General features: G+C 44.9%; 1 protein-coding gene and 2 long non-coding RNA genes across 6 annotated transcripts; all 3 read left to right on the top strand.

The window, feature by feature from the left end:
• Nucleotides 1-32,162: 32,162 nt before the first annotated feature.
• LOC118251107 (uncharacterized) lies at nt 32,163-119,686 on the top strand. The gene is made up of 3 exons (XR_004779661.2): nt 32,163-32,236; nt 104,352-104,455; nt 119,419-119,686. It is a non-coding gene; the product is annotated as an uncharacterized LOC118251107 (long non-coding RNA).
• A 9,813-nt stretch (nt 119,687-129,499) lies between these two features.
• On the top strand, nt 129,500-134,944 carry BMP2 (bone morphogenetic protein 2). 4 transcript variants are annotated; one of them, XM_050709738.1, is made up of 4 exons: nt 129,501-130,104; nt 130,802-130,854; nt 130,922-131,160; nt 133,261-134,944. In XM_050709738.1, the coding sequence occupies exons 1-4, from the start codon at nt 130,039-130,041 to the stop codon at nt 134,103-134,105; spliced, it is 1,203 nt and encodes a 400-aa protein (XP_050565695.1). In that variant the 5' UTR covers nt 129,501-130,038; the 3' UTR covers nt 134,106-134,944. The 4 variants fall into 4 exon arrangements, with proteins under 4 accessions (XP_035408789.1, XP_050565695.1, XP_035408788.1 ...); XM_050709739.1 differs by having other exon boundaries at nt 129,502-130,304; nt 130,802-130,852; XM_035552896.2 differs by having other exon boundaries at nt 129,500-130,304; nt 130,802-131,160.
• A 543-nt stretch (nt 134,945-135,487) lies between these two features.
• On the top strand, nt 135,488-186,179 carry LOC118251108 (uncharacterized). The gene is made up of 3 exons (XR_004779662.2): nt 135,488-137,834; nt 183,311-183,383; nt 183,488-186,179. It is a non-coding gene; the product is annotated as an uncharacterized LOC118251108 (long non-coding RNA).
• The last annotated feature ends 49,841 nt before the right edge of the window (nt 186,180-236,020 follow it).

Genomic DNA, 236,020 nt, shown 5'->3' with positions numbered 1-236,020 from the left:
ATAACATCACAGTATTATTTGCCTCCCTGCCACTAAAATACGACTGGAATGCACTGCCATGGCCACAGTGGCTGCCAAATCAAACGTTACGGTTAGATTTGTCCTGCTCCCTCCCAGCCATGGGGGACTTGCAGCTGTTTGTCATTTAACTGCAGTTTATCTCGTCCCAATTTCATTGGATAGTTGCAGCAATAAGGCTCAACCATTTGTGTTCAGGGCCTGTGTTTCTGTACAGTAAATAGCTCTGAAGTGCTCTGCGGTGTTTCTGTAGTGTGCGTTGTTATTGCAGCACCCTCCTCTGGCTTTTTTACCTACTTTGCCTGTCAGAAATATTAAACATTAGGTATGTTATGTGAAAAGCATCGATTTATTCCCACTTAGAGTGAAGGGAAAACTGATATCTCAGGCACTGTGCAAATGTTGGCTTTATATTGAAGTTCAGCAAACTGTAATTGAACAGCTTGTTAGCAATAATAATGATTCATGGGGAATCATTCATGACTTCTGATCAGTCTGTCAAATTCATCAGCAAGGATGATAAAAAGGATGGTGCTGCAGCTGGAGGTTGGAGAATTTGACTCATCACCTTACGATAACTCTGTGGTCAGTGCTGCTCTTGCATCTTGATGCTGGTGTAGGGCATGGTGCCACCTCGGCCGAAGAGCAGCATATTATTTTCATGCCTTTGCAGACCAACTTTGCAGGGAGAGTGGGGTGACATTCCCTAAAAGTCACCTGCTTTGGCTCAACACTTCTGCCAGTCCAGAGCGAGGTGGGCAGGTGCTGTCTGTGCGTGGTCGTCACCCTTTCCTGTCATGCCAACCCGAATTATCTGTCCCTACAAAATCTGTCTCAAGAGGAGCTGCCAAGGAAGATTGAGGTCGCTTGCTAGGCACGGGTCTCTCCTCCTCTTGGGGAGCTTGATGTGGCAGCATGAGGCTTGCTATGGGAAGGCAAGGTCAAAGTTAGTGAAACAGCGGCCAGTCAGCGTGCCCATCGGGGTGGGCGTGGGGTGCAGTGACCTCTCCGGTCTGACCACAGCCCGGGCTGAAGGTCAGCTCTGCTGATACCATCTCGGGCGTGTTTACGTGATTGGCTATAAAAACAGTGTTGCTCCAGCAAATTTTCACAGTTCCATTTGTTTTAAGAGCTAGAAGAAAAAAAAATCAACATTTCAGGAATTCTTTTCCTCAACGACAGATCAGCTTGAATGAAGCAAGCAGTCCCACAACCTCATTTCAAGCTTTTCGGCTGCCTTTCCTGTTTCCCACACACTGCAGGCAGCAACCTTTGCCCAGGGCAAGGTGACCGTTGATTAACGGGGAAGACCTGAGCCCTGCCTGGAGTGGGAAGGATGCTGCAGCAAATAGGATGTTTGTTCCACTTGCAGCCCAAGGAAAAGGAATTTCTGGAATGATCTGGGTAAAAAAAAAAGTAATGTTTCTTTTGGCAGCCTCGCTTGGATAGTCCTTGATCTGTTGTTTGGTAGTTTTATTTACACCAAGGAAATTCAAGCAAATAAGGCTGCCCTGGTCTATCAGGATGGCTTAAGTTTCTGACATTTTTCCTGCAAAGCAAAACTTTGGATATTTGCCACTCGGTCATTTCATAGCACCACGAGTGGAAAGCGTTTAGTTTTGCTCTCCAGTTGCGGTCGGTTTGTTTCCTCAGGTCTCCAGTTACCACTTTTCCAGGAAGGGTCAGTGCAGTCCCCGGTCGGAGCAAGCAGGTCCTGGGCTGGCAGGGAGAGGCCAGCAGACGGGGGGACGAAAAAGCAGGAGCTGGCTCGGCATCTCCTCCTGGCTGGCATCAGCAGGCTGGGACCTTCCTGCCCCGATGCCAGTCCAGTGAGATGAAATTTCTGCGATGGTTTGGCACTTCTCACTCTGGTGGATTCCACTGATTTTCTGAGCATTGTTTTTAGAGCAGTAGCCCTTTTCTAAAGCAGTAACTCTTTGGTTGTAATGGGGTAGATAATAAAGTTTTGCACCTTATCTGTGTCTGCGTACGTGAGATTACTGGACATTTTTGGCCTGTGCCAGCCAGCACTCTTGAATGAATCCTGGGCATGGTTTGGGACTTTAAAGCCTCGTGCCACTACTGACATGGACGTGCTGCTTGGCCTCGATGCCCTGCAGTGCTTCTAGCCTTGCTGTATCTACTAATATACCTGTAGCCTTTGAGAACTGCTGATGACAAATGTTATACAATAGCAAAATATATCTATATTTTTTGTTTGTTAATAATTAGTATTTCAGTGGCAATTGGTGCTTTTCTTTTTTGAAATAGTTTTCTCGACCTCACAACAGGTTTGAGTTTCTCTAAATATGAAGGGGAATGATGTGAAATATCTAGTAGATAGATATTTGAACCAAGGGTAAGAAGTAAGAAGAAGAAAGCCACAAATCCTAAATATAGTCGTGCCTGTGATTGGATTTATCTCATTTTTTCCCCAAGATTTTGTAAAGTTAACCAAGGTCACCTGCCAGTTGCTGGTAGATTTTAGCAGGCAGACAGTTCAGAGTCATGGATCTTGTAGCAGCAGTGTTCTGCAAGATGCTGTTAGCAATTATCCCTGGTTCCATTCTAATTTATATATGTGACCTGAAACACACCCAGCTGTATTTACGCTTGAAAAAAAACTTGCCCATTAAATGAAATGCCTCTGTTTGCACTTTCTTGATCTAATTTTTACAAATAACTGACCCTTCCAAACTGCTTCTAGTGCTTACGGTGCTGCTATATTCATTTAATCCTTGCCACCTTTCATTTGTATGATTATATAGCAATGACAAGGGCACATACTACGTGGTACTAGCGGTTGGGATCACCGTCTGTTGTTCAGCTGAGATGCACAAGTCCTGTCATGTCATTCCTCCAGTATCTCAGTATCATCATCCACCCATCCAGTTAATGCCTAGTGGTTTGCTGACTCGTTCCCAATTTATGGATCCTGGAGCACATTTCTTGGAGAATAATATTGCCAGGGTTGTGAATGGTCATCAAGAATACCGCAGGGTTTTCTTCTCTGTAAAACACATTGCATCCAGGAGGACGATGTGGACTGTGGAAGAATTAGCTTCGGCTGACTCGGATGAAGCTGGAATAAGTGTGGGAAGAGCAGAGCGCTTTGCAGAGATCTTCCTTCCACTGTGACCCAGAGGATGGCAGCTGAAATCTGCAGCTTGTTTTCTCTCCTACCATTAGACACAAAGACTGGTGAAAAGAAGAAGATTTCTATCAGTATTATAGGAGCATGTAGTAATTTATAGGCAAAAATGTGTTCTCTGTCTGTGTATCTTTCTCACCCTATCCTCATTCCTGCCATGACTTCAGTGCCAGTATCTGAAGGACATAATGGCAAAAAGTCTTCTGTTTGACTTTGTGTTTTGCCTGGGCTTGGAGTATTTTCACAACTTTTTAGCTTTTCAAGCTTTCTTTTTGTTTTTGCTACTGTTTAAAAATTAAATATCCGAGCTTGTTTGGGCTATGGCAGGTTAAGCAGGTCACCCCAAGCAAGTCCTCCCAATCTGCCCTTCCCTGTCCAGCCCTGTGCACTGACTGTGCTCTTCTTTCCTGGCTCCTGGGGCAGCTCAAGATTTTTGTTTTAATTTCTTGAACACAGCTAATCAAAATTGCTGTCTGTAGCCCTTTGCATGTTCAAGATGGGATGTTACCATGGGCTGACGAGGGAAAGCGCAATCGGAAAATAAAACAACCTAGTAGCTAGCTTCCACGGAAGGAGAAAATGTAACTTTTATCTTGTTTTATTTTGCAATCTGTTGACATTCATTGGTAGCATATATGGAGAGATTGTAATTCCAGGAATGGTCTTCCAACTTTATTTAGAAGGGAAATAGCAACAGAGTTGCTCATATTGCCCATAAACAGGCTTCCAGGGCTTTGGACTGATGACTGTTTGTTCCATGGACACCACAGCTAAAACAAAAATGAAAGTCTCAACTGTCAGCCAGCTGACGACTTAGTCTCACTGTGTTGGGACCTGGGCAGCAAGAGGGCACAGGGCAGTGCTTTGGGCCTGTGCCTGCTATTCATTCCCTGTGTGATCATCCCAAAAGGATGACCCTACCCGAGCTGTGCTTCTCTGTGCCTCAATTTCCCGGTGTGTAAAAAGTTTGCCATGATCCTGACTCTATTTTTTAGCTTTTTTTTTTTTTTGGAAAGCATTTTGACCCCTGCTGCTGAAAAGAGCCAGACGCTCCTTCGTGATTGACCCAGGTGCATGGGATGAAAGCAGGCTGCCTCCGAGGACCAGGCTGCCTTCTTCAGGGCACGGAGAGCTGGTGTTGCTGGAGGTGCGTGACTGTCTGATGTGTTTACATCCTGGACTTCTGAAGTAATATCTGTAGGCCATCACTTTGGCTTGAAAATTGATTTTATTAGGTGAAAATGAACTGAAGAAATGAACTGCAAGCCACATTGCTGCGCTTACAAAGTGCGTTATTCAGCCTTACGTGCCCGGATGTAATGAATACACAGAGACCACCTACTTTGAACACTCCTCTGATTTTTCCAGTTTCTTTAAAGTCTAATAATATTGGCAATGCAGGATGAAAGCAATTGTGAAAAGTGAAAAAGTCCTTGTTTGCCTATCCTGTCATCTGGGGTCTGTTTCACTGAAGCTGAAAATGAAGGTAACTTGCCTTAATGCAGCAGGACAGCTTTTAGTCTAATTGAACCATGCATCGGCAAGAACCCAGTATTGAGCCTTCAGTCTCGGGTTAATCCCTTTTATTGGCTTGGGTGCAGGTTATCATCCCTTCTTATCAAACAAGGACCCCTTTCTTCTCACTCAGGATCAGAACTAAAAGCCAGTTGAGAAAGAACTGACAAATTCAAAGCGGTAAGCCTCCCCCCACTCTGAAACCACCCCGCGCACCCACGAGGCGCTCTGCAACACACACATGCTTCAGCTGCAAGGCTCGGGTGCGTTTTTGTTGCTGGGAAGCTCCCTCCCTCTCTTCCTCCCCTTTCAGCTGTGATTTTTGTAGCAGCAGCTTCAAAGTGCATGGACTTGGTTCAATTGTTTTGCCCAGCATTCGCCGATCAGCATGTCAGATTAAATTTATGGGCAGTTGACCAGTGCTTAATATTTGAACACCTGCTCCAACCTCCTCGTCTGGCACAGCTCTGTGAGCAGAGGTATGTTAAAGTCACCGATAGCGAGTGCATGTTGCAACTTGGTAATGCTTTTTGAGGAAAATAAAGGTGGCTTTTAGGGGAAAACCAATAAGCAGTCCTTTTGTGCAAGGCAGCTGGTCAGGCTCCAGGATTGCAATTGTCCTTTCTGACCTTAAACCAGAAATCTATTTAGATCACCCTGCCCAAAAATCCCCTGTGTTTGTTAGGGAACAGTTTTACCATGATTATAGGTCACATCACAGAGAAGTAAATAAAAGGATATACTGTGCATGTTTTGAACGCAGGCAAAGATTTTTAAATGAATTAACATGAAATCTTCCACAAAGGCTATTCTATACATACCTCTAATTTATTCTGTGCTACTTTTTGAGAGTCACTTATTCCAATAGTGTATTCTTTAAATACAGTACAACTACCGAAAAATCCCACTTTTTCCTTCATACTCAGTGCCTGCCTTGACCTTTTGAAACAACTTCTACAATGAGAGCAATATTTTAACAGGTTTTATGACAAGAAAAATCAGCCTTATTAAAGGTCAGAGCAGCCTAATAGGAGATACAATAAACTAAGAGCTTTACAAAGGCCTGAGACTGTCATGCTTCTGCAGTAGGGTTCGTCTCCGTTTCCTCTGGAACATCTGGTCTGTGACTTCCCGAAACAGGATACCGAGCGAGGTGAACCCTGGGTCTGATCTGGTTCGGCGCTTCAGTTCCCCCTTGCACCCTCCAAGCTCCAGCAGTCAGCAGCAATTTGAGGTGTGTAAGAAGTGTGTGACCCAGCAAAATTTTGATGCCTCTGAAAGAATCCGCTCCTTTGTCTGCGTCTGGGATGTTCGGCCAAATTCTTCCCCTTGTCGCTTGCATCACCTTCACCATGCTTTCCCTGCAGGCGGTCTGAAAGAAAAGCTTGCAATATCTTTAAAAACTTTCTTTCCCTCCATATTATTCTTTGGTAAAAGCATAGCGTAGCTGGGATTGTTTTATTTTTTTTTTCTTCATACAAAACAGCACAATGCCTGCTGGCCTGGGTATCCGAAATATGGTTTTATTGTTGTGGAAAGGCCTTAATGAGGACGAAAAAAACCCTATTTAATAAAGTGCATCAAGTGCCCTTGGGAAAAATTAGCACACAATGACTTCTTGTGCCGCCAATTGAAACAACAGATTAGTGTAGTGATAGGCTTTACAGGAAATATTAAAAAAGCACAGATGGCTCAAGTTTACATGTTTACAGTGGAGTTGGAACAGCAGCTAAAACCTTCCAGTGTAGTATAATTTACTAGAAGGTCGTAGACCTAGCGGTTAAGAATGAACCTGAAGACTATTGTAAACACACTATTAGGGTTTGTAGAGGTCTAATCCCAGCATTTTTCATTCTTTTCTGCAATATTAGAAGCAACTGGCTGCAGCGTTAGTGAAAAGAGATACTTCAAGCATGGAAAAATGTGACGTTCCACTGGCACTTCAGGGGCTGAGCTGTTGCAGGAGCTGGAAGAGGGTTATGCAATTGCTACTGTTACTATGTAATTAGAAGCTCCTTGGCACTAATCGGTGATTCAGCTCACAATGTGATTTAAAAAAAACGTACTGAAAATGTAGCTAGAAACAAGCTGCTTCAGCAGTTACGGGTGGATGGGCTGTGCCCTTAGGAGCAGTGGTTTGCAGCTCTCGAGGACAGCTGGCCAGAGGAGGAGAGACCCCTGGGCTCCGGGGCAAGTCCTCGCTCTGCCAGAGCTTCCTATAAGGCCCAGGTCAAGCTGGCTGGGATCTTACCCTAGTTAGGTGCCTAGATGAAATGCTAGAGCCATTTCTTTATTTATTTTAAAGTTTGTTGCATCTGCAGCGGGAGCTAGTAGAAATGTGGCCACATCAGGTAGCAGGGCTCTCAGCAGGGATACCTCGACCTTCCCAGGCATATTTTTCATCATCTGTTGCCTCTTCTACTCTTTCTCTTTGTTCAGACTGTCAGCAATTCAGGACAGGGATTGTAACACCCACAGTCCAGACAGGAAATGGGTTTTAGGAAGGCCTGTTCCAGGTTGTAGTGTAATAGGTAAAACAAATAGTAAAATAAACAGCAAAAAGGTAATAACATAGGGTCACCAGATGGATGGGGGAGCCCTTGTTAGAGGTGGACCAACTGCCTGTGGTGACAGGTGTCCTTCAAGCATTTCATTTACATGGTTTGTTCCCTACAGAAATTAGCAACCTGGGTTAATCAAGCATCTGCTTACCATGATGACAGTTTAACATGGAACCACGTTCTGCCTCCCCTGCTGTTTGAGCTATTTTGTTTACTTAAAACAATACCTAGCCTGTGGAAATACGACAAGCAGCTAGTCTGGCCCAGACACCGAATGTAAATCTGAATTGTAGAAAGCCCTAAACAAACACACAACAAAATCTAGCTCATGTATTTTCCTTCTCAACCAGTTTTCAAAGCCCTATGCAAAGCAGTTCTGTATTGTTATTGCCTTCCAACAGATGGACAGACTGAGATACAAAGAGATGAAGTGATTTGCCAGAAGAGTGAGAAAGTTTGGACTCAAAAACAGGTTTCTTGATTTCCCAGTCAAATGCTCTGTCCTTTGGACCACAACCACTGGGTTGCAATCAGTGGAGTGCTTATCTGGCATATTTAAATGTCACCGTTTTGAAAAAAGACATCATTCCATTTGCTGTCAGCCCAGGAGCATCTTTTTTTTTTTTTTTTCCTTGCACATGTACATGCAAATTTGAACAGGGTTATTTTCATTTAACAAGCTCCTGTAATATCATTGCAATCACTTGATAGTTAAGTCATGTTAAATTAAAACTGGCTGCTGCTGCCGTGTCATCAAGTCAACAATACAATAGGTACATTATTAACTGAATATTTACTTTGCAGGCAATTATCTTCCTCATCATAAAGTTGACTTCACCTGGGAATGTTAAAACAGGTGAGTTGAAGCTGGAGTTCTCAGCTAATCTGGTGCTGATCTAGATGGCAATATCTCCATGTGAATTTTACCAAATGAAACCTGCATGACTCACCGTACAAAAATCCCAACCAATAACATGAGCTCATTTAACACAAATCAATCACCATAGCGACTGAAACCACAACATGTCAAGGAGTACTTCAAAACCCAGGAAATATGGGTGAAAGTGCCCACTGTGTGCAGCTTTTCAGGCAGAGCTCTTTGCTGGAGGTGTTAAGGGGCTAGAGCAGATGGTGAGGGTTGTTCCAGTACAGGTGAGTGTGGTGAGTCTCTGACAAACCAACATTTTATTTACTAGGCAATCTCTTCCCTCACCTTGTAGCAGAAATCCTTTCAGGAGCCAGAAGCCTGGTTGTGAGTCTTGCAATTGAACATCTGGTGGCATTTTAAGTCTTTCTACTTCTCCACTGGAGATTGTGCATACCTGGTATATACCACATCCCGGTCTGAAAACACTTGTGTCTGTATGCAAGAGAGAGAAGCGGAGTATAACACGTGGTTGCCCTTTCCTGGGTCAGAAGGAGAAAGGAGTCCAGCTGCCTCAAGCTAAGGTCAAGAACCAAGCACTGATCATTAGTTCTCTTCATTCAGCAAGGGCAGGAACTCGTGCTGATGCTGAGCACAAAAGTGAGACCGAGGACAAGCACAGCACTACTTTGGCCTCGTGCAGCCTTTCTTTGCCTGCTCTCAGCTTGTTCTGGGAATTCTGCCAACTGAAATTCCCCGCTCACTGTATGAGTAGCTTTTTAAACATCTCAGCCTAATCTGGGGGTGTACTATGCCACCATTTCAATTAACAATCTTCTATGAATCCGAAGTTCAGGAGACATTTCAAGTTGAGTATCTCGCAGTTGAACAGGTTTTCTCTGTGGTTGCTCATTGTCCTAGCTGTGAGAATTGCAGGGTGTGCACTGGAGAATGTCCCAAACTGGAGCTCTGAACATCTTCTGGGTCCTAGGGTCAGTGTCGTCACCCTGACAAATTTGGTGACTTTGCTTTGCACATCAATTCAGTGCTACAGAGCATCAGGAGCTTCAGCTAATCTGCATGGGATTTATTTGGTTTATAGTTGTCGGTGTATGCAAGAGGAGAAACAGGCTGAAGATCTGCTGTGATTCTTTTACTCATTTCTGACCTGGGAAGAGAAAGGTTTAATACCAAATTCACCTTGTGGTGTCCCACGAGAGGCAGCATGCCTCACCAAGGTCTTGTTATGTCTCAGGGACCTGCTTTCCAAGTAGTTCGAGTTCAGTTAACAATGATTAATGTTCACAACACGTTGGAGGGCTGAGAACTTCCCCACTGGTGAAAGCAATTCTAATGACCCCGAGAGAAGGAATAGAGAGAGAAGATTTCTGTTCTCCGCTGCAGCGAATGACATTTTCTACTAATTGCAGTGGGATCCAGACTGGTTCATGCTGTGGCCACTATTACAGTTATGAAATTATGAATCAGTCTACTGCTCCATCCGCTTAAGTTACATGTGCAGTGCACACGTGCATATATATTTATACACACACAGTTATGCAAGTTCATAACCCTCTTTTGCCAGTTAGCAGTAGCTTTGGTTTCTAGCAAGAAATGCACTGTATGGGACCCCAACAGTCTCTAGGTACGTATGCTTGTATGGGCTGGGGTTCCACGCGATGCCAATCAGTGACAGCTGTTAGATTCAGTGATGAATGTTAGCTGAGGGGGGACTGTTGCTATTTATAGCACAAGCCCTTCTGTGTTTTATGTTTTGATGAGAACCTAAAATAAATTACAGGGAAAAAAAAAAAAAGTTAAAGCTGTTCAGCTTAGGGACTTCTTAGGCAGCAAATACCAGTGTTAAAAGTGCTTTAATTTCTGAGAAGAAAGTGTAACAGGAATCACTGATCTAGAACTGAGCTTGACAAATTCAAATGAGAAGTAGTATGTTGTTAAATTATAATGTTAGCTGGAGGCAGGTGTAGCAAACCACCAAAGAAAGCAGTGGATTTGCTGTGTGAAATGGTCCCTTCTTCAAGAATGAATGATTTTGGGGGGCAGGGGGGGATATTCTCAAACCAGACATAAGTTAGTGGAATTTGTGTAGAAAAACTGGCCTGCGTTAAACAAAAGCTCAGGACCAAATGATCTAAACCATCTCTTCTGGCTCTTCAGCGTGTGGACCTTCCTATATTTACATAAATCCTGGCACAGTGAGTTCTTGAACTCAGCTGTGTCTTTGTGGTGCAATAATTATTAAGTGAAAGTTTCCTCCATGCATAAGAATGCAGAAAATTTCTTTGTATTAGCTGTAGGTATGAATTCAAAATGAGGCTGATAACCTGCTTTAAACTACTGGTGAACAATCTATTTCAGGAATAAAACTTACCTTAATTCAACCTAGCTTAATTTTCAAAGTGAAAGAATTAAAATCTGTTCGAGGTCACAAGCTCAGAAAGTGTCTGTTCTCACAAGGTTTTAGCACAGCTGAACAAACCCTTCCTGTGTTAATTCAAATTAATCCCTCAAGTGTCCCTGTGTAGACAAGCCTGTGGTTCTGATGTTCCTGCCTGTGCATTTCAGAGTCTCCACACTGAAGCTAATGTTTTCCTCATCTCTTTTTGGTGATGCTAAAAACTCTGTCCTTTATCTCCCAGATGACTGTTATGTTAAATGCAGAATACATTAAATTGGATGCCTCACAGTTTGGATGAAATTTGTTACTTCAGGGCTTAACATTTCATCTTGGCTTATGATTATGAGGATGAACGCTGATAGGATGTTGTCTTCATTCTCCAGGAATGCCAAAGAGGTAAAAACGGTGTCTTAGTGAACATAGTTTAGACCACACACAAGTTGTTGGTCTTGCTGTATATATTTTATATATCTGTATATATTTAGAGAAATGAAATTGCAGGAAGAGTACTTACCAAGTAAGTAAGGCTTTTCTACTGGGGCTTAAAGATCAGATTCTCTTTCTGTCATATAATTCATGTGTGAAGTGAAAGATGATAATCTTGCCCAAAACCTGTTAAAAGTAAGGAGAACACCGTTTGACACCGTTTCCCACAACATTCTCCTCAAGAAACTGGCTGCTCGGGGCTTGGACTGGCGTACGCTTTGTTGGGTTAAAAACTGGCTGGATGGCCGGGCCCAAAGAGTTGTGGTGAATGGAGCCAAATCCAGTTGGAGGCCGGTTACTAGTGGAGTCCCCCAGGGCTCAGTGCTGGGGCCGGTCCTCTTTAATATCTTTATCGATGACCTGGATGAGGGGATCGAGTGCACCCTCAGTAAGTTTGCAGATGACACCAAGTTAGGTGCGTGTGTCGATCTGCTCGAGGGAAAGAAGGCTCTGCAGGAAGATCTGGATAGGCTGGAGCAATGGGCTGAGGTCAACTGCATGAAGTTCAACAAGGCCAAGTGCCGGGTCCTGCACCTGGGGCGCAACAACCCCAAGCAGAGCTACAGGCTGGGAGATGAGTGGCTGGAAAGCTGCCTGGCGGAGAAGGACCTGGGAGTACTGGTTGATAGTCGGCTGAATATGAGCCAGCAGTGTGCTCAGGTGGCTAAGAAGGCCAACAGCATCCTGGCTCGTATCAGAAACAGTGTGGCCAGCAGGTCTAGGGAGGTGATTGTCCCCCTGTACTCGGCTCTGGTGAGGCCGCACCTTGAGTACTGTGTTCAGTTTTGGGCCCCTCGGTACAAGAAGGACATGGAGGTGCTCGAGCGAGTCCAGAGAAGGGCAACGAAGCTGGTGAGGGGTCTGGAGAACAAGTCTTACGAGGAGCGGCTGAGGGAGCTGGGGTTGTTTAGCCTGGAGAAGAGGAGGCTCAGGGGAGACCTCATCGCTCTCTACAGTTACCTTAAAGGAGGCTGTAGAGAGGTGGGGGTAGGTCTGTTCTCCCATGTGCCTGGTGACAGGACGAGGGGGAATGGGCTAAAGTTGCGCCAGGGGAGGTTTAGGTTGGATATTAGGAAGAACTTCTTTACCGAAAGGGTTGTTAGGCATTGGAATGGGCTGCCCAGGGAGGTGGTTGAGTCGCCATCCCTGGAGGTCTTTAAAAGACGTTTAGATGTAGCCCTTAGTGATATGGTTTAGTGGAGGACTTGTTAGTGTTAGGGCAGAGGTTGGACTAGATGATCTTGGAGGTCTCTTCCAACCTAGACGATTCTGTGATTCTGTGATTCTGTGAGAATTTGTTGGCCACATCTACGAATATCGTTAGTTGTTTTGGACAGAGATAATCTCTCACAGTGTGCCTGCACAATACATACAAAAATGAGAGTATATAAAGAGAGGCTCACACCTTTTGTGGCTCTTAGTACTTGAGACTTCTGAGTATCTGTCTAAAAATCTGGAAGAATAATTGCATTGTGTCAGGAAGGGAGAGGACTTTTGTTTTCCCTTCTATTCAGCTGAGCCAAAGTCCTCATGTGGGGGACAGAATTGTCCCCGTGGCCATCAGTGGCTGCCACTGGTGGGCTCGGACACCTCCAACTTCCGCGTGCTTTCTCAAGGAGTTACGTGCCTTCAGCTTTCAGGTGCTGTTCTTACACTCACATTTCATGGGAAGATGTTGAAACATCACCTTGAATGCTAGATCATCAGAAAATGTCAGCTGTTTTTCTGCCCCTGGCTTGGACTGCGATATATTACCTCACTAGATTAAATTTCAGTGCTTTCTTTAGAAGAAATCATGTTAACTTGCCTCAAGAGACTGGAAAATTCAAGAATAAAAATCTGCCAAGACTGTTTAATGCAAAGACACCATCTGCGGCTCAGGAAATTCACAAATCACAAATCCGCAGATGCTGGGAGAGTATTCTGGCTAGATATCACTGCATGTGTGCCCTGACTATTTTACTCTTCTCTAGGTGCCTGTTAGTGGCTGGGGGCAGAGTCAGGGGTTAGATGGACTTCTGCTTGGACTTGCTACACTATTCTTATGCTGAAATCAGCTGCAGTAGACTTGAATTTGAGTGGACATTCCTGGTACCCTGTTTGCCCATAAGTGCTTGTATATAGATGGTGGTTATGGTGTTACAGTCATCATTTTTACTTTTATGATCTCCCCCTACAGTCCCCGCCAAGGTCTGTACCAGGTGCTGTACAAGTCTCTGCAACAACGGGCTTTTAGCCAAAGGGTGGTGTTTTCAACCTCATTTGAAGATTTGAGAGAAGTGCTTGTGCCACTAAATCCCTGAGACTTTCATAAATCTCTATCCCAAGACTCAAGGCAGATGTTCAGCAGGTAAAACAAATGGGAACCGAAGTGAAAGGATCTGTCCACTGTCACAGAGCAGTTCTTGGCACAGCTAGGTATGGAATTCAAGTTCCTTTAGCCTTAACGTGCTGTCTTGTGCACTGTGCAGTTAGTTCCGCCCCTCACATCTACCTCTTCACAAAAACATTACTGTAAAACAAAAACATTTTAAAGCTTTGATTCAAATATTTCCCCTCTGCGGGCACCAGTTGATGAATCAGAATAGTAAGCTGTCATTTCCAGCCCTAAATCCTACATGTTCTGGCAGTTCCACTATGAAAGACAATAGCTTAGGACATGTAGTTGCAGTGATTTCCATTCTTGACCACTTTTCATCTCTTTGGTGATCAGAGCTGTTCTCTTTAACCCTAGCTGAGCCTCTGAATATTCCCTCTTCTTTATAGCAGCATTCACTGCTTTCTGATGCTTCTTTGAAGGCATGATTGAGTTAAATCACCTATAAATCCTACTCAACACGCTATCTGTTTCAAGGTAGTGAAATATACACTTCACAAAATCATTCTGAATCATTAGCTGGTGCTGGGAGAGAGGAAGTATTTCAATCAAAGTTTACAAGCATTTTGTCTTACATTAGCTTTTTGACAAGACCCCAAGGGGCTGACTTTTGTCTTGCTAGTGTCAGATGCATCACACGGTACTCAGAAGTTAGGATGAAAAATTCTCTCCTAAAAATGATTAGAAGTCATAGATGCAATGGGATATCTGGAATTGGAGACGCTGAGCACAGGTAAGTAGTGGCCAGCTGTGTAGCTCTAGGGAAGATGATCCTAGTCCAAGTACATTGATCATATATAGTAGAAATAGACTGGACTTTTATCAATAATTTGCAAGAGTGACTGGCTCTGAGTTGTGTTGTTATGGAAGGTGTATTTCGTAAGAGCATGTTACCTGTATTTCTACTGTTACTTTACAAATAGTTTAAAGCTATTTAATAGTCTGCTTTGAACATCTAAATAACAATAGGGAATATGTTTTCCTAGGTGATTCTGCTACTGAGGCAGTAACTCCTCTTTGAAATCAAGCATATTTAAAAAAGAATGATAATTTGTAAAGATACAATCAGAGGCTATGCCAGCAAATCATTTGTTCCTAGGTGTAGGGTTTTTCAGGTCAAGACCTTTATGCCTGTACAGTGCTGAGCCCTCTGGTGGTGTTTAGCAAACAACAAATACAGTGTGGACTCTAAGAGTCAGCCACATTCATCTCTGGTGTAATGGCCTTGAGGTTATTCAGGATGCATCAGGGATGAACTGACCCCCTAATAGAGAAGTGAAGAACTAGCCGTCTCCTGTACCTGACAGCACCTGCCTGTGCTATTGCTGTGTAACTCAGACAGTAGCTCGGGCATAGGAGAGCGTGGTGAGGGACAGAAGACAGACCCGTTGTTCCCCTTCTCCTAATAATGTTCCTTGCTTGTTTTTTTTTTTTTTTAATATATCTTTGGAAAGCTTCACAGTTGTCACACAGCTGTCATGTAGTTGGTCCAGACTCGCTTCTTAACCCTGAGAATTAGATCTGCTGTCATTGCTTCACTCCGTCTTAGTGTGAGCAAAGCCACCCTTCTTTCTGTCATGTACAGCAAAACAGTCCTTACCTGGTCCTAGCTGGGGACACTTTCCTGCCTCTCTTTCTTTCTTACGGTGCACAGCCGACTTCAGATGACTGCAGTGGATCAGTACATACAAGTACTGATATGTCAGCGTACAATGGAGTCTCTGCATGCTACTGCTCATAGCCTTGTTTGTTTGTGATGGAGATAAGTGAAGGCTGAAAATGGGGAAACAGTAGGCAGGGGAATGCTGATGAGAGATAATAAAGAGTTACATTAACATTTCTTGCACACAGCTTTATGTTGAGTTTGCAGATTTGGAAGCTTGACTGCTCGTAATATTGGATACTTCTGTCAAACGAGGGCAGGGCGATTTATCTTAACAGGCCTGCCTTGTGTAATTGCCTCCAGGAAAGGAAAGGCGGTAATCTGTGCTACCTACAGTAGTGCAGTGCAACAGCCAGCGCAGTGGGATCTGGGCCCTGAATGGGTTTTCTGTGGTGCCTAGAGCTTCCCCATTTATTTATTAGCAACTGTCAGTAAAATCTCTGACTTCTCCATGCCATGTTTGAATGTAGTTATTAAGAACTTGGATTATGTGCCAGGCAAGCTGTTGATGTAAGACGCCTTTGTGCACCTGTCCACTTAGGAGGCTGATCTTATATCTGTCTTAACTTCAGGAAGTGGCTGTTCCTAATAATTTATGGAGTGCTGACAGCCTGTTCTTTTCTGTCCAGAATACCTCCTCCCTATGAAGACTGTGTACTGAGTAAGGCAGACAGTGCCCTATAAATCACGATCAAATGCAGCCATGCTGCAGTGATTCAATATGTGATTCATTTAAGATTGGAGTGGAGGAGGAGAGATGGGAAAAGATGGGATAAAAGCACTTTCCTGAAGAATGCTAAGTGGAGATCACAGATTATTTTCAATTAGATTTGCTGGCATGCAGCTTTTACAAACAGGCAGGAACTGGTAGTCATGTGAACCGTCTGCTTTATTCACGGGAGCAGTGCTTAGATGTCCTTCTCAAGAGCTACTTAAAAAGCAGTTCTGTTTATCTGCAAAGGAAAAAAAATATAATGTTGCTCCGCTTTTCAGCCCTTAGGTTATGTCTATTTTCACCAAGGTCTTGCTAAGCATTTGTTCTTGAATCAAAAGGTACTTTCGATTGATGAGAGCAATTAAACAATTTGGAGGTGGCTGTCTGTGTTAGGTCTGGCTTGAAGGATTTTGGTGTCTCTCAGAAATTCTATACTGAGAGGTTTCTGATGTGTGTCAAAGAACTCAATTTAAACTCCGGTTCTGGGGCAGGGTGTGTGCATGTGTGTAATGACACAGGGGAGGAAGTGTGTCTTTCAGTGGTGCTGTCTGAAGAGGTGTTCAGAAGACTCCGCAGCTTTTGTCAGACTCGCTTTCTTGTGCGAATGACTTCAAAGTTCAAAGAGACTGCTACACAGACCTACGTCTGAGATAGTGGTCCCCCTCGGGGGTAGCAACCAGCAGCCTTTGTGGATGATGACTGACTTACTCTCCTGGATAGTGTGGAAGAAGTCAGTGGGACAGCTGTTAAAGTACCTGCAAGGCAGAAGGAATGCACGGTTCGCGGTTTGAACCCAAGTCATGTCCTGTGAAGACTTGAACCCTGTCGTGTCCACTTCTGGACAGAGGGGGAAACAAGGTACAAAATTATCAGAGACCAGGGCCCTCTGGTGTGGCAAGCTCTGTTTTCCTAGAGGGCAGAGGGTTTCCTAGGTGGGTTTCCTTTGCACTCTGTGCTGGCATAGGCACTGGAGGTAAAGTTTTAAAAGCATCTGCTTGCCTTGGGAGTCTATAGGTCATGACTGACATGATAGTCGGCTAAAACTAGGCAGCTGAAGCTCCACACACATCCCCTCGCTTTTCTGTAGGCTGCAGACAATTCAGTGGCCATTGCAGGTGTGCTGAACATCTGTAGTGGTGGAGATAGCGGCGCAATTAGCTCCTACCTGGGCACCCTCGTACCCCTGAAATCAGCAGGGCATGAAGAAGTGCACTGCTGCAGCCCTGGGGCTGTGGCCGACCTCCCTTTCTAGATCTTGAGTCGAGAAAGTCCAATCTGCTTTTGGCCTATGGGGGTGCCTTGCAGGTAGTCTCTTCAGGGTCACGACTGAGCTTTTGAAGTGGATCTTTCTACCGCTGCGCTTCAGTTACCTTCACAGAGCAGTCCTGGGTTGCTTTTGGATGAGACTAGGCTACAAGATGTGCAGGTAATGAACTCCAAATGCTGATGGGCATTCTGTTCATAGGTTGGGTTTAAGGCCGGGATAGATCTTAACACTGTTTCTCCATAGATCCTCTTGTATTGCTTCGCAGTATTTGCTAATGTAATTGTAGCCTCAGGCTGGTCTTACGGGTGGCTCGCAGATGCGGCGTACCCCGATGCCTAGGGTACTTTTCAAAATGCAATCTATTTTCAAATGTATTCCAAACCAGCATTGCCTGTCATAAACTGTATTTTGTGGTGTTTTCTCAGCTCACCAAGCCACAGTGGCAGCACTTGGGTTTGCAGAGATATAAACAGGGTGAGGTGAATCTCAGCTGGTATCAGGGAGGTGGCCTGGGGAGATTTTCCCTCGGGGGACCCAGGACACCATCTCACAGAGGACAGCATGCCAGCCTCATGCCTTGACCCTAGGCCTCTGCACCCTCTTGGGATAGCAGGTTCATCTCTCCTCAAGAGGGCAGCAAGGCTTTAGGGAGGGCACCTGTACTGTGAACCTGCAGCCTGTGAAGAGAACTGGGGTTATTTTAGCAAGAGGCTTTCACAAATAGATGGATGTCCAGCTGATACCCCAGATTCATGTCAGGATCATCCCTGGTGTCTAGGTAGCTCACATTAATCTATCCTTATACTATTTTTTTTAACGAGCTTCACTGCAGCAATAAGTAGAGTTTGTGCAAAATGTGTTGGCTGTCTGTACAACTGGGTGGACAGGAGTCCTTAATACAAAGGTGTCCCAAGATTTTCAGCAAGGTAGAGGGCTCCTTTAAATTCAGGGCACCAAGAACGGCTTAGAAACGGGTAGTTTTCATCTGTGAGTCACCAGCACATGTCAGCTTGGGTTCCTCTCCCTTTTCCAAAAACTTCCTGCTAATGAATTCTACCAACTCGTCGCATGCTGCAGCAAACCAGTGAAAGGTTAGGTGCTGCTTGTATTGTTAACCTGGACACGCAACGTGCATCGACATATCCCAGACTGTGAGCGGGAGCCGTGTGAATTCCCGGTGCTCAATATACTTGTCAATGCACATTTATTCACACTAGGCTTGGAACTTATGGTTTAATTAGGATTTATTAGAGGGTACATGATACTCTGAACAGAAAATACGATCTAAACCGATGAGGGTTTTGTTTAAACACACACTCGCACACACACGTTTGAGTGTCAGGCTCTCATTCAAGTTTTTGTTCTCTTCTGTATAAGCCAATATTGTTATCTTTTCTACTGAATCAGAGAAAAGAATGGGTTGTTTTTTTTTTTCTTAGTTAAAGTATATTTTAAACAAAATAATTGGAGTGCTGCTAGTTTTGTGCCTCAAGGCAATGACTGTTAGAAAAACAGTCTCAAGATGTCTTTTTTTGTCTTTTTGAAGAACATGCTGGGCGGTGAGACAGATGGACCAGCCCATCCATAACTCCGAGAGTGTGGGGCAGACTGTGCTGTGGGGTGCTGCTGGTGTTAGTACCACTAAAATGACTGAATAAGTCAGAGGTAGCCCTGGACACCCTTGTGTTTGGAAACACATCGTGCTTTTGGCCTTTTGCACAGCCATTCCTTACCTGTGGTGTGGTTATGCCCTGCAGTGCTCTCTGTGAACCAGGTAGCAGGCAGCTCAAGCCAGACCCTTTCCATGGCTTTAACCAGCCCTTCCCATGTGTGCTCTGCCTGTGGGAACAGGAGGGGAGATGGCTGGGGGTGGGAGAAGGGGTGGATCAGTGACAGAGGCTACTGCAACATGTCCTGTGCAAGAGAAATACTTCACCTAGGCAAGGAGGGGAAAAGAGGGAGCTGGCTATATCTCTGCTAATAAATTAAACAATGTGCAGGAATGTTCCTGGGCCGGGAGCATGACTGCCCGCCCTGGTGAACTGTTAGAACAGTCCTTGGCGAGGCTTTGGCATGCGCCAACCAGCGCTGCCCCGGGTAGTTTTTGAGTACGGCTTGGCAGCAGGCGAGTTCCTGGGACCATCCTCAGTCGGCTGCTTGCATGCAGCCTCCCTGTTTTGAAGGCGAAGGGTGTTTACTGGCGGAGGCTCAGCCCGCTCCGTGCCAGCTGGCCTCTGTGCCCAGGAATGTTCCCAGGCACACTTAATTTACTTGTAGAGATGTTAACAGTTAGCATCTCTCCCCAAATCTCACATCACCGTACTAGACTAGTACTGTGCTGCTTGTCCACAAGCTTGTGGTGCCTCCTGCCATGCAGGGCTTTAGGTCTCGTGCTGCATGCACGTGAAACCCCATCAAGGTGTCTTCCCTGGGAAGCCCTAAACGGGCCGCAGCTCCATCTGAGATAGGTTCCTATTGTTAGGGCTCCGAATAACGCTGCTTCTGGGACTGACCTCCCCCTTCTTGGTAGTTCCTTTCAGTTCATCAGCAGTCTAGCTTGCCCTTCCACTTTTTCTTATTTACTTCTCATTAAAGTTGCATTTGCTTTGGCATTGTTGCTTTCTAAAGGAGGAATCCCAGTTCAAACGCAGAAAACTCTCACTGATTCTACAGGCAGAGGATTTTGCTGCAATTTCCTATGTCTTAACTCTCTGTATTAATGGTTGTTTTATTTTAGATGTATGTCTTGTATTCTTATTACTTATTTTCTTCCCATATTTTTCAGACTTTTTAAGTCCCATTGTATTATTCTTCTTATTTCTTTGCTCTTTACAGTTCTTTTCCTCCACACATCTACAATCCATTTCATTATGTAAGAAGCCTTTGGCATATTCATGATATAGTTACTGAAAATGTATTTTCAGTCGTTCTTTAGGTCAAGACAGATCACAGAAAACAACAGGCCAATTGGAAAAACAATTTTTGCATAGCAATGTCTGCTTTTGAATTGGTAACAGTGAACAATATGCTAGGGTGCCTTGAAGTGTATGATTTCTTCATTAATGATCTGGAAGAGAATAGAATATATTTTGGGATTGGCACACACTTTATATTCAAAGACCAAAAAGATTAGTACATGCTTCAGTGATATTCCATCAGATTTATGAGAGCTGTTACTTATAGCTGAGATAGTCACCAGATTTTGTGATGTGAGAGCAATGGTGTGTATTCTTTATTAGGTGTCCATACCCAGTCTTTGTTGGAGATTTCTGTCTCTAAGCCAAGACAAGCCAGGTATTTTGGTTCATTATAGTTTAATTGTTGTTTTGAGAGTTTTGTTGTTTATTTTTGAAACCTGTATAATGATGTCACGAGCAGATAATGCTGGGGGTAGCCACTTCCCAAAAATGCTGAGAGAGAATACTTATGCTAAAGGTTATTAGCTTTGTTCTGTATTTTTAGCTAAGAATTCCAGCAGTTGCTGTTTGAGAAAATACTGACTTCTGTCATATAGTTCCTGCAAATAAATCTGGCTTTAATACTTAATCTTACTATTTCATCACATGTGTTTATACTCAGTCACTCAAATGCTTGCTGTGGCTCTCTTCTCACTTTCAGTGCAAACAGGCATATTTCAAGAAATCTGCATTGTTTTACCTGGGGGGTTCTCCAAGATTGTACTGACTGGTGTGTTTCCTTGTAAAAGATTATATTCATTGAAGCTTTTGGCTCTAACTATGAGGGAAAAGAAAAACAAACAGTTTATAGACTTCTCTGAGGAGCATGAAAGAGCTGAAGCCAGTGAACTATTTTTTATTAAAAAAATAAGCAGCTATGTGGCATGGTGGCAACCCCCTTGGACACAGAGCTACCACCTTCTCCTTCCGTAGTCCAAACCTGTTAGAACAGGCGTATGTCCATATCCTCCCTCTTGATTTATTTTGCCTAGTTAAAGAATAATCATAAAGCCTTTTATTCGCAAAAGAACAGCTCAGATTGATGCAGGTGACTGGCACATAAGTAACTGATCTGGAGTGATTTTGCAGTAAATAAAGCAGCAAGTAGCCCCCTGGTGTGTCTTTAATACTATTACTATATTCGTGACAGACCGTGTTTTTGAAGGTAAAGCTGCCTCCTGGTTTTTCATTGGGAGTTGAACATCTGAAATGCTTTTGGTATTAAAAATTCAGAAAAACAGTTTCACTTGGATACAAAACAACAGTAGTTCAGAACAGATGCATTACCCTTGCTTTAAATTCCGGTGTTATATATTCCACCAGCCATGCCATATGTCCATTGTGATCCAGTCTCCTAATAGGCTTTGGTGGATACATCTCCTCAGTAAAGACAGAAACAGTTGAAAAGCATGGTGTAATGCACATCTCCCACATCTTCTTAAGAGGTACACTTTATTCTCTTCTGGACCACCAGCTCCACAGCCAAATTAGCCACTGCTAAGAAGAAAAGGCCTGAAGGAAAGTTTTATGGTTTAATGAAACTGTTAGAAAACAAATATTAAGTTCTTAATGAAAGAAATGAAAATGAAAAGCACGCAGTAGTCAGTACTTTATGATCCATGAATTCCTTTCTCTTGCCCTGCAGAAAGCACATCTTCTGCAGTAGTTGAGGCGATTCTACTGAAACTATTGGCAAATCTTTTATTCAGTGTAGTAGTGCAGGATCAGGGATTTGGGAAGGAAGCTAGGAACAGAAGTGGATGGGACCTGCTGAGACAGAAATCCAGCCTGCTGCTATAATGGGTTCTGCATCATAAAATCACTTCCATAAACTTTTCAAACCGCCATCGCTGATTGTCAGAGTTCTCTGTCCTCACAGCTCCCCTTGGCAGTCTGTTCTAGTGACTCACCTTCTAATCTTTTTGCCCAAATTAATTCATGGCTGTAGATGCTGCTTTGTTCTTGAGCCAATATTCTCCTTTAGTTTGCATGGATCTCCTTTCTGCTATGCATCCCTCTGACACACATGGTGAGAGCAGCTACACTCCCTCTGCTTTTCCTTTGGGAGCCATAACAGCCATACTCTTCTAGCCATCTGCCACAGGACAGCACTGTGATAGTATGAGCTCCTTTGCCCCTTCCCAGATACCCTACATATTAAGAATAGAAAACAGCGTAAGGTAATGCCAACATTAGCGCCACTTTGGATACCACCCCCAACAAACTCTGGTGGTGCCAGCAAGTGAGAAATGAACAATGATGTCCCACCAATATCAAAGCAAACCCATCAACTGCAGAGTTCTCTAAATGACTTTTGTGTCCAGCACTAGAATTTCTGGGCAGACCCTGTCGTACAGACATTGGGAACTACATCGCTGCTGCACGTGGTGGATCCTCTGCCAGCTGGCAAGAAGGATGATGTGGGTCACACCATTAACATAGGGCATAGGGATATGATTTGAGTAGGAACTGTAAGCGGTTGGAACATTTCCATGGTCTCTGTATTTCAGTGCGTTCAGTTTTTCATCACTAATGTCACCTTTCTCTGTGTTTTCAAGATAATTATGATTCCTTTATCCACTGAGTTTGTGAAGTCTTCGAGGCAGAATCTGCCACTTTCTGTGGGCAAATTCATCACTGAACACAGAAGAATCATGACAGCCAAAAGGCTTTTAGACAGAGAAATGTAACGTGAGTAATTGTCATTAGATGAGCACTTTCAAAGGAGTCCTTTACAAATGATTTTATGGTTTTGCTAGCTAAGAGCCTCTGTACCCATGTAGGCTCAAATCAAAGTCTTTCAACCTCAGTATGTCTGAGCGGAGCCTTTATTGATGGAAATTTTCATGGAACACATTTTCTCATGGAAATTTAATTTTCTACATTTAAAGCTGTATTTCTTGCAGATGAAGTGAGTGTGCTTGTTCATTGTGAAGATAACAATACAGCCAATGAATTGCATATGCCTGAGTAAGCTCTAAACACACCAACCTAACATGGAATATAAATCTAAATGTCTTGCACGTGCTATGCAAATTCAGGAGTCTTCAATAGGGCCCTGTTTCACCAAGGAGCTGATTCCAGAAAAGTTTGAAAAAGCAGTGGAATAACTTTAACATTATTAACCCACATAAAGACTCCTGAATATAGTACAGAATCACTCATGTTGATATTGGCTCCCCCCCGGAAAGAAAAAGAGATCAAAGTTTTTTTTTCCCCTGAAAATATTAGCCTTGAGTTTGTTTTCAGATCTTTAATGTAAAATTGCATTTACTTTCTATGTTTTCAAGACTGAGGCATTATTGTTACTCCAGTTCAGTAGGCCTTTTATAATCAGTTCATATACCCACATTTATTTAGCAACTTCTGAATGGCAGATGATTTTCCCTACAGAAATGGAGGGTCTTTTTGAACATGGAAATATCTTCAAGAATTGCACCTTTACGACTATTCATGGACTTGTTTATAAGGTTAGAACCCCATAAAATATTTAGAAGTAGTTTAATTGGTAAGCTAACACTGAGTTGAAATAAATCACTGAATCTTGATGATTTGTCCATTTTCTTTTCTAGCATATTGTACTTTTTATTGCATTGTAATATCAGGTTATTCAAATAAACAAGAAGAGGAATACTCATTTCAACAAGAGCAGAACTATAATTGTTATTTGAAAAAAAGAATATTACACATTGTCTTTCAGTGTTACAGTTTCAAAATGGTGCTTGAGTATTTCTGTCAAAGCAGAGAGAATTATACTGTGTCTTAACAGGATATGTGTTTTAATATCTGCAGGAAAAACAAACAAACAAACAAACAAAAATAACCCACAAAGTAACCTCCTGTAACATCTCTTGAGTTTGTACTTTGTATCTTTGTTTACCAGGGACCACATTGACTGGGCCTTAGTGCAGCTTTGAGAGATGCATTGCAGCTGACTAATATACTACGACTCAGTGCATTTATGCTCCCTAGGCAGGCCCTTACATGATGCAAAGAGATGTGAAAAAAACTTTTCAATTTCAGTTTTTCTAGCTATACATGTTAACTCCTTTACCTACCAGGACTGGGTGGGAGTACCTTTATCTTAAATTATTGGTGGTGCATCCTGCTGCCCCTCCTGAGGGCAAGCAGCTCAGGCCAAACTTTGGCTGTTTGTTCCTGCCTAAATGAACCAAAACAGCTAACGTGGAGGCAATGACAAGAGCCAGGATGGCTTTTTTCTTTCCTTTAAAATTAAGACCATCTCCTGCAACCATGATGTTAGAAGGGAGGTCTTGGCCTGATCAAGGAATATGGCACAAAATGAGTTCCTTACACCAGGACATTAATTGCTGTTGAGAATATTTACAAATGGACTTCTTTGATGAAGTGATTTGTTGGTCCTAAGTAACTGCTTTATCTCATCAAGTCCCCAGTACAGGAAATCTAATGAGAAGGTTTGGTCCCAGCAAAGTATGCTTGGGTTGAAGAAAAGAATTGCACTTTGGAAAAAAGAAGTAATGGAATGCTAAATTAGTCATGGTAGTAACGGCTTTGGCAGATTGTTTGCAGTATGATCTTTCTATGCTGTAAAATGATTTTAGTGTTTAATTTCTGGAGCTTAATTTGTGCTTTTACTTGGATTTTTTTTTAATAATTTCTTCTGCTTGTTTCTTACAACAAAAGAATAATATTACAATAGATGGTTTGCATTTGTCTGCCAAAAGCCCCATCTGTTGGTGGAGGATATTCTGAACAAGTGTTTAAGTGACTTTAAGACTGACCACCTTCCTTGAATCTCCAAGAAAACATGTCTTACCTCTCCTAGGCTTTCTGCCCAGGAAGACAATTATGTTTGTATTACCTTGACTTCTTTATAGGCCTGTTCGCATGCTCAAGAGTTGGATAAATGCTCATCTGCTTGGCTGGACTAGAGTCATACAGCTGTATCTGCACTGCTGCAGCTGCAGCTCATGTAAGCGTACCCAGGCAGTTGCCTTTACGTGAAATCTCTTGGGTAGGGACACAGGAACTTGGAGCACAGCACGGATCTGCTGATGTGCACTGACCTGCACGCTGCATAAGCCATATTTCTCGATGTCCAGCCTGCTAGTTAATGATATGGCAACAAAAGCTGTAGTCATAGCTTGCACGTGGGTTCAGTGAGCTCAAAGCAAATGAGGATACTGGCCAAACCCTCACTGGTGTACCCTGTTGCAGGGGGAACAGACCTTACTGGGTCCACAGCAGCAGAGTTACACCTCTGAGATGGTGCTGGTGAGTGTCACCATGCAGTTGCTTCCTCTCTCACAGACATCCCTGAATTTCTGCATACTTGCACTCATGAGATTAGATACCTATGCTACAGAAGGGAAGCTGATGTCCAGATAGATTAAATGATTTGCACAGGGTCAGGACTGGTGGAGCTGCAGACTGAATCCAAGTCTCTTGAAACCATGCCAGTACCTCAACCACAAGGTCACTGTTCCTTCGTAGCATATTTTCCTTTGACTCAGGCAGCTTTTGCAGCTGGCTGGCTTTGTAGAGAAGATCCAACACTCACTGAAGTCAGTGGGAGTCCACTTACTGATTTCCAGCGGGCTTTGGATCCAGCCCCATTAGGAGCTTTTTTCCTATATGCTAGGAAGCTCTGTCTTTTAATGCTCCCTTAACCTGTCCCAGTCATGTAGTAGGGAAGCTGATTGAGATTTGGTTGGTTTATTTTACCTTGTAAGGACCCTTGGCAGCTGTTTGAAAACAGTGATAGAAAACAAGGTTATTGCTCCCATCTCCTCACTGGAAATTTCTGCTCCCTCCGAGCACAGCTATATAAACAGCTGATTTAGCATTTAGCACAAGGGAAGGAACAGAAACGCCTGGCAGGGTGGTGGGAATGAGTTACTGGAGGTGGTGGGGAAGGGCCAGCAGCTCCAAGCAGCACTGGTGCCGGTGGAAGAAGCTGTGCTGGATCCCAAATCCACCGGGTGGATGGCTGCAGCCTCTTTGAGGAGATGGGAACTATCAGATGTGGGTGGAGAGGAATCTCTTCATGTGCTAATAAAATGCTATGTTTAGTGTGATCACTGACCGCCCAGTTAGTATTTAACTGTATGTGAAGAGTTCCTTCAGTTCCCCTGGGTCACTACTACTGGCTGCCATCTCCCCAAACTCAGAATATGGTGGGTGGGAATTTGCTGCTTTTTTTTTTTAATGTTCCCATATTTTCCCTTGTGGGCTCATGCCCATTCTTCTCAACAGACTTCTCTCTGCTCATGAAGGATGTGATCCTTTTCTTCATGAAATCAGTGCTTAAGCTGCCATTGGCTTCTGGGGTGTGGTTTCGTGAGGTTTTCTTTGTGACAGAGGGAAAAGGCTGAGCAGAGCTGAATGCAAAGCTGGCGTGCAGCAAAGCCTACTAAAACTTCAGTCGTTTTTCTGTTGATTTTTTTTGGCTTTTCACCTTACCCAAAGACCACTCAAACTGTCCTTTAGATAAGGCTGTCTACTGCAACCACAGTAGTGTTATCATCTTGATTTAAACTTGATTTAAACTAATATACATGGTCTAGAAAGGTTCTCCTAGCAGGTCCTTCGCTTGTTTGCTGATACTGCTGAGGACCCCAGAGTCTGGATTCTTCCCAGTTTTCATTGGAGTCTTATGTAATTGCTTAAGTTCCTCTGTGGGTATGGGATCTCTGTATAACCAGTGGAAAAAAATAGTTGTTTCCAGAAAACAATTCAGAATTTAGATGGGATGAAAGTACCTACAGTCTTTGTGGTCCTGTAGTCATTTTCACTGACTATAGGGGTAGTTCAGTGCAGGTAAACTCCTAATTTAAGCAGTTTGGTGAAGTGCCTTGAAGTTAGGTGAGATGGATTTGTGGGCTGATGACTAGTGATTTCTCATGGACCTCACTAAACTTTCATGGAGCTGCTTGAATACAGATATATTGTTTAATAAGGAAAAGAGAAACCTGTGGGAAAACAAAGAATATCAATAATCGCAAGTACTTACATCTGGCAATAAAGTTTTTGGAAAAAAAATCAGTACAGCAGCTTGTTGCCTTTGAAACTTAATGCTATTAAAATGTTCAGCATGAAGTTTCTATTTTTAAAATAGCAGTTGAAAGAAATGCCCAAGATTAATAAGAAACTAAATTGAAACCATGTTGGTTCGTAGGTAACAGACGAACACCAAGTTAATGGGGAAGCATTCTTGGGGAGAGCTATGCATGCACTCCAGTTTGTGCCACTGCTTGTTTGTTTTTTATTTTGTCTTTCTTAGAAAGCAGAAGGGGGTAGATACACCAGCCTGTTAAATGTTTTATTTCCTTTTTTAGTCTGTTGTTCAGTCCAGTTTATTAAGCTTTCTGAAATAGCAGACTGACAAGTTAAGACCTTGTCTACCACCCCAGTACACAGGGAGTTGCTAATACAAACCATTCTCCAGCAGAACTGGACAACAGGCCTGCCCATGGAAAACTTCTGGAACAAACGAGGAGACATGTAGGAATTATGTGGGGTCTGATGGAAGGGAGTTCAGAGCATCGTGCTATTTACCTGTGAGGCAGAAGCCTGGTGTCCAAGAGAGCAGGAGGTCTCTGTCTCTCTTTGTCTCTGCCAGAGAAGATGCAGGTTGGAGTAGGCACCTCGCTTTCATGTGGCCAAAAAGCAGGAGGAAGGGGTATGCCTCTAACCAACAGTTTACACAAGCAATTGCAGATTGAAGTTTTTTTCCAAGATAACCTCAGCTTTGCAGTTAACTTAATATTATGTCTTCGTATATCTTAATAATATCTTAATTATTTAATAATATCTTAATTATCTTAATAGCTGTAATTACTAGCCTAGAGGACTGGACAGTACTAGTAGTACCTAGTAATATCTAGTACTTGATATTGGATGAAAAAACCGAGCTTGAGCAGGGAAGTAGGGTGTTGGAAGGTTGGTCCCTGGAGAACAGCTTTGGTTTCATTGGCACTGTGACCATTTACACGATGTAAAGATCTGGCCCACTGACTGCCGTGGGGTTAGGATGAGTCATGCCAGCTGCAAGAGCTATCCCCTATGGTTTTTATTTTCTCCCAGATTATCATTATTATCTTTTTTTTTTTTCTTTAAAGTCCAAAGGGAACTGACTGTGTGGTAATAATAGAGAAATGAGCACTGGAGGACCCTGTTAGCAGCCTGGAGAATGTGCAGATTGTTGTTTGCTTCATGAATTGTTAGCAGAAGCAGTGAATGTTACCAGCAGGCACCATGTGGAGCTGTGTATGGAATAACCTGCAGTGAATAAACTGCACAAAGCATCCAATGTATATTTACATAAGGGAGACGTCTGTAAAATATTGAAGTAATACATGTATTTATGTATATTTATATGTGCATTATTTCCTTATACTAATACTTGAATGTGGGCTTTGTATTTCATTGTGACTTTGAATCAAAATGTATCTTTATGGGGTTGAATTAATGTGGTATTACGGCCTGATCAACAGCATACTGAAGGTAGCAGGGTGCTTTCCATTAGCTGTGGTTGGTATCGGTGAAGTGCTCCAAGATGCTCAGTGTTCATGAAATCAGTTAGGGGTGGCTCCTGCCTTGCACTGTTGCCAGTGATATAAGACATGGACAGGGAGGAGCAGACCTGCCCATGCAATGAGGTGACAAACATGAAAACCAAAAACTTATTGAAACAGAGGGACAGGATAATGCCAGGGCAATTTCTGCTGTCCCAAAGATTGAGGCAGCTCTCAGGCAACTCTAGCAATGAATGGCCCCAGCCTCCTTCCATGGCAAAATGACCTCTAGATGTGCTTCACAAGACTAGGTTTCTGGCTCACTGCTCTCAGAATGTTTGATTTTCAGCTGAACGCTGCATGTGTCCTCATAAGCTTTAGGTCTTCTTATGTTTGTGCTCACAGTTTGTGTTTTATGAATCTTATTGTTTAGATGATGGGGGTAGAGTCAGTGGTGAAAGAACATCGGGGAGGGCCATGGATATCTGAGGAAGGATCTGCTAGTGTTTAACAATGAAATGTGAAAAGCTCTCCAGCTAACTGTTATGATAGCTCTGCTTTTGTGTAAAAGCAAGTTACGTAAGTTGAAAAGCTTCAATGAATTAAGCTCTGCAAAATTTCCAGATGAATGACAGGAACACAGGTACAAACTGCCTGATGGTAGCATGTTGGAGGAAGTAACCCCTGTTTTTTCTCATCAAATTGGTGTCTCATTTTCACAGATGCCAAGAGCTAGTTACTCGAGCACTTTAGAGTCCCAAGGTGGGCATTTATGTGTTACATGCTGTTGGTAGTATTGGTTGGAAACTAGAACTTTGCTGAAGTAACATTTGAAGTTTCAAAACAAGCTTGCATACCCCATCAGAATGTCAGGTGGCAGTTTGGCACTCACCGTGCAGTGGATATTCCGAGAAGTTTTACTTTGGAAGCATCAAAACATTTTGATTCTTAAACTTGAAAATATTACATTTGGTAGTACTGATTTCATAGTATTGCATAGTACAGTATAGTATACTAGTAATACTGAGTAAGGTATAACAGTATACACACGGTACATATTAACATTTTTTTCATGTAATATATGTATAAGTTGAAACAATGAAATACAGTGATAGGGTGAGAATAAAATATATGAGTCAAGATTAACTCAGAAAGGCAAAACATTTAGCTGAAGTCAGTTTCTGTAAAACAATTTGGTATTGAAAAAAGGGTGTTTATTATGTAAAACTACTGCATAAAGCTGCTTCTAGCTTTCAACCGAGTTTCATTATTATAAGTGAAACCAGTGATGCCCAACAACTTCCATTGTAGTAGCCTCTAATGTTGTTAAACTTTTACCATGCATGCTGAAATCATATGTCCTGAGGTCTGCTTCAGGCTGAATTTCTTTGGAAATGATCAGCAGAAATGGTTCAGCAATTTCTGAGACTGAGCACAAGGCAGAATACATTATTTTACTTGCATAAAATACGTTACAGCTGTTTCAGAGAAGAACCTTTTTTTTAAAAAAAAAAAGACTTGAAATCGGGGTGATGCTGGGATGGTCTTTTTGGCCTCCCTTCTGAGCATCTGCCCTGGTTTGGCCAAGGTGTGATCTTGCAGAGTGGCTCAGGTGACATGCTCTCTGGGTTAGAGCTCAGCAGCTAAACCCTGTCAGCTCAAGGAGGGTCTGGTGGAAGCAGGGACTCGTATCTGCCAGTGCCTTCCTTGGGAAGGAAGAGCTGTCTGGAGCCTCTGCAAGTGCCACATTGCAAGGACCAGTTCTGGGGCAGGCAGGCGATAGCACCTGAACTGCTCAGTTTGCTGGAAGCCTTCTGCAATGCCATCAGCAAAGGGAGAGAAAAGCATCACTTGAAAGGCTGTGTATCCACCTCAGGAACAGCAGACACAACTGTTTTCTTCTTTAGTCCCTGTTCTGCCTCAGAGCACTGAGGGGAGAGGATGAGAAGCTGCTGACAGACAGCATCCAAATACCAGAACTCTGACAGAGGCAGGAAAGCCCCAGTGCGTGTTTGGGGAAGAGCTGTTCCTTTTCATAAACATCACTATTTTGTTAAATTCAATGTGACCCATCACCCCTCTCTCCTCTCATATACACCCTTGGCCCATCTATTGTGTCATTTTTTAATCACTTTTACTGTTAAATATGTAGGCAAAGTCTGGAAGAGAACAGTAGCTACAGGTACCCTACGTTCTTGACTGTTCTCATTAGTTAATCAGTTCTTTTTGCTAATGAAAAATCAGCTGGCCTGTAGCAAAGCAAGTTTGCTATGTGGGACATCTGCCATTCTTTCTGTTCTGCCTTAAGCCTCAAATCTGAGTTTTAACGCAGGCTCGCAGACTTGGTGAAACGATGGTGTCCTTGTTGCCAAAGAGGAGCCAGCGGTGCCAGAGATCTAATCAGGTGGTGACACCAAGGACTAGCAGAGATGTTTATGAACATGGAAAAGGTAGTTTTCATGGCTCTCTAAGCCAAATGGCCGGCCAGAAGTAAGGTTTCAATTAGAAGTAAAGCTAAAATGTGCTTGTGTTCATGACAGATCCGTCAGCTGAGGCGCAGGTACTCTAGTGAGAATGTGTGTAATGGGATTATGTGCATGCTGCTAATTCATTTGACATAGCTGCTTACTTGAGTTTGGTAATTAAGACAGATGATCTCTATTGGCTTCATTGAAATGAAATTCCTGCTAAAAATTTAGAATTGTAGCATTTTCTGGACTATCAGATACCAGGGGAAATCCTGAGCATTAAACTGAGGGTCTGTATTGAAAGGGGTCAGTGGCATGTAACGGAGAATCAGCAATAATGCAAAATGGGGTGATTTGCAAAGTCAGAGCCCATGTCTGGGAACATAGTTTCTTTGAAAATCTTCAGAACCCAGAATTTGTGGTTAATTTCTCCAGGATCTTCAGAATGTGTGGTAAATTCCTCCCATTTTTGTCTGAAGACACAGCTGCTTCCTGTGCCGGCTGCTGGTGCCCAGGCGTCAGCCACAGGGGCCTCTGTGAGGAGAGGCCAGGGCTGCCCCGTGCCAGGTGCAGCCGGCTCCAGACAGTTCCAGACAGTTCCAGCAGGTTCTAGAAGGTTCCGTCTGGTTCCAGCCCGTTCCAGACAGCTCTGGCCTGTTCTGGCAGCCCCAGCAGGCTGTGCCGCCTCACGCGTCTATGGGCAGTGTTTCTCCTCAGTGGAAAATGGGCACAGTAAGTGCTAGCAAAAAGACTAGGATTGAATGGCAGCGGTTTCTGTGTGTGTCAGGGTGTCTGTGTTTTCACCATGTCCCTGAAAAGCTCCAAATGAAGAAAAATTGTCACATGGCAGTGGCAGGGTGGTGCTCCGTTGGGCAACATGGATGCAAGGTGCAGCTGCCAGATACTTTGTGGGAACCCTGGTGCTGTGCAGCCATGAACTCCTTTCTGTAATTCTGCCTCCTGAAGGAAGGATGAGCTTAATTCTCATTTATTTTGAATTGTGCTCACAGCTCGAAACGCCTTGGAGCTAACTTTCTTTCTTTGGGTCTCATATTGTACCAGTGGTCTCTCACTTCTGCACTGGCTCTGGACGTGGAGTGGAATGTAACCTGGTTGTCCAGGGCTGGCTGCTAATTACAGCTTTAATTTTATTGCATTTAGGAGGAGACAGATATCCAGCCTTTTCTTACCCCTAACTACGGATCTGCAGAAAGGCATGAGGGCAGATAAGGGGTGTTGACAGAGCGCATGGCCCCGATGGCAAATTGCCCATCTGGTGAGTAAAACCTGCTATTGATGAGCCATGAAACGATGACTATTACTCTACCAACATATGTAGATAGATACAGTCATATATCTACATACACATACAGTCATTACACACACATAAACATCTTTGTTTCCATATGTTGTTCACAGAATCAATTAAAAATATTAGAAAGGAGAAGAAAAGGTAAGTTTTATATTACTCGTGTACAAAATTCCTTATGTAATACATGCTTCATTTCTTCTGGGGACTTCTTGAAGAAGTTACTAATATATAAGCAGTGAAACTTAAAAGAAACCAACTGGAACCTAAATAGTTTCTTGTAATTTCTACAGTTTTATAACAAGCAAAAAAAATGCACTTTAAGGCAACAGAAACGAGCTATTATTATACTGTAAGAATGTAAAAGCAAGGCTGTTCTCTTAGCTTTAAATACTGCAAAAATTATTTTAATTTTGAAAAGGGTAGGCTGTAGTTTTGTTACAAATTGCAGCCCCCTTGCTTTAAAAGTGAAACAGCCAATTTATATTAGTTGAAGGTCAGTCTGTGCATTGTTTGTCTTTTATTCAGAATTCTTGGATCACAGTACGTTAGAAATTGCTGCAGTAGATTTTACCATAAATATTCAGGTTCTGTGGTGCATTATTCCTTGAGTAATTCCATTGATTTCAGAACTTGAGGCCAGATTCCTCTGGAAAGAGGAACAGCTGATCAGTCCTGAAATATGAATATTACCATGGCCTGCTTTGCAGTGTGGTGATGAACTTAACTGGTGTAGCATCAGCTCTGCTCCTTGTTCTGTGCACTGTCATGACCGGCAGTCATGGTGGGCCCTGTACAGCACCTCTTGAAATTGATAGGAACCTTTCCACTGAGTTCATCAGGTATTGGGTAGTTAGGGATCTTGAACCAGATCAAATAGCAGCTATTAATGTAGCCTGGCCTTCTTCCAGCTTTAGTTATTGCCTGTGGTGCTTATGCAATCTGTTTGTTATATAATTTTCTCACATTTCATAAAAGAAAGAGAATGACTCAAAAGCATGCTATGCCACTTGGTATTTTTGTTTGTGTGTTGTCACTTACCTCTATTCAATGAAGATAAATCCAGCAGCCATCTAGCTACTCACCCTTTCTGTAAGTGTTGATGTTTCTGAACACTGGTGTTACATTTATATGATTAACCAAAATGATTACAGAAGTTCAAAGCCATGTTCATGTTCTCTTTAAGTACTCATTTTTCAAAATTGGGATAGATGCTTGTTACTGTTGAAAGAAAAAACATAAAACGTTTGGCCATGCCTCAAAAATATGCTGTAAGTCTTGATGGAAAGATCCTGTCTTGGTGCTGAGGATGTTTCAGAAATGGAGCTGGTTGAAATAGTTCCAATTTTAAGACAGTGTCAGCCCTTTTAATTTAAATTTCAGGCAGGCTGTTAAGAGTTGAAGAGCAGGGACACAGTCAGTGAGGAGCCTACCATTGTTACAGGCACATGAATTTAGCATTGGAGAAGGGTGTGTTTTCGGCACTACTGACTGAAGAAAGCCAGAAGGTCACTATCCAGATTTTGGTAGCTCTCATCACACTACAAGTTTTCTCTCAGCTCCATTTCCACCAGCAGTTTGTCCTGCTCTCTGCTTTTTTACTCTTGTTATTTGAATGAAACAGGTGTTTCACAGAGAGACTGAGTGCTTACAGCTCTAATCTCTCTCTCACAACTGGATCTTTTGTACTGTCTGGTGGATTAATAGGGGGTGAGGTGCTTAAAAAAAATAAACAGCGAGTGCAAACAGTGGGAAGGAGGGGGAAAGGAGTGAAGCTGTTTTGGCTGATTGAGTGAGATGATGTCATTTATTTAGCAGAAGAGATACAGTAGTCAGGAGATGCTGTAAGAGGAAGGGCTTCTTTGAAGGAAATAGTGCAGTATACCACCGAGAGCTAGTACACCACCAACGGTGAGCCAAACCGCAGCCTATCTGTTAGTGGCCAATGGAAAAAGTTCATTGGTTTTGAAGCCTCAGAGCTCAGGTGCAGTGAAAGAGAATAGGGGCTCATTGTTAAGGCAGGGATCAGCACTCCCTTTTGTTCGTTCCCCTGCCCCCCTCCTCCTTTGGCACTACAATAATAGTATCTTGTCACTCCTAAGACATGCTGGCATAGATCACGTTCACTGATGGATGTTCAGTCAATGAATGTACTAAAATGGTTTGTTTCTGTTGATATATGTCTTTGTAGGCTCCTCTAAAGGGAATGTAAATAAATGAACCCTTCACCAGTGATTTCTTTCACTGTAGTCCAGTTTAACCCCTGAGTGCCTCCCTGATAGGATGGAGGCAAATGTTTTACTGTCTTATATTGCTACTCCTTTTGCCTCTTTCCTGAGTTTCACTTATACAGTTTGCTGTTGGGATACACAGGCAAATCACTTTTTAAAATCACTTTTTAAAAACAGTATTCAGTCAAACGAGGTAGAGAAGTTAAGATGGGCAGTCAAGAAAGGTTTGAGTCGAATGTCTGGTGAGACCACTGAAAAGATTTCTCATGAGTTCACTGGGAACCGTGGGGGTGAAGACAAGCTTTTGAGATTCACTCCTTTTAATCTGTGTGTGAGACCTGGTTTGTATGGGTTTGTGAATTGTAGAACTGGAATGTTTTTTCTTCTGTGGTCAGTTCTCATTAGCATACCACTGCAGTGGTACTCGTCCTTAGGACACTGGAACTCAAAAACATTTTCAGAAAATATCTGGAACAAATCTGTCCTTACTGATTAACCATAAATAGCTTTTGTGGAGAAGATAGGCATAATTATTCTCAAGAGAATTATTTCCTCTCAAATGTATGGAAATGAGAGTTTTGAGAGATTTGCATAGTTTTTAGAGGTCTGTTCTGGACTATAAAGTGCTCATACTTGCTCATACTTTACCTACAGGAAAACAAAATGCCATATTCTGTAATTGTGCATTCAAAGAACCATTTAATAACCACAGTGGCCAAAACCCATTTTCTTAAAGTCTCTTTACTCTACTGTTAGATTAAGGGGGCTTGCTTTTCAGAGAAATCTGTATACCAGCAGAAACATGCTTCTGGTGAAGATGGAAGATGGTGAAGATGGAAGGTAACAGGGCTGACGCTGTCAGTGTAATTTCAATTGTCATTTGGAAAAATTGCAAAACTGATTACAGTTTCCCTTCTGTTTCCATAATCAGACAAATCTATCGTGGAATAGGATATGTGTGTACAGCAGACATTGAGAGTGGTGGAGTGTCATATGCTCATGCAGAAATGCTCAGAAGTGCTCATGCAGAGCATTACAGGGTGTAATCCATGTAACCTTGTAACTAGTTCATGTGTTGGGACAATATACAGTCCTTGTATGATGTATAGGGAACAAAGGCAATTAAAAACAGCCTTCTCCCACTTCATCCTCTTGTATGTAGGAGATGCAAATGCCAGATTTTGCCAGGAGACCAAACATTGACAGAGATCATCCCTTCCTAAAATGTTATTGCTAAATCTCATCTGCTCTATAGTCCTAAATGCAAACATACTCACTGAAGGAGAAAACCTTTTAAAGATGCTTTTCAGCACCATTTTTAGCCTACATGCTTGCTGCCCTGATAATAACGTGCTATCTAGAAGCTGTGTTCCGGAACGGGGAACTTTGTACCACCACCACCTTCTCTTGTATATTTATTGTAGTGTAACCTAGGGAATTTATTGAATACTTGGCTATGAGGACAATGGAACATCCAGTATCTCCATATCATTTCTTTGTTATTCATGGTCTCAGTGTAGTAACATGCAGTGCCAGATGTGAGTAAGAAGGAGGGGTGAGAAAGAGAACTTCAAATGACTGTGATGAATAGTTGAAAGTGAACAGAGGGGCTTTTAAACCTCCTTTAAAGAAAGCCTAATGCTCTGCTTCCCTAAGCAGCAGGCTGCTGATGATGGAAAAGTCACAGACATACCTGCAGAGATTTGGGAAGCTCTTGTTTCAGTAGGTCTTTATGGAAGCTAAAAAAATTTTTCCGTGTTTCTGCCAACTTGGTTGGTGTGTCTAAGTTGGGTTTCTTTGTGTTTTGCTATCGGGACAACATGCAACAACTTGGACAGTGCTGAATTCCAAACTATTTAATCTTTGTACCACACTGTGAGGAGTTAGTTACCCACAGCAAGTCCAGGCTCTGCTTTTGTCTGGTGTTGTACCATACAGTGTCAGAATGGGTATATTGTGATTAACTGAAGTCACACAGAGCGAAGAATTTTGCTGGGAAAACAGTTATTTGTCATCAAGACCATTGCCAATGTGACCAAGTTCAAATTTCACGTGGTTGTAATCTTCTTCTCAATGCACCTTCGAGGTGTGAAACATAAAGGACTCGATTTCCTTGGTTTATGCTGATTGCCTTGATAGGAAAATGCACTCAAAGAGCCTTAGCTGTGAAGTTAACACAGTTTGTGTGGGGGTGAGCTAATGGGCATAGCAGGCCATGCCTCCTTGCACAGACATTTAGGAAATAGTAAAGCAAATAAGCCCAGTGGTGCCAAAATCAGAGCGATAGCTGATGAAGCCCTGATGGGGAGAACAGCCAAACAGTGTGAATGGAATGTCAGTAAGCACAGAAGTTAAAAATATACATCTCAAACCTTGAGGACACTCTGGGGACTAAGAAGCTATATTGATACTAGACTTCAAAAGATCCAAATAAACAGCAGGTTTTCTCAATGCATAGAACTACATACTTGTGATGTCAGAGAGATGTTATTTCTGTGCTGCAAATCTCAAGACAGATGCCTAAAAAAAACAGTCCAGACACACTGCTTCTTATTTCATTTACATTTATAATTGTTCTTACTTTGTTTTCATTTATCTTAGAAACTTCTAGTGACTCCTAAATTTCCTTATTTATAGCTAATGCTTGTTTAGGGGAGAGTGCATGGCCTGTGTGGTTCTGAGCAGTGTTTCAGAGTGCTGCAGTTCAGCTTGTGTCTGTGCTGGGTGACCTTGGACAAATAAATCAGGAATAATAACATTGATCTGCTTTCCGAGATGCTTTGAGATACACAGATAAAAAATGCCAGAGGAGAGAAAGGTGTAAATCTAAAGCCAGACTTTTCCTGGATACTTCTCAGTATTATGAGGACCAGTGGCTTCCCAGTTTCAAACCCAGTATAGACTGTGGCTGTCTTTTTTTTCTAAACAAATGATGGTAGATATGATGGTTCAGTGGAAACTGCTGGAAATATCTACAGTTCTGGTATCTCCATCTGTGTTACCTTGTGAAGCAACTGGGAGTGCTTTTGCAGATACACTTTAACTCAGTTTGAGCTGTCTAAGGAAAACAGAAAAAAGAGTAAGGTAGAAAATGTTGTTATTAGCACCCTGGCTGGTCTATTGGAGAAGCTCATATAAAAGCAAAGGCAAGACAAATACAGATCAAATAAGAAAATAAGGTGTACCAAATTTTAATAGAAGAGAGAAGCTCTGGAATAATTCACTGTGGTACAAAATCTTTGAGTCAAAGCTGTAGGCTGGATTAATTGATGACTGTATTCTATGAACAGATCAGATTGGTGAACTGTGATGCTACTCTCAGAGGTGAAGAATGAAGCAGTGCTGTAGAGGAAACTGAAGAGCCAGTTGTTGTTACAACACGGTGTATTTCTGATAAATGCCAACCTCCATCTGGGGGCCAAATCACATGGGTTTATGGGTTTGAGAGAGCTGCAGCTATCTGTTGCAGGAAGAACAGCCTCACTCATGGCAGCACAGCTTATGCAGGTAGATGTGAATGGGAATAGCAGCATCAGAATATTAGAGACCTGCGCATCCTCGTGTAGAGGCTTCTTTCTCTCTGAGAACATGAAACTCCTGTTTTCCGCACATGTTGTTTTGCCCAGGCTAGGCTTCCCAACAAAAACACAGGAAGTGTAAGAAAAGACATAAGAACAGGGTTTTAAAAGATATGTGATAAAGCAGCATCTAGATTCACCAGGTAAAATCAGGGCCTACTGTCCCTGCTGTACTGCTGAGCAGTAGCAGGCACCCCTGCTGTGCCAACACTTAAACAGGGAGCAGCGTTTTGCTCATGGATGGCTCTGGCCATGTAAGTTGTTACAGTGTGAAAGGGAAGAGCTGTGTTTGAAGGAGACCGTTTCTGTGCATTTCTTCTCGTTCTGTTTTAGAGAATGCTGTCGTCCTCATGAAGAAAAATACCCTCCATAACCTGTTCTGTATTTTAATACATCCAGACTATTTGTAGGAGAACGAAGCTCAGGTTGCTGAGCTTTTCTTTATGTATCCCACCTTGCAAATACCCTTGGTTAATCTTGTAACTTCTGTGCTTCAGTAGTGCAAGAGGGCTCTGTAGCACGAGGTGAGCTTCAGCTGCTTGTAGAGCTGGATTTGAGATCTGTTACTGAGATCTCATCGCAGGGCAGCGTGCTACAAAGTGGGACACTTGAAAGCTACGAGCTGGGGAGGGGGAAAGTGCTGCATGAGCAAGAAGTGAGATTATGAACTAGAATTCAATTTGGAGTGTTTGGAGCCACATAAATAGATTAGGGGGTTGTAAAAGAAAACCCTCAGGGATTCAGAATTGCAGCCAAAGAGGAGGGGAAACATAACACGTTTGTACCCTGTGATTTATGCACCAAATAAGTTTGAATTCGTCACTGATGTGAAGTGGGTTTGGAAGGATTAATAAGCCTTACCCAGCACTTATTGTATGATGATCAGCTATAAATCTTCTCTGAGCGAAATAGGAAGTAGTCAAATCCCTTCTCTCTGGAGATGGGAGGTATTTGTGCCATTGTTCAGGGGGAGCCCAGTTTGAATTCTGCTTTATTTCTCAGGGTGAGGCTACCAATTGCTCACAGCAACTTGGCCATTTCCCATTTGCTCAGAGGACACATGCTGCCCAATGGGCCTGGTAAGGGATGGGAGCACTGGGTGAGAGCATGAACTCCTGTTTGCCTGGCCTGTAAATTAGCAGCCTGCAGTTCCCTTCTAGGAATGGGTCTATTTGCCTGCAGAGTGAACAGAAAAAGCGTGAAAGTGCTGTAGGTTGCAAACTCCTTGTTGTTGCTTTTCTTGCTCTGTGTCAGTCCTGAATGACTTTTAAGCTCATTTGGCCTACTTGTTGTGGTTGTTTGAAGTGGAAAACTTTACATTAAGGACTAAAAATCCTGTTCTAGTTGATGCTTTGCCCATCTGGCTTTGCGCCAGAAACAGTATGACTTTTGTTTTCTTCTGAGCATGTGTCAGCTGGTGACCCACCACACCTTCTCTTGTGTGGCCTGTGTAAACCAATGCCGACTGGAGCTTCAAAGACTGCCTTTCCTCCCCGTAGGACTCTACCTCACACTTATTTCCAATAAACTGCCATCCTCTCGATTTTCCACAAGCACCAGTGTAACTGAGTGGTAACCTCAGCATATGAAAATCTGTGTGGCAGATGAAAAAAATATCATTAGGCTCGAGGCAGCTGGAGCGCAATCATGAAGCACACAGGGCTCAGCTCCCTTATACATATTTAGAATTTAAGAGAAATTCTCTTCAGCTGTTTGATGGAGGTAAAATTCTTATTGAAGCAGGAAAGAGGGAGTGTGAACTGTTTGACCAAACAAATTGTTGTTCATCTGAAGAGTATGGAAGAGCAGAGTTACCTGTCCTTGGGAAGAGGTCAGGCTAGGTAGGCAGCTGTGAACCCCCTGGGGTCAGGGAGCCAAAGTTGTTGGGCTTTAGAGGGAGAGGCACGAGAAGATGCACTGTGTGTAAGACACAGTGAGTCCTCCGTATGGCAAAACAGACTGCCGCTATGTTATCAAAGGTATCTTTTGTTTATTACTTTCTTTATTATTTAAATGAATCTTTAATGTCTTTCTGTTAAATGTACCTGAACTTACCCAACTGATATTTATGACAACGTGGCTGCTGCAAACTGATTGCACAGTATGTAGCTGCTCCACTCAAGGCGTCCTGGTGGCCTGAAGCACAAGGCTGTGATGGACCTATCAGCACTTGCTCTCGAGTCCATCCTTGGAAATGTCGAAGGCTTCTCTCCCCTGAGGGTACACCAAGAGGTCATCGTGGTTACTGAGAAGCAGGGTGTGTGGAGTAGAAACAATACCTGCTCTTTTCAGCGTAGCTGAGTGGTCCTAGAGAGCCAGAGTAGTTCCTAAGCCAGGAGTCACATGTATGTGTCACCACAGCTGTTGACCACAGCAGTAGTTCCAGCTGGCTCTTTCCCATTTTCCAGTGAGGGGGCATTGCCTGTTTGCTTCTAAGTGGACCTTGGAACAAGCTGGAATACCCAAACGAAAATCAAGTGAGAATTGCCTTGGATTAAATCTAACTTTTGCAAGTCAATGAAGTCTGTATGAAAGCGCTTGCAAAGCTGATGGGTAGAGCTTCTCAGGATTAGGCTCCTGGTAGTACTCTTGTGAATAATGACCATGGAGCCAGGACCATAAAAGGCATTAAAATACTCTTCCTAAGTACACTTACCCCCGTGCACAGCTATGGAATGTGATTTTGAAATGCCTCAAATTCACACACAGAATCTGTCACCGTTCCCTGTGACCTTGATCAGGAGCATTTCTTTTAATGCCTGTTATGCTTCCAGATAAGCCGAGCACCACCCATTGACCCAGGCGGGTCATTAGCCTCTTCCTCTTTATCAGGAATCCTTCAGCCAATTAATCACGCACTGCTCTGCAATCTTGAGGCTCAATTATGCCTGGACAAGTGTTGCTCAGCTGTTCCTCCTGCTACAGATGTGGCATATCCTGAGATTAGCTCCAATTCACAGAAGGTCACTGATTCGGTATCAGGCACTAAGAAAAGCTGGGCTGTCTGGGAGGGAAGTGACACCATCTTAGAAGCATTTTATCACAAAGTAAGTGTAGATGTCTAAAAAATCCTGCTTGCCACCACCACATCACAGCAAGTCCTTTTCACTCACTGTTACCTCTCATCCTGAGACAACTTACTAGTTTTTTCTAGATGGAGATGTCAGCAGACTAATAACCTGTTAGTAGCGCACTGATGACAGACAGTAGCTAGTCCTTCTTTGGGGAGAAGATAGCTTTACTTTTGAATTCCTGCGAGAAACCTGGTTTTCCCTGTTCTGTGAAAATCCTTTTTATGCACATTAACTGAGCATGTTTTGTGGCCCACACAAGTACGGTGGAGCACCCACTGAAACTAGGAGCAGGCTGTACCTAGTTCTGGCCCCATGATTCTGCATTTGTGAGGGTCTTCCTTTGTAACTTATTTTACTTAAATCCAGTTGCACAGAAACACAGGCAAACGTGGAGTTGAGATGCTTGCAGTTCTATAAAATGATAGTCTGCTTTTAGAAAATTGGTCATCCAGTTTCTATAAGAAGACTTTATTTAAAAATTCTGAATTTTGTGTCTTTGGATATTGTACTTACTAGGCTTTTATTAAAAAAAACAACAACAACAAACAACGCACTATTTTGAACCAGATAAGCAGATGCTGAATATGTAATTGTTTACTATAAAAAATGTTTTCTGTACAGAATAGCTACCCTTTATTGCTCTCAGATTTAAAGTAGGTTTTATTGGAAACCCCTACAGAATGAAAGCAGTATACGCACCGCAGCTGTGGACGGTGCAATGTCAAGTCAGCAAGCAGCCAGGGTCTGGTTCTGCACCCTGCCCCTGGCCAGGGGCACTTCACATGCTGTTGTGGACACAGAGATGTACAGTGAGGTTAAGCAGGGCTTGGAGCTGCATCCGAACAATGTGATTTAGCTGGGGCCGGAGCAGCTGGAAGCACACAGCAGGGCTCTGTGCTCGCTCGAAGGGCTTAGCCTGCTGGTTTGACAGCTGGAATGCTGCTGCCTTGGAACACCCAGCTATTCTGCACCTCGCTTTCTGCAGACAGAGCTATTGCTGCTACATATCAGCATCTAAATTTGCAGTATTGGCTGGAGCTGTTGTGGGTGAGACATCGCACAGAAGTGTAAGCAAGGTAGCCCTTTTTTTTGTAACAAGTTACCACTGATCAGACCGGGGAAAAGCGTAGCGTGTTGCCCAAGGTTAACACAGATAATAAATGGCAGGACTCGGAGAAAACCCCAAACTGTGCTGATTTTCAGGGTTGCAGGTAGGAGTAGGCTGTACAGTTCAGTTGGGGGCAGCTAATTTACCCTGGAGGGTACCCAATAGGAACCAGCTAGAGTTAAGAACAGAGCAGATATGACAGCTGGCACTCTGGAGAGTGAAGGACATGCTTTTTTTCCATCAAATTAAATGTTTTTGTTCTCACTGCTGTCCACCCACAGTTAGCCATTAAATCATCAGGTAAAGACAACAGAGACTGGGTGAGGAGGTGAGGAGCGGTGTGTGCTTGTTACTGTGATCACCCAGTTCAGCACGAGTTAGTGGATATTAATGCAGCAGCTCTCTCCTGGGCTGCTTTGCAGAAGGGACACCTATCCATAAAAAGGAATAATTATTGGAAAACTTGAATAATAATTGAATAATAAACTTGAGCCAAACTTTTACTGCTCTTCATTTTTCTACTAGTATATTCAAGTTATTTGAAAGGCATCTTTGCTATCACTGGAAAGCACAAGAAATTTTTGGCCATGTATTCAGGATTAAAATTTGCCACATTACTTCCCACATTGCAATATTTATAAATAATTCTAAAAGATTAAACATAAAAAGTTATTTCTCAGCTTTGGCCCCAAACCTTTCAACCTCTTTGTGTCTAGGAATTAAAATATGCGGCATATAATCCGAAAGGGATTATGTAGCGCTTTTTCACCAGTGCTGTATCTCCAGTGCTCTGCCTGGGTCTTGGCAAAATGAAGAAAAACTAAGTGAAGTTTATTTCCCCTGTGGCCTTATTTTATCAGGTCTGTCTAAAAGCATGTCCTTCTACTTTTGTTATTGCATTGCCACGTGTTGGACAAGGATTACTTCTTGCTTGAAAAAAGTGAAATCTTATTTTCAGTTAATTTCACCAGTTATAAAATACAACTTGAGCATCATTGTTCATTATTAAAGCTAAGTAATTTGCTTTCCCATGTCTCAAATGGAAAGCTTAACATCACCAGGCTCCTTTTAGAGGTGGGGATGCAGAGGCCCAGAAGTACAGTAAGTTGCCCAGGATCACCCCGTAGCTCAGTAGTAGTCTCAGGAGTAAACCCCATGTTTCTCTGCTTAGTCCAAGCAGCGTCGCTTTCTTTGGAGTCACATAAAATTGAGTTGAATTATAAGATATACTTTTGATGGGTTTGTGGATGAGCAGAATATTAATAACTGTGGTACTGGCCAGGGAAAATATTTGTGTTGAGATGCTAATTATCTATCAGGTGTGACTGTATGTGATTTAGCAGAGGAACTCCATGAGATTAGGAAAAGACAGACCTACATCAGGATATCCAACAAGTAATATTGAACTGCAGTAAGGTGCAAATATTTCAGTCAAACAGAGAAACAGAACTGAAAGCCTGACCTTATAATGAGTTACGGTGGTAAAACAATTCAGTGTTTGGTCTTTAGAGGTGGAGATGAGATGGGGCCCTAAGCACTGAGAGCTATGGCCAGCTAACAGTGCTGTGAATGTGTCTGTCAATTTAAAGAATATTGAGTCCTGTAAATATCTGTGCTGTGTTCTTCCTCTAAATCTTCTAGTTTCTCAGTGCTGCTTCTCTTCCCCTTTTCTCCGTAAGAAATTAGGGACTCTCAGTGATGGTTGTGATACCTTTCCCAAGGTCCTTGGTTCCGGCTGGATGTGGACGAGGTTTCACAAGGCTTTGGATTAAGGTCCCGCAAGCAAATGCCAGCATGTGTGTAAGCACTGCTGTGTGCCTCTCTCCTCTAATTTATTACCTTACAGCGACTGAATACAGAGGAAATTAGAGATTCAGATTTGTACCTTCTCCCCAAAAAAAGAAAAAAAAAAGAAAAAAGAAAGGGGGAAGGATCCCACCAAAATTGCTTTGTGATTCACTATGGGGTCGTGACCCCATCCCGCTGAGACCACTGTTCGAAAGTAGTAACTCGGTAGCTGGAGTTTTTTAAAGTGGTTGTTGATTGGCTTAGCTCTAAGAAAATCACATTTCCCTGAAACTCTTAGGGATACTTTAAATGGGTGGATTATCCAGCTGCCTGATTAGAAGTTTGGGTTATGTAAACACTGCGTGTTTAGATTTAGGCTTTTCAGTTGAAGTCCAGGCAGCTGTTTGCACTTAACTCCATCAAGAAGCCCAGTTAATCAAAGAGCAGGAAGGATTTTTTACCTCCTTAAACCTGTGTCATTATTTCTGCTGTCCAAACTCTTTGGAGTTAGGCTTGCTGCGTAGAACAAGGTATTTGGGGCGTTCTGCTGAGGAAATAGGAAAAATGGATGGGGTTTTGGTTAGCGGGATGTTGTGCCTTGTGGATTTTTCCCCCTTTGCCATGACGTAGTCATTTCTCCAGTCAAACCTGCGTCAAGCCTCAAAATTGCAGCCGGTTCATACCTTTCAAGCTGTGTCGTGGCGGTGATCTGTGTTGTTAGACAGTCTTGTTTGATAACTTCTCTGCATATTTGAATACTGAAGGATCAGCTTGCTTTTGCAACATTAGTGAACAGACCCTGAAATTAAATCCTTTTCTGATAGAGCGGGCAGGGAGCAGGCAGAGATCTGTGCGGGACTGGGCAGTGTGCGGCACCTTTCCACTGCTCAGGCCTCAATGTCCATGTCTGTAGCTGGAGAACAGCAGATGTCAGTGACATTTTTCATGGTCTTGGTACTTTTACACCACAAGGATCCTACGCCCTGCACCTTCTCATTATTATTTTTTTTTTTTCTAATAGCTCCAGCAAGTCCACTCGGGGCACTCATAGCCCAAAGCTGTTTGCGTGCCGTGACATGAGGTACATGTTACACTGCTTCATGGTGCTTGCTCAGAGAGAGAAACATCAGCAGAGGACAAAGTGGGAGAAGGAGAGGGTGTGCTGGGGAGCAGGGAGCCGCCAGCCTGCGGGGACACAGGGGACAGTGGCACATCCCCGCATGCACTGGGGCACGTTCGTGCTGCATCTCAGAGCTGTTTGGGCCAAGGAAGAAGAGACAGGGAGAGTTCCAGTTACAATCCTTGTATCACAGGCTATATGCCCTTTCCTGTCATCTTATACTTGCCTTGAGTTTTTGCTAGGCAAAAAATAATTAAATAGGTTGCTGTTTAAGTCCAACTTGAATTTTTGAGTCTTATTTGGGGAGCTTATTAGAACAGGAGATTGAGGCAGATCCATCTCAAAGCTGCAATTCGCTCATGTCGCTTTCATGCACACGTCCCATTTCCAAACATAAAGATCTGTGTACCCTCTTTACACTGGATTTCTTTTAGGGACCTCTCAGCTGTGTGAATAGATAGGACAGCAGGGTAACTAGCCTAACACTTCAGGTTCCAAGCAAACTAAAGAGTCTTTGTGTAGCAAAGACAGAGACAGAGTCGTTCTCCAGAAAAAAAAAGGAAACTGCTAAAAAATGTGTTTTATTTTTTGTGTTCTGTTTTAACCCCTACCCATTTTGAAATTTCAGAAAAAAAAAAGAAACTTTTTGTGGAACAGCTTCTCTCAGCAAGTGTTTCTTTACATCCCACTTCTGGTTGCAATTATAAATTATAATTTTGCTTTTTAGTTACAAGTCACTGATACTGATTGTTGATTTCTATTTTCAACATTTTTTTTCTAACTCTAGAGATACCCAGAGGCAAACAATAAGCACTTCAATGTGCAGCTCTGATAGCATGTGTACTTGTCATTAGCTAAAAATAATTTATGCTTCCTTGTATTTATGCTTACAGCTGGACTCTGTGCTACCCAAGCAATATATAATACAGTTCAAATTTGTAAAGAAGTAAAAAAAGGTTAAAATTTGTCAAGCAAAATTCTTTATTTTTTCTAAAATAAAACAGACAAGGAAAATTGTCTTATCCAGGTCTTTAAAACTGCCAGCTCTTAGATAGTTCCAATTGTGACAGCATCACCGGTGAACTCTCAAGGTTCTGTTAGCACACAAGTAATGCCGCTTGCATCGTGCTGTCCTGAACCACAGAGAGCCCTGCTGTGAGCTTTCACGGCCAGAGAGGAAGCACCCAGAGAACTGTGCCCTACCAGGGTAGGCATTTCCCTGTCAGTTTACTGGATGATAAATCCAAGACCTGAATTCCAGCCTGAGTTGCTGATCAGTGTCATGCTGCAATTACAGAAAATATTTTTGAGATTTTTTTTTGCTAAATATTGATTTACTTTTAATTTATCAAACCAACCTTAAGTTATATTTTATAATGTACATGCCTTTGCCTGTAATTATAGCTAATACTTACGATCTTGTTAACAAAGGAAACGCGTGTCTAATTACCATGTGGAAACCCTGACTGACGCAAGGATCATTCTGTCTTGTGCACTGTATGGCGCCTAGGGACAAATATACTCCTGTAAGAATTAGAATAAAACTATACAAATAATAAGCATATGGAGATAAAATAGAAAAGGACTCTGGTGAAAAGTTGTCATGTGTGCTGACATGTAACAACGTTATCTAATATTGAGATATTGATCAATATTTGCAAACAATTTAAACTGATGTGATGGTCCTGACAGGCAAGTCAGACAATTAAACCATCTTTAATATTTCCCTTCCTTTTGTTCTCATTGCTCTGGTGACACTTCTCATGTGCCGATCTCTAAGGTTTCAGTTGGCTGTCAGGTTGTGGCAAAGACTGCACAGCATATGTAAAGAAGCGATACTGAGGTTTTGTTGGTATTGCTCATATTGTTTATTTTTGGGGAACCAGACATCTGGATGGAATGTAATATTGTCACAACCTTTTTGCATTTTGTGCCTGTTCTTTTCTACTTGCCTCTCTTGTTTTGCAAGCCTTGCCCATGAAATGGAGCAGGCAGTGTTTCAGGTACCTCTTCCTAGGCAATGCTGTGCTATTTACCACACGTGGAGGGCTCTGGTGGCCCTTCTACAAAGAACAGGGTGGTATGTGGGGCTTGGTTTTGTTACAGCGTGCCAGGCTAGAATAGCATCATAAGGCACCGGGCTCCTGGGAGCTGCTTCCACCTTCTACCTGTGATTAACACAGCAGGCCACTTTATGTCACTATTGCTCCACGTTCAAATGTGGCTGGAGCAGCGTTCAGTGAGCAGCAGAGCAGGATGCACTTTCCAGTTTCTTCTGTACTTCAGAAATCCACCCTTCCAGGATTGGGGTCTCAGGGTTGGCCTTGGTTGGCTCCTTTCGGTGGGGATGTCCCCGTCAGCCATGCTCCATCTAGATGACTCTGGTTTCCAAACAGGGGAGATACCTGGGCACTGGGGCTCCCCAGGCAATTATTTCCTTTCAGGTTGTGCTCCTCCGTGACTTCAGCTGAAAGTAGATGGGCTGAGGCATGACCTCATCTACTTTTTCTCTTTGCCCTCCAACTTTTGGGACAGCTGGTTACATACTGATGTGGAAACTGGGCTTAGCAGCCACCCAGTCAGGAGTGGTAGCAAGCCAGTCCTCCCTCCCTGCAAGAAGGCTGTGGCCAATAAGTAAATGTCACGCTTGCCGAGATAAGGGTAATAAAATCTCATGCCTGAGGGCATAAGACAATCATTGCAGAAGTCAAGCTGGAATTCCTTCCCAAACATGCTACAGCATTGTGCGATTGCTTCAGCCAGCAGTTCTCATGAGTTTTCCATCGTGTAGCTTCTCTTTACAAGAAAGGTCCCCTCAGACAATCTCTTCCCCACTGCTGCGTGCCAGATCTTCCTCGTAGCAGTTCCAGTGCTTACTTGTACAAAAAAGTAAGGTGGGAAGAGTTGGGGTGGGGGGCAGGCTGAACCTCACCCCGGTGCCAGTTGTGCCGTTGCTGCTTGCTGCTGTGTTTCCCACTGACGTACGTGCTGGTGTTTTTTCCTTCCCTTTGGGGACATGTCTGCATTGAAGCGGTTTCTGCAAAACCCCTGCTGCTGCTGTAGTGTTGGCACAGCTGCAAGGGTGGAAGTGTGAGTTTAAACCAGCTGTGCGTGTCTTCACCTCCATATGTTCTAGATTCTGCTTTATATCCAGGCTTGGTGGGAAAGAAACGTGTGCCAGAGAGCATGTCTAGAGGTTTAAATCATCAGCTGATACAAATGGGCATCATTCCATCGACCTCAGTGGAATGACACTGGCCTTTGCCAGCTCAGGAGTCTCCGTGGTGGGGAGGGGAACTGGAGAAAAGCAACTGTGAGGCGTATTCATTCACTTGATTTAGCCTGTGAAGTAATGGGAAACTTTCCTTAGCGCTCGGTCTGGAAAAGGGCTCGAGCATCTGCAGCCTCAGGCTAGGAGGTGGGCTCCCCGTGCCATGCCCCCAGGTGTAGAGCTCTTGGTGTCAAGCTTGGCCTTCCTCAAATACTTCCCCGTGGGCCTTGGGAGGCAGGAGCCCGCTCCTGGAAGTAGATGTTTCAGTGGCTTTGTGCTGAAAGGAAGGGACATGAAACGGGGCTGCCTTTCAGCCAGCACTCCAGGGACTGGTTCTCACTGTCTTGTGAGCCCTGGGGTATCAGGGAAGTATGCTCCTGTGCCCACAACCCCAGCAGGAATTGGTGTGTGGGAGAGCTCTGCAGCCACCTCCGGGTCCACCTGTGGGGGAGGCCGTCTGACAGGGGCTGGACCCGGCAGGGACATCCACGAGCCCCAGACCCGTGCCCCTGCTCACTATAGGCTCGCACGCACCTGGGCTGGCCCAGTGAAGTGTGGGGCACTTTGAAGTCTGGTGGATGCTGCGTCTGCAACATGAATCAGATTCATCACAGAGTTACTTAGCAGAGCCAGTAAAAGAGAATCTGTAATTATGATTCAGTGGGAAAATATACAGCGGTCAATAACCCACATAACTCCGACTTCTATTTATGTGGAGCAGCAATGAAGTGTCAGTGGCCAGAGCTGTAATACGGTAGGTCTGTGTATATTGGGTTTGCCCAGTGCTCTTTGTTCAGTAATCTTAAGTGTGCAGCAGCTGTGAACTCTGGGTTTTCCTTTTCAGATGGGAGAGGTGCCACAGTACCCATTCACACGACAGTCTGCAGTAGGAATGGGAATTACTGGAGTCGAGTGGAGGTTCTCAACCCCAGAAAAGGGGCTCTTTTGAATTTTGTTGCATTTTAGTAGCCAATTCACCTGTCACATCCATTGGCTTTGATTAATTTTCAGGATAGGTATCTTCGTCATTGGTAAAATTGGTTAGCATCATTAGGCCGAAGTAAGTAGGATAATGCAAAGGTTCTGCTTTGCCCCCTGAACAGTTTGGATGGCTTCTCCTCTGCGGACCAGCCCCTCCTGCTGTAAGGTGCACTGTTGCTGCCTTACTGCTTAGGGCAAGCGGGGACAGCTGTGGGCACGCAGGTCCCACCTTGTGGGGCACATGGCAGAGCCTGGCCTGGAGGGGAGAAGGGGGACACCAGGCAACTAAAGCAGAACTCCTCTTCAGCCAATGTTTTCAAACAGAAAAAGCTGTAGTTTTGGCCAGAACAGTGAAAAAAATGAGTTGTGTCATCTTTGCTTCTGAGGGATGTTTGAGATAGCTGGAAAGATTACTCTCAAGTTTTTGTTTGTTTGTTTGTTTGTTTGTTTTTACATTTCAGATATTTAGTCCTTGTATTCTCCAACTTTGAAACATAGGCAGGAAATATACTATATATATGTTTATATACATTTGTTTATAAATACATATTTACACACTTATGTAAAGAGCTCTTGATAAAGTCACTGAAAGGAAAAAATCATGATTCCTTAACAGATCTCCTTTATCAGAAATACTGTCAATCCATGTCAATAAAGATAAAGCAAATCCAAAAGACTTTAAACTTCCTTTTCCTCTTAATGGTTACATTATCTGCATTTCAGCACTCCTATAGTCATTAGTCTCTTGGTCTAGAATACCCTAACTTTAACATTGGAAAAAGAAAAGTACACAATTTTAAAAGAACATGAAGCAAATTTGAAACCAGTAAGAGCATTCCTGCTATTATTTCCAGATAATCTCTCAGATTTTAAACAGAATAAAAGCCTTCTAATGAATCCAGTTCTTTTTAATCTGCAGCAAATAAGTTCTCCTATTTTTTTTTCCTTCTACAGTGTTCATTTGTTCCCCATGATGCTGAATCTTACTGGTAGGTCACACCCAGCCTTGTTGCAAATTGAGGGTTTTTACCTCTTGGATGACATAAGGCACAACTTTCAGTGCCTGTGAATCTAGGAGGAGTTTGAAGTGACCGAAATTATATATACCTACATGACGTTTTGCCCCCGCAAACCATTAAAGGAGAAAAGCCAGCGAGAAACAGTAACACAGTGTATGAAGGTTTATTTGCCATTCAGAGTGGTGTTCACTGCAGAAAATATACTAATTACCTGGTTACTTTATTAAGGACGAGGAAGGTAACCTCTGTTTATTTATTTATTTTTTTTAGTTTGTCAGGTTGTTGAGTCCATCTCTAGCTATTCCAAAATCAGACTCCAGCAGCAGAGCAGACTGGGAAACCTACAGTGCCACTGCGGAGCGCCTGCTGCTCCCACTTATAAATAGCTGCATCTGTGCAGCAGTAATTACAAGTTGTAATGGAATGGGCCACGTTGTAAAAGGAGTTTGGCCAGGCTAATGTGGCCCAGCACTTTCTTAGAGGCATTACCTGTTTCAGTTAAACAGCGGATTGGAGTACCTTACCTGTTTGGGGGAACACAGCCAATCATTCCTCGTATGTTTCAAATCTAAAAAACAAACAAGAATGGGGGAACAAAGGTGACCAGGTAATTTTCTTATCCTGTTGTCCAACCTGCCTAGTCCTTCCAGTCTATTCTCTTCAGCTATAGGAAAAAGAAATATGGCTCCTTTTTTAATAGCTGTTTTTCATTAAATGTACCACCATTGGTAAAACCATGGAAGCTGGTTCTTTGAATCACTGGTGCAGTGTTAGGTGTTCATCTCCTTTTGCCAATGCATACAGTGCCATATATTTACTCTAGGGAAACCTACTAATAATAAATAATTCCATACCATCATTTTTCCTATGGCAAAACTAAGAAGATAATCAGCTGTTAGCAGAGGAGGTGTGGAGAGGGAAGTGTCCCGGTGTGCTCAGAATATAAAGACGTACGTGCTAGTGCAGGGGAAATATGTGCTGTTTGCACTGCTTGCTACCTTGCATTTTCAGTGCCAGAGCTTGGCCTTAGCTGCTTGCCTTTCTGACAGCCAGTTTCTGACCTTTCATTCTCTGTTCACTCCTTGTTTGTGCAAGAACCTCAGTCTCCTTTCTTGTCCAAAAGTTTTAAGCAAATACTGTTGTTATGATTACCTCTGCAATATTGGCTTCTAGGAACCTAGAAAAATCTCACATCACCACTGTGTACAATTACATCATCTCAACATCACAGCTGCCAACTCTTACTGTTTGCTGGAGAGTCATTATTTTTGCTTTAAAGAGATGGAGTGACTTCATGAGCTTCTGAAGAAACCCCACAGCTGACTGCTTGCCATACCAACATAATAAAACAGTCATATGGGACTTGGGTTGATTAATACTTCAACACAGAAGCACCTGTGCTCTTTGCAAGAGATCAGGTCCTCTCCGTTATACCAGATCCTAAACCCGAGCTCCTTTTCTGTGTCCTTTTAAAAGTAGTAAGCTGAGCATGGAAAAGAGTAGCTGATGTTCACAACTAATCGGGAATGTGTTGGGATTTAAAAATAGTCTGGCATCAGTTTCAGCTTCGTATTAAAGCTGAAACAAATCTAAGTGTAATTGAAAACAAGAACGTGCTTAGAAGTTGTGAACCTGATTCTTATTTACACTGCACACCCTTTGCACCTCTCCAGCAATGTGACAGGTTTTGGAGCATGGCTCGGTTATTTTTACACTCTTATGAAGGGGCTGTTTATTGAGTTGGAGCTTAGAAATATTTATAAGAGTGCAGGATTTGCCTTTTAGAGAAGTGGAAAGCCAACACTGTATGACTCTCAGGCACTGTGCTTTAACTTATTTGGGGTATCCAGTTGGACAGCTGAGGGGAAAATAATCGGGACAAAGGGTGGGTCAGAGGTTCAGTAAGGAGATGTGAAGTACCTCATCGGCAGGTCATTTGTGGGAATCAAGCACGCTGTTATTGGCTGCGAGCGAATGCAGCCTTTGAAGTCTAGGTGAAAGCAAATGGTCTCTGGGCTGTCTCATTGGCCAGATGACCTCATCCCAACTGGCAGTGTTTGACAGATACACCCTTGTTTGACACTGTAGGTCTCACCGAGCCACCTAACGATGCTACAAGAGAATGAAGTGTCTTTGTGTCCTTATGGGAGAAGATCTGCAGGTCAAGGTGTTGGGCATCCTGGGTGGGACAGTGCATGGAAAAGCTTTCATTGCTGTTGCCTTTTCTGTCATCCTTCTGAAGGCAAGCAGAGATGCTCAGGCTCCTGGATGACTCAGAGGTGCCTATTGTAAGCTCTAAGTTGGCTTAACCTTTGCTAAAGGAATGGTAGAAAATGGAGAAGCAAAATGAGAAAGTAAAGGAGCGCTCTGGGAGGAACAGAGTCATCATAAAACTAGCAGGATAATAAGGGCTTGATTGTGTAGCTCCAAGAGGGCCCAGCCAAATTGCAGTGCAACGGGAAGAACCTGAGCTCGTGGCAGTTGTTCCTCAGGGTGTTGACATCCTGTGTAAGGGTGGTGCTTTCTGTGCTGTGTTGAGTGTGGTGCATTTTCTTCTTCCAGCTGTGCCAGTCCTGCTCTGTGACCAGGAACTGTGATTCTGGGATGTTGTAGGTTCCCTCTTGGTCAGCTGTCTCAACTGACTTGGACACGAGCAATTCTTCAGCAGGGAGATGGAACACAACAGGGATGCAGCTGTCTTACTTTTCTTTTTCGTGTTTTACCAGTTCTCATGGTCCTTCTCAGTACATGAGCTCCAGCAGTTACTGAAGAATTTCACCTTCCAATTTTAAGTGGCTGTAGAGGAAACCTGGAAAACACAAGACTTTTTAAAGCTCACTCAGAAAGAAATAAAAAGATACAAGATCAACATCTTAAAAAGTCCTGAGCAGTACTTGGGGAACGTGGGAGAGGAAAGAAGATGGAGATATGGAGATTATTGCCAACATAAAGTACTCAACACTGTTATGCAACATCTGACACAGCAGATCCTTGCTCAAGTATGTTTTCAGGGAACTTTCGCTGCATCAAGATTTGAGTCCGTGCTGTACAGAGGAGGTCAAATGCAAGAACAAGCTCATATCCTGTAGCTAAACCAAAAATATTTTCAACTTCTCCCCATCCCCAAAAGAGCCAAACCACTAGCAAATCACAGCTTCAAAAATATTTGACTAAAGTAATATTTTTATGAATCGACATTCAAAATAGACCTGAAGAAATAGGCCTTAAAAAAAAAAAAAAGATTCTGCTGCCCTGAGTTTCATGTCACTGATGGATGTTGTATTAGATTTTGATATGAAATGTGTTTTTCTGAATTGGAAGTTACCTTAAATTACTCATGAACAATGAACTCTTTCAAGAAAAATAACTGCTTGCTTATCACAAGAATTAATGCTGTGGTTTTTGTAATTGAGTTTCCATAGCTTATCAAATCCTTTCGTTCTTCTTAGTTGGAGAGGAACTGAGAAATGTCTATCAGTTAATTCTCTTCAATTTCATGTTTTAAAATCAGGTAATATTCCACATTTTGCCTTGCTAAATGTGGCTACAGGCCCACTATTCATTCTTTCTCTCCTTTGTAGTATCTGTAGCTGAAGGAAACTCGCTCAATTTTTTCATTCATTTTACAGCTGCTTTGACTAAGGAATCGTATTAACACCAGTGCAAATCCAAATGTTCTTTTGCAACTAATTTTGCTCTGCAAGATCCCAGTGTGGTTATTGCGCAATTGTGTTAGCGACTGAAGTACTGCCACCTGTGGGTGACTCTGAGTCGTGATTCTTTGTGGCAGGGTAAGGGGAAATGGAAGATTTATATTGCTGGTTTGATTCCAATTCAGTAAAATATATGTCTAATTTTCGCTGTTTTGAAGCTTATCCATGCTTATTTAGGAATGTCGCATCAGTTATATGTATGACAGTGGCATTCCAACACTTTGACCTTCGGGTTGATGCTGTATTAGTGTTAGTAAGCTTAGTTCAAGCTATAGATAGTAGAAAAATAATGCAGCAAACTTGACAAGTGTAAATTGCAATCAATGTCCTTGACTTCTGGCATCCCTTGAAGGTCAGAGCTTTAGGGTCTTTTCGTATCGAAGAGGTACATTAGAGGTGTTCCCAGCAGTGTCTTGCAGGAGCACTAGCTAATTTCTGCAACTGTGGCAATGTAGGAAGATAAATGGTACCTGAAGATTTGATCCAAAGCCAGTGAGAATCAACAAGACTTTTTTCCTCAGTGAGTTTTTGCAGTCTCCAAAGCACCGATTCCCAACCAACACAGAATTTTTAAAGTTAAAGCCATTACTAGAGCTTGATCTCAGGAGCCATTTGGTTGCAGAAGGAATCTAGGAGTGCAGCCTAGGACACAGAGCACTTCATAGTGCAGGGAAAAAGGGTAATACTGGGATCCTTGTTTTGCAGATGAAGAAGTAGAAGCACAGAAAGGTGAAGTCATTTGATCAGGGTCCTCCCACAAGCCTGAGAAAAGGATGTACCTGGCCCTTTCTATACAATATCACATCTGTGATGTTACTAGCAGCATTCTCGCACAGCCAGGTCTGAATTGCAACGCAGGACTTCTTGGCCCTTACTGTCCTGGTCAGCCTGCACAGCTGCCCTCTCAGCACTCTTGGGAGTGAACACGCATCCTGGTGAACAGTCTGGGTTGGCTGCTGGATGAAGTGTGGGTGGACTTCAAAGGCTCTTGCTATCAGGATTCAATGAGGAGGTGAGCAAGGGATGAATGTGAAATGGAAAAACCTTTGATAGATGGGCAACATCTGCAGATATGACTCAAGGAACAGCAGTAATCACGTTAAATCTTGATTTTTAAGGCAAGTAGTTCTATTCCTGCAGTCACAGTTGGCAATTGGAGGAACATGAAAATGTAATACAGCATTGCTGATCAAGTGATGGGAAGTTACCTAATTTGGAAGGCTGTCAGTATTTAAAACTCATTAATCCTTGAGAGTGTCAATAACTACAAAAAAAAAAAAGTCACAATGTGAAGACTAGGTGAGCTACAGTTTGCAGTTCAGATAATCACTTAAGCATGTGCATACAGCTAGGTTGAAAAGTTTAAATGCTATTGGCTTCAGTAACAGCAAGCATATACCCAAAGTTAAGTGTTTTCCAGGAAACTAGTAGTTTCTTGCACTGCTGCTAACAGCTGTAACTTACAGCAGCATATTCTAACTTCCTTGTCATACCTTGTTCGTTATTTCTGGGACACAGATAAATACAGGTACGTGATCAGAGTTAGTATGTGTAGTTCCATATAATAATATACTCTTTGTGCTTCCACTCATGCAAAAAATTATTGGTTTACCCTTAATACAGTTGTAGTATGTGCCTGAATGCAATGTCATTTGTAAAGTTGAAAGCAGATATCTGCAACAGGTATTACAAATGAAAAATTGGACTTCCTAATTTGTATAAAAGGGAAACCTGTTAAAAGAGTACAGAGGATAATGCTTGGATTATTTTTGAAACAATAAACAACTTGCATAATCCTATTATGAACAGTATACATTTCACAGCCCATCTGGCAGACAATAAACATTGTGATGCTGTGGGCTCGAAATGCTGGGCATTGCGCTGCCAAAAAGAAAAGCTCTGCACATGTGGTAGTGGGTGAAAAAACAGTCATGGCACATCTGTCCCAAAAATATCCAGTATGTTTGCTGGCTTTCTGCTTTCTTCAAGGCAATATGTACTTAGTGACTGTTAAGCAGACTTATGTGAGTATTCAGCCTTGAGTGCCTGCCACTGAAGTGGCATGGATTGTGCCACGCTGAACTGCCACAAGAGCTGTGCTCCTGTGCACAGCCAGGTACTTTGTATGGCTGTGGATCAGGTTAATGAATTTGCTCTGGCTAGAGCCATCTTCCAAGGCCCTTAGAGTCTTAAACCTAGTAAGTCAGTCTAAGTCTTTCCTGCTGTTGTATTTATCAGTGGTCACTTGAATTTTGGGCCAAACTGCATGCTAGTCTTCACTGTTAGCCTGTGTATTCTCATATGCATTATTTTTTGTTGTTTCTTTGCAAGAGAAATGAATTGTCTTTGCTGTTTTATTATCCTTCATCATGTTGCCATCACCAAAGAGAAATCCACTGCCACAAGGCAGCTGGGAGTAACACCTGGTTAGTAAGATAACTTGGTTTGAACTGTCTGTGACAACTGGTTTCCCCCCTCTCCCACCCCTTCCCACCTGGTTAGCTCCTGGATACTCCATAGAAAGGGCCGGAACCTCTGTGAAGTTCAGCACTAGTTCACATCAGCTGAAGATGTGCCATAAGGTAACTGTCCACACCTGCAGCTGGCCTCCCAAAACATCTGGATCACTTTAGAGGCAGGCTTTGCTGCTGATTTCTCTGGATGCTAGAAACGGAAGATGTGACCGTTTTCAGGATCCATTACAGGATGGGGTGTTTCATGTAGTCCCTCCTGATACATAGGAGTATCAGGCTTCATTACTGTTATTTTCAACCTCCTATTACTTATGCCACCGGTGTCAAGTTCCAACACTAGTGTGAGCAGAGAGGAAGTATCTGCAAACATGTTATGTCCACACCTTGAAGAGTTAGAAAACCTCGGGCTTAGCTGAAGAGTTCATGAAAGTAGCAGGCAAACTGAGTGTTGTCGTGTTGATGGTTTTCTTTTTCCCATGTCTTGACTCATTCAGCTCCTGGGGCTGTGTGACAACCAACAGAACAGACAGTGCCAAAAAGAAACACATTTCTACACGCAGCTGCCTTTATATTATGATTAGCGTTGCCTGTGACGGCATCATTGCAGTAAGATCACGTTACTTGGTTTTACCAATTCCATACTTGTTCTCAGAGTGAAAAAGTGGACTAAACCCCCCTGTCTTTTCCTCCCTTCTGATTTCATTCTCTTGAAATATTTATGAGTGCTGCAGCCCTACAATAGCTGAGCCTTCATGATTTCTGCACCATAAGATTGCTTTGGGACAGAGAATTACCACTCTTTTGTAACTGGAGTGCGGAGACAGAGCAAGGTTGTCCATGACCCCATCAGGATTACACAGGTTCCCTGAGACAGAACCAAAACACACATTTGCATCTCCTGAGTCCTGTTTCACTCATTGACTCAGATCTCCTGAGATGCTCTTCTTCTTCTACCAATTTAGACAGCACTAGAAGGGCTTCCTGTGGCAAACAAAAGCTAATGAATCTCAGTAACCAGCTAATGAGTCTTAGTAACTGTACGTGGGTATGCATTTGCTTGAGGTGAGAGAAGAGTTTTCCAAGACGCTGAAACTGGCATGCTGATGAAAACAAGCAGAGATCGTTTTATAACTAGGAAATTATTTAAAGCTCTGCTTTAGTGGAGGAGTTTCAAAGGATTTTCATGAAAGGGTAGGAAGCATTATTTCCTGCTTCTGTAATTTTGTTGTTCTTTATAGTTGATTAGAAGTTGAAAAGAGATCTGAGAAGCTCATTGGAGCTTCCTTTTTGCAGAGATCCACCATTGATTGCTTGCTTGTAGGACATCCATTTGCAGCTGCGTTATCAGTGAAGTTGCTGTTGGAAAGCTGATATGCTGTTTTCAGGTTTAACTTTAAAAAAATCAAGTGTCAATTTGCAAGCTCTCAAATGCTCAGATTTGCTTTTATCGTGGCACCTTTGATCTACAGCCTGTGGCTTCACTGCACAGTCAGGTTGGGCTTTTAGTAGGTTGTTGTATTTTATCCTCTCTCTGTCCCATGCAAAGTCATGCAGTGAGGTTAGCACTTCCATCAACAGGAACAGATCTTACTGGGAGCGAGAGCTAAGAGCATGGGCTTTGATTTTGTTGCACTTAGGGTGGAAGGTTAAGTCATTCCAGCCTGGCTTGTCCTTCAGTGCCTTTTTACAGCTCCCAACTTGTGTCTAAAAGGGGAGGCAAATTCCCCTGTGATTCTCTGGGTGAGAGCTGTGGGCTGCCACAGGGAGCCGTGGGGTGCGCTCCCTGAAGACTCAGCAGGTGCTGGGGGATGTAGGATCATTAGGATACCCTTGCTTTGTAGCGTGGCTGCTCACATAGGCTTACCTAACTCAGGTCCTGCTCACCAGCAGTAGTGACAATATCCCAAGCTCCCATCTTCACCAGAAGCTTAAGTGTGCATTCCTGGAAATACAAAGCTCTCTCTCTCATGTTTGAGGAGTAAATCCTTCTCACTTCAGCAAGTCAATAGTTGGGAAAAATCTTCCGCAGGTATTTAAAAATATTTGAAAAATAGAAGAATTTTTACTTTTGAAGATTGGTGGGTAGATGGTACCTCTGATTGCATGCCCAAGCATTAAAAGCCATAAACAGCTACCAGGCACAGCCCTATATTAAATATTAAATGCTATATAGTTCTAGATTCAATATAGCCCTGTATTAAATGCTGAGCAGCTGACAGTGTCCCGCAGATGGCATTGTATCCAAAGGATGTTTGTTCTGCCCCTAGACCATGAAAAAACACCTCCCATTTTCCTCAGTATTTGAACTGTTGTGTACAAAAATCTGCAAAGTGCTGTTTTCTCCTGTTTGCAGACAAATCCATTTTACTTCATGTCAAGAGACAGAATGAGAATGGCAAATACTGCCTCACAGGAGCTCATACGCAAATGTTTTTCCATTTGATTTAGGGTGAGTTTCAAGTACAGGGGGCAGCTAAATACACAGCTCCTGTTAAGTCAGAAAAGGTAGCAGCCTTTAAAAATTAAGGGAAGTAGCATTAAAAGAAATGATGTAGGCTTGTGACTGGAGAAGAGCAAATTATCTTTCTAAATTATTTCTCTAATTAGAATCTGCTACTTTTTCTAATTTGAATCTTCTGAAGGAATGGCTCTCACTGACACTTTTCTTTGCACAAATGAGGATTGCCTTATCGTGTACGAGTGTCCTGGCTTTGCAAATCAAATATGCAAAAGCAATCCTTTTGCATTGCATCTTCTAGAGAGCTGAAACATCAGGCTGTCCAGTCCCAACTCGAAAGGAGAGTCTTGCAGGAGCTGTTTGTCAGCTGGATGTCCTTGCTCTGCCAGTGGCAGCTCATCTTATTTTGGGTTTTCTCCTGCAATATTCCCCAAGTGTCATGGTTTGCGATGATTTCCATGACAGGAGAAATCCTGGGGTCTAAAACTGTGCCTTTCAACCTGCCACCCATGGGTCCTAGAGAAGGATTTCAAGCTGAGTAAGCTGCAAAACTCCACCATGAGAACGCCTCCGTTCTCCATGTGGTACTGGCAGATGTTCCAGCAGTCACAGTGTCTTGCTGCAGCAGCCACTCTATGTGCCTGTAAGCTCTTCAGGGCAGGGACTATCTTTTGCTGCATGCTTCTGCAGTGCTCTGCTCTTGCCTGGTACCTGTAGGGCCTACCACAGTAGGGATCACATTAGGTGTAACAGATGGGAATGATTTTCAATGAGTCTTCAACCAGAAGACTCCAGCTGGCTTCTTCACATACGTGTGTGTTCACCAGTACCAACGGCAGTAGAAATTAAGCAACTGAAAGTGCAGGAGCTTGGAGAGATGTTGATAACCACAGGAAGCACACCTTTTGGCTAAAACACTGCGGTAGTTTCTTTTCAGTCTAAAAGGGATCTTGAAGCCAGGAACAAACTTGCAGTCATTGGGAATATTCTGTGAGTAGGTAGGCAGTGGTGCTTTTGGTGTTAGCTAATTATAGACATTTTAGGATGGTGCCTGTTGTCAGGATCACTGATAATACTTGGGCAGCGTTCCTGGTTATTGCTAGCAGGTGTTTGGATCACTGCTTTCTTCTCAAAAGGTGATTATTCCAAAGGACAGAAGATTTTGAAATATGTCACCTCAGCATGCTGGTGTTTAAATGCTAAGAGCTTAGGAAGTGGTATGTTTGACTGCTCTACTTGGAATGGCAGCAGGTCCTTCAGCACGATGTGCTGTAAAGGCTGAGTGTGCTAAGTGCTGTGTTTTTAATAGTCTTTGAAATTTAGCTGCAGCTGATAGAAAAACAGAAAAGTACAAGTAGTAGATAACTAAGGCAGGAGATAACTTAAGATGGCAGGACTTCGGTTGGAAGTAGTGCGGTTGCCAGGTACATGTTGTACCTTACAGATGTTTTCAGCCCTGCCTGATGTTTCCCTGGCATTAGCTTCAAACTCCAACCGTGTCATTGTGGTGGGGGATCTGATATGCAAGAACAATGTTTAAAAAAGCACCTTCTTTCTATTTTCTGAAGTGACTTAGAGATGTAAGTATTTCAGTCTGATTGGCAAGATGTAGAGTCCTATGCAAAGTAGTGCAGACATTTTTTGAGAGGTGTTTTTCCAAAAGAATGAGATGTTTACTTAAAATGAAAAGCTTTTGCAATAACGAGTCAGCTTTGATGTATCGTTTTATGTATTTTTTGTCAAAAAATAAAACTGAGTTAAATTAGCTATACATACAACAATTAACTTGGCAAGGACTGGGAAGGGGATGGGATGGCATTTGTGCCTCCATTTTCATTTGTTTTTAGGACTGGTTTAAAGTTTGAATGTGGCTGGAGCATCTTGCTTAAAGTGTATCAAGCAAATTAATGCAGGACAGAGGGAAGTATTCTTAACCTAGTTCTTCTGGTCATGCACTTCCCAAGCATCTTTGCCCACATGGCAGAACGAGGATTGAAGTCGCCTTGTGAGCCCTAGTCTCATCACTGATGCATGGTTCCAACACACATGACTGAAGCCACAAGTCCCCTCCATGCCATTCCTGCTCATGGTGTGGGATAGCACGCTTTGCTTTTTTGTTGGAGAGAGGAATCGGTTTGGTTTGGGTTTTTTATATGGCTCATTTGTGGTGAAATGGGGGGGATTGTGTCTGCAGAACAATGCTGACAGCTTTGTGCCCAGAAAAAGCTGATGACCTTTTGCTTCCCTTTTGGCATGTATGCACTTGCAGGAAATTCATTTTGAAATAAAATGTATCTCACTGCTAAGTATTTCAGTTATTTAGTAAACATTTTTCCACTTGTGCCGAAAGGGAAGCCTGAACAATACAGTGCAAAACAGTGGTTCCTTTGTTTCTTATTAAAACATATTAAGCCTAGCTTTATTCTGAACTTGACCACTCTTCCATTTTACTCGATTTAGATAATCTTAAGAAGGAATCATGCCACATTATGCACTGTTTTCTGGTTCTCTTCTTGGAGTGGCTGTATAGATAGTGTTTTTCATTGGAGAAGAACCAGGATTTTGCATGCTGTAGCCACATGGCGTGTCGGAGGAGAGCAGGCATCTTCTTCCAGAGGTCAGCAAGGGAACCTGGGCTGGCCTGTCCTTTGTTATCGATGTTATTGGAGCCTGAAATTCAGGTTGCCTCAAAAACAAGAGTTTTGGGGTGTCTCCCCAAAACAAGACATGCAAATTTCAGTAATTTACATTCAGTCTGATAATTTATCTCATGGGGCTTTTCTCGTCTCAATCATCAAAGTGTTTTTGTACTTAAAAAAAGAAACCCTCTTTCCAATGCCATTCCTGGGAACTGAAATTCATAAGTGCTCTGAGTCAAAGGTTTTAGGGTATACTTGGATTTCCTACCCCACTTACAGCACCTTCATATTCCACCAGCTATAAATTATTTCTTCTCCCTGATCCTACAGAGATTATCACCTTGTCACCCTTAGCTTTATGCTGCAAAGATCCTCCACATATACCAGTTGCTTTTTCTGTCAAAGATGGTCCTACTGCTACAAATTAAATTGAACTCTAGATTTTTTATTTTTATTTTTTAAAGTTGCATATAGTTTTGAATGCTGCTGCTTCTGTTCTAGATCTGGAGGAAAAGCCGGTGAGCTCTTCTGAAAGCTTGTTTGCTTTTTCAAATGATGCTAGTTAGTCTAATGAAGGAAATTCCTTCCACCTACAAACCTCATGGATGAGGGATGAGCTAGTACACTTCTTAGTGGTTATGTGTTGGTCCTGAATCTCATTTTGCTGTGATTTTTCTCCAATGGTAGGCTATGTGAACATGGCATAGGAAAGAATGAGGCACAAAAGTAAAAAAAAAAAAAAACACGTTATATTTTAGGAGAAAGAAGAAAGCACTTGTCTGGCTGGAGTTTTGTATTTATGGGCTTATGGACAAGTGTTGGAAATTTTACCTACTGTTAGCTCTCGTTTGAATTGTGCAGTGGTAAAAGGATTGTGCCCACAGAGCTGGACATGGGTCCGTGTGCTGCTGGCCAGATGTACATGTTGAAGGGTACCTTTATCAAATCACTTGGCTGCTTGTCACATGACTGTTACTGATTTATGTGTAGCATAAACACCAAGTAAGGAAAAGAACTGTAACTATAGTGATAAACAAACAAACAAAAAGAATAACAAGAAAATATAAGGTGAAAGACCAGAATATTTCTGTTTGGAAAAGCTGCCATAGTACCTGGCTTTAAACTTCTTTAAACCTGGCTTCTATTTGGACTGATCCTCTGTGGTCTCCTCCCTTAAAGATGATAGATATATGACATTTGAAATGTAATTCACTTAAGGAGTTTGGCTTAGATGAACACCAAAGAACAAAATCCAACTCCCATAGAATATTGCAAAGGCATGCAGAAAAGTCTTTATGCATGGTTGGAATACTTCAATATTTTGAACAATCAGTTTCTTCAGGGGCAAAAGGATCCTTTTCATGCAGAATGGGCACTTTTCAGAAGAATTGTGTTACGAAAAAAAAAGCCATGCTTCATCAGAACATCTGTGATTCATTTTCAGACCACTGTTTGTAATGATAGCTAATTTGATTCATATTTTCTTCCTTTCCTTCACAAGTTATATGTGAAAGGATGGTGGTTTTCACATACGGCTTTACATTTCATCCATGCTTGTCAAGCAGCCTTTGCCTATAGATCATTAACTGCCAGTTTGTTGAAAAGACTCAAGATCCAAAATTTAATTGGTGTTGAGTTGCTGTGACATGGTATAGAGGGTGGGATTTCAAAATAATTGGTTGATGATCTACCTTTACTGCTGCTGAACTCAGAAGGGATACGTGGGAAGGAAGATGCTGCTGCCTTGGAAAGACAGGTTCAGTTTCTGCCAGCAAAATTGGAAATGATTGGAGCTGTTCAAAGAGGTAACAGCACAACGTTATAGGGCCTGGTTTTCAAAAGAACTCAACACCACACTCGCTTCAGAAAAGCAGTGATGAATTCTGCCCTTCCCAAAGAGCAGGGTGGTGAAGAATGGATGGGCGTACTTGGCATTTTTGTAAATCTGGGCATTTCATTGATACATCAGCCAGGAAACGGTGCATGTGAGAATGTGTCCTCAAGTGTGGATGGTGAACTGTTTCAAAATCAGTCTTTTCGGTGCTTTCTGCTAACTATTTGCAAGACTAGGATTTTCAAAAAGCACGTCTAGGACTCAGAAGCACGAATTTAATTGAAAATTGATAGAGTGATAATGCACTGAGGAATATTTTAAGTAAGTGCACTTTGGAGATGTAAATATCTGTAAACATCTGGCCTTAAGGTACCTCTGAAATTTGTGCCCTACGTGTCTTGGGGGAGAGCAAGTGCCATGGACTTTTGGTGGAGGACATGTAGACAGCTGTAGAAAAGTTTACATGGCTGCCAGAGTCCTTCAGTTACCTTGGATGCAGCCAGACCAACCCACATCTGAAGAGAAGAACAGGACTTGCCTTGCATTGCCGAAGTGAGGAAGGGGTCTGTCTCTGGAAATGAATTCTCTCTCATCGTGCCATTAATCCTCTCCTGGAAGTAAGGCTTCCTCTTTTAAAACAGAACAAACCACAAGAAAACCCGAAGAGATCTGATGAGTTTTACTCCCCATCATATCCTTCAAGTGTCAAGTCTGGGCTTTGAAAAACAGCTTCCCACCTTTGGGGGAATGTTGATCTCTAGGCTATGGAATCGTTCTGGGCTTCTTCTCAGCCCCAGTGAATCTCCCAATATTTTGCACAAAGTGAAGCAACTTCAGCAGGAGGAGCTGCTAAGCTGGGTTATGGGGGCAATACCAACTGCAGGATATGATGAAGTCGGTGCGCATTTGTTGTCTACCTCACAGATTCAGTGGGCAGTCACTAGATTTCTGAGTCAGCCTGGTATTTGGGCACAGGGCTGGAACTGAGCTGCTCACTCCTGCCAAGACGCAGCCCGTGCCTTCCCACTAGGTAGGCACACGCTTGGGGACTTTCCCAACGAAAATTAGGTGGTGGCAAAGTCAGGGTCTGGGAATGCCAGTCTGACTGGTAGACTTAAGTCTGGTTTCAGAAGGGGGCTTTTGCTCTTAACTTCCTCTTGAAAATGGGACTTTGACTCCTGAGTCAGTAAAGAACTTTAAAAAACATTACCTTCAGTCCTTTAGAAAATCCCACCCTTCATCCTTACTACCAGTCATTTGCATTAGTGCAACGTGAATGAAATTAGCCTGGTATGTTTTCTGGAGTTATTGCTTACTCAGAAAGTCTGAGTATCTAGTCCTCACTGTATCTGAACTCTTTTTTTCTTGTCTCCAAACCATCCAAACCATCTGGGGCAAACATGGTTTAATTCTGTGCAGACCTTTGGAGCTGAGTTTTTCTTTTTTCTCTCCTCTTTCCTTTCCTTTCCTTTCCTTTCCTTTCCTTTCCTTTCCTTTCCTTTCCTTTCCTTTCCTTTCCTTTCCTTTCCTTTCCTTTCCTTTCCTTTCCTTTCCTTTCCTTTCCTTTCCTTTCCTTTCCTTTCCTTTCCTTTCCTTTCCTTTCCTTTCCTTTTCTTTTCTTTTCTCTCTTCTCTTCTCTTCTCTTCTCTTCTCTTCTCTTCTCTTCTCTTCTCTTCTCTTCTCTTCTCTTCTCTTCTCTTCTCTTCTCTTCTCTTCTCTTCTCTTCTCTTCTCTTCTCTTCTCTCTTCTCTTCTCTTCTCTTCTCTTCTCTCCTCTCCTCTCCTCTCCTCTTCTCTTCTCTCCTCTCCTCTCCTCTCCTCTCCTCTCCTCTCCTCTCCTCTCCTCTCCTCTCCTCTCCTCTCCTCTCCTCTCCTCTCCTCTCCTCTCCTCTCCTCTCCTCTCCTCTCCTCTCCTCTCCTCTCCTCTCCTCTCCTCTCCTCTCCTCTCCTCTCCTCTCCTCTCCTCTCCTCTCCTCTCCTCTCCTCTCCTCTCCTCTCCTCTCCTCTCCTCTCCTCTCCTCTCCTCTCCTCTCCTCTTCTCTTCTCTTCTCTTCTCTTCTTTTCTTTTTTCTTTTCTTTTCCATCAGACCTGAGGCATTTGGCTCACAACCTAGGGTGATGAAAGAGAAATAAGGAGGAGAGAGCAAGAGTCTGTCTGAAGTGGGAAAACCAGAGGGAGAGATGAGCACAGAGAGGTGAAGGACAGAAAGTTGGCTACCGTGGAGATGAAGGAGCAGCAGCCATGTGAGAACAGAGGGTGTGATGGCAAAGCCTGAAGGTCCTATTCCATCCTGAGGCTTGGTGGAAGAGAAGGGGAGAGCAGACTGCAGCAGGCCACAGGTGCTGCTGAGGTCTGACATGTTACTGTAAAGAAATAATTGAATGGTGCACTACTAGCTCTTTTTGTATTGCTACGAGGACAGCACGGGGCAGGCTGAAAGAAGGAGGTGTAAGTTAGTGAAGGAGGCACAGGAAAAGAAAGGAAAAATAAGTCAATCTAGAAAAAAAGAGACATGCTGCTAGGGTGAATGAGGAAAGGTAAAATGACAGCGAGAGAGGAGAAGGTCACAGCATTTTCCAAGTTGAAGTGGAAAATTATTTCCTTAATTCTACAACCTTTCTTACATAGAAAAAGAAAAAAAAAACATTTTCAGAGAGACTGGATGAAATCACTGATTTTTGTGAGCAAGCCCCTTCCTTGCACAGGGAGTTGTAAGAAAGGGATTTGATGTATCTATTTTTTAATTTGGCAGTTATATTTTATGGCAGTTTGCAGGTGAATTCCAGGGTTGTTGTGGTCTAGAAAGGGAATAGATTGTGGGGTAGTTAGGGAGGAGAAGAAAAGGAAAAGTCTTTCCTATAGCCTTTATGACCTGAATGTGATTAGAAAGATTAGGGTTGACGGATATTTCCATAGCACAAAACAGGGGTGTGTTCTTAATTTGGATTTGCTAACCTGAGCTAGATAATTCAGATTAAATCAGATAAACCAAGGCAATTTGAGAGCCCTCACTGTTAGTTTAACCCGAAATGGCCAGCCCCAATTAAAAGCACGTATCTGTAGACTTGCGCCATGCTAGGGAGCCATACCTATGTTCACACTGGCTCTGCGAAACTTCTCTAAACGTGCCATTTCCACAAGTATTCCTGCCAGAAAATTAATTTGTTAAAATATTTGTTGAAAGCAAATATGGAAAGGGGGCTGGCACACAGCTGAAGCAAATTAATGTTAAGAATTCAAATGAATATTAAATCTCTCTTGCAATAGTACATTCCTGTCTCTAATTATGACTCTGGGTGAGTAGATGACTGCGAAGTCGCTCCTGGAAGGTGTACATAGAGCAATCAGCGTGATAACAGCCTTGCAGATCGAAGTGGGTGGATGACTTGAGCAGTATGGTAATGACACATGGAGCCTTTACTATCTTAGAGACAAATTCCTATCTAGCTCAGATCAATAGTGGGGCGAGCATTATTGCTTGCGGAGAAGCTCTGTAGCGCAGGGACATCCGGAGGCTGTGATGTGTTGGGAGATGCTGGCCACAGCCCTGCCAGCTCCAGGAGCACCTATTGCGGTAGGGCTGTGGTGGTTCCTAGGAGATGGGCCCTGGTGCTGTGTCCCCAGGCTTCTGCCCAGCACTCATGGCCAGCTGCAGCTTGTAATTTGTCAGGAAAATTGCTCCCACCATCTTTCTTCTACTGTTTATTTTTTGCCTGTTGCTCATTCGATACTCATGGTCTTTCATTTTATCATAGGTGTTTTTGGTTTATCTTCTTTGTGCTATTATTTTTGCTATTATTTTTGCTTCAGCCACTTTTCCCTCCTTGCTTCTCTCCTCTCCCCACTCCTTTCCTTTCCTTCCTCGTTGTTTTATGCCAGTAGATGGTGGTATTCAGCAAGGTCTTTGAGTGCCAATGTAGCTGCTTTTGTCACTAGCTGGCAGTCCAGGTCAGCAGTAGGCAGAGCTGGTAGAGTGTGCCTGAGTTTGTGGCTGGATGCCTGGCACAGGGGCGATCTACATCAACAAGGTGCACAAGGCCTGTTAGAGTTGTTCTTATTTTCTTTCTTGCTAGATATGTGAAAAAGCTGTCAGGTTGACAAAGAGCCCTGAAGATCGCCATTATTTGTTGTGATGTATGTGATCTGGGAGAACCTCGTGCACACATTTCCGTGGGGTTGTTCAAGCAGATGGCAGAGGCTGATTTTGGTTCTGTAGCCTGCTTCCAGGCAAAAAATTAGGGCTGGAAATGAGAGAACCTATTTCTGAACAAGATTTATCACTGATGGAACAGTAGGTCTCAGGTCCGGGTTTCCAGCACATGGTAATTGGAATATAAAAGCTCAGACCCCTTTAAACTATCTCGTGTCAGGCACCGAAGAATTGAAACCCGTGGTGCTTTAGCAAGCAAGTTCTCAGCGAGCCTCACCCCTACTTAAGGGCAGGGTTTGCAGCAAGAGGTTGGCTGAGGGTTTTCCTCCTATCATGGGTAGTGTAACGGGACTACATGTGCCTTACAGGGTGCCTTACACCGTATGTGATGTGAAGAGGCTTAGCCCAATACCATGACACACTGCTCTGGGTACAGGTGCAGAAAGCGTTCTCTTCCACATCTTCGTTCTGTGTGCTTTATTAATTCTTGTGACATCTGTATTCCTCTTTGGAAATGATTATTGTACCAGCACCTCGATGCTCAATAGACTCAACAGGAAGGCTCTACAGAAGTTGTAAGAATAACATTAAAGATCAAAACAGACATTTTCAAATTTGGCAGTTGGAGTAATACACAAAATTCCTTCTGAAAGAGGATGGGAACTGGGCTCTCGGCGGGCTGCGGTGCAGGCGTGCTGTCTGGGTGCTGTCCTTGTTCTGCTCCATGCTGCTTCCTGAATAATCTAACCAGCGTTAGTCAAAGCTTTTTAAAAAAGAAATCTTTGGGTGTGAAGCTCTCCTTGCTTTGCATCTCTTTGTAGTTCTTGCATTTTCTGCCTATCACTTTGCAGCTTTTTCCATCCCCAACCCCTTCTGAGTGTTCTCAGTTGGGAATAGAATTTACTCCATCTCTGAGTTTGGAATTTGGACTCCTTTCCTACAGAGAGCTTGACTCCAGCAGCAGATCTGAAATTAATTTTTTTATTGAGATCATCGTTACTCAGGTAAGAGTAGCCAGCAAATAGGAACTAAACTGTTGAGGTGTGATGCTTTGATAAGCTTCTGGCTGGAAAATTACTGATTCAATTAGGTGGAAAAAGCTGAGAGAAATCTGAAATGGTGTGTGGTTTTGGGTGTCTATTTTAAGAGATTTTGCAGGTCACTGGTCTTCAAAGGGTTCTGAGTATTTACTTCCTATAACAAGTTGTTCTAAATATTTTACCTGAGAAACAAATACTTTTCTGATCTGAAGCAAGAATCACTTTACCATGGAAACTTTAAACATAAGCCTTAGAGAGACGTTATGTCTCACTGCAAGAGTTGCTGTGTTTTCAGTGCTCCAGCCTGTCACTGAAAATATGCTTATCTCTTCTTAGTATCATACCTGAGCAAGGTATCTTGTCCCAGGAAGTATTTTTTTTTTCTTCTTCCAGTTGCAGCACACTATTGTTTCTTGTTCTAGCAAGGAGTGTTTCATAGCCAATGTGTCTCCTTCCCATTCTTTCTCCCCTTTGTCATTCCCTGGGGCTTTACCAGCCCAGTTGATAAACCTTCATCAGCATACTGTAGATTACCTCATCCTAAGATAAGAACTCAATACACAATTACAATTCTATTTCTAAATAACAGTGGGCCAGGCTGTAATGCCTTTACCCTTCCTAAATAGCGCCCACAGTTCACTACTGGAGTGGCTTGAAATCAAAATGCCATTCCATGTGGGTAAGAATATCTGGGTTGAGCCCTACAGTCAAGTCTGATGGATTTTAATGCAGTATTACTTTTTCAGTACTTCTCATCTTTAATTTTCATCTAGTTTTCATGGATTTATTCCAGATGTTGCTGGCCCATTTCTAAAGTCCTTTGATTATCTGTAAAAGACATGTTCTCCAGAATGAGTGACACCCGCATCTCCTAAATGTTAGCAATGTTACTGTCACTGTTTTGTGTCTGCATGTATTAGCAACAGGGCTGGTTTAGAGATGTCTTTTCCATAAAGAAAAAGTACAGTTAAAAAATCCCTTCCTCCTATATTTTTGATGTACCCACTTTTTTGTGGGAGAGGGTTTCAAAAAGTTACAAAAGCAAGAACTAATGTAAAAGAGAATTTCAACATCTGAAATAATGTTTTGTTTTTTAATCAAAGATACTCTCTGATCCACAATCACCGTGTTTAGTTTAGGATTCTCATTGAAATTGAGATTTCAGTGAAAGCTCCAAAATTTTGTCAGCAGTTGAATTGAGTTAGCAGAAGAAGCCAACATCCTTCAACAGAAGAACCTTGCCCACTTCTAATCAGCAATGCTGGAAAAACTAGTGGATCTCGCAGAAGTCCCCTTCAATCAATGGAAAGGCATAATCAGCTCTGGACTTGCTCTTGTTTATGTAACCGTGGCAAACCTTGCTGCTGCGCTATCAGATGATCCCACTGAGAACAAACCTTCTTCCATGTGGGGTTGAGATTGCCAGTGGTGCTTTATAGCGCTGATGGAGCTGAGCCAGTGTTTGTTACAGTAATCTCTGCAGACATGAGGTTGATTTCCAAAAAAATACCTCAGGATAACTGAGAAACATTTCAGAAACGATGAATCCAGTTCTTCTTTGGAAGAGAGAGCTGTAGCACCGGTAGGAAACTTTTCTAATTTATGTGCCCACTGAAATGCCATTCAGCACCTTGCTGGAAGCAGCGGACTGTTGTGGAAGCACATGCCAGATACTGTTCCTCTCCCTTGTTCCCTGTGCTGGGTTAAGAGAGATCGCTCCAGAACAAGGGGCTGTCTGTATGAATAATATGTCATGGGCAGGTTCCTAAAAAGCTGTTAATTTTAGGATTCCTGGCTAATTGCCAGGTAGACAGATGATTGACTTTATAATAAGGACAGCTCACTTCAGCCACTGGAAATGTCAACTAGCGTTGCTAACCCAAAGCATTAAGAAGTCATGAGTCAAGCCTCTCAAATCATACCACTGGTTAAAAATGATGAGATTTTGTAAATAATGCCTTCTGGGGTTTTATTTGACTAGTGATTATTCAGGTTCATGTTTCTGTATTTCATTTGCTGCAGCTGTGGGAATTAGAGTCCTACTGTTCTGTTTTTTTCTAATAGCAGCATCTCCTAGATCGTCACACCCATGTCTGCACTTACAGGCTCTTCGTATAATGTAAATAGCATTGGCATAGAGACTTCTGCCTTCTGGCCCCTCAAATTTTATTCCAAAACTTGAGCATAACTTGCCCTGGAAGCTTTAAAGACAAGCATCTGGAGTAATTTGGAAGATACTTCGTTTAGACATTACCAGGTTATGGGGCTGGCAATTTCTTATCTTTTAAAATTAGTTCACATGGGATGAGCTAGAGATTACAATCTAGGAAATTATATAATCTGATGAAGATTATATGGTCTGGTGTAAGTATCAGCAATGTTAAGTGTGCCAGTAAATCCTGACATGCTTTTTTATATTGTGTGTCAGATACCAGCACGTCACACTGCCAGCAAAGACAATGAAGGGCACAAATTGCATCCAACATCTTTGTTAGACAATTTGCTGCATATCTACAAATATATATGTTAGATGAGTAACTGAGCAGTCTGTGCTAAGAAGATACCGGGTATGTTATGATATTCTCTCTCAGAGCCCGTTTCTGTAGAACTTTTATCTCTTATCAGACCACACTCACCAGAAGTTTTGCCTGCCTGAGGAGTGTGGAAAGGATCCCTTGATGGGCTCAGAGGTTTTCCTGTGGGTGAACGCATCTGTGGGTGAGCGCATCCTGCAGTGAATGCGTTATGAATCACACGTATGTTTCAGTTCAAGGGGCTGACTGTTTCCAAAAGGATGTCTGAGTAGGCCTTATCTTGTGTAATATTCCAAGCTCATCAAATACAGGTTTTGGTGAGCACTGGGAGACAAACAGCAAGTGAAGGACACCTGTAGGAGAATGTCCTATGAGATAATAGGCACTCCAGTGTCCCTCCTAAAAGGGATTCCTCGCTTTCTTTGACATTTATACAAAAGGGATTCCCTTTTCAGAAAGTTTCCTTACTTGCTAGTTAGGAAAGGCTGAGCCGTGTGGGGATGAGGCTGCCCCGCAGTCCCAGCTCTCCCCGCTGTGCACCTCTGCACAAGGCGAGGAGCCTGCATAAACCACATGAAGCTGCAAGCTCTTTTTCCAGTTTGGGGAAGGCAAAGGGAAAAGTACTTCACTCCTCCGAATTTACTGGTGAAAGGCCAGTTTATGAAGAGTCCCAGACTTGCTCTGAGAACTTTTCTGGTAACCGAAAATATCCAGGTGGTGTCTCTTGTGTTCCAGGACTCTCCAGGTTTGTGCGAAGTGTAAAGCAGGCGACTACTGATGCTGAAGAGAGATTCACGCCAGCTTCTGTCCTTTCATCTGAAGCTGGTAAGGAAGCTCCTTTGAAAGTTTTTTTACTAGAAGAAAGAAAGAGTCTCTCTCAAGCATCAATGCCACCACAAGGAAAGGAAATGGCTCACAAATGCAAGACATGTCACATCTCCATCTCTTTCATCCCCTACCAGAAGCTCTACTGTACTTTGGTGCTTGAAGTATTCCTGAATGCAGCATGTGCTATCTTGCATTAGGCTTCCCTAGATACTGTACTGTGAGGGGGGCTTCGAGCACTTTTGACTGAAGTAAAGATAAAGGTTAGATGGTGGATTTCCTACCCCAGCCCCCTGGCACTTGTGTGTAAAGCCCTCTGTTTTGCTACCAGATCCGAGAATGGCAGCAGATGGAAATTTGGGGTCAAAAGTTTTCTACGGGGGAATAAAGTAGGAATGCTTTCTCTCAGTGTAACCCTCTGTGAAAACTCAAACCCCGTCAAAATGCATTGCTTTTCTGAAGACAAAACATCAGATTGTTTCATAGGTCTGACTTATTGGAGGGTTCTTTTGCCTTTTGTTAAAAAAATTATCAGTAGAACATGACTGAACTTAAAAGCAACGGAAATGCTTTTGTTTCTTTAAACCTTTTGGTAGAAGATATATTTCTCACTTTCCTTCTAGTTGGGACCAGAATCTCATCTACACTTCTCAGGTGTTACCTGTATCTAATCTGAGCAGGCACAGGGAGATACTTGGAACTGTCACATTGGCAGATGTGGAGCAAACTCAGTGCAAGTCACTGGTGGGGGAAGGGAGAGCAAGACTTAATTTTAAGCTGTTCGGGAGAGGCACTGTCATTATGTTCAGTATGCATTAAATGCAAACACAGAACAGGTTCAGGTCTGTGGCTGGTGCTCTTAGGTATGACAGCAGTACAAATGAAATAATAATATCAAGTAATCTCAGCTGGTCATTAACCCTGCAGTAAATGCCTGGTGCAGTTGCCAGGTAGGAACTCTCAGGGGCCTCAGCTAAAATTGGCACCTTATTGTGCTAAGCGCACACAGACACCTAATTAAAGGCAGTCCCTTTCAGTGAAGTGTTTTTTGGTATAGATGGGCAAGACTGATAAAGGAGGGGAGTGAGAAAGGATAATTATTCCTGTTTCGAAGATGGGGAGCTGAGGAGCTCTGGACACACAGCGACTTTGCCTTGGCTTTTCAGTGCTGTCCTGGAGGCATGCCATGGGTTAGCTGGCTCCCATGCCCTTGCCCTGTATTTCAGCCACAAGACCATCCTTCCTCTGCAGAAAGATGCACTGAGTTTCTCCTTGCTTAAATAGAAACCTTGATTTACATCTTCCTTGTTCCTCTTTTTTTTAAAAAAAAGCTCCCTGACCATTTTGCTTTCTCTCATCCTCTCAGAGTGTTAGTCATCATTTAAAATACACACAATGATTAAAATGAGTCTGATCATGTTCAGGTACAGTATTTCAGGGAGGCTACTTGGTATGACTCGCATGAGGACATGAAATGCCAGAAGGACCAGTGCAATCAACAGCAAACTGCAGTGCCAAAGAGAGTGGGTGGGGTCATGTGCCATATACAAGGGATTCATAAATGTTTACTATAATTTGCTGTCTGGTTATATTTGACCTCTGTGGGTTGGCACATGGACTGATTTATTGCATCCATGCTATCTTAATTACTAAGGACACAGCTGAGAGCTTTTTAAAATTAAAAGTGGCTTGTTTTCCTCAATTACTTAAGTGTAGAGGCTTGAGCACATATGCAGTTGTATTTTTCTATCAGGAGAGCATATAGTTCGTATAGGTGGTTACACCTGTTTGTGGTTCTCCCAGACTTTGGACGTCACTATGCGAAGATGCAGGCACTCAACTCTGGCTCATGGATATGCTTACTGAGACTTAGTAAACTTTTCTTCCCCCCACTGCTGGTCCTACTTCAAAACTTTGCTCTTCGGGTCTCAGCTGGACCTGGGAGGCAGAGTGAGGAGAGTCTCTGAAAGGTTGTTCGGAGTGTTTATCTAGCCCAGCTGGATGCAGGTATTACTGGAGACCTCATGAGAAGGATTATTCCAACATTTTCACCCTGGCTTCATGAACTAAGGGATACAAACAAGTTTTAAATAAGTATCCAAACTTGTGCTTGCTTAGCCAGACTCAGACACTGAAGCTTTTGATGCAGCCCTGCTACCGCGTACATTGTTGGACGAATTTGAATGTGTGACACTAAGCAGTTATGTAGCAGGTCAACAGGAATTCACAAGTACTTGGATTTACTTTTTTTCATAGTTCTCATTTTGAAAATGTGTCTGAATAATCAGGTCCAGCTTTAGCGAGGTTAGTTTTCTGCCAGCTATAGCCCTGTCTTGACTTTTGCAAATTTAGGCAGAGATTATGAGAAGCAGTTTGCAATTCGAAGTTCCCTGTCTGGGACTTGAGACTTCTTCAAAGGGTCTAGCTTTCGGAGGCCCTGTTAGTGTATTTCTGTAGTAAGCCCCTATAAAATGCAGAGTCTGAATTAGTCTTACCTTTCTCTTACTTATTATTGCATTTCTGTGTACAGATAAGGTACGTGGCCGTATTCATGGATTCTGCATAGTTGCAGAATCAAGTCCTTATGGGCCTTATTCTTACATCACATTAGTTATGCTCATACATAACTTGGCTGCAGCTGGTGGCATTTTTCTTGACGTCAGATAGCAGTGCAATGCAGTGCACTCGTTTTCAGCATCTAGTCCCAGGAGCTCAGCATCTTGTAAAGAATCTGAGAAAAGTAAAGCTTAGTAAAGCAAACCTATCAGGAGGCATAAAGTCACTCTAGAGATGTTCACATCTCCTCTGTAAGTGAAAGCAAGTTGTAAAATCTAATCTGGATGAGAAAAGTGGTAATTCAATTTCTGTAAATCTCCATAGTAGCTCATCTCATCCTCATTCCATGCTTGTTATGGACAGCTTCATACAAAAGTGCATTTCTTTCTCTTTAACAGACCCTTTCTGGAAAAGCAGCTAAAATAAATTCAAGCTGTTCCAGTCTTAAGCCCATCTTCTCTTCCAAGGCCTGGGGAAGAAAGGGGGAGATCCAAACATCACAGTGCTAGTGAGCTGCTAACAAAACTCGGGCTGCTCCAGAACAAAACAAGCAGTCTGCAGACAAGGGGTGTTTGCTTCCTGCACAGCTTCAGCGTGCTCCTGGCAGCGCAGCATGGAGAGAGGAACGGTCCCCTGGTCACTGGCTGTGCCCCTGCGTTGCAACTGGGAGGTACGATTGCAGCACAGATAATCAAATAGCATCTAGCTTTAATCTTCACAGGGTTTAGGGCAGGCTGGGCAAGCCTGCCCGGGATGTGGCATAAATATGCAAGAGCTGGTGCCTGAACACTGTGTCTCCACTGCTTAAGGTATCCAAACTAGCTAGAGTGAAGGTGGTCAATGTGTTGCTCTCACGCCTTTGGCTGCAAGGCGGACAAAGTCCTGGTTGCAAATTAAGGTGTTGTAAGTTAACTTGAGCAATAGGAATCCTCCATCCAGAATTATTACAGAGGTGCTCCCTGTTCTGCACAAACCCCAGGTCCCACTGCTCTTGCTGCTGTGCAGACAGGCAGCAAAACCAGCGCTGGTTCCTGAAGGACTTGCAGCCTGAATGGGTGGGATGTCTCTGTACAGGCAGAGATGGGTCTGAAAACGGAATGGCTTCTTAAGGGTCACACCAGAAGGCCAAAATGATCTGGAAACTTAAAACAAATCATTTTTCCTAGATCACTCACTGACAGCTAACATCTGTTTATAGAGCTACATTACAAAAGGGTGTTAAACATGGAAAGACCTGATCACGGAGGAGAAGAACAGGGGAAGGGCAAAAATCATCTGAAACTTGAGACAACAGAGGAGAGAAAACCCAAGTGTTGAGATGTAAATATGGATGATCTGTACACAGATATGCCTGGAACAGGGAAGTGCATCTGTAGTTGTACAATACCAAAGGAAGAAGAGAAGCATAAGAAACATGAAGCTTTCAAACAGGCCCCTGTAACAAGTCAGAACTAACCCCTGGAGCAAGATTGGAGGGAAATCAGCAGCACAGAAACCCAGAGCCAGTTAGTAAAGAGTCATGTAATTAAGCTGTGAGTCCAATGGCAGCAGAGTCCTGCATGAAATCATGACTCTACTGAAATCAGTGGCAAAACTCCCAGTGATGTCAGTGGAGCAGCTCCCAGCAGCTGTAGCAGTCTCTACTGGTTCTTCTCATGAGATTGTACATGGGTTGTACATGGTACTGCGGTCTGCATAAAAAGCAAAGGCTACTAATAGGTACATATATGCACAGAGGAGGCATTTTGTCAGATACATGACTTTTGATAAGGTGTGTTTCATCTGAAGTCCTTGCTTGCTTTCTGCGAGAAATGCCATTGTCATATCAAAAATGGAAACTCCTGAAAAGCAGCAAGTCCTTAGCTGAAGTAGATGACCTTTCTGGAAAGGATCCATCTCAAGAACCTGACCCATGGAGTCAAAGCATGGTTTCATTTCCTGTGGGACACCAAGGACACCATTTTGAATCACAATATTAAGGAATGGGCTGGAATACTGCAGTGATGTTTTACCTCCATGTCAAGTTTTTCAGCACAAAACCCTGTTCTGTTTTGTGAGCTGTGCAGAAGCTGAACTCGGAGGTCTGTTTGGACAAAACCCTGTTTGTCCAGCTGCTGCACAGGAAAAATCAGCTTCTTCCCAGGACAAGCCAGCATCTCGCAGCCTCTCAGAAGGTGCATTGTCACCTCTCCAAGGGTAACAGCACCACAGGCTAAGTCTCTGGATGCAGGAATTGGACCCAGGACCGTCTGTTGTAGTCAGTAGAGGGGGACAGAGAGCCACACTAGGAGAGGAGCCCATGCTGTGCTTTGCAGCTTTGTTAGCAGATGGGTAAGAAACTGAGAATTGCAGTGACGGTGGGTCTTCGGCATAGGGCCTGCATTCTGTTCTGTGTTTTTACAGCGACCGAAGCACTGGAGTGTTGGTTTGTGAGCAGAGCCCCTGTATGCTTTGGTCTTACAGATGGAGGATAATAGTTCAACAAAGGAGCATTGTTAGGTACATCTAACTTAAAATAAAGGCTGGTTTTGCAAAGCAAATTCAGAGCCACGGCAAGCAACGCTTTTCATTTTATCTGCTGTTAAAAGGAAGATGCTTAAGGGCCTGTCTCCAAAGGGAAAATACGTGCTTAGTTAATTGCATCTTTTCTGGCAAAGGGACAGTGCATTATTATTATTTATTATTATTATTATTGTTAGACGTATTAGAAAGAGCTATGTACTGTAATATCCTTCGTTGCAACCGCATTGATTAGCACTAACTGAGAATCTAGTATAATATTAACACATGGCACATAGGACTCGTTTGGCTTGTCCTGTTTGTTATTTAATTACACATGTATAAAGAGGCATAGCACCTGTAGATTCCCAGCACCTCCTGTTAAGCTGGGGCATGAGCTGCAGTGTATGAGAGCAGTAACCAAATCCTGCAAGCATGTTTACATTTTGAACTTACCAAATCTTCCCAAGAGGAATGCAGGGTCCGGTTTCAGCCAAGGAACTGTTAGCAGTGAGTGAGAGTTAATGGATCAATCTGCTGTCTCTTGTCAGTGCTTTTACTGTTGACTTCTGGAATGTGTTTGATGAAAAGAAAGCAACTTCTTGAGACAGAAGATACAGATGTAGCATGTTAAGGTTGGGACCTACACGAACAATAAAGCAATGTTATCAGTGTTTTGCTTCCCCAGTGCTGCTTGCCAGAACTGACAATAAAGCAGCAGCGAAGCATTTCTTTTTTTAACTACCATAACTGCACATTAACCATTTGCTCTGATTCTTTTTGGCGACGCAGTCAGATGTTGTGTTGGCATTGTTAATGCAGGATGCCAGCTATTTAAACGACAACATGTTGCACAGCCCCCTGCTGCCTTTCTGTGGCCAGTGGAAGCTGCTTTCTGAAAAGCTGCGTGAAAATGGATTTTGCAGGATTGTTCAGCTGCACCAAGCCTGCTTGCTGCTGGTGCTTTGCGTGCTGCCCACCTGGGCACTGGGTGAATCCGACTGGGTGTATTAATTCTCCCCACAGCCCTGCAAGGCAGGCTGGCAGCCACACCACAGTGTAGTTCTGAGGTGTGGGGGCTACACCTACCCAGCAGAACGCCATGCTGTGTGGAGATAACATGGCCTTCTGTGAGCATGCTGGAGCTGGGAATACAGTGGTGAGGGCTCTCCCTGATCAGATTATATTCCGCACGTGGCCAAGGAGGAGACCAGCACCAGGAGCTTGCCCTTCTAGAGGAGCCAGGTTGTTCAGAGTTGGCTCTGCTGTGCCTGCCCGGTCCTATGGATACCCTCACGCTGTGTAGACATAACCTCAGAGGCTCAAACCCAAAGCCATAGAGGTACTTAGGCTTTTAACTCTCACTGAAATGAACAGGAGTTAAAAGCCTAAATACCTTTGGGGATTTGGGCCTAAGTGGCTTACAGAAAGCCTGTGGCACAGCAGAGTCTGAGATATTTTGACTCGGAGGTTAGTGCCTCCGATCTGAAATCATTCTTCCTCTCTACATCTGGTAGCAGTTTGCATTCACATTTCCCAGCTAGGGCCATCAAAAATATGCCCATGCTTAGGACAGGAGGTGAAGAATAATTTAGGTAATTGAAACTACAGCAGGAATGTGGTTCTGTCAGAGGGCTGCAGCCTGACCTGGAATTTAACCAGACAAGTAGGGCTCAGGGAAACTGCAAGCCAGCCCTTGCCTTTCAGGTGCACTGGAGGCAGTTAGTTTCTCTGGTAGAAGTGGGATAAATAGTTGAGCTTATGTGTCTGCTGAAAAGGAAGCCATATTGCTGTGAATGAAAGCAGGAGACTTGCCAAACACTTGCCTTGTTATCCACATGGCTGTTTATCAGTTATAACTAGAGCTGAGCCAATAATTCTTAATGGGTAATTCATATGATGAATATCTCCCCCTTACACTGTGTTTGAATGGTCTATGAACCAGCCATTACTTTCAAATATTTATTTACTAGTCACAATTATTTGTTTAATACTGTGAATAATTCATGGTTTGTGGAATGTTTTCAGGCAGTTCTCTGAAAGTAGCCAATATTCAGGCTATTTTGATTGGGCAGCGAAGTAAATGTCGCCTTTTTCTGATTACGCCAGTGTTAACTGAGGATAACTTGAAGTCAAAAGGCTGGATCCATCACTGATGTAATTTGGCATAGTTCCACTTTTTTTTTTTTTCTAATTGATTTCAAATGCCCAGTGTTAATTCACACCAACTTACTAGATGTTCTTGAAAAGAAGAATTGTATGAGGGAAGAATGACTCCCATGCCATATTGTCCCAGGACTGGCTAAATGTACTGCTTTTTACAGTCATACTTTCTTCATGCAAATTGTAATATGCATAAATTCAAATTTTAGTTTCTAAAACATCATTCAATATTAATATCCTGGTTGCCTTATCAATGAGTAGTTTTGCATTAAATTACATGCAAGTGACAATTTTTGCAGAAACAGACTTGAGTTCAGTTTTTATTTTATTTGCTGGCAGGGGGGAAATTGCTTTGAGGACAAATCCACGGCTTGTGCTGAGGTTAACCCAGAAAACATCCTTGTTCAGCGTGTAGGACTTTTCAGACCCAGTGTTTCTCTTACCATTACAAAATCTTGCCTTATATAAGTCTCTCTGACGTCAGTGGAGCTTTGCCACTTGTATTTGCCTTATCAGATTTCCAATCCTTAAAGCTATTTTGGAAGACATTTTAAACTCCATTCTCTGTGGTACCCTGCTAGTGATGGGAGAAGTCGAGCAAGGATCTGTTGGGTTGTGTCTCTGGTTCTCACCACTTGTTGTGGTCTCCAAGGGTTGTACGTCAAGAGGATTTCGCTGGAATATCTCAGGCCTTATCTATATCCTGTATCTGTCCCTCTCTGCCCCACTTCCCTTTATTACAGTAGCAAATTATATGTAGTGATTACTCCAGGAGAACCAGGGAGGGGCTAAAGGCTTGGTCCCAAGAAGATTTCAAGGTTGTTTCCATTTCTGGATCTCCAGACAACATGTCAGGCTTGCACTCACAACGTTGCTGCAGATTTCTTAGCTGGATCTTTAAATATCTCTGTTCCTCTGTAGTTTTTATTGTCTAGCTATACAGCAAAATATTAAGCACTGCCACTTTGATTGCCACCATCGTGTGGCTGTGGTCTTGGCTGTAGGATCCTTGCATTCACAGCACACTGATTATGACAGTGCTTTATGGGGAAGTCTTGTGCTTTTCTTTCTTCTCTTTTGTCCTTGCTTTTTGGCACTTCTGGTCTGCTTATGATACAGCTCCTGGAAATACAAAAGCATAAAGAAAAAAACATTTCAGAGAGATCTGTTGCCTTTCTTTGCTAAAGAAGCACAACCTATTTGAATGTTAAAGAAGCTACTCAGACTAAATGTCCAGGTGCACGTCATTGCTCACTACACATAATTTACTAATGAGTGGATCCAGACAAACAAACTGAGGATCCAGCATGCCCTCTGGCTGCCTATAAAAATGAGAACAGATAATGAAGTGGTATGAATCAGGGCCTTTCTGTAGCAGTGAGGCATGAAAAAACTGGAATACGACAGCTTTTGCTGCTAGGTACCAAATATTATCTCAACAGTTCTGCACCCAACCAGAGGGGCAAATCAGTTGTTAGGTTATCAGGGTTGGCTGTTGAATACTTTTGGTGCCTCAGGTTTCACGTGTCTGGATATCACTGAAAGTTTCCATTGTGAAATTTGTATATGTTTGGTTTTTTGGCCGTGCAAAGGTAAGCGTGGTTCTCAGAAAGGTATAGCTACTGACCTTTCCTTAATTACCAGCAAATGCAGGGGGTTGATGGATATTGCCATGCTGTTGGTCTCTTCTGTTGAGTGAACATTACTGAACAGCCTTCTGACAAACAGTGGTGTCTTTGTACTGCAGGCTGCAGTTCACTAGGAACACACCTGATTACACCAAGCTCTCTTTAAGCAGAGCCCTGCACTGTGTCAAAGGAAAATGTTTTATTGTAAGGGTAGGGAAGAGCAGAGGCATAGGAGAGGGGTCAAAGAAGAACAGAACCAATTGACCTGCTAAAACAGAGTGTCTTTGGGGATTTTTAGCAGAAAGCCTCTTTGTGATGGTGCAACTTCCAGTCAGAGAGAACTGCTGTGCCCCAAAGGTCTGATACCTTTTTGTACAAGGTCCGTCCAGCCACCATTTCAAAGGCGGTAGCTCTCCTTCAGCCATGTACTCTCGTTACAACTGGATCGTGAACCGCGATGCAAGACTCCGTCTTGCAAACACTTGGTTTCCGATTTATATTTATATTTGTATGACTCCTACTTCCTGAAGCACAGTCCTCAGAGACTCCGGCTTATGAAATTGTCCCTGTTGACAGAGGGAGTGACAGAGACGAGGAGTGCGCACACACACACACCCACACCATGCAGGGGAGCTGGCTGCCCATGCATGGTGCGGTGGCACAGCACGGTGCTCCCCAGGGACACTTGTGCTGGTCCAGCACAGACCTACCTCAGGGCTGTTACGCTGGACTATTACAGCAGTGTTAAATAGCCCAGGCTTGGCATTGCACCGACTTGATTGTACTGCTGTGGCTCTTGCTCTGTCTCTATCTCAGGAGATGTTTGCTCCGGAGTCTCTGAGCTGTTGGTGGTCAGCAGCACACGTGTCCCCAGTCACTTGGCTGTGCCCAGCAGGGAAAGAGGACCAGCATCAGCATTAGCATTTTATATGAGCTCAACAGAGTGCTTCTGAAGCAGGTCTCCTAGTGATCCTCAACTGACCTACACATCTATGTTTCAGTGCTGTCTTGGAGGGTGTGAACTGGGTTCCTCTGGTGTGGCACAAACCTGGTGGATGCTCGCTGGGACTGTACTGGCATGGGGCAACTTGTGCCAGCTGCTGCTGCTGCTAGACTGCGGCTTGTCTGAAGTAAAACCTGCACAGAATGGTAATGCACAGAGTGTGGGTGTCGGGTCTTCGATGCCAGTTGTTTCTTTCTGCATATCCATTCCTGCTGTGCTGCAGCACTTGCTGATACGGCTGTATAGATGTCATCAGAGATGCCCCAGGTCCAATCTCAGTACATTGACCCTTCCTTCCCTCCCCTGTGACATGCCATTCAGGCCATTTTCAATATATTTTTAAGATTTTGGGAAATCAGGTTTACTTCAGTGTGCCAGCCCATATGCTTTCAGTGATTTCTACATGTAAATACCTAGCTGGGTCAGATCTGGAAGCACAAATCCTAGACCTCTTGTCCCAGTGCAAAGCTTTGAGGTGCGTAAGGGGCAAAGGGTGAATTTCTTTCTTTCTTTCTCCCCTTGCTGTACAGTATCTGATCGCATCTTGTGATAGTCCCCTTCCCTTACTTGCACTTACATAATTACTAAACATCGCTCTTTCATGCTGCTTCTGGAGACTGACACTGTTCAAGCATGTAGTTTAGCTCTCCTATTGACCCTCTGGGGGAAAGATAGGAAGAAACACTGAAATTAAATGTAGGTGGGGTAGCAGTGATAATTAGGTTGGATCATAACTTCCACTGATCTAATTAATGCCACCTAGGTTGTGGCTTGTGTAACTGCCTTGATTTATTGGTTATATCCACAGTAGGCAAGAAGTTCTTAGAATGATGTTTTTGCAGAAGGCCCGTGGCTCTGATACACAGTGTGATAGAAGACCTATTTGATGAACATTGTGTGGTGTACTTACAGTGCACATAACAGTTTGCAAGATGCCTGTTCTGCGATGCCCTTTAGAGGCACTGTAAGCTGGCCAGGCAGGATTAACGATGTAGTCTGTACAGCCCAATGAATTTGTTTCTAGCCAAAATCCCTTCTTGCCGCTCTTAAAATTACGCTTTCCTACTGAATCTAGTATAATGAGCTCTAGGTGTTCCCAGCATTAAGTGACAGTAAAAGATGATTCTCTCACCTAAGTTTCAGTTTATGTATTTGTTTTATTACTCAGGATATGTCTGGATTTTACAGCTGAGTATGTCAGGAATTTAGTTACAAGTTGAAACCGCTTTATAATGCGTGGCTATAAAGATCAAAGGTTGCAAAACCAACATTGGAGAGCCAGGTCCTGTTCTTCCAAGGCTCATCAATCACGACTTAGTTCTGGCCCATCTCACATAATTTTCCACCATGTGCTGTCATTTGGACAAATGTTTACCCATAGCAGTAGACCAGAGACTCCCACAACTCTTATGCTAAGTATTGCCATCAGTTCCTGACAGCACTTCTCTTTTCCTATTTACCTTGTATCTCTTTTACCTCCTCAGTTTTTTTTTTCTTTACTTCACAGTTGATAATTTCTGGTATGTGGCTTCTGCTAGTGGTACACTGGGAGTTCCCCTTTGTGCCCGGTGGACAAAGATCAAGATTGATATAAGACGAAGATAAAGATTTTTCTTGGTTTCCCCTGGGCATCTGCTGAAGACTTTTACATTTGTACTTGCTGGAGTTCGGCAACCCCCTGCTGGCCCCTGAAGCAGAAATAAGTCAGGTGAAACCAAAATAAAGGCTTTCTCCTGAGTCTGACCATAGGCTCGTATCAGACAGGTCACTGAAGGAAGAGTCAAGGTGAACCACACTGCTGTCAGTCTGCTGCACAGCACCGGGCAAGTTACTTTGGTTTTGTTTTCCCGTCTTTCTCTCTCGGTTGTGAGCCCCTCAGGTAAGGGGCAGCCTTTTGAATAATGGGCACCTGTGAGCCACAGCCATAGGAGGCTTCTTGATGCTGCTGTAGTAGAAAAAATGGTTGTTGGGCAAGGCATTGTCCCAGCTTTGCCTGGGAAAACTGGAACACACATTGTGAATCTTCTTGTGAAAGATTCCTTGGTGGAGATATAAGAACAACTGGTGGGCACTGGGATCACTTGCAGTTCTGGTTTATTAGGGCTTCCAAAATGGATTTTACCCCTGAAGTATTCAGTCTGTCAAAAATGAAAAAAAAGATCCCTGTGGTCTCAGAGGAAATGTTTTGTGCAATCTGAAACAACAGCAACAACAAACATCATTAGTTTTTGATGCTTTTTAATGTATTTATTTCAAAAGAATAAAGTGAACTGAAAAGTAAAAGAGCCGCCTGAATGGAGAAATTCAGACTTATCTCCAGAAATATGTGAATTACATATTTCAAGAAAAATGAGCACCTGTATCTTAAATTTAGCATCAAAATTTAATAGCTATGAACTTGGTTTTAGTTTTGTCTACTCTGGTGACAGAGTTTGAGAAAGTCGGCGTTATAAAATGTGTTAGTTGATTAGTATTTTTAAGGCCCGAATAGTTTTTGAACAAACTTATTGTGGTACTCCAAGGCGTGGATTGAGTTCATAGTCAATTATCATGTATGTTACAGGGTTGGAAATGAGAATTAAAGTGAGCAGCTGTTCAAATAACTCACTTGTTTCCTTTCTAAAATGTCTGTTTCTGTAGACCAGCTTCAGTTTTCCTACCCCGTGCTGCCCATTGCTTGTAAAGATTGCTAGAAAGAATAATGGTGAATTTAATTTGCTTGTTATTCACTGTTGTGGCTGGAGGGTCAGATCCATATTTGACAACGAAGATACAGATCTTCAGAAATGATTGGTGAAGCTAGGTACTTGGGTTTTTTACTGTCTTGTCTGTGGATATCTTGAAGAAGCTCAATACAAAATATTGAGCTTTGTTTTTTTAAGGTGCCTGAGAAAAGAGTTGCAGGAGAACTGTTTCCTGTTCTGCTTCATGCCTTTGAGGATACAAGAAAGTTGCATCAAAAGGAAAAGAGCAAAAAACTAAAACAGGGAAGCAAGGCTGTATCATTGTTCTGAAGAAGCATTTTTATGCAAATGCATGTAACAGTTAAAATAAAGCTCATGTTATGTTGTCTTTGACTTTTGTAACTGTTGGGGTGTGACAGGATTTAAACTTTTCATGGCATGCCAAAAATATTTCTTAACATAAAGTTACTTTGACTAGCTAATGTAGTTATGTCCATTACTCACAAGGATTCCACTTTGTCCTGTACTTTGTCTTATTAATGTATTTGCTGCTAGCGGGAGCTGGGGCCAGTGGCGATACCAGCACTCAGATGTTTCTTGCTGCTGCTCTTCAGCCCTGGAGAGTCTGCTGGAGGTTTCATGGAGGAGGAGGGTAGGCGTCTGCCTCGCTGGAGGGCTGGGAACGACTGGAGCTCCTGGGGTGGGGTAGAGCCGGGGGTAGAGGTAGGACTTGAGCCAGCAGCTGCTGCAGAGCCGAGGGAGAGAACGGGTGAGCTGTGCTGGCTGAAAGCCCTGTGGACCCATGAGATGCATCCCCAGCTGGGAGCAGCCTGTGCGTGGATAAACCAAACTGAGACTGGCCAAGCTTGCTGGGCTGGCTTTGGCGGGGAGCAGCTCTGTGCTGGTCTTCAGGGGCCAGGTTGTGGTGGGCTCTGGAGCTGGTGCTGGGTGAAGCATAGGCCTGGTGGCAGTGGGCCGCTCTGCCTGGATTTCTTCCTGAGGCTTGGCCAGTCCAGCCGAGGGTCAGGCTGCGCAGCTTCAGGTGGGCTTTCTGCAGACACTCGGCTAAGCGCCCTTTATCTTGCCACAGGGCAGACTTAGGCAGGTCATGAAAACCCAACCTAAGGGGTTACATAGCAGCTTGGATCAGAAGTCCCCAGAAGTTCCAAGGGAGCTGTTTTTCTGTCCCTCTTCTCAAGGTGGAGCCCAGGTGTCCAAGATACACATCCCTGCGAGCACAGCACCATCCGGGTGCTCCTCTCCCTGCCCTCCTGGGCAGGGGCATGGGCAGAAGCAAAGACCTAGAGCCTCAAGCTGATTTAATCTCTACCTGCCTCTGTAACTATGCCTGGCTTCCTCTGACCCAAATTACCTAACTCAGCTGGTATTTCCTTCCTCATATTCCTGCCCTTACATCTACGCATCTCACCTGCTATAGTTTAACTGGCTGCAGTGGGGGAGTTGGGGAAACTGTGTGCTAAAGCTGCACCCACCTCTGCCCTTCTCCCCGCCTGGCTTAGAGAGACACTGTGTAAATGGAATTTTTAACATCAAAAGTTTCAATTACAGCAGGAAATGTCAGGCCGACAGAGTGCGACTGTTCCAGGTTTCCCATAAGGAATACTCCCACCCCTACTATTTACCCATATGGAAAAAACAACCTCCAACGATATTTTTTTAAGTTCTCAGGTAAACGGAGCTGAATGGTATCATCACATACACGGCAGGCTTTCTACAGGAGATGAGAAAGTGTAAATCATAGCACAGGGCTCAGAGCCTTTACAGTGCCTTTTTCATGGAAGAAAATCCCGGGATACAGGCTAAATGGGAAGGGGGCTGTTTGAGAGGCAGCTTAACCTCTAGCAAGTCAGCAGCCCTGGGGAAAGAGGGACAGGATGGAAACATTGATCCCAGAGTGGGAGGGCACATAGAAAGCAGCGTACGTGCGGCACGTAGGCACACTGCTGGGAAGGTGGGCTTCAGGAGGAGAGTGTGGTGGGGACCTGGCTGGGAAGGGTGAGTGGTCAGTGCAATGACCAGCGGAGCCCTGCGGGAAAGGCCTCTGTGTGCAGTGGGCTGAACTGGGAGGCTTCGGCACCTCCTTCTGAAATAGGTGCCGCGTTAAGCATGGGGCTATAGAGAATAGGCATGACTGGTGCTGCAGGTGAGCAATATTAAAGAATACCTGCTTTTTCTTTGATGACTTCTTATTTAAATAGTGTTATGGCTGAGAAACAGAACATGGATCATGCCCCCATAGGTTATCTCACACTCTTGCAGTGGTTCCCAAACATGGGGATCATGTTCATGAAAACACGGAATAGTTTAGGGCAGAAGGCACCCCTGGAGATCATCTAGCAGCAGGTCTTCCTGCTCAAAGCAAGTTGCTGAGGGCCTTGTCCCATCATGTTTAGAACATCTCCAAGGTGGAGACAATCTTTCTGGACCTCTGTCTCGGTGCTTGACCGCTTTCCTGGTGAAAAGGTTTGTCCTTATATTGGAATTCTCCCTCATCATCTTGGGTGGTCTTTCAATTCATCCAGAAAATGTACTCAAAACTAATCTTGCAGGTCGCTAGGCAGTTCGAAGCTCAGCTTTAATTGGAAAACATGTAAGACTTTTACTATGGCCTCAGAGACCTCCAGTGCTCTTGCTTCATAGCAGAGAGCTACTGCTGTGATAGATGATACAGGGAGTTAATTCACTACCACTCCTGCAGGGACTCCATCATTTGCCTCAAGCAGGAACAGGTCACGCTTTTAATGACGGTGTTCAACCTGTGGGATTGTCTTGGACATACTGGTTCCTGCAATCACAACTAGGGCTTCCAAAAAGCCTGGAGAACTTTAGTGGTCACATTAAATCAGTACATGTGGCAAGGAATTTGGTATTTAAGTCACCTGCTCTTTTGGATTATTCAGTGTATCCCCAAATCAGGCTCGGTCAGCTCATTGCCCAGCAGAAGTGTTGTTGCTGTTGTTTTCAGAAGCATTTAAGCTCTCCAGCCTGCTCAGCAAACTGTTTCCTAAAGGGAAGTGTCTGGCTTCATGTGTGTGTATGCGTCGATGGGTGCTTGCTTACAGGAGGGGAGCTTTGAGTGAGGTCAGTTTGTAATGCCACGTGAAACCTTGTTGTTGTTCTCTGCAGAACGGCACAAGATCATAGCACAATACAACATATTTTGCGGATGTGGTGGTGCAGTACTTCTGGTTAGGGCAAATGGGAACACAAGAATTTCATTTTAAAAAAATGGTCAGGTTTCGAAATGTGTTTTTATTCCATAGGAAGATGAAAGCAAGGCCTCCTGAAATGTCTCATGAAATGAAAATGAAAGGGAAGGAGAACTTTTTAAAAATAGCTATTAGCTTGGTGGTTAAGGAATTCACCTGGGCAGAGGGACCTGTGCATCCAGGTCACTGCCCCCTATCAACCAGAGCAAGAGTTTTTACCCCCATCCCTGGTGGTGAAGAGGCTGTCCTCCGCAGGGCTCAGGGACATTTGGGATGTGTTGCCTTACTCAGGGAGGTACATGCCAACAAGGAGAGCCGGCGGTGGGCGCAGCTGTGGGCCTCTCCAGCTCAGCACCTCAGCCCTGCTCTGGCTCACGTGGCTGTGGGAGGACCCTTTAATTGAGCGAGGGGAAAAAAAAAAAGCCGTATTCCCCATGATATAAATCTGTACAGCTTTAAATTGATGGGAGAAACTTGCAACTTGTGTAAACAGGCATAGCTCTGTGAAGTTACTGGAGTCGCACCAAATTATATCAGCTACTGATATAACCCATTATTTTTAATGCTATCATTCTTCCATACAAGGCAAGGAAATGGGGGTATGTGAGGGATAAATTTAAACAACAACAACTAAAACAACAAACACGCAACAGCACAAGATTTACATGAGCTCATCCATCACTTTTCTTGGCCTCTGCATGGAAAACATCTGCATGTTACAAACACTTTCATGTCTAACATGCAGACTGTGGGCCCTCCTGTCCACTGAATGGCACATTCATGGGGCATTGCCTCTCTGATGTCAGCTGCCCTCGCTGGGAATAGGCAGGCTGAGTGTTGCTCCAAGCAGCTGAACACACACCACCTGCTGATCCCAATGAGTTCATACTGCTTGTCTGCAAATATAAAATATTGGAAGGGTCACAGTTATTGTTCCTTTGGAGATACTAAAGTTTAGAAGCTGCCTCTAATGACTGATGTATAGTAGAGCATGATCTTTCCATGGAAAGTTGATGGCTGCTGCAAGATAAACCTGGTGTGGGTAAAATAGTCTTTCTCTGAGGAGCTAATGCGTGATGTTTGGTTAACCAGTGGTGCTGAATCCAGTGGGAGCATACCCATAATTATACCGGGGAACCATGTCGCTTTCTAAGCTCAGAGGTCTGCAGGGCGAAAGGCTGACTGGTAATGCAGGACACCAGCTGAGATGTCTGCAAAGGTCCCTTTTGGGGCTTTTTGTCTACAGGTAAGAACTCGGCTAACCAGTTCTGCTTCAAGCCTTTGTGTTAGAGCAGCTCTGCCTGCACATACGTGTCTTCATGTTCTCATTGCTTGTTGGAGGTGTAGGGACAGCAGCAGGGTCCCCGTGCTAGGGGCAGTCATAAAAGACAGCTTAGAGGCAGGCCAAATCAGTGGGCGAGGAGCACAGGGCTAATTGTGCAGTAAAACAACTCTGCTTTTAACCCACCACAGCAGCAGCAGGGGCTCAGCATCTGACCACTCACTTGGGATGGGATTCCTCTGACCCTGTGTGGACATCTACAGCTGATGCAGAGCTAAATGCTCTTTGCAGCTGTCGGGGAGTGATACTGATCTCCTCCTGAGGTAGGCATCTGCTGCAGGCTGGGCGCTTTACTCCCCAGAAGTGCCTATCTCCCTCCGTTAACTCAGCTGGGAGGTGAATGTGGCTGAGCTGATGTAGATAGCAGCACTGTTGGGAGCTAGGTGAGAAAAGGGCCATCCTTTGCTCCAAGGCAGGTGGCGAGCAGGCTGGCTCCTAGGGAAAAAACAGCAGCTCAGTGAGTAAAGGGTCAGGCAGACACATCTGCTCAGAGCCAGAGCAGTAAGTAACAGGGAATTGTGCATTTGCAGAACGCGTCCTGAAAGACTCAGTTACTTTTTGCCAGCTGCCAAGCTATTGCCAGGTGTAGACGTTGGTCCTGGGTTGTATTTAAAGACAGTTGTGTTGGAAAAGGCAAAGGCAGCCTCTTGGTGTTGCTGGAAGTGGTCAGCGTTGGACAGTCCGCAAGAAATCCTGTTTGCTGTTTGCTGCCAAACCCCACCTCCCCAGTGGGACCACGTTTAGCAATGACATCAGCGGCGATGTGTGCTAAGTGTCATGATGGCAACAGCTAGCACTATGGATGGGCCTTCCCCAGCGGGAGGACATTTCCTTTTGATCTGCTCTGCAGATCCGTTGCCCCTGATGTGTGGATCTGCACACCTCGCTTGTTCTGCACGCTGACATCAGTGGAAACTCTGCGTTTAGGCAGGTGCAAAAGATGTGGTTCTTAGATACGTCGCAGCGGTACGGGCTCTGAACTGCTAATCTTGGGGGAAAATTCCCTGTCCTGAGCCTACCCCACAGTTTAACTTTGTGTTACCTAGCAGGAGAGGATGATTCTGTGACATATCCTCTTCTGAGATGGCTGAATTTTCTGTATGGTGAGACTCACTGCACCAATATGAGTCATTTAAAGAGTTCAATTAGTAATTTATTAAACTAATTAGAAAGATATTAAAGGCCTAATACAATGGCGTGCTACTCAAGGGGTCTGTTGAAGGACATGTAATGCAAGCTGTCATATCAGATAGGCTAGTAATAAAGCAAACTGGTTCATTCAAAGGAAAATAGTAACTCTGAGGTTACCATCCTCAGCTATAAATAGGGCGCTGTAGCAGGGCTAGTGCTGTAGGATGGCAGTGAGCAAAGGAGAGGGGTTTTCCTCCTATATTCCAATATAGGAATGGCAGTAGGTTGTAGGTTGCAGTTAGGGATGTAAGAACAGGGTCACTTCCTGTGTAACTCAGGCAATTCTGCAGGACTTGGAAGGCTGCATCTGGGCTGGGGTTGGGTCAGAAGATCCCAGCACAAGCTGATGTGGCTGGGGGCTGGGCTGGCTTTAAATTCCAGATTTGGGGTCCAGATGGTCTTCTACCACCACACACAGGAAAGGGCCCATTGGCCAGCAGATGAGCCCACTGCAAACCCCGCAGCACATGCAGAAAGCCCTCCTCAGCCTGAGCCTGGTGAGGGGCAGCAGTGGTGAGGTACGGGACAGGAGAGGAGTTGCTACCCCGGTACATTTAGCCAGAGCTGCTCTTCCTCCAGCTTGCCTTAGACGTGGGTGCAGTCTAGTGTGCACTTCAGTCCAAACAGGCCTCCAAAAAGTCTCTCAGCACAGCTCTGCCTCAGTGGTTCCTCTCAAAATACCGAGATCTGAGCCCAAGGAACAGCCAGGCTAGCAGCCAGGGCTGCAGACAGCCAGCAGGTAAGTCACAGCACTGGGCACACTTGAGTTGCTTCGAATCCCACTCATTACGCAGCGATGTAGAAATAGCCTTGGCTTATATTTTAAAACTGTTTAGCCCTGACCCACATCCCAGTGAAGTCAATGAAATGTTTGCCAGTGACTTAAATGGGCTCTGGAACAGGCCTGCAATGTTACTCAATGCCTTCAAATACTTCCTTCACCTGTAGGATGAAAGTCCTCCTCACGAGTCAATGGGCCTCCTTACTTCTTCCTCCCCTCTCAGTTTCCATGGGCCCCTAGCATGGGAAACTCAGCCTTATTCATCTTTGTATTTCCATGTCTCTGAATCAGGCAGGTTCTGGGTATGTTCCACATAGAAGTCTGTTATCTTTTCAAGTGGCAAAAAAGAGGGGATTTTTCCATAGTCACATAGTTTTTCCACAGAAATGTATTCATGAGAGTTAAACTTGCCCAAACTATGTTAATGTATGTGGTTGGCTTCTGTGCCAATTTTCATTGTGAATAAGATGCAAAATAAAAGGGCTCTTGTGTCTCCCTTTCCTCCTCCCTGAATCCCTCCCATAATTTTTGAGTTCATAAGCCCATTTTGTATGCGAATCAGATCGGGAGAGGAAAGGCAGGGGGATTGCTTTCCCTTATGAGCTGTGCCTTTGCTGTAAGCTACTGACAGACACACAAGAGTTGTGACTGAGGCGAGGAGGCATTAATACAATGGGGCTGGAGTGCAGGGGTGGTGTAAATCAGGGTAACTCCATTTACCCCGAGTGAGCCTTGCTGATTTACACCAAAGGAGGACACAGCCTTAGCTCATCGGAGGCTCTCTTCATTGCTGCGTTGCTCTCCTAAGACACGTAAGGTCTGCTGAGAGGAACGGTGTCTCTTTTTGGTCTGCGGATGTTGGGACTGGAGCCTGACAGCCGCCCTGCAGAGCACGCACCATGGCTCACCACAGCGTACACAGAACACCAGCTGAGCTTAGGCAGCTCGCATAGCCAGATGGCTCTGAAACATTCATAATACAAGCTGTAGCTATTATGAGCCATTTCTCCTCAGTGCATGTCCTGACAAGCTGCTGTTATTAAGTTTCAGTGTATTTCTGTTAATGTTACCTACCTATTTTCATTCCTGCATGCTGTCACACTGAGCTGGTTGGCGTGGTCTTGGGAACTGGGCTTCAAGGCTCCTCCCTGTGAAAGTTGCCAGCTCATTTATTTGTTTCTTTCCAGTGGTTCAAGCCAGTGCGTTATTCAGAAACTTCTGAAAGAGCGGGGTTGGGTAAACCTCTGATTCAGTTCATTTGAAAGCACCCTTGAAGTCCTCCTCCACATCTTGCCCTCCTGTGGCTCTTATTTCAGAGGCTTGACGAGGCCAGTTTGGAGCCTGTTTCTGACAAACCACGGGTGCTTCTGTTGGAAATATCCCTCAACTGAAAGGTCCCTGAGCTTTCTTGCAGAGCCGTGAAGTTCTCATTTGGGCCCTGGTTCTCCCTGGTCTTGGCATCTCAACCTCAGCAGAGATGCAGGAGAAGAGGGGGGCAAACACAGTGTGAGGGTTACAGTGAGGTGGAAGAAGATCACTCGTGTTTTATCCTCCTCCCAGTATCACTCTGAAGGGGCAGTGGTCGCTGGTCCAAATTATGCTCTCCCAATGGCTACACACTTTTGCAAAACCCTTTAGCAAAACCCTTTTGCAAAGCCCTTTAGCTTTGCAAATGTTGGCAAATATATGGGAGGTGTCAAGGAGCTCTGAGCACTCACTGCTTTTGATGCTGCCAGTGTTGTCTCCCCACGTTTAGCAACACAACGAGCTGTGGTGCTGTCAGCCACTGGTCTGATCCCTCCCGGATGGATCGCATTGGAAGAGGTGGTTTTCCTGATAGCTGTAGGCTCTCTTCTGCCCACCTTTGTCCTGCAAAAAAGCCACCACTGCTGCTCTGGGCACACAGGAGCCTGCACCCAGCCAGCGGCACATAGGCCATGGGCTGCTGCTGCGTGGTGGAGCATCCACTGCCTGCCTGCACTGGCCAACAGCAGTGTGCCAAGCGGCTGTGTGCAGCTGGGAACACGTGGTGTCCAAGTGTCATTTCTGACAAGGCATCTAGCTTTTGGATGTAATGTATGTAAGATTAAAAGATGCACTAAGGAGGCTGTTTGCAGAACATACTTCCAGCAAACCAGTTCAGTTGGTTTGCCAGTTTATAGCACTTCTTATTAACCACCTGCGTACTGAGAGCTGTTTCTCTTTTATATGGCAGCATTCAAAAAAGTGTAATCTTGAGATTGGCTTTAGAAATCCTGCAGTTTTGGTACCTAGAGCTGGAGGGAAGTTGCCTTCTGGTTTTTGCATCTTAGGCATTCAAGTCCCTGCATTCACAGGGGATACAAACTGACTGTAAGTTAGAGATGAGGTTCTTAGGTACATTAAAATTATTTGAGTGGAAACCAGTAGATGTGGTGCTACTCACTGTAAAGTTGCAGGAGGTGACCCCTCTAGAGAAATCCAACAACACCTGGCATTTGTAGTGATGATTCACAATACAAGCACAGCTTTTTGTTTGTGGGCAGCTGAATGGATAGGAAACATCTATATTACCCCTTGCAAATATTTAGTTGTGGAGGTGAGTGCAAGACCCTTAGGGATGGGTGCTGCAAAAATAAGACGGCACTGACAGGTGCTTTGACTGGAGCAGCTGTATCAGCATCCCGCAGCAGTCTCTCTGGGACTTGGCCTCATGAGCCGAGGTGCAGTGCCCAGGGGCAAGCTCCCCTCTTGACTGATCTTGGTGGTTCTTATTCAACTGCTGCTTTTTGGAGAGGGAGATGGGGAGCGAACATGTGGTAGTTGTTTTGTATTGCGTAGCATGAGAAATTGCCATCACAGTTGCTGTCTGTTTAGGTGAACCCATGTTCTCCCTTCCCAAGCTGTGAAGAGAAGGAAAATCTCTGGCAGGCAGCACCCAGCTCCGGGTGTTCAGGTACTATGGCAAGGCTGCGGACAGCGTGTTTAGAGTACATGATCCAGCTGCACAGGGAGAAGGGTTTTCTTTGCAATCATATGTAAATTGTTGTGGAAATGGAGGGTAATAACATTCTTGTTTCAAGAATTGTCACGAATGCTTGGTTTTGAGGCCAACCATTCAGCTTCTGTTATCTCTAGGAATCAAGATGTTTATCTGTCTAAATGATTGCAGTGTGTCTCAGGTATTTGAAGGTGGTTCTTCCTATTTGTGAAAAAAAAGTATAAATAGAATCAATCTTTGTTTCCGAAACTATCAAAAGCTTATTAGCCTCAGGCAGATCTTTTTATCTGTGAGGAATAAAGTAGATTTGTCCAGATCCTCAGCCAGTATAAATCAGTTTAATGTCCTTGGCCCATTATTTTTCCTCATGCAGTTTCTCTTGAGTGGGATTTGGGCTGTGGATAAGCATCTCCTTGTCTTGATGCTTATGTCTTGGTGCAGTTTGAAGCTTGGCAGAACGAGCATCAGCCTCAGCTTTTGGAGAGCTTGCACTGGGTGCTGCCCTGCTCTCCCATACCTGCAGAGTCAATGGAGTGAGGCTGAGCCACTTGTCAAGTAGTCAGGCAAGGTGATTTCTTTGAGGGGGTCAGCGGAAAAATGTGGGCTTGGAAGGTGAGGGGGATGGTGGTGGAGCCGAGTTCAGGTGACCCCAGATGCAAGCAGCACACACACGTCTGCCTCTCAGTTCACTGCAAGGCTGATGCTTAGGCAGAACTTCACTGAAGCTCTGGGGCTGCTGGAGACTGAGGCTTCCCAGCTGAGGTGCTCTGGCGAAGTGGAGCATGTCTCCAGAAAATCTGGCTGCTGCAAGGAATCAGCAATGTTTTCCTTCCCCAAAGGAAAACTACACTTCCACCTGCAGTTGGTCAGACTGATTAAGGGGCATGGAGCTGAAGGCTGCAACGTTCGTAGGGACAGGACCCTCCCCACAGCATCACGTCGAGAAGAGGACAAGAGCTGGTTGACAGTGTTTTGGGGTTATGGGCAAAGTGGGGCACTCTTGCCCTCATGAGGGGACAGGGATGCTCACTGGGAGCAGTGGTGACACCAGGTGAGGGGTCCGAGGGCCGGGAGTGCCGCTGGTGCCTGCACTCCCCGCTGCCCAGGAGCAAACCTGCCTGGGTCAGCACAAATGCGCCCGGCATTTCCCAGCCCCATGGAGCCCCTCCTTGTCCTCCCTGAGCAGGATCCTGCCTCAAAGCCCGGGCAAACCCTTATGTAGCCACAGGTGACTTCTTTGGGGATAGGGCTATCAAATCAAAGCGGGTTGGCCTTCTGGCCGAGACATTCAGGTTACTGCAATTCTCCCCACACTCCTTCCTTTTTTTTTTTTATTTTAAGGGTGTGGTATATTTTGTAAGTTTTGTGTTTATCAAGAAGTTGATTGTGTAAATAAAATTGCGGCCTTGTGTGCCAAATAGCTGGGTTATGATTTCCTGGAGGAGAGCCAAGGCGGTGTGTGGGAGCATGCCAGTGTTAATACGTTCACTTTGCAAAGAAGTACGGCGTGTGTGAAGCAGCGAGGGAGGACACTCTGTGAGCCCTGGCGCTGGTTAACCCTTCCGGGCACTGTCAGCTCCGTGCCTCTGCCCGGCTTTCCCCAGCAGTGGCTAACATCAGTTTGTGCATTCACGGGCTGAGGTTCTTACCTGGAGTGTGGCCAAGTCAATGCGGGACTGCACAAGGCACAGGATCCCACCCTGGTTCCCCTCCTGGGGCGGGCGCCCAGGGTTTTCTTGAGCTGGTGCGTGAAGGTTGCATCGCACAAACCTCAAAGGGGCCTCCGAGAGAGGCCAGGTCAGGCACGTGCCAGGGGATGCCAGGGCAGGGAAAAGGGCCTTGGGCTAAATGAGAATAAACTGCCCGACTGTAATGACTTTATTCCCTATTTACTACTAAGTGCTCTCCAAAGTCTACCCTGTTTCTATCCTGCAGAGGCAGGCAGTGTTTTTCTCCACTGGCTGTTCAAATAGCAGCTGAATCACTGAGCCGTCTGAGCACATTCTGTGCGGGATGCACTGTGGAGGTGAAGCCTCATGGCACCGAAGGCAATGGGAGGATCGCTACCAGGCTTTGACAGCGCCACAGCTATGCTCCAGTTGTTTGTTACCTTTTCCCTAGAAATCATGCAGTCCCTGTCTCAGAGCTGCTCATACCTCCTTCCACTCATCCTTCGGTCACTGCGTTCCAAAAGTACTTTAAACGCATGAATGCAGCAAGTGTAACCTCTTGCTTTCCACCAAGGAGGAAGTCATGAGTCGGCTACTTCTGCAGACAAAGCAAAGTCCCGAGGAAGCATGAAAGGACCTCATTTTGGCAAGCAGCAGGGAGTAGGGCTAGACGTGTTACAGTGGGGAGGGGAGTATGTGTGTGTGGGGAATTCTTGCAGCTCAGACAAAAATAGTGGCTCCCATTACTTACCTACCTAAGCCGGAAACCTGCTTGCATTTCAGGCATTTATTGTAATTCCTCACATAGCTGAGGATGATAAGCCCCGCTAACTAGTCATTGCATGCTGACTGAAAATGATAGTTAATGTACACCGTCTACCCAAACAACTTTCCTCTTTAACCCTTTCGAACCTGCTAGTTTGGGGGCTTCTTTTGCAGATAATATTTTTGCCAATCAGCCTCACCTCAGCTCTCCGTCTTCATAAAATTCAGTTTAGTGGAACTCTTTGATCGCTGTCTAATCTATACGGGAGCCTTCCTAAAGCAGTTCACACGTCTAAGATGCAGTGACAGTTATGGCTCAGATTTCAAAGGAATCAAAGGGAACCATTTGGCTGACTTCCACTAAATGTCACTGAAATTTGGATGCGTAACTCCTGTGTGTTCCACGAGTTGGCTGGATGCTGTGGTTTGAGCCTAATGATCCTGAGCCGTAGCCCGGTGCAGTCAGTGAAATTCTTTTCTTTGTGCGCTATTTGGTATCATTCAGGCACAAATGCCGAGGAGGAGAAGGGGCTTTGCCCTCCAGAGAGCGTACAGGGGAGTGTAAGGCTGAGCAAGAAGTGCCAACCTGAGGGATAGAGCTCAGGCGAGGGGAGCTTACCTTTCCTGGCTGCGTTCATGTACGCATCTGTGTCTTTCTGCAGACTTGCCGTGGCTTTGCCGTGCGCAGAGCACACTCGGCAGTCCTGGGCACGCGGTCCCGTGCGGGGCGTCCTCTTGGCAGCGTGCAGCGTGTCCTCCATGGGCTGCTGTGCCCGTGGGCTTTGCATGGCGTGCCGAGCTCTGGACCTGAGGTCACCTCTGAAATGCCTGTTGGAAACATTTACTAATTTCAAGAGAAGTTGGCATGGGGGAAGAGAGAGAAAGAGCTTGCAATCGGGCTCCTGCCCAAAGCTGTTTGTGCCGGGATGGGTGTACCACATGACTGCCAGCAGGATATTGTTCTGGGGATTTGGCAACGTCAAAGGTACGAGGTGCATATTGATGTTTGGTACCAAAGTTATATAAATGTTCCTTGTGCAAGCCTAGCAGCTAATTTTACAAGACGTCGGGGAAGACGCATCTTTTTCCAAGGGCGGGATTTAGCCCTAACTGCAATATCTTCCCAGCCGTGATATAATAACAATACTTAAGAAGCATGTAGCTCTTAAGATCATCAAAGTGATGTACAAGCAGTAACTAATTAATCCTCACAACACCCCTGTGAGGCAAGTATTACTATCCCCATTTCACAGTTGGGTATGATGTGACTTTGGAAGGTCAAGTGACTTGTCCGGAGCTAAAGAGTCTGCAATAGGGCTCATTAGCTCCTGGCTCACAGCCACAGCTCGGTGTACATGCCCAGCCTATTACTGTATTTTATTATGCAAATCCCCATGGAAATTAGAAGCCCAAAGCAAGCCACAGATCTAACCGTGGTGCCTTAGATCTAAATGTTAGATCCATTTTGTTTGAGATCGAGATTGGATTTTGGATGGCAATGGAAAAAAACAGAGTGACTGTCATACCTGGAAGCCTCCAAGAAAAGCAGAGGCCATGGAGATGTTTGTCGGTGGCTGCCCAGCTTCAGCGTTGTTTGCACAGTCTCTTCTGAGGCTACCAAACAGCGCCAGCGACAGGCTGTCACCGAGACCAGTAAAAAGGCAGAGGAAGTCCAGCCTCCGTTCCTGCAGGTGTGTTACAAGCAGGGCATGGACATTGGTCTGCAGAGTCCCTGGAAGACTCTACAGCCCTGAGGTTAAAGCTGGCTGCAGGGGCAACCAGGAAAGCCAGCTAGCTGCAGGAACTGGGGTCTAATTCAGGCATAAAGCTTTTTTTCAGTCCTGGCAAGCTTTGCTCAAAAGCTGATGTTGTCCATGCAAACCGGCACTATTTGGATGATTCAGAAAATAAGCCAAGCCCAGTTTGGTTTGCACAACCGCAGCTCTTCCGGAGATTGCCAGGGATTTTGCGTGTGCAAGGGGAGGAAAAGACATTCAGCGTGTGAAGCTGTATGGGGACTGGTTCTTGGCTCCATGCTTCACGGACTGACAAGTGCACTGCTAGATTTCAGGAGGGTGTCATCCTGCCACCGAGAGTTATTTACACTAAGTCACCCTCCAGGAACTGGGTCACAACTTTTTCTTTCATGAGACTTGGCAGCAGTCTCAGGGGTTAGTAGAAGCAGAAGAGAGGATGCCTATGTGCAACGCCAAAACCAACTCAGATGCAGGGGGAACGGGGCCTCATGCTACGGATCGGTGCGGGGCATGTCGGGCTCCAAAGGCAACAGGACAGGGCTTCAGTGCTTTGCAGCTCGAGCGGTTGCTGCTGGTCGCCCTGTGCACCCTGAACAGGTGTAAATGACTACCCAGAGGCAAAGCATGGCAGAATCGGGGCCAGATCTTCAGTTAGTGTCAATCAGTGCCTCGGCTTCAATGGGGCTGCATCAATTTGCCTTAGGAAAGGGCGTGATGTGGGAAACAGAGATAAGGGAACTCATGTTCTAGCACCCTATATCCCATATAATTGCTTAAATGAGAGCACAGCCCAAAACGGGTTTGCTGGATGCCAGGGTGGCGCAGAGTCAATCCCATGTTTTCAGGGCAGGTTTATGCACTCGACTGAATTTATACACCCAACAAAACTTAGACATCAACTGGAGGGAGCAGGTAGCCAGGGTGGGCTCACTTTGGGTACCAGCAGCCGGGTAGATGTGGGGTGCAGAGCTCAGCACAGAGCCCGTGCAGGGGGGCCTCTTGTGCTTGGGCCGTGGCTCCGCATCTCCTCTGCGCCCCTGGCCCACAAGAGCTGGAGTGAAGCCAGCGCAGGTCTGTCAGCTGGAGCAACAATCATACCTTTGTCTTGCTGGGCAGATGAATAGATAGATAAGAACGAGTTAATGGATGGCAGCCCCTTCCCCCCCAAACATCGGCCCAGTCACTCACCTCCTCCCCTGGCAAAACGAGGCCTCGGGGACAGAGAAGGAGCGCAAAAGATTAAAACTAACCCATTGCTTTGGGACTCCTCGGCGAAAGGGGCTGATAAGAGAGGGCTGAGATCAGGAATCAGATTTCAGGGGTAACAACTGAATAACCAGAAAATGGAAGGATGCCGAAAAGGTTATCAGAAGAGAGTGAGATGGTGAGCATGTCCCAACAGCTTCTCTTTTGGAAAAAAAAAAAAAAAAAAGAGGAGAGGTGTTCTTCTTGTAGCAGCTACAGACACAAAGAGCTGTTCAGACCGCTTTGCACCCACCAAGACCTGGAAAGATGGAAGAGCGTCCCTGAGCTCTGGTGGAGGTTTTAAGCTGTTAGCTGTTCCTGTTTCCATGCTGGCAGATTCCTGGGATCTGTAGCCCCACTGTTCCCTGTTCTTTCTGCGAAGCGAGCAGCACTGGAAAGACTCGGGGAGTAGACAGGGCTCATGCAGCAGGCTCTGGCTCAGGCTGGGCAATGTGGTTTCAATTTAGGAGCTCTCCTCTCAAGAGCCTCCATAAAGCAGCCTGAATGTAAAAGCCCATGTTCCTACAGCGCAGGAGCACTGGGAGGACTGTCCCCCCGTCTAGAGAGGAGCAGGGTTCAACAGTGGAGGTTTCACAAAAGCTCTGCAAAGGTGAAGTTCACCCCTCTGCAGATCTCAGCAGAAGGGTTGTTGGGGGCGCAGTGTGATCCAAGCAGTGTATTTCCCCCACCAGAACATGGGCCATCATACAGTATTTGTACAGGACAGACTATCAAGATTATCAATATCAGATTATCAGCACAGTGGGACAGAGGCATCGGGGGCTTTTCCCTTTTTTCAGGGGTGTAAAACCCCCCAGTTGTTGTATTTCACCCCAGTGGAGGTTGCAGGGGGTTGTTAAGTCTGGGGGAGGAAGGCAGACAGCTGTGGCAAGGTTGCAGTTACTCCAGCACGTGCAGTGAGCGGGTTTCAGCCCGTTATCTGGGCGACCTGGGCAAAACTGTGAAAAAGGCTAAAAATGGGCAGGGAGGATCCTGGGGCCTTGTCCCTTGCACCTGGCATGGGGTGACCTGGACTGGTTTTGGGTCTATCTCCAAAAATAAAGGTAAGCCTGAGGAAAGGGAGGAGGAGAGATCTGCCTTTGAGACTTTGTTTTCTCATTCCCAAGGGGTGAGCCTGTCTACTTACTCACTTGGGCACATAGTACTTAATACAATTTCCTTGATAATAACAGTTTGGGGGCTCCAAAAAGCTGGCAGGTGGGAGCCAAATAAACCAGTCGTGAAGGCAAACATTGACAGATGCTTGGATGGCCCTTGCCATCCCGTGCAGCCTTGGCATGGGGCTGGTGACCCCTCTCCCGCTGCTCTCTGGGACACAGAGCTGCCTTGGGGCTGCACTGGAGTGACATCAGGATCGTCTGCCTCCGCGAGTGTCCTTCAGACACCCATCTGAGAGGGGAACAGGCTGCAATCCTGGTGCTTTGCTTCTTTGCAACATAGGGTTTGGAGCCCACCTGGCTCCAAACTCCCCCGGTTTTGCACCTTCAGTGCTGCTGGTTTCCAGCATCCCTAGGCAGGCCCAAGGCTGGTGGGCACCGTGGCCAGGACAGAGGTCCTTGCCCAGTCCTGTGATTCCAGAGGTGAGGGTTTAAAAGCCCTGCTGGGTGCCATGGGATGTGGGGAAGACTTGGAAAGCTAGGCAGTTTTCCTGGCAGCTACTTTTAAGAACTATTTTAGGCCTGGTTTACATGAAAAATTGCATTGATAGAATTTTTTGGTTAGGGAATAATTCTGTATTTTTATTTTTATTTTTATTTTTTTACCACTGGTTATAGTGGGACCAGACCTCTTGTGAATGCAGTTATTTTGGCATTAAAGTGACCTGCACCATACAGGCTTTCTTTCTGGTGAGAGCTCTAGTGCGTTCACTGTTCAGATATACTCCAAGATGCACAGCCTTTGTATGTAGATTAGACATTCATGGGAGAGACTTCATTGCAGCACCGTGAGGGTGAGCAGGAAGATAATTATAGTCTTGCTTTTTATTGTTCCTATATAATGCTGCTGTGGATATTTTCCACACCAGCTGTGGCTCCCAGCTTATTCTCCGCTGAGGTGTGGATTCCCCATCATGCAGGAGTCTGGGATACGTGGCAAGATATCACAGGATGGCTCCTTTTCACGTCCATGACCATAGAGGGGCAGGTGGACCCATGCTTGCAGATCTTATCAGTGCATGAGGCCAGGGATACCATCCAGTTTTCTTTTCCTAGTTTTCTAGAACCAGGGAAGAGCCTGACCCTAAAGCTGGGTTCTTAAAGCAGGAAATTTTAAGGATGCTTGAAACCAGAATCTGGATTTCAGCCCAGCTCTTGTGAGCAGTATTTTCTGTACCAACCAGCATGGTCAGAAATCATTGTGTTGCTGGCTGTGTGGCAGTGCTGGCTGGGCCCGGTGGGTGAACACAGACCTTGCCTCAAGGTCAGGGGAACCGCGCTTCTGGAAGCCCCAAACTAAGAGATCAATTCCTCCAACCTCTTTTCAGGTGAGATTTCCAAGCAGGGAAACAGAGGGTAGAAAACCAGACATGCAACAGCTTTTCTTATGCTGTGTGTTATCCTTCCTTGGTAGTTCTTGACAAGCTCTGCAAAATGACTTCATAAAACCTTTCCCTGAGGTAAGAGTATTCCTGCAACTGGGAGAAACAGAAATCTGTACTACAGCCCTGTGTGTCCTACATAGGCATTTCACACCTGATTGCATAATTACAGAAACATTGAAGGAATAAGAAAAAGACATTCTTGACTGCTTCATCCCGTGTCCAGCAAAGATACCGTCAGGGGTCTTACAGCTGACCAACCCTTTTGATTGCACATTTAGATCTGTGATTCCTCAGGGAGATAAGAAGAAATAATAGCAGACACCCCATGTAGTAACTGGTAGGGCTATCAAAGTCCTCATCTCACCACCTCTGTGGTACTGGGTCGCAAATCCTTTTGTTGTATGTGAGTAGAAGAACTAGCATGTTGAAACCTGTTAGCATGGCAATGACATTAGCAGTACTATTACTACTATTAACACCGCTACTGCTACTAATACGTTAATGAGTCATATCATTAATAGATTAAGAATGAATTATGTACTGAGGTAATGTATGTTACACTTTGATTTCAAGTGAAGGTCGTTTGGAAATGTTATGCATGCCTTACTGTGGGGATGTATTTCCTCGTTTAGGAACTCCTATGCTGGAGAAACGTTTGGCATTGCTCCTGTTTTCCTAGAAGTTTTCCACAGAATTGCAGTTTGTTAAATGGTGCTGCTTATTTTGCTCGTGTTTTCATTAATGAAATTAGGAAGGACCTAATTCTGTATTTTTTGAGGTCCGGAATTTCTCATTAGTCTTGAAAGGAACAAGGAAAAACACACAAAAAAAATACAGAGCTAGTTCTCAAATGTGCTTTTTAGGTAGTAGCTAAGAGACAGTGGAGCAGTCAGTGCTTCTTTCCAGCTCCTGCAATTTCAGGGGAAATTCCCAGAGAAGCTCCTCTAGCTCCTTAGACTATAGCTGTGGTAATAGTTAGAGTACCTACTGTGGTGTGGACAGTGCTCCTGCAGCATGTCGTGCAAAGCAATATTCCTCCGTGTCAATGGAACGATACTTGATTTATATTTGTGGTTTTGAAATTTGATGCTATGATTTAATTTTTGGAGGAACTCTGCTCCCTTCCAGGGGAAATTCTTGCTTAAGAAAGAAAGAAAGGGGGTGGGGGAAGAAAAAAAGAAGAGTGAGAATGATAGAGGTTACGATAGTATTGCGTTACCGATTGGATAAACTGACAAAACAGCCTACTGTGACTCGGAGAGTTTAATTTTGTACATTTTGGCAACTTCTTAAAGCAGAAAATGAGAGCAGTACTGTCAACAGGGCTTTTGATATGTCTCAGTGTTTATACTAGAGATGAAAGTGCATTCTGAATTAGGGTGGAAGGCAGCAGTCCAGATTCTGACTTTGGCGACAAGAGGTGATAAACCCTGCAGATTTACCCCCTGTGGCAGCGAGTAGGAAATGGTTCTCCTGTTGCACCAGAGGTTGTGAGATTTCAAGTTTTTTCTGTTCTGCTTGAAAGACACGGGATCCATAAAGGTTTTGTTTTTCTTATCACCACAGTAAACCAGTAGATAGCCAAGTCACTCACTTGGCATATGGGAGACCCAGCACCACGTCCCTGCTCTTTCTGGTTCAGGGTTCTGGCCTCCGGGCTGCTGAACTGGTCTCACTGTTAGCAGCAAATCTTTCAGTACTTGCATCCAACCTGAAATGACTCCTACAGGAAAGCAACATCCAAGAGTGGTCTCTTGCCTGGGGGTTGAGATATCCCTAATGGATTTAGCAGATCCAAGTCCAGCTCCCTGATCTGTATCAGGCCTTCAAATATAGAGCTGCTGTGCTCCAGCTGAACGCCGAAACCAGCCCTGGGCAGGTCTGTTTGTGTGTCTTCTGACCAGAAGTTTCCTCCTGGACCAGTGGAAGTTTTACTGAAGCCAATCCGTGTAAACAACCAAAACAAGCGGGGGCTGCGGGGAGGTGACAAACATCGGAACCAGTTCTGTGAACAAAGATGTGTTAAGACATGTTTGCCAGCCGTTCGGATCAGCCTCTGTGCCATTGTGTCCTTTTGTTAAGATTTAATGGAAACAGCTATAAATTGTGGTTATGATTAGCCAGCAAGAAAGGTATCTGTCAGGCAAGTTCTGCCACCCTTACTCATGTGCGGTATTTCATTTCCCAGGTCGTCCTGGCTATTTTGCTGGACCATCCCTGTAAGGCTGTTCTGCCCTGCCTCCAGCAGTGCTATTAAGGGAAGGAGGGAGCTGTGAATTCCCGCAGTCTCTGGTAAGGTACAACTTCCTTCCTTGCTCACAACTAATGAGAAAGGCTTCACCTCTTCTCCAAATGTTCTTGCCTGTTTATTTATAGAGGCCAGTATCCAGACAGTATGGGTAATGCTTCAAACCAGACTTGGACCTGGGATGTAGGTTGGTCCAGCTCAGCTGCACAGTAGAGTTTTTGTTGGGTGGAGGCATCTTAGTGTCCTGCTTGGGACATAATATCTTGCCTCTAAATAAATGGTCTGCTCTTCAGGGTAAGGTGATTCTCAGCATGAGTGAGGCTGGTGGAACCGGGCTTATAAAAATATCTGAGCAGGGGAAGAAAATAACTACTGTTTTCCAAGAAGATGCATTTTTCTATTTTAATTTTTGTAAGGCTGTGATAAAATAAATGTTGTCTATGATGTAAAGCTGAAGGGTTGACCAGAACTTCCTTTGTGGTCAAGCTCTTTTTTTATTGATTGATTTTAAGTCCTCTAAATTTGTCAGGCTCACAAGTGCAGCGGTCACTTAAGTTATAAGAGAATGTTTGTGTCTTTAAGGAAAAATACAGCGCCCCCTCCTTCCCCTTGCCCTTCTCAACCTTGCAAGAAAACCTACACTTGGACAGAATATTTTTTTCACCCTCAGTGGAAAATGTTGATTAAATATTCAGAAAAAATAGCAATTAAAATCCCCAGACTCCTAAAGCCAAGGAATTCTTAATGGGAAACTGCAGAATATTAGTATAATTGCGTAATTTTGACTGAAAACGCACAGTGGCATTTTTATGGTAAAAGTTTAAAACTTTAGGAGAAATCTATTGAAAAAAACACTTTTCTGTTGATAAAAAGAGGCAGTTTTTCATGCATTTCTATACAAGCTGTTCTGCAGTTGAGTTGGATAAGCAAAGCCGTATCTACGTGGCTGTGTCTTTCCCCACAGATCTTTTCTTCCAGAGCCAGAAACCATTTCAGTTCAGCTTTTCAGTAATTCTTCGCACTAGGACAGATGTCAGGATTTGGGATCACTTGGGTGGTCAAGTCCAGTCTTGTCACACTGTGTGAATATTGCTGCTCCTTTCAGCCCCTGGGGGTCTGGTATCAAGCTCTCTCTGCACTTTTTGGGCACATCTGTGCCTAGCTGGTTTTACTGGGGTAAACATCCTCCTCTTATTACTCCCCACTGGCATACTGCTTTGCTGCTGACTCAGGTTTGTTCCACAAACAACATGCAAGTGTTGTGTGCGGAGGTACAAAATACGAAATGGTCAGGTGAGATGACCAGGTTATGGCAAGTCGGCGACCTGAACAGCAAAGCTCAGCTGAACTCCATGTGATGAGGCCACAAAGTGCTCAGCCCTCAAATAAAATGCAATTACTCATCTTCCATCAGAATCCATGCCTACTTACATAGCTGGCTTTTGAATATAGAAATATATGGAATACAGATTGCGTATATTGGATATGAAATGGAAATCCAGGTAAGAGAAAAACAGCATAATGAACATGGAAGAGCTTTGCAAATCAGTGCAAGCCCTGCACACAGTTATTTTTATTTCCTGGGAATGCTAGCTGCTTCTCTAGTGCATTCAGTGATCAGTGCCTCTCAGGGTTTTCTGTATTTATGGACCGATCCCTCTCCCATCTGACCGAGTCTTGCTTCTGGTTGGAGATTTAGAGCACAGCTGGATATTAGCAATCTTTGCAAGACTGGAAAGAGGAAAAGTGGAGTCAGGTTTTGGTGTAATGTGAGTTTATTTACACCATATAGGATGTGGACTTCTCTGGTTTGTTTTCCCTCAAGGAAAGGAGATACAGAGAGGTTAAAGGTGCTCTTGTGTATGACCGTCAGTCAGTCAGCAGCAGAATCAGCCATCTAGGTTGGCTGTGGGGGTATTTCTTGGCGTTGGCTCAGTGATCTCTATTACAGGAGCTGAGGTTGGCCATTCTTGTCCACATCCCAGTTGGCGAGGGACCCTTATGATGGCCAGCAGTGCAGCTCCAGAGTAAATGAGAAGCTCACCAGGTAGTTTTCAGTGGCAGCAGGGAAAACAGTTAGCAGGAGGGGAAGAGATTGCTTTCCACAGACCTGTGTTTTAAAGGGCATTCTTGGATGTGAGTTAACCTTTCCTTGGGTCGGGTCTCTTGCCAGCAGGTGGGAACCTTTTAAAGTTGTCCTTTTACTGAGAAGGGCTGAATCGTCCGCCCTAAAGCATCCTTTAATGCAATTAAAACCAGCACTACTGCTTCTCTAACACCGGGGCCTCCGATACTGGGAGGGGAAGCGGTGGCTCCTCTTTGAAGTCCCACCTACGTGAACATCAGTGGCAGGACTTCAAAGGGAAGCTGCTATTTCCTGTTGGAGCTCAGCCCTGGTGCTCAGCACTGCTAACAAAGCAGTCGGACTGGTTGTGAAGGCACTGATCCAGCAGAGCACTTAAGCACATGCTTAAGTCCCTCGGGACTTAACCGCATGGTCTGCTGGGTTGGGACTCAACTGGGCTGGAGACTGGACCGACGGTCGGGGTTACATCTCCCAAGTCAAATTTTCCAGGGGAAGAGCCAGGTGAAAAACCTTCCACCAATGACTCGGTGGGTGCTGTGAAGCTGGGCTCCCCATTCAGACCCCAGTGGTTTGGGGCCCCTGTGCAGCAGCAGGAGGTGGGAAGTACCAAGAGAAATACTATTGAATCTGGCAAACAACCTGGAGACAGACAACGGGTTGCAGAAACTATCAGCAAACGCTTGTAAGTCACGGATTCATGCTAGCCTGAAACAGCATTGTTGAGTTTAGCTCCAAGAAGCTGGCCAGGTGAGGACCTGACCCAATAAATAGAGTTGTTAAGATGGGAGTTTATTTCCAAGCAGGTAAGAAACGCTGAAGGCGCAATCAGTCAGCCCCACCTTTTGCTGAGTAATATTTTATTTTGGTATTAGTTCTTCTGCTGTCTGAGGAGCAACTTGCAAGCTAACGGATGGCAGAATGGGGATGTAATTTTCCAGCAAGCATTATTTGAGTAATTCGCATAATTTGCACCAACTTCTCTCAGCTTCTGTCCTCAGGCTACAGATAGACCTTGTGGTCGTGATCTGCAGCTGCTGCACAGGTGCCTCACTGCTAGCCCCGTTCCCAGCATGGCTTCACCCCCTCTCTGGTAGCAGTGCAGCCTGACAGCGTCTCCCTAATCACAACCTACATGAAGCTCTGTGGTTGCCTCACATGTTAGATATACAAGAAGTCTGGGAGACCATCTACGCTGGCAGCATGGGTCTTTGGGATTAGAAAGGCTGCTCTTCACTGTGAACAGGTGTATCGGGATTGCATGTGGTGATTGCATTTTGTAGGCTGTGGGAATAAAGAAATTGCGAAGCCTGAGAAAGCCCCCAGTAGTTTCCAGGTCCTGCTCCCTGAAGTCCTCTGCCTGAGGTATCACAGCCCCCCAGGCCCCGTGGCGGACTGCAGTTTTCCTCTGCCTTGCCCCTCTCATAGGTTTGGAGTCCCCGGGGAACCCAGGCCTAATTTGCTAATCCCAAGAAAGTGAAGTGTGTAGTTCCTGGAGACAGTCACCTAAGACAAACTGAAAACATCTTCATTTAGGTGATGAAAACACCTGCCCAGCTGTTAGGATGCAGTTTTTGGCCCAGCCATTCAGGTTCCCAGAGGAAATCTATGACACCCCTTCACTGTGCAAGTGAACGCTGTGAAGTTGGTGCTGACAGAGGCAGCAAGACCCGCTCAGTGTGACCCCTTAGTGCCTCTGCTCTGTGGTTTTGTGTGGGGTCTGGCTGAAGGCATGATCACTTCACCTGAGGGTGAAGCTGGCAACCTCAGGGACTTGAAAAGTGCAAGCTCGGCTTTTCTGCACCTCATGAATTCACAGGAAGCAGCTGGTGCACTTGGTTCGGGAGGGAGCTGGGCATTGTGGCTGAGGTGTGGGGGTGAGGCAGTGGTGCTTGATGCTTGGTTCTCACCTAGGTGCCTCGCGTGGCCCCGAGCACTTCTCATTCCGGCTCTTTTTTACTTTGGTCTCCCACCTGTAAAACAGACCAAGAGCTTCTTACACCCAGCTGGCTGCTAGCCAGTGAGTTCTTCAGGTAAGGGGTCTGTCTCACTGCATGTTGTCCAGGTACTGGCCTTGCTCTTGAGCGGGATTCTCCTGTAAAACGAATAAATAATAATGTGTGATGGAGGCAGGATGGATTTTGGAAGCCTTTCTTCCAAAGGTTGCTTGGATTCAAAGAAGGTGCATTTTGTTAATCTTCTTCATTTGTGTGGTTTCTACCCATGGGTTAACACTGAAAGGGTTTTATCCGATTCAGGGTGTACATGCAAATATTTCTATTTGAATAATACTGGAGAATAAATTTAGAACTGTTTAAAGAGGGTATGAATACCTCAATCTGCTAGGTGGAAAAATTACTACTTCTTGTGGGTAACCCAACCTGTTTAAGTTGCTAAAAACATACCCGACTTAAAAAAAAAAAAAAAGGAGAAGAAGAAGAAGAAGAAATAGCTGAGAAGAGAGCTTTTTAAAAAAACAACTCTCTTCACATTTCTAGTTTAATATTTCAGCATGCAACTGTATTTTCATAACTGCAGCTTTTTTGGGCAGAGGTGGGGGAAATTAGAATATATTAAAGAACTCTGGAAACCACTTTCTATTTGTAAAACATGTTGCGTGTGTATCATAACACCTACAGGACTTGTAGCTCTGCCAGGTTGTGCACTGACTGCCAGAACTTTCCTCGCTAAATGACATTATACTACTTTGTGGGTATCGAAAACAAATATTTTGAGGGGAGGGAGCATTCTCATCCACAAAATGTTTGGCGTGCTTGCAATATTCAGTCGTAGTGTTGTATTTGAGGGCTGCTGTGCTCGTCAGCTGCTTACCGTAAGTCAAAGGGTAGGTTTGGTGAATGTTTGCTTGCTTTCCAGCTGTTTATCAGCAGGTATTGTTTGCAGTATGGCAGCCCCGAAGGAGACAGGGACTTTGTGATGCTGGGCACTGTATGAGGATGTAGCGGAGGACAGGAGTGGAAATGGAAAAGGAAGGTGGTTGTCATCAGAAGTGCAGCCCCAGAGCAGTTTTCCTCCCACAAGGCGGTGCAGGGAGGGACATGGGATTGCCCGGCTGGTGGATGGAGCAGGGCAGCGTTCCACCACGAGGGATGTCAAGTGAAGCCATGGGGCATTGCAGCGAGGAATTCTTGTATAATGGCTGGCATCTGGGGCTGGAAAGGGAGGCAGTGGGAGGGCTGCCTTGCTGGCCAGGCAGCTGCCGCTGCTCTGCAAAGGCTCTGTGAAGGCTGCGGCCCTGCTGCGGGGTGCAGACACGCTGCAGGTATCTCTAGCCAGTGGAGGTTACCCATTAACCCAGGGTCTCCCACAGGCTTATGGGTTTGCAGGGTGACACAGGGAGGCATCCCGTTGCCACATGAGACGAGCCCTGTTGTATCATATTGTAAAAGCCCCAGAAGAGGAGCAAGGAAGGCAACAACAGGATTAGAGGCTGCTGAGGTCTCCTTGGTTCAGCTGCTGGAACAGCCTCCAGTGGGCTTTTCCAGCTGCTTAGGAAGTAAAGCTGCTGTAAGAGCTGCAGCTTACACCGAGGGCCATGGCCCAGCTGCAGCCCGGCGCGGAGCTGCTCCTGGGCCAGAGCCCGAAGGAGCGGGGAGCGCTGCCCAGCGCCGGCCCTTGGTGCTCCCATGTCATCGGCATGCTGCGAGCGGCCTTTGCCAAGCAGAAAAGCAGAGACATTCACTGACATTTTATATTATGGTTCAGTCGCACTCCTCTTTTTCTTTGTAATAAAAACTGCCAGTGAAGTGTAAGCTAATTAGTAGTTAGTTATTAATATCTGGTTGCTTTTTAATCGTAGTGGACAGTTGTGATCATTTTCACAGGTATAAGGAATTAGCGTTCTGCTAAAAACTGACGTGCCCAAATCCGCAGCTCTGCACTTCTCTGTGAGTGGAGAGGCCTGCTGGATTTTAGAAGTTGTTACTAGAGATGGATGATTAAACTAGAAAGGAAATGGAAAGATGCTTTGGAGCCAGTTAGGGAAAAATCTGCGGGAATGGGCTCTCCTGCCTTTTTTACTGTCTTTCTAGAAATGACATTATCTGGGATGGATGGGGTTGCTCCAGAGGCTTCAGGGCACATTAAAGAGTAATAAGGAGGGCATGGGGTGAGAAAAAGGTTCCTTCTGGGTTAAGGAGAGACACATGATAGCTCATCTGGGAGCAGAGAGGCAGGTTTAATAATGTCCTTGCTAAACGCAGTTAATAATTGAGGTCAGGGCCCTGGGTGAGGGTAATAAGGGGATAGCGTCCCATGTGTGGAGTGATGGGGTAAGGAGGAGCTGTTCAGAGCACGAGTGATGCTGCTAGGAGTGCACAGCAGAGCAGTGCTGCCTCGCTTGGGACCGTAATGGCAGCAGGTAGTTCGCAAAGTGATGTGTTTTTTTTTTCTTTTTTTTCCCTGTCTTGTCTTTTAAAATGCTCGGTAATTGCATTGCTTGCAGAGCAGGGGGGCAGCACAGAAACAAGTATGCTGGTTTAGTGCAGTCCAAACGCTGATCAGATAGTGGAGATCTGATTAAGACAACAGGCTTATCTCGCTCCATCTTGCTGCTGTGGTAATGTACAGCTGGAATTAGGAGCTAAAGAGCTATGGATGTTTCCATCAGAAGGATTGGTTTTAGATATCTGGGTGTCATTACGCCTGCTGTACATTGGAGTGCCTCCCAAAACCCATCGCAGGCCTCCTCAGAGCGCCCTGTGAGGGCTTGCACACAGACGTGCTGGGAGAGGAGCTCACGTCCGCTGCGAGGGATGAAATACAGGATGCGCATGTTCAAGGCATCACCTTTGGGGTTACACATGAAACCGGGCTGTTAAGAGTAGGGTAAATGCTACTTTCTAGCTGCCCTTAATTGCCACCACTCTGAGCAATCCAAGTGTCTCCTTACCGGGGCTACCCGCTGGGGCTGTGCTGTGTGCTGGCAGAACGGGGCTTGCTCAGCACACAGCTTTGGGCTGCAGCTTGCTGGGACCAGGCACTCCTCCTGCCTGGCACAGGGAGGGAAGGTGACTGCAACCCATCACAGTTTCTTCCACCTCATGGCAAGACTGGAGGGAGGATGGGAAAAAAGTGCTCTCTGATTACAACCCATGTATGTGCTTTGGCAGAGAGAACACAGTGTAATTGTGGGCCAGAATTTTGCCATTAAGTGGTAAATCCTTGAAAAGTGTAATTCTGCAGACTTTAGGCAAGGGAAAAGCATGTTTCTTGGGTTTGCCCTGAGAGCTGGGAGGACTGGGAACGTGCTGGGGGGGACAGAGGCATTGCGGGGCCTTGCGGGTCTGGGTTCAGCTCCAGGCACTTGCACGGTTTCTTCTGCGGCTTCCCCCTGCAGTCAGCCTGCACCTTTGCTGCCCTTCCCATCACTGAGGGGGGAAACCGCCTCTGTCCAGTTAAAAGGTCTGGGAAAAGGACACCCCGTACTGGTCGATACATCGCCCCGCACAGCATCAGTACGGTGCCTAGCACGGGGAGGGCCCTGTGACCTGCAGGGACTCCAGTGCCAGCAAGCCATAATAAATCACAAGTATCACACAACGTCTCTGACAGACCCTTCCTTCCTTCCTCAGGCTTGTACTCAAGGTATGGGGTAAGAAAAACAAAAAGGGAAAGAAATAGCCTACTACATGGCCGGATTGCATAAGTTTGGCAGTCTTTGCCTGAAAAAGGCCTGGTAGCACATGAAAAATGAATCAGTATGTGAAGGACTGGAACATTAGTGCGAGATCTAGCAGGCTGATGAAGGACCGAAAACACTGCCTGAATAAGTCATTCATGGCTTATCATCCCAGTAATCATTTCCTCGGAGATAACCGCTTTTGAGAAAGTATTAAACTGAACATGGCATGGACTTAAAATTGAAGATAGATCCAGGTCACGTTCTGCCCGGCGGTGAGGCTGGCTGGAAACGAGCCCTTTCGGGGAGCTCTTTGTGCAGGGACGTGTGCTGGGGTCAGCAGCGCCCGACGGGACGTCCAAGGGATGCAGCAGCAAACAGTTCCTGCCATGTCCCACCGCTGCAGTCCTCCCGTGCTAGCAAAATGCCTGGCATAGCTTGTGGCTAGCTGGACCTTCCGTGCGCCCTGCACCCGAGCTTGGGCCCTGTGCAAAAAGCCAGCATGTGGTCTGCAGAAAAAGACTCGTCCGCGAGGCATAAGTTCATCTTAATTGCTGTGTTTCCTCACTTTTTGGCTTGGCTTTGTCACCGCTGTAATGTTCTTTTAATGCTGTTATTGTTTCTTCCATACATTAAGAGTTTTACAAATGATGGATGGTCAGGGCTCTCTGATGTTTGCTTGCAACAGCTCAGTTACGCGTCCTGCTAAAATAGTAGCCAAAGGAGAAGATTAAGAGCCTGTGTGTACAGCTAAGATGGATTTGGGGCTTCTGATCCTTGGGCTGGGTGTTGCCTGTCCTCACAGGCATTTCCAGCCGAGATTACACTGCCGTACCCCGGCTGTAAATTTGCCTGCATTACTCCGCTGTTCCCAGAGGAGAATCCGTCCCCACTGGTGGTGGCGGGTGCTCCCAAGATCACAGAGTCCCAATTGTCCTCCCTGTGCGATTCATTCGCCACATGTTTAAAAATGAATGTAGCTATGTGAATAAGAGGAAAAGTTCAGGCAGAGGAATAATTTATAATTCCCAATAATATTGCTTCTAGCTACTGCTCTGTAGTGCCAGTTCCTGCCCAGTGTGGTTTCAGCAGGTAACAGCTATAAAAGTTTGTTGACCTGAGAAGCTTAATATCAACCATAGGTACAGTCAAAGTCAATATGGAGGCTGAAAATCCAGTGCTAATAGAAAAATAGAAGTCAATATTTAGGATGTGAGTCAGGAACTTAAAATAGGAAAGCGAAACAGATGAGGGCTGTAGCTGCAAGAGTGCTGGAGGTGAAATGTTTAGATCCAAGGCCCACTGCTGATTACTATCTTCCCCTCTAACAAGGTTGCTCATTCTGCTTCAGAAATTCATTTCCAGTGGCCAGGCCACCTCCCTGACCTATATTCCTCAGACTGCCATTACGTCAGAGCCTGCCTATTTGGGGTTATAAGTGAAATCCTCTGTCTTCTAGGTGAAATCCACAGGTAATTATACATGGGGCAAATATGGGCTGGGGCACGGAGAGGCCAGCAGAAGAGTTTGGCTTAGGTCTGTTTATACTGGAAAATCCCCTTCTAAGGCTGTACTGTTAATTCTTCGAGGGAAGGGGAGGGGGCATGGGGAAACTCCCCCCTCTTCTAGGCGGTAGCTGATGGGAACAGTGATTGCTCAGTGAGGCTTTTCCAGCTAAGCATCAGGTGGAAAAGTAACCAGCATTAAGTGGGGGTTTTCACGCTGGAGAGGGGCACGAGGAACTGAGAGCTCTTACCCACAAATGAAAATGATGTGGCCTTATTTACACTATGAGGTATGGGGAGCAATGCCCGAGCATGCTGCTGATGAATTTATATGCCCTTCGGTGGGGTGGTATTTTAATTTATACAAGTTCCCTCAGTTTGGTTGCAGTGGACGAGATCTCCAGCAGATGCAAATCCGTCCAACCCCATTAAAGTGGAGTCCATTTACACCAGCTGAGGATCAAGTCCACATCTTCTGGAATTTAAAGAAATTGCTGTCTGCCAGGTTCTCCCATTGCAGTGGTTCTCTCCACCGGCTTGGTAGCAAAGAAGGTTTCTTGGTGTCACACTGACATTGTTTTGCTTCTGTAAGAGGACCCCATCACATCCTCCTCCGACACATGCGATGACATTCCTTTGTTTTGGCTTTGATGTCATAACATTGTTTTCACAGACTTGCCCTGATCTTGTTGTGACAAGGTCAAGTCCCATTCAGCTCAAGAGGAAAGTATTAATACCAGGGTGAAAAACCCTGGTATTAATTAAGCTCTGAGCTGTAACTCCAGGCGTATGCTGCCGTCCTTACTTTTTGCATGTAAAATGCTTCAGCCAACACAGTTGGTCCACAGTGTGATGCTAGCTTTGATTTTCAAAAATATGTGTACTCTAATGAATGATTGCTGAGCAGGAAAAAAAGCAGATGCAAAATCTGAACTGTGCTCACAAGTAAGACCAGAAGTAGAAGGGAAAGAAGTCTGACAAACAATGTTGCAGTACAACATAGTTGAATGGGAAAATCTATTGCTGAAAGTATTTTTTGGTGAAATGTAAGGTTTCAACTGAAGTATGGCTCTATGTAAATTTGAACTTCTAATTTTAAAATCTAAATGCCCCAAACCTAAAATATTTCAGCCGCAGCACAGTTTTATTGTAATATGGTTCCTGTTCCCTGCAAACCCTTCAGACTATTGTGAACCTCACCAGGTTTTAATTTAATGTAATTGCAGACTTTTACAGTTTGCTAGCATTATTGTAATATCAAGCATTTTTTTTTTCTGACTAAGTCTCAGGCAATGTGGATAGTGAGCACTTCCTGGAGTACATACATTGGGATATCCAATGTCTGGTAGCTATTTCACTTAGTATTTTAGGCACAGAAATTGAGAGACAGGGCGAGTAATGATTTGCCCATGATCCTAAATGAAACCTGTCATAGACTGAGTATGTAATGGGATCGCAGTCCGATGGGATGTTCCCCTGAACCAGAAAACCTCCAGCCATCTCATGCTCCCCTTTGCTGCAGCCTCACTTTTTGCTCAGGAGAAAAAAACGCAAACAGTTGCTATTTGTCCCACCCTGGGGACTAACATTAAAATGGGTGCTGCACCTTTCAGCCAGGCTTTTTCAGCTGGAGACTTCCCAGAGATAAGGTACCCATAGACATTATCTATATGTAAGGGTGTACGTAACGGGCTCTCTTAAGGCTGGCAGAAATCCAGTTTCTGGTTCACAAGAAACCAGAGGAAACTACATTTTCTTTCTTTTTTTAACGTTAGGTAGCAGCTCTTGGGTCTGGCAGCTGCTCAGTTTCCCTTCTGTAGCAATTCTGCTTTGATGCCTTTCTGACTCGGAGGACAAAATTAACCTGTTCCTGGTCCCCTGCTGCCCTTGGGCTCCTTGCTCCATCCCTGCCCAGCAACTTGATGGCCTTCCGCTGGTGTTGCCCTGGTGTTTGGGGCTGTGCTGTGGGCTGGGCGATGGGAACTCGCTGCTGATCCCGGCACACAGTGGGGCTGCAGGGAGCTCCTGCTCTGTCCTGCCCTACCCACGCTGGGGCACAACGCAGGGGATGCCTGCTTCAGGGCCACATCATCTGCCGCTCCCAAATACACCAGCATTGCAGGCAGGGCTCTTTCTACATCTTTGCTCTGCCTTTGGTGGGGCAAAAGTGAATCAAACGCAGGATGTTGTGTAGGAAACTTCTTGAGGCTCTGTGAGCCGCCATGTCTGATGGAACTTTCTTTCCACAGCGAGCCTCCCAGCTGGGAGCAGTTCTCATCGTCATACCTCTGGGGGAGTCCCATGATTTGGTAATATACAAACCACGACTCAGTTTTAAACAAAACTGCTAACAAGGTATTAACAAGACCATTGTATGAAGAATTGGGTATGCGTCAGATGCTTTGAAGATTTTAAATATAGTAGGTATTGTAACATGTTCTTACTACAATAAAAGTTTTCCTATCATCTGGACAGATTCAGCAGTGCAGATTTTAGAGGGACAGAATGTCCTAAATGGGCCTAAAATTGTTTTACTCTGCATAAACATGTCATGATTTTTAAAGAACTTAGGCTCTTTCATGGACAGAAACTTGGAATTTCTCCCCTCAAACAGTACAAAGCTTTCCATTGTGAGCTCTGTCGAGTCAGGGAACATTGGATCTTAAACTTATCAGTCTTCAAGGCTGAATGTTGTGTGTTCTGTTGCTCAGAAGATTGTAATTTTGCAGAGGTGTTGCCCACTAATGAAGAAAGCTCAAATCACTGCCACCTGGGCTCTTGTCACCTCTCTGTGGAGGTCCAAAGGAGGAATATTAAAATCTGTTTCCTTATTCCATTTTCCATAAAGAGGATGAAAAATATCTTGACAAGAGGATACGAAGAGCTTTGCAAGGCTGGTCTAAAAATGAGTTGGGAGACAAAGCAACAACTCCTTTATTGAACCTGTGACGTCTCAGAGTAGAAGAAGACAAAATTCTTCACTGCTACCCTGACACAAAGAAATGTATGCCTGGACATGTTAAAACACTGACTATGTTTCCAAGATCTTCCTACAAAACTGCCTGTGAAAAAGGGAAGAGAAAGAATTAGAAAATAAAATATTGCTCCTGAAGTGGCTCTTTGACAGAGACACACAGACATTTAGAGGAGCGAGGAAGAGCCCCCACACTACTGTATGCTCCTGGGTAAAGCTGGGAAACAACTGTGGGCTCTTGGGCTCACCTGCTGCAGGTACCTTTGCCCCTGTTGCCCAAGCTGTATTCACTAGTATATCTCAAGGAGGATGGGCTCTTAAATGATTCAATGGATAAGTTTGGCTGCAATGGAAAATATGAATGCCGCTGTGCCTCTCTAGCTAAAGAACCATTAGCAAAAATAGATTAGCACCTGATTGTTGCAAACTGGACTGTGAACCTAAGAGGAGAAACTACAGGTGGATTTGAAACTGCATTTTAATTTGCCACGCTTATAAATAATTTAATGTACATCTCACAATATATTGAAATTAAAACCTGAAGTATGACATACAGTAAATAATTCAGAATGGCTCTTTCATCGAGTGTGAGCTAGGTTATTGATACTTCATTTCAGTTAGACAGACATCACCGTCAGCTCCTGCAGGTATCTTGCAGCTGACTGATTTCGCTTGTGTTGGTCCCAGTGAAATCCTTCTTGGGGCTCAGCCCCACAGCCACCTGTGTTGGCGGCCACCCGAAGGCTGTGGGGAGCAAGCCGTGGTCCAGCCTGCAGTGAAACACATGCAGCACCCTGTTTCTGGCAGGCAGGAGCTGGTGTGACGCTGCTCCTGAATGCATCCCTGCGGTGTCGGGAAGCGTCTGAAGGAGATGGGGCCGTGCCTGGAAGCGTCCAGAGCAGTGCTTCGGGTGGCTGCACTTCCCTGCCTTGATACTGGGTGCTCCTCTGCATTCATGGGGTAACTGCTCCGGCAGGAAAGGAAATCTTATAGAACAATAAAAAGGAGGCCATAGTTTCTTGATGAAACCAAATATTGACATGTTCTGTATGTTAAAACTTCCATTCTTGAACCATTTTAAAGGAAAAATATTCACAAGCTTAGAACAAAAGCTGGAGGTAGAGCATGTGGGAATCACGGGAGGCTGTCTTTAAAGAAAAGAGTCCGAGTTTTCTTGTCAGGTTTGATCAGGAACTAGCCCCAGAAATGCCAAGGTGTTGTAAGAACACTTTTCAGAGGAGCTAGGTCTTCAGCTTCTTTGAGTCAACATGGTTTGAGCTGAGCCGGATAGGTCCCCAGGCTGACTTCAGATTTCTCTCCAGGACTTCAACCAGGAGCACTAAGAAGCTGTGAACCAAAGCTGTGCTAAAGCAAAAAGTGTTCTACGTTAAATTGATGCACAGTCAGACACGAAAGAAGCTCTGTGCTGCTGTACAGAAATCTAAATCTGTATTTATGGTCTGATTGTAATTATTAGCAAATTGGACTCTAGAGATTATATCATCTATAGAGGCAGTAGAGAACTTTTGTAGACCTTCAGGTGGGCACAGGAAATTGAGCATCTGATGATGACATCTGGGCAATAAAAAGAAGAAATGAACATATTGAAATCAGAAACAATCCACCTTCCTTCCCTTGCTCATAACTTCTTGACCACTGGTGGTCTTCATGGGAAGTACCTTGCTGAAGGTAAACGTTTGTGGTGAGAGACGGGTAATATAGTGGGCGATGACACTGTGCTCAATGAAACGCCTGTATGAGCTATGTATGTGTGGCTGATGCCCGTGGAGTGTGGAAGTGTTGTCTTATCCCATCCTCTTTCATTTTGCATCCACATGTCCGTGGGTGGAAGAAGTTCCTCACAGTGCAGAAGGAGGGTGGTGGCTTCAGCCTGCCAGCATTGGATGGAAAATTGTTTCAAGCTATGTTTCAAGTAATTCTGATTACTGCTTCTCTTGGTGCAGGTGTGCGGAAGGACTGTTTTATTTATGATGTATCTACTGGTTATGCCATCCTGCTGTGAGGGCTGCCAGGGATAAGGGGCTTTTTGGCACGGGGATGTGAGTGGATTTCTTTTAATTGTGCCTGTATTTTCTCTTACTAGTAACTACGTGTTTTGATCAGTGTAGGAGGCAACCCTGCACCATCCCTTGCCGTGATCCCTAGCATTGATCCAGCTTCATATAGTTTATGTACCACCCAGATCTCCATGCTTAGGGTCTCCTATGGGGGTGGGTTATAGGGTCTCTGAAATCATTGCCTGCCAGCAGGCAGTACTGTGCAGGGATGTGGTAGCGATGGCTCTGGGTGTTATGATTTCCATGAGATCTGTTTTGGAGGAGGCCACTGAGCCCATGTGTCTGTGGCACTGCTCTTCACACCATGAAAGCAGAATGCCACCTCTGCTGAGCCCCTGGTGGCAGGCTGACCTTCTCCAGCAGCAGGGTTTGTTCAAGGCAGTTCTCGATTGAAGTTAACCAAACATAAATGTACAACATGAAAGGTGTGTAGGGGCCTGGGATCCAGCTCCAAATGAGGTTCCTACGTCTCGGCATTAAGGGGCACCTGAGCACTTTGTGCTCTGCAGTGACTGCAGGCTCCGAAGAAGTGCCTTCACCTGTGCTCAGTGCACTTCTCTCCTTTTGACCAACTCAGCTGCTGCAAGGATCCAGCTGGCACTGTGCTGAAATTTCTTGCGTCCACCGCATGCTCCAGCATTTGCTCTGAAGGCTGCTGCAGGAGAAGACACTTCTCCCTCGGCTGCGGGAGGATTTCAGTGAGATTACGAAATTTGTGCTTTGCAGGCTTTCCCGTTGGCCGCTTATTTTCATGGTGCTGCGGAAGCTCCTCGTGCTGGCGCTGCCTCTGACCCCATCGGTGCAGATCACATGGGCAGCATTCCTGAGGAGCCTGGGTCACTCGGTAACAAAAATCACCTTGGGAAAATCACTCCTCTTTTCTTCATGTACCCGTACTTCTCCTCCCCCCCATCCTCCCTGGGCATGTCTCTCTCACTTTAAAAAGAAAGGAGGGGGGAAAAAAAGCTTTGAAGGCTTAAATCTCAGATGTGAGCTTACTTGAGCTTTTATTGCTTTTTTTTTTTTTATTCAAAAAAGCTCATGTTCACTCAAAATGGCAATTACTTGAATCTAATTGGAACCATTTTCTGTAGCTCCAGACTCATTGCTTGATCTCAATAATAAATGAACTTACAAAATATTTTTGTTACTAAAGGAATTGTAGTTGGGCAGGCCAGATCATCAATCATGATTTCCTTTTGTAGGCCTAATATGAACCTCATTTGATTTTGAACAAAACAACGCTAGCTGAAATGTTAGCTACTGTACCTTCAGCGATGGCAGGGAAGGGAATGCGGCTCCTACAGATTCTGGAATCCTGGTTTACAAGTTAAAGATTTTAACTGAGATTTAATGAGTTTTGATTATTAGAAAAATTTACATGTAATTTAAATATAATGGAAAGAATTTACTTGTAATGTGGAAATTTCCACCCAAACCAGGACTCCACTACAAAGTGCAGTGCACGCGCTCAGAGAAGGGACAGCTTCTCAGGCAGAGCAGCTCCTCTAGCTGTTTGCTGTGGGAGCACTGCTTTTGGCAGAGGAGATGGAGCCTGGTGCTGGGGCTGGGGTGACTGATGAAGGGAAAGTGGGTGCCCATGCTTGGGGCACCTGAATTGTTGGGGCTGCGCTCTTGGCAGCCAGGTTTGTGGACTAAATGCAGTGCAAAACTACGCTGGGTACATGCTGTTAGGGTGCCCATGCAGAGCTCCATGGATTTTGGCAAGCCCGTGCACAGCTTATGGCACTATAGCTAGCTTAAATGTCTGTTGGCCTCTCTGTGGGAATGGCTGTGTGGGGCAGGCGTCCTCAGGATCTGCTATATGAAATCACCACCAGCTGGCCAAAAGCTGATAGTGTGAATCCATGTTCTTCATCCTCCAGGTGATGCCCGAGCAGCGGGAATGAGGCACAGCCTTGGGCTACATCTGTGCTTTATTTATAAATAAAGCAGCACCTGGGAACACTTCTGGGCCCAGGGAAGTGTCTGGTAGTGTTGTCAGGACAGCTCTGTTATGCTTTTGAGCCAGGTCAAGAAGCTCTGTCCCAAAGGGTCTCCAGTTATGGTTGGTTCTGGCATTCCCGGGCCCATCCTCAAGCAGGAGTTTGAAGGCAGCCACCCCAGTGCGGCAGCCAGCAGCGAAGCAGGCTTTTCCATGCCAGTTGGCCTCTGTGCCCAGGAATGTTCCCAGGCACACTTAATTTACTAGTAGAGACGTAGCCTTAGAGGAAGAGATATAAACAGGGCTGTGGGTCTAGCTTGCTCCCGTGGAAGTTTGCCCTGGGCTTTGAAAGAAGAGGATTTTCCTTCCCTGGTAATGCAGCGGGGCCAGGAGGAGCATGGAGTGATTCCCTGTTGGAAGGGAAGGAGGAGAAGGGACAGAAAGGCAATACTTTTTTCATCAAGTCTTTGAGCTGTCGTGCAAACAGATACAACGTGCCACTTGGATATTGCCAGACTGGGGTTTCTAGTTAACGCCCTTAGTGTGGGTGTGAGCAATGCCTTAAACACAAATGAAGGAAGGGTTGTAGCTTCGCTAACCCAGGGCTAGACTAGAGATGCTCTGACCCCCAGATCTGCCTTTCTGGCCCCAAAGCCTTGTCTCACACTGTCTTTGCAAGCAAACTGTAATGTCTGAAGCCATCTGTGCTGCAGGTGCTGACTTCCAAATGCCCGTGCCACACGCCACTGTCCTGATAAGGGTGAGATTAGAGTCAATTCCCAACAGTCTGCTTAGGGTTTTGTTTCCTGCCTTAAAATGGGATATGACATTGGGGTGTTTTCTTCTTCTAGGGTGTGAAATACTGCAGTAAGAGAAAAGCTGTACAGAAGAGAGCAAGCCCATCATTTAGCTGGGTTATTTTGCCTTTCCTGGTTTTAGTCCATCATTTATATCAAAGTAGCAGTATTAAAAATGTCTCTGTCAGTAGCAGGGCAAATGCAGGGATTGCCAGCAGCAATTACACTACTCTTGAGGGATGTTGAAGAAAACCTTCTCTGAACACAACAGAGATATTCCTTCTGCTGCTCTGCTTGGAGACATTGGTTATAAATGATCCCCTTGGGGCAGTCCAGGCATCTCCTCTTGTGGTGCTTTCAGAAAGCCACAGAACAAATCAAAAGCCAAAGAGATGGAGTTAGACCTTAAAGCTGTCTGCTGCAGTAGCTGATACCTGGCGTGTTGGGACTGCCAACACACAATATCAGCAGCACCTCTTTGGGATACTTACGATGCAGAACTTACCTGCAGAGCACATAACTCAGACACCTTACTGCACCTGCTTCATTGCAGCATCACAGAGGTCGACCACAATGTGGCCAAGGTGCACAGCAAGTAAAATTGATGCACAGCAGCACGGGGCCCGTGTGCTACTTTGGCCAGTAGTCTACAGGGCTTGTTAAATGCAGGAGAGACATTTCACGTAGAAGCCATCATCGTGATCCAGTGTAGAGGAATTTTTATTTCTAATGAAATTAGAATTTGTTATTTCTAATGAAAGAAAACACAAAATATGCGTACAGCTGCCTGGACACACATGGCAATGTACTGCAAATGGCATTCACTCAGGGTAGCTGTGAAATCACTTTGGCTAAATATAAAACCTCTATTTTATTTAATCTCTCTATATTTTCATTTGGAGAGTTTTTAGAAAGTTGCTTTTTTGCAGTGTTGGCCTTAGTAGATCCAGCTTGCTGTGTCAGAACCTGTCCAATACTGTAAATGAATGGAGGGAAGGAAAAAATATTATTTACATACTATTACAGTGATGCATTTTTTTTAATCTGTCAAAGTTCCTTAATATTAACATCCGACATTTCAGAAGTTGCTTAGGGAAAAAATAGATACAAAACACTCTACTGTTTATTAAATTTATCTTGCAAGGAAACTATTTTCCCAGCAGCTGCAGAAATGAATGTCACATTCAGTTGCGCAATTTGGAATTTCAGCTTTCCATTGGTATGGAGAGAGTGGCCCTAATTTTTGAAGGATTTATTCATAAAATTAATTTCTAGGTCCTTGGGGTTCTTCCCAGGCAGTGTGTGCATCTGAACCAGCGCTTACCCAATGCATTCAGTCTGTTTGAAATGGATTGAGGTAGCAATTTGGGGCTCACAGTGGTAGTGCTTCTTCCCTGACTCATGTGCTGGCTGCCTTTTGTGGGGAACAAAGAGGGGCAGGAGAAATTTGGGGACCTTTCCTGTCCCTTTTTCAACACCCAGTGGCTGGCGGGGCTGCACGCAGAGGTGTGGGGTGTGCACAGAGAGCAGGTGAGAAGGGTAGAGGTGTGAAATAAGTGAAGTTTTTCCATGGTTCCCCATGGCTTGTTTGTTTGTTTGGTATTTTGATTTATGTGAAAGGAGTTTATTCCATGGCTGACTGAAAACATGCATTCAATGTTTAGTATACCCAGGTGAGTGGATGTGAATGTTTACTTAGTGCATTCGGGTGAAAGCTATATAGAAAACAGAAAACGTAAGGAAGGCAAACCAACAGGAACACAGTGCCAAGGCTGTGTGAGCTCGCTAGGGAAGCAGTTCTTGTGCAGAGCGAGGGCACCATGGGGTCTGAAGCTGCTCCCACTGAGGGACACCTTAGCAGGGGGTGACAGGAGCACAGCACAGCCTTGGGGTGCATTGGGGTAGGTGACAGGGAGGGGACTGGGGGGCTGCACCACTGCGGGTTGCGGGAGCAGGAGGGGAGCCAGAGCCGGTGCTCCCGGGACATGTGTGTTGGCCAGAGGTGGAGGGACTGGTGGCAGTGGGAAGATGGAAGTGTGGGAGGCAGCAGACAAAGCAGGAGTCCGAGGGAAGGTCATGGAAGGTGTTAGGGAATGTAAGGGTTGGTCCAGGCTTCCCCAAAGCGCCAAGCAGACTGGCTGTACAGCTACCACCCAGCACTCTGTCCTTCAGCAAGGCTGAAGAAAAACAAAAGGGAGAACAAAAGGGAGGAGGTGATGGCACAGCATGCGGAGTTCACTGCTACGTGCATCTCTGCTGCAGCGACTCATCCAGCTTGGGAACAAACCTGTGTGTCAAAATGATGACCAATACATTTGTTGTCCTGGATGAGGTTGTAAAACCCCTCTCTCCCCAGCGCAGATAGTCTCCTGTAACGTCAGAGATTTTCTCCGTAGCTGAATGAGGCGATTTTGTTCCTACTAGGATTTAAGGGTTTCGGAAGAACTGTGGACAAGGCATGGCAAGAATTTGTCAGGCAACTATTGGGTAATGGATTTGGGATTGGGATTTTCAAAAATGTCGACATGAGCCAGCTACTGACGTCTTTCCGAACTTTTGGGAATTTGTGTCTTTAACCTGATTATGCATCCTTGAAAATCTCGTTGTGACCTATATAGGTCTTCAGGCTTCTGCATACCTCTTAAAAAAACAGCCTTTCACTGCTCTCTGCTGCTTTTCCCCTTCTGTAAAATGGGGGTAGCAGTTCTTCCACCTCTTGGAGTGGAATGGGAAAGAGAAGTACTATGATGTCCAGGCTGCAGATGTTGCAGGGATGAACATGACGCAATGCAACGTGTGCCACTAATAATTAGTTCCTGCAGTTTGAGCATTCTTTCAGGACCGCCGCAGAGGGAGCTGTGCAGCACTGGAGCAGACGAGGGCCTGGGAAGGGTGAAAGGATGTTGTTCTCCCAAGACCCCCTTCAGTAAGGTTTGTAATGCACAAACAAATCAAACACAAGTTACAGGGTGCTTTTAGAACTGAGACTTGTTGCTGTCAGAGCTTCTCTGAAAACTGGGCAGAGCTGGGAACAAGGGACATAATTGAAAGCAAATAGCTTTGCTCCCAGTGTGAAGCAGGTGCAGAAGCTGATCACTTGTGCCGAGCACATGCCAAAGAGCAGGCACAAAGCTTTACTATTACTTTCCGTAGTCCTGTCTTGTTCTAAGAGGATATTTAAAAATTGGAATGATAATGACCTGAGAAAACATGACTTTAGACCAGAAAATAAAATTGCAACCATTCATTATCAAAGGCACACTGGCAAAGAAGTGTTAGAGAACAAGAATGCCTGATGATGCAATGTTTTTCGTCCTGCAACTGAGCACAGAAAACCTTTTCATATGCCCTAAATCTGCAGCTACAATAAAGCCTTCATACAGACAATCTGCTTAAACAGAACGTCACGCTTGCCTTTATTTTATTTTAATTGCAAAACATGATCCAGTTTCACTGCTGAAATATGCACTTCTTAAGGCGACATGCGTAGCTTTATATTATCCTCCATTTTACTTGACGTCAATATCTGTGCAGTGATGAAATTATAAGCTCCTGAAGTGGACCATCTATGACACAGCTGTTCCTCTTTTATGTGAGGGAACGCCCTCACCTCTTTTTCTTCCTACCAAGACTTATATAATTAGAAAATCTCTCTTTGCTCTGAGTCTTCGGACTGGAATAGTCAGCATCCTGGTCGCTTCATGTGAGCCTGTACCACCAAAACCAACAGGAATTCTGCCACTTACTTGAGGGTGAGATTGAGCCCTGGGATTCCAGATATTTGAGATTACTATTGGCATTAACACACTATTGAGCCCCAAACAATAGCAAAGCCTAGGTCTTAGCACTTTTCCTAACAGGTCATGCAGCGACCTGCAAGTGGGGGTCAGCATCACCATCCCCACTTCCAAGGTGGGAAAACTGAGGCACAGAGGGAGGGAAAAGGACACGTAGTGCTGAGGAGAGACCTGAGGTCTCCCGAATCATAGTCGGTTCACTGCCTACCACATCTTCCTAGTCTGACAGTCTCTGACTATTCATGCTGCATGTAATTAAAAATATGTAAATGATGTGATGCCTAGGAATCTGTCAGGTGATGGCTCGCTTGTTCTCCAGGCTGTGCAGAGGTGCTTGAGCATTTTTTCACCTCTTGATGCTAAACGCATTAAGATGTTATCATGTTAGTCTCCCTTTTTCCTCTTTCGCCAGCAATTGTAGGAGTTACAACCAGTAGGAATTTGTCCTACAATACGACAGTTGTGCAACCATGTGAACTGATTGCTGCAGCCTGCATTTGCGGATGTAACAGCGTTACAATTGTTATCATTCATTAGCAAGGGAGACATCCTGGAAGTGTAGAAAATACTGGGTCTGAGTTGTATTTCCTGATAAATTCCAGTTTTCTTGCTCCTATGACGGAAGGAGAGCCAAGATTTGATGAATGAAATTGAGACTCACTGTGAAACAGAGCAACAGCTTTGAAGAGCTGCCAGATTTCAGCAAAGGTGAATAAGAATGAAATAGACATTTCTGAATAAACTGCCTTTTCCCTCTTCAGAAACAAATGACCGTCTTATAAATAACCTTTTTGAGTGAGAATCCATCCTTAATGGAACAGGAGACAAACTGCGCAGCAGAGACAACTGATGGATGTTAAAAGACAAACCACCAAAAGTCAAATACATCTTCAGAAAACAGCATTAAGTAGTATTTTAAAAAATGACCACACATCATATTCACACAGATGCCAGCAGGAAGCAGAGTCCAGAAACAGAAAAGCTTTCAGATAATCTCCACCCTTTATGAAGCCAAAACCTCAACATCACTAACACATCTTAACTCATTTTCAAGAGTGCATTTGATGCTGTATCACGTATATTTTCTATGCTTCAGCACAGATTTTTCATAAGAGGTAGATTTAGTCACGAAAATGTACAAAATATATACTAAAAAGCTAGCTTCTATAAATGTATCATGTCAAAAGTTCATCATACCTGGGGGAAAGTGGTCTAAAGTGGGAACTTTAAAGGTTCTCAGCATTGGTCTGACTGGTCTGCTGAAGTCAGCGGTAAAACTGTTGAATATCAACAGGCATAGAGCAGCGTGCATGTTTCTGCAGACCCACAACTCTAACTAGAGCAGAAATTGTTTTTTTTTTTTTCATAAGGATTGTCAGTAACGGCCAGAAACCCCGGTGAGCATTTCTGACCTAGGTCCTCCAGCTGAAGTCTTCTGCCCCCAAGACTTCTAAAGTCTTGTGCCATGGGTGGGCACAGTTTAACCAGGACAGGAGATACTGCCTGGTGGCAGTATACAAATGTCGTTTAGTGTAATATTTTTGAGAAGAAAACGCTGTGGGGAAAAAAGACTTTCTTCTTGGCCCTCCGGGCTTGAAAAAGGGTGCTCAGGGTGTTGCAAAACCTACCTATACATGGGTACTTTTCCATCATTTCACTAAGAAAACCTAACAATACTTGAAGTTGAGATCTATCAGCTGTGTTTGGACGCCTGTAAGGAGCACCTGGATCTGAAACCTTAGAAGCAGGTGTTGCTCGTTGAATACTCACTGGCTCAAAAAAAACAACCCCAAACCAAAAAACCACTAAACCAAAAAAGAAGGAAAAGTAGGGAGCGGATACAGGAAAGAAAGAAGAAATTAATCAGTCCACTCAACTATACAAAGCTCAGGAGCAGCGAAATGAAGTTTCACAAAGGAGGTTAGTAAATATGCATGGTCAGGTTTCCTAAAACCCAACATCTGTACCAGATATCTTCAGCGTGAACGCGGGTTTCTCCACCAGGAATTTAGCTGCAGAATGAAATGATGCTGTGCTGGGGCTGACTCGAGCTGATGCACCACTCGCCTCCTTGGTTTGGTGGAGCCTGTGCAGAATTGCAGCACCAGGAATTACAGCCACGTTAGCTTCAGTTTCATTATCTCTGGTTCCCCACAGCTGTGGGGTGGGAAGGGGACAAGGGTGTTACACCTGCCATGCAGCTTGTTTGGGGCACTGAGTCTGGGTGGGCACATCCTGGTGCGTTCGCACTGCACCTGTGTGTAATGGTGTCTGGCAAAGGTCCTCCTTCGCTTGTGACCTCGGCCGTGTTGGTGCTCGAGACGTAGGAGGTTCTGGTGTAGGGGCCATGTTACAAGTGCTTTGCAGTTGTCTTCTGGGGCCTCGTGGAAACAAATGGGGAGACCAGGTCACTGAATAGACCAAGGGATGAAAAACTTGTAGGGGCAACGTCTCTCATGGCTAAGACAACAGATGACTGCGAGAACCAACTTACATTTAAAAACAGAGAGGGGCAAACCTACAAGAAACTCTCAATAGCAGGTCCAGGCCTTCAGAGCAACCACAAGCACACTTCTCCCTCCCAAGGCTCACCATCCTGACACAGAAAGCTCCCAGAGATAAAGCCTCGCTGGGCACACAGCACAGCCTATGCTCCAGGCACAGTCAGTAAGTGTTGAGGCAAGAAATGACTTTTTCCTGGCATGACCCACTGCAGATTGAACTGGAATGGCAATTAGAAGTTGAAGTGCTCATTTAATGTCAGTGATGTGTAAACTACGTTGCCATTGTTATTTTAGTGCTGATTTACATAATTGGCATACCCTGAAGTCACACCGCATGCACCTTCAGTTCATGCTAAAGACTTGCAGGAAGTCATAAAATTAAACATTATCTGCACTGGAATGCAATGGACAGGCTGCTGAGGTGCGGAGGGCCTTCATCTCGCCGCATGGCACCGCTCCTGCTGCAGCCAACCGCGTGGCATTGAGTGTGGGGAGCGGCGGGCATGGGGGAGCCTCAGCAGCCCTTGCGGTCACATCGCACTGGGGTGTACCCGTGTCCCCACAGTGAGGTTTTGGTGATGGAGCTGAGGTCAGCCTAGAGCGAGAGGAAGGCCAGGAGGCCCCAGCCCAAACGCGCCCAGCTCCTGCCTCAAAGCGGCAGTTCTCCCATGCTGAGAAGCCCTGAGAGAGAGGGAAAAGGCCGCTCCTAAACGATGAGCTGGTGATGGAGCCATCTCGGTTGTTATTGCTCTAAGTCCTCCTCCGCAGTACGTTGAGGTGTCACGGGCTGGCCGTGGCTTTTCCAAACGAAGCATCTGAGAGCTACAGGGCTGCTCCCCTCTATGGGCCAATGGCTTTGCAGGGCATCAGTCTGGGCTCCCCACACAACCCTGGCAGCAAAGGGAAGGCAGGACAAAGGATGCAGCCCTGCCATGGCACCAGGCACCCCAGGGCCAGCCAGCAGTGACAAAAGGAGAAGGCAGTGCAGCTGGGATCGGGAGACGGGCCTGGGGGGCTGCGGGGTTGTGGGGCAGGTGCCGCGGGCCAGAGGGGAGGCGAGCGGCGGTGGAGCCGCCGCCTTTCCGCCACTGGAGGGCAGCCACATCCAAAAAACCCGCGGCCCGCCAGGGGCCGGACCCGCAGCCGGGGCTTGGGGGGGCAGGCGGCCGGGAGGAGCGGAGCGCAGAGGAGAGGAGGGAGCGGAGCTCGGCTCTCTGCCGGGCCTCGACACCTCTCTCCGGGGGAGGGGAGCGGAGAAGGCCCCGGGCTGCCCCCCGGAGAGCGGCGGGGAGCCGGGCACGGAGAAGCGGGGAGGCGGCCCCGGGGTCGGGGCTGCCGCCGAGGGTCAGCGCCGCTGTCGGATGCGGCTTGGCGGGGCGCTGCGGGGCCGGGAGGCGCTGCCGGTGCCCTCCGCGCCCCGCACCCAGCCCCTTGGCTGCGGCGGAGCCCGGGCTCACCCCGGGGCCGGGGGTGCACAGTCGGGCCGGGCCGGGCCGCGTCCTAACGGGACCTGACCCTGACCCGTCCCCAGCCCTAGCCCCGTCCCCGTCCCGCAGCGCGACCCGGGCCGGCTCGGCTCGGCTCGGCCCGGCCGGGTGAGGGAGGGAAACGGGCGAGGGCGGAGGCGGGAAGGGCAGGAGCGAGGCCGGGAGGCGGCGCCTCCCTTAAAAGCCGTGCGGGGCCGCAGCCCGCTCCCACAGGGCGCCTGTGATTGGCGCCGGCCCCGAGCCGCCGGGGTCGTGACACCGCCGCCACAAAAAGCCCCGCGGCCCCGGCCGGCCCCGTCCATGGTGCGGCGCGGGGCGGGAGGCGGCCGCGCACCCGCCGCTGTCCCCTAGCGCAGCCGCTGCAAGCTGCTCTCCCCACCCTTTTTTTTTTTTTTATTTCCCTCCCCCTTCCCTCCACCCCCCCTCCTTCTTTCTCTTTTAAGGGAGCGGAGAAAAGTGAAGCTTCGGCTCAATGGTGCTGCGGGAGTCCCGGTAAATGTCCATCTGTCCGGTGCGGATGATGCAGAGGACATTTTTCACAAGGAGCCTTTGAACTCCGTAGACACATAGGCACCCATTCACGGGCAGGCACACGCACACACACGCGAGGAGGAGGAGGAGGAAGAAGAAGAAGCAACAACTTTTCGATCGCTGCTTTTAAAAGGGAGAAGCCCTTCCCTGGCCGGGACTTGCCTTCTGCCTCCCAAACCGGCTGCTAAAAGTATGTTTCTGGGGCGGACTGCACTTCAGGGAACTTCTGGTTTCTGCTCGGCAGCTGTAGAGGAGCAGCAGCGAAGTTCGGAGTAACACCAAGTGATGCGGGAAAAACACCCCGAGAGCAGAAAACCCTCCTGCAGACACAACCCCTGCTGCTGCACACAGGTATAGCTCCGGCGGTCGCAGAGCCGCTGCAAGCCTTCCCGCAGGATGACTCCGAGGGCCACGGCGGAGGTGCCGGCGCTCTGCAAGAGAGAGGGGGGCCGGGCCGCTAACGATAACCATAACGAGAGTAGTAACCCGGCGCCGAGTTTCACGGGGGAGAAGAACGTCCTGTGGGTTTGGCTGAGGACCTAGCAGGATTGGTATTTTCCTCCTTCCCCTTCTTGCGCTCCGCCGAGAGAAAATAACCCTGCCTTTCTCTCCAGCCCGGGGGGTGCGGAGCTGGCCCCGGGGCCGAGCCGAGCCGAGCGGAGGGGGCAGCCCGGGGAGCTGTGCCGAGCCGTGCCGAGCCGGGAGCGCAGCGGGGAGGTGGCTTCGTGCAGGGCTTTCCAGGCCCGGCCCGGCTCCCACCTGTGCCGCCCCGAGGGCAGCGGCCCGGCCCCTCGGTGCCCCCTGGCCGGGCTGACAGCGGCCGCCCCGTCCCGAGCCCCCTGCCCCGGTTCGTGCTGCGGGGCGCCCCGTCCCGTCCCGTCCCCTTCGGTCCCCCGTCGCGGGGACCCGGGGCCCTCCCGCCCCGGCGGGGCTCCCCCAGCCGGGGTGGGACCCCCCTGCGGGCCGTGCCCCCCTTCCCACCCCCCTTTAACCTCCCTGCCCGCGCTGACTGCCTCCCATCGCCTCCTCCTCCTCCTCCCCCGCGCAGGTCCACGATGGGTGCCGCGACCCGCTCCCTCCTGGCGCTGCTGCTCTGCCGGGTGCTGCTGGGCGGCGCGGCCGGCCTCATGCCTCCCGGGGGCCGGCGGCGCCTCGGCGAGCCCGGCCGCGCCGCCCCGGCCGCGCAGCGCCCCGAGGAGCTCCTGGGCGAGTTCGAGCTGCGCCTGCTCCACATGTTCGGGCTGAAGCGGCGGCCCAGCCCCGGCAAGGACGTCGTCATCCCGCCCTACATGCTGGACCTCTACCGCCTGCACGCTGGCCAGCGGCTGGGGCAGCCGCCGGCGCTGGGCTACCCGCTGGAGAGGGCCGCCAGCCGCGCCAACACCGTGCGCAGCTTCCACCACGAAGGTAGGGGCGGCCGGGGGGCGCCGGGGGCGGTGCGGGCCGCGGGAGGGCCGGGGGGGTCCCGGTGCTTTGTGTCCGGGTTGGGTGCTGTCAACCCTGCCGTGCAGGACCGGGCGCTCCCGCAGCTCTCTCCTCCAATTCGAAGCCTCCCCGAGTTTGCTAATCCTCGCCTAATCCCCGTGGGAGACGAGCGAAAGCTCGGCCGATCCAGCCGAGGAGCCGTCGAGCCCTGGCCCCACGCCACGCATCCCATCGCCGCCCACTGCTGGAGGCCCCTCGGCCCTAAACGGCGGGCGCCCACCCACCCGCCGAGTTGGGCACCCAGCCCTGGCAGCACCTTTGGGCCCCCTGCCCCAGCCCTTGTCAGCGCCTTTTGCCCAGAGCAGCTCCCGTCGAGCAGCTCCTCGCCTGGGCCCACAGAGTCAGTGGCGCGCGTCGCTCGCGTGCTCGTTGGGAAATGTTTCCCCAGGTTGTAATCTTTCCTAGCTGTTAGTCTCTAGTGCTGGCACGCAGCGGGCTTGCTGGAAAAGTCATGAAAATGTGGTTTCCCCACGCTCCTGAGTGCGAAACTGGGGTGAAAAAAGACGTTTGCTAGGATGTAATGGGTCCGATGGGTAAAGAAGGTGGCCTCAGAGAAGTGGAGGTGGTGTTTAGTGGAAAGCCCCATGGTGGGAAAGGAGGTGAATGGTGAAACGTAACCTCTCGCTGTAGCCTGTTTCCCTACGTGGAAAGTAAATACTCAGCAGTGAAGGGGGAAAAGCCAGCGCGTGGCTCGTTCCTTTTAAACCTGAACACAGCAGGCATGGCACTAAGCGAGAGAGGAGCCGCAAGGGCAACCCTTACAGTTTATAGGCAGATGCAAGAATGTTTGAAGTAGCAGTGTTGCGACAGACTCTTTTTGACATAAAAGCTATTCTCCAATTTTCACAAAATGTAGAAAAAATCAGTGTGACTCCCAATTTTTCATTGAGTTCTCCCTCTCAATTCATGAGTTATTAAAGCAGGAGTTTGTTTGGTGACCACTCAAAAGTTCTGCCTTACTCGGAAGTTGTTTTATGACCACTCAAAACTTCTGCCTTATTTGTAAGTACTGGTCTGGTCCTGAAATGCCATAAAGCCAAGCCTTACCTTATACTGGAAGTCCTGCTGGAACCAGCAGGGAATGGTTATGTGACTAAGAGCTGCTTGCACCAGTTCCTGCATCCATTCAGAAAGTGAATCTTTCTCTGGGATGCTTAGCACCAGAATTAAAAGTCATGATTTTAGAGGGATTTCCCTGGGCAAACACTTGCCATCATTTCAATGCCTGTAGCAACAACATAGCTCGTAGCAACCCTAGATACATTGTACTCCCCCTGAAGTCCCATTCAAGTGTTTGTTGGCTGAAAGGGGAGAATGGCACCGGGTTTAGGGTTTTGTTTTGTTTTTGAAAACCTGTTGTTTCATCATCCCTTCACCGTCCATCCCCTTTAGCAGTTGAACCCTCCTGCCATTCTTTACAGTCCTTTTGAGCAAACAGTAGGGCGTGCTTCGTGAAGCGCCTTTACAGATGTTGAGTTCTCTGTCTGTAATTAAGACACAAAAATCCCTACATCAAGATTAAATAAGTTGCCTAAATTGGGGAGTTACACTGTTGAGAATGGAGTTTAAGGGATTGACGTTAGAGCTGTATTCTCGAAAAATGCTGAAATTAGATAATTACCCTAAATCCTCAATCAGTTTTAATGATTCTCATCAGGCCTCCGCTAACTATAGTGCTCGAGTTTTCTCACTGATGTCCTTGAATTCCAGTGGAATGCTTCATGTTCCTTGCCGCTCATTATAACTACCTGGAATGCAAAGGGCACCAGGATTCAATCAAAGCGCATAACAATGAATGAAGCGTTCTTAACTTCATGCTATACATGCTTGCATAAATAAACAGAAAGACAAGGGAGACGGTATTTTCTGCCTGCGAGTCTTTCAGATCTTGTATGTCACATGTGCGAACTGTCATTTGAAAGTTGCCAGCAGCAGATTAACTGAGGGCTTTGGTTGCTTGTCTCAGTTCCTGATTTTCTTTTTTCTCTCTCTTTTCTCCCCCTCCCTGTTTAATCAAATTAGAAGTTTTGGAAGAACTGCCAGAAACGAGTGGGAAAACAGCACGGCGTTTCTTCTTTAATTTAACTTCCATCCCTAATGAGGAGTCTATCACCTCAGCTGAACTCCAGATTTTTCGGAAACAGGTGCACGGAGCCTTTGAGAACAACAGCAGCTACCATCACCGTATTAATATTTATGAAATTATAAAGCCAGCCACAGCCACCTCTAAGGACCCTGTCACAAGACTTTTGGACACCAGGTTGGTGCATCATAATGCAAGTAAATGGGAAAGTTTTGATGTAACGCCAGCTGTTTTGAGGTGGATTGCACATGGACAACCTAATCATGGGTTTGTGGTAGAGGTGGTTCACTTGGACAAAGAGAACAGTGCCTCCAAGAGGCACGTTAGGATTAGCAGGTCTTTACATCAGGATGAAGATAGCTGGTCTCAGCTCAGGCCGTTATTAGTAACGTTTGGGCATGATGGCAAGGGACACCCGCTTCATAAAAGAGAAAAGCGTCAAGTGAAACACAAACAGCGTAAACGCCACAAATACAGTTGCAAAAGGCATCCGTTATATGTGGACTTCAATGATGTGGGGTGGAATGACTGGATTGTTGCCCCGCCGGGGTATAGTGCCTTTTACTGCCACGGGGAATGTCCTTTTCCACTGGCAGACCATCTAAACTCAACAAACCATGCCATTGTTCAGACTTTGGTCAATTCAGTGAATTCCAAAATCCCCAAGGCTTGCTGTGTGCCGACAGAACTGAGTGCTATTTCAATGCTCTACCTTGATGAGAACGAAAAGGTTGTATTAAAGAACTATCAAGATATGGTTGTGGAGGGTTGTGGGTGCCGCTAACACAGCAAATATATTAGACAAATACAAAAAGAAAAAAAAAAAAGCTGACACTTTAATATTTCCCAATGAAGACTTTATTTATGTAATGAAATGGAAAGAAAAAAAAACACAACTATTTTGAAAATATATTTATGTCTACGAAAAAGTTGGGAAAACAAATATTTTAATCAGAGAAATATTCCTTTAAAGATTTTAAATGTATTTTAGTTGTACATTTTATATGGGTTTAACCCCAGCACATGAAGTATAATGGTCAGATTCTTATTTTGTATTTATTTACTATTATAACCACTTTTTAGAAGAATAGATAATTTGTATTTATATGTAATCAAAAAGAAAAAAATATAGGGTTTGTACATAATTTTCCAAAATTGTAGCTGTTTCAATTGTGTGTATTTAAGTTGAAAAGAATACATGGAAGGTTACTATGGCAAAGTGCATAGCACATTTGCTTTCTGCTGTGCTACTGTTAAGGTCACAAGTTCAAGTCCAGAAAAAAGTGGATAATCCACTCTGCTGACTTTCAAGATTATTATATTGTACAATTCTCAGGAATGCTGCAGGGTGGGCTGTCCAGTCCATGAGAACTGGCATCCTCTTTAGGTGGAACATTTGGATAAGAACCAGACGTTGCTGATCTAGTATAAATACTGCTATTCCCAACTAATTTGCAGAGTGAATATAAGAAGGGCCAATAGAAGTCCTAGGGGAGGTGGGGGTGGGGGAAGACTGAGTCCTTTCTAGACCTACAGAAAAGTGAATGTTTGATGTTTCCTTTAAAAGTCCTTCCTTCAAAAGTCCTGGCCAAATATAAAATAATAAAAATTAAAATGTCATCATTTTTTTTGTGATTATGTATGCTAAAGAGGAATGATTATCGTATTTGTACTGGCCCTTGTCTTTAATAGTTGAAAAAGCGTTGCATACTTCCTCACCTCAGATGAGAGCTCACTTCTGTGGAGTGTAATAGTGAAATTAATCTTCAATTTTTGCCCTTCATACAGCAGGTTGTTGTCATATGCAGCCTCCTATCTAACCTCAGCTGATGGTTTTGCTGTTTTGCAGATTAGCTTGTCTTCCTTTCCAGGGTTTTGTGTTTGAAAGCTTTTTTTATTTTTATTTTTTTCCAAAAATGTTTAAATCTATTTCAGATAATAAATCACAGAACTCTTCTATGTCTTTTTGAAAAGTCCAGTCTGTAAGAAAACGTGGTTCGCTTGTCCAACCATCACCAGGATAACTTGTGCTTACATCCTTTTACTTTTTAAATTCTTTGTGCAAGGGGCAAAAGCATGATTTGCAGTTGGTGAACTCAGCATCAAAGCTAATACTCATTGTGCCTATTGTATGTTAAAGGACTGGTACGGCAGTCAGCTCACTGGTTGTGGAACATGGGATGAGCGTGCAGAGGTTGGGTTGCTTGTTGCATGAAAGTTATGCTGAAATAGTATGGCAGGGAAGTAGTTTAAAATGGCTTCTTGGTGATCTGCTGCAAAGTGCACCAAAGCCAGGAGCAGAATGAAATTGTGTTAGACTACTAGTGGTAAGTCCATGCCTATCTCAGGAGCTCTCCGCCATGTGTAGTGAACATGAAGTGACTCTGTGCTGACACCTCTGGAGACCTCAAAACCCTCTTGTGTTCCTTCGTGTCCTGATGAGTGGATCAATTTCTGGATTTGGTGAACCGAGGCAGCACGTTCTGATGCCATGTGTATGGTTGTTCCATTAGAGACCTCTCTAAGTCAACTGGAAATCTGATTCTGGCTTACCACTAGTATAACCTTTTATTAATAGAAACCTTCTCCTCTTTGACATGGCCCTCCCCAAACTCTTTCTTGTTGCCAGAATCCTCTGGGTTACAGAAAAGGTACTAGTAGGCAGGCTTGTTGCTGAAAAGGGCAACTTGGTGACATGCTACAGGTGGTCTTATAGAAAAGTTCACTTCCTCTGCTGCTAATCATCTGAAAACAAAATAGGCAGAGAGGACAGAAAAACTAACCCTAACTTCTTGTTGGCTGCTTCCATTTTTGTCTCGTGAGCTCAGAAATATATTAGGCAAGATGCAAGCTTCTGTGGTGAGATAAAAACTTAATGCATTCTTTGTAGCAGCAGTATTTTTAGTAACTAGTAGAGAGCAATTTGCTGCTGGGCAGTTTAGCTCTGTTCTTGTGTTATTGGTTATATGCTGATACTACGTAGTAGCCTGCAAGTTTGCTGGGTGGTCAGCCTCTCATTTGTGTTTTCAAGAGACCAGTGCTGTTCTGTTGGTTATTGTGTTGTTTTTAGGGCGGGAGTCTCTTGGTGCAGAGCTTTGGTTTGCCTTTTGCTTGTTAGGAAGGGCACGCCAGTTTTACTGGTGATGGGTGAGATGACAGCTGTCGCTTTGGAAAGGTTGCAGGATGTGCCACAGCGAAGGTGCTGCAAGAATTTATTGGTTATTTTCCAGTTATTTACATGGTTGTGCCAGTCAAGTCATAGCGGCATATCATACTCTATGACCCGTTTTTTCAAAAGCTGGACATAAAATGCTGAAAAATTAGAGATTGCACCATTTCTATGAGAAGGAAAGGCTGGATCCCAAGCCTGCTGAAATCAGTGAGGACCCCATGGCATGCCTAACCAGATTCTGAGCTCCAAGGTTGCCAGGCTTAAGTTTCATAGCTCCTAGTCCAGGGAGTGCAACTAGACTGAGGGAGGCTTTTTCCAGAGTGGCGACTGCTTTACATCTCCTCTAAGGCATGAGAACACGTTGATGGTAATCTTGTTTTAAAAAAATTGGCTACGGCGCTTGTCTATGCATGAGCAGGAGCTGGCTCATGGCGTGGTGCTGCATTCCTTCTAAAGGCAAACTTCCTGTTGCTTGACAGAGAATTGCATCCTTCGTAAAACACACCGTGAGGCCAACGGGTAATTGTAAACATAGGAAGATCCACTCCTCTAAGCATTTCTATGCCCGCGTAGTGTTAGTCACAGAATTGTCAGTTCCATACTGATCTTGAGGAGGAAATATGCATGCATCAAGCTTGGCAAGTCAACAATTTTCTGCAGAATTGGTTTCAAAGTATATCTTTTTAAATTCCTAACCCTTAAACTCTCTAGATTGGAGATGTGAGAGTGCTGCACTGAAGTTTGAGTAGGATTTTTAAAGAAAGGAAACAAAACAGAGGCTTTCTTACATAGGTAGTAGAAAATCCTCTTACACCTCAGTTGGGTTCCTGGACTCTGCTAAATAGTGTTGGTGATCAGACAGCCCTCCTGAGAAATGTGGGCTTTCTGATATCTTCTAAGTCTGGTAATGACTGCTAAATAATCCTAAACACCAAAAGTATGCCATTACCAAAATACTCTAGAATTTATTTTAGTTTGTTAGTACTTATTAGTGTTATAGTGCTCTACAAGAAGCAGTGAGCTTTTTTTTTTCCTCTTAAGAGGAGAAAAAGCAGATCTAGAAGGCAAAACTGCCTTTGTTGCCCTATAGCCTGTTTCCCCTAAACTTTTTGCTTCTAGGCACTTATAATCTATATAGGCAGAGATTGTGATAGATAATGTCACCCTTTGTGCATTTCAGATAAGCATCTCTCTAAACACAAATGTGATCAGCATCTCTCCTTGTCCTTTTGAGACTCAGTAACAGCTTTGTCGAGTGGCTTGATAATTTTTGCGCAAAATTCAGTTGGACTTCTGTGGTCAGCAGCATGTAAAAATGACGTGGGAAGATCTTCAGTTGAGGTAAGCTCTCCCGAGAGCATTGGCCATTTTCACCAAGCAGGATCCGTTCTGCTGCGCTAACCTGGGCTCGTCATAATCAGGCACTGAGACCTTTCCTGTTCATGTTGTAGTTGGGTTTGGGTGTCTACAGACTGTCATATCACCTGCTTTCTCCCCTGCTAGGCAGGTAGAGGTCTTGCATCAGTGCAATCAGTACTGATGAGGCTTGGAGAGGAACGTTATTTATTGTACTCTCAGCTTTGAAGATGGAGCTCATCTGGACTGCATTTATATTAGACACACTTTGCTATGCTATTAGAAGAGGATAATTATTGAACTATTTTATTATATAGCTATTCCTAAATTGTTGATTTTTTTTTTTATTGATTTCAGGAGGTAGCTAATTGCCATATGGCAGCTTGATGTTAATGTTTTATGAAGATCAGGAAACAAAAGTTTATGAAAAGCTTTTGTATAGTAACTGCAGAGTTTCAAGAACTGTTTTATACTTCCTGACAGTGCAGGTCTGGCTTAATGGTTTGTTTTTATTGCTTAAGAGTGTAAACCTTTCTTTAGCCGATGTGTGGAAATTATATCCTCATCCCGCATTACGCATTTCTCATTGCTCATTACTCATTCCCTGCTTTCATTTCTGCCATCTGTAATCAGGGCTTTACTGTTTCAACTGCATGCAAAATGCTCCTATCCTTTGCACAGTAAGATATATTTCTTTAGCACTCACCCACCCCTTAAAAAAAAAAAAAAAAAAAAGAAAAGAAAGAAAAAAAAAAAAGAAGGGGAAAAATGGAGGAAAAGCCTACTCTGTCTATATTGTTTTTCTCTGTTTTGGGTGGAGTCTGTCTTAGATTCTGGTTGCTAGATGGTTTCTGTAGTAACAAGCAGAGAAAAAATTTGAGAGTGAAAAGGCACTTTTAAAGGTGCCATATCTTGCCTGAAGTATTATTTATCTAATTATGGATATGGAATGCTTCTCTTTTCCTTTACATTAAGGCAACCTTTCCCCTTTCAGTAGGGCACACTGCTGCTATGAGAACTTGATTTGTTGTGTTCTTACAATGTGAGAACATGAGAACCACAAGTCTTGTTCCCAGTTGACTTAAGCTGCTCAAAATGAGGATGAAAAGCCAAAGGCATTAAAATGTATTTTTAAAATGTTATAAACGGTTGTTACAGGCACAAACCACTTTGTTTTTTAGTTACATAAGAAAAAGAAGTTAGGTTCACAAGCTGGAGTTTACATATGGTTGCTGCAAGGAGGCTGTTGGATAAGAGTGGTGGTCTTCTATTTTATTAAGCTATCGTGTACAAGGAAAAAAATCCCAGCTCCTTTAGAATACATATTTTACTCTGCGGTACTTCTATGTTTTTGTTTATTTCTCCTAAGAGATTTTGCAGGTGTATGAGAAAGTAACGGTTTGTGTGTCTACTACATTGGACTTGCTTGGGCACAAAAAGGATGCCAAAATTACTGTAAGATTGGTTCTTTCCTTTCTCTCTGGTGCTAGTCCTTCATGAGCTGTGCTCCTGATAGCCTTGTCTGCAACAGGCAGTAGTGGTTTCCTAGGGTGGAAATTTCTTCTCTTTGGAATCCAGGCACCTGTCAGGGCCCTTGGGGGGTCTAGCCACCTTTGGTCCACCAGCCTTGTTCAGTGGGCACTTAGCAAAGCAGGCACATTGCTTTTCTCCTGCTTCTGTCTTATTTGCAGAGGGAAATTTGTCCCTGCCTTCAGCAAGAATTTTAGTTTGGGAAGGCTCTGAAGTTTTGCACGGGTTGTTTGCAGCAGGAGACACCTGGGAGCACCGGGGACCATGTTTGTAACTTGCCAGCAGTCTGAGGGCCAGAGCTCATTTGCTTCTGTATTTACATAGTGCTGTGAAGGCTCAGCTGTGCTGCCTGCCCGGGCTTGTATTGCCCTCGATAGGCGAACAGCGGCTGAGAGCTGTCGGTCTTCTCCAGAGCAATGAAACTTGCAGTGGGTCAGCTTGGCTTTCGGCTCATAAGGCAGGGCAGCGATGGGTTTTGCTCCTCACAGTTCATTCTTGTGGGGGCTTCTGCAGAACGTGTTTGGCTTTTGATGCAGAAACTGGACTGGGTTAGGGCAGCGGTTGGGTATATTGGCTGAGCTCCAGGAAAGAAGCAGTTGTCTGGCTTTTTAGTTGGCAACAAGGCAGGGAAGAAGTTAGGGGTGAGGGAAGTGGGGAAAGGCCTGCAGGCTTTTGAAGGTGAAAGCGTTGAAAGTTTCTGAAGTAACCTCAGGTAGAGAAATGAGAGCAGCGAATTGATAACAAAAGTTCAGGTTCCCACAACAGCTGGACAGTGGCAGATTTGCAATTTAATGAGGCTGATAATCCCATTAGAGATTAAATTAAGAAGGTTTTTCTGGGAGATCACCAAGAAAATTATGAATATTGTACTGTAGCTTGGGTTGTAATGCCAAGGCAGCGGAGAGCTGACATGTACTTCTTGCACTGCAGGATGCTGCTTCATTCAGTGTGTCTCATTAAAACAAAGCATTCAACTCCAGCAGCATTTCACTACAAACAGAGGCAAATGTATTATTATTATTATTACTATTATTATTATTACTACTACTACTACTATTACTAGCATCATCATCCTGGAAACAACATGCAGATTAAAAGATGGAAATACCAACCAGATCTGCAAGTGCGCATAGCTCTACTGAGTTCATTCTCAGACAATCTGGCTCTTTTTATTAAAGCAAAGCCTCAGAAGGCAGGGAGAGCACATATGAAAAAGAATGTATTTAAGGTAACTATTGACATAACTCCAGTAGCTTGGAACTTCCACAAAAACATTTTTTTATGGCATCCTGCACACCCTAGCGATGGGAAAGTGTTGTATGGAATAATGACTGTGTAACCACAGACTTCAAAAGTATAGAATGTCTGCGGCATGATGGAAATAGCTGTTTCCACATCAATAATATACACACAGGCATATTGAAGCTTAATTGCAAGGCCGATGGTGATGGGAGGGGAAAGGGGAGAGGATGTCTGACTGCCACTGCACCAAACACACGGTCTGAGCAGAATGCCTCTGCTTTACAGCCAGAAACAATGATTCATTTCATTATAATCTTGACTTTTGCATTTTTCTCATGACTTATTGATAACTTCGTATGGGACTTCATAGACCATTGGAGTTACTGACTTGTTAGGAATTAGGAAGAGAGACAAGGTATGTATTATTTCTGATAAACATTGCTCACTGACAATTGTTTTAAATATTCTATTTTAAGGACAGTTCTGACACAACTTTTCTGCTTGCATTTTCTCTTTTCCTTTGAAGGAAAAGATCTTGTACTTAGAAGGAGGCTTGCTCTTTTAAGAATCCAGCATCCTTGTGCATTTTCATGAGAAGTCCTGATCCTTCAGCTGACATCATAGTATTGACACGAAGGTGGTTTTGATGTCACAAACTGTTGTTGTTGGACCAGATCCTAATGTGCATGCAAGCTGTTTTCCCAGCCCGGGCACTGTGAAAAAACCATAGGCCCAGTAGCTTTAAGTGGAAAATGAGCAGCTTTGTACTGCAAAATATTATTGGCATTATTGATTGTCTTTTATTCCTGTTGTTCAAGGCCTAGGTTACTGGAATGGCAGGCAAGTCGTCATTTTTTAGGTACTACTTTCAATGTACAGACCAGTGGCATCATGCAGTCTTACTTTAAAGCATCCAGTGCTGGAATCCTGTGAGTACACCACGAAATCTGAGATCCTTACAAAGAAATTTCCTCACACTCTGGGGAAAAGCCTCAGAATGGCACCTTGAGACCCAAAAATCAGAAGGAAATGGAATTGAAGCTCTCCTTTTCTTAATTGCAGGTATTTTTAAAGTCCATCAACATTTTTGGTGACTTAGGTTTAGCAATAGCCTATGTTCTGGATGATGTTGTTACTGAGGGGAAGATCAAAGACTAATTGATTTATTTTCCCTGGTCTGGTGATTTATTTTTATTTTTTTAACTTTTTTTTAAAGGAAATAGTTAATTGTTAACTACTTTTTGACAGGTTGGGCAAAGAATTCTCCCAGATTTGCAAATTAAAAGATTTTCATCTTTGAAAATATAACCCAAATGTACCCTAGAGGGCAGAGTCATTTAGAGAGAGATCCTACACACCTGCTAAGTTACTGATTCATGCCCAGTGCAGAGTTCCTTGGTGAGAAGGACCAACACCTGGGAAACAAGTGGAGAGTGTGGGTGGAGCTCTGGTGTTTGTTGGCAGCAAAGGTTGGGAAAGAGGTCTGTGACTCTCCCATGTGCAGGTTCTGGGGGAGAAAAAAAAAAAAAAAACAAAACACTACCAAAACCAACCAACCACCACCAACAACAACAAACAAACAGAAAACAAAAACAAAACAAAAAAACTTATTAAAAAAAAAAAAAAAGACCAGTAGTTTGTGATCAACTCTGTGTAACCCAGCAGGCCATTTCGCTGGCAGGTAGCTACTGCAGTTCTCACCTGCTGGAAGGTCTTAGCCTGTTTTTGCAGGTTTCTAAATTGAAGTAGTCTAACTTGTGTGTTATATCAAAGAAAATAAACCAGGTGCTGCCTTTTCCAACAGCCTCCTCCTCTTGAGACCTTAGCCATGCAGCGGGTTACTGCCAACTTTTCCATCTAACTGGTGAGGAAAGTTTGTTGTTCTGTAAACCTGAGCGTCTGGGAAAGATCTGGAATGTCTTTCCAGCTCATCTTGTATGTGAATACATCCTTCAGCGTTTTAGGCTCCAGTCCTCTCTTTTTTTACCCCATTCATCTCAGGGGGAGGGAAAAAAGGGTCAGATGCTGGGACACTTTGAAGAATGTGCCTTTACCAAGCTTTGGTTTTTCTCTCTTCCTGGAACTCTCATTATATGATCCTGGTTTTCTGAGCCAATTGTTAGCCCAAGGCCAAATCCTTAACCTTGGGCTAGATAACAAAAGCACAGCTGAGGTGATCTCGACTACTTTAAAAAGGCTGTCTACTCTTTGATGCACTTAGAATGAGACGCATAACTCATTTTAGTTCCAAAGGTTGTTCTTAGCATGGGAAATTAGCAACCTCCATGATAAAGAGTCAGCACGTTGAGTGTGTGTGCATGCTTTATGTTGATCTCTGTGCTGCATTGCGTTTCTCGTCCTAGAGGGTGTTGGTGTGTCTAGGGAGAACCCGAGACTGAATCCTATCTGGGGAGCTTTACTTCATGTAACTGCATCGGTTCATTCGAAGGCCCAAATGCTTTGTGCCAACGATTGGAGGATGTTTGGCAAAGGCAGCTTTCTGACTTACAGCTGGAAATGAGAGGAGTGCATAACCAGAGTGTATGCCCAAGAGAAATTAAGCTGAGGTCAGGTTTGTTAGTGGATATCAAAACTGGCTTATGAAGTGCAGCCCTCTTCTGTGCAAAGACTGCAGTGACACGAGAGAGGCTGACGAGTGTCATAGAGTGCTAGCGTCTGGCAGCACTGCGTGCACAAGCTCTTCGGTGTGGGTGGCGTGGAGGCTTCTCCATCAGGGCCTTCCTGAGCTTTTCTTTGGGAAAGGGCTCTTCCACCAGATGCTCTGCTGCTGAAGTCTTGGTGCCACTCTGAACATCTCTGAAGGTTTATTTTCTACTCTAATCCAGCATGCCTGGTGGCAAGAAGCACAGCGGCACTGTTGGCTGTAGTGTCAAGCGGGCCTTATCATGGAAGGTAGAGAATTCACAGCCAAGCCGATAGCAACAGGACTGGCTTTGGCAGCCGAACCTGTTAAAAAGAGATGCTGCTAGTCAAATACTGCATCAGAAAAAAGGGCTAGTGTTAGCAGCAGGGACACCAGACTAAGGACTGGAGAGACTGCAAACCTTACTCTGCTGCAGAGTTGCGGTGCATTTGGGAAGGCCCCTCGCTGTCTTTTTGTGCTAATCCTCAAATACAATCAAAATAATCCCCCTGCCTCCTAAGTGTTTTCTAATGATACGTACCTTAAGGAATTTAGAGATGCCCAAATGTACTGCTGTTTATCCTGTAGGGGAGAGATAGATAGCTACATTAGATGGCATAATAACAGGTTTCGTCCGCTGGTAACAGGTTTGCATGTGAACCAGGTCTGGCCAGTATTAAATTGGAAAGCAAAGATGGCTTTGTGATTAAGGTGCTGGAGTGGGACGCTGGAAATCTGGGTTCAAGTTGTGGGTCAGCCATAAACTCCCTGTGTGACCTTGAGCAATATAATTATTCTGAGACTTCAAAGGTATCTAAACAGTTTGGACACCCATTTTCCAGTCATTTTAATTAACTGGGATGCTTTGAAATGCTTAGCTTTAATCTCTCAGTGCCCAGAATTCTCATTTGTAAAGCCAGGATAATAGTATTTCCTTGCTCACGAAGAGGATGTGCGTGTTACTGATTGGGAAGTGTGCAGCTACTCCAAGTGTGACAGACAGGGAGCTTGCAGAGGGTTTAGCAGGGGGGAGCATGCTGAATTTTGCAGACACAGGACTGAAAAATCTGGGGGTGCTTGGTACAGGGCAAACAGCCTATTTCAGTGAGACTTGTTTACACATGGGCATAAACTGGGGGATAGTTACTTACCATGATATATTGCCATCATATTGGGTTCACAGAGAGATAAATACTGCTGCAAATAAACTCCAGTGAAAATATTTACTGGGGGGAACAGCTCATTTATTCAATATTTCATTTAGCTCCATAACAACATCTTGCCATTTTTTTAGTGTCCTGCCATTCTTTAATAGTGAATATTAAACTTTTACAAGATAAAATGACTAGTTATTAACATTTTCATTTCTGTAGCTTTACTTCATAACAAGCCATGCTCCTACTTAAACATCACCTACGGTTAAGTCCCTTTGCCCAGTGTTACGTGGGTGTGTAATGAAAAGCCTGTAATGCACACAGGCAGAGGGAAGGGTTAAAAGAGCCAAGGGAGTCTTTAAATCCTTCATTTTCTGACTTTTGTGGGTTTAATACACAATCTTAACATTCCATTAATAAGTTTTTTGTTGTTGCTGTTTTTGTTTCTTTTTTTTTCCATTAAGAGATTAAAGGTTCCTTCAGATTTTTTTTTTCCTTTTTCTCGTCCTTTGTTTTCTCCTCCTTTTTTTTCTTCCTTATTTTTTTTTTCCTTTCTCTTTCTTCCCTACTCTCTTTGGCCATGTCAGTTTTGTGTTCTGGGCAGGCAGGAAATGAAAAGCTGTCCTCAGTAACCACTGATGCTACTCCCAGAGCTAAGCGAGGGATGTCTAGGAGATACCTGTCTGCAGAGGGCCGCTTTTCCCAGAAGAATGTCAGTCAAGACAGAAAAATGTTTTGAAGGTCCTGGAACCTGGGTTCTTCACTGGCCCTCGAGATGACCATCACCCCTCAGCACTTTAGTAACCAATGTGCTTTGCAAACTACATGCAGAACACTGTGCAGTGTTAAATGCTGTCAGATTATCTGATCCTGCTTGTTATGATAGTTATTGGTGAGTTGGTGGTAAATATACATTGAAATGAGGTTTCACTATACAAATATGGAGGAAAGAGATGGATGCTACTCTGAACAGCTGCAGCTGGATCTGTTGCAGTGGTGACTTCAGCATTAATCAAATCGGAGTCCTTTCCATTGCTCTGTGTATTGGCTTATCAGAATGACTGCTTTGTAGACAAGAAAACCTGTCTCTCTCTCTTCTTGTTATGATGAGTGGCATTATGCTGGATCGTAATGGACTAACTTGTTATTTATCATAAGGAAGTCTCAAATCTGGCTGGCAAGATAAGTCTTTCTCTTGAAGTTTGCTTTTCAAAGCAACTGTCAACTGAGTGCTTTTGTAATATGCTGACGTGTTTGCCTGCAGAATAGGTGAGCAAATATTTTTCTCAGTTTTATTCTCAAGTCAGTATAGTGAAAATCCTGAATTTTGAATGGCAAATTTTCCTCTATAAAACTTCACTGGAAGAAGATAATGAAAACTGTGGTTGTCATTTTCACTTGAAAGCCAGAGTTATCAGAGTAATAGAATGGATTTGGGGTGGTAACTATTATTACTTCAGATTTTTCTATTACTTTGATTTAGCTTTTTACTGAAGTGAGCAGATAAGGAATACTGTCAAAGGGTTACTTCATGTTGTGTACTAAAGATTTTTCAGAAGAATAACTATTTTATGATTAGGCCAAGTAAACATTTTCATGTAGTCTCACCTTGTGGAATGTGGTCTTCTTGATTGGGTAGATGCCTACCTTAAAAACAAAATAGGAAAGAATCACATCTAGATACCTAGCAAAAGTTAAAAATCTAAAGAAAACTGCCTGTGCATTTACCAGGAGAAAGTAATGCACTGAATTAACAGAAAAAGATAAAGCTAAGAATGAAATATGGCAATGTTTTTTTGTTTGTTTTTTGTTTTTGCCAGTGGCCCAATTCTGGAAAAACTTTAAATGTTCTTATTAGCTATTTTGTAGGCTAGGCCCATGAAAAAGTTTTGGACAGAACTTAATTTAGTACGTTGTTATAAACTCTGATATCTGCCCAAGTTCATGAACCTTTTGAACAACAGCCCCCCTCATGCCCCTGGGGTTCTGGAGAGGGATTTATGGTTTCATGTGCAAAACAGTGTGAAACTTGGCACTTTTGCATCGCCTGAACCCTTACAAATCCAGAGCACTAAGCAAATCGGGCTGTGAGCTCACCCAGCTCAGAGGCAAAGTAAAGGTTTATTGAAACTCGCTGCAACTTGAACTAAATTCCATTTAAAAAAATCTGGCCCTTAGTTTCCCTTTTCCCGTTGCCTTATCATTTACCTGGGGGAAATCCATCCTGCAGGGCAGTTGTGAAGGTAAATTCAGTAAAAATTATGAAGTGCTCAAATAAGGATGGTGGCAGTAGTGGTGTTGCAGGGGGATTTAAGGACTTCTGATATGTAGGAAGGAGGTTGATGAGCAGGAGATGTGAATGTCTTAACAGTCAGTGTATGGACAGGAGAAGTTCCTTGGAATTCTGTGGCAGGTAAGAGCCAGGACAGATCCATCATTAGGGCTGTCTGACAGGGTGAATGAGTCACAGTCAAATCAGGCACTCATTTACATCACCAGGCTTCTTCTGAGCTTGCGTAAACTGTGAGAGGCAATTCAAACTGAAGGCCAAGCTTGCCTTATGCTTACTCTGGTTTCAGTGGGGTGGAAAGATTGAGTGAGAATTTGGCCAAAAGTCCAAAAAACTACCTACTGCCTGATTTAAACCCAGCAAAGGTGCTACCTGCAGCCAGTAACCGAGTCCTTTAGAAAGCGAGGGTCAGGTTCCTGATGCTACCCTTTGGCATTTCTGCAGATCCTGTCTTTTTGATAAGAACTGAAGTATCTGACAGTCACTGACTGGGGGGATTGGACTGGGCCCACAAGGGACAGAAATGCTTCTTCCTTTACTCATTTCCTGGCCTTGCCCTCTGGACAGGTGCAATAGGCAGACTGGCTGGCTGGGAGCTTTCGTCACTCAGGTAGGTTGTGTTATGCCTCTTCCTCAGCTCCTGAAACAAGCCACTGCTGCTCAAATCAGCTATAAGCAGGCTATAAGCAGGCCCAAATTGGCTATAAGCAAACACTTCAGGCATTAATTTTGTGTTGCGTTGCCTTTACTTCTAAACTGTATACAGAACTCCAGAGATCCTCCACAAGTCTGAATGGACCTCATATATATCCATATCCATATAAATAGGAATATTCTGCTCTTAACACAAGCAAAATTCCAGTTACCAAGAAGAGGGTTCGCTTTTCTGATACTAAGCAACCCCCTTTTAGGAGATCCATAACCCTTCCCCCATCTGCTGGAAGTTTGATGGCGCGTAAGCCATTCAGAAGACTTATGGAGGGCATCAGAGACAATGTTTTGGTGCTGGATGAGCTGACTGATGGAGGAACGATGCTCAACCTGCTGCTCATGAATATGGAAGAAGTTTTTGGGGATGACTTGGCTGCAGTATCATAGGATGGTGGTTCAAGAACCTGAGGAAAGAGGGAAAGGCAATAATCACTCAAGACTTCAAGGGTGTGGACTTTGGCTTGTTCAAGGAACTGGTAGGCAGGATCTCCTGGGAGTCTGCCCTGGAGGGCAGAGAGACCCATGAAAGTTGCTTGGTCTTCAAGGACAGCCTCCTCAAAGCACAAGAACAGTCCATCCTGATGTTCAGGAAGCTGAGCAGGTAAAGCAGGAGGCCAGCTTGGCTGAATAGGGAACTCCTGACTGATTTTAAATTCAAAAAGGAAAAGTATGGAGGTGGAAGTAGGGACAAGCTACCAAAAAGGAACATAGAAATGTTGACCAGGCATGTAGCAACAGAATTAGGAAGCTCAATGCTCAGCTGGAGTTGGAACTCACGAGGCTTGTGAAGGGTGAGCAGATCATTTCTACAGGTATGTCAGTGACAAAGGAAAATGGGGGCCTTCTGCTGACTGTAGCTGGTGATGAAAGGCATGTGACAAAGCTGACATATTCAGTGTGTTGCCGGGGGCCTTTACTGGCAAGATCTGCTTTCAGGCCTCTGTGCATAGTGGCAGAGTTTGGAGGAGAGGTGGTACCTGCATTAGGAAAATTAAAGATCACTAAGATAGCGTGGCACTAACAAGCCCATGGAGCTGGACAGGGTACATCTGAAGGTGCCGAGGGGCTGCTAGTGTTTAACATCTTCATCAGCAACCTGAACAAATGGGCAGATTGCTGCCTTACTGAGCTTGCAGCTGACACCAGCCCCTGGGAAGTGAATCGATACACTAGCAAGTAAGGCTGCTGGCCAGAGGGACCATCGGAGGGACAAGCTGGAGGAATGGGCCAACAGGAATCTCCTCAGGTTCAACAGACAGGTGTAAGGTTGGAGACAGCTGAGGAGAGGTCGGGGAACAGGTTTGCAGGATCCTAACTTATTTAGCAAAGGGGGATCTAATCACAGTCTTCCATGACCCAAAAGGAGGGTATAGAGGACACGGAGCCAGGCTCAGAGGTGTGCAGTGGAAGGACAGGAAGCAGTTGCCGCAGATACCAACAAGGGGAAATCTGACCGAATATAAGGAGAAAGTTCTGCACAGCACCAGTGGTTTAGCACTTTATTCCCGAGGAATTGTGAATTCTCCACTTTTGGAGAGTGTCTGAACTTGACTGGATGTGGCCCTGAGCAACTTGACGTGACCTGAAGCAGGCCCTGCTGTGCATGAGCAGGAGGCTGGACAAGGGGACCTCCGGAGCTTCTGTCTAACCTCTGTTTGTCTGCGACAGAGAGAAAGCAACGAGGAAGAGCAGTAGATGGATCAATATAATTGTAATGAGTTCTTGTTTCCATATATATGATATTTTTGTTATATCTATATATGATGTATGGTTTGTGCTCCATTTAACAAGCAAAGAGAAAATATTTTTTTTCACCAAAATCAGTAAAAATTTATATGTAGGAGTTCAGTTGCAGTACACAGAGTAGGATGTCACATACTTGTTAAAATGCTGTGGCCAATATCACTGAAATAGTGTAAGAAACAACTTTTCTAGCAGGCATTTTTTTCTCATAAATATCACTTTTGAATAAATCCTAACAATGGGTTTGAAAAGATTTTCATGCAGATAAGAGGCTATAATACCAGCTTCAATCAGAATTTTTACAAGAAACAATGTTAAATACAGGATGAAAAATTATTTCAGTAGAAAAATAAAGGGAAGTATTTTGTATTTTTTACTCACAGAACCATTGAACCGTGGATGAACTGACGATATGGGGACACCTTCAACCAATTAGAATAGAATACAAAAATGACAGCAAACTACAGCCACTGACACCTGTTAAAATTCAAGCCCGTGTTAGAATATCAAGTTTATGCTGAAATATGTACCGAGTGTATTTTTGTTTTAAATATGACTTCTCATCCTGGTATTTGCAGGTGCATTGTACTGGAATGAATGCAATCATTTTGTTAATTGCAGTTCAAGCTCATTAGGGAACTATAAAGGCAGAAGAATGAATGTAACCGTGCATTAAATGGTAAATGATTTTGGGGTGGGAAGCAGTCAGGTGTGTTGCCCTAGGCTATGATTTTCCCCAAATTAACATACATAGCAAAGAAAGAAAGAATGAGGCAGGTGGGAAGAAAGAAAGGCCACAGGTCACCAAAGCAAACCTCACAAACTTCAGTGACGCTAAAGGGAAACGTTAGCTGCTGAAGTGTTGAGAATCTAGCTGGTACTGGCTCATACCGGGCAACTTTTGTGCTGGTTTAGGTTCTTTCAGGCCGAATATGGTGAAATCCAAACCAACTCCACATTGTTCATTTAGTCAATGTGTAACTGAGCAGAGTTTCGGAAGGTTATGCTGCAACCTGCAAGACCTCTCAAACGTGCAACGTTAATGACATTTATTACAAAACCATCTTGAAGTAGCGTATGCTTGAGCAGACAGCCAAATGTTTCCCATCAGAGTTCTGTTGGAAGATCTGTAAGCTCAGAAATGGGTTAGCGCAAAGGTTGCTTGCTTCCATCTCCCTGCTGGGGACTCTCAAGCCAGCAGGGATCCGTGTGTTTCCCGAGCTGGTTGTACAAGCATATTTTGCCATCTCAGAATAATCATCTGGTGAAATAAAAACCTTGGCCAGCACTTCAGATCTGAATAACAATATATATATGTGTGTCTCAATATTTGGGTGTCTAGATTGAGATGGTTCAAAGGGTAATTTCTTTGGATTGCTGGGATTTAGGTGTTCTGGAAAATCAGGCTCCTTTTTGTTGTCTCTTTTTTTCCTTTTTGCCGTTGATTGAAGTAGAAATACTTGTTTGGGGAAAGGAGGAAGGTGGTAGGAGAACCAAATGCAGAACTGTAAGAAAATTTTCCTTGGGAATTTTTTCAACCAAAATTGCATTTTATGGAGAAACCCCTATTTTTCTTTTCAGTTTGTCAGTTTCTTGTCTGTTTGGGCCAAAAGCATTTTTACTTTCTGCTGCTCTGGTGAATTGATTAAGCAGTCAACAAAGTTGAAAAGTTTCATGATTTTCAGAAAATGTCTGTAGTACCTTTGAGGCAGTATAGGTGCAAATGGCCTAAGGTGGTTTTGTTGTTGTTGTTTTTTAAGTCTTCAGAAAAATAGCTGTTGTCTGTCTAGTCCTACAGATTCCTTGATGGGAAATAGAGAAATACCATTGTTTGCTGACGTTTATATCTGGTGAGCTGTATACTCCTTAGCTATTGTTTCATTGTATTTGATTCAATTTCTTTGTTCTTTAGACACATCCCAAAGAGAAAATAGGTGGCTGTGGACAGTGTTCTCTCAGAGCTTGAACCTAATTACAAAAGCAATTAGTCTGAATTAACAAAAGTATGTATATTAGTCGTGAATTTTACTGGGGAAAATAATTGCACTTTTGTGGGAATCACAGCCCTAAAAGTATAATGGGAAGGAAGATTTTTTTTCTCCTTCCTTCTCACATATCTGGTGCTACATAAGGTCAGGGGAGAGCTCCTGGGGTGGACTTGGTTGAATCTTCTCCAGCAAATCCTCAGTTCTTTGAAGTCCCAGCTTTGGCAGCTGCTGCCAACTTTACTGTCCAATGTGAGACCAGTAAAACCAGATTTTGCTGGTAGGCCCGGTCTCCGAGAGGCCTTCCTTTTGTAGAATGAAATATAGGCAGTTATGTTGTATTTAACAAGATGGTTATTTGTTCCTAACAGTTTAAATGCAAAGGTTTGTACCCCTGTCTACTGTGCTTTTCTTATTCCCATGTAATCCATTTGTAGTTTACCTTTGCACATTTTTTATTTGCCTATGATGTATATATAGTAGGTCTGCAAAGAAAATGCATCCAACTTTGTGAGTCTAAAATGATTCTCTGTTTGAGGTAGACAGGTGATAAGTTGTTCAACCACAGCCAAGTGAGGAAAAAGTAAGAAAAAAAAAAGCTGTGCCTGACTGCTAATCAAAAGGAATAATCGTAGTAAAAGCAAAACAAACAAACAAAAAAAACAACTCTGGCCGGACTGATACAAAAGCCTTCTTTATTGGTGGCACGTGGGCAAAGATAGTGGAAATATTTTTTAAAATATTGCAGGAAGAAGTTTCAGCCATTGTACGGTTTTCTGTAATTATGATGGGTGGATCTGAAATATAAAACTTCCCAGAAGTTTGCAGTAAATCAGAACAAGCCCATCTCTTTGCTTAACAATGTCGAAATGTCAGTGGCAGCGCTGCTCCGTGTGTGTGTGTTTTTGCACGTATGCGTCTATAGCATGTGGTCGATGCGGGACTGGCACTGCCAGTTTTTTTGGAAAAAGGGAAAAAGAAGTTTAGCTTGCCTTGAAACATTAAGATATCCTCCAATTTGAGCAGCTCTAGCACCACCGTGCTGTTGAGATTTGGCAGGAGGGTGACTTTCACTTCATTTTCCTGCCAAACCTGGCCACTTAATGAACATTTCAAATCTCTCAGCTTGCACGTGCTCCGCTGATGTTTGAGGGAAAAATACCTTCCTTGCAGAGCCAGCTCGGGCTGCTCCTCACAGCCCCCAGCTGTGATGGGCACGTCCTCTGCAGAGATAGAGGGGGCACGGGCAAGAAGGGAGTTGCTCAGTAATTGTAGCTGTATTTCCAGGATGGGAGTGATCTCAGGAAACCTGTGTCTCTAGCTGAGTGCTTCCTTCTGCTCCCAGGAGAGGGTTAGATGATTGCAGAGAGCTCCTCCACCCCCTTGGTGCCTAGATGCACGAACAATAGAGTAGAAAAGAGAGCAGGGAGGCCTCTGTATTTTGGGGAGATAGTAGAAAAGTTTGTGCTCAGCATATTTCCCTGCAGAAACCTGAAATGGATCTGGTCATTCCTGCATTTCACCCAGCTCAGCGAGTAGCTGGGAAGCCCCCAGACAAAGCGCATGCTCAGCTCTCTTCTGTCTGCACAGCAGAGGACAAGGAGCTCGCCTTCGCACAGGTACTTCGTCAGCTTCACCTACTGGAGGTCTGTTCAGTAACTCCAAGGGTCTCAGCACTGCTGGAATTTGCTTCCAGCGACGCAGTGGATTTTCGTAGCTTTGTTTTGATTTCTTTGTTTTTGAAGTCAAGGAAATCACATATGCATACGTGTGTGTCTGTGTGCAAACTGTATTTAAAAACACTTAGGATGTACCAAAATTATCTTGCAACTTTAATTCTCCCAGGCCTGCTCCCATCATCTGTGTTATAATACAGTCTTTAATTAGACCACTACAATTACAGACCTGCTTGGGGAAAGAATCAGGGTTGTTCAGTAAAAGACACTATTGTCCGAGGATCTCTAACCCGTTTCTGGCAGGAATGGGAAGATGAACAGTGAATGAGGTGGGGGCTTGTGGAAAGACGAAAAATATTTAAGGCTGTTCAGACGTACACTGGGGAACTAGAGCTTTCAGTGCTTCTGCCAGAGTGATTCCAGGCAAGTGACTTAAACCAAACTCTTCATGGGTGGTCACCAATTAAGTGTTCCTCATATTCTGGGTATCTGACTTGGGACCCAGGGATCTGACCTGAAATGCTGAGCAGTCACAATTGCAATAGAAGCTCAGGAGAGCTGGTTTATAGCAAATGCCTTAGCACTCTGGGAAACGAAAAGCCTTTGGCAATCCCCAGCCTTTGCACCATCCCCAAAGCTATGGATCCTTCAGCTCCTCTTTCTCCTTCCTTGCTCTCCAGCCTGCAAAATGGGGGAAAGGTCGTCCCTGCACTTCGTTGGGAAACAGCGAAGATACATTTTTGTGACGCGCCTAAGTAATAGCATCAAGAACTCCATAGCAAAGCAGCTGAGGACATGGCTAATTCTGCTGCTGCAGCTGGGCTTGAGTCATGTGCAGCAAGGCCAGCCCAGGAGCACGCAGTGCATGCTGAGGCTCCCATCGATTATGGAACAGCTCTGCAGGGTCAGGCCAGCCCCTTCCCCACCCTGGCCAAGGCCGGGACACACACCCTGCAGTGAGAGTAGGAGTGGGGTCATCCCACCACAGAGTCCATACTCAGGCACAAGGTGCAAGAGGAGGTAAAATTGCTCCATTTACCATATCCCTGGCTTTTCGTCACTTTCGAGTGCTCGGCTTTGCAAGAACATTAAGTCTTTTCTTATCTGTTTTGTGAGTAGTAAACATCCCTGTAAGCCCCCCAGCAAAGAAATGTTTTCCTAATGGTCCTTTCAGGCAGAGCGCGCTGCGTTAGTGGCTTGTTATTAGGAAGAGAACTTGGAGACGCAAATGTTGATCTTCTACTCCACAGCAGTTTATGGCTGGATAAAAGGTTTCTGAAAATAGGTTTAATTTAAATAAAACAACTATCTCCACTTTAATTTTTCATGTGTGAACGCTTCAGAGAGCCCTTCTGTAAACTTCATTACAACGCATGCCATTGCGTGCCAAATTACAACTTTCAGGATCTTTGAAATTAGGCATCTGTTATCTCTTGCCTGGGGTTTACTTAAGGAAAACAAGAATTCAAAACATGAATGCGCACAATCTTTACAAAAATACTGATGTTTATAGTTTGACCTTTACTTTCTAGTGTTTACCTAAGGGCTAAGTATTTGGAATTATGCTTTGGCTTATAAATGTTTATCATCTAATAGGAATGATATCAGAGTTCTTACTAAAATAAAGAGTTCCCTGGAATAATTTGACCAAAAAAGAACCACAGTGGGGCGAAGAAAGGAAAAAAAAAAAAAAAAAAAAAAAAAAAGCTGAAAGAAGGGATTGGGTCTTGGGACTTGGTGGCATTGCTGCAGTTTGATGGAGAAGAGTCCCCACAGGGCAGGTGTCCCTGCAGTCCCAGCACCCTTGGGGTGGCAATATGCTGCTCCTCAGCCCGACCCCGAGCTGCTCCTGCCCTGGGGTAAAACCCCGGGCCCTCAGGGAGGCCCTGAAGGTCAGCCCTCGAAGCTGGCAGCTCGGGAGGGTATGGAGCCAGGCATGAAGTGTAGCTGAGGACTGGCAAATCTGCAAGTGGCTACGGCCTCGAGGAGGTGCAGTAGTCTCAGTGTGGGGATCTGCGTGGGAGGCTCGTGCAAGGTCCAGGGGCAGGAGTGCTGTGAGTGGAGGCGCAGGCTCATCCTGTGCTCTAAGCCTTTTGAAACGTGCCTGGCAGTAGTGGGGCTCTCCCACAGCTGCTGTGTAGCTGTTGTGTAGTGTAGGAAAACCTACACCACTATTTTTTGCTGCTAGATTTTGTTCTTTGTTTTTCTACAAAACTATTGAGAAGAATGGACTCTCCTTAGGACCAAAACAGGTGGAATTTCTGACTAATGTTTCTGAGAAGCCAGAAGAGGCTCAATGTGATGACGATGTGCTGGGGCATTGGGGCTGGGCACGGTGTAGGAAGGGTCTGAGAGAGCTCCACTGTAGCTCCAGGCTCACGCTTTCACCCTCACCTTACAGTAATTGCTTTTCATGTTCCCTGAGCACCTCAAGTTGCTGTCATCTTTGTACGAGATGCTTGGGTCTTCCCTTCTCTGAACAAGTGGTACTCTTCGATATGCCTTTGTCACATGGATACAGAAAGTTGGTAGGAATTCAGTTTAAGAAAGGTGGCTCAAAGTGCCATTACTGTGTCCTTTTCCCCTGCTGATACATACATGCTGAGATGATGTTTGGTTTCCTCTGCCATCAGTGAGGACACCCTGGGTTAGTCTTTGAAGGGTTTATCTTATTGATTCTGTTTATTGATGAGCTTACTGCTTGCCTGCCTGTATTTTTTCTTACCATACCTGTATGGACATTTTTTCACCCCGCTTTAAAACAACTCTTCCGTCCCTCTCCCCAAGAACAGCATCTAAGTATTTCCAAACATCACACAGCTACAAAGCTCAACACAGTTGAGCTGTTGACTCTATTGATAGCCTGGTGAACGTGGGCTAGTTTCAAACCACACCCAAGATCCAGCACGTTGCTGTGATGAAACAGAAGTTTATAGGAACTGACTTTATTGCCACTGCAGCATTTTTTTATTGCCCTAATGCTCCATTAGTGCACAACAGTGCCACCATGGAGAGGGAAGGCCTGAACTCAGGGCAAAGAGAGCCAGCCCTGGTTTCTGCTGCATCTATTGAGCCCTGATTCTCATATCCTCTACAAGTGGGGGGGCTTTTGAAGTGATCTTGTAGCGGTTAGGGTTCTCGGGATGGCTGGTTTGGTGTTTTTTCATTTTTTTTTGTTCGTTTGTTTTCCAGCTGCACAGATCAGGCCCTGCATGTTTTTTAATCGTAGCTTTGCTCCAGATGCAAACTCTGTGATCTTAATGAGCTGGTCTCTGATTAGCTTGCTGTGGAGAGAAAGGATTGTATTTAGAAGAGATCACTATTTTTCTTGAAGTAGAATCATAAAATGGTTTGGGTTGGAAGGGACCCTAAAAATCATCTGATTCCAAGCCCCCTGCCATGGGCAAGGAGATGGTGCTCCCTAGTTTACTTTGAGCCCTTCAGGCACAATTTGGAGGTAAACCACTACCTTGCTGATGAGATTTTTGCATTAGATTTTCCTTTTTTTTTTTTTTTTTTTTCTTCCACTGGCACATCTGGCTACAAAAGCTGCAGGCAAGTTGAGAGCCACACATGCCTTGGGGCTCCCTTCAGGTGGTAGCCCCAGACTTAACCGCTTTGCTTCAGTCAGGGAGAAACGTGGCTGGTGTGAGGAAATGCCACTTGTGGGTAGAGGAGGGTGGCTGAGCAAGGTATGGCGAGCTCTGGAGCACTAGGAGCACCCGCAGTGGAAAGCCCACAGCTGCCAAATGATGGAGATGTCAGGGGACAAAAAGCTGGCGTGACAACTGAGGTAAGAGCGGAGGTGAGGCCTAGCTCTTTCCCTCGGTCCTAGGCTGGTTGATGTTTCTCCTCCAACCTGCTCCATCCCTCCACTTTCTGTGAGGGGTTTGATTTGCCCAGCTGCAGTAAGGGGGAGGATGTCAGACATGCACTTGCTGGAGATCACGGCCTTGTCACTGCCCGAGGAGCAGTGCTTGCCCAGGGAGTGCTAATCCCGTAGGCCTTGGAGGTCTGCACGTGCTCTGGTGACACCAGGGCAGCCCTTGGTGACAGTGCCGGGGGCAAACCTGGCTGAGCAGGCTCTGCTGCTGGTGGGGTCACTGAGGATTTATTTAATGTAATTATTGTGAAGCTCCTGCAGGCCTGGCTGGGTAAGGAGTGTGTACAAATTTCCAAAACCTTTGGGAGACCTTTGCATGCACTATTTCTTTTTTTTTTTTCTCCAAATTTATGGCAAGAGAACAGAATGTGAAGCAGGTCGACAAGTTTTCCACCACTGCCTCTGGCATTAGCTATGATTCATTAGCCCAGCCCTGAAGAGATGTTCAGAGGTCCAATAAAGCGTATTCAAGATCTTGTTTTGAAAGCTGTGCAGGAACAGGGAGCAAGAGGCTCTTTACAGTGTAATGCCTTCCCTTTCTCTTCAGGAACAGGGTTGATTAGTTATTTTTCCTGTCTGCCTTTGAAGCTAGTTTTTTAATATATATTAAACAGTGCTCAGCCACATATTTTGATGTGATGGGTTTGCAGGACTGGCGGTAAGGAAGACAGGCCTGCCTCTGTCCTGTCCTCCTTCCTGCGTAAATTTGCTGCCACTGTGGAGAAGAGTAAAGTGTGTATAAAATACAACTTTTCAGATGGCAATTTTTTGTTGTTCCCAGAGCACGTATGATAAAGAGCCACTGCAATTAAAAGGAAAAAATAGTAGAAATAGCATTTTAAAATACATCTCAGTATAATCTTCCAGCTTCTTCTGGGAAACTGAATTGTGTGTGGACATAAAGTCAGGCTCACCATTTTTGATCCAACAGGCATAGAATAGGTAGAAAAGCAGACCTATTTCTTTAGGCTACACATTTCTCAGAGATTTACAAGAGAGGCAGAGCTGCTCATTAGCTCATATGTAGTGGCAAGTAACAAAAAATCTTCAGAGGTATCGAGTTAGATTGTAATTTCAGCTCCAAGAGACTCCACCAGCTTCGGTGTAGCTATTCCTAATGGGTACTGGTCAATTAGGGCAGAATGAGCCCCATCCTGTTTTACAAGTATTCAATCACGGGTCATATGTATTAATAGATGATGACAATGCTAATTTGATGTGAGTGCTTGAGGCAGCCTGTGGATGGTCTGCCTGGAATCATGTGGCCACAGGAGAAGCCAAAATCCTTTGTTTTAGGACAGGCCTGTTAGACAGGACTCGTGTTTATTCTAGGCAATACTTTCTCTAGGTTGTGTGAGAACTCTTCTTCACACTGGTTGGAGCAGTTCCTCACCCAGATTAGTGGCCAGAATTTGGATTCAGGGTTTGCTAGAAGAAATGCTTGATGGTATCTGGCTTGCTTTGTCCCTGGTCTTCTGGAGTATTTCAGCTATTTTTCCTCTGCTTTCAACACTGTGGTTTCTAAATGCCTCCTCCTTTCGCTGGCCAGTGGCAGATGGACTCCTTTTCCTCTCTACTGAATGAACTAGTAGACTGAGCAAAATCAAAGTGAAATCACGGCTGGACTACTGGTCTTTCAGTCAAAGTTACGTATCACCTGTTAGGACAGCTATCCGAGTGAAACCAGTATTTATGTGGAGTGGCTGAATTTAGTAGCTTAGCATCTGAATAGTGGCATTATATTTTCATGCAAGCATTCCAGCACTTCTTTCCATTTTACCGCCTTTCTAAGCAGGCCATTGTCCAGTGTTATCTCCAAAGACCACGGTCAGATAACACCGGACAGTGTGCTAGTACAGTACAGACATTGGCTGGTTAATTATCAACTCCTCTATCAATGCAGCTTTAACAAGGGAATGTGTCTTAATGGGATGGCTGGTTAGGAAGTCAGTTTGTTTCCTCATTCTGTAAATGTTATTACTGATTTTATGTCACTGACTGCATGTTTCAGTCCATATTTTGAGCCTAGTGTAAATCTGCACTGACTTCACTGCAGTTCTCCTGTGCCTATGGTGCCATAATGACACACATGTGCACTGAAACTTGCTTTTTCTCTGCTTTTATTGTACCTGCATCGTGCTGGCATCACTTTCCTCAAAGATGATTAGGTCTTTTAAAAGAGGGACCTGCATTTACTCTGACAGAAGTAAGATCAGCACCGTAGTAAGAAGTAAGATCAGCACCGTATCCCTCCCCAGACTTTCTTGCGTGAGAGGAATCCTGTCAGATTTTAGTGGAGCAAAATAAGAGCTCCTGGGGTTGGTGAACGAGCCTTGCTTCATGGCTGCATACACTTTTCTAGTGTGTTACCTGCTTATCCAGGTGAATTAGGCTCCTGAAGTAATTCTAGGACAAAGGAGATTGTATTAGCTTTGAACTAGTGCAGTTTCCTCACCCTCAAAGCAATATAGTTCATCTCTTTTAAAACCCTCTGTTAGGTTCAATACTAGCCAAAGTCCAGAAGTCCCAAACGCATCTTTTTGGTAACTTCTCAACAGCTGTGATCGCTGGCATCTGACTGGCGGAGGAGGAGGCATCAGTTCAGACACCCATGGAAGTAACCCTTTGAGGTGCGTGTGGGGATGTTAAAGGTTTCTCATTTGTACATGGGACTGACTGGAGACAGAAATGAGCAATACATCAGCTCAGAACATGCAGTTCTTTGTGGGGAGACTGTGCAGCCCAGTTTCATCAGCACAGCATTGAGTCTCCTGCCCCAAAGGGACATGTCTTGTGTTTTCTGCTTTTTTGGGAGCATTCCTTCAGTTTTGGGTGGAAGGCAGCATATGTAGTACTTAGTTCCCTTTGTTGATCTGGGAAGAAGCTTCACCAAACACTCTTTATCCCAAAGCTTTTAATAAACGGAGTTTTCAAACTGAGCTCTACTCAACAGACATATGAACAGTTTTCGTTGTCGTTGCTAACACAGACTAGGAGATGGACTCAATCACACTTAGCAGCACCCTTGCCTGTAAGAGTTTCACCCTGCTGTCACAGACAAACAATTTTTGAAGTCTATGCCTAACTCAGAGCAGAATTTACATACTTTTGACTGTCTGGTCTCCTCATCCACCACCCCTCTTTACTTATTTCTGGTATGCTTTTGAACTCCCTGGTCTTGTAATGGTACTGCAAGAGCATGACCCTCGTAGCTCCATGTACAGGTGAATGCCTCTCTCTCTCGCACTGTACTGGGCACTGCCAGGCCGGGCTGTCCCTGCTGTCACCATCAGCAGAGGGATGCTCTTTTACCTGGTAGAGACTGCACTGTCTGTCAGCACATTTGCTGTTGCTGAGGATTAAAAGGACTGCTTGCTCTGGGAGCAGATGGCCACCTCTCCACCCATCCTCTCAGGTATGGGGAGGCAGCCAAAAACTAGCTTAAAAGAGTAAAGTGTAACCTGTTCAAAGAACAGAAAGGAACATTTTTCAAACAGCTTAATGAAGCACTTATTAAGGACTGCCAGGGACAGATTTCCATTCTACACGGGATATTCATTAGAAAAGTAAACACCCTCCAGCACCATTTGTAGGAACAAAGCAGCTTGCATTTTATAACGAGGTGTTAATTTAATGAAGGAAGGGACTGGCAGGGGAGCAGGAGGCAGATAACCAAATGACAGACACCTCTTCCTAGGGGGACAGGGCAGCTGTGCCATCCTGCTCTGCCGTGGGGTGGAGGACCAAGGGCGCTGTATGCTACACTGCAGGCAGGGATGGTCCTGGGACAAGGATCTGGGGCGACGTGGAGCTTGTTGGCCGACATGTGGGGTTAATGGGGGCTCTCTGGTGCCAAGCATCTCAGCTGGAGAATCAGGGACCCCACCAGGGCCTCCTGCCTCTCTTTGCTACCAGGGTGCTGGATGCTCGCTGTGACCCCAGGGCAGGGTAAAGTAGCAAATTCTCAAGTGTCGAAAGAGCCAGCTATTTATTTATTTCACAAGGAAACAAATCCAGTGGAAAGATTTCGCATTTTTTCCCCTTAAGATGAAACAAAAAATCCTTAGTAATTTCCTTTCTGTGGGAAATTTTCCTCTTTATTTTTCTGAAGTGGCTCCCCCCACGCACTCTAACAAAATGTCACAGCCTCTTGCAGAACAGAAACCTGGCAGTTCAACCTCCTCTCTGGTTAGGACATCACTGGATTTGTGACTTTTGCTGGATAGAAAGAGCTGGACTGTGGCTAAGATGTGTTCCCCAATGTGTCATCCCAAAAGATGCACAGCTCTGGGGTCACTCACAGGAAGGGGGTGTGGAGGGTGCCAGTCTGCCTCTGCGGAGCGGGGAGAAGTGGCAGGAATATTTTGCTGTGCCAGTGGTGGGGGACAAAGGTAATCTGTGGGCTCCCAGGATTAGCCAGATGTCACCAAGGGAGAGCTGGGAGATGAGGGCGAGTTTTTCTGCGTCTCCTGCCAGGACTTTAGCTCAAGCCCTTCCCTTATTTTCATACGTGTGTGTTTCCCACCAGGGAAGTCCTGCCAGAGCATTTAGCCTGTGCAGTTGCTCCCCGTGAGGATGGGGCCAAAGCTAACCTGCCCTCCCAGCTCCGGGAGAATGGGAGCCACTGTGGTGCTTGCCCAGGGAGGAGGCTCAGGAGTTGGAGGGAAAGCACTAGAGAAGAGGCCAAGTCTTATTTAATTATGCTATCCTGTTTTTGATCAGGGCATACATCAGTGGAGAGGAGAGCGAAAATAAGGCCCTGGGAGAAATTCTGGCCACGAACCTATATAATCAGGCTGAGCATTGGCACAAATGAAGTCATTTCTCATGTTTATATTTTTACAAGTATTGTACGCTCCCTGTCCTTCTCCTTGTGTCGCTGTGATGTGAAGGGAATTTCCTGCTCACGCACGGCATTGTTGTTGCAGGGCTTTTGTGAACATAAACCACCTCAAGTGGCAAGGAGAAATAACTCAGTGCTGGCAGGAAAAACACGAAGTTAAGGAAACTCCCACTCCCTCAAATCATTTTACTTCTGGTCGCTCGCTGAATATTTTATTAGAAGATTAGAAGGAGAAGTGGCCGTATTTAGCAGCTGCTGACACATTTCGGCACTCTCAATACACAGAGGTCAGCTCTCCAGCGCTGTAAATCAGCCTGGCCGTGCTGTGGCAGCTGAGGAGGGGGCTTGTGGGACCACTCAAAGCCCTCCTCTCCTTGTGGAGTGTCGCTCACCCATCGGCTCTACAAGCACATGCCTCATTTGAGTGGTGAGCTTTTCACTTGCAGTCTCTCACCTTTGAGTGTATGCTGCCCAGGATAGGGGGACAGGTGGAAAATACGTGTCCCCTTTGGCTTCTGGTTCCTGATGGATAGAAACATGCATTTCTGTGGTTGTAGAATAAGAGCCCAGGTTTGTGCTGTGAGTGAATGGCGGCGGAGCACGGGATCTGCAGCCAGTGCTCAGGTGCACTGAGCCATGGGGTCCTTGTCAGTGGGCCAAATGAGGAGTGATGCAAAATGGCTGCAGTTCTCCAGCGGAATCAGATTAAAAGCAGATGTGCAAAGGAGAACCCCCCTTCTCTCCTGCCTCCCGCGGTTGCCTCAGCTGCAAAGCTGTTGCTTAAGGGCAACAGAGCTTTCCTGCTGACGGCAGGCCAATAAAGCCATCCCCGAGCTAAGTCTCCCAAGCCTGAGGCCAGAGGGCACAGCGTGCTTTTAACACCAGAGCTGTGAAAACCCAGCTCAGGCTGGAGGGGAGAGGGCTGTAGCTGCGGTGGGCACGTCTCGCCTCTCCTCTGCCCACCGGCAGCGTGTCCCCGTGCCGATGGCACTGCTTTGGCAGTGCAGAAGCATGAGGTTGCTTCCTATAGGTACCACCACTGTCCTGCCTCGGGATTTGGGCAGGGCCACAGCCAGCAGCGGGGTGACAGGTGTGGGGCAGCAGCTGCAAGAGTGCCTGGGTCTGGCAGCAGCACTGCGAGTGAAGAGGTGGTGCCCCAGACACTGCGATAGCGCACCTCGTCTGCAATTACACTTGGAAGAGGCTTCAGAGTGCAAAAAAACAACAACAGAGGAGAAGGAAAAAAAAATGAACAAAAAGCCAACCCTCATGTAAACCCCAGGGCTGGAGGAATAAAAGCGCCAGAAAACATTTATATTGGGCTCCCCTGATATCAACACAGATGAAATGGATCCCCATGCTTCCCTCCAAACCGCAAGCTCTAAAGTGGATTCCAAATCCCATCCCCACTTTAATTTAAGGGCCTCCCAATTAGACCGTTGGATGCCTTTCAAAGCTTTGTATAAATTGGAGATTATGCATCTCACAGCAGAGGCTTGTCTCCTCACCGGAGCAGCCACCGGCCGTAGCTCACAGCACGGCCTCCGGCGGGGAAATTCAGAGGCCGAACGCAGTGTCAGGGTGCAGGGCAGCTCCAGCCCCACCGCCCTGGGGCTGGCATCTGCCCCAGCAATTTGGCTGCTGGGGGGCTGGAAGCGGAGGGGCTGTGGGAGCTAGAGATTCCTCCAGCACGCCAACCAAAGTGGAAGTATCTCAGGAGGGGAAAAAACATCCTTTCAGGTCGATTTGAAATGTGTTTGCTCTTCTTATTTGTCCCGTCTCCCCCAAGCAGGCATCAAACAATGCAAAACAAAGCAAAGCAAAGCAAAACAAAAACCCTCACAGAATATGGCACAAATTCAAATAGTTTTGGTCAAGCTGTATTTTTCATGATTAAAGATTTTTTTTTGCTGTTGTTGCCCACACCAAGGATTCTCCTGTGTTTTCCTAAGAAATAACAGTCTTAGGTGGTGGAAGCTTTGTGTGGGAGAAGGAGGGATCAGGGCTGTTTCATTCCTGTGCGAACCTCAAGCGTTTCCTCCCATCCCTCCTGCATCCTCCCTCCTACCTGCCCTTCCTCCAGGGCTGCACCCACACCCCCGAGGCTGATGGGCCATTAGCGTTGCATCCAGGACCCATCCCTCAGGTGAGGGAAGGCGGATGCAGGGGGATGCCTGCCTGTGGGTACCGGAGGGTCTGTGCAGGACAGAGTTATCGAGCAAAAGGTCTCCAAAAGAAAAGGCCACCTTGCAGAGACTGGTGGTGGTCTTGAGTTTCTCCCATCGCTTGTCAGCTCCGGCGTTTCCCATCCGCCCTCCCTGTGCCTCATGGCTGCTGGGCTCTCAGGTCCTGAGCAGGGGATGGGCCCCATCCTGGTCTGCCTGGACATGAGGAGCTGCCACCACATAGTGCTTTGGGTTTCCAAAGAAAATAACAGCAACAAGCTGGAGATGGGTAATTTTATTATGTTGTTGGAAATGAGGTCTGTAATTTAAATATTTGCCATCAGGCTTCTGAGCCCAAACTCTATCAGAGGGAAACAGGTCATTGTAGTGGCATTAACTGGCTGCAGCATGTGGAAGAATACAATAATTAATAATTAATAATTAATCAACCAAGGTGACCAAGGGGATGGAAGGCATTTACTCGGGCATTTCCACATGCTTTTGAGTCTGTAGCTCCCAGGGAACTGGAGGGAGTCCTGGGCCTGGCTCTGCCACCTACGGCCAACTCCTCACTTTTCAGCCTGATCAATATATCCCAAACACAGGCTCTAATCAGAGTTATATCTTTTTGTTCAGCTCTTTAAAGTCATTTATCATGACCAAATGCCCTATTTGGCGCAGTTCAAACTGGGACAGCCTTTTCTGCTTTTGGCACAGGAGGGGAACACTTACAGAATGGCTCATTTGATGCTACCACTAATGCCAACTGCTTTAAACTACTGAGCCTTGAGTGAAGGAAGGAGGACAAGACTGAGCTGTAAGTCCTCTTTTTCTTATGCACATGACCATCCCATTTTTATCCGTCTTCCCTTGAAACATGAGCATTTTTCTTAAAAAAAAAAAAAGACAGGAAAAAGAAAACCATAAAAACCAAAGGATAAATTTATGTCTCTTTTAATGTGAGAACCACGACATCACCATTAAACTATCAAATTATTCTCTGTTTAATTTCTATATAAATTTGAAGACTTTCTGCAGACAGCCAATAAACCTCAGGGTGATAGGACTTGTTTCTGCTTCCATTGAAGTCCGTGGCAAACCTCCCATTTATTGCAGTGTGTAGGATCAAACCCCCAGCACATAAATAATCAGGCACTGAAGGTGCTCTCTGATTCTTCTGTCCATATCTCTCCCTTCCTCTCAGAAAACTTATGAGGTCGGGCCCAACATTGATCTCATGCACAGGCTGGGAGCATCTTTCTTTCTTTCTCCCCCCCCACCCCCATCCCCCTTCTTTGTGGGTTTTGATCTCTCCCTTTGAAATGGAAGCAAATTCCCTGCAGGGTGCTCTGTGATCACTTGCTGGGTGTAGTCGCATGCTTTCACTTCTTGCTGTAGGTGAAATGGCTCGTGTGCAACGATATTAACTCTCTGCTAGGCAGCCGTACGCAGCAGGAGCAGGACGCTGCTTTCCCTGTGTGTTCCTCGCTGCTTAGCGGAGCCGGCAGCTTCCCCCAAAAACCTCGGTAAGGCACCCGTGTGGGTAGTGCAGCACTTAGAGAACACAAGGCGTACAAGAGGCGATGGTTCGGTGAGAGATGTGTCTCAGACAGACCAATTTAGTTAGCCTGGGCTAGCTGGTCGAAATGGAAGATACTACCTCTTCCCGCAGAGCTGTGCATAAAGTACCAGTTTGTTGTCAATTATGATTTACTTGCCATAGACAAAAATGTCATTTCCCTTTGGTTGCACTGGAATGAAGCAGATGGAGAGCGTTATTGAAGCGGGAAATTGCAGTGATGGGGTAAGTGTTGGGGGAAAAAAAAAAAGAAAAAAAGACTTTTAACAGGAGAACTCTGGTTAGGCCCAGCCCAGAGAAGTATGTAAGAATGTGCTTGTGATTTGCTTCCAACAAAATTTTTAAGCCTATACTTAACCATAAGCATGAGTATCTCCTTGCTTAAGGTTAAGCACGTGCTGAAATACTCATCTGGAGGTAAGCCCTGGCTGGCAGGACTGAAAGAAACAGAGATCACATAATCAACTTCCAAAGCAAGTGCCTAATCCTACCCAGTCAGCTATTCTGGGGGAGTTTCCAGGAAGGCAAAGAGGTTGCAAGAGGTGGATCTGAGTCTCTGATCTTACAAATTTCCTGGCAGGTGCAAAAGCAACTGCTCTGAACAATACCAGAGGTGTTTGCAGGATTGGCCTGAAGGCTTTGTCTGCAGCAGAAAACGAGGTTAACAGGCTACTTGAAACAAACAAACAACCCCACCTCCCTCCAGAAATTTCACAAAGATGTGCCTCTGTGGATGTGGTGTGATGTTAAAGAGATTTAAGTACATCTGCTCTGAAACCATTGCTGTAGCTCTAGAAAACCTAAGTCTTTACAAAATTGCTCCACTGTATCAATCAGTTTTGCAAAGTCACATCCCAAAGTCCCGTCTGTTTTGGGGAGTCAGTTGGGGCATCTCTTTGTATTGGATTGTATCTCCTCGTATTGGATTTTCATCTTGTTTGAAGAAAAATGCCAGGTGACACTAAGCAGATCTTCTCTAAACGATGTTTGCTTATTCAGTAGGACTTTTAACTGGAAATCTTCCAAATAATTAAGCTTAAAGAATTTGTGCAGGTAAACTATGCTCTTTATTCATGAAAAAATGCACACACGCACACACTCAAGAATGGGGAAGAAAGGGTAAGGAAGAGCATTTGCTTATGGACATGAAATGCAATTGTGAAAACTAGTTTTATTTTAAGCCTTTGGAGAACAGTGCAACACGAGTCAAAGTAATGCCATTTCGTACCACCTGTAAAATATAGGAACATGTTTACAGCAAGCAGAGAGGGAAGCAAATGCAAAAGAAGAGAAAATGAGATCACGGTGGGTCTGCTGCTGCGTACTGCCATGGTGGCAGAAGTCTGCCCGGGGCATTTGACAAGAAAGCTGGAAAAGGAGGCTTTGGATACTTCCATGCTTCATCGTCGTCAAAACTAGGCCTAAGGTTCTGTCTTAATTTTGAAGGCTTCTGGCCAAGCAGAGCTGATGAAGCCACTGGATTTCTTCTATCTAGCAGAGACGAGAGGGAAGTGACTGAAGTGCTTCCAGGTGTTTTGGCTTCAGAGAAAACTCAGCAGAGTTTTTGGCTTGCTGGAGATTTGTGCACTATGTTCAGGGTTCGCTTGCACTTGCTGCCTTCCCGAGCTGCTCAGGCAGCTGGTGAGTCTGTTTTGCAGCCCCATGAGAGCTGATACAGCCGAGCTGTCCCACAAAGACAGTCGGATCAGTCTTATCACCCAAGACTTTGCTGCCAAAGCATGTGACAGCTCTGGGAATGGCCTCTGCAGAAGTAGTTTCAACCTCTGGTTTAGCAGTAATTGCATTGGAGAATAAGCAAGATATGCTGGCCACTCATTTGCAAATCCCCAGCGGTGAGTTTGTGAGCCAGGCTGCGTGTTTCTCAATATTAAATAATGAGGTGGAATAACACAGGTGATCGTCACACGGCATTCATGCGTCTGTAAGGCACTGAGTAATAAATGAGACCTACACAGCGTTTCAGCAAAGACCTCGCCTTTGGATTTTCATGGAGATGATGATCAACAGAAAAGGTAATGTGCTCAAAACAATGGAAGTTATCTACAAGTATGTTCAGGAAGGCCTGGGGCTTTCAGATGCAAATACAGAAATATATTTAACATCTTGACTTCTATTCTTTTGTCATAATACAAAGTGGAAAGACAATGTTTAGTAAATGTTTACATCTTACAAAGGGGAGTTTTGCAAATTGCATTGTAGCTCTTTGGGAGGAACCAGGAAAGAGGGCAGGATGTTAACAACATAAAAAAGAATAGCAATAAAACCCACCCCTAATATTAATTGTCTAAGAGGAAATGCATATATCTCTCATCAGGATATTTCATACTCTGCTTTGCATTGCTGGAAGCCTGAGAACACTAATCGTTTTTTGGCATAGAGAACCAAGCTCTTGCATACTTGAAACATAACTCGTTTACAGTTGTTTTGATGGATGCTTATAAGCAATATGGAGAAGCTCCCAAGTCCTTTCAGCTTGCTGAGCATCAGAGCTAAGAACGGGCCCAAGCCACAGAGTTCAGATGTGGATCTGGCTGAGCTCCTTGACGTGGGAACAGGAGGGGATGGCTCCGATTGAACACCTCTGTTCATCTCTGGTCCTAAGGATGGCTGTGTTACACCACGAACATCTATCATCAGGTTTCCTTGTGAGCTAGTAATGCACCTGAAGGGGTTCTTGAAGAATCATTTCCACCAGCACTGTGGCACGGAGCCATCGAAACAGCTCTTAGCAAGGTGGCAATGGCTCTCACACCCTGAGGATCCAGGCACCGGGTGTTGGCAAGGTCGACCAGTGCAGGGTGGCCAAGTGGAGAGGGGCACCTAAACACTTCCAGGCAGTCTTGGGAGTGAAGCGTAGCCCAGAGAGCTGCAGCCTGGTCCTCTTCCTCCCTGAAACAGCAGCCTAGAGTCGCCATGCTCTGGGGTCAGGCACAGACTCAAACGCCAGACACAGGTGACTGGGGGAAGCACGAGCTGAGCTGCAGAACATAGCCACTAACTCTGCGTATCTGTGCGTACAGTGTGTCGAAGGGGGAGGAACAACAGGCTTGTGGCTGCAGTGAGATTCCTCATCACTGGCCAGTGCCAGACTTCGTGTAAAAGCCTCGGTGGTTGATGTTACTTAGACATAAGGCTTTGCCCCGTGTTCCAGTTTCTCCCACAGACTGCTATTCAAAATTTGGTTGGAAGAGGAAGATTAGCAACTCTAGCTCTTGTGGAGAACAATTTCTTTCCCCTAGACCCCAGCCCGCTTCTCCTGGTGCTGTAGAACAAAACCCTGAGCAAGGTGGTCTTCATGGGCAGTGCCTTTTAGCAACAGAAATGATTGCATTTCTGCCACATGGTTTTCATTTCATACAATCTACCAAGTTGCAACGAGTAACTTTTAGGTTACATCATGTTGTGTGGAGGGAAACAAGTGGGATTTATATACTGTGTGACTGTCATGGAGTCCTGCATATATCTCCTGGTACAGTTTTGTATATGGAACATGCAAAGATCTCTGCAGACAGGCTGGAAATGCATTTGTGGGGATTGATTTGTGGGGAGGAGTTGATGCCAAACTCTTCAGAGCCATTTTTTTTCCTCCATAGGCTATCTATGTGCATATCCACCCTCCTCCTTCCAGGTGAACCATAGACCTGGTCTTCATTTTCCTTCTAGTGGTGTTCTGATGATGTACTTATAGTGTACTTACTCCTGTTCAGCACATACCAGCCCAAATAAAACCCTGCAGAAGCAATCCCAGTAGTTAGATAATACCAAATTATTATCTCTAAAAATGTCTTTCTGTCTCTTGTTGCCTCGCTCTCACCCTTCCTTCCTTTCCTTTCCCCTTCCTTTCACCTGCCTTGCTCCGAGCATCCATTTCCCTCCCCACGCCCGGCTGCCATTCCTTGGGCTGCACCTCTCCCACGGCAGCTGGCAGGAGGGCTGCAGGAGCCTCTTCCTGCTCCACCCTCGCAGGAGGTTTTGGAGCCCTGCAGGGAACTGCAGGCTTATTGCTCGCCGACTTGCAAGGGCAGGTGAAGTTCTCTAAGCTCCACCTAGTAGCAAGGAAGGCAGAGGAGCTGCTTGGCCGAGAGGCGTCGCAGAAGATGGGTCTGGAGGGAAGGAAGCCTCGGAGCAGCTGGGGCTGTGTGGGAGGCGCTGGCTGGGAGCCCTGGACACTGTCAGGGGGCCGTCCACTTATTTGAAATTATTGGTGCTCTAGCACTCAAATCAGGCTAAATGTCCACAGGATTAAAAAACAAAAACAAGAACAAAACCAAAACCAAAAGCAAGAACAAAACCAAAACCAAACCAGAAGGGACCATACAACAGTTGTCATTTTCACATTCATCACGTGTTAGCCTTAGCAGAAGCTCTCACCTCATGTCAGCCTGGGACAAAACCAGACATAGGCACAGAGTCTGGCTTCCAGGATCAGCCCTATGACACCAGGGAATGATTGGGCCCAGGGAGAGATAATTTTCTAGCAGCTGCTGCCTGTAAAGCAGCACTGACTGCAGCTCTTCAGCAATACCAGGACAGTGGTGACTTACGCTGGTCCTGTCAACCCGCATGGTGTCCGGGTCACTTCCCCGCCTTTGGAGACAAGCTGCTGGGGTTAAAAAAGGTTCTCTTTTGGTCAGCGTGAAGGCACAGGAAAACAACAAAACTAGCTGGACAATTTTCTGAGATGCTGATGACCTATGTCTACAGAGGTACCTGCTTTCTGTCAAAAAAAGGTTAGACAGTGACTATCATCTTCTTCTTTCCCCCTCCATTCTTCTTCTCTTTTTTCTTGCTGGAAAAAAAGAGTATAAATTATTGAAAAAAGCCCAAAGCCTAAAGAGAGGAGAAAAGAGATGAAAGCCTAACAGAGTCATTTCACTTAACAGCAAAGCACTTTATTTTTGCTGGTTTATTTAATGATGTTGCAAAAAAATGTCTCCCAGTACAGCTAAAGGGTAGTCAAAAATGTAATTAATAATAGAAATGAAATAAAATTCTAATACTCCAGGGTGAATATTGGAAACAGTCATAATCATATAAAACCTCCTCTGGGATCTTCCATGAACTCAAGTGAGCTCCAAGAGCCTCCTGCAGCACAGCCTGCTTGGCAATGCTAGGCCCTAACAAAAGCAGCAGTGACCTACAGGATCATGATCAGTCACCAAAAATATTTTCTAACCTCTTCAGTCCAGGATATATCTTTTTTTCCTTAGTGATTGTTCTCCTAGCTGCTGGCCATGACTGGTCTTACAGGGACTTGCTCATATGGGGCTGTGGTAATGTGGCAGCTGGGATGAATAGGAGAACTGGGACATTAGGGACCTCTGGCATTCAAAGTGGTTGTGATTGAGGATTTTTTTTTTTTAATAGCATCAGAACAAAATTTTCACAAACTTCCAAACAGGTTTGAAGGCCTAACATAGCATTTTTAAAGCAAGTGACTCCTTAGGCTTTGGACTCACTGTGATTTTTAGTGGGAGAATATCAAGTCAAATATTCAGGAGCATCAGAGTCCTTTAGCCAAACTCCTTGTGGGTATTTGGTAGGTTTCCCATCCCTGTTTCTAATTTGGTTTACACCCCAAAGCCAATGGGTTTTGCTATTTGTTTTGTGGGTGGGAACACTTGTGAGAAGGTATTATCAGCTGTACATCCCAGACGAGTGATTTTCTTCTCTGAACTTCCCTGGATGCGAGGAGGAAATTCTTCTCCAAATCATCAGCTTGTTTTTGGGCCTTTGTTGTTGTTGTTGTTGTTTGTCAGGCAGATCTACATCAGGAAATCTGAGCACCTGGAGAAGGTTCAAGCATAGACTGAGCTTCAGATCTCAGCTTGGACTCAGCAGATGTTAACAACAACTACACGCTCTTCACCAGGGTAGCTGTCCTACTGGTTGGTTACACAGGAAATCTCGTTTAGCTCTCAGGGACTGGCGTTTGGCTTGTTCTGCTCTGTGGCACACACATAGGATTGGTAACCCTGCCAGTCCAGGGCAGCCTTTGCCTCCTTGGCTCCCAGCTGAGGTTGCTGGCATGGATGCTGAAGCCACCAGCCCCAGCTGTGTGCCCATGTCTGTTCGTCCAGGGCAGGCTTTCCAGAGGCAGCTGTGTCTGCATCTGACCCTGGTGGGAAGGCTGGCTGTCAAGAAGGGGTGCAAAAGGCATGAGGATAACTTCTTGGGATGAAGAAGCCTTGAGAAACCCTTGCTCCACACACAACAGGAGCCACATAAAATAGCTGGTTGTTTTTAATCAAATGGCATTTGGTACTAGCACCACGGTTTCTTCCTTCAAGAAGGATCGGTAGCCAAAGCTTTAACTACATTTCTAAATTAAATGTGTTAAAAAGCTGCCTCCAAGAGGCGGGGGGAGCCTGCGCCATCATTCAATATAAAGTTGGGCTCAGCGCTGATGGTTTATGGCTGATAATGAATTTAGCAAGCTACCAGTTAGGCTTTGATGCTAATTATTTTAAGTATCATAGGGTCTGATTCACAAGGCAGTAATCACGGGTCATTATTTCTGACATTATTAGGTTAAGTTAAAAATTAGCTTTCAGGCTCAGAGCACCATGTACTAATATGCTCTGAAACAGAACACCTGTGTGATGCCTGAACAGACAATTGAAGGAAATTAGCCCCTTTAATTAAACAAGCTGCAAGTGTGCATTGTTTGTTGTTACACTGACAAAAAATGGTATTTGCACCTTTAGACAGCAATTTTCTGTAGCTGAAATGGGACACCAGTAGGGAGAAATAAGCCTAGGTTTTGCAAAACAGCGGTGGCTTTCCTTTGATATATTGTGGTCAATGCCCCCACACCCTGAAGGGCTGAGTTGGACCAGAAGTGATTTTGTTAGCTGGATTCTTGAGTTGGGTTAAAATGGGATTGGCAGAGCTGCATCCATGTACCGGCTTTGTGTTTTAGATGCACATGCATGCAAATCCAGTTTTCTGACCCAGCTTCAATGACAGGAGACAGAAAGCCAGATTTTTTCCTGTTACGAGCTTCCTACCGCGGGGTTCCTGCAGGCAGGCTCCAGCCTGTGCCTCTGCTATGTCCAAGCACACTGCCAGAGCTCGAGGTGGGAAGCAGCAGCTTTACCAGGCTGTGACGGCTCCCTTCACACGCAGCGGCCGTGCCCCTGTGCCTCCACCGCCAGCTTGGGGGCAGGTTATGGCCATGGCGGTCCCCCGAGTGCTCCCGAGGCAGCACAGGACCGCCTGTGTCAGGAGACACTTCCCTCTGGCTTCGTGTCACACAGGTGCTGTGCAATCAGCAATGCCTTTCCAGATGCACTTACAGGTACCAGTTTTAATAGGTGAAGTTTTGAATGGGATGGTTATTTCCATAGAGACTATTCCACTTCCTTTAGCTTAGGTTATCCGAGGTATATGAACGAGAACTGTGTGTAATTGGGAAGGGCCTGGCATTTGCATTTCAATGGGACCCTCTAGCTATAGAATCCAGAGAAAAGCATCTGCAGGCGTGTTTGTGTGGGCTTTCGATCCCTTTGCATCTCACAAAGAATTGACACATACTTAATTCAAAGAGGGAAGGAAGTATGCTGATTTCCTCCTCTCCAAATGTAAAGTTTCTACACAAGGAAGTATGGAAAGTTTAAATGATTTGCCCAACAGCGTAGCCTGAAATAGGACACAGATACCAGCCTCTAATCCTTACCTGCGGCCATGAGATCATCTTTCTTCTCTTGATCGTAATGAAAGTGCAGAAGCCGCTTGCGCAGTTGTGCAGGAAGCCAGGATGAGTTGCTCCACCATGGGGACAGATTAGGGTTATGAGGGGCAGCACCTGGCATGCGGGGGCCAGGGAAAAGCAAATGAAACAGTCACTGAACCAGTCTGCCTGCGGCAGCCCAAGGGGAGTGCGCTTCTCCCCGCCGACACCTGGTTCTCCTCCTGCCTTTTGGACTTTGTCCTTTTGGGTAGCCCATCATAGCTTCTGGCGGGCTGCTGTTGAGCTCTCCAACGCGCTGAGACGTGGTGCTGGTGAGGAGATTGCCTGCAGCGTCCACACCACCTTGGGTCCACCCAGGAGCTGGACACTCATGGTTTTCCTGGTTTTGTTCTTGGTGGGTTTGGGGTTCTTTCCTTCCGTAGTTTTCAGACATTCCAGAGTCCCCCACCAGACAAAATGAGCTCTGGTTCTGCAGTGCAAGTTTGGGTCCACGTCAGCTTCTGGAACTATCTTTCTATTTTACTCCTCTGTCCCTCTGAAATAGGGCAGGAGTTGCCTTTCATTTTGGATTGAGCCTAAAAAAATAAATGAATATGGATACCAACCCCATCCAAATACAGCGGAAAAGCTATCTTGCCTTACTAATATTCATTTACAAAACTAGCCTGGATTGATCTGATAAAACTCTTGAAGATAACCAGCACAAAAAAAGGGACTATTCAAATAAATTCATGCCAAGGAAGCACACAAGGACACATAGAATATGTAACACCAGAACTGCAAAACTGAGCTAAAGGATCAGTGTTTGGATTTTCTGACAATACCGGCAGATCCCAGTTTATTAAGTCCGGAAAAGAAAAATAGTGAGTGGTCCCAGGCTTACAGTTAGAGGTGTCAGAGTGCTCCTTGGATGTGCTAACCAGGCAATCACTTTTTTTTTTTTTTTTTTGTTCCTTTGAGAAACAGAGGTGGGGAACTACAGGGCTGCAAAATTTGCCCGTGTGACACAGGCGCACCTGGATCTCTTTGAATCTTGCTCCACTGCTTTGGGGCTGAGCTTCGCTGGCACAACGAGCTGGCTGCCAGCGGTGTGCGCGGTGTTAACAGGAGTCACTCCATCACCCAGGACCTGTGGGTGGTGGGAAGTGCTGCCTGATAGGGCTGAGGATTAAATGTGCCGGTGCTGGAGGATAGGGTGTTCCTGTGCAGAGAGCCCTCGACTTAGGAATTTGCTCCTCACAAAGGTATGCCAATGCCCCGAGGCTTTCTACATTTAGGGTGTGAGGTAAGATACAGCTCTTTGTTGGGAGCTTTTCTCCTGACATCCTCGCAAGCCAGGCAGATGTGTAGATATCTCCTCGTAGTTACCCCTGGAAGGAAACATTGTTGGGATATCCTAAGGGGTAAACAGCACTGAGAGCTGAATTAAGAAGTGTTGTCTCTGTTTACTCCAGTTCTGTATGCACTGCTCACTATTTTAGGGCAAAGCATTTGTATTTTATTAGCAGTGACCTGTTTTCAGCATCGACTCCCAGCCCTGCAGAGGTGTCCTCTTTGAAATCCGGCAGAATGAGGCATTTGCCAGACTTCAAGTTTCCCTCCAGACCCCCAGGTTCAGATCCCACCCGGATGGAGCTACCAGGAGGAGCTGGGGCTGGACGGCCTCGAGGCAGAGACGCTGAGCATGGGGGCTGATGCTGGCCCCCTCTATTCCAAAGGGCCGGGAGGCTCCTTGTGGTGGGGGGAGCTGGAAGTGGAGCCGAGCTCGGGGTCTTCCTGATGACCACAAGCAGCCCTGAGCTGACAGGGCAAGGTGAGCACACTCTGTGCAGTCCCTGTGCTGCCACTCCTCTTTGCAGGTGTACCTTGTCCTTGCTGTCCTCATCCCTGTGATGATAAAAGCTGCGTCTGCTCTGTACAGGCACCTTCTGCTTTCGTAGGGTGTTAACCAGGCTTGGAGGTGACTGCTGCTCCTGGAGGTGAATGACAGAGGTCCTTGCCCAGCTGATGTTGCCTGTAACTCTGTGTCTCCCTGTACCCTCTCCTGGACTCGTTTCCTTTGCTTACCTTGCAGTGCAAGAAGATGCATTGCGTTTTCCAGCCTGCACATCTCATCCAATTTTGCGAGCTATAGCTGCTGCTGCTGTGTACATAAGGATCTTCAGGTGCTTATTTCCAGACTTTTCAGGCATCTTTCTTTCACACGTCTTTAGAAAATGCTGGCATTTTCATCATTCAAGCTGAAATTTGTTTTTTGACAGGTTGGAGGGACAAAGTCTTGGGTCCAAGATAGAAATGAGGGAGGAGAAGAAAAGGAGAAGGGACAAAGACAGCAAGCAGATGCATGCACCCTGCCTTATCCCCTATGTCTGTGGCTGAGCAGACAGCCTGGTGTCTGCCATGCCCAATGAGTGGCAGTTCAGGGTGGAAGCGAGGACCCTGCTTGACTGAGATCAGTGGCCTTGGGTTTCTGCCTTGCCCAGGTACATGTCCTGCTTTGGGGGAGGACGGGATCCTTGCTCTCCAAAACCCATAACACAACTGACATTGCATGCTCAGAAATCCTCCTAGCTGGAGTTCTTCTCTTCTAGCTAACGCTATTTATACCAACCTTTCTCTTCAGCTTACCCAAGACAGGATCAAAGCTCTGGGAGCAGAGATCTGTCATTACACAGGCTATGAATTCTGTATTCCTACCTCAGATTTTGATTCAATTTGGGAGTTGTGTGGAATTCATCTAAAGCCAAGTGGTTTTGGATGTCAAAACCATAAAACAATTTTCCTGTTTCATGTGATGCGGGTGTATAATAATGTATCTGGCCTTGCCCCTAGGCTACCTAACCATGGGCTGTGATTCACCTCGGAGGTTTAGCTGCCCTTTTAGCAGACCTGTGCTCCGTTTCAATTTTTGTAATGAAAGCAAAGCCTGGCCAGTTCTTCTGCTTTTCAGGTTCCACCAAGAGCACTTCCAGTAGCTCTGCTAGTTAATATTAAAATCTACTTTCTGCCAATACAACGCTAATGATCTGTACTTCAAGGGCAGCTTTGATGTGATGATCTCAAAGCAAATCAATTAAGGGTTATCCCACACCCTTGCTATGGATGGAAACATCGAATATATGGAGAAATGAATCCTAAAATCACTGGCAAATGGGAAGTGAAAACTGGAATGTCTGTCCTGTGAGAAAGTCAGCGTTTGTTTTCTTCCCCAGAAGACCACAATTTTGCTACAGTGATGTGTTTATGGAACAGATTATGTAAAGGGATAAAATATTCCCAGGAAGTGTCCAGCATTTAGTCGTGCACCAGCAAACCAAATGGCACTACAGCTCCAGTGCCTTGTGCTCCCGGTCCTTCTGCACTGCTGGGGTTTGGGTGAGCCAAGACGCACGGTGCCAACCCTGAGACCAACAGCCTGGCTGCAGTCACGGGGGGTGGGGGGGCAGCGTCCAAACTGCACGTGGTGTCACGGCATCTTTCACAAAAGCATTTCATTGCTATAGCGTCAAAGTCAACCATTTCATTTAGAATTGTCTATTTAGAAGACCCAAACAAACCTTTCCTGATTTTTGCCTTGAAAAATGTCAACTCCACTTGCTTAGTAGCGCTTTGCAAGCAGCAGTCTCCACGTGTGCTGTTACAGATGTGCCATAAACCAGGTGTTTTCAGTGCTGAGCTGGACTCAGGTTAAGTGCTGTGTGTTACTCCATTTCAGAAGAGTCTCCCTATCTGTTTGGCCACGTACATGGCTGTACGTGCTCCTCCCCAGGAAGCTGTGACTGCTCATACTAGCAGCCAGTGGTGGAAGACCAGCCTGGAGGCACAGCCCCATCCCGAGCCCTTTGCTGGTGGGATGTGAGCCACAGCTCGTTAAAAGAAGACGCACTATGGTCAGCTTTGGTTCACAGACCCTCCACATTGCCTGTTTTTTTGGCTGGGGAGGCGCATAAACCATTGCTGATTAGATTGCATGGTCTTGGCCTCTTCTGCATCCCTGAACGTTTGCACCCAGAGGGGTACATGGTCAGCCAGACAAGAAGGGGGAGTGCAGGGGTATAACCGGGTGCATTGCCTCTGAAAAGGTCAGCACCAGATTTTTTGGTGTGGTATGTATAAACTCTGCAGGATTGAGCAAGAAAAAGCTTTCCCTCCCACGTTATGCTTCGTCTTGAGCACTGGTGGTAGTGGGACTTAGAGCCTGAAGCATATTTGGAAACATTTACACACGCAGCTGCGACGGCAGAAGGGGGAAATGGCTTCTTTTCAAATGCTCGAGGCAAGGATTACTTTTCTGCAAACTGCCATAGGATGTGATGTTTCTTTAAAGCTCAAATCTCCTCAAACACATATGTATCTTTCTAAGGGACAAATTTCCCTCTACACTGACAGTTAGCCTTTCTTGCAATGCAAGTTGCGGACTGGAAAATGTAGGCAGTTTAATGGAAATGCTCCCTAAAGCCCAACAGAGTCTCCAATTTGTCCTGTTGGGCAAACATCTGCATGTGAACAGAGGCTTCTGCTTTAATCTCACCCTCTCTGTCTTGCATTTCCGGGTTATCCTTTTATGTGAATCACAGTTTTTATCTATACAAAGAGAAGCTTAAACTGCCTCAAGTGAGGTATTTTTCCAGTACTTTAGCACTAATTAATCATTAAAGCACCAAGATCAAAGGGTGGGGAGCTACAACGTTGGTATGTTCTTATGATCACACTGTGGCCAGTTCCTCTCATAAATACTGGTATTTTGTGTGTCAAGTCACATATCCCACTCAACTCGAGAATGATTTGACACCAAGACGGTGGGCTGCTCTGCCTTGGCTTTCAAAAGGAAAGGGAGCTCCATACAGATCACAGCATCAGCCCCACAATAAAAAGGGCAGCTCTTACCTCGAACATGCTGGCACCCAGAGGGGCCAGGGATTTAGGCATGAAGTGAAAACCCACCATGGAGCGAGAGGCAGCAGTCCCTGCCCAGAAGCTCTGGTCGCTCAGTGGGACAAGTGAAATGGCTGGAGCCATGTCAAGAGTAACCGAAGGCAGTTAAGGGTGTAAATCTCACTGTAAGCTACTAAGACTTACCATTTAAGTGCTTAAGTTACTTCTCAAAGTGAGGCTTTTAAAATTACGCTGCCACATTTGAGAAGTGTAGCCTAAGGCCATGACTTCAGCGAAGCATTAACCCCAGTCTTAAATGGCTGTGGCTGCTGTCTCCTCACCTGGAAGGCCAGCGCTTGCACTCAAGGGTGCTTCCAGCCGTGGGCAGCAGCAGGCACGGCAAAGGTGTTTGCTGGTGCACGGCCTCCACTGTTACATGTGCTGGCAGGCTGCGCCCACTGCCTGCCCTTTCCCGTGGCTGTTGCTGGGTACTCCTGCAACCCTAAAGCTCACCTTCAGGTGTAAAGGCTGCTGCACCCCAATACTTGGGACCTGACAATTGAGCTGCCATGCGTGTAGCTTAGTACAAATCAGAGTGGTTGAGGGTGGAAGGGACTCGAGATCACCTAGTCCGGCCGCCCTGCTCAAGCAGGGTCCCCTGGAGCATGTTGCCCAGGGTTGTGTCCTGGCGACTTTTGGGTATCTCCAGGAAAGGGGACTCCACAGCCTCTCTGGGCAACCTGCTCCAGTGCTCTGTCACCCACACAGTGAAGAAGTTTTTCCTCACGTTCAGATGGAGCTTCCTGGGCTGCACTTTGTGGACTTCACTCTGCAGCACAGGTAATGAAGCACCTGTAAAATTAGTGGTAACAGTGGTTGTCCTAGAAATGGATAGAGCAATGGTATTTCTGAAATGTCTTTTTTACGAACATAGGATGTTTGAAAAGACCATTATTCCTCCTTTAAAAAAAATATATATTCTTTTCATTCTTTCTCTTGAGGGAGGCCTCGGACTTGACAGCATGGGCTCTTGCCCAGCATTTGTTCTGACCTAGATTTTGATCTCTGCTTTTTTCCCCTACCTTCTGCTTAGCTGGCTACTACCTCTTAAAGACATGCATATAATCTATAAAACATTTGTGTTTCCCATTAGTTTTACTTTCTATTTTCAGGAGATTCCTAAGACTGTAACAAAGAGATTTAAATTACACTGACCATAAATGCTTTGGGCTGCTAGGGCGGTCTAAATAACTGTAATCAGCAAGGGAACTTGCTAGGCCATTAAGTAGAGATCACAAGTGAGATATTAAAAAAACACAAGACAGTAAAAAATGCTGTAGATTAATGAACATTCGTCTTGTCTCAGTGGACAGCAGCAATTTGCAATAGCTTGTCTGGCAGCACTGGATGGCTGTTACACCTGAATTAAACCTCTGAAATCAAGCAATTACTATTACAGTGCAGTCTCAGGACTCGGAGCATGGTTTGGGATCTTTTTTATGCTGGGCGATGTATACATGCATATGAAAGACAGTCCCTATCCTGAAGAGCGTATGGAGGAAAAATGCATAAAGCAGACAAGGAAGGGTGATGATGTAGGTTCTGGTCCCTGCTTTCCAGCTGGTGATGGGAAGCATGGGGGGGGTCTCTGGTTTATATCACTTGTGAAGCGGGCCCTTTTCCTCAGCCTCCCTTTTGCTGATCTCTTCTGCCTCTCCTATCCCCGATGATGCCTGCCTCTCGTTCAGCGCTCACCTGCTCAGTGTGTGCAGCAGGTTGGTTACTGGACACACAAAGATGGGGAGAACCAAGCCCTGCGGTTTGTACAAGGACAAGCAGTTGAGCCTGATCCTTGGGATGAATGAGAATTCATAGCTTTTAAAATCATCAGTTAGTTGATTTAGTTAATTCAGCTGAAAGAGTACAGTGTGACACCAGCTGCATTTGTTTTACTGTTTCCTCCTCTCAGCGTCGCATGTCCCCATGGATACTTGGAGATGTGGGTGTTCAGTACAAAGGAAGGAGGCTGCATGGGGTCCTTGCAGCTGGAACAGTCCCGTTCCATTCACAAATGAATGTTTACAGACAAAAATCGCTGCAGCTGGCAGGTATTTCTCCCCCATACATATCTCAAAGCAATGGCTGGTAGATGTGCTGTTCAACTTGAAAAGTCCAGCTGCTGGTTGAGGTGATGCTGCTGAGGTTGGAAACACCCGTTGCTAAGTCATGTGGGCCATCTTTGTGAAAGTCATTTTTTTTTCTCCTGTGTTGAATTTACAAACTCCCTGCTCCAAACCTAAATATGCCTCAGCACACAGGGAATAGCGCTGACTGAACACAATGCAGGCTCTTGCTTCTGCTGCCTTGGTTTTCAGGTGCCTACCAGAAATACTGACCCAAAAGAAGAAACCCTCCGTGCCATCTCGTTCTGCAGCAGCAGCTTTGGATTCCGAGCTATGTGATGTTGTAAAATGCATTTTACATGAAAGATTGTTCTTCTTAAGCACAGATATGTATAAAGCTTTATTTTTGTAACCCATTAGTGAAAAGTGATGAGAAAAATACGAAAAAAAAAATTACCACCCTAAAACACTGGTATTAATAAATGAGGCAGCCCCGCCTGCCTGGGCCACTGGAAGAGCAAAGACCAATGGCATCCTGTGCCACATGAAATGTGCAAGCTCTGGATAATCCGTGCAGTTTATTGATGGGTTAAAGAAAGATCAGTAGGAAGAGTGTTTACCTGGTGAGGAGCTGGAACCACCATACTACCTAGGAGAAGGCAGGGTGAGCTATTCACTGCTGAAGGTTTAACTGGTGGTTGTCACGTCAGTAGGCTGCAAAGGAGCGTGGACTTTGCTGGTGAGGAGGTAAGGCCTGGAGAGACGAGCTTCCCCAGAGCGTGTGGCTCTCACCTGGCCCGCTGCCTTACCTGGTGCGCCGGCAGCGAGGCAAGTCCCTTCGGGTGTGCGTCGGTGGGGATTTCCAGCTGCATGCACCATGCTTATGGCACAGCCAGACTAGCACTGGCCAAGCCTCTGCCAAAAGCGAGACTCCGTGTCAGGAGCAGCGAAGTGCAGTGCCGTGGTTCAGGCGGCCCTGAGCAGCAAGCACTTTGGTTTGGTTGGTTTCTTCCTCTCCTTCCCCTCCAAAGGCTCCAGCCAGTAGCCAACAAGCAACATGTGCATGCACACACCCCATGCACTGCGCTTTGTCCTTGTTAACACAGGAGACAGACGGGGGAGCGTGCAGTCCCACCAGCCCCGTCTCCTTCAGGTGTGCTGCACCGCTGAGTGTAATTCATACACTAATCCTGTTTGATGATCCAGACAGAATGTTTCAAGTATGTTTCATCCCTCAGTAATTTCGTTAAACTCTCCTGGCAACAAGAAAAGGGGCGGTAATGAAGTGGTATTTTCAAAGAACATAAAACCTAGACAGCCCTTCTTTCGTTTGGGAAGGGTTAGTATGCGTATGGAGGACTTCTCCACATGGCTCTGCACTTCATCTGTGACTTGAAAAAAACCAACCTCATGGGATACTAATTCAGTCCTTGGTTTCTTTCTTGTATCAAATACTGCCAACTGTGCCTTAAATTTGGGCCAGATGCATGATTGTTTTATGATGTGATACTGTTAGGAAGTGTGGGTTGAATATAGCAGGGGCTCTGCTAATGGGGCTGCTCCTTTATGGCAATGGTACGACGCTGGCTTGGGACGCTTAAGCACATTTACTCTGTGCCTCTGTGGGAGTATGTCTTCAGCAGAAATTAATGGTTGGGTTTAGCAGGGTGGATAAGATTACTGGGGCTGATTGGGTCTGCTAGCGTGGTGAGAGGAGCAAAATGTGTTGTGATGCATTGGGTTTGGGTAAGAGCTTTCCACATCACCCTCATTTGAGCAAAAAAACATCAGGGTTTGTTCAGGTTCATTCCTAAATTGTTTATTTATGTATTGCTGGAGGCACTACATGCCTACATTGCCAGAGCCTCTCCTCCTCGTCCAAATGGACAAAATAGGCCAAGGGTATTAGTCTCATCTCATGGGGCTTCGTTGCCCACCACAGCAAATACATGCCACAACCGGGCTTGGAAGTAGCATAGTTCATAAGCCCAGTTTAGTGCACGGGACTCTCACCATTCAAAACTAATCACAAGACTGTCCTGTTCCTCTCTGATCACATCATGTCCCAAAAGCTTTGTGGAGGATAAACCAAATCTCCCGTGTTTTCATTTACTTAGCTCAGCCAAGTGATACAAAAACCAGAACTCTTTTTCTGCCAATGTGGATTCACAGTGATTAAATTGCTCTGTTGTATGGGGTTAATTTTCATGGACAGATATTAATAATTATCAGCTAATATGCTTAGTAATCTTAAGAAAATACTTGGTAGTCTTTACAGCTACTTAGCTATCAAAAATTGGCATAAATTTCTTTGAATTTGGGCTCTGTAACTCATCATCATCTCCTCTTTTTGTCCTCCTTCCTAATAATATCATCACCGTCTTCACATTAAGGTGCAACTTTCTCTTCACCTAGCATTTATTTCCCAGTGAGAGTCCAAACTGCTTTGTTGTCACCTGTTCTTAAACCTGCTTATTGATGCAGACATGAAGGAGTCCGATTTATTTTACTTATCAAAAACATGGACTAGGCATGACCACGAGACCCTTGGTCTAGAAGATAAAGGCCATGTCTGTGCATGTGCATGCACATGTAGTTCTTCCAAAACAGAATTTCTTTTAATGCATTAAGTGTACCACGTAGTGAGTTTCTCTTACTATGAAACTCCCCATGGATATGAAACACTCATTTTCAGTGGGATGGAGCTTGGGGACAGCGAGTCAGCTACGCTAACTCAGTACTAGCTCGTTCAAGTATGCGTGCGTACACTTTTTTTTTGTTCAAGTATGTGTGCGTGCGCTTTTTTCCTGGGAAACCCACAGCAGTGGCTGATGCGGGGTTTTACGGGACAGGGGTATAGCCAAGAGGCAGTTGTTTTAAATGCAAACTGTTGGGCTATGTACGAGACTAAGTGGCTGAATTTTATGGCTACTGCTATGCTGGATGGCACATTATGGTGTTGACAGTTTGGTGTACTGAGGACAAAAGTATTTTACTAGAACATTGACTGTACCTACTTTTTTCTGTCCTTTTGATAAATGCAACTAACTTGAAAAGTTCCCTACACAAGAAAAAAATACAGCAGTTACTAAATATTAAAGGAAATACAGACGAATATATGGGAAGAGTAACATAAAACCAATACCTTATGAGTCAGGACTGAATTTAATCTCCAAATGTGATGCAGGAACTCTTTATAAATATCTGCCTAAGAGTCTTCCAGTGAAAAAGTGGTTTTACAGTGGGAACATTTTAAAATACTACAAATATTAAATGTATCCTCTATTTCTGATTTGTCTTGAAGCTCCGTTACCTGAGCAGCCACGATGCTGATGGACTCCAGCTCACGCACACACACAAAGCTGATACCTTGCTGTGTAAGCCATTATCCCGTAGTGTGTCTAAGGTAGGAACAGGAGAAACCGCATCTCATTTCTTCTTTATCCTTTCTGTTTGCTTTGTCCTCAAATCCCTGCTGAAGGAGGCCATTGGCGACCGGAGTAGAGTCCGACACCAAATTCCTTCATTTCACCTTCAGCCCAGTTGTGTGAAGCCCACATGATGATGGTGTGAGTGTTTCTCTGCCTTGGTGGCATTTGGTGGCTCAATCCCTCAGCTGCTCCTCGGTGGATGGATGCACTAAGCTGCAGACCAGTGTGACAAGACAGGGGCATAGGAATGCTCTCCATTTTATAGACAAGGCACTGAGGTCCTGTGGCACCTGTGTTTCCTAAGAAACAGTCCAGAAAATCAAATGGCACCCCTTGTAGAGGTCCAGATGCCTTCCTGGCCTCCCTGTGCTGTGGAAGGGGTGTAAGTTCACCTTCTTGTGTCCCCAGCTGTGCCCTGGCCTTGCTGGCCCAGCAGAATGGAGCCATTTTCCCTATTTCCTGGCTCCTCCTGCTGCTATGGACTCGGTGGTACCAGCGCTGCCCACCCCATCCCCAGTGTGCCTCTGGTAGGTGCAGGCTGAGGTCACAGCCGCACTGGGGATGCTCCCTCACTAGTGGCATGCATCTTGCTGCGTCAGACAGGGCACCAAGGACTCATACTGCTGTAATACAACCTAGCCTCCGGCAAGCCATACTATACCAGGTAAGTGTGTTTTTCCTTGGTATCTGTGCATAGGCTGGTAGAATGGTACCTGAAGCTATGGCAGCCAAAGCCCTTAACCTCTTCATTATTATTTTTAAACCTGCTTAGTGAGTAAACGCCGCGACAAACCCCAGCTGGGCGGCGTGGTGCAAAGCTGGCACAGCACCGGCTGAGTATCGGCCGCAGCAGTGGCAGTGCAGCAGCATTGCTGCTCGCGAGTCGTGTCGGGGTGTCGGGTTTGCTCGAGGCCAAGACAAGAGCGGGTGTTAGGGGCTGAGCCGTGGAACATACTGCAACCCCACCAGCAGGGGCTTGCCTGAAGTCCTGCCCTCGCAAACATTTACGCTGTAGCAGACGTGTGAGATATTGTGTGGCTGTGTTCCAAAGTGTGGGATAAGAAGACATGTAGAGGGCATATTATCATCTCCCTGACCATTGCAGGTGCAAAGAATTCGGTAACAATATTTGCTCTGGAGCCAAATTGCTCTCAGACTCCCTCCAATGTTTATTCAGTTGAAGAGAATTACCCAGCTTTTCAGCTGCACAACAATCACCGGGTAAGAATTCCCAGACAGCATATTTTTCTTTCTTTTATTTTATACCCTTTTGAAACATTTGTCTAGACATGTGACAGGGAAACCTCAAATTGTTTGGTTGCATATTTGAAAGGTACCTGAACGTTTCCTCCCTCCATCCATCGCCCTGAGTGTATTCAACCTGCCTCAGTTCCTTGTAATTGGGCTGAAAGCCTCTGGAGAGCAACTTTTCTTGTAAGCTTTTCATCTGCTTTTGGTTTGAAGGAGTTCAGCGATCTCCCAACCATCAGGACTTTTGCAAACACTTCACTGGTTCCGTCTCAAACCAAGAAGTACAAGGAAGCATAAAACTGTAAAAAAAAAAAGTAACTATAATAATAACAAAAGGACTCCACCCCCAAACCTTAACATAACAGAAAAGTGTTTTTCATTCCAACTAAAAATATAAAGAAGTCACTTGTATGCAGTTCAAGGAAAGGAGCAATCATTTTTTAAGCTCTCTGAACCAGAAGCTTCATGCCAGTAGCACGCTGCCCTGAGGACAGCGGTGTGTAGCACTGCCAATACAGCCCTGTGAGACAGGCACACAGGACACGTCACTGGTACAGATCCTGCTTGTGGTTATAGGCTGTTTGCTGGTCTGAATGCACGCAGTTAGCCTGATCCATTTGATTTCAGTGGCATTTCACACGGATGCAAAAGTCTATCACAGACCTTTCAGTAGCTGAATCACTAAACATTTTCGTGCTTTAAAATAATTTCAGACTCCAGCTGTTTACTGGAAATAGTTTTAAAAAGGCAATCAAGATAATATAATATCAATAATAATCAAGATAATTGCATTATCTGGTAGTCCATTTTATTACTTATTCGACCAACCAGAGATGTCGTACCCTCTAAGCAATGAAATATCCAGCAGCTCATTTTTATTCATATTTTTCAATTAGCCATCTATAAAAAATCATTGCAAAACTCAACTCTTCTCTTCAGAGTCACATCCTCTGGCTGTGCCAGGCAGTGCAATAATTCAAAGAGGGGCAGCCCTAGGAGAGAGCTAGATTGGGTGAGGAAGTAAACTGCAATGCTGCAGCCTCACTGCAACTGAATCCTTACTGCCAAAGGCCAAGTAAGGGGAAGGCCAATACTGCAGCACCATATTAACACTGCAAGATTATCATTTCCATTCCATTCAAATTAAAAGAAAAAAAAAAGTATTTCTTTGGCTTGATAAATCCCATACGTCCTTCCCACCCATTTCCATTTTAATGCAAAAATAGAAGCACTCTACTTAGATCTTGTTTCCAAGCTGGCAGGAGAAGTCCCTGTGTTGGTTGGTAGTGCTACAATGCGTTAGGCTGCGACGCAGCTCTGGCTGTCTTTATTTCATTACTTTTTTCTTTCCCCTCAACACATCGAGTACTGAGAGCTGGTTCTTCACTTGGTGTCAATGGCAAAGCCTTGGCTCTTCTAGAGGAGGAAGCCCAAACCCGTAGCTAATGCAAATCACCAGCGTTGGGTATTGTTACTGAGAAAACATTCTGTAATGAGCTGTGCATTTAGAGCTGCTCGGGGAGGAAGACGACTTCGGTGTCCTGTAATCACAGGGTGACTCTGAGCCACAACTATGCCATAGTCATGAAAAGGGAAATGCAATCTAAAGGGAGAGACAAGACAGTGGCAGCACAGCGGGCACAGACAAGAGCTCGGCTTCAACGCGGCACAACGCGGTGCCCTTCTGTGCTCACCAAGGAACAAGAAATGAGCTGAGGCAGAAGCAAATGCCAAAGCGTGCTACCAAGGTTGGCAAGGACAGGAGGGCCTGCTATGGATAAGGACACCATAAGGGATTAGCTGAGAAAAGCAATGGCTGAGATTTCTGCCTATAAATATATTAAAAAAAATTAAAGAAGCTGAAGAACTCTTCAGGCAAAGGGATTGTCTGGTACGAAAATGGTAATACAAACTGCTGTGGATGGATTTAGACTGAAATTAGAGAAAGGTTTCCTAAGTACTGGTGAGAGCAAGCACGAACAATTTTCTCATTTAAGATGGAGCTTGCTAGAAAAGCTCATATGGCATGGTGGGGGAAAATGGGCCTGAACTTACTGACACAGCAGTCTCTTGTACCGAAGCTGGAGACGCTTGCCAAGCAGCAGCTGGGTTGTGTTGGGATCACACTTTGCAGGGTAATGTGCCAAATTCTCATTGTCTCTCTCATTTGAAGCCTCTGGTTGGCTCATCAGAAAGCAGCATTTCTATCAGCAAGCCAGGGAGGCTGGCAGGGGTGTGGAGGTCTGCTCTCAAGCAAAACTAATAACTGACCCTGTCTGCAGGGTTTTTGTATTGTCTTCAAAGGAAGATGGCTCTATTTTAATGTAGGGAGGTTTAAAATTTGTAGGGCTTTCTTAGGTGACAAAACTTTATTTCTTTATTTATTTATTATTTAAAAAAAAAAAAAAGAGAGAGACCATACTAAATTTTAGGTGTTTAGGAAACCTGAAGATACTCCACTGCTGTGAATCTTTCCTTGCTCAAGCAGCAATAGCCCAAGAGGAATCATGCCTGGGGGCTCTTAGCAGATATAGGTTTGGAAAAGAATATCAGAAAAACTGTTTATCAGGAAAAAAATAGGGATTATGTAAAAACATATTTCTGCCTGCAAAGTGATACTTAGACCAATATAATGCAGGTAACCACAAAGAAATGAAATGCTTTTGGGGAAATCGGAGGGGAGAAGTTGCTATCTGTATTTGTTCACATTGCATTCAAACATCCAGGTTAGCTCAGAGCTACTCAGATAGGATATTTTTTAGAGAGGCTCAGGCGTAGATGACATCAAAGTGCGTGGTGCAGCAAAGCTCTTTCTTGTGTGTAAATATGTGCTGTGCACTCACTAAAATGTGTTCACTGGGCCTGATTTTTGACCCACCTGTGCTTGATGTGGGGAGCGGGCGGGGACTGAAGGTTGCTCTGAGGAGAGAGGAAAAGGGCAGAAATGTGCCCTGTGTTGGGGGGAGGTACTTGTGCAACTGCTCAGCCTCAAAACCTCCCTGTCGTATTAGCAGATCAGTCGGCCAGGCCTTCCCTTACCATGCAGCAGGCATACGTGCCATGCACGGAGAGGCAGCAGCTAGCTGGCAGCACTGACCCCCATGTTGCATCCTGACCCAGGGGAGCCGCTGTGCTGCCCCCACTGGAGGAGCTGCTCCACAAACAGTCTGTCAACATGGAGAAACGAATTCATTTTTTAATGGTGGGTGATGTCAAGAGTGAAAGACTTCGGTGAATAATCCTAAAAAGGAGATGGCGTTTAAATGAGAGACTGGGGAATTCACAGACAAATGCATGAATTGGCTGGTTGTAATATGGACAGCATTTTACTCAAGGGTGCAATGGCCACTTCCAGCTTTTGAAATTTCCACCAAATTTTAGAGGCTAAGTGCTAGAGAAGATAAAGAAGATAGATAGACATCATTCAGTGGCAGGATTTCATCTGTCTCAAGAGTTTCTGTAGGACATACATAGGCATTAGCCCACCGTTGTTAGACCTTGCTTGGTTTGGTCCTCAGATCACTGTCCTGCAACTAATGAAGAAAACACACAGTAGAGAATGGATCTGCTGAGAAGATTTACCTGGTCAGTCTGAGAGTCCTTTGCACCTCTGTCACCTCCCATCCCACACTACCACATTCACACTCCCTGTCTGTGCCACTGTGCACAAAAATAATGGCTCCAAGCATGGCAGGCAGTATGCTGGACTTACACAAAGTGAATGGGCAGTGCAGTTTCTATTGCAGTATGGGAACACTGCTCGCTTTTATCCTCTGGAGTTGATAAGAAGCCACCCCCCCCCCAAAAGAAAAGTCATGCCTTAGCTCTTTGGCAGAAGAAAAATAATTTGAGTGCCCCCTCCGCCATGCTTTGCTGCGTTACAGGCAATGGTGTTGCTTGGAATGAAACGCTGCAGCTGTGAACTTTGCTTCGTGTTAGACAGGAATGAAATGTTCTCTCTTTTCACTTCTGTTTGCTACACAGGCAACATGATTTCAGATTACATTACCTGAGCAATTGCCATCCAAATTATTTGTCCAGACATAAAATAGCAAGGCAAAGAAACCCACCCAAGAAATCTGTGGTGTAACTTCAAATATGTGTACGAGTATTTCCATGCTTGCAACTATCCTGTGTAGGTGTTCAGTGATTCCCCGTAATTATCTAACCATATGTTTTATTTCTCTCTCTCTTTTTTTTTTTTTTAATAAATGATTCAACACATTTTTTTGTGGCATGTTAGCTTGGCTAAAATAATGCAGGGTCTGATTGTGCTCTCATTTAGTTTAATGCCACCATTCCCACTGAGTAAACTGATTCAGGATTAGGCCCCCAGTGAAGCAAAGTCCATACTTTGTAGAAATGGCAGGATTGAAAATCCCTGTAGTTTGTAGACATATTGAGCTTATTTAGTACAGAACGAATATTTTGCCTTTACTTGGACACATATACAGATGGTCCAGTCCTGCACAGAACAGGCAAAGCTCCCACTGAATTAACAAGAGGAAAAAAAAAAAAAAACAGAAAAAGGTTAAAATTTGCAAATCAGGTCAGTATGGCATGATCAGTGGAATTTTGAAATATATTGAATTTGCAGTTTTTCTTTGAAAAAAACCTTTGGTCCAAACTTGCTGCTCAACCCTTAAGATTCATGGAATTGTACAACTCAAGTAGTAGGTGTTGGCTCCTCTTTCAGTTTCACTCCAAGTACCAGGCTCCCATGGTTGTGATACAATTTTCTGCAATGGGTTACCTGCATGGCCAGCAAACAGGTTTTCCAGGAGGAAAGCGGTGTGCAGAACAACCCCAGAGGGGCAATGCTCAGCACCTCATGATAACTTGGTGTGACATGTCCGGCACCACAACAGAGCTAGGGGAGAGCTGAGTCACAGCTTTCTGGGGACACCTTGCAGATGCACAGCTTTCGAGGATGAGGCACAAGTTAAGTCTGGGTTAAGTCCACAAGTTTGGCCCTTCCTGCTAAACCACTTGGACAGCTGGCTGACGGGGGAGTGAGAATGATCTGTGACAACAGAGAAGTGGCACTATTTTGTGAAACGAGGAAATGGCTTGCCAATGCTAACTGGTTTCACACTACTGTGAGAGCTGATCTTCCAGGAGAAATGGATCTATACTGCGGTACAGTAAAGAGAAAAAAAAAAAAAATCTCTTTTCAGCTGATCTGTGTAAGCAGATCAGGATGAGTTCAGCTTTTCAGAGATCCAAGATGCAAAATATTTCAGATGTGTGTGACCAGATTGGTCACCTTTGCTGATATAAAGGAAAACAAAATAAATTCAGAGTTAGAAGGGACATAATTCCTTAGATTTGAAAACTAGAAATCTTTGGATGTGGAAATAAAAAACGCCACCAAGCACTGTACTCAGCTTGTACTCAATGGTACATAACTTGCATTATCTTAAATTCATCTAATCAACTCAAAATTATTCTGTGGATTTAATCTACTGGACTAAGTGTATGGTGACATTTTCATTTTTTAGGAAATATTGATAATGGAAAGCCCTTAACTTCTGTGTGGTAAAAAAGCTGCCCAGGATATAAATGTGTGACATGCATGAACAGTTCTCCAAAACATGAAGGCTTCCCTTAAGCTGCTCAGCTCGTCAGTAGCTCATTTAGGCCAGTGATGATCATTTCTGAAAGTCTCAGATGGAGTTTTTTGAATTACTACTACATTGAAAAGCGTACAATGATAATCAAACACAACGCTGCTCAAGGTAGGAGAGGGCCCGGATACAAGGCTGAACTTTGGCTGATGGATCAGATTACAGACCAAGCATCAGCCTGGGTTTTCTCGCATGATTTTTACGCTTAAATCATCCCAAGTTAAGTAAGTACAATGTCAAACTCCTGACTAGCCAAGGATGGTGGTTCAGTTTTCGCTCAACATCACCTGTTTTGCAGGATCCTGGGCCGAGGCTGGACGCCTTCCTGGGTATGGGGTTGGAGGAACCCGACTGCCCAACCAAAGTGTTTGTATTTCTGCTTCCAGCCTACACCAAAGCTCTGAGAGTCACTGCTCAAAGGAGAATACTGCTGGGCTCTGACATGTGCTCCTCCTCCATTCACGGAGCATGAAGAAGAGAGTGTGCAGAGGGAAGTCCTTCTTACTAACTTGAGGTCCTTTTGCTTGATGGTCTGCATGGTTTACAGCGAAACTATGATCATCAGGGAAAGACGATCTGATAGTTATTAAAAATAATAGGCCGACAAATGACGTATCCCTGGCCATGGAATGAAATACTTGACACACCAGATGGGACTTCTTATCAGAGATTTCTCCAGCTTACCCACTCAATATTGATAACATGCTCAGAGGAGTTAAGAGAGTCATGCCAATAAACATAAACGCCTAAAAACTATCTGCATCGAGGCTCGACGATAAAGGATGTGAAAAGAAAGATATTTCCCAGAGTAATAACAAGTTAAAAGATGTCTTTCTGGAAGATGGGTATAAAGCTCTGTTCACAATTGTTGGAGGATACAACTGGGTCCCCTCAGGGCTTCGTGCTAGGACATCTGCCACATCTCTCTGTGCAAGAGAAAGGTTTTTGTGCATTACTTAGAAGTGAGGTCGTTGCAATACTAATTTGACAGTGTTCAGACATATTCATAAATAGCCCGGTAAAAAGGATGAATAGTGAGATGAGAAATTTTGCAGACGATGCAAATTATTCAGCATTGTAAAACTAAATCTGGCCACAAAGCACTGCCGAAAGAGTTCATGATCCTGAGTGACTGGGCAATAAAATGACTGATGTAGTGCAGTGTCAACAAAAGCAGAGCACATACAGAAAACTCACCCTAACTATACTTCAACATGGATGAGACCTCAGTTTAACATTTAGCAAAGAGAGCTTGGAGTTCTCTGTAAACATCATTTAAAGTCCATCAGAAGAGGCAACCATCATGTTAAGAATTAGCTGGCAAAGATGCAGGAACAAAACATAAAATGTCATCACAGCAGTCCTCAGTGAAACTGTATCATGATGGTAGTGTGTTTTCTGGTCATCTAAGTCCAGAAAGGTTGAACTGAACTAGAAAACACAGAAACGAAAGCATTCAGGATCAGGAGAGGTAGGAAACAGCTTCCATAAAGATGAGAAACTAAGTAGATGAGGAGTCTTCAGGGTGGAAAGGGGTGATAGAAGCAGGAGGTACAGTGAAGGTCTGTTAGATCATGAATGATGTATAGAAAAAGGCAAATAGGAAATGGTTGTCCACTGCTTCTCGTAAGGGGACCTGACACAGCATTCACGCAAGAAGGTTTAAACCAACACAAGGAAGTACTTTTTCATGCAAAGCATAATTAAATTGTGGAACTCGTTGCCACAGGATGTTGCGGAGGCCAAAAGTTATAAATGGCTTGAGAAAGGGATCAAAAAAATTTGAGGAGGATAGGTCCATGGGTGGCTATTAAAACACACTGGTCTGGAGGCAGCCTCTGCTTTGGGAAGTCCATAAACCACGGATTGCCTGAAGCAAGGAGGGTACAGCTGGGGAAGGATCACGCCGTACCTCCTCCTTGAGTTTCCTCCTTCCGCATCTCCTTCTGGCTACGCCAGCAGACAGGATACTGGCTCACACGGCTGCTTGGTGTGATGCTGCTCAGGTCCCAGCTCTGCTGGTCCTGTCTGGGGCACGTCTCCACTTAATCCCCTTGAATTAAAAAATAAAAAAAAAATAAAGCCAAAGAGGGGGAAGAAACAACCCCAGCCCTCCACACTGTTAGTAGGCAGCCTGGTAGTTGTTTTATTTTCTTTAGAGTGGACTTTGTGTTGCAAGTGGCAGGAAGCCATGAACCACAAAAATAAAATAATTCTAACCCTAGTGCTAAGTAAGGAAAACAAAGATGGCTCAGCAATTAGCAGCATTATATATGTTAGTACTAAGTAACAACAGATGTCAGGACTTGAGCCCTTTGCATTCCTTGCAATCCTTTGGAAACCAAAGCCTTTTGACGTTGCTATACATTATTACAGTTATTTTGGGTCTGAGAGAACAGCAAAAGCTCTTTGAATGTTGAAATATGCACATTGCTAGGACTGGCTGGGTCTTACCTGTGTATACCTTACCGTCCTGCATACTTCTGCTGACTTAACAGGCTAGCGTGTGCTGTAAAAGCCTGCTCTGTAAAGACATGCGCTGGCCATGAGTCATTAGCAAGCATGCGAAGCTAATTGGCAAAATACTCATAAAAGATTTTGAAGGTGGGTTAATTACAATTCATTACACTGTAAACTGTCCCCAGGCTATTGTTAAAAAATGCAGGAGTTTCAAGGTCCAGTATTTTATGATTCATTTTGCCATGCAGTGAAAAACAGACTCTATATCAAACTACATTCATTATAGTTAAGACCACAAAATCTTTATTGGTTTTCCCAACATTCCCTCCTTGTTATAAGAATTCATATGGACTGCACATTTCTAACAATTGGCAAGAAGGCATGAAATAAAATTTATGATATTTTCTTACCTTATACTCAGTGCAGCCTTAAAAATTGCCCATTCCTATTGCTTTACCTCCTCCCACCTTGATTCATTGGAGCCGATTGGATGGGAACTGGAAAATAAACAGAGATGAATAAGAACGACAACAACTCCATGCTAGAGGTTTCCTTGTGTGATGAACCAGGCTTCTGTGTGGAACTTCAGCTCCGTGAGGATAATGAGAAATGGTAATAAATAAGAATTTCCCCTTGTCGTAATATAGGTAATGTTTTAAATTTCAGAGTGGTCACATTTATACCAGCTACGTCTATTTCCAGTGGAGGCTCTCACAGCTGAGCCCAGGACTCACCACCAGAGACCCAGGTTTCAGTCCCGCCTCTGCTTAGGCAGATCTTGCAGGCTCGTGCATCAATTTGCACACAGGAGTAACACTGCCCACGTGCTTTGCTGGACCTCTGTATACTTGTAGCCAAATTCTCCAGCTTATGATAGAAGACAACAGTGCCTTCGACTGTCTTCGCTTATGCCTGGGACGTCAAGTACTTCTCTTTTCTCTTTAAAGGTCCGTGGGAGGGAGGCATTACTACTGAGTAGCTCGGCATAATCTCAATAACGCTGTGTTGAGGAAAGTTAATAGAGGACCCAGCTGCGACCTCTGTGGGAGCCGAGCCAAGCGCTGCTCATCAGTGCTACCTTTGTGCCCTTCTCCGGGGTTCTCCTTATCTCCTGGCACTGGCTGGCACTTGGACTTTCCTGTGGGGCTTAAATGGTACCATTCAGACATGCTTTCTTTTCTCTATCCCAACTTGCTGAGCCCTGATCACTTCTGCACACCCTGCAGGCTTTCTCCTGTGTTGGCCCAGCCCGCATCTGACTGCACCACGTCCTACTCCCTGCATTCACATACCTTGCTAAGAGAATTGGTGGTGGAGGCATTTCCAGCTCAGCTGAGCTAATTTTGGCTTTCAATAGGTTCCAGTAGGCTCTAAGGATATTGCTATTATTGTCATTAATACACGGCGTTGAGTTGCAATGGCCTGCTTGGAGTCTAAGTTCAACTCTGAGTCCAGCCCCATGTGGCTTTGGGATGCTGCAGAGCAGCCACTTACGGAGGTCAGAGCTGGAATAATACCAGATTTAAGCATAAGTAGTAAATGGGGAACATAACCAGGGACTACTCCTCTCCCCCATGAAAACTGCTGATGACATGGATGAATTTTGTTATTTTGGTTAATATGTTACTTCTGGGTAGCTTTGAGGTGATGGGGGAGTGCAATACTGAAGAAACCTCTCAGAAAATAACTGAACTGATGTTCTTAGCTTTTTCCTATTGAGAGCTCTAAACCTTTCAGTGGAACTGAATATTGTTGGAGGCAAAATTTTTCATTCAATTGGAAAATAAGTTCTCGTTCACCAAAATGCACCAATGGAAAAAAAACACCAAGCCTACCAGCTAGAAATCAGATATGTGGGAACGTTCTAGTAAAGCTCAGTAACAGATTTATTGTAAGGTGTGTTGGTTTTGTTTACATCTATGTAGTGTAAATCAACAAATATCTTGGGATGGCTATTTTTTCTGAGTTTTTTTCTAAGAAACTGGATTTTCCTTACATGACAATGTCAGAACTTCTGTATTTGTTGGGACCAAGACTCTATCTAGCCCAGTTTCTTTCAGTGTCACTCAAGGAAGAGTAAAAATCAACCTGGCCATTTATGATGCTTGTACCACCCCATTGCACTGGCAGAGACCCCCGGCCACTGCACTAGATGCCGAGCAGAGCCCAGAAGGAGTTTATAGCCCAGCAGCCAAAGCTTGGTTGGGTTTCCACAGCCAGTGGGCATTTCCAGGAAAGAACTTGGAAATCAGATTTAAATGACAGTGATATTTATGGGTGCTCTGACTAATCTCTGTGCCTGGGAAATAACAACTATATCCAGAAACATTAGCAAATACTTCTTTTGTTTTGTTTTGTTAAGAATTATAGCTACTCCCATGGCCATCTCACCTGGAACTAGTACATGAACAAAGTTCATCATGACATTTCAGCGATGTCCGTGATGTTATTGGACAGGCGTACCAGTGAGCAAAATGGAAGCAAGGGAGGAAAAAATGAGTGACCAAAAGTTTCCAAACTCTCACTAATATTTGTTTCTAGCAGTGGAGAGATTTTGCAAGTGGCAGGTGTCAGTAATAAGTACTGAATTCTCCATTTTCCCCCTGGTCTCATTATAAACAGGGATATTTGTTTTTAAAATAGACATTTTTCATCACTTTTTTTTGGGGTCATGCCTCTGTAAGGCTCACAGATGCTGAGTTTGGACAGGATCTTTAAGCCATAACATATGAAGCTCCAAAATTTCAGAGGCTCCATTAAGAATATCATGCAAAAAGTGGGATTTTTGCCATTGGCTTGATTGGCTCCAGGATTACACCCTTGCTGCTCCTTGGAAGTCATCTTTGATTTGGAAATCATCTTGAAAAATGTTGTGATACATTGCTCTCTGAGGAGATTCCTGCTACTTCATCGTTTTGACAAGGCTGTAAATAACAAAAGAGCCATACTCATCAAGTGCTCCTCCAGTCCCGGCTGAAATCAGGATAGTCAGAAATGGGCAACAGCAAAATGTTAATCAAATTCCTTTGAATCTCAAAAGAAATGTGGAGCAGAACTTCTTTGAGACTGCAGAAAACTGTCCATGGAAAACTGTCAACATTGCTCTTTAACATATTGTGTCAACATTTGGCACATGTGAATCAGTTGGTGAAGTGGCTGGAAAAAACAGGAAAATACATTTTTATGGATGTTGGGAATATATATAGCTATATGACTACATGTATAAAATATACGCGTTTTGCTATCTAAAATATACACACTACCTACATACAAAGTTTTTATTTGCCAACTATGTGTATGTGTTTATTCGATATTTATATATGAGAACAGGAAAACTTTCAGCTCCAGTTTTGAAGGCAGATTTATTTGTGTGTTGAAGAAAACCCACTTTTGACAAACAACTTGTCCTAGCTATGGACTGGCTAACCTGAAGGCCATTCTGGATGGGCCGTGTGATACCACTGTCAGGGCTTTCATAGTTGCCAGCATCAGTAACTCCTCTGGAGTTCTCCTCCCTGTGCTGTTATAATTCACTGGGGTACTGCCTTCCTCTCCAGCAGCTGCTGAGTCCCATTGGCATCACCTATGTGCTAGAAAACAGGGAAAGGATGTGCAAGTGTTTAGGGGGAACTTGGCCCCACAGCCGTCGGTGGCAAAAATCCTATTGACTTCAACAAAACTGGATTTCACTCGCAGCCCTTGGAAGATTTTTACAGATGTGCAAATAACGCACTGTGTATATCCTGTAATCAAAGCCTTCCCTATTGAGTTTATTTACTTTTATGTTGTGCATGATATTAAACGATATTAAACCCAAGCTCTGTGAATTCCTGCTCTTATCTCAGGCCCCATGGAAGGACCACCTCGTCTGGCTTCACTGAAGTTCATCACTGCTCCTACATCAAGGCTGGTGGAAGTACCTTGCTGAAGGTTCCTCATGTAGCTTGTTTCCTACAGTAAATTCAGAGGGATGAGGCATCTCACAATTGGCTTTTATAGCATTACAAAAAAAAAAAAAAAGTTTGGCTCAAAAGCAGCTTTTTCTCTAGCGGTGGCTGAGCTGCTGGGAAGTTTGTGTAGAATTCCCCCGCAGCAAGCCAAATCCTGCAACTCCAAGCAGTGAAAAGTGTCATAAATCCTTGCAAACGAGAGGCACCTCTAGCTGCATGGTGAGAGCCCAGCCATTGCTTTTGGAGCCAAAGAGCTCACCAGCAAAGGGTTGAGCTTTTTTTTTTGAGCAAAGGGTTGAAAGATTATCACCAACTGTCACACCTGGAGCCCTCCAATGAATTCAGGTCCCCTGTGTGACCTTGGACAAGGTGTGTACGCTCCTTTCCTTCACTTCCCCATCTAGAAGATGGAGCTAGTAACACTCGATTTGCTCATCATGTTTATTTAAATTATAAACACCTCCAGGCAGAGGCAATCTCTTACAACGTGTCTATACAACGTCTAATAGAAGGCCCTTGTCTCAGCTCAACCTCTAGGTACTACATTGAGGCAAATAATCGTACTTGGCAGAGTGCAGATTTCGAACTAGAAATCTAATATCAAATAGTTCTCCTCTCCTGCTTTTGGCACTTGGACCTATTCAAGATGACAAATCCTGACGGCCCTCAGTCGCTGACTCCCATTAAAATTTACATTACACTCACTCGCAGTTTGTCTCAGAAGTGTCCCAGGATTTCCCCCTTAGATTTTTAAATGGCTGTACAGCAGAAAGAAAGAAAGAACGACTGTAGCTGGTCCTGGAGTTGCAGCTGTAATCAAAAGTGTTATGATGAAGTTCAGCTGGAAGAGCAAACAAGAGAAGGAAAAAAAAAAGAAACAAAACACAGGAATGCCATCAAAGTCTTTCAAAGACAGAAATTCATTTTACCTTTGTCAATGGCTGTGGTTTTCAAGGATAAAGATCAAAGCAATGACCGTGGGCAGAGCTATGACAAATGCCGAGATCAGTCTGTTAAACCCTAGCATTAGCGCTACAGTTAGACTGGTGTCTAGACTAGCAGTGGGTACTCATGCCAGGTTTGGCAAGCACGGCAGCACAGCGCTTGCATCAGAGCTGTAGCAAGAAGAACGAGGCATCCAAATTGCAGAGGGGAGGCAGCAATCAGGCTCCAGCAGAGTGGAACTAGAAAAAGGAAGTTTAGAAAAATAACAACAAAAACACACGCAAAAAAAAAACAAGAAAAAAAAAAAACAGAGCCGGATTACTGCCTGAGCCCAGGGAAAGCCAGATGAGAAGATGCATCCCCCCAGCTCCTGGTTTGTGCATTGTGATTAATGTACACAGAAAGCTTAGATAACTGGGGGAAAGTAATGCCAAATTCTTATCAATACAGATGAGCTGGCTTCATATTCCTCCAGCGCTTTCATGTGGAAATGAGACTGCATTTGATGAGGCCAAGCCCATTTTTGAAACAGCTCAGCTGGGATGTGAGCATGGTGAGGGTTCAGGTGCCTGCACGGAAAATTGCTGCGGCTGGATGGAAAGGAGAGACCTTTCCTGAGGGCAGAGAGTGCTTTTCCTCTTCCTCATGGAGAGGACATGGAGCTGTTGCTCTGTGGGCTAAATACCCACTGAAGTCCAAGCTGACGGACCGTGCCAGGAAGCAAGGTGTTCTTGGCTGCTGAGGGGCCATGGCCGAGCCTGGGGCTTTCCTGGCCCAAGAGTGCCACACAGGGCCAGTATAGGGGCAAACACCAGAAAACCTGCATGCCGCTCTCCTGGAGCTCCCCGCCGCACGGCAAAGCGTTTGCACAGCCCCCGTCACTGGAGGATCTCAAAACTCCCCAGATACCTTCCAACAACCACTTGTCATCACAGCGACATGGGCTTCCACCAGTCGTTACGAGCTGAAAAGGAGCTGCAGGCGAGCTGTGGCAAAGGCAGCCTCCAGTGGGTGGAGACAGACAGGAGGGGATATTTTCAGAAACCCAACTGGTCTCAGCTGTGCTTCACGCAGGGGCTTGCAGGGTCCGTTGTCAGAAGCACGGCGTAGCACTTGCTAGAAACAATTAGCCAAGACTTCGACCAGTCATATGCTATTCTCAGCTCTGCTACTGACTCACCTGCATGGCCTCAGGCGAGTTGCTTGCATATTTGTGCCTTAGTTTACCCATTGGTAATACCAGAGACAGTAACAGTCTCACAGAGTGGTGCGAGGATTAATTAATTAATATTTGGAAAGCAGTTTGTGCCTTGACGTCTTTGTGCTTTTGTTTACCCATCAGTAATGTCAGAGATAAAACTGTCTCATGGAAAGGTACAAGGATTAATTAATTATTTGAAAAGCAGTTTGAGATCCTCGGATGAAAGATTCTATGCGAGTCAAACATATCATTAAAAACATCTCCCAGTCCTCTGTGAAGTTAAAATAAAGCTGGAGCTTCTTAGTCATTCAAATAATTAAACCATAAATACTGTTTATTTTAATCTTGCCTTTAAAAAAATAATCTAATCTAGGCAGTGATACCAGCCAAAGAATGAAAAATGTTTCAAATTCAAGAGACCTATCAATTTAAAGAGCTTGATTCTTAATTGCCTTTTGATTTCTATCAATGGAAAGTGAGAGCAATTGTATTTACAAATGCCTGCAAAAGCACGGGGCAGCTGGGAGGATGCCCACAGCTCCTCTCCAGGGTTTCAACCTTGCATATTCACATGGATATGGCAGCTGTACACAGCACTGCATGTGGGTTTTCGCACTACCCAAGCAGAGATGTGCATGCCAAATGCAGAAGTCCTCCAACACACTTCCCTGGGGAGCTGTTGTATAGTGGGTCATAAAATATCAGTTTTTTGCCTCTTTCTCCCTCTCTTGTTTTTCTGCATCTTTTTGTTTTACGAGCTACGTATGTAAAGAAGAGGTTTGCAGAATCAAGGTCACGGGTTTTAATTGAGCGGGGCCTCTTTTAAGGTGTAACTACTGCTGGGAATCAGCTAGCATAGCAATCTGCCGTATGGGGCACCCAAACCACCATCCCACATGAGGTTTCCTTCAGCTCCGAGGGACACGTCTCAGACTTTTCATGGCCTTCCACTTTTCTTTGCTCAGAGAAAATTCTGCAGCAATCTCTGAGTAACCCGTGTAGGAATGTGGGGAGGAGGAAGAAAGGATGTAATTGCTTTCCTGAGCTCCAGCGCGTTCATTAGTCAAATGTCCTGCTGCCTTTTCCATGCTAGTCCAGCTTCTACTGAATTTTCATCAGACCAGAAGAGGCCTCTAGGGCCATTTGAAAGTAACCATCAGATAAAAGCGACTGTCATCCTCCTTCTGCGGCAGGCAAGGAAGCAGACACGGGTAGGCTGGTCACACAGGAAGGTGAGGAGGGACCTGATGACTCAGCTTTTGACTCCCAGCCATCAGCTTGAGACGCCATTCTAGCCAGGTATAAAAGCACATGGTTATCTCTGACCTCATGAATAATCCCACTGATTTAAGCCATAAACTTCGGCATCAGGGCCTTAACCACCTCACTGTGCTCGCCAAGAGTGGATAAACAAGCACGCAGGCCTGGATAGGCCCAAATAATTGACATAGAGGAATAGCAGCAAATGGTGGTTTACCTGCTGCAGGTTTCCTGACAGCTGTTCTAAGAAGATCGCCAATGGGACAAACAGGTGGCTTGGTCCCTGCGATGAGGGGCTCCTTGGGGATGACGGTGTTTCCCCAGAGAGCAATGCCCTGATGATGCTATCCCTGTCCTGGGGAACCCCTGGGAGGGGAAAGGGGAATTTGCAGATCCATTGATACCAACTGTCCTTTCCTGGCAGGGATTTACTGAGCTCTTGATCCCTTTGCTCATGCAGAATCAGGAAATGACCTGGTTGTGAAGGAGTCCCACCCACAAGCAGAGGCATCCCTCAAAACTGTGGCCCAGTGCAGGATGCAGTTTACTCCCCCGCAGCTGCTTGTGTCCTTGCATTCGTAGCAAAGGGCTAAGAGATCAAGGGAAACCAGAAGGAATCTACTTTCCTGTTGTTGATGGGAGAGTGAGTGAAGCAACCTAAATTATACATGGCGTTGCCTACCAGATGGTCAGAGCGTCTCTCCCTTCTATTATACAAAGTAACAGTTTCACAGACAAAGTAGAGGGGACCGGAGATAGCAGAGCATTTGGGAAACATGCCCCTGATTTAAAGGCGTGTTTTGCTTCTAGCTGGGACATGGGGTTTCAGCTGGATGCCTGTTGTTCAAACCTTCTCCCGAGGTGAAAGGTGTCAGGCGGGCCTGTGAGAGGGAGCAGGACTGTGAACCCAACCAGAGTCAGAGCAGTAATTTCTAAAAGCAGGGTTTGGGTTTTGCTGACTGGGACAAGAAGTGGTGGTTTAAAACAACAAGTTTAATAAACCTGGGCAAAGCCCATTTCACCACCTTTTGCTTCTTATGAGAAGCTTTCAGTTTGGCCCTTCATAGCTGCAGACACTGACTCGTGATCTCTCCACTGCAGTAACAGTGCGTGAGCCACATGAACTAAACCCCATTGCCTAGTACGTCCAAGTATTCTTCCTGGTCTGCCTCATGTCATAATAGCATGTCAACATGGAAACTGAAGGTCTGAATGGAAAGCCACTTCTGCTGGCTTTAACTTAGAAAAGTTCAGATATTGTCACGAGCATGAGTCTCATTGTGCGCTGAAGCAGTGCTGGGCCAGACTGCTGGGGCTGAGGCATCCCAGGGAGCTGCTGCTGCCCCCCGCTAGCTGACTGGAAGCCCTAACAATCATGAATTCACTTGTAGCAGACATATCCATCCTGAGGATGGGGATGACAGCATTTTCTCCACTACGTGACAGTATCACATTTCACGCAATAGTCCTAGTCCACGAGCAGAGCTCCTCAGCACAGCATTAACACCTCCTGAGAGCACGTATGGGAAAGAAAAATTCTCATGCAAGCCTTGCTAGATCAGCCCTTTCATACCGATTGCACAAACACACCGCCGGGCAGGACGCACGGACTTCATTTCACTGGTAATGGCCTGGATCCACATATCAAAATAAACCACTCAGGGCTTTGGTTTGTGCATTATATGATCATCCAGAGGCTTCAAAAAGGGTATCACAGAGATCTCATTCCCATGTATAATTTCTGTCTTCCCTGATCTTGGGCGCAGCTTTCACTGGAGTAGTGCAAGATATAAAAACGTCAGGCTTCCTTTATGAGCCTCGGTTTTTGATAACTGAAACCCAACTGATTAAATCCCAGATCAGGAGTGGTGACCCTTGTTCTCACTCAGAGCTGCGGGTTATCAGCTCTCAGGCTGATTTCTGAAGCAGTTCACTCTGTAGTAAGAGGTCCTTAAGAATCAACAGCCAATACTGGACCTAGTTCAGTCACCTTTCATTTGGCTACAGATTCCCCTAACACAGATGCTGGAGCTCATAATCTTTATTTAATTTTCTCCTTTCATTTTTCTTGAGGAAACCAAGGAGAAACAAAACTAGAAAAGGATGGAAGGGATGGTGAAGCCCATGGAAGGGGTAGGGATTTGGCAGTCAGCTCCTGCTCCGAACCCTGCTTTCAGACTACTGCCTGACATTGGGCAAACGGCATCACAGCCTCCCCATCATTTGAGTATAGAAAATACAGCATTCTTTCTATACAGACATACAGGTGGAAAGCATTACGGGGAGCTAGGCATTTGTCATATTGTTTTTTAAGGCATATACTCCAAAAATCAAGGCATGAGAAAACCAAGGGTTTCACAACAAAGAGTGGAAAAACCCCAACAAATATTGTCTCAAACCTTCCCTTTCAGGCCACACCCTGAAAGCAAGTGAGACTATCATGGACAAATCCTCCTCTGGCAGCAGGCCGATCAGCCAGAGAGCCATTCTCCGATTCCCAACCTATTTCACACGATGCAGAATCACTGCGGGAAAAGCCTGACAAGGCTCAGACAACTCACAGTGCCATACCTTTGCTCATGACAGTAACGCCAGCCAATTGCTAGCGTCTCGGTGTCTGGCCAAAGTGGATGGCAGACGGCTGTCTGAAGCTGGGACCTGGGAAAATGGGGATAACATCAGGAAAAAAACAAAAACATCTTACGTACCTACTGCTCCCATCTCATCCTGCTCTGGGGACATGCCTGCTCGCCGTGGACTGAGTCAGTGCCTGGTCTTGTGGTCCTTCAGTGCTCTGCAGAGCTACTGAGTGCTTGCAGACTTGGAGCTGTTAGCACATCTCATCCTACCTGCTGTGCACGAGGACTTGCCAGGACCGGCGGCTCCCCGGTGGGTCAGTGTGTTACGATGGAGGAACACCACCTCTTGGGAAAGTTTGGTGGCTCCTCTGAAAATCTTCCCAGACTTTTACTGGATCTTAAGTTACCACGAAGTATCTGCCTGGATCTGGGCTTTGATTCTGCACTCCACTACTTTATCCCAGGCGGGCTGGGGTAGTGCCTTTCCCTCAGAGACCACAACTGACAGCACCCCTCCCAGGGAGAGGAATGGAGCAGTGGCTGTGTTTCAAGGGTGGGGAGATGGAAAGGGTGTTTGAGGCTGCTGTCGGCATGGGGGAGCTGCAGGGCTGGCAAGGAGGATCAGAAATCATCTTATTTCTCCACTCCTGGTTCCTATTTCCAGCCAGGGGACTGGACTGCCACCCCCAGCTCTCCCATCACCCCAGTCCCCAGGTCCCACACTCACAGCTCTCCCCACCCAGCCTGTCTCTGCCCCAACCTCCCCACTGCTCGCTCCCCAGGCAGGTCCTGGCCCTTCAGCTGTGGTGTGGCAAAATTCAATTTTGCCTACGTGGCTGAGAAACTCTGGCTCTTCATAATAATACCAGCTTGCCTGCAGGGAACGAGGTGGAAGCTAGACCACGTCAAGGGCTTTTATTTCCTGCAAAGGTGTGTTTGCAAGACACTCGTGGAGAACACTATGCAGATGAGCGACAACGGGAGAGGTAGGACCAGCTCCCCAGCATGGGGAAAATGGGGCAGATCAAATAGTTACCCAGATTTCCATCAGCTGTGGGGTTGGCCTGGTGACAGTTAGGCAGTCTTGCCATGTTGCAGGGATGGCTCACCTCTCTGCCAGCTATAATAAACACGTCCGTTTGATGCCAACAGGACTGGGCCGAGCTTCACCCACAGAAGCATTTTCTTCCCCTCCTGCTCCACTGGTGTGAGCGGCCCCATCTCTGCAAAATAAGCACACGAAGAGAGCTTGAAATTGCCAAGAGGAAATCCAGTTTGAATTTGTGCTGAGAGCTGGCCAAGGAAGGAGAAAACATCAATCTCAGAAGGTTTTTCAAGTTTTGGACATTTGGCTTCATCTTTCACTATGTTCAACCACAATCTGTCAATTCCCATCAAGAAAAAAAAAAGAGGGAGAACAGCCTAGCCTTTAAAAGTCAGTGCTGCCATGGCTAGAAAGTTCATGAAGCACATGGGACAAAAAGGTTAGTCTGAACTCATGACTTGAACAGAAATCTACAGCCCGTAACTGAATACTGTGGGGTTCCTTCCTCTCTTGCTGTGCTAGGAGATTCTGGCCAGAAAGTTAGAAAGTGAAATGCAAAAAAGAGCTCTTAAAAGTAATAATTATCCACCCCCCAAAACTGAAGCTAAACCGAGGAACTTCTACGTTCCTCAGCTGCGCAGGATTTATGTTTGAGAAAATTCCTGGTAGGGTATAAAGATTTTACTACTTTGAGCTTTGGATGGTTTTAGTATTAGCAGGCCACAAATGAATTAGGTGGATGATGCAAAAATGACTGTCAATAAAATCTTTACACCAATGCTTCATTCTGTGTGAAACATCTTTTATATATATGCATATACATATATACTATAAATAATAGAAATGATGCCCATATTTTATACTAGGGATGTAAACACTGGTCCCAAATGCAGTGGCAAATGAACCACTCACATTTTCTGATTGCATAATTTGCCTAGAGGATGGATACATAATTACACTATAATTAAGTATAATAAACAGAGAAAATGATTTGAGAAGGAAAAATTATCACAGCCTCAACCACATCAGCCAGAAGCTCTCTTCTAATTAAGTTATTTTATTAAACAAAATGTTTTTAAGGTGGGTCCCCTTTGAAAACGTACATTATAGGCCATGTAATGTAATTTACTTTATAAGTAAAACATAGCTTGTGTATGGACAGACGGTATCTGATAGGACTCATAAAATACGCAACCACTGGGTCCAGCCCAGCTGGGAGCTGCGTCCCCCCACACTTTTGTCTTCAAACCGAGGAGCAGACCCTAAGCACTGCTCTGGGATATCTCAGTAGCTCATACAGCAGCCTTTTATTTGCAATCATTGATGGGCTCTTTTTATGTTATTATTATTATTTTTTTAGTAATTTAAAGGAAGAAATTCTCGCAGGTAACTCTGACGCTGCCATCCCATAATGATATGGTTGAGGCAAAGGACAAGAGAGGAGGTAGCTCAAGCTACCTCAGATACCTCAAGCTATCTGGATTGGAGAGTCTTTTAAATGCTCTTTCTTCTTAAAAGACTTTTCCCCTTACTAATTCTGTTTGATGCGTGGCAAGATGTGGCATTCTCTTAAATTACTGTGGCTGAAGAAGTCCAAAACAAAGTGGTTCACTACCTGTACGACTCGGGAAGACCACATAATCTGGTACCTCATCTGGCAAGGGCTTCCAGACACCCTCCAGTTCGTTCCTCTTTGAACTATACCGTATGTTTTTAAACACCTGCCCCCACTTGCTTGGGGACTACAGGAGCTATTACAGACACCTTGGAGCATTGCTCTGAAATTAACTATTGCTCCTGTTCACCCAAAATAGAAATAACTCTGAACTTAGCTATTGCTTTATGCCTGCAAAAGAAAAAAATGTTCAGCTTAAGTTTTAGCTGCAGTATTTCTGTATACATCTACTTCATTTCCATGTTTCTCTTCCTCTTGTGAGCACTTAAGAGATTGTGATCAAGCCATCCCTTAGCCTCTCTTCTGTAAGCTCATTAGATCGAGCTGCATGATATAAATCTCTTTCCTAGCTCTTCAAGTCTCACATACAGCCTCGCAATGTTCTTTGGGAAGATCTCTCTGTATCTGTGACCTCTGTTTTCTTAACTACTTACTCTCTTCTTCAGTTCCCAATTCATCTGTAAAGTTTTTGTGATGATTTAGGTTTTTTTTCAGGTCGTTGTAAAAAATAGCATAACCTCAGTAACACATCTCTTTGGGACCTGGAAGGGATGAGACCTAAGAACGGACTTATATCCAGTATATGAGAAAACATCCTTGGTCAAGAAAAACCCAAAGGAAAAATAAAATGTGTCCTAAAAATCAGTTGTCCACAGCAGCACAGTGTCCTTGAATTTCAAATGTTGAACATTAGGTTGTGAGAACACCTCTGAATGCCGAACGAAGACATCCTGCTCTAGTTTTGTCTACTGCATGCACAACTTACTGGGTAATGGAGAGAGCAACATGGTGTTCAGGAGAAATCTTCTCCTATTTAGAGTTTTCCACTCTTAAATGTTTGCAGATCTTTGAACCACAAAATGTTGTAGGTTATTGACAAAATTACTGATGTGTGGTTACCGCTTGCAGGGTGCTCCAGGCGGGACACTTAGGTCATCATGGATCTGTAGATTCCTGATGACTACTTCAGTTTCCCTCCTAATCCCATGCACTTTTGGTTGTTTAGTGACCTGATTTAAACTAGGAGCTTCCATGAGAAATCACGTGGCAATCACAGACTCAATAATAAACTCAAGCCAAAGAGTCATTTTCAAATGCTTGGCAAATGCTAGACCACAGAAACTCAATGTGTCGTAAGATTCCACTTGGTCCCATCATCATGGGTGGGAAAAAGGAGGAGGATTATCCATAGACCTCAAAGCGTTTTACGAAGGGAAGCAAATGCTGCTATTCCCATTTATTGGATAGGGCAACAGCAAGTCGAGACTTGCACAAAGTCACCCAATTAATCAGCCAGAAAACTGCCACTGAAACCCATATTCTGGTCTAAACAGGTTCTCAGACTGCCCTCATCACTGTAATATCTGAGTACCCTTCAGTAGTATGTTAGGAGAATTTGGGCATGTCTACACCGGCCGATGCAAACAGCTGCCTGTCAATCCAGCCCCCTTCTCAGCCAACTGGACAAAAGCCATCTCCACACCAAAGCTGTGTAGCCATGTTAACAACATTTGGAGCCCAGGTGTATGAACCCCACCATGAGCTGGGGGGAAAGCTTGGAACCAGCACAACTCTAACTCATCTCTGTGGCTTCCAGGGTGCAGCTTGCTCGTGGCTGGATGGGGCACGGACAAAGCAGATGCAACACCATTTCTGAGAGAAAGTAGACCTTCATTCTGAATCTGGTTTCAGCATTTATAGTGCTTCTCAGAGGATCTCCTAATGCTTTACTGAGCCATGGAGACAGGGAACAAATGTGTTGGTTATCTGGTTACAGCCTTTTGGCTCTGAGGAAAGATCTGGAAGAAAAATTGAACAGGGAGATTTGGATACACTGCCATAAAAAAAGAAAATCTGCAAAATATATTTAGAAAGTCAGGAAAAGGAAAGAGGAAGAAAACATCTCTTTAAACCTGGGATCTACTTGTCATGAGCAAGAGTACTAAAAAATTTGTAACTTAATGACCTGAAGGAAGAGTAGCTGTTATTACAGGGCATTGTGCTGGCAAAGCTCCTATACATCACAACAACAATTCTCTCCAGACTTCTCTTCCCTTCCAAGGCATGAGGAAACATCAGTGTGTTTAGCCTCAACTCCCTGGCAGGCGGCATCACTTCCTCCTGAGCGGCAGGGAGCTGACACAGCGAAGGGAAGGCTCTCCTTTGTAGCAGCTACAAAAGCCCCGTGTGACCCAGTAGGCCTGACGTAGAGCTGAACAAATGAGCCCTGCACCAAGGAAGCTAAACATCTCTGAGAGCTTGTCCTGGACAACTCATGCTCTCAGGTTTAGAAATCCTTCGAGGGTTGCTAAGTTCACACAAACCACTCCTAGCTGTGCAAGTCCCCCAGCCTTGAATGGTTAGAGGCCAGGAAAGCACAGTGTGGATGAGTCCAGCTCTGCTCACCCTGCTTTTGCTCTCCTCCCTGGCCACTTGCTTCCACCAGCTGCCAGTGACGGGCCATCGGATGGTGGGCTATGATCCAGAGCAGCACAGCTGCTCTGATGCTCTTGCCTGCTTCTGGATCCAAATCCCTGCTGGCAGGGATTTAGTGGCTTCACCAGATCATCACCCTTTGCCTGGGGAAACTGGGGCAGCATATAGGCGGCAGCATTTCTTTGCAGCTTTGCGCTTCTTGGACTTTTGCACAAAGTCCTGAAAGGCGATGTGGGCTTCATGCATCTGCAGGGAGGGCACAGACTCTGCCTGAAAAAAACAGACCTGGTTAACTTGGCTACGATCATCCAGGAAGTTCGTGGCAGAGCTGCAAATAAAATCCAGACATTTTGCCTTTCGGGCCTGTGTCTTCACAACAATAGTATTCTTCCTCCGGGCATCTGTGCTTGTTGTCTTATCGGGACATGCTGCTCAGCGTGTATCCTTAAAGGGAACGAGTGCTGGGAAAGCCACGCTTTAATTCTTTAGAGAAAATGACACCACCTACATAGGAAAACCCCATAGCTTTTTGCCATGTATGTATATCTTTCCTTCCCTTTGTGATCTTTACCACTTCCTCACCATATGTAAAAGGCCTGATCCTGATGAAAATAGTCATGGTTCCAGAAATGCCACTCAGATGATGTTGATTTACCTCGGCAAAGGATGTGGCCCAATGCTCTTGGCCAGATTTTTCTGCAAGCAGCCAGTCACCCCTCTCTCTCCCCCACCCAGAAACCCGGGGGAAGTCAGGCAACAATAACCTTGCTGGACTTCACCTGGCCCACCCATGGAATAGCTATTTCTAGACTGAGATGGAAAACCCAAGCCGTGTCCCTTTAATCTAACATCTCATGCATGTTGCTAAGCCTAATGTTTAATTTGAAAAAAAAAAACAACCTGAAAATAGCATTAAAGGAAGCAGAGGATTTGAACAGCACTATGTTTTTAAGATAGTCTTTCTGGAAAACACTATATTTAAAACCTGGCCCTTTTACCATGAGGTTTCTAAAACTATAGAGCCATCCTCAGCTTCCTGGGAGATAAGGCTTGTAATTTGGAACTGAGTAATGGCGTACAAACAACACAATTTGCTTAGTATTAAGAAGCAATATGCAATCATCTGGCAGTGTCATATTGCCCCCGCTCCAGAGCGGTTTGGGGCTGTTTGTGCTGGAAAGTTGAATGTAAGAGCAAGGTGATGATGAAGGTAGCTCATCCTCCACACCTGATGGTGTCTCAGGGTGCCAGTCTCCCAGGGCTTTAGTGAAAAACCCTACTTCTGAGCATTAGTGGTCCCCCAGCTCCTACACTTGCAGGACTGTTGATTGAAGCTGTAAGCCTGTGACTTGAAGTGTTGGGAAGGGCTGCTAGTGAGCTGTGGTGGGCTGAGGTAGACATTGCAACCACCTCTTAACTCAAGTAATACAAACCCAAGATGATTTTAACCAGAAGATCTCATTCCTTTGTATTCACTTGGCATTTTTGTATTAAAAGGATGGCAAGAGCAGAGAAAAACAGGAGTTTCTGTGGTGGTTTTACGCCAAGCCTGCGTAGGACCCTTTCAGACCTCTTTGTACTTCCAGAGCAAGGACCAGATCTGGCCTGGGTTTTTTAATTTTCTTCCAATTTGTTGGCGTGAAATCTGACAGCCAGGCAGATGTGCCTGCCTTGATCTTTGGTGTGGATCTCCTTTTGCACTCTTCCCTGTTTTTCTAAGCCTCAATAGGGGAAAGCGAAATTACTGTCCAGAAACATTAATCACGGTATCTCAGATCTGTAAATTCTCCAGAGTTTTTATCCTGGAGGACTGGAAGGCTTTGACTCATTTTCAAAAGTGGGTATAAAGCATATATACATAAGGAAAGCACACATACTTGTAGCATCTGCAAAAACATATGGTAGTTTCACATCCCACTAACCAGTTTCCTGGACTGAATACATATAAGGACAGGCTTTGTGAGAACTAGCAGTTTTTGAATGCTGGGTTTCTGACTCTCATCCCTTAACCGCAGCCCTTCCTTGACTTTGTGAAAGATACCATTTCCCCCTTAATTTGGCACGTTATTGCACTTCTTCATACTTGTTCTTCCCTTCTGCTTACTTGTTCTTGCGCTGCCTTTTTTGCAGGTGAAGCTACTCCCAGGCTCCCCTGAGAATCCCTCTATCCATCTTTCCATTCCATACTGTCTTACCTCTGCTTAATCCCAAATGGCAAAAAGTAACCATCTCCAGTATTAGCAATTGCACTTCAGGTGTCTCGTGATATTTCTGGGCTGCTAATCTACAGAGGTCATTGCAAATTTTTCCATCTAAATCTTTTGTTTAATGAAAGATGATGCTTTGCCAAAGGATCCATTTTCCTGAAATATACTTTTTTTGAAGTAGAACATCTAAAACTGCTGGCTCTTGTTTCTGACAATGATATCATTTTTCCTGTCTTATCAACATTTTCTGTGCAAACATACCCCCCATCAGTATCTTTTCTATTTTAGCAACCCAACTTGTGTCCCACATGCCTCCTGCTACCACCACCAAAGCAACAATCTCTGAAGAATGGGCTTAACCAAAGGCAAGTAGATATGGAGAGACCCTCCTGCATCTTTCTGTGCCTGTGCCCACACCATTCCTCTTGTACTTTTGTTTAAACTCTTGGGATTTCCCAGTGGTGGAGATCCCAACGCCTCACATCAGTTCTAGTGTCTCCCTTTCCTTATGGATAAAGCTTTCCTGAACTCTTACCTCTGTTTGCTGCCAATAAAGCCAATTAGATCTTGTTCTTCCCCATGCAGATAGACCCAGTGACCACCATATCCTTTTATACCCCTTTCAGCTACTGTCCCCACATGTGCAGTCTCTCCCAGCTGTCCTCAGTCTTTTCTAGACTAAACAAACCTAATTAAAAAACAATTCCTTTCAGGTCATGTTTTTCTGAAAGGTCTTATCAGTTCTGCTGTTCTCCTCCAGACTTCCTTGTGTGCTTACATCTTTATTCAAAGTAGGGAGTGCAGATCTTTGGTCTGGGCTTCTCCAGCTCCAAAATGACCTCACCACGAGGAGCGCTCTTAATACCTCTCCTAATAACAAGTATCTTTCTGGCCACAGCATCACATGGCAGACTTTGAGCTTCTCCTCTCCCAGCTCCTCTAGCATATTTCCAGTACCAAGACCAGGTTCCTATGTGCATTTTGATTATGTACTTTCTTTTTCATTTAAGACTGCTTCTAAAGTTTATTGAGAACATTTAAAATAAATCCCCTTCCCCTCCCATAGATAGGGACGGACCTTCCAGCCTATTTCATTGTTTTATCCTACTGTGAGAGCCCTGTCTGCTCCACCATCCAAACCATTAACAGAGAGATGTAAATGAACTGTGACCGACACAGGCTTCTGTTGATGCACCTTCTCAGTTTGACAGTGAATCACTCCTACCTAATGTGCAAGACTGTTATTCCAACCAATGGCTGAAAAATAGCAATTATTTCTGTCAGGTAGATATCATTTCTGATACCAGCAGTTGTCCAAAGGAGACCTGAAGCCAAGAGTGATACCAGTGAATAATAGGCGAATACCTACTCATCACCTGCACGGAGAAACAGGCTTGAGTACCAAGCCCTGAAACTACACTCTCTCTTTTTTTTTATAAGAAGATGGCAGTGAAGCCAGATTATTCATAGCTCTAAAAGCAGGATGGGCACATCAGTATGCCCCTAAAGCCAAGATGATGAGCTAATCAGCTTTGTATTGTTAGAAGAGTCCCCACCTACGCTTTCACACAAAGGGCTGATTAGCTCACAGGTATGCAAAACTCTGGGAGGATGCCATCTTTCATCACTACCAGAAGATGTTTAATATATGCTAAGTTGCCAACAATTAAGTGTTTGTGTGTGTGCGTACACATGTGCCCAGCCACTTGCTGTGTCCCAGGAGCTGCACACCACGTTGTGCTAACCCGCCGAGTCTGGGCAGAGCCCCGCGCCAGGCACAGCTCTGCGGCTGCACCGTGGGGATGTGCGCTGCTGGGTGACGGCATCGCAGAAACCACTGCCTTGCAGCCCAGAGGAAGCAACTTTTAACGTGTTTGTCCTGCTTCTGGTGGCAGCAGCTGGGACAAAACCAGTCACAGGCTGAGGGTGTCTACACAGGGAGCGAGGCGGTGAGGCTACAGTGCGTGATACACGTCTACCGCTTCTGTCATGCCCCAGTGCGAGAAAGCCAAAAGCACTCTGTCATCCGAGTCACTGATGGAAACACTGAGCAGTGTCTGAAGGCACTAAAACACCCTCTGCCCACGTGCCAACGTGCTGTACTCCCCATAGGAAGGTTTAATAAGAAGCGTGACTGTAAGTGCACATAGTGGTATGGCTGAGGCTGGCCATGGTGGTTCTTGTTCCAAGCCCGGAGTGGTGACATGAAATATTGGCTCGGTGTCTGGAGGTGTTCAGCACCTCCTCTCCATTCCTACCTCACGGGATGCACGTGGGCTCAGCGCTTTTCTCAATAAACACTGGTTTTACAATGTTAACTCTATGAAAAGTGCTGCATGGCCCAAAAGAGAAACAAGCAGGGTGGGAGGAGCTGGGGAGAGAAGTCCTCTGAAGCAACACATTACTACAGTGGTGAAGCTGTACTGTTTGGAGGAATATGTGCTCCAAGGCTGCACCCTGCCCATTGCTTTGAACCACCAACTATATATGTGTCCCCCTTTCAATTTCCATCAGCAAAGTGCAACAAGCTAGAATGATCTCTTTATGTGACAGATGAATGTCAGAGGGGAAAGGGTAATTTGGGAAAGAAACCCTCCCTACTATGGAAAAGAAGAAAGAGAAAGGTGACAATATATTTGCTATCTTTCTAACAGCATACCTTATCTGATGTGCACAGGAAGCAATGTCTTCTGGCTAGCTTTTCTTGCTCTGTTCCTCCACAATTCTTGCTGAAAATCCGCAGGACATCAGGAATGCCTATAAACCATCTTCCCCATTAGCTTAACAGTAATATGGAAAACAGTGTGACCAAAAAAGTCATGCACTGAAATATACATTTGACAAATATGTATGTGTCTTTCCCAATATGCTTTCTCACTGTAGTGTGTCAACAATAGAAGACACAGGAGGTTATCACAAAAATGTATGCTTGCAAATAGAATAGCTTCCTTTTCCCTTTCTCTTTTCCCTTTCTGGTATAGGGAGACATTACCCACTGTAGAACAGAGGATTCTTCTGACTTGTAAGGAGTGGAGATGCTGAGACTGTGCCATCTGCATTTCCTCCTCCTAGGGATGTGTGTGAGGAGGGCTAGTTCAAGCTGGGCAAACCAACCCCATTAGGAACTGAATGCAAATTTGAGCTCGTGGGAAGAAATTATCCCGAAATAACTTTAGGCTACTGCTGAGAAAAAGTAACTGTCTAAATCCCAAATGATTACCTCCCTGCATCTGTGGCTTCAGAGGAGCAGCCAGGGTTACATCAGCTGGGCTCCAGCACAGCCCCTTTGCCCGGTGGCAGCTCCCAGCCCCAGCCCAGCCACGGCTGCTCCTTCAGAGAGACCACAACCTCCCCACTGCCAGCTGCTGATCACAGCACAGCACATCGAGTGAGGCAAAGGGGGAGTCTGCAGCGGCAAGGAGCTCCCTTTGGTTCCCTGTGGCCCGTGCTGGTACTTAATGCAGAGCGGTTTTTACTTTACAGAAGCCTGCATGAAATGACTTTGTCCTAATCACTGCGCTACCTCGGTTATCACCCACACAAACATTCCCTTCAGATCAACATACTGGCTGGGCCAGAAATCACACAATTGATGTTTTGGTTTCCACTGCCTTATCTAAATCCAGTTACTGCTCAAAATGAGACTAAGTCAACAGACTTAATTGAATGAAAGGGCTGTGAGACAACCTAGAGATTTGTGGCTGTGTACGTCCGTGCATGAGTTAATCACTAAGCAAACACTTCGCAACAAACAGTTCTGGGCTGAGCAGGCTTGGTTTTTCTGTGGCCTCAAAGCTCCTGACATGCTGGGGTTGCGTGAGGCATTGTTGGGACTGGCAGGAGGATTTAAACAACATCTCAAACAATGTACTGCCATGGAGAAAAGCTGGGGATGGACAATGGAGCAAGCCATGAACAAACACTTCTGCTGGCTGCCTAGATCAGGAGATAGCAGTGACCCTGTAGTAGTGGCAAAAAATAATTGCTCCCTTGTAATTGTTGCTTTCCGGATATGTGAAATAGCTCTGCTGGCACCCAACAGCTGGGAGCAGGGAACTGCTCAGTGTCCTCAGCTTATTCCTGGGGAGGCAGCTGCCAAACTCCCGATATCCCCAGCCACAAGCCCTTGCAGACATTACAGGTTTTCCTGGCCACAGAGTCATGGCTTTCCTCCTGACTCTGCTGATGAAGAGAGAAAGGTACAAATGAAATATTTGGGAAGGGCCATGCTGGGTCAGTCCACTGCTGCACCTCATCTCTCTTCTTGTCTTCAGTGGAGGCCATGAGGAGACTCTCAGGAAAATAATAGTAAAATGGATTTTAATGGCACTGTCTAGGGCCACAGCCAGGATCGAGTCCCCACTGTGACAGTACTGCACAAAGCTCCTTCAGAGCTGAAGGACTAAACAGAGAAAGCCTTACTCTGCAGTTGTAACGTGCCCTGGCAAAATCCGTGCCTCTCCTTTTTCTAGCACCTGCTCGGCTCAGAGGCCTGGTGCTGGTACCTGCTGCAGCTGCTGTTTGGGCAGGTTGCATCGGAAATACTCAGGTTCATGCCAGTGGTTCATCTTAGCCACTGCAAGAAGGGAGGCTGAAGCTGCAAACTTCCTAAAATAATCATTAAATATCTTCTAAAATGAGATGACTCGCCTATTTCTCTGGCTGGTAGAACTTCAACAGGTGATGGAGAACCTGAATCAGGTCACTTGGCAGTGACAGCCTTAGGGACATAGGTGACTTTGCCATGAGCAGTATAAAGACGGAGCCTTGCCATTTTAGCTCAGGATTGAACATGATTTTCACTGGAAAATCTCATCCCATACTACAGAGACACCACGCCCTGCACAGGCCACCCACTTGTCACCAAGCTCTTGCTTGGGGCCAGAACATCTGGTTGTAAAAATGCAACTGTGATGGTGTCTCCTAAACAAAGGAGGGTACTGGACGCAGCTAGATCCTTCCTCCCTGAGGGAGGCCACAGCCACTGCTGTTACATTTGAGACCCATCTGACAGTTCTTGCCCTTTGGCGTGCCGCACAAGCAGACAGGGCAACTTTTCTAGCAAAGCCAGGAGAGATAGCAAGGATGACTAGCATTGTGATCAGGTGCTGCACAGCCAGAGTCAAAAGGAACTGCTGCTGAATGCCCAGGTTTTGGGATACAATAATAACACACAACGCTATATTTCATTCCTTTAACAAGTGCTGAATATGCAAAGGCTCCTTTCCCAGCTTCTGTCTCCGTCTTGGAAGCGGGGGAAGAGTATATAATTATTTTCAGATGCCATCCACTTTATTGATTATCTGAGTGGGATGCACAAATAATGGCAGCTAATGCCAGGAGCAGAGATAGAATGGAGCTTGTTCCCTTTTGGGAAAAGCTGAAATAAAACCACTATATGAATGGGTCATTGAAAACAGGCTGGAATATATTCCCTATAGTCATTCCGAAAGTTCAAGGGCAGGGGAAAAGAAAAAACAGAAGAAACTGCCTCTGTGTTCACTAAACTTCTAATATCTGAAAGTGCTTAAAAAAACACACATGCACTTTTTTTTTTTTCATACAATCATGGAAAAACACACTAAGCTTTTGACTCAATGGTTTTGTTTTTCCAGTGAGTCCCTTCCAGGTTCCACGTGCCATCTCACAGTCACGTCTGCTGGGTGAGCTTCGAGCTAACAAAGTTTAGAAGAGCTCTTTGCGATTTTGCCACATCGAGTTTCAAGTATCGGCTTGCTGGAAGTGCAGCAGAGAGGGAGGAGGGAGGGAAGTGGTGTGAGCTTTGCCAACACACCTGCACAAGCTTTGGGCTCTCCTGGACACTCTGTGCGCTAATGATGTATAACCTGTAGAGCCTGGCAACACGCACGCTGAAGACTATAACAGACAGACTGTGCATACCTCTGATTTCTAATTTCTTCAAACAAGTAATAACCCCATCCTCCCTCAACCCTGTGCTGTAGGTAAATGCTTAGGATGGAAACTAAGATGTGTTCAGCTGGGGAGAGCTTCTACCAAGGTAAGGAACAAATGACAATTTAATTACGGTATTTTAGGTCTAAGCAAAAGGGGGGAAAATGCAAAAAGAAAGACGGAGTTCATTTTGACTCCAATGTTCTGCTAATTTGTCTTTTGACTATTAGAGATGCAGCTGGATCCTATTTCTAATCCACTTTCAAATTTGCTCGAATTAAAATTCCAGATCACTGCTGTGTTTTCAAGTTGAAGCATGCATAGTAGCCAAAGTTTATATTGCAATTTCTGGAGTTATGGAATGATGAGCTCCAATAGAGGAAAGTGTGTTGTATGCCTGAGTCCTGGGGAAAAAAAAAAAAAAAGGTTGGCATCGGTGTTAGTGTTATTTGGAATTAGAGCTCGCTTGTAGAATAAATAACCTTGAAGTTAATATACTGGCTATGTTTTACATTCAGTTCCAAACACTGGAACTGGTAGGTATGGAAGAGCAAAGGCTGCCATGGTGGAGAGGTGGGAATGGGAAGTGCTATTTAATTATAAAGTCTGGATATTTTTGAACTTTAATCTGAAATTGAAAAAATCCCCCATTAGACTGGGACTTATTTTAATAAGAAATTAACTTTCTGTCTGAGACAGAAAAGTAAGACTGCCCTTGCTTCAAAATACCTGTGTATTCTCTATTGTTACCTGAATCCCAGTCTAAAAGCTGACATTTCTGCTCCAGCATCCTGTTTACATCTAAATTCAATAGAATAGTCTTGTTAGGCTTTCCCACCTGGAAAACACCGTAACTCACATGAAGTTATGAGTCCCTATATTCTCTGGCCTTTCATATCTGCCATGACAATTCCCTGCCACTGCCAGGTGAAGCCAGCCAGCATTTATGGAACACGAACAGACTAATCATTTCCAATAGCGGGACACAATTATGATATAATTGCAGCAGTTTACGTTGACATCCAAGTGGACAGATACAAGCCAAAAATTGGAGTAAGGGATCCACCCATCTACCACCCAAACATAAACAAGCCAGCATGGTTAAAAAGAGGACTAGAAGACATGGCGCAGGCGTTCTCCTTCAGCTGTGCTGTGGTACAATTGCCAAATTGCCACACAACCTTTCTGCCAGACAATTTATCCAACCGTACAGTGACCCTTACCTCACACAAAAAGTTCAGCGGCTTTTTTCAGTACCAGCTCTTTTTTAAACAGGGCTAGAAGTGCATTATTACTGTTAGCAGTGAGAGATTATATTTTGGATGTTGGTTGTTGTAGGGTCACAACTTTGACCTGCTATGTACCTAAAACCCAGCTCAGCCTGAGCCAAGCTCAGCCCCACTGTAGTGTGTGCACACCACTGCCAGCATGGGTTCCCTTGTTCAAACAAGCAGTAATGTGCATGCAAAGGGGCACATTAGGAATGAAGTCTACATGAATTCAGCTGGAGATGAGGTACACAAGAACTTTCTGAGGTACACAAGCATTTCTGAAAGATTGGGGAGTGGCTCCTTTGCTGATGGATGACTGATAATCCAGTTGTGGACTATGGGTATGTGAAGGAACACTGGGGTACGTCTTCAGTTGGAATAAATCAGTATAGTGGTCCTGATGCTGAGCAAGCCCTACTTTATACAACCTTTGTGAACTATGAGCCTCATTCAGAGCATCGTTTCCACAGAAGAAAGACAAAGCTTTTTATTTCAGCAATACTAGTCAATCCCACTCTATTCCCTTGTTGAGCATTTCCCTTGTTGACAGAAAAAGATGGAGCAAAGCTATCTGTGTTTGGGTAGGGGCTGTCCTGAAAAGAGACCTGATGTTACCCTGATAATTTACTTCCCTGCCTCTCTCCAAAATGGGCTAAATTAGACTTTTTTTTTTTTCCCCAAATTTACATTTCCAATAAAGTAATGACCCTGAATGAACCAGCCTCTACAGTATGCTGACGCATTTCTGTATGCAATGGTCAATCCATTCCTCCTGGTAGTCACCAGGAGAAAATGGCTGCTGCTCAGCTGCAAGTTCTCACCCCTGTTTAGGAGTTTATGAGGCAATTTGGCCTGAGTTTGCCCTGTGTCTGCATCTCTGGATATCACAAACCTCCTCAAATGTGTTGGCCAGATGGAGGGAGCTCTCTTGGAGGCTGGGGCAGTTTCTACTAGTGGAGGATCTGGCCTGCAAACACCTGCACCTATGGCATGAGGACAAATAAAGGCCCAAGATCCAAACACAGTGTGCTCTCAGGCTCCTAAGCTGCACAAAATTCCATTTCCTTTCCACTTGTGCTAAACGTAAAAACAGAAACAAAATCACACACCTAAATAAACAGAAAAGCACAGACAGCAGAAGGGGAGAGAGGCCCTAGTGCAGGTTGTAAGCCAACTAGTACAAAGAGATGTTTTCTATTTGCAGTCCTTTGTGTGAGACTTTGCCATATCATGTGGATGAGAATGTGAGTGGGAGACTTGTTGGATGTTGGTTTTATAAATGTCTCACAACTGCAGAAACACCTGCTTTACATTATGTTTCTTGTTGGTCCACAACAAAAATCCTCCCTGGTCAACGGTCCTCAGCAGGCCTTGCTCCTTCCTTCTCTGTGGACAGCTCAAGTCACTGGTCTCTCAGCTCTGGGACACCACAGGATCACACCGGAACCTCATCAAGAAGGAGAGGAAAGACAGAAGGGAGAAGGGCACTTCTGCACAAAATCATGCCAAAATGTTGGCTAGAGGACCAAAACCGCATGAGACTGCTTCCCATAAGGTGGGGGAGGCGAGGCAGGAAGGTTACCCAGGCCAAATGGACAGGTCTTGAAGACCCATCTGTTTTCACCATGAAAACCTCACAGCCCACACCTATGCAACACACACCACTCCAGTCACCACAAGTTATTACTCTTGGTCTCCACTGCTTCCTGTGAAGCTGTAATGGGTCTGATACAGTGTCCAATGAAACCAAATGGAGCCTTTCCATTAACTCAATGGGCTCTGGATCAGGCCCAACATCTGTTTGGCCCTCCCTGTACATAGTGCAGCCAATTTATTCTTTATCCATTCCTGGGCCTCTCTCTCCTACTTCTGGTTGTCATTAGCCATGCTAAGCACCACCTCAGGAAGAATCCGTCCCCACCCTGTCAGCACCCAAGCCCCTGGCATGGCAGAGCTGCGAGCGCTGCCCCAACCCCTTATCATTCCAGCAAGCTGTCTCTCCTTCCTCCTGGTTCACGTTGCCAGGACTAGCTCCCAGCTCCTCTCGCTCTTCTCTTCCCATAGGAAGGGCTGATTGTCCTGTCTGCTGTATTGTAAACCTGGTCAAGAATGAATGCAAAAAAACCAAACAGGTCCAGGAGCCTGCTGGACACTTGAAGAGCATTGTTGGAGCAGGAACAGGTCTCTGAACAGATATCTCCTACCCTGATCGATGGCAATCCTGGAAATGGTTAGGCTGACAATCCAGCATGCAAGGGGGAAAGAGCAAACAGGCAGCTCCGTGGTCTGATCTCGGGTTATGGAGCTGGAGTGCCTGAATAATTCTGCAAGCTGTTGGTCTAAGACCATTCCCCTATCTCCTCAAGTGCAAATACACACATTGTGCCCCAAAGCCACTTTGCAGTACTTCAGTTTCCAACCACTCTAACCAAATTTGTGATTTATGTTGCACAGACTGTGATGGGACCAGGCACAGATCTTGTCAATGTCTCATGCTGACAGTGATGAGGCAGAAGATATCACCCATTCACTGAACAATACACAACATTCATTTCTTCAGGACTTTGCTGGGCCCTTGGATTCCAGGGTCCTTTTGTCACCTGTCACATGTGGATTCCTATGTTGTGAAATGCATGCCACTGCTAAGAAGAGCTATTAATAGCATTAAGAAGCCAAGCAGCTTCCTATATCAAAAAAAAAAAAAAAAAAAAAAAAAAAGGCCTCCAGTGTCAAATCAATATCTTATTCCAGACACAGAGCTGCAGATTCCATTTGGGCACTGACGTTGTGTAAGTGAGAACTCCATGCAAAAATCTTCCCGCCCCAATGTACCACCAAATCACATGGGTTTGAAAATGTGAGCATGATGCCTGAGGCCAGATGTGTGGACTGGCAGACTGCTGGCACTGTGCATAGGTACATTTGCATGTCAGCTAGTTACTCATCCCTGAATACTTCCCTGATAAAATCTGGATTGCCTAAAGCTGGTATTTTCACTGCAGTTTCCTTATCAAGGTATTTACCACCTCCTGTCTGTGCCTTGCAGACTGAGGGTGTTAAATGCTCCCTTGCTCTCTTCGCAGTGCAGTGAGCTCAGGCGTGTAGGAGCTGCTGTACAGGATGGGATTTCTAAACCCACTGGAGTATGCAGTGGGTGGCTGCTGGCCTGGGCTCAGTAGGATCTCACCCTGTTTGTACCTGGGACATTGCTCTTTTGATCCTCTTGCTGCCTTTCTGCAGCTGGCGGGCTCCTTCCGTTGGTTCATGGTGTTTATTGTGTTTTCTGGTAGTCCCAGCAGTTTACAGGCTGTTGTCTCCCATGGAGGGTTCTGCCCTGGTGTAGTTGCTGTACGGCTGTATAAAGAGGAGAGTTTGGGATGAAGTTATCTGAGGAGTGGCAGAAGTCTGTACAGAACCTCAATCTATACACAAAGCACCTTCTTCTCCTTCTAAAATAGAAAGCCTCTCTCTCTTTCTTTAAATAACAATAGAGATAGGCCAACTACCACAAATACCAGCTGCCCTTGGAAGCTTTGAGTAGTCCCCTTCCAAGAGCACCCCACACCTTTTTCCCACCCATTGCTGATATTAATCTTTCTTTTATGCTACTGGTTCTTACCTTTCTCTTCCCATGAGAGAGAACATCACTCTGATTCCTGCACACTGTCCTTGGTGGCTCTGCTGTTCACCTCCAAGCTTGGTGAAAGGGGAAAAAGAAGGACAGATTCTGAAACGCAATTTCTGAAAAATTACTAATTTCCTTCAGGAAGAACACTGTTTGATTACATATTGGGGAAACCTAAGCAACAGATTTGTTTCAATTAGGTTTCACAAATATAAGAAATATTTAAGCAGTTTAAGAATAATATTTACAGAGCTTGTTTAGCTGGGTGCACATTGCACCGGGGGAGGATGTAGTTTATTTTGGGATGCTGATTCCACAAACAACACTTCCATGAACAACAACTCCTATGAGCAGTGCATTGTATGAATATTGCTTGGTGTCAATCAGACTTAAAAGGAAACCTTTGGGCTAAATTCAAACAAAATTAAATGAAATGTAATTTGATTTCTAAGATGTCCCCAAGTTCTGTAAATTCAAAATTACAATATAGTTTTTCATGCTTCATATAAAGAGATTTTCTTCTGACATTGTTGTTCCAGTTGGGGATCTAGAAAAAAAGAAAAGTCAAATCTATCTCATGGAACAGATTTCTAAATGACTTGAAATTTCTGTCTTGAAACAGGCTGGCTGAAGAAAAAGAGTGAGCTTCCCAGCTGCTTTTCCTAGAGCAACTGCCCAGCTGTAACCACGCTGAGCAAACTTGTTTAAATCCCATCGCTACACCCCCATAACATGCAGTGCTCGTTGGATGTTGGACAACACTTAATGGGACCCAGGAAAAAGACCTTTATTTCAGAATATTTAACTCCTTGTGGCCTTTCTGTTGAAAGAGGCTAGACTTGGACCCAAGGCTGCTATCGTAGCTGACAGCCTTCAGTGCCTGTCCCAGAAGGAGAGCTCTGAAGCCCATCAGCTGGGGAAAATGAGTCTTGTCCACTGGCAGCAGTGAAGGAGAATCAGGCAGAGTTCAAGGGGCTGGTTTTTCCCATTGCTTTGGTTTTGGTACAAGCCAGCACTGAAATCAGAGAGATGACCGCATATCTGAGGTGGTGTTAATTAGGTGCCAATTGCAATGAAGACATGACAGCATGGGCTTCCATGGGAGCTGGCTGCTGGCAATCAGATCCTGCATCCAAGCCTGTATCCTGCTCTGCATCCTCCCTCCTGTTAGGACTAGCTAGGCTAAAACTGGCTTGGGATATGCCTGCTCTTGCTATAGTTTCTCCTTGGACTGTACTGCGATTTTTTGGAGGTGTGCACCTGCCGCAGCCCCGTGCCTGGGTGCCAGTGCCCAGAGCTTGGGGAGGAGCAGCCCTGTGAGAAGCCTCGAGCGAGACACACGGGGAAGCAGATGCTTTGCCAAGTGCTGACCCGCAGCTTTGTCCTGCCCCGAAACCTCCAAAGACATTGAGAATAAAACCTGGGGAACCATGTAGTGCAAGAGAGCAACTAAAAAATTACTCCTGTAGTGAAGAAACCACATAATATATTCAAGATGTCAGAGGTTAGCCGTGGTGCATGTGAATCATGCTGCAAATACCTCACCTTTAACTTTACCGTCGTAATTAGATTACAAAGTTTTTATTATGGTTTTAAATTCTGCCTTTATAGGTTGCTGCCCAGCTGTGCACTTAAATCTGGTTTTATCACACTTTCTGAGCTCATCGCATTTAATTCTGCCCCTACAATGCTGGATTAACTTTAAGGGTCACTGAAGTCAGAAGTCACTCACCCTTGCCCTACTAATGGATTCACACCATCCCAACACGGCCCTGAAGAGTGATGTGTACAGTAAACTGTATTTATTGGCACGGTGGAGGGCAAGGGGCGTTGGGGCTGTTTGCTTATTTACTGCACTGCTGCGCTTAGCTGTCGGGATATTTGCACAGATTACCGTGTCCACAAGATGCTGTTTACCTCCATGTAATAGCCTGTTGCAGTGAAATCTTCTCAGCAGCACTGGTCTGAGAGCTAAAAGGGAGAATACTGACGTCTGCCTGTGAGAATTGGATGGCTGCTTAACGAGGTATATAGGCTTGTATCATCCGAGGAACTGATCAATTGTCTCCATTCAGAAATCCAGAAATCACACCCGGCCGTCGCACTCATTGCAGCCAGAAAGCCCAGACCTGGCGTTTCATGGCTCCTGTCTCTGATATTTCATGCAGTCCCAGAGGAGGAAGAATACATTATTTTTTCTAAGGATGACTTCTTCATTGTTTCCATCACCAAGAAAGCATGTCAAGGCACAAACGAAACTCTTCATCCAGACAACGTTCATCCCCAGGTTTTACCTTGATCTCTTTTTCTTCTTTGACCAGCAAAGTTCAGATGTGTTGGTGTTAGATACCACCCACACAAGAGGATTCGTTGTCCTGAGAAATTCATCACGTAAATGGGCAAATAAAGGGGAAATCACATTCTTTCCATTAAAAAAAGGAGACATGAGGTATTGAACATCCAAGTGATTTATGTGAAGTCACAAGGGGGAGTCTGAAAGGGATCTGAGAAATAAAACTAGCTCCAGTGGAAAGGTCATTTCTCTCTTTCTTGCAGGGGAATACTTTGAACAGAATTAGAACAGACCTGAGCCAGAGATGGACAGCAGGGACTTTAATCAAAAACGGAGGGCAAAACTCATCACTGAATAATGCCATGACAATTCTTAACCTTTGCCATTCAATGACTAGACATAACGGTTTTGGAACCAAGGTTAATAATTTTCGGCAATATACAACCTTCTCCCAAGGAATGCACGGTGATTAGGGCAAAAAAAAATTCACATGGTCACAAAATATCTATCTCAGAGTCCTGGGCTTATAAAATACTCTATTTCCTCCATTAATTGTGTCCACGTGGAGCTGTAACTAAGTAGCTGAAACAAATAAAACCAAAGTAATATTGTTTCCTTTTAAAATATTTCACTTAATTTGTGGAAGAGGTTTGGGCTCATTAAAAATAGACCATCTCCCATGAGGGCTTTTCCCTTTTCTTCTCCAAGACTCTCAACCAATCCCTAGTAATGCATATAGCAGTGCACTCCTCCTCGGCACAGCCCCGGCTGGGGCTGCTCTCCTCTTTGACTCAGCAGCTCCTGCTGTGATCTGCAGTGAGGGCAGGCAACGCTCCTCTGGCTAAGCAGAACGAGGCCTCCCTGTCCTCTGATGCATCACTGCCCTGAGGTGACCACTCGGTGTCTCTGAATACAATTTCCTCCTTCCATCTCCAGCTCATTAGGGAACTCCAGCCCTTCCTCCCATGTAAAGATTTGGCTATCATGACCTGTGCTTTTTTCACAGAAATGACAGTACCCTGCAACCACAGTGCAAGCAATGCCTAGACATCAGCTACCATCTACACAATGGAAGCTATTCTTGTGTATCTTAGTGTGTTCCCTAATCTTCCAAAGTAAGTTATGAATCAGTTACTGGTGAAATCACAAACCTCTGTGTCATCTGCGACAATTCCCTTCCCCAGGCTGATGTCAATCACAAACCAGAGGGCAAAGCACGTGAGACAGAGAGGGAAAGAGCAACCTGGAGCAAGCGCGTTAGGCTGCAAGAACAACCTCCAGAGGAGGTTAACTCCAGAGATTCCTTTCCTGTTTAACATCATTTTTTTCACCTTCTTCAAGATATCTTTTCCTCTTAAATCCTCTTAAATCCACTCCTCCAAAACAAAGGCCAAACAAAAATGGGAAAAGATCTGGTGACTCCATGTAGTCCCCTGCGAAGTCCCCATTGCTGGTGTGCTCTTACCAGCAGAGTGCTCCCACTGCGGTGCAATAGGGCACACAAGGTGGATGATGGATGGATCTGACCAAGAGGGGGCAAGTATGCAAGCATTCAAGTTGCAGGAAATTTAGGCCAGAAGTTGAGGCCGTGACGTTCTCTATGCTGGGATGTTTCACGAGGTAGTAGTGCCTTGCCGGCATCCAACATCCTTACCCTCACCCACAATCCTGATGAGGCCCTGAGTATGCATCAGGTATCTGGGACAGATGTCATGGCATGTGCACTTCAGCCCTGTTTCATAAAGACTCTTCCATAAAATCGGTCCTATGACCCGGCTCCGAGTTTCTCCCAGTCACTCTGCAGAAGAATTTACGCCAATGTTACCAGGCAACAGCCAAACTATTCATGAGGGCATCCAGACAAAGGATGGAGAGCAGTTCAGAGGCTCCCCCAGTGCTGGGCCACTCCAGTTCTTCTCACTGGTTTTGTTCTCCTCCTGGGGGGTGAAGCCACATCTGGAAAATTATTGGTGTCCTGCTGTTCACTATGGACACCACTGGGAACTGGCATACGGTCTTGTAAACCGTGATTAGATCTACAAAGTAAACTCTCATTATGACCTCTCTCAAGGTCTTTTAAAACACATTTCCCTAACCGCTATGATTACATTCAAATTCTTTCATTTTAGTAATAAATATATTGTCTACATTTTCCTCTCTTCCTCCTCTTCTGATCATAATCTTGTTGGGCACAATAGAAAAATCACTTCACATTCTCTTTTCTCCCCATGCTCTCCAACTCTGGGCATTAACACTCTCCTCCCGTCAGAAAGACAATATGAATATAAACAGCTTCCCCACGCGGATGAGCTGAAACTGATGTGCAGAGCTCTTCTGGAGCATATTAAAAGGTAACTATCACCAGTCGTTCATTGGCATCATCCTTATTATTATTACTACTATTGCTTATGTTTGCGCCTCTCTTGGAAATGATAGCCGGGATCAAGGCCTGATGATGGTGCAGATGCTGTGCAGACAACGTGTGAACGCAGTCCTTGCCTTCAGCCTGGAGCAGATCTAGAGCAATGCAGCCGTGAAACAGAGTGCAGGACATTAGGGGAAACACTTGGTCAGTGTGAGAAACAGCCCAGCTCAATTAATCCTATGTCACTGCCACTCCTCTGATGCCTCTTTTGCGTAACTGGAATTTTTCGTGGTGCAGTATCTGGTGATCATGAACATGGCTGTACCAAATGACTTTTTAATGCAAAGCACAAACCCCAAAATTGCCATTACTCAGCCCCAGGAAACAAGCTCCCAGCGACTGACTGGGACAGCAGTGAGGCTTTGCCCAAAATCTTACCCGCACCATAAGAGCCATGGGAGAACTTGAGTAGGATGAAGATTTCTGCCCTGCATATGTTTATCCTGGAGTATAATGTCATGCTCCAGGCAGGCATGCACTAGTCCTGGGCAACTTCAAAGGAATTAATTCAGGATCACCTCTCAGCCCTGTAGGAGCTGAGAGGGAGAGCTGGACCTGCTGACTCTGCAGGGACCAGTTTAGGTACTGCAGCAACCAGGAAAATGGCATCTGACCACAGCTAGGTAGCTCAGCTCATCTAGGTTGTTCTGGTGTCCTCTGAGGGAAGATGAGCAAAACCTACACACTCGACAGAGGGCTGTGTATTGCTCATACCAGATTAGTAAAGAACTATGCAATATTCCTAAATAATTGAAATTTTATGATTCCAACAGAACAGCCTGCCCAGATGATGTATCACAGGAACTAAAGAGCTAAAAATATCCAGTAGCAGTTTGCTTCATAACGGGGACTGTGCATGCAGGTCACATATGTCTATACAGGCATTCTCTGGATTGTGTTTTTCTATGTGTCATGAATGGAGACACAGACATAAGAACACTTGGTTTTAAGAACTGAATCACTTGGCTTTGATAAGATTTTATCTAGATAAAAACCGAATTGATTGACATCTCATATTTCTGGGCTTTAGTGAGATCATAACTGCACTTTAATTGGTTTAATTACCAGGACATAATATTACAGGTATGTAATGTAGACCTGTAATATGGAGTTATACAATATATGTGCAATATATAATAAAATGTAACAGGTAATATAACACATTTTTTCATGATAATTATTACTAGGATTATCAGTAGTAAATATTCAGTGACATGAATAGAAATTTCCGGTAAGTAATGTCCTCAGGATTTGGCCCTTCTTGTACAAGCTTCTAAGAACAACATACATAGGAGGAATCGTGAAGGTTGTGAATGTGAAAGTATTTGCAGGCTAGGGTGGGATTTGGCTTCAGTAAGCTTGGGGTCTAAGTTCTTCCAAGATGTTTAGGCACCTAACTCCCACTTCAAATTTCCATGTTCTCTTCAGAAATATATTTTTCCTTTAGCTTTTTCCATGGCTGGCTCAATGCTCACAGCATTTTTCACAATCTATCTGTTGCCTGCATTTTGGAAATGGCTGTTAACAGTCACCCAATATTTTCCTACCATAATTATTTAGATCTCTCCAGTGACACAGTTAGCACCTGGGAGAAACACCGTAGTGTGCAATTGTGTCTTTAATTATCTTTCCATTGTGAGAAGGGATGGTATGTGCCAAGGCATTTATTACGCCTGACAAGGGCTATGTATTTACAATGGGTGTTTATACACGCTAATTCTTTACAAAAATACCTTGACAGAAAGTGCTCCGCCTGCCCTCATGTTCCCTATCACAATTGCTAATTAATATTATTGTGCTGAAAATGATCCTATCAATTAAAGCCTCTCCTGTCATAACCGCTGCTCCCTGCCTAGCTATGCCTAATTAACGTGCCGCTTACTCACATGCTGGGAAGGATGTTCATTAGGCAGACCTTAGGCCTTGCTGATCTGATTTCCATTGCTCCACTTGGTTTTATACAGAGCCCTCCATTTGGCTAAGCATGTGCCTCACCTGAAGGATATTATCCAATTGGTTTCCCTCTCCACTCAGCACTTATACTCAATTCCTTCTGCTGATTAGGGTTTAATGCTATATTCAGGTATATGGTAAAGTTCCCGTTGATATAATCAGTACTAGGGCTGACCATAAGCATATATTTAAAGCCAAGTGCCATTTGATTCACTGTGCCAGTTACTCTGGTTAAAATAAAGTTGTGAGTGCACAAAATTATTCTGAAAAATACTGCACACAACGACTGCAGCTGTTCTGAATTTTCTGTATATTTGTCAAGCTAAAGAGATGTTTATGTTGCTTGTATAAATAAGGCTTGATCCTTCAAACTGGAACAGAATGCAACTGTTTCGCAGATCTGGTCTCTGGGAATTATGACAGGGACTGGGAAGGACAGTGGTGAGAGCACTGCCGTCGCTCCCAGAAGAGCCAGGTTCAGAGAGTGACTTTGCTGTCTACAAGATGCTTTGGGCTTAACTTTGGGGTTTGTATCCAGGTACATAAGGATACAAACAGAAGTCTAATGGGATTGTCAAAAGGACATTACTCACCCCTTGGGAGGCCTCTTCTTCTGCCAAAGAGCTCCTGCCTGCCTCAGCTCAAATTGCAAAATCTCCATGTTCTTCTATTTCTCATCTGTTACAAGAGAGATAATTACAGAGGTGCTAAGAGGATAAATGTAGCAAGGTCTGGGAGGTGCTCAGAAAAAGAGCATGTAGGATAGATAGATTACGAGTTGAACACTTGTCTGAAGGCATGCCTGAGCTCTGTAGGGACACAAGATGGGGTTTCTGGCCGACCACAGACTCAGCTGTGATGTGGTCAAATGGGGCTGGGTGAGGGCTCTCAGGATATGGGCTTGTTCTCTCCAGGTTTGCTTCAGATCAGCTGCCCAGAGATGCTGGACTCTGAAGCTATCTTTGGCCTTTTCAATGATTAAGAAATTAATAGGATATCCCTGAGGACAACCTTTTATACAAGCTGTCTGGTGCCCCTCTGTGCCGTGAGAGATAGCGCCAGTTAAAATGAATCACACAGAGGGAAAAAAAAACAACAATCTCTTCTTCCCCAACTCTCCAAGAAAGACTAACTTAAAATATGGAGGAGCATCCCTGCTGGAAGCTGCTTCTCATTCATCCATCCCGGCTTGCTGGGCTGCCCTTGGTGATAAAGCTGTTCGCCACATGTTGCTCAGTGGCACTACAGCGATTACGTCCAACCAGCGCGGCGCAGTGGGGGAACCCATCCTGCCAGCCTGGCAAGTGGGGCCACGTAGAAGGAAATGGGATCTTAAGAGAAAGGATGTCACGTGGTGAGCCACTGTCTCTTTTCCTTGGGACCAGCTCTGTGGTGGGTGTTACAGATTAGGTTCTAGGCAAGCGTGATGAAATCGTGTGGAGGGATGGCAAAGTGAAGAAAGCCATGCACGCGTGCCATCTAGTAGATGAGGCCTTCAAACTTTTCTCTTGAACCTACCAATAACAACAAAAACAAACAAAAAGGGAAACAAATAAAGCTTTAAAAGTGAGTCTATCTTAGAGGGTACAAAACTAATCAGTGAATCAAACAGGCTAAAGGAAGAGGAAGGGATGTGGAAAAATCAAGTCTTTCTTTCCCTGTGAAACCATGGTATTCTTGTAAATAGAGAAGGGGAGAGGAACTATTTATTCTCACAGGAATGTGAGAAAGTGTCACTGTGCAATGAGGCAGGTGGCTGGCACACTGGTGCCTGTGCATCTTCGGCACTAACCAGGAGTAAGGCATTGCAGAAGACGTTCTACCTCAGCCTGCTCCCAAAGTATCCCTGGGTCCACTACCCAGGAGGAGCATTTTCCCTCCCAGACCTCTCCTTCTCTGGCAGTTCTGACCTTCCTCCTGCACTCAGAGGAGAGTTGGAAGGTGGGCAGAATTGGCCAAGCCATATTGCTAGTACATCATGGGCAAGTAACCCTTATGGGAGTATTCTTGTCAGCGACTCCCACGGGAGCTGAAGGTATGTAGCACCTCACTGGATCAGCACTTGCTATTGCAACTAGTAATAGCAGTAATAATAATAATAATAAAAAAAAAAAAGGCGGGGGGAAAAATAATATTGCAACTTCTTTTCAACCTCAAGGTCTCTGTGTGTTGGGAGAGCGGGGATTCCACAGGCACTCTACTCCGCTTTCTTTGAAGCAGTGGTAAATAGAAATGGCTGGCAAAACTTCAAAAGAGCCATATAAAAGAACCATATACCTACGTGGTTATATAGGGTTTGTATAAGGAATACACATCTATTTCTTTGAAATATGCAGTCCCACCAGTAGATCCCTTTTTGACTACACTTTGCTTTGAAAGAAAAACATCCAAAGGAAAAAGAAAACGTCAAGAGCACTGCAATTGCTCCATTTCAAAACTTAGAGCATGAAGCATTTGGCTTTTGTACTTTGCAGTTCTCATGTAGATCATTATGCAAGACTGCGAAAAGCAGGAAGAGAGACAACAGCTTTAGGCTCACCTTTTAGGAGGGAAAAAGGAAGATTATTATTTTTTTTCTGGAGTGATTCCTAAACTCCTAAGTCAGATGTCAGAATTCCTTCTAGCCATGGGATTCCAGCTCGTACGTCATTTGAAGTGTTGCTTATATGCCTCTCTACATCACCACCGACACCATAGGAGCTACGCACCAGATCTCCTGGTTTACAAATCCTCACAGAGCCCCTGGCCCACAGGGAGACACTACTATCCCCACAACTGTGGAAACTGAGGCAGGAACCAAGCAGGTGACCTTATAACTTCACATGGAGCATCGCTGACAGTGCTAGGTGACAAGCTGTATCTCGCGAGTCTGTGATCCGCAGTTCCGTCAAAAAAAACCCTTTTCTACTCTTTTCTGAGTCAGCCTGTGTAACGAGAAGGAGGCTTTTGTTGTTGCCATTTGAGGAGCTGGCTGTTGGTTTGAGCTCTCGTGCTCTCGTTAAGGAGGCCATGAGGGGAGAGCAGAGCGCCGATCCCAGCGGGAACACGTGTCCTAGGTTGGTCCATCTGCAAAATAACTCTTCTGCATGTCATCTAGGCCAAGAGCCGAGTCTGGGATCTACTACATGGGTAAGTTTCCTCCCTGTGGCGGCCAGAGCAAGCGTGGTGACAGTTATGGGGAAGGAAATTGAAATGTTTTGGGGAGTTATGGCATGGAGAGTGACATCTGTGGCAATGGGCTCATTAAGTGAAGGATTTGGTGTAATACATATTGTAACAAGGTCATATTTCCAGAAAACTAGGACTTGCCAGAAAAACAAACTAAATCAGCCAGGCTTATGAATCGGTTTGCTTCCAAACGCATCTTTAATCTAAGTTCTTTTCAAGGTCATCACAACCAGGCTTGCATGAATCTTGGGGCCTAATCCTCATCTGGTGCAAGCTGGAGTGAATCCATTTAACTTAAGGGAACCTCGCCAGTTTACATCAAATAGTAGTTATTTTTAAGGGTAGGTCATGTACAAATACGTAAGTACTTAATTCCAGTTATATTTTTTGAATAAAGCAAATAAATCTGTAACCCACCAGGGTACAGAGCATCCAAATTTTTGTTTCAAGCCATGGGACAAGTATCCTCTATCTTGAGTCACTTATGCTGTAACGTGGAAAACCCGGGGACAGAAATGACATTGAGGTCTTTGTGGAGTATTCCCCAGCCCATCTTTTGCCAAGAAGGGACTTCCAGAAGGGTGCTGGGCTGGTCATTGTGCTTGACAGCGGTGACAGCCAAAAGTGCTGCCAGGAGAGAAACTGGAGCAACTCACCGGTTTCTCCCAGGCTCACCTCACTGATGAAAGAGGTGCAGCCCCCTTGAAGTAAGCGGCTCCCTTTCAGATTTCACCAGATTAGAGTTTGGCCATTGGATTCCAACAATCCCAGGTCTGACAGCCCTGAGAAAGCACTTGGATGGAAGATGTGTCTCCAAGCAACAATGACTTGAGCAAATCCTGGCTCCATTCAGCTTTCAAAACCAGGCAAATACTGCACTCCAGATTGAATTGTGCAGCTTCAAGGAGGACAACAAACCATGATTTGCCTCACTGCTGGGATGGGCTGGCTCCAAATGGTCCCCTCATGCAAGAGGCAGTACAAAAACTTTGTGAATTACATTTCATTTTTCATCTCTAATTCCTCTTTCTGTGGCCTAATTCCTACCCATGGTGAACTGCTTTGCCCTCAGTCCCACAGATTCCTGTTCATGGGAAGAGTCAGAAGGTAATGAATGAATGAATTCCCTCAGGAAGGAGAGACCATTCTTAAGTTTAAGAAGGAAAAAAAAAAAAAAAAAGATGGTTGCCTGCATTGGAAGTGGTTCAGTAGGTCAGGAGCAGTGGCAGGAATTCAGGGAAAGGGAAAGATACCCAGTAGCAATTTTGCAACTCTGTTTTAGAGAAAAAAGGTTAAAACCCAAGAATGACCCAGGGACCAGCTCTTTTGCTGCTCTTTCAACTGTTGCCTCTAAAGACCCTAGTGCAGTGGTTTCCCAAAAAGATCGAGGCCTCTAGGTATTATCTGAGCATAAAGAAAAAGAAAGGTATCACCTAATGAAATACTGAGATGGAGAAATACCTGTTTTGTGCTTTTTTTAACATCCTTTGCACTTGAGTAATTGTCTCCCTTAGCAAAAATGGTGCACTGAATATAGGGCAGAGACAAAAGAATATTTAAAAGCTATAATTACTGCTGTTTAATTAATCAAAGTTCTATCTGAGGATGTTTTGAATACCATTTATGGTATGTTTTCTCATTTTAATTTATAATTATTAGGGAGAAGCTTAGCTTTGAGTGTTTTGCCTCTAAAAATGTAGAATAATGTATATAGTATGTGTTTGGTCTGTAGCAAAGGATACAAAATCGGGAAAAAACATGTAGGAAGGATACATTTTTTTTTACGTGTAAGTAAGGTTTAAATGGAATAATTAAATTTACCATAATCAATAAAATGTGTGAGTCAAGTTTATTGAAGTGGCTATTTCCCATTGCATAATTTCCCTGGGGAACTTTCATTTTTAATTCAAAAAAAAAATAATAATAATAAAAAAACCCAACCCCCTGAGCACTTACTGTAAATATGCCAGCATACGTGTGAGGTTAAGAAAAGCACGAGCCTACACCCAGGAATCAAAGAGGGGCTTACCACTGCTTTGACACTAATTGTAAAAGCTGAACGTTTTCTAGAACCATAATCAAATATTAACTGCCATGGGGGACTCATTCAGCAGCTCACAGTAATTCTAATAAGATGCAGAGCCCTTCACCTTCAGGTCACCAGTTCAAACCCACTTTGGGCTGGTTAGTAAACACAAGGTAGATCCCTAGTTCGGTGGAGAGCCAGAGCATCCAGAGTAGATGCCAGAGCATCTGTTGGGCAGAAGTTGGAAAGGTTATCCCTTCCTTTTCTTCCCTGCATCCCAGGTCATCCACGCTTCCCCTGGGATTGATGTGGTCACCTCCTCTGGGGCCCCACCTCATGTCCCTTGGCCTCAGATCCTCCCTTCTGAAGAGCAGAAGGGAAGCCCTCCTCCTTGCTGCCCTTCCGCTGCTGCAGCTGTAAGCTCCCCGGATGCCCCCCAGCACCTACCACCAGAAAGGCTGATCTTGATGTGGTGTTTCTCAATACTTCTCTAACATCCCTTAGATGACGAACCCTACTTAGAAAATGTAAGCAGCAATATCACCTCTGCCCCTCTTCCATGTGTACAATTCCTCTTAATTAATTAGTTCATTTACTTGAGCACCGCATGGAAAACACACTGATCAAACACATAACTGAAATTAACGGGTTTCACCCCCCTGCCTTAGGCTGCACAACAACAGCTCTGCCAGTAACGGCAGTGTTTGAAAACTGAAGCCGAGTCCTTGGCTCGGCTATTCACCCGGCTTCAGGTAGCAATTCTTGCACTGCTCTGAGCTGAGCACAGTTCCAGCTGAGGCACTCGGGACGCAGCACTGCCAAGAGCCCCAGGGCAGCTCAAATTTTGTGGCAAACACCCCACACATCTCCCCACGACACCAGGGTCTGGATGGGTGCTGAGCCTACTGTGTCTTTTGTGGGAAGGGCATGGATGGTTTTGGTTCCTCAGTTTTTCAGGCTGAATACCCACCACAAGACGCCTATGTGGCTGAACCAGCCTAAAGACAGGTTGCCACCAGCACGGACAGTCTCCTCTCTTCCTTGCACACACGATCCACTTCTTGTGTGGAAGAGGAAGCTGCTTCAGGAAGTGGCACTAGCTGAAGATGAATCTTGTATTTAATTTGTGGAGTTAATTTTAGGCTGAATCACTTCCCAAGGCTTGGTATGGCCAACTTATGGCAAGGTCACAACTGCTACTGGTGGCAGTATTGGAATGGCCCTTTCCTATGGCTAGAGGGAAGCTAGACAAGGCAATCCTTGATGCATTAGGAAATCCAGAGCTAGGCATGACTTGAAGGCTGTTTTATGGCATATAGTTACAGTATGCAACCCCATCTTTCTGACTATGATGATATGCATGCTTCTGTGTATGTGTGTGAGCGAACAGAACAGTCTGAGGCCTTAATTGTGTCTCACATTAATGCAGCTGAAAAGTTGAGGAGCTCTACGGAACAATTCATTCATTGTCCTCTACACATCTGGGTTAATGTTTCCTCCTTGGATTAGTCTGTACCAGCATGTTCCCTCTCTGCTCACCACAAGCTAGCGGTGCCAATTTCCCTCCATGGCAGCTCCAGTGACAGCTGTTTACTTGGAAGCTCATGGATTTGATATATGGGTGCTAGCCACAAATTAATGGAATACTTTCCAGATGCAATGTCTTTAAATATTCAAACAATAAGCCAAAAGCACTAAGCTGTTCTGGCCATTTTTTAACTCCGGATGTCTCCTGGAGATGATGTAAACACAATTTCTTGGGGCAATGACCAGAACACTTCAGGGGTTTCGAAGGCGAGCAGCAGCATGTGCTGCTAGATGGCAGCCTGTTGATGGTGCCATTTGTCACCTGAAGCCAAGACCTGAAATGACCAAGAAGGACAGACGAATAAAGAACAAAAAAGAAGTGTTGAGGCTAACGGTTAGCAGGTGGCCTTCCCAGCCCGCTCTGCCTGAGGGCTGTGCACATTGACTTGGACCCCGGGGTTCAGATGAGCTACACTTGGCATAGGCTCCAGAGAACAGCTCCCAGAAATGTCTCTGGAGCATTTCAGAGCAAAAACCAGAGTCTACTGAAGATGGTGGCAGTGGACAGAGATCACATAAATGCCTCTAACTTCTCCTTGCTAGGTGTCATTTAGAAATCCTTCTCAAATAGAGGATTGGGTACCTAGCTCAGAAATTGAGACCAATGGATCACCTCCAGTCTGTCTCCCACACCAGACCTTCAGCTGAGGCATACTGTTCCTATGATCTCAGTTTGCATTATATTCACCCTAATGATGAGGACTGGAACAAGTCCTCCAAACAACATTTGAGGGTAAAGATCAGCATGCAAAAGTGAGCTAAACTGCTTTGTGGCTGTGTGTAATTTTGACTGTTACCACCTTTGCTCAAAGTTGACAACAGGTCAAACTGAAAACTGCGAAGTAGAACGGCTGCACCAAAGCTGAACGGTAACGATTTATACCACACCAGAACCTGGGCCAAAAAGTGTAACTGACTTCTTGGCCAACTTGCATGATTTTTTCTTCTCTCACTGCATTTTCTTTGGCATTTTCTTCTTTGCATTCTCTCATTTTCCACAACAATTTAACATGACCTGGACAGTTGAGCTACCAGGGCATGGATTTTCTATCCAGGCATTATGGTAGGAACCTTCTAACACACTTTTATCTACTTAAAAATGCCAGCAAACATGAGCTGTGTGGCCTTATACTTGATGAGGGCAAGAGAGAGCTCTGTTTGAATTTGAAACCAGCTCAAGCCTGTTTGAAGGTTTCTCTTTTATTCCCTCCAGTGTTGCAATTAATTAAGAGAATTAATAGTTATTAAAGTTATCATCATTTCTACTCGATGGAAAAAATCAAGTTCATTATCTAATGGGAGAAAAATAAACATAATTTTACAAGGGTTTTAAAGCAACAACAGTAATAACAAACCGCCCCAAACTCTAGTCCACAGGCAGCACAGACATCTGCTAGAAAAATATGATGATTCCCCCACCCACCACCCTCAAATTTAGGGATTTGTGGAATATGGGCCTTGCCTAAAGTTGCTTGGCAGAAATCCCCATGTTAAGTTCTTATTTAATGAAATCATGTGGTAGTAAATCAAATACAGAAACAGGAATAAGTAAATCCACCACATCCTTTGAAAAAAGTATGGTTTGACTCTGTCAACTCAAGTTGCCCGGGCAATGAATTATCTGCATTTGTCAACTCAAAAGCGATCATCCAGCAGTCACCCACCTTTTGGTACAATTTTCTAATC

Source organism: Cygnus atratus, chromosome 3 (assembly GCF_013377495.2).
Source record: "Cygnus atratus isolate AKBS03 ecotype Queensland, Australia chromosome 3, CAtr_DNAZoo_HiC_assembly, whole genome shotgun sequence".
NCBI lineage: Eukaryota > Metazoa > Chordata > Aves > Anseriformes > Anatidae > Cygnus > Cygnus atratus.
The sequence above is the reverse complement of the archived record's forward strand: the minus strand, read 5'-3'. Positions and strand labels throughout refer to the sequence as shown.

What these genes read in the sequence shown, in the direction of transcription:
- BMP2 (XM_050709738.1), top strand. Translation starts at nt 130,039, where the DNA reads ATGCGGGAAAAACACCCCGAGAGCAGAAAACCCTCCTGCAGACACAAC. An exon ending in ACCCCTGCTGCTGCACACAG is followed by an intron (nt 130,105 to 130,801) that starts GTATAGCTCCGG and finishes TCCCCCGCGCAG; the next exon opens with GTCCACGATGGGTGCCGCGA. An exon ending in GCGCAGCTTCCACCACGAAG is followed by an intron (nt 131,161 to 133,260) that starts GTAGGGGCGGCC and finishes TAATCAAATTAG; the next exon opens with AAGTTTTGGAAGAACTGCCA.